Source organism: Crotalus tigris, unplaced genomic scaffold (genome assembly GCF_016545835.1).
Source record: "Crotalus tigris isolate CLP2741 ecotype Arizona unplaced genomic scaffold, ASM1654583v1 scf7180000017552.641344, whole genome shotgun sequence".
Taxonomy (NCBI): domain Eukaryota; kingdom Metazoa; phylum Chordata; class Lepidosauria; order Squamata; family Viperidae; genus Crotalus; species Crotalus tigris.
Genome location: NW_024096470.1, coordinates 277,244 through 544,002, shown reverse-complemented (window position 1 = coordinate 544,002; position 266,759 = coordinate 277,244). Strand labels below are relative to the sequence as shown.

Sequence of the window (266,759 nt, the reverse complement as noted above, 5' to 3'; positions counted from 1 at the left end):
GGTAACATTCTGGCGTGCGAAGCCGGTGCCACTCAGTCTGGTCCCGGGCAGCTTGCAATTGCCTGGGACCATTGCAACGTCCTGAGCCTGTCTTTGCAGGCTCAGGACAGAACACCCCTTCCCCCCGGATGAGACTTATTAACTATATAGGTAGTTATACGTGACCTCAACACGAGCGTGGTGTGCCAACCCCAAACCTGCACATCTATTGCAGCTGTGCAATAGCCACACCACAAATGGTACTGGGCTATTGTTTTGGAATTAATTACCCAATGCTCACACTTCCAGTTTTCCAACAACAGCAGGCACCCTCTCACTTTCCTTGCTTTGACAGCAGGGTTACAAAGTCCTCAAGATACTTAGGAGATCTTTTTACTCTCTGTGACCTCCTCAGGTTCTGAGAACCCCCTACTTCCTCTTGTGCAAAGCATGGAGTGGAGTTGCCCCCTCTTTCAAACCCTGGTGGTCCCCGTGAACCGTGTCCTGTTGCCTGGTCTGCTTGCTTGCCCACCGGGCTCGTCAGACCAGGACTTTGCTCCCCCCTGAACCTGGTTGACCTTCCTAACTGTAGGCTCTCGGGCCCCTCTGTATGCCTGCCAATGTTTGGCATTTCTGTGGAACTCTCCAAGTCCACAATGAACCTATCAAGGGAATGCATCCCTTCACTCCCAAGCCCCGTAACGGGATTGTCTGTGGTTTCTGCAGTGCCCCAATACTCAGTTGCCCCCCAATCTATGCCGGAGGTGCCAGAATCAGGATTTGCCTCTCTGACTACCTCCCTATGTGAAGACTTCCTTTTGGAAGCAGTAGCAATACTGGGCCAGCTTGGCTATTTGTGTGCTACTTCTCTTGCAATGTTTGGGTTATTAGGATGCTCACGGTTATTTTCCCTGACTGGAGTACTGAATGGTAGTTGTGAATGATCAGTATGCCCCCTGGGTGACTCCCTGGCTGGAGTAGGCACTGGTGCCTGTATTATTTCTTGCTCCCTTGAATTCCTGTTTGGAACACTTGCGGAACCTTGGAACAGGCCGTCTTCAGCCTCTCCGTTTGGCCACAGCTGCTGCCAACACCCTTCCCTTTGCCCATAGTGGTCCCCCTCCCCCCTGGAGAAAGCCCAGGAGTTGCAGAGGGTAAGTCCAGTCTCGTACGCAGCTGATCGATATGCCACCGAAGGACACAACCGTCATCCAAGGAGACCTCGTATGACAATGGACCAGTAACCTTGCATACTATGGCAGGAACGCACAAGTGATCGGGCCCATAGTTCCGGGTCCATACTGGAGCACCCACTTGCAGACACCGTGGTGCCCTGGGTTGGGTGACCTTAGGAGGCAGTCTGTCCGGGTGCAACCTGTCAAGCTTGGTGATCAATTTGCACCCCTAACGGAGTTCAGCTGGGCTCTTCCCAGTGGAAGTTGAAGGTGTGGTGCAGTAAGCAAGAAGAAAGTCTGCCAACCTGTGGTGCCAGTCCCCGTAAGTCAGTTTCTTTAAAGCATCCTTGGTGATGCAGACCGTCCGTTCAGCCATACCGTTGGTGGAAGGGTGGAATGGTGCAGAGGTGGCATGACGAATCATGTTGGCCTGCAAGAAAGCCTGAAACTCGAAAGAAGTGAATTGAGGACCATTGTCAGACACCAGGACATCTGGGAGCCCATGTGCAGCAAAAATCCTTCTCAGTACTTGAATGGTCTTGGCAGCAGTGGTGGAAGAGACAGGTACAACCTCAAGCCACTTTGAATAGCTGTCAACAAGGACCAAGAAGAATTGACCCTGAAAGGGCCCAGCGTAATCTACGTGCACCCTAGACCAATGTGACTGTGTTTCCTCCCATTTATGTACAGGAGCCTGAGGCATTTCAGGGCGTGAGCGCTGACACAAGTGGCATCCATGCACTTGAGCCTCTATCTCCCTGTCTAACCCTGGCCACCATAAATGGCTGCGCACAAGCGCCTTCATCCTGACAATGCCAGGATGGCCCTCATGAAGAAAGCCAAGAGCCTAGGTCTCATTGAGGTAGGAATAACAACTCTGCTGCCCCACAACAGACAACCCTGAAAAGTGGATAACTCATGCTTCTTGAGCCAGAAACTCTGAAACAACCCTGAAAAGTGGATAACTCATGCTTCTTGAGCCAGAAACTCAGGACAAATCTCAGGCCATCCAGACAGAACCCTGGACAATACACGAGTGAGTGTGAGATCCGTGGCTGATTCAGCAGCCACATCCCTGGCATTTAAGGGCGACTCAGGCAACGCCTGAATGGAAAGAATGTTGATGGCAGGGGCAGGGGCAGCCTCTACCATTTGTAAAGGTAATCTACTAAGGCCATCAGCGTGGCCTATTTCCTTGCCAGGTTTGTGAACCAAGGAAAAGTCATAGGCTGACAGAAAGATGGACCATCTCAGCATTCTAGGGGAGATGATATGGGGAGTTTATTTGTTTGTAGTAAACAACCCCAACAGAGGCTTATGGTCAGTGTAGACCGTGAAGTGTCTGTCATATAGAAAATCATGGATTTTTTTTAATTCCAACAACAATGGCCAAGGCTTCTCTATCTATCTGAGCGTAGTTTCGCTCAGCAGAAGACAAGGTTCTGGAGTAATATGCAACAGGAACCTGAATTCTATCAGGTCTTAAATGGTTGAGTACAGCTCCCACCCCATAAGGGGAAGCATCATAAGCGATGCACACAGGAAGAGTTTCATCAAAATGTGCAAGCACATCATTTGATGTAAGTAAGGCCTTGACCTCATTGAAGCTTTCTTCATGTGCTTATGACCACTGCCACACTGCCTGTTTGTCTAAGAGTCTATGAAGTGGCTCTGCTACATTAGCTTTGTTAGGTATGAATGCACTGTAAAAATTCAAGAGGCCCAGAAAAGCTTGTAACTCAGCTTTAGACTTAGGCCTAGGAGCTTGCAGTATAGCCTTTAATTTAGACTCAGCAGGGTGAATACCCCTGGCATCTATTCTGAATCCCAGGAAATCTGTAGAAGACACTCCAATTTTGCATTTGTCTTTTTTAAGCTTGAGACCTGTTTTCCTGAAACGCAGCAGAACAGCCCTCAATCTCTCAGCTAAATTTTGAGTGGATTCTCCTGCTATTAGGACATCATCAAAATAGGGGCAAACCCCTGGTACACCTCTCAGAGTGTTTTCCATTACACTTTGGAAAATTCCAGGAGCTACATTCACTCCAAACTGTAGTCTTTTGACTGAATGCCCCCCTATGAGTTACAATAGTCTGTGCTTCAGCAGCAGCTTCATCAACAGGTAACTGTTGATAAGCCTGTGCTAAATCCAGCTTTGCAAAAACACGCCCTCCTTTGAGGGAGGCCAAAATGTGGCTGACTACAGGATATGCATGCTGTTGCAATGCCTTGTTTAGAGTGCTTTTGCAATCTGCACAGATGCGAATGTCCCCATTAGCCTTGAGAGGCGTGACTATGGGAGTTTCCCATGGACTTGAGTCAACAGGTTCTAAGACACTTGCTGAATCAATTTGTCCAATTCAGCATCAATTTTCCCTTTCAAAGCAAAGGGTACTCTCCTTGCTTTTACTCAAATAGGAGTGACAGTGGGGTCCATTTTCAAGGAAACTGGGGGGCCTTTGTATGTTCCCAGCTGGGGGCTGAAGACATCTGCAAATTCTTTGCAGACTTCCTGTAGACCAGTGGTTCTCAACCTTTCTAATGCCGTGACCCCATAATACAGTTCCCCATGTTGTGGTGACCCCCAAGTAGGTGTGGCCACCAATAAGAGGGAGTAGAACAGCTAGGGAAAAGGGAAAAAAATGGTGGACAGCGTGGTTTGGTGACCCCCATGAAATGGTCGTTCGACCCCAAATGGGGTCCCGACCCACAGGTTGAGAACCACTGCTGTAGACCTAATGTTTGCAAATTGTGAAGCCCTGTAACTTGTATTACCAAGGCCTCAAACCAATCGAGTCCAATGAGACTCGTGCGTTCACCCCCAACTACCAATACATCTAATGGACCTTCAAAATCCTTGTATTGTACATTAAGGGTGGCCTCCCCCTTAACACACACCTTGGAATTTTGGAAGTCTGTTAAGACTATATTGGATGGCCTAAGCTTGGCCTGGAACCCACTGCTAGAACAAATCTTTCTGAAAATGTGAATGGAAATAATTGAAAGTGCAGACCCAGTGTCCAGTTCCATAACCAATGGAACTCCTTGCAACTTCACCTTAAGTGACAGTTTATTTTTAAGTGGCCTATGTGTGCATGTCCTATAAATGCTTCTACGTGATGCACAGAAACCCACCCTGTTTTGGCTGGGGACCCTGGTACCTTTCAGGCACAATTCTTCTCGGGGTTGTACCTTCTGACGGCCCAGACACATAGCTGCTATGTGGCCTTGCTTTCCACATGCTCTACAGATTGCAGAACGGAATCTGCAGTCGGTCCTCTTGTGGCGACCTCTACACCCGAAGCACTTGGGTACAGCTGAAGACTTTTCTTTGCCTTCCTTCTGCTTTCTTTCTTTGGCTGGGTAGAGATGATCCACCTCATCTTCACGATCTTCTTCCGAGCTATCCTGGACTCCCTCATGGCGCACGGAGACGGCTTCTGGGTTATTCTTGATAGGCCTCATGTTCTTGACTGCCCCACCTGCTGCCTCTTCTGCAGTGACCTCTCTCAAGGCATCTTGGAATGAAATGAGTCTCTGTTGCAAGTCTCTGTTCCTAAACCCACATACAAATCAGTCTCTCAACCTTTCTTCTAAGTCTTTAAAATCACAAGGCTTAGCTGCTCTTCTCAAGGCTGCAATGTATTCTTTAGCTGATTTACCAGCTCTCTGTTCAAAAGTGTATCTCCACGCAATAACAGACAACTTGGGCTGAAAATGTTCCTTCAATAATTTTTTTAAAACTGTATAAGTTACAGATTCAAGAGGAGCAGGGGCTGCCAAATTTTCAGCAATTTCAAATGCATCTTGACCACAGACACACAGCAAAGTAGCAGCCTTAAAGCCATCTTCTCTTACTTGATTTACTCTAAAGTAATTTTCTACTCTGGCAACATAAGACTCCCATCTTTCTGGGTGCGTGACATCAAATTCAGACAGTGTCCCTATCTTCGCCATTCTTGCTTCTCTGTTAGGAAGGGGTCTATCAGCCAGCTTACCTCCAGCGACGCTGTACTGGCAGGCCAGGTGCTGAGTTTAACGCCGTTTTCCTCTCTCCAGGACTCCTGGGTAAGCTTACAATTATTCTTTTTTGTTTTTGTAAGCTATCCCATCCTCGTCACCAGTGTTGAGTCCTCAAGTCAACCGCGAATGAATACAGCACATTCTGTAATTCCAACAGCCCTTTATTTTAAAGTAGTTCTCTCTGTGTCACAGCTCTGAGGCTCGCAGGCCTCTCTGACTCCTTTAATAGCATCCCCGGGCAAAAAGGTAACATTCTGGCACACTTCCGCGCCTCGCGCATGCGCGCGAAGCCGATGCCACTCAGTCTGGTCCCAGGCAGCTTGCAACTGCCCGGGACCATTGCAATGTCCCGAGCCTGCCTTTGCAGGCTCAGGACACAACAGGTATGCCAGTGATAAATCTCCCAAAAGATTAATAAAATGCCTTCTTGTAATTTAAAGCCACACAGTACATGGTAACATTAATAGTATTAACTTGTTGTTGTTAGTTGCGAAGTTGTGTCCGACCCATTGCAACGCCATGGACAACGTTCCTCCAGGCCTTCCTGTCCTCTACCATCTTCTGGAGTCCATTTAAGCTCACGCCTACTGCTTCAGTGACTCCATCCGGCCACCTCATTCTCTGTCGTCCCACTCTTCCATTGCCCTCAATCTTTCCCAGTATTAGGCTCTTCTCCAGTGAGTCCTTCCTTCTCATTAGGTGGCCAAAGTATTTGAGTTTCAACTTCAGGATCTGGCCTTCTAAAGAGCAGTCGGGGTTGATCTCCTCTAGGACTGACCGGTTGGATCGCCTTGCAGTCCAGGGGACTCGCAGGAGTCTTCTCCAGCCCCATAGTTCAAAGGCCTTAATTCTTTGGCGCTCAGCCTTTCTTATGGTCCAACTTTCACAGCCATATATTGCAACTGGGAAAACCATGGCCTTGACTATACGTACTTTAGTATTAACTTACCTTGAACAAAATCCTAGTCCAGTGGTGGCAAACCTATGGCACGCGGCACTTGGAGACCTCTCTGTGGGCACACGGGCCGTTGTCCCAGCCTTGCCTCCCCCCACAACCCCCTCTTCACCAGCAGCCTCCCTTGAGGAGAGTCACCCCCAAGTGTGGCCCACGTGGAGCAGCGCAGCCAAGGACATGATAGCCAGGCAGCGTAAACAAGACTCTGCCCTCATGCCCCATCGCACACAGTTGATGCTGCGGGGTGTGGGCAGAGGGCCTGGCCGCCATGGCGCTGCTGGGCTGCCTGGGCGATCTGCGGCGGGCCCTGGAGGCGGTAAGTGGCCCTGCGGGCAGGCAGGGTGGGGCGGAGAGGGGGCAGGGCAGGGGTGGAACGGGGGCAGAGAGGAGCCAGTTTTTGGGTACTCGGTCTCTAAAAGGTTCGCCATCACTGTCCTAGTCTTTTAGATACCCTAAAAATTAAATGTTTTTTTTTTTTTTAGAAACTATAAAGGTAAACCTTGTAGGGTAGGCAAGGTGGGTTGTATGACATATGTGAGTTCCGGCAACTTTTTTTTTTTTTACAAAAAAAAGCACTGACAATGCCTCATCAACCTGAACTGGGAAAGGACACATCCAGCTCTGGTTACAGTCAAGCATCTGAGGACAATTAAGTTAACCAGTGCTTTTTTGTAAAAAAAAAAAAAAAAAAACGGAACTCACACACGTTATACAACCTGCCTTGCCTACCCTACAAGATTTCATCCAGAAAAGGTGCCGGAACTCCATTCTGGGCGTTCTATGACAAAAAAAGCCCTAAAGTTAACTAAAATCAACCCTAAATATTAACTACGCATTTGATATTACCTGTGATTTCATAAGCAGTATGGGAAGTGGAGGGAGGGTTGTTACAGTTGGAAAATAGGTTTTGATCGTGGATTCCTTTATAGTTGCCAATACATATCAGATATGTATAAAATTATGCCTGGTCAGTTTTATGGCTTAGCAAGTCATGAGAAGTTAATTGTCCCAAGAACCCACTGGCCTGCTATCCAAAGATTAGTTTGATGAAACAAACAAGAAAGAAAACCAAATGTCCAAACAGGCCTTACTGACTCAGCATGGTGTCCCCACTGAATCAGCATGGACCAGCAGATGCCTTCAAGATGTTCTTAAGGTCAAGCCGGAGAAGGATCTCATCTTGGTGCCTGGAATTTAAAACACATCTCCTGTGAATCCAGCGATTATCAGTTGTGACCAAGAGCTTAACAATCATTTTCTTTCCTTCTTTTAATTGTATCACCATCCACTCCCAAAGTTTCTGCGGGTGGGTGCCAAACTTCATCAGGCAATCCCATCCTAGAGTTTCAACTTTTTATTAGTTTGTTAGTTAAAATATAAAATACAAAAATACAAACAAAGAAAATGAAATTAATGGGAAAATAGGACAGGAGAAGGGATGGAGGACAGGGGAAGGGAAAGAGGAAAAAGTGTAAGGGAAAGGGGGAAAGAAAGGAAAAAACATTAACTTCTTTTTGGTGCAATAGAATAAGTAAATCCCATCCTAATTGCAGAAAATCTTTGACTTGTGATCAGTCATTTAACAACCGTTTGGAATTACAACAGCCTCAGAAAGGGTGCTCTACAACGGAAAAAAACACTTCTGGCCATCGTAAAGTGTCATGTCATCCCCTCCATGGTCACATGACCACATTTTGGGCACTTGGCAACCAGCCCCCATTTAGGACTAGTTGAAGAGTTTCACTGTCACATAACCATGATTTGCAATGTTTTATATTCATATTTTCATTTCAACATTTGCTCTAATCTGGAGTTTACATAGGTATACGTATTTCCTTTTTTGTGTGTGCTTTGTTGCTGCTTGTTTGGTAAACTAATCAAAAATAAAACCAGAAGAAAGGCTTAATTGTTTTTAGGCAAAGTTGAAAAACAAAATCTCCAAATTGAGATTTTCTTAATTTTTTAATGCCATCCATCTCCTTTATAAGGTGACTCTGCACGGCTTACTAGTTATAAGATTCACTGCTGTTTTTTGATAAGCATGTGCCTGATCCTGATTTCCTGGTAGCCTCCCATCCAAGCACTAAGCCTGACCTCGTTAGAGAGTTGGAAATCAACCAGGTTGCTGTCATAAAAGTCATATTATTATGGTCTGCTGTATGGTCAGCCAGATGTTCAGACTGGATTTGGCTTTTTTGTCCACTTTTTGAGACCTTCCCAACAACCTGAGATAGGCAGATGTTACTGTCTGATGGTGTTAAAGGTATCATCGCTGAATGTAAGCTGTCCAGGTAAAGCTGCCTTTTGCAATTGACTGAGAGTGGTTTTCAACGCCGATAATGTTCCACTGGCGCTCCTGATGTTTTGGGATTGCATCCAAGGGACTATTACTATTGGTACTATATTTCCACACAGGGGCCTCATCTGGTTATTAACACTGATGTCTCCCCCCGCTTTTTTGCCAGTCATTCTACTTTTATTTACAGTTCTTTGTATTTTATGATTTTCTCTAGTACTGTGCTTTCTATTCTATTCTAATTCTAATTCTATTCCATCCTCTATCCAACTTTTTGTCTTTCTTATTGCCAAGTCTGAGGTGTTGTGTGGCAAATGCTTTACCTGTTTGAATTGTAAAGCACTTCCTCATTTTCTATTACTTTGTCTATTTTGTGGTCCCACCAGTCCTTGCTTGTAGTTATTATGGTTCATCACACAGTCAGCTTGGATTTCAGTTCAGACTGGATTTGGCACTTTTATCCACCTCTCAAGTCCTTCCCAGGGACCTGCGATAGGCAGGTGTTGATGTTTTATGACTTCAACTCCCAGAATTCCCCAGTCAGCCATGTTGAAGCCCTCACGTCTTAAAGTTGCCAAGGTTGAGAAACCAACCCTTGCAGGATATAAGCTGCCTTTTGCAATTAACTGATAATATTATTATTATCAGCTATGCAAGGCTTGTGAGCTGTACTCAATTCCTGATGCTTATTTCATTCTCTTGCCAAAAGATTCGCCATCATCCTCTTCCAGGATGAATTTCCCAGTTTAGCACTGGGCTTCCCTAAAGGTCTCCTAACCAAGCGTTACACCGGCCTAACTTTATTTGGCTTTTGGATATCAACCAGGAATTGCCACCAGCTGCGGTACGAGGATGCGCACAGCGGCCTCGTCTGGTCATTAACGATGGTGTCCATTAATCCATTTTGTTCTGAACTCCAAAAAACGAAGCAAAAAAAAAGGGCCTTCCGCCACAGTTTCAACGGCCTCGGTTTCCCAGAAACCTTTGCGCCGCCCTACGGCTAACGCGGAGGACTACATTTCCCAAAAACCACCGCGGCGGCCAACGCTGCAGTCGGCGGCCGGCGGCTGAGGGAGGAAGGGCCCAGTGGCCGGGCTGCCATGGCGGGCTCCTGCGCGGAGATTTTGCGGAGGGAGTTCCCGGAACTCGACGGAGAGATGTTCGAATATGTGACCGGTGGGTGAGGCTGAGGCGGGGAAGGATTAGGCCTCTGGGGTCGGCTTGGGCCTCGGTTCTCCGTTCCCAGGGTGGCTGTTCGGCTTCTGAAGAGGGTCGTTAGGCTGCGAGGGCGGTGGAGCCTCCTCAGGCAACTGGAAGGGAAGGAGGGACCGCTCGAACATCGCACGATGGGCTCGGAGGATCACGAGATCTCTTCCCCCCCCCTCCCCAGTACATTGGTACCTCCTGCCTGTATTCTGGCCCTTGTGGTCAGCGGGTCCCTGGACTAGTCCATGCCTAGAAAAGGGGGGGCGCCTTTTGCCAGGGGGACGTGCTTGCTGTCCAGATCAACGAAGATTTGCGCTTTCCAGTACAGGTAGTCCTCGGCTTACGACCAAAACTGAGCCCCAGATTTCTGTTGTTAAGTGAATCAATTGTTAAGTGCCCCATTTTTCGACCTTTCTTGCTATGGTTGTTAAGTGAATCACTGCAGTTAATTACATTAAGAACACGGTTGTTAAGTGAATCTGGTTTCCCCCATTGACTTTGCTTGTTGGAAGGTCGCAAAAGGGGATCACATGACCCCAGGACGCTGCAAGCGTCATAAATAAGAGTTGGTTGCCAAATTTTGATCACGTGACTATGGGGATGCTGCAAAGGGTCGTAAATGTGAAAAACGGTCATAAGTCACTTTTTTCCAGTGCTGTTGTAAGTTCAAATGGTCACTAAACGAACTGCTGTAAGTTGAGGACTAGCTGTATGTAAGGCTGGTTTGGAAGCCCTAAATTGGGCAAAGAGGAGACGGTGAAAGCTCTGTCCAAGCTCTAATCCTGGTCAAAGCACCTTCCTGTTGAGTTCAACTGCTGGCAACTTCTTGCATCCCTTCCTGGGATTTCCTAGTGGTCTCCCATTTAAAGAGTCTTAAGAAATTCCCATTCCTGGGACATTTTTTCCACCTTTAGGAGTATGGGGTGAAATTCAGAGCTTGAGGAAAAAGGGTTGAATCTCAGAGCCTAAAAACTCAATTTAGATGAGTTGATGAAGCAACTTATAAGTCCGTCTTATTTATAGACTTTCCATACCTAAAAAGCAGTCTTTCTCAGCCTTACAACTTTCAGATATGTGGACTTCAACTCCTGGAATTTCCCCAGCTAGCTATGCTGGGGAATTCTGGGATTTGAAGTCCACATATCTTGCCAAGGTTGAGAAACACTGATAGAAAGCAGCATTCTCTAGTTTTTTTTTTTTTTTAAAGTTCTGGAGTTTGGGTGGACTCAATCCCTGCCACCCACCCCCACACCCCTGAGAAGAAAGCAATATTAAACCATTTCACATTTACTTAAAAAAATATAGAGAGATGTTAAGGTGACCAACTTTTTTACAATGAAAAGGAGGACACAAATAAATTGAAGAAAAAATATCGTAAATAAACATTTTATTCATTGCAACAATAATACAGACAACTTGCATGTGCAAAATTTGCCAGCCGGGTGTTTTGGCGCGCTCAGCAGCAATTCCTATTGGCTTTCGAAAGCCAATAGCAGGAGTAGCACAGCTCATGCAAAAGTTGGAAAAAAAAACCATCAAAAAAAGGTGCCAGAATGCCGTTCTGAGCATTCTATGAGGAAAAAAAAAGGCCTACAGATTAGTTTTCAAATATTGAAAAGGAGGACATGAAGGAGGACACTTTTCGAGGGAGGACAGAACTTACAAAAGAAGGACTGTCTTCCCTAAAGGAGGACGGTTGGTTACCTGAGAGATGTCCAGGTGGTCTAGGACAGGGGTAGGCAACCTTGCCTCTTTTACGACTGGTGGTCTTCAACTCCCAGAATTCCTGAGCCAGCATGGTTCAGCTTGGAAACCTCTCCCTTTCCCCTCAGGGTGCCTGGCTGAGGAATTCTGGGAGTTTAAGTCCACGAGTCATAAAAGAGCCAAGGTTGCCTACCCCTGGTCTAGGAGAAAGGTAAGATCAAGTTTGTTTTATACAGGAGCTTTACTCGAGATGATTTCATGGATGTCACTATGAGGTTTTCTTGCCAGCCATACAGAAACGGTTTGATACTACTTTGTTTTGAGATGGTTTTTCAAACTCCCTATCAGCTGTCATATTCCTGCTGGTGTCCCATCCAGATCAGCAGGACCCTGTTAAACAGGCCAGGTCTGATGTCTGCAGTTTGCTCATGGCACAAAATCTTTTATCTCTTAAGTGTTTGTCAGTTTCTCTCACAGCCTGCCCAAAAGGTTTCACGGTAGGAAATTCTGCTGAGAAGTGGAAGATCTGATTCTGATTAGAAGCTTCCCTCCTTTCGACAACTTGTGCAATCCACCCTCCCAACTATCTTGACTGGAAATTGATTTGAAATAGATGTGTGTAAATTGTTGGAAGTCTGTGAGCAAATGGAAAGAGTAAATTTACTGCCAACTTCTCTTTTGCCATCAGTTCTCACAACTCTTTAATGGCTGCTGCTCTCCAGCCCTCTGAAATATGGAGCTAATAGTGCCACATCATTCAATAGGTCATAAATGTGAAATGATTTATATACTCAAAAGCACTGGATAAACGTAAGCAGATATTAGCTGGGTGCTCATAAAGCAAGTCCAATATCTTATTCCAGAGTAGATGTTCTCGTGTATTTTTAGCCTGTGACCTCTGTAAGAAAAATGTAAGCACCAATGTGAAAAGCTCATATATTATAATAGAAGAAATACTATATAAAAAAAGAGTATATGTGTGTTTTCAAAGAGCATTGTTTCCTAATTTTTGCTGCCTCTATATTTTTAGCTGTCGATCTCAACTAAGTATTTGGCGGATTTCTTTTCATGTTTCATTTTCACCATATTTCAGTAATTGTTTTCACTGAAGCAAGTCTTATTTCGATTAGGTTTTTGTTGAATTGAATTCAGGGTACTTAAAGCTCTGAGTTACCGCTTTTTGTTTCAAGACATGTGTTCTGCTCTTCCAGGCCTGGCATTTGGGAAAGATACAACCCTTTCCCTCTGCTTCTTATTTCCCTTCCAAAGTTTTAATTGTGATTCATTCTGGCAAGGCATTGCAGGGTATGGCTCAGCCAAGGCCTGGTGTAACTCCATAAATAAGCTGCAAGGTGCACCATTTTGTATTTCAGTAGAAGACAACACACCTAGCTAAACTTTGGCAGAACCAACAGCCTACACATAGTCAGACTTGTTTAATACCCCTTTACAATGCCTTGGTAAGGCCACACTTGCAATACTGCATCCAGTTTTGGTCACCACAATGTAAAAAAGATGTTGAGACTCTAGAAAGAGTACAGAGAAGAGCAACAAAGATGATTAGGGGACTGGAGGCTAAAGCATATAAGGAACAGCTGCTGGAATTGGGAATGTCTAGTTTAAGGAAGAGAAAGACGAGGTGGGACAGGATAGCAGTGTTCCAGTATCTCAGGGGCTGCCCCAAAGAAGAGGGAGTCAAACTATTCTCCAAAGTGCCTGAAGGCAAAACAAGAAGCAACAGATGGAAATTAATCAAGGAGAGAAGCAACCTAGAACTAAGGAGAAACTTCCTGACAGTGAGAACAATTAACCAGTGGAACAACCTGCCTCCAGAAGCGGTGAATGCTCCAACCCTACAAGTTTTCAAGAAGAGACTGGACAGCCATTTGTCTGAAATGGTATAGGGCAGGGGTAGGCAACCTTGGCTCTTTTGTGACTCGTGGACTTCAACTCCCAGAATTGAAGTCCACGAGTCATAAAAGAGCCAAGGTTGCCTACCCCTGGTATATGGTTTCCTGCCTGAGCAGGGGGTTGGACTAGATGATCTCCAAGGTCCCTTCCAACTTATTATTATTGTTGTTGTTGTTTTGTTGTTATTGCTATTACTATTATATAACTTTGGGTTAAATAACTATATTAGCTTCTGTTTCATTTTCAGTATTGTAATTCAAATCTGCACTACAGGTAGTTCTCGAATTACAACAGTTGATTTAGTGACTGTTCGAAGTTACAACGGCACTGGGGAAAGTGACCTTTTTTCACACTTAACGACCATTGCAGCATCCCCATGATTCCGTGATTAAAATTCAGATGCTTGGAAACTGGCTCGTATTTATGATGGTTGGAGTGTCTTACGACCTTCTGACAAGCAAAGTCAATGGGGAAGCCAAATTCAAGCTAAAATGAGATTCTTTCCCTCTTCCAAGCATTTTGCTAGCTAAGCCTCTAAAACAGTGGTCTTAAACCTGGACAACTTTAGGAAGTGTGTACTTCAGCTCTCTGAATTCCTCAGCCTGTACGCCTTTGGGTCTCAGCCTTGCATTAACAGTTGTTGTTGTTTTTCTTGGCAGGGGTCCTGCACAGTGGCAGCTCAGATTTTGAGACGGTGGACGATCTATTTGAAGCCGTCGGTGAGCTCTTGCAAGACGTGTCCCGAGACTCGAAAGATGACATGGACATCCGTGCAATCTGCCAGCGTATGTTCAACACCCTTCATCTGTAAGTTACCTCTGATTAAAAGGCGTTCATGAAGAACAGAACAGATAAGCTTTCATTTTCGATGATGATGTAATATGTAAAGCAGCCACTAGAAGTCCAGAATCCGCCAAGACCATTTGGGAAGAACTTTAGAATCCAAGCCACATTTACATATTATAGCAATAGCATTTAGGCTCATATGCCACCCCGTAGCACTTTACAGCGCTGTCTGGGCGGTTTAGAATATAAGCATTATTTGCCTATTTCCCCCAACCAATCTGGATCCTCATTTTGCCAATCTTGGAACGACTGAAGGCCGAGTCAACCTTGAGCTGGTCAGGATTGAACTGCAGGCCGTGGGCAGAGTTTACCTGCAATACTGCACTTCAATCACTGTGTCACCAGGGCTTATTTTAATTTATGTACCAAGGAAACCAGGATACCCATTATGACTGCAGAAGCCTCCCTGAATGCAAGAGAGGTTTACAACGATGGGATGAGGAGCTGGGGGGAAAATCTGGAGTGTCGTTAAGTAACAAGTCTTGTATCTGGACAGGGACAACGAAAACTCTCCGAGCAGCCGGCAGGTTCTCCTGGATGCCCCAATTCAGCTTTCTAAGATCGCTGACAATTATGGTGAGTAGTGTAGCAGTGAAGCCTCTTGCATTTACATGGCTCAGAATGGATGAACTATGTGGGTCCTATTCATTTCTTTACCTATACCAGGGGTAGGCAACCTTGGCTCTTTTATGTCTCGTGGACTTCAACTCCCAGAATTCCTGAGCCAGCCATGCTGAGGGGAAAGCGAGAGGTTTCCAAGCTGAGCCATGCTGGCTCAGGAATTCTGGGAGTTGAAGTCCACGAGTCATAAAAGAATAAGGTTGCCTACCCTTGCCCCAGGAGGTCCATTTTCAAATGGTAGCTAAGTGATGGTTTATGAGTAGTGGACGACCTGTATGCACATTGTACAGGTAGCCTTTTGATTTACAACCACAACTGTGCCCAAAATTTCTATGGCTGAGACATTTGCTAAGTGAATTTTGCCCCATTTTACGACCTTTCTTGACACTGTTAAGTGAGCCACTAAAGGCTGCCAAATAAATCTTGAGGGGGGGGGAGGAAATAAGGTAATCCTTAACTTATGATCACATTTAAGCTTGGAATTTCGATTGTAAGTCATTGCAGTTATAAGTTGAGTCATGTGTGACGACTTGATTTTACAACTGTTTTTATGAAAAGCAAGTTCTGGAAACAACAAGAATTATAAGCGGTGGGAGAAGCAGGGGAGGATTTTACACAGATTTTGAAACACACACCAACCCACACACACACATATGCTTGATGTGGCTGCCATGTTCCAGCATGCCAAACCTAGAAATATCAAGGTAAGACAGAGTAGGGTGACCTGTTAAATATCTGATGTGATAAACGCATCAGTAAGTTAATGTTTCCATATTTATTGCCTGTGAAGTGTTTCTCAACCTTGGCCACTTGAAGACGTCTGGATTTCAATTCCCAGAATTCTGCAGGGCTGGCTGGGAAATTCTGGGACTTGAAATCCAGATGTCTTTAAACGGCCAAGGTTGAGGAAACACTGTCATATGCATTTTCTTATAGACCAGTGGTTCTCAACCTGTGGGTCGGGACCCCATTTGGGGTCAAACGACCATTTCACGGGGGTCGCCAAACAACGCAGTCCGCCATTTTTCCCCCCTTTTCCTTAGCTGTGCTACTCCCTTTTATTCTATTGGCTTTTGAAAGCCAATAGAATAGACTCTCTTGAATAGAGTCTAATTCTATTGGCTTTCAAAAGCCAATAGGAATTGTCCAGGCTGTCTCTGCCTTGCTGAGCCCGCCAAAAGCCCCAGTCTGCAAATGGTGCTGCACCAGTTCAGTAGTCCTGGACTTACGACCGGTTGAGTAGTCCTTGACTTACGACCGGTTGGGGGGTCGCAGCATTAAAAAGGTTGAGAACCGCTGTTCTAGAATAAGCGGGAAAAGGATCTGAACTCATGCTGGGATTCTTGAAGCAAGCATCTTTATTTATTTATTTATTGTCGGTTGCAGATTCTAACTTGGACTTGTTGCCGGGACTGCTGTTGAAGAGAGATCAGAGCTCGGTAAGGGTACCACCACGACAGTTTTTGTTACTATTGATCCCTAACCATTGAGTCTGTGTAGGTTTCAAAGCTGAATCTCTCACTCTCTGGAACATGGTGGAGAACCTCTTAGTTGCACCAGCTAATACTGGTTCCTACTGTGGGATGCTGGGAGCTCCAAAACCCTCTGGAGATGCACCAGCTCCCAATACTTGCTGTGGGGCTCCAGGTAAACAGCTTATTTTTGCTGTCGTGCTTTGGCCTCTTTATCCACAGAAACAGAATTTAGTTGCGTCGTCATCCTTGTAATCACAGTACAGGTGGAGGCCCGCCCCCCCCAAAACACCCCCCCAAACAACCCCCAAATCAAACTCCTTGTAATAAGAGCAGACCAAATGCAGGTAGTCCTCGACTTACGACCACAACTGAGCCCCAACATTTCTGTTGCTAAGTGAGACAGTTGTTAAAATGAGTTTGGCCGCATTTTGTCACCGTTTCTTGCCACAGTTGTGAAGTGAATCTGGCTTTCCCCCATTGGCTTGTCAGGGGGTCGCAAAAGGTGATCACATGACCCCTCAGGACGCTGCAACCGTCGTAAATGGCCAAGCGTGGGAGTTTTGATCACGTGACTGCAGGCGTGGTGCAATGGTTGTGAGCGTGAGAAAAGGTCACGAGCCACTTTGTTCAGTGCCGTTGTAACTTCAAACAGCCGCTAAGCGAACGGTTGTAAGTCGAGGACTACCTGTCACCTGCTTATCCTCTTCTTTTAACGTCCCCTCACATCCTCTGTCTGGCTGCTGGTGGGTATCTCTGCTATTCGCTTTTGCTGTCCTTCTCCTTGCTTTGCAGATGGTGAATGCCAAAAAGTTGGAGAAAGCCGAGGCCCGCCTTAAAGCGAAGCAGTGCAAGAAGCAGGAGCGAGATTCCGTCAAATCTGGGAGCCCATTGTGAGTGAAGAGCGGTCATCTTTGAACGGGGCCCCTGTCTCTGAACATTGGGAGGATCTGCCAAGAACTAATTGCAGCAGATTCAACTTCTTAATGCCCAGGTCTTTCCACTGCTTAGGGGGAAGGAGATATAGAAGACTAGGATGTGGCTGATATAAAAGAGGATAGAGTAGAGTAGAGTAGAATAGGGAATAGAATAAAATAAACAATAGGGAATAGAATAGAATAAGCAACAGAATAGAGTAGAATAAGCAGTAGGCAATAGAATAGAAATAGAGTGGAATGGAATGGAATAGAATAGAATATATGGAATAGAATAGAATAGAATAGAATACTGTATATGGAATGGAATAGAATAGAATATATGGAATGGAATGGAATAGAATAGAATAGAATACTGTATATGGAATGGAATAGAATAGAATATATGGAATGGAATAGAATAGAATATATGGAATGGAATAGAATAGAATATATGGAATGGAATAGAATAGAATAGAATACTGTATAGGAATGGAATGGAATGGAATAGAATAGAATAGAATATATGGAATGGAATAGAATAGAATATATGGAATGGAATAGAAGAATAGAATACTGTATATGGAATGGAATAGAATAGAATATATGGAATGGAATAGAATAGAATACTGTATATGGAATGGAATAGAATAGAATATATGGAATGGAATGAATAGAATAGAATAGAATAGAATACTAGTATATGGAATGGAATAGAATAGAATATATGGAATGGAATGGAATAGAATAGAATAGAATACTGTATATGGAATGGAATAGAATAGAATATATGGAATGGAATGGAATAGAATAGAATAGAATACTGTATATGGAATGGAATAGAATAGAATATATGGAATGGAATAGAATAGAATAGAATACTGTATATGGAATGGAATAGAATAGAATATATGGAATGGAATAGAATAGTATATGGAATGGAATAGAATAGAATATATGGAATGGAATAGAATAGAATAGAATACTGTATATGGAATGGAATAGAATAGAATATATGGAATGGAATAGAATAGAATAGAATAGAATAGAATAGAATACTGTATATGGAATAGAATAGAATATATGGAATGGAATGGAATAGAATAGAATAGAATACTGTATATGGAATGGAATAGAATAGAATATATGGAATGGAATAGAATAGAATAGAATACTGTATATGGAATGGAATAGAATAGAATATATGGAATGGAATAGAATAGAATAGAATAGAATAGAATAGAATAGAATACTGTATATGGAATGGAATAGAATAGAATATATGGAATGGAATGGAATAGAATAGAATACTGTATATGGAATGGAATAGAATAGAATATATGGAATGGAATAGATTAGAATATATGGAATGGAATAGAATAGAATAGAATACTGTATATGGAATGGAATAGAATAGAATAGAATACTGTAAATGGAATGCAATGGAATAGAATAGAATACTGTATATGAAATGGAATAGAATAGAGTAGAGTAGAATAGAATACTGTATATGGAATGGAATAGAATAGAATATATAGAATAGAATAGAATAGAATAGAATAGAATAGAATAGAATAGAATAGAATAGAATAGAATAGAATAGAATAGAATAGAAGCTGGAAGGGACCTTGGAGGTCTTCTAGTTCAGCCCCCTGCTCAAGCATACCGTTTCAGATAAGTGACTGGTCTGGTCTGGTCTGGTTTGGTCCTTTCTTAAAACCTCCAGTGATGGAGCACCCACAATTTCTGGAGGCAGGCTGTTCCACTGGTTAATAGTCCTCACTGTTAGGAACTTTCTCCTTAATTCCAGGTTGCTTCTCTCTTTGTTCAGTTTCCAACCATTGTTTTTTATCCTGCCCTCTGGTGCTTTGATGAATAACATGACCCCCCTCTTCTTGGTGGCAACCCCTCAAATACTGGAACGCTGCTATCACGTCACCCCTATTTCTTCTTTTCTTTAGACTAGCCAAACCCAAGTCCCGCAGCCGTTCTTCGTATGTTTTAGTCTCCAGGCCTTGGGTCACCTTAGTTGCTCTTCTCTGAACTTTTTCCAAATAGACCCTCTCCTCATTTAGCAACCCTGTTCCCGTCAAATAAAATTGAACAGGACTTTGGCATCAATCTTAATCCGAGGCCTGGGGCTACAGCCAGGTTTTGATGGATTTCCTGTACTTCATCAGACTATACACCATATAAATTTCCGGGTGGGGGGCGTTGTTCCAGGGGGCGGGCACCATGACCCAGAAGGTGCACTTTCAAGGTCTCTCTAGATCAGTGGTTCTCAACCTTTCTAATGCCGCGACCCCATAATACAGTTCCCCATGTTGTGGTGACCCCCAACCACTTATACATCACCGGGTGTCAGGGGCGTGGCCAAAGAAAAGGGGGAAAAATGGCGGACAGCCTTGTTTGGCGACCCCCGTGAAATGGTCGTTCGACCCCAAATGGGGTCCCGACCCACAGGTTGAGAACCACTGCTCTAGATGATGTCATTGAATTGAAGGGAGCAGAGAGCAACTACCCTCCAATAGAAGACAAGTTCTGTAGCTCAGTGTTGGTGTGTGGAATCCTTGTTGCTGTCTGAGCTTGGTTGTGACCAATACCCAGATAAGCAAGGATTAATATTTAGACCAGGGGTGGGCAACCTTGGCTCTTTTATGACTCGTGGACGTCAACTCCCAGAATTCCTGAGCCAGCATGGTTCAGCTTGGAAACCTCTCCCTTTCCCCTCAGCATGGCTGGCTCAGGAATTCTGGGAGTTGAAGTCCACGAGTCATAAAAGAGCCAAGGTTGACTACCCCTGACCAAATGCCTGAATTTTGATCACGTGACTGTGAGGAAAAATATTTAAATATTTAAATCAGGGGTCTTCAAACTTGGCTCTTTTATGACTCGTGGACTTCAACTCCCAGAATTCCTGAGCCAGCCTGGCTCAGCTTGGAAACTCTCCCTTTCCCCTCAGCATGGCTGGCTCAGGAATTCTGGGAGTTGAAGTCCACGAGTCATGAAGTGGCCTAGGCCTAGGCCAGAGATAGGCAACCTTGGCTCTTTTATGACTCGTGGACTTCAACTCCCAGAATTCCTGAGCCAGCCTGGCTCCGCTTGGAAACCTCTCTCTTTCCCCTCAGCATGGCTGGCTCAGGAATTCTGGGAGTTGAAGTCCACGAGTCATAAAAGAGCCACGGTTGCCTGCCCCTGATTTAGACAAAACAGTCCAAGAAGGAAGCAATTCTCTAATCAAGGCACTACCAAGGGGAAAAAAAAGCATACCATCCCCCAACATTGACAGGGCAAGTTACTAGCACTGATGATGTTACATGTTGGGGATCGAAACGTCTGCCAGCAAACAGTCGAGCTCAGAGAGAGCAACAAGGATTCCCCAGCACCCATTCTGCTTGACCATCAGGATCGGCAGAAACTATTGGGAGATCAGCAATTCCTCAGATAAGCTAGGCAGCTTTCTAGGTCAGTGGTTCTCAACCTGTGGGTCGGGGCCCCATTTGGGGTCGAATGACCATTTCACGGGGGTCGCCAAACAACGCAGTCCGCCATTTTTTTTCCCCTTTTCCTTAGCTGTGCTACTCCCTTTTATTCTATTGGCTTTTGAAAGCCAATAGAATAGACTCTCTTGAATAGAGTCTAATTCTATTGGCTTTCAAAAGCCAATAGGAATTGTCCAGGCTGTCTCTGCCCTGCTGAGCCCGCCAAAAGTCCCATTCTGCAAACGGTGCTGCACCAGTTGAGTAGTCCTCGACTTACGACCGGTGGAGTAGTCCTCGACTTACGACCGGTTGGGGGTCGCGGCATTAAAAAGGTTGAGAACCACTGTTCTAGGTGGTAAACAGTGGTTTGAATTGCACCTGGGCGCCAGCTAACAATATCTGCAGTTTGCAGAACAATAGGAGTTAGGTCAGCATCCCAAGCGTGCCCATTAATGAATTTACCTGTGTTTCCCCAAAAGTAAGGCCTACCCTGAAAATAAGCTTTAGCTTGATTTTTGGGAGTGGGCCTAATATAAGCCCTGCCCAAAAAAATAAGCCCTAGTTTTGGGGCAAGGCACAAACCTAAAAATCAAGCTAGGGCAGGAATGAGAGGTTGGAGCTTACCATTGCAGCCATGCCTCCCATGGATCAACACTGATCAACACAAGATCACGTGAAGTATTAATACCACTTTACAATGCCTTGGTAAGGCCACATTGGAATACTGCATCCAGTTTTGGTCACCACGATGTAAAAAAAGATGCTGAGACTCTAGAAAGAGTACAGAGAAGAGCAACAAAGATGATCAGGGGACTGGAGGCTAAAGCATATAAGGAACGGTTGCTGGAATTGGGTAAGTCTAGTTTAATGAAGAGAAGGAAGAGGGGGGACATGATAGCAGTGCTCCAATATCTCAGGGGCTGCCCCAAAGAAGAGAGAGTCAAGCTATTCTCCAAAGCGCCTGAAGGCAGGACAAGAAGCAACAGATGGAAACTAACCATCTCTTAGGTTTATAAAACCTAACCCCTGGATGATTGTCTTTGTACTGTTGTTTTGTTATGTTTATGTGTTTTTTATTGTTAGCTGCCCAGAGTCCTTCGGGGGTGGGGCGGCTTATAAATTTTAAAAATAAATAAATAAATAAATAATCAAGGAGAGAAGCAACCTAGAACTAAGGAGAAACTTCCTGACAGTTAGAAGAATTAACCAGTGGAACAACCTGCCTCCAGAAGCGGTAAATGCTCCAACACTGGAAGTTTTAAAGAAGAGACTGGTATAGGGTTTCCTGTCTGAGCAGGGGGTTGGACTAGATGATCTTCAAGGTCCCTTCCAACATTATTATTATTGTTGTTGTTATTATTATTATTATTATGGATCATCCCACAGTCAGCTAGATGTTCAGACTGGATTTGGCATTTTGTCTACCTATCGAGTCCTTACCTAGGACCTGGGATAGGCAGATGTGGATGTTTGATGGTATTACAGATATCGTTGCAGGATGGAAGCAGTTCCTAGTAAGGCCGCCTTTTGCAATTGACTAATAGCGAATTTGTCAATGCCAATGGTGTTCAAGTGGTGCTCCAGTTGTTTTGGGATTGCACCCAAGGAGCCTATGACTATTGGTACTACCCTTGCTTCTGGAAAGGGCTCTGTAGTTGAGAACCGAGCTACGGATTGAATCCATAGCTTGGTTTTCAGCTGCAGAGGCCTTGCACAAAGGCTTCTGACTGAAAAATGCAGGCCGGAACTCCATTCTCAGCTGCAGAATGAAGCTGCTCCTTCGGCTGCAGAAAAAGTTGGCTGGCGGGGCAAGTAATGATGATGATCATGATGATGGAACACGTGTTCTGCCTTGTCTTCATGGTTGTTTCCAATTTTGTTCTGGTTGTGCCAGGGTTCTGGAAGAAGCATCCGCCAGCCAAGCTGCCAGTAAGAAAGAGAACCGCCTAGAACTGTCAGGCAAGAACAAGTCCTACGACGTACGCATCGAAAACTTTGACGTGTCCTTCGGTGAGCGGTGAGTCTCCACGTTCAAAGAGTCGTGCTCTGTAGCACCTTTTGATTTGGCAATTTAGACTTGTTGGAGCGTAGCCCCGTAAGCGAACTGGTGGTTAAACACCTGGCTTACGCCTAGTAAGCTGACTTGTGGTTACACCAACCCAAACTTCATGGCAGAGGAAAGACGTTAGTATTTCTGTTGAACAGAGCTGAGTATCGGATAGGATTAACGCCGGATTTTGAAAAAAACATTTATTTATTTAAAATTACAATAAGCGTTTAGGTCAGGGGTAGGCAACCTTGGCTCTTTTATGACTGGTGGACTTCAACTCCCAGAATTCCTGAGCCAGCATGGCTCAGCTTGGAAACCTCTCCCTTTCCCCTCAGCGTGGCTGGCTCAGGCATTCTGGGAGTTGAAGTTCACGAGTTGAAGGCCAAGGTTGCCTACCCCTGGCCTAGGCCTGTATTTTTCAACCTTGGCCACTCGGAGATGGGTAGACTTCAACTCCCAGAATTCCTGAGCCAGCATGGGGGAACTATGGCCCCTTCATGACTCCTGGACTTCAACTCCCAGAATTCCTGAGCCAGCATGGGGGAACTGTGGCCCCTTCATGACTCGTGGACTTCAACTCCCAGAATTCCTGAGCCAGCATGGGGAAACTGTGGCCCCTTCATGACTTGCGGACTTCAACTCCCAGAATTCCTGAGCCAGCATGGCTCAGCTTGGAAACCTCTCCCTTTCCCCTCAGCATGGCTGGCTCAGGAATTCTGGGAGTTGAAGTCCACGAGTTGAAGGCCAAGGTTAGGGTTAGGGTTAGGGTTAGGGTTAGGGTTAGGAAGGAACAAACGAGAGAGGGTGGAGCCCCCAGTGGCTTAATGGTCAGAGAAAGGAACTAAGGAAAGACCCACCCTGATGGATCAGGCAATTAAAAAAACAGTAGTCCTCAAATTACAACAGTTGATTTAGTGACTGTTTGAAGTTACGACGGCACTGGAAAAAAAGTGACGTAGGACCGTTTTTCACACTTAACGACCACTGCAGCATCCCCACGATCCGAATTCAGACCCTTGGCAACTGGTTCATACTTACGACGGTTGCAGTGTCCCGGGGTCTTACGACCTCCTGACAAGCAAAGCCAATGGGGAATTCAGAGTCTTGTCTGCGCTGCCTGGCTGTCATATCCTTGGCTGCGCTGCTCCGTGTGGGTCACGCTTGGGGGAACGGCTGGAGAGGAGGGAGTCATGGCGGGAGATGAGGCTAGGGCAACGGCACATGAGAGGGCTCCGAGTGCCGCTTCTGGCACCCGTGCCATAGGTTCGCCACCACTGGGTTAAGGTCTTATGCAGCCTCTCCTTATTACTGTTATCTCAGCACAACACTTGGTGATGAATCACAAGAAAATGGCCATTCACCCATAAATTCCCATTTAATTATATTAAATGTGTGTTGTGTATGTGTACACTTTGAGAGGAAGCAACTAAATTTCACTTTTAATGTGTGCCGTTGTGCCCGCAGGAAAAAATGACAATAAAGGTTCTCTCTCTCTCTCTCTCTCTCTCTCTCTCTCTCTCTCTCTCTCTCTCTCTCTCTCTCTCTCTCTCTCTCTCTCTCTCTCTCTCTCTCTCTTCTGTCTATCTATCTATCTATCTAGGTTCGCCACCACTATATTCTTGCAATTGTAACTCTGTCCATCCGGCCCAGGTGCAGTTGTCACCTCACCTGGCACAAATGAGGTTTCTAAAGATGGGTCTCAAAAACATCCCCGTTGTTTTATGCACAGTATACAGTTCTCCTTTCCTTTCTTCTCCTCCAGGGTCCTCCTCACAGGAGCAGACCTGAACCTGGCCTATGGCCGGCGATACGGCTTGGTAGGTCGGAACGGGTTAGGCAAGACCACCTTGCTGAAGATGATCGCCAGCCGCAATCTGCGCATCCCCTCGCATATCAGCATTCTTCACGTGGAGCAGGAGGTGGCCGGGGACGAGACACCGGCCCTGCAGAGCGTGCTGGAATGTGACATGGTTCGCGAGGGGCTGCTGAAGGAGGAGAAGGAGCTGACCGCCCGGGTTAACTCCGGAAGGTAACCTTGTTCCCCAAGGAAGGCTGTCTTAATTCAGATGCTAGTTTGGCCACCTACAAACTACCATGCTGCTTTTCTGTCTTTTTTTTTTTTTTTCCAGAGGAATAGGCACAGAAGGGGCTCGACTGTCCGAAATCTACGCCAGGCTAGAAGAGATTGAGGCAGACAAGGCCCCAGCAAGGTAAAATGAAACTCTGTAGGAGCAGAATCGGTTCTGAATCGACAGGCTCGGTAGTCGATGAATTCTGGCAAAACGGCTGACTTGCAAAAGATCCAGGTCTAAAATAGCGAATCCTGATGCCTACGAATCTGTAGATAACATGTGGGTGGGGAAAAGGCCATTTTTCCCTCAACTGAAAGCAACACATTTCCACCAAGGACTCAAATTTCCTAAATTCCGAGTGAAAATTGGCTTCTCGGGTTCTCTAAAGCAGAGGTCCCCAACCTTTTGGGCATTAGGGACCGGTTCCGTGGAAAGAGGTTTTTCCGCGAACCGGAGGGTGCGTGGTTTTGTGTGCTGCCTGCATCCCCCAGCTCTACATCATTCGCGTCAAGGGTACCTGTGGGGGCCTGGGCAGGAGTGGGACAGATCTGGGGGTGTCTGGCAGAAGGGGGTGGGACTGGGGCAAGCGCCAAGGCATGGTCCATTTCTTCATTCCTCACAAAGGGGGACACTTCCCCAGCGAGCACCCAGGGGGCGGGGCCGACGGGGCAGGGGCTGGTTCCTCACTGTTTCCAGACGGCCTTGTAGAGCTAAGACTGAATGCCTTTCAGCATAGATGGCCACCCCAAAATTGCACATTGGCTCCCAGCCGGCCTGGGCCAGGGCCAAGGCAGCAGGGGCCGTTCTCTCATTGTTTCCAGGATGGCTTCATGGGCCACATGAAACCACTTTGCGGGCTGCATCCGGTCCCCGGGCCTAGTGTTTGATACGTCTGCTGTAGATTTTACTCTGCTACCGTGTCTCCCTAAAATAAGACCCAGTCTTTTTGTGTGTGTGTTTGCCTCCAAAAGAAGCACCAGGTCTTATTTTGGGGGGGGGGAGTCTTTTCTACTCACCTCCGGCACCAACAGCCCCCACCCAGCCGGCCCACTTCTTTCTGCAGCTGAGAATGGAGCTCCGGCCTGCATTTCAGAGTCAAAGTCCTTTCCAGAAGGCTAGGTCTTACTTTTGGGAAAACACGGTACAGTTGCCGACTACAGGGGATGATGCTCACCTCCATTTTAAGGCCATTGAGCCAGTGCTACCCGAAGACATTTCCACGGTCAGGCAGCCAGCATAATGTCGCGGAGCACCGTTACCTTCCCACCAAAGTGGTACCTATTTATCTACTCGCATTTCCATGCTTTCAAACTGCTAGGTTGGCAGGAGCTGAGGTGAGGACGGGAGCTTACCCCATCGCAGGACGCTCGAGTCTCAAACTTGGGCTGCCAGCTTTCCAGCTGATAAACCCAGCATCGTAACCCCTGAGCTACCAGGTCGCCCTTTGTCATACAGCATCACAGTCTCGTTTGGAAGCATCCCTGCTTCAGATAGGAAGGCGGTGCAGAGAGTGGTGAGGATGGCCGAAAAGATCATTGGCAGTTCCCTCCTTCCCATCCAGGACATAGCACAGAAGCGTTGCTTGAGGAGGGTCCGTAAGATTATCTGGGACACGACACATCCTCTTCACGACCTGTTTTCCTTGTTCCCTTCTGGGCGGAGGCTTCGTGGTATCCGTAGCAGAACATCCAGATTCAGCCATAGTTTTATTCCATACAGCATTAACCTTGCGAACTCACAAGCTTCCTCCTTCCGCTATGTATTCAAGATGGACAGTACTTAATATTTATTTTGTTACGTATATGTAGGGGTGTGGGTCTATACATAAGTTGTACATAGTATGTTTTAGGTGTGTGTCAGGTATGTGTTTCACTTTGAGAGCAGGCAACTAAATTTCATTTTTGACGTGTGCCGTTCTGCCCACAGTAAAAAAATGACAATAAAGCTTATCTTATCTTGTGGCTAGTGCCCTTACCTAACTACTCCTACTTCCAATCGATTCTTATTCCGAGTTCAGATGCCACTGCCTTCCTAAAACCTTCCGGAGTCTCTTTTCAGACACATCCAGAGTTAGCTTCTAGTCCAGATTCTGGGATCTATAAATCACCTTTCCTTTCTTTTCCTCCTACAGAGCGTCCGTTATCCTGGCTGGGTTGGGTTTCAGCGCAAAGATGCAGCAACAGACCACCAAGTAAGTGGGCTTTAGCCAAGACTGAATTTTTTCCCTTCTGTGATTTGAACTATGGGATCCTAGATTTTTTTTTTTTTCTTTTTGATCTTGCCTACTGCTAGGTGCTGGGACAGAGGGGCGCTTCCAGAGATAGGAAGCTTGGTAGCTGTCCCTTCACATTACAATTGTGATAGAATTGGGGAAGTGAACTTGGCCATCTCTGACACCAGCCCTTGAAAAATGTAAGGCGACCTTCCATATCTACAGGCAAACTGGGGTCCGGCTGGCCCAGGGGAACTGACCTCTCCTTTATTCCTTCTCCTTAGAGAGTTTTCTGGAGGTTGGAGAATGAGGCTGGCTTTGGCTCGCGCCCTTTTCGCCCGGTGAGTCTCAAGGATCTCCGTTCCGCTCAAAATCCTTTTTTTCCGGAAAATGGGTAGATAGTAACAGTGGGGGAGTCAAAAGTCAGTTGAGGTCTTAATCCTGATTAGCTGTGTTGAAGGATCTAAGGCAGGGGTGTCAAACTCAATTTCATGGAGGGCCGCATCAGCATTGCGGTTGCCCTTGGGGGGCCCGGTGAGTGTGGCCAGGGTGGGTGCGGCCTACTGGGTGGGCGTGGATGGAGTGGGTATGGCCTACTGGGTGGGCATGGCCAGCTCTACATCGTTCGCGTCAAGGGTGCCTGTGGGTCTCTGGCAGAAGGGGGTGGGACCGGGCAAGCGCCAAGGCATGGTCCATTTCTTCAGTCCTCACAAAGGGTAACACCTGCCCAGCATGCACCCAGGGGGGCGGGGACGATGCAGCAGAGGCTGGTTCCTCGCTGTTTCTGGACGGCCTTGTGGAGCTAAGATTAAATGTGTTTCAGCATAGATGGCCACCACAAAATTGTACATTGACTCCTGGCCGGCCTGGGCCAGGGCCAAGGCAGCGGGGGCCGTTCCCTCACTGTTTCCAGCATGGCTTTGCAGGCCGCATCCGGCCCCCAGACCTTGTGTTTGACATGTCTAATCTAGAAACAGGCAAGGATACCCGACTGCGTGGGGGGGAGAGATGAGAGTACTGGTCATCCTTGCCTTAGCAACCATTCGTTTAGCGACCAAAGTAACAAAGTCTTAAATACAGGCCAGTTGCCAAGCGCCTGAATTTTGATCACGTGGCCATGGGAATACTGCAGAGATCATGTCTATCTAGATTCTCAGTCATCCAGGTCACGGTTGTCCCAGTGGTGCTTTTCAAGGAGGCAACTGGACTTTCTTTGTTTTTTTCTTTGAAGACGTTTCGCTTCTCATCCCAGAAGCTGCTTCAGCTCTGATTGAACGGCAGGGAATGGAAGGATTTACATTCCTTCAAGTCATCTGGCTGTTAGTGCTCTCTCTGAGAATCGTTGAGGCCACTCGGAGGTTTATGTGCGTCCTCGGAGGCTCCTTAATTCCAGGTTGTTTCATGCCTTGATTGATTTCAGCAGAGCTGAAGAAGTTTCTTGGATGAGAAGCCGAAACATCTTCAAAGAAAAATAAGGAAGTCCAGTTGCCTCGTGGGAAAAAAAACATCTTTGGGCCATACGTCACTTTTAGCAGCGCCATTGTAACTTTGAGCAGTCTCTAAACAAATGGTTGTAAGCCGAGGACTAACCCGTAGGTGTTTTGTGCACAAAAGATACATATCAGTTGGGGATAATTACAGTATTTTAAGTTTTTTCCAGAATTTAAAGGACAAAAAGAAAAAGAATGCTTCAATCAGAGAGCCCATTCTCCTGAGAAATTGGAAACTTTATATATACATATATATACGTGTATATATGTATGTATGTGTGTATATATATGTATATATATACACACACGTGTGTGTGTGTGTGTGTGTGTGTGTGTGTGTGTGTGTGTGTGTGTGTGTAGGTCTTTGGTCATTCGGGTTTTCTCCTGCGTCAAATAGGAAGTGTCTTGGCGACGTTTCGACGAAGTCTCATTCGTCATCTTCAGGCTGGTGTTTTCGGCTTCGTGCTCCTAGAAGCACGAAGCCGAAAACACCAGCCTGAAGATGACGAATGAGACTTCATTGAAACATCACCAAGACACTTCCAATTTGATGCGGGAGAAAACCCGAATGACCAAAGACCTACATGCAAACACCCGCGAAAACCTCAGAAAACATGTATGTATGTATGTATGTATACACACATATATATGTATCCACATACATATGTGTGTGTGTTTGTACGTACACACACACACACACACACACACACACACACATAGGCTTTCCACTGCAGTGAGAAAATCTTTCAGTCGTACCCAGCAGCACAAAACTAATGTTTCTTTCTTACTGACCTTTCCAAATCACCCCATTTTTCATTGAATAATATAATACATTCAGCTTTTTTTAAATGCCCGTGTAATAAATTTTCTCAGTTTAAAAGTTGAGCAGGGTTTGGGGTTCCCCCCCCCCCCAAATTTTAGGTGTTCACCTACAGAATTTGAAGCTAAGTCACTTGATTGTGAGATTGATCGGCCGTGTGTAAATTTAATAATTAAATATTAGAGCAGCGAAACCTTTTGCCAAGTTTTTGCGCAATGGTGTAAAAGTGCAGACTCGTATTAAAAATTGCCGGCCTGAGCAGTTTTAAGAATTTCCCCCTTCGGAGATAACTGGACTTGAATGGATTAGGTGTGATTGGCTTTCAGGGATAACGAAACTATTAAGAGAGCGCAGTTATTGCAGAGAAAGCTTGGTGAGAAATTTACTATCAAAGCAGTGCCACAGTAGAATTTGTGATGGCTGCACTAATAATACTTCTGTCTCCCTTTCCTCTTCTGTTGATTTTGATTTTCCCAGGCCTGACCTTCTCCTGCTTGATGGTAAGTCTTTTCTGGACGTATGCAGACGGAAGGTAAGGGGTGTAAACCCCCCTCAAAGAATTATCCAGGGAATACTGATGCAATCTTTTTCCCATCCCCTGGTGGGTTGCTGGTTTCCCCATTGTTCCGAGCCAGTGTTTCCAAATGGCTGTTATTTAGAATTCTGGGATGAAGTCCACGCACTTCCAACATTTGGAAGCTCCCTAGACTGGAAAACTTTGCTACAAAGTTTTGGCAACTGTATGAATATGACCTACCAGGATTTGTGGCTACTTTTCTTGCAGTTGGCAGTTGTCAGAGTTATATGGTTTTCTGACAGTTGGCAATTGTCAGAGTTATAGGGTATCTCTGTCACAAGCTGGGCAAAAATGTTAAGCCTCTATTGTAAGGGATAACTTTGAAGATTTAATGAATTAATCAGAAAAGAGGTGAAAGGGACTTTGAAGGCCTTCTAGTCCAACCCCCTGCTCAAGCAGGAGACCCTATACCATTTCAGACAGGTGGCTGTCCAGTCTCTTCTTAAAAACCTCCAGTGATGAAGCACCCACAACTTCTGGAGGCAAGCTGTTCCACAGGTTAATTGTCCTCGCTGTCAGGAAGTTTCTCTTGAATTCCAGGTTGCTTCTCTGCTTGATTGGTTTCCACCCATTGTTTCCTGTCCTGCCCTCAGGTGCTTTGGAGAATAGGGTGACCCCCTTTGTGGCAGCTTCTCAAACACTGAAATATTGCTATCATGTCCCACCTAGTCCTTCTTCTCATTTAAGCCTTGCTGAGGCACCCGTGTAACAAAGTAACCCGCCACCCCAAAATCAACTTAAATTGGGAAAAAAAGGGGGGGTTAAAGAGAAAAAATGGATTCCTAAGTCTTTGCAAGATTTTAGGCCCCCATTTCATCAGGTAAAGCCTTATCAACGTCCACCAGAAAGTGTTAGCTCTCCTTAAACTATTTCACAAGGGTTACATAGGAGCTGTGTTAAATTAACTCATTTTCTTTGTTTGGTTTTAATCCTGTTCCGGCCATATTAGAACTATTCTTCGTGCTGTTTAATTCAAAATTTGGCCATTGCATCATGAACATTTACCATTTGGTTAGTGACCGTTGGAAGTTACAACGGCACTGAAAAAGTGACTTATGCCCCTTTTTCGCACTTAAGAACCATTGCAGCATTCCCCACGGTCACGTGATCAAGATCCCTTAAATACGAGCCAGCAGTGGGCAATCACTTAAATAGGAGCCAGCCGTGTGCTGCAGCTGCCAAAAAGGCCAACACAGTGCTAGGCTGCATTCACAGAGGGATAGAATGCAAAGTGTTAATACCACTTTACAATGCCTTGGTAAGGCCACACTTGGAATACGGCATCCAGTTTTGGTCACCACGATGTAAAAAAGATGTTGAGACTCTAGAAAGAGTGCAGAGAAGAGCAACAAAGATGATTAGGGGACTGGAGGCTAAAACATACAAGGAACAGTTGCTGGAATAGGGTATGTCTAGTTTAATGAAGAGAAGGACGAAGGGGGACATGATAGCAGCCTTCCAGTATCTCAGGGGTTGCCCCAAAGAAGAGGGAGTCAAGCTATTCTCCAAAGCGCCTGAAGGCAGGACAAGAAGCAACGGATGGAAACTAACCAAGGAGAGAAGCAACCTAGAACTAAGGAGAAACTTCCTGACAGTGAGAACAATTAACCAGTGGAACAACCTGCCTCCAGAAGTGGTGAATGCTCCAACACTGGACGTTTTTAAGAAGAGACTGGACAGCCATTTGTCCAAAATGGTATAGGGTTTCCTGCCTGAACAGGGGGTTGGACTAGATGACCTCCAAGGTCCCTTCCAACTTTATTATTATTATTATTATTATTATTATTATTATTACATTCCCGCGCTTGGCAACTGACTCACATTTATGACGGTTGCAGTGTCCTGGGGTCACGCAATCCCCTTTTGCAAAGACAATGATACACCTCTGGCAGGAAAAGGTTGTAAAATGGGGCCAAAGTCACTTAACAACTGTCTTGCTCAGCAAGGGAAACTTTGGGCTCGATTGTGGTCGTAATTTTGAGGATTACCCATATCTCTTTCCCTGTGAATTTGTGCCCAAAGGCACTGTGTGCTTAACGGCCTTCTTTTAATTCGCTTCCAGAGCCAACCAACATGCTGGATGTGAAGGCAATCATTTGGCTGGAAAACTATTTGCAGGTCTGTCCAAAATTTGGAATATAAGTACTTCTGTTTCTACTGGACTTTGTGCTTGTGGTGGAAAAGCAAAATGAAGCTTTGATTTTTGGGCTTTACTGATTAGATTGATTTGTTGTTATAGAAATGGCTAGTTGATTACCATTATGGAAAAGTGAAAAGTTGAGGTTCGACATTAATGCTTTATTCTACTGCAGTGTTTCCCAAACGTGACAATTTTAAGGCATGAGGACTTCAACTCCCAGAATTCCACAGCCAGCAACACTGGCTGTGGAATTCTGGGAGTTGAAGTCCACATGCCTTAAAATTGTCAAGTTTGGGAAACACTGTTCTACTGCAATAGAGGGAGTCGGAAATCAGTGCTTTTGCTTTCCCCCCCTCCTCCTCACTTCCCCTTTTTCCTCCCCACTGTGTCCTACTCTTTGCTTTTGTATTTTTGTATTTTATTCTATAATTTAATAAAACGTTACAAACTGCAAAATTTGGAAAGCCATCCAGGGTGGAGGGGGGACGACAAGGGAATAAGCAGTTAAAGAGCTTGGGACTTTGAGATCTGGCCGAGGCCTTCATCCTGCCCCCTCTTCATCTGGGCCCTTCTAGACTTGGCAGTCCACCATCCTCGTCGTGTCTCACGATCGGAACTTCTTAAACGCCGTGGCCACCGATGTCATCCACCTGCACACGCAGCGGCTTGACTGCTACCGTGGGGACTTTGAGAACTTTGTCAAGATCAAGGAAGAACGGCTGAAAAACCAGCAGCGTGAATTCGAGGCGCAGCAACAATACCGGGACCATATCCAGGTCAGAGAGCGGAGCGGTTCGCCATGGGGCGGATGCTGATCCAGCAGTGCCCTATAAAATATGATAGAATGCATGCTATATGATGTGATATATTGTATATGAGCGATGGTATGGTGTATGGCAGGGCTTTTCAACCTTTTCACCCATTGTACCACTTTTGGGATATGGCAATATCCGAGTACCACCAGTCGCCTAGCAAGGTATCAAAAACTTTTTGACCCCCCCCCCAAAAAAAAGGAAAAATGTGATAAAGTACAGGTAGTCCTCGACTTACGTTCGCTTAGTGACTGTTCGAAGTTACAATGGCACTGAAAAAAGTGCCCCCCAAGCCACAGCCGAGCAAGACACCTGCCTGCCCATCCAGCGGCGCTCTTCCTCCTGTCCGAGGTTTTCATTGTTGTGAGCATTTCTGTTGAGGATTGGCAGCGGGAGTGAGGTGGGGGGGTGTTTGGTTTTTATTCCCCCGCGTCTGCTGGGTGGTTGCAGCAGGTTTTGGTCACTTCACATGACCCTGGGACACTGACCATCGTAAATATGAATCAGTTGCCAAGCATCTGAATGTAAATCACGAGACCCTGGAGAGGCTGCAACATCCCAGCTCATTGACGCTTCTTCTGGGCTCAGCAGAAGCACCAGGATCAGTGCTGCTTTCCAGCTGATTGGTGCTTCTTCTGGGCTCAGCAGAAGTGCCAGGATCAGCACCGAGGTCCAGCTGGAGCCTGGAGCTGATCCTGGCGCTTCCGCTGAGCCCTGACAGCCCTGCAGCTCCAGCCGTCTCTCGCTCAGGCTTGTGTGGTGCTGCCACCAGTTCAGCTCATTCCCCTCCCCCGCTACCACTTTTCTAGGATGATCGTGTACCACCTGCCAGGTGCCAATGTACCACAGGTAGTACCTGTACCACTGGTTGAAAAGCCCTGGTGTATGGTATGGTATGAACCATTCTTTAAAATAAGGCTTTTTTTAAGCTGGGTACCAGACAAAAGTGGGACTGCGTCTTCTCAAACGCTTCCCTCTGTGTGGTATTATGTAACCACAAAAGCCAGCTAAATTACTTATTTATTCACTTAAATTTACGAGTCGCCCACCTCGCACGGAGATGCCGCTGGGCAGCTTGCGAACATCGAAACTTTATTAATCTTCTTCCTATTTTCTCCATAACAACAGTCCTGTTTGATGGGTTGGGCCGAGAGAGAATGTCACCCAGCCAGCTTTCATGGCTAAGGCAGGATTTGAACTCACAACTCTCCTGCTTTCTAGTCTGATGCCTTAACCACCGGACCAAACTGGATCTCTTATGGCAAATTAAGTTCTAAGTCTCCATAAGATATTAAAGAGACTTCTGCCATTCTTTTTTCATTCCGTTTCGGCTTTATTCCTAGAGTAGACCAAAATCTTAGATTTTTTTTTCTGCACCCAGGAATAAGAACATTATCAATAATATTTTGAAAATTATAGATACAGAAATATACCTTCTTCAGCCTCCACTGTATATCATCCTAATGCTTTGTTTAGCTGTCAGAAAGAGACGGAATATCTGAATCATTTCTTATTCTTGCTTCAGGGTGTGCAGTTTTGAAAAATCCTTCTGTTCCAAACTTCTGTGGCACACTCACATAAATAAAGTAGCTTGGATCATTGGCTTAAGCTTCATTTTCCAGATTGTCTCCCTGCAGCAGCTGGTACATCCTTCTGCATAAGTCAATCAGCTCTGCTTTTCTCCCACAGGTCTTTATCGATCGATTTCGCTATAATGCAAACAGGGCGTCTCAAGTTCAGAGCAAGCTCAAACTGTTGGAGAAGCTGTGAGTATCCAAAAGAAAATGGAACGTCTGGGTGGATTGCCTAGATCAGGGGTAGGCAACCTTGGCTCTTTTAGGACTCGTGGACTTCAACTCCCAGAATTCCTGAGCCAGCATGGCTCAGCTTGGAAACCTCTCCCTTTCCCCTCAGCATGGCTGGCTCAGGAATTCTGGGAGTTGAAGTCCACGAGTCATAAAAGAGCTAAGGTTGCCTATCCCTGGCCTAGGCCTGTATTTTTCAACCTTGGCCACTCGGAGATGGGTAGACTTCAACTCCCAGAATTCCTGAGCCAGCATGGGGGAACTATGGCCCCTTCATGACTCGTGAACTTCAACTCCCAGAATTCCTGAGCCAGCATGGGGGAACTATGGCCCCTTCATGACTCGTGAACTTCAACTCCCAGAATTCCTGAGCCAACATGGGGGAACTATGGCCCCTTCCTTTAAGAATTGATCATTTCAGACTGAGGAGCTGATTTAGAACAGTTTCTTAAATGGCAGGGCACGGCCTGCTCATGGCATACAGCATTAGTCTCAAAATGTATAAACTACAGTAATATTTTGCACTAATTAGTTCTCATTCTTTGGATATATTTCTTGGATAGGGAAAGATTGCTCCTTGACAAATTTCAGCCCCCAGTTATCTCTCAGTCATTGTATTATCATTAGAGCAATAAACAATGTTATCGACAGTATTAATGCAAAGGCTTTTATCTCTTTAAAGCAGGGCTCTCCAAATTTGGCAACTTTAAGACTTGTGGACTTCAACTCCCAGAATTCCTCAGCCAGTCAGGCTGGTTGGTGAATTCTGGGTGTTAAAGTCCACCAGTCTTAAAGTGGCTGGGGAATTCTGGGAGTTGAAGTCGTTAAGTCTTAAAAGTTGTCGAGTTTGGAGAGTCTTGCTTTAAACCTTACCGTCACTGAAAAATATATCAACGGGGTGTTTGTAGAAATAGAAAAACATGAGCTGCTTGCTTCAGTTTGAGGAAAACCTGATTACGTTCCACCAACCACTGTCGAACGAAAATATATATATATATTTTTTTTGAGGTTTTCGCGGGTGTTTGTATGTAGGTCTTTGGTTATTCGGGTTTCTCCCACGTAAAATTGGAAGTGTCTTGGCGACGTTTCGGCGAAGTCTCATTCGTCATCTTCAGGCTGGTGCTTTTGGCTTCGTGCTTCTAGGAGCACGAAGCCGAAAGCACCAGCCTGAAGATGACGAATGAGACTTCGTCGAAACGTCGCCAAGACACTTCCAATTTTACATGGGAGAAAACCCGAATAACCAAAGACAGACAGACAGACAGACAGACATACATACATACATACATACATACGGATTTCTGATTCAAAAAAACTAGAAATAGCTAATTGGTTGGTTTTAGCCCAATAATTTCTCTTTATATCTGTTCTTCTCGTCTCCACTGTTAGGGGGTTTGAATTTTTTTAAAAAAAAAATTCTAGTCTCCCATAAAAGATGAAATAAAGACCAGCTCAGAGGATCTTATTAAATGGTTTAACTGAACCGAGGGCAATTGGTGAACTCTTTTTTTCTGTTGTTGAAATCTACTACACTTAAAGGACAGAATTAAATAATAATAATAACTTGTGAAGGAAAATAACCAAAATCTAGTGAATATAGTAGTTCTTAAGGGCTCTGTCCGGAGAATTTATCCGCTTCCAAGTGGCTGCTTAGTGGTTGGATATTTGACAACCTATTTTTTACTACAACAAGACTGATTGGTCTCTTTTTTTTCTCTCAGGCCAAAACTGAAGCCAGTGGACAAAGAATCTGAGGTGATAATGAAGTAAGTAAATCATGATGGGCACAAAGAAGCCCAGTTTTTTTAGTTTTTCATAAGAAAAGAAGGGCAGATGTCTTCTTACTCACCTGCCTGCTTTCTCAGACTCAGTACAGATAGTCCTGACTTAGCAACCACTCATTCAACAACAGTTGCTACAGTGCTAAGTGAGTGTTACTTATAACTAGTCTTGAAAGTTCTGGTCATTGCATCATCCTGCAGTCACGTGATCACCATTTGGCTGGGGAATTCTGGGAGTTGAAGTTCCTTGCCTCTTAAAATGACTGAGGCTGAGAAATCCTGCCTTAGGCTCACCCAGCCTCTGCACCTGATTTGCAAGACAGCAGTGGTAAGGTTGGCCTGTCCTGTGTGGATTTTATAAGGATTAAATCAAGCTACTTCATTTTTTAATAAGTCAGCATCCCAGATTTTCTTCATTCAGCAAAGTCTATTTTTCCAAGCCAGTCTCCCATCCAGGTATTGTGGGGCTGTGCAGCTTCAACAAAATAGCAGTGTTATGCACCTTAGGCCATACCTCTAAAAAGATGTGGAAACTCTAGAAAGAGTACAGAGAAGAGCAACAAAGATGATTAGGGGACTGGAGGCTAAAACATGTAAGGAACAGTTGCTGGAATTGGGTCTGTCTAGTTTAATGAAGAGAAGGACGAGGAGGGACAGGATAGTAGTGTTCCAATATCTCAGGGGCTGCCAACAAAGAAGAGGGAGTCAAGCTATTCTCCAGAGCACCTGAAGGCAGGACAAGAAACAAAAAATGGAAACTAACCAAAGAGAGAAGCAACCTAGAACTAAGGAGAAATTTCCTGACAGTTAGAACAATTAACCAGTGGAACAACCTGCCTCCAGAAGCTGTGAATGCTCCAACACTGGAAATTTTTTAAGAGAGTAGACAGCCATTTGCCTGAAATGGTGTATGGTTTTCTGCCTGAGCAGGGGATTGGACTAGATGACCTCCAAGGTCCCTCCCAACCTTATTATTATTATTTCTGCAATGCATACTGATTATTACATTAAAAATAACATTATATAATGCAAGTGCTATGTATTCCTATCACAATGTGTTCTGCACGAGGCAAAATTAATGCAAAGCTGATTCTCCTGATCTAACAGAAGCAGTGAGGGTCCTTTTTGGCCACTTCCATTTTTGCTTATTCCCCTGGCCTTTTTTTTTTTTTTTCCCTGCTTCGTAGATTCCCAGATGGCTTTGAGAAGTTTTCTCCTCCCATCTTACAGCTTGATGAAGTGGACTTTTACTATGAACCCAATAACCATATCTTCTGCTCCCTCTCTGTCTCTGCTGACCTGGACTCTCGCATCTGTGTGGTAAGATGAAATCTTTGGCAAAAAGTTAATTATGTGGAAGTGATAAAGCATTCACTATCATAAACACTGCAAAAATCCAGGAGCTCAGGAATTATTTTGTCTCCGTGGAAAGACCAAGAAAAAAGAAATGCTACAAGTGTTTTTAACAGAAGGGCCTAATGCAGCAGTTCTCAATCTTTGTGTGACGGCGACCCCTGTCACACGGCCGCGCATGCGCGGTGGCGGCCCATGCGCACCGCGCATGCGCAGCGGCGCCCCCTGAGGGGGAAAAATGGCGGATCGCGTTGTTTGACGACCCCCGTAAAATGGTCGTTCGACCCCAAATGGGGTCGTGACCCATAGGTTGAGAACCGCTGGCCTAATGTGATATGGTGACCAGAATTGGCTGCAGTATTCTTGTAAAGGAAGATTTAGGCAAAACAAGTTATGTTTGAATGGTGTGATAAATAAACATCTTCAGAACTTGGTTGGTGTGTGGCAGGTTGATATTCATAGTGTTCATAAAAACGGCAGGTCATGTTTATCGATTTATTTGATTTCTGTCACTGCCCGGATCAGAGAACGACTCTCAGCAGCTCCCAATTGCTTAAAGCTTGGCAGCTCTGCTTGAATCTAAGTAGCTCATCCTCGTTTCTTTAACTGGCCAGTACATTTAGTTTTCCTTCAAAAAAAAGGAAGGCATCAGAGGCTGTGCAGTGTCAATGCATGGCATAGTACTTATCAACAAGTTCTTTAACGTTAGGAAACAGTACCTGGATTTGTTACTGCTTCCTTCTTCCCTTCCTTTCCTTCCGTTACTTGTAAGTAAACTACTTTTCTTTGACTGAAGAGCAGATTGAAAGGGCTATAGCAGTGGTGGCGAACCTATGGCACGGGTGTCAGAGGCGGCACTCAGAGCCCTCTCTGTGGGCACCCGCGCCATCGCCCCAGTCCTAGGCCTTCAGCTGGGTTTTATAAAACCTTTTCGCTTTAGGCCTCCGCCGCCATGTGCAAAAAACAACAACAAAAGGTTCAATCAGTCAGTCAATTTCAACTTCTCGCGGGGACAAAAAAGATCTTGCAAAGTTGGGATTGATTGATTGAACCTTTTAGCCCCACCCAGTCTGCTGTTACCACCATAGCCATGCCCATGCAATGGGCCACACCCACTTGGCACCCGACGATGCATAAGTGGGTTTTGGGTTGCAGTTTGGGCACTCGGTCTCTAAAGCAGTGTTTCTCAACCTTGACCATTTTAAGGCATGTGGACTTCAACTCCCAGAATTCCATAGCCAGCAATGCTGGCTGTGGAATTCTGGGAGTTGAAGTCCACATGCCTTAAAATGGTCAAGGTTGAGAAACGCTGCTCTAAAGGGTTCGCCATCACTGGGCTATAGGTCAATATGCACACATCGGAGTACGATTACGCCTGTTTCTCTGAGTTCTAGAATCCTTAAATAGAGTTTGGGAAAATCTTTTTTGTAATGTGTACGTTGTTTATTCCAAGGTTGGAGAGAACGGAGCCGGCAAATCTACCATGCTGAAGATCCTGATGGGAGACCTGGCCCCTGTGCGAGGGATTAGGCATGCTCACAGGTAGCTTTCAAACCAAATAGGGAACTTCACGGAGATATGGTGGAAGGGGAAGGAGAGTATACGCTGTAGAAAAATGCTGGCTTGTTGCTAAGTAATGCAGCGTACCCTAGATTCCCGAGGCACCGGTGTTGTTTTGTGTTGCTTTCCATGTACTTTTTAAAACTCTGCAAAGGTGGGGAAGCTTTGGCTAACCTGTCAGAATGCTGGACTAGAGCAGGGAATTCACAGGCTAAAGGCCGCATGCGCCCCATTGTGTGCAGCTGTGCTCCACTTTAAAGCACCATCACAGTTCTGGTCAAGACCTATCAGTTCAATAGCTGAACAAAGCTATGTTTTCCTTTATCCTGCGGCTCCTTCCTTCACTAGAGGAGGTGTGTGCTATCCTTAGCTGGGAGATAAAACTCCACTCAGCTGTCACGATCCCGTGCCAGCCTGTGTTCCCAACAGCTGAGTCTGGGGAATCTGAGGAGGAGGTGGAGGATGCATTTGAAGGGTCATCAGGGTCAGAGGGAGGCTCTGGTGAATTACAGGATTCACGGTTTGATGCAGAGCCTGGGCCCTCCAGTCGTATTCCTGATGAAGCTCAGCTGTGTGAGGAGAATGAGTCAGACTCAGAGGACTCACACCTGATGGACATGATGATTGATGCTCGTAGACGCAGGCAATTAGCCAGAGCAGATCAGCAGCAGTCAATACGACAACTCCAGGGGAGGAGGAGAAGGCACTGAGAGGCAACGCCTTGGGACTGCTGTATAAAAAGGGAAGGTGTGGGCGGTGCTGGTTGCTGAAGGCAACCGTTGCAAAGTACTTCACGGGATCATGTTCTGTCCGTATTGCCGGTGACTACTTTTCTGTTTGCATCGTGTTTCGTGTGGACAATTTCCTCCATTTGGATTGTGTTTTGCTGCTTTTGTTTCTGGACTATTTGGCAGGTTTGTTACCCATATCAAAAGGGGTTTGTTTGGTTTTGAGTCTCCAGCCTATTTTCTCAACAGGGGTTTGGTCCTTGTGCCTTTAACAAGGACGGCCATAGGCTGGGATAGAACATCAGCTTCCTATCTCTACCCTTCTTTCCTACATGGCCGTCTGGGAAATTCTGGGAGTTGAAGTCCATCCATCTTAAAATTGCCAAACTGCTGCTCTTAAGGGCTGCAGCACACAAGGCCCTGAGCAGTGCCAGCCTTGTCTCCTGTTCCCCTCCCATGTCGGAGGGAAACTACTGACCTTGAAAAAGACACAGCCCTTTGCTTTTGTCAAGTGATCCTGGGGGGGAAATGTGGATTCCTTGCAGTGTTATAGATTAGATACGATGTCAGCACAACCTGTGCAGGAGAGTCCCTGTTTGGGATTGATCCCGAAATGGTCCACAGCTCTGATAGAACAGCAGTCAGGGATGTGCCTCTTTAAGCAACAGAGGCGAGGATCAGGTTATCCTCCTTATTCTCTCCTTGTCAGGCAGGGAAACACATTTGTCTTGCAAAAGAGTCAGTTGTTCCTTTGGCTAACGTTTTTTCAATAATCCGCCATTTTAAGCTCTGGTTGTAAACAATGGTTTCTTCATGCCTGGCAGAAATCTTAAAATTGGCTATTTCAGCCAGCATCACGTCGATCAGCTGGATTTGGACATTAGTGCCACCGAACTACTAGCAAAAAAGTTTCCAGGTAAGTTGCCACGTGGCCCCTGGCAATTTGTTTGATTTCAGCTCTCGCGGTCTCGTGGCCTTCCTACTTAACGATCGGAAGACCTTAAGACAGCGGTTCTCAACCTGTGGGTCGGGACCCCATTTGGGGTCGAACGACCATTTCACGGGGGTCGCCAAACAACGCAGTCCGCCATTTTTTCCCCCTTTTCCTTAGCTGTGCTACTCCCTTTTCTTCTATTGGCTTTTGAAAGCCAATAGAATAGACTCTCTTGAATAGAGTCTAATTCTATTGGCTTTCGAAAGCCAATAGGAATTGTCCAGGCTGTCTCTGCCCTGCTGAGCCCGCCAAAAGTCCCATTCCGCAAACGGTGCTGCACCAGTTGAGTAGTCCTCCACTTACGACCGGTTAAGTAGTCCTCGACTTACGACCGGTTGGGGGGTCACGGCATTAAAAAGGTTGAGAACCACTGCCTTAAGAGCCCTTTTTCCTGCCCTGCTCTCTTTACTGAACACTGAAGATGGTGACTTGAGTTATAACCTCATGCTAAGACATGGCTTTTATCCTGAGTTTATTGGCAACAGTTCCGGGAACATGTTAAGCCAGCAGCCACGCCTGATGTTATGGCGTTGGTCTTAAGGCACCCATTTTTCCTCTTCCCATCTCTTAACACAGAAAGGGGGGTGGGGGGGTATTACTCTGCTTTTGGCTCATCTATTCTCATTGAGACTGAGAGGCAGAGACAGTGCGCTGCTGGCCTTTATAGGCTCCTGGTCCCATTTTCTGCATCTCCTTGAATAAGCCACAAATCATGGTCTATCAGCCACCCTGGCTGAATTCGTACCACTGTCAATAAATTGGCCCATTAGAGTTTGCAAACCAATAGAGCATATCCATAGCTCAGGGTTGAACCGTGGAGCCTATGGTGAAAACAATAACCTAAACTAGACATTAACAAGGAGAAAATCATGTCCTATCAACACAGGGAGGACAAGCTACTGTATATAAACAGGGAGCAAACCCCACACTCCCCAGCTTTGATGATGCTGCCAAGTCAGGTGACGAAACATCGGTAAGCAAACAGTCAATCTCAGAGAACGCCAAGGTCTCCACAAGGTCTCTAAGCCATGGTGGTGTGGTTTAATGTTAGACCTTTGCGCCTCAGCAGAGCATATTTAAAACAAAATCCCTTCTGTAACTGTATGAATCCAGTTACAAATCAATGTTCAAAATGACGTTTAACCCCCATAAGCCCTTATCAGGATGGCCAGGAGCATCCCCCAGTGTGGCTTTCCATTCGCAACTGGTTATTGGGATAATGAGTTATTGGGATAATGAGATAATTAGTTTAAGGCAGTGGTGGCGAACCTGTGGCACGCGTGCCAGAGGCGGCACTCAGAGCCTTCTCTGTGGGCACGTGCACCGTCGCCCCAACCCCACCTCCCCTGCGGCCTTCTCACCAGTAGGCTCCCCGGAGGAGAGTTGCCCCCAGGTGCGACCCGCGTGGAACAGCGCAGCCAAGGACATGTCAGCCGGGCAGCCGGGACAAGACTCCGCCCTCGCACCCCGTCGCGCGCAGATGATGCTGCGGGGCGCGGGCAGAGGGCATGACCGCCATGGCGCTGCAAGGCCGCCTGGGCGATCTGCTGCAGGCCGTGGAGGCGGTGGGTGGCCCTGCAGGCGGGGCGGGAGCGGGTGGAGTTTTGAGGCAGTCGGTCTCTAAAAGGTTCTCCATCACTGGTTTAAGGCATAAACTTCACACTTCTCGTGATATTCAGGGAAGTCAGAGGAAGAGTACCGTCACCAGCTGGGGTGCTACGGAGTCTCCGGAGAATTGGCCGTCCGCCCTGTCGCCAGCCTATCCGGGGGACAGAAGAGCAGGGTGGCCTTTGCCCAGATGACCATGCCTTGGTAATCCTGCTGGGGTAGTTGGTTTTTTTGTTGTTTTTTTGTTGTTTTTGTTTTGTTTCGTTTTTGGGGGGTTTTTCATTGTTCAATTAGGGGGCGGAGGAGGTGTCCTTAACATGGAGAGGGAACCAGGTCAAATTTGGGACACTCAGCCAACAAATCCACGTTTAGGGCCATTTGCCATCAATGAATGCAATTTATGACTCTCTTTTTTTTTTGGCCAGCATTTATTTCCATTTTCTAGCAAAAAAACCAAAACAAAACCCCACCCATTGTGGACAACGGCTTTGCTTAATGACAGCAGCGTTTGTTTTACAACCGCCACATTTCCTTAACAACCACTGCAAAAAAAAGATAGTAAAATCATGGGCCGATGACCCACTGAAGAACCGACGTGATGATGGTCATAATTCCAGCTTCAGTTAAAGCAGGCTATAAACCAAGAACTACCTGTATTGTAATTGCAATTTTGTTTTTTTCCCTCATAGCCCCAACTTCTATATACTAGATGAGCCAACCAACCACCTGGACATGGAAACCATTGAAGCTCTAGCAAAAGCACTCAACAAATTCCGGGTAAGTCTGCCACGCTAGCTTTGTGTGGCCACTGCAGGTTTAATGGATTCTTTTGTTGCAAAAAAGTAGTTTTAGGGCAGGGGTAGGCAACCTTGGCTCTTTTATGACTCGTGGACTTCAATTCCCAGAATTCCTGAGCCAGCCATGCTGAGGGGAAAGGGAGAGGTTTCCAAGCTGAGCCAGGCTGGCTCAGAAATTCTGGGAGTTGAAGTCCACGAGTCATAAAGGGGCTGTAATTCCTCCATGCTGGCTGAGGAATTCTGGGAGTTGAAGTCCACGAGTCATAAAGGAGCCAAGGTTGCCTACCCCTGATCTATAGCATCTCAGACAAGTGACTGTCTAGCCCAGGGGTAGGCAACTTTTGCTCTTTTATGACTCGTGGACTTACCAAACTAGGTAACGTCATCGGTGTTAACGTTGACAGAGGATGTTGCCTACTTTAAGCAATGAAACCTCTGCAAGAAAACAACTGAACTCAAGAGAGCACCAAGGGATCTTAGCCGTATTAAGAACCAAACAGCAAGAAAGCTGCAGTGAGGGAACAGCCGACCTTGCGACCTAAGCTCTCTCCAGTTGCGATGTGAGGCTCCCTCTCGTTCCAGGGCGGCCTGATCCTGGTTTCGCACGACGAGCGGTTCATCCGGTTGGTGTGCAAGGAGCTGTGGGTGTGCGGCAACGGCACCGTTCAGCGCATCGAGGGCGGTTTCGACGAGTACAGACACATCTTGCAAGAGCAGTTCCGGAAAGAAGGTTTTCTATAAAGCCGCCCAGACTGTGTGCGTGAGCTGGTGGGGAGCAGAACACGCCGTGCAGCAGCCGCCGTCGCTGTCACCGCCGCCCGACGGAGCCGCGGGAGATTCCACTGCCATTGGGCGAATGTCGGCTGTGCCAACTGCCGAGCCGGCTCTCCTTCCCCAAGAAACCAGCATCTGCTGGGGAGAGAGGAGGGAAGTAACCAAGTTGCCGACTCCCCTGCTGGATCTGTACCAAGTCTCTGCTGGGCGGAGACCAAAGGACCGGGAAGGGAGAGGTGGGGGGGGGCGTCCATGGCTGCTTTAGTGGAGGGAGCTGGGGTGGGGAAGAGACATGGCTGCTTCCAAGCTGTTTTGTCTCTCTCCCCCCTGCCTGCTTGTAGAACTGAACCCACCGCCGAGGAACGTTGAGACGGCTTCGGGTGTCAGACGCTGTTCAATGTTGCACGTTGAGTAGCTTCCGGGAACGGGCTGGAGCTGCAAGCCATTTTTTGGAAACTGGATCGGTTCTTTCCTTCCACCCCTGCCTTTTGGGAGGAGGTGTAGCACCGCTCCAGCGAACCAGCCAAGTTCTCTTAAAACAGCTTCTTTTTTCATGGCATAAGCCTTAAATTTCTCCCTTCTTCCCCCCCCCCACCCCAACTCAGATGGTGATGTAGGGGGATAGGAGGCCGTCTTCATTTCTGTTCTCGGACGTGAGCTCGACACGAGGTAAACACGATACGAAAAGCCACACTGTTGTACACCAGGGTACAGGACGGTGGAACTGCGGCAGTTTTCCCCTCCTCTGCCCGAAGGTGGTGGCCTTGGCTGTTCTGTTTGGGGGCTTATAATATCTAAAAAACGGCCCACGTGCCCACCTTAGTCTCCCGAGCCACTAAAGGTCTGACTTCCATGTAGGGCTAAGATCTGTCCCAGCTAACGCACCATGTCTTGATAATAAAACGTACACGTTCAGTCCCCTGTTCATCAGCACTGAAATCGCCCTGTAAATAAAAATGGATCTCTCTGGTCTTGGATCTCATTTATTTTCTTTTTCTTCTTTTTTTAGCAGTTTTACCCTGGGGGGGGGGGAAGTGGCCACAAGAGTGGAGTGCATACAGGTAGACCATGATTTACGACCTCAGTGGAGCCCCAAAATTTTTGTTGCTAAGCGGGACAGTTGTTCAGTGAGTTTTGCCCCATTTGACAACCTTTCTCGCCGCAGTTGTTAAGCTTATAATGGTTGTTAAGTGAATCTGGCTTTGCTTATCGGAAGGTCACAAACGGGGGATCACCTGAGCCCGCGACGCCGCCACCGTCGTAAATAGGACTTGCCAGGCATCAGAATTTGGGTCGCGTGATCATGGGGATGCCGCAGTGGTTGTAAATGTGAAAAACGGTCATAGGTCACTTCAGAGCTGTTCTAATTCCGAATGGTCACGAAAGGAACGGTTGAGAGTCGAGGACGACCTGTTAACACAAAGTCGCAAAGCGCGTTTGCACGGTGGAACTGACGGTCCAGAATCCATCCGGTGTTTGCTAAGCTTCTTGGAAACAGTCCTGAAAAAGTTGAAGAATGCAGGTCGCCCTCGACTTTAACGGCCACAACTGAGCCCCAAATTTACGTTGTTAAGTGAGACGTCTGTTAGGTGAGTGTTGTCCCATTTTAGGACCTTTCTTGCCCTGGTTGTTAAGTGAATCACTGCAATTGATAAGTTAGCAACACGGTTGTTAAGTGCATCTGGCTTCCCCTCCTTGCCTTTGCTAGTCTGAAGGTCGCCAAAGGGGATCCTGGGACACAGCGACGGTCATAAATATGAACCAGTTGCCGAGCATCTGGATTTTTAGGACTTTTTTGCGGCCTACAGCACCATGGTCGTTAAACAGATCCGCAGATGTTAAGTGAACCCATTGTCCCCAATTAGTGTTCTTTGCTGGAAGCCAGAAGTAAACCAACAATTTTTTCCAACAAAAATAAAAGGCAAAATCGCAGCCACCTGACCACCGATGCCGCAAACGGCCATAAATGCAGGTTGCTTGCCAAGCACTCAGAATGCAGTCGCCTGACTAAGGGAAGGGCTCAGCTATTGGGACTTTGAATCCAGTTTGTTAGTACTTTTGGGGGGGTCTGTTGTAACTCTGAACGGTCAATAAATGAACAGGGCTCCCTATACTCATCGAGTGTAAACTGGGCATTAAGAATATTAACAATATTTGCATGTCAAGAAACAAGTCTGAACACTGGCTTGAATGTCTACGTTCACACAAGATAACTCAGCCTGTTGATCAAAGTAAGCCATCTTTTACGTGCACAATAACCTAATCAGGCTTGTTCTCCCAGCCTACTAAGCCACAAAAATTAGTCATGCTTTACTAACCAGAACAGAATAACAGACCTGGAAGAGACCTTGAAGGTCTTCTAGTCCAACCCTCTGCTCAGGCAGGAAACCCTATGCCATTTCAGACGGACCATCATGTGAGCTGGGTCTTTAACCGATCTGGTTAAACACGTTGGATAAAACATCTATAAAGGGATGAAACCCCCCCCAAATAAAATAAACTCCTGCATCAATGGGCCCATGAATGTCTACTTTTTATTAAGGGCCACTTTGATATTTTATTTTGCCCAAATGCTGTTCGCTTGATGAAGAAAGGTGGTCTATAATAATCCCCCAATGATAGTTTGTTTTCCTCACTCTTTATTCTTGCTCAAGTAGACTTTCCATTCTTGACTTTCTGTATATGTTCCTTTCTTTAAAGGCCAATGCAACAGGCCGCCTTCTCTTGGGTTTGTTCCTTTTCAATAAATTATAGCCAATTGTGCACCAACTCATCAGAAGCTTTCAGGGATGCCGATGATATTATATTGTCTTCCTCTTTATTTCTCTAGCTTAGTTTGGGCATCCATGGCCTAAATCAGTGGTTCTCAACCTTTTTAATGCCGCAACCCCCAACCGGTTGTAAGTCAAGGACTAAACAGGTCGTAAGTCAAGGACTACCCAACCAATTGTAAGTTTTCCCTGCCCGGGAGCACCGTGCATGCGTGGTGCTGCCCCCTGCGCCGGCCGAGGCGTAGCTGGCAAGCGGCAGAGATGGAGCAGGCTGACCACCGGCTGGGCCACCAGCTGGCCCAGCCCAAGGGAGGTAAGGCACCCGCCGGAAAAGGGGAAAAAAAATGGTGGATAGCCTTGCTTGGCGACCCCCATGAAATGGTCGATCGACCCCAAATGGGGTCGCGACCCATAGGTTGAGAACCGCTGGCCTAAATGGCAGATAGTTGTACGTTACGCTGTACTGTAGTGAATAGTGATACTTGAGACAAAAGCTTGAGGGGAAGTTGTGCAACATCTGGAATGAGTGCAATTCAAGAGAAGAACTTGGGGGGGGGGTCATGAAGAGGAGTATAGAAAACTGGGCTACTTGAAGACCCAAGACTAAATGAGGAAGGTGCCTGATGATTTATCTATTTAGAAGGTTTATTTATTAAATATACAAGTTCACTCAATTCTATAAGACTCTGGGCAACATATAATAATACCGTTACTCAAAATACTAGTGAAAACACACATCCAGGGTTTGTTGTTGTTGTTAAAGCCATGCAAGACCGCCAAGTAACAAAGTTGACCTTGAAGGAGATTTGCAAACTCTATCAAAGGAACAAGGGAGGAAGCTTATCTTAAATCCACCAAGGGCAGAGACAGCCTTTGTAAGCAGCACAGACACCTCCCTAATTCACCAGAGTAGAAGGAAAAAGGAGGCACACAGCAGAAGCAGACTTCCAAGGTCCCGTAATTATAGCCATTCTCAATCAATGTAATTTCAGCTTTCCTAGGGAGTTGATTTCCTGACCTGTTCTAACTAGTGAGATTGACATATAAAAAAAAGACCCGGTCCTCGATCTAGCCCAGTGGTTCGCAACCTTTTTAATGCCGCGACCCCCAACCGGTTGTAAGTCAAGGACTACTCAACCGGTTGTAAGTTGAGGACTACTCAACTGGTGCAGCACCATTTGCAGAATGGGACTTTTGGCGGGCTCAGGAGGGCGGAGACAGCCTGGACAATTCCTATTGGCTTTTGAAAGCCAATAGAATTAAACTCTATTCAAGAGAGTCTATTCTATTGGCTTTCAAAAGCCAATAGAATAAAAGGAAGTAGCACAGCTAAGGAAAAGGGGAAAAAAATGGTGGACTGCGTTGTTTGGCGACTCCCGTGAAATGGTCGTTCGACCCCAAATGGGGTCCCAACCCACAGGTTGAGAACCACTGGTCTAGCCCAAAGGTAGGCAACCTTGGCAATTTTATGACTCGTGGACTTCAACTCCCAAAATTCCTGAGCCAGCATGGCTCAGCTTGGAAACCTGTCCCTTTCTCCTCAGCATGGCTGGCTCAGGAATTCTGGGAGTTGAAGTCCACGAGTCTTAAAAGAGCCAAGGTTGCCTACCCCTGCCCTAACTGGTGCTCAGCCATGTGAGGATCTGGATTTCAAATTGTGCATAGAGTTTTATTATTTCCTTAAAATTTTATGATAAATTTGCCTATCCCTCTAGGAATAGAAGGGGCCCATACTGTGCTGGCTGGGTTATCCAGTATACCTTCTAGGCCAGGGATAGGCAACCTTGGCTCTTTTATGACTGATGGACTTCAACTCCCAGAATTCCTGAGCCAGCCATGCTGAGGGGAAAGGGAGAGGTTTCTAAGCTGAGCCATGCTGGCTCAGGAATTCTGGGAGTTGAAGTCCACAAGTCATGAAGGGGCCATAGTTCCCCCATGCTGGCTGAGGAATTCTGGGAGTTGAAGTCCATAAGTCATGAAGGGGCCATAGTTCCCCCATGCTGGCTCAGGAATTCTGGGAGTTGAAGCCCACCAGTCATAAAAGAGCTAAGGTTGCCTAGCCCATGCACTGAAGGACAAGCCAGGATTCCAAGACTCTTTTAACACTCTGGAAACACAAACGGATCTCTGGGGGATCAAAGGGACAGGCTTTGTGACAGAGAAGGCCTGCTTCCTGGATCCCATCAGATGACACAGCGGATGGGAACCAGAGCATGCCAACTCTGCCTGATCGGGCAGCATGCTCATGGGCCACGGAACGAACATAACGTTGAAAAAGCGTGAACAAAAAGTTTACATTTAAAATGTATTATGAAAGATTCAGAATGATTAGTGAAGGGGGATACGAAAGGACGCTCTCAAGAGGGACACATGATTTGGGGGAAGTGTCAAGAGTACACCTTGGAAGTTAACAAAGAAAGCTAAATAGAAAGTTCTAGCACAGCGGGTGGAATTGAAAAGAAAGATTTGGATGGGATGCTGTACAGGGTATATTAGTTCTGTATGAGAAAGATGGTGCCACTGAAGCAGCTAAGTGGTTAAGGCAGGGGCCTTCAAACGTGGCCCTTTTATGACTAGTGGACTTCAACTCCCAGAATTCCTCAGCCAGGCACACATGCCTGGCTGAGGAATTCTGGGAGTTGAAGTCCACCAGTCATAAAAGGGACAAGTTTGAAGACCCCAGGGTTAAGGCATCAAGCTAGATAGCAGGAGACTGTGAGTTCTAGTTCCACTCTTGCAATGAAAGCTGGCCGGATGACTTTGGACCAATCACCAGGAGACTGTGAGTTCTAGTCCTGCCTTGGACATTTGAAAGCCAGCTGGATGACTGGAGCAGTCTCTCTCAGTCTGACCCACCTAAGAGGGTTGTTGTTGTGAGAAGAATAGGAGGAAAAAATATTAGATATGTTCACCATCTTGAACATTATTTTTTTAAAAATAATATAAAGGCAGGATATAAATAAACAACGTTCCAGGAAAAAAAATGGATGGAAAGGAAGACCTAAGTGTTGTTAACATGTTGTACCATTACTAGTAACATGTTACATGTTGCAATATGCTTCAGAGATGGAATGTAGCCGAAGAAATGTTAAAATACAGATGTGGTTTGCATATAGAGTTCTGCGTGAATACTACATCTAGGGTGTGTGCGTATGTATGTATGTATGTATGTATGTATGCATGTATGTATGTATGTATATGTATTGCTGGGTGAATACTATATCTATGCCAAAGGTTTGCGGCAATTGCTGCCTTATGCAAAGGAAAAAGTCGTCAGCGTGAACTGTGAACTTCAAAGGGACTATTTTAAATGTACCACGGAAAGCTGTTTGAAAGAACAAGGGGGACATGACAGCAGTATTCCAATATCTCAGGGGCTCCCCCAGAGAAGAGGGAGTCAAGCTATTCTCCAAAGTGCCTGAAGGCAGGACAAGAAGCAACGGGTGGAAACTCATCAAGGAGAGAAGCAACCTAGAACTAAGGAGACACTTTGTGACAGTGAGAACAATTCACCAGTGGAACAACCTGCCTCTAGAAGCGGTGAATGCTCCAACACTGGAAGTTTTTAAGAAGAGACTGGACAGCCATTTGTCTGAAATAGTATAGGGCAGTGATGGCGAACCTTTTAGAGGCCAAGTGCCCAAACCATAACCCAAAACTCAGTTTTTTATCGCAAAGTGCCAGGGCATTGTGGTGCCCTCCGGGGGGGGCATGGGGGTGTGGCCCACTGGGTGGGCGTGGCTGGGATGGGCATGGCCACATCGATGCTGCTCATGGGGGGGATGCCTGTGGGGGTCGGGCAGGGATGGGGGAGATCCAGGGGGTTTCTGGCGGGTGGGGCGGTGGGCAGGAGCCCCAGCATAGATGGGGAGGCATGCAATCCTAGCTGGGACTGGGGGGCCATGGCGCCGATGGGGATCCGGCTTTCCCTGCTCAGGGTGGCCTTTGGCTTGCTGGGTGTGGGCATGTTCTACCACCTCTACTCAAGCTCGCTAGCTGGCCGCTTCGCCTCCTTTGTGCTGGGTGTGGCTGCCGCCCTGGGCGGCGGCAGCAGCCTAATGGACCTGCGTAGGTTGCTGGCAGTGGTGGCAGACGTGCCCACAGAGAGGGCTCAGAGTGCCGCCTCTGGCACACGTGCCATAGGCTTGCCACCACTGGTATAGGGTTTTCTGCTTGAGCAGAGGGTTGGACTAGATGACCTCTGAGATCCCTTCCAATTTTATTATTATTATCATCATCATCATCATCATCATCATCACAAAGTTACAAGATGACAATAAATAACACTTTGGAAAGTGCAGCATGGCTCTACGCCGAGTAGATGGGAAAACCACATTTTGACTTTTCAGCACATCTCTAGCAAATGTTATGAAAGCAGGAAAGTTTGTTGCACATTTTCTGCTTTAGAAAAAGCGAATAGACTTGAATTACAATAGATATGTGTCGCACATTTGAAGGTTGATAGGTGGACTTGTTATTAATAGCAATTTACGGAGGTAAAGTCTATGTGACTTTACTGGATAGGCCAACATTGAACAAGGAATGAAACAAAAATGGGTTATTCTTTGACTGCTCAATGGGTTCATGGATCTTAAATGCGTAAGGGACATTTGTAACAAAAGGCAAGGTAAGTTTTGAGGGGAAAAACAAACGTGTCCATTTTTTACACAAACAGTGAAGTGAGAACCTGGGTAATTTATAAGGGATGTTAGATACACCTTTATAATGAGGAATTAATGTACCAAAACCAAGGCAATTGCATTTATTTTATTTAGCGCATGGCATCTACAGAGGTCATGCAATCACTGATAAACTGTACAAACACAAGTTTAAATAAAGCACATATATAGCTTTGTGAACGATACATGAGATAAAAATATTAAGATAAAACCATAACAGAATCACCATAATATGGCACAATGGGATAGATGTTACAATTTAGATCATAAGATGTTATAATAGAAGGCAATTGCAATAAGCATAAACATAAATGTTTAACTATTGAGAATGCTGTTTATTTATAAGGCTGTTTATCTACAGTCTGAAACTGGACAGTCCAGATTTATTATTCCAGCAAAATTACATTTTGGTATAACCCTATAGTATACCATAAATTTTGGTATATAACCTATATACCATTCTGACGTGGTATAGGCCGAGTTTCCTGCCTGAGCAGGGGGTTGGACTAGAGCAGGGCTTTTCAACCAGTGGTACGGGTATCACCTATGGTACATTGGCATCTGGCAGGTGGTACGCGACCATCCTAGAAAAGTGGTAGTGGAGGAGAGGAATGAGCTGAACTGGTGGCAGCACCGCATAAGCCTGAGTGAGAGACGGCTGGAGCTGCAGGGCTGTCCGGGCTCAGCAGAAGTGCCAGGATCAGTGCCACTTTCCAGCTGATTGGCGCTTCTTCGGGGTTGTCAGGGCTCAGTGGAAGCAACAGGATCAGCACCAGGCTCCAGCTGGAGCTCAGCGCTGATCCTGATGCTTCTGCTGAGCCCTGAAGAAGCACCAATCAGCTGGAAAGCAGCACTGATCCTGGCGCTTCTGCTGAGCCCAGAAGAAGCGCCGATCAGCTGGACTGTTGCAGCATCTCCAGGGTCTTGTGATTTACATTCAGTTGCTTGGCAACTGATTCATATTTATGACGGTCACAGTGTCCCAGGGTCATGTGAAGTGACCAAAACCTGCTGCAACCACCCAGCAGACGGGGGGGGGGGATAAAAACCAAACACCCCCCCACCCACCCCCGTTGTCAATCCTCAACAGAAATGCTCACAACAATGAAAACCTCGGACAGGAGGAAGAGCGCCACAGGGTGCTGTCTTGCTCAGCTATGGCTTGGGGGGCACTTTTTTCAGTGCCATTGTAACTTCGAACAGTCACTAAGTGAACTGTTGTAAGTCAAGGACTACCTGTACTTTATCACTTCCCCCCCCCTTTTTTTTGGTCATTAAGTTTTTGACACCTTGCTAGGCGACTGGTGGTACTCGGATGTTGCCATATCCTAAAAGTGGTACAATGGGTGGTTGAAAAGCCCTGTGCTAGACGACCTCCAAGGTTCCTTCCAACTCTGTTTAGAATAGAATAGGATAGGAATAGCAATAGAGCTGGAGGTCTTCTAGTCTAGCCCCCTGCTCAAGAAGAATCTACACCACGGTTGGCAACCCGCGTTTCTGCTCACCTGGCCAGCTGGGCCTCACGCTCTTCTCGCTCTTCTCCGACAAGCTGACACACCACGGACATTCTTATTGGACTGGCTTTACACCAGCGCTCCTCTCCTGCCCTTGCTGCGTCTCCTACTTTTTATAGTTTGCACCGGCTTTTTAGAGGAGGACTCAAATAGACATTGAGTATTTTATTTGAAAGTAACCTTCGACCCAGCATCTTTTTTTCCTTTTTTTTTTTGGAGTTCAAAATGTTACATGTTAAATTTTCTTAAATGCCTGAAAGGAGCCCAGGGGGGCACAGCAGTTATTAAGGTCTACCCAAATACTCCACTCAGAATGCCATTTGCACACATAGGTCCCCTGACTATATAGTCTCACTCTCGTTGGCACCCCAAGATCTCTTGGTAAGACCCTGTTTGCCAAATGATGGCGAGCACACATAATCAAAGGAGCCTTTAAACATGCCTTGTGTGTGTGTGTGTGTGTGTGTGTGTGTGTACATAATCAAAGGATCCTTTAAACATGCCTGGTGTGTGTGTGTGTACATAATCAAAGGAGCCTTTAAACATGCCTTGTGTGTGTGTGTGTGTGTGTGTGTGTGTGTACATAATCAAAGGATCCTTTAAACATGCCTGGTGTGTGTGTGTGTGTGTGTGTGTGTACACATAATCAAAGGATCCTTTAAACATGCCTGGTGTGTGTGTGTATGTGTACATAATCAAAGGAGCCTTTAAACATGCCTTGTGTGTGTGTGTGTGTGTGTGTGTGTGTGTACATAATCAAAGGAGCCTTTAAACATGCCTGGTGTGTGTGTGTGTGTGTGTGTACACATAATCAAAGGATCCTTTAAACATGCCTGGTGTGTGTGTGTGTCTACATAATCAAAGGAGCCTTTAAACATGCCTTGTGTGTGTGTGTGTGTGTGTGTGTGTGTACATAATCAAAGGATCCCTTAAACATGCCTGGTGTGTGTGTGTACACATAATCAAAGGATCCTTTAAACATGCCTGGTGTGTGTGTGTGTGTACATAATCAAAGGAGCCTTTAAACATGCCTTGTGTGTGTGTGTGTGTGTATGTGTACATAATCAAAGGAGCCTTTAAACATGCCTTGTGTGTGTGTGTGTGTGTGTACACATAATCAAAGGATACTTTAAACATGCCTGGTGTGTGTGTGTGTGTGTGTGTGTGTGTGTGTAGAGTTTTGCCGTTCTCTTGAGCCTCAGACCCAAGAGCAACCCAAGAGCAGTCGCTCAGATCCCACACTAACGTTTGAAGGGCCACCAAAGGCCGCTAGCCGGTTCCTTCCGTTTGTACCCAGCAGAAGCCTCTGTGCGCATTTTGCAGGTCGCGTAAAACCCTTTCAGCAGGTCACCCACCGGCTTTTTCATCCTTCCAGTTGGGAGGGAAGTAAAAGGGGGAGAAAAAAAAAAGCAGCCTTTCAAGACACAAGCAAGCCAAGTACCGCAATTCCTTCCCTCGACAGCCGCGCGCCCAACCTCCATCCGGAGCAGGAACCGGTCGCCTTTCTGCGCCCCGCGGTCGGCGATGGCGGCTTCCGTTCCCTTCTTTCCCCGCTTTGGCAACTCGGCTATACCGGTTGGGAAGGATGGGAACTGGAGTCGGATCCATCTCGAGAAGGTCCCAGTGATGACGTGGGGAAAAAAAAAAAAAAAAGGCCTGGCAAAGCCGTTTCAGAAGAGCCTGGGCCAGGGATAGGCAACCTTGGCTCTTTTATGACTCATGGACTTCAATTCCCAGAATTCCTGAGCCAGCTATGCTGGCTCAGGAATTCTGGGAGTTGAAGTCCATGAGTCATAAAAGAGCCAAGGTTGCCTACCCCTGGCCTGGGGCCTTCGGCCAAAGGTGGGGGGAGAGAAGCGCCATTACCCCGCGCCTCTGGCTCCCCGGCTGGGAAATCCCCGCGGCTGGAAGGGAGGGAGGGAGGAAGACTGAAAGAAGGAAGGGAAAAGGAAAACCGAAAGACCGAGAAAGAAAGCGAGAGACTGAAAGAAGGACCAAAAGACCGAGAAAGACCGACAAGAGACTGAAAGAAAGGAAAAGGAAAAAAGGGGAAGGGCACCAAAAGACCGAGAAAGAGCGAAAGAAAGAAAAGGAAAGGAAAAACGGGAAGGAAAGAGGAGAGGAGAAGAGAACAGAGGGAAGGGAAGGAGGACGGAAAGCGCGAGAAGGAAAGAGCGAGAGGGACTGAAAGAAAGGAAAAGGGAAAAAGGGAAGGAGAGAGGAAAGGAAAGGAAAAAAGGGAAGGAAAGAGGAGAGAAGAGAGGGAAGGGAAGGAGGACGGAAAGCGCGAGAAAGAAAGAGCGAGAGGGACTGAAAGAAAGGAAAAGGGAAAAAGGGAAGGAGAGAGGAAAGGAAAGGAAAAAAGGGAAGGAAAGAGGAGAGAAGAGAACAAAGGGAAGGGAAGGATGGAAAGCGCGAGAAAGAAAGAGCGAGACGGAATGAAAGAAAGGGAAAAGGGAAGGAGAAAGGAAGGGAAGGGAAGGGAAAGAGGAAAGGAAAGGAAAAAAATATCTCTGCCGGGAGATCCGAGCGCAAAGCCGGACTCCTTCCCTTCCTAAAGCCACACCGTCACCCAGCCTGCCGATGGCCGAGATGTCCGGGGAGGGCGGGCAGACCAGCCACCCCCGCCCCTCCGCAGCGCTCCAGCCGGTAGGCGAATCCAAGGGAGTGAGCGGCGGGGGGGGTGGGCGCGGGAGGACGCCCCAGTCGAAGCTCCCCCCGCGCCGGCTTCCGCGCGCCCGCCACCGCCCCTTCCCCTTCCTCCCCAAGTGGTACTGCCTCCCGCGCCAGTCCTGGCTGGGCGGAGCCGGCCCGGGGGAGGCGGAGTTGGCGCTCAACAGCCGGCGCCGGTTACAGCAAGGGGAGGGGGGCAGGCTGGGAAGGCGAGCCGCGAGTCCCGCCAGCCCTCGTTGCGTCGCCGCCGGAGGAGGAGGAGGAGGAGAAGGAGGAGGAAGAAGAAGCGCTGCTGCCGCTCGCCCAGCCCCGCAGCCCGCCCGCTCGCTCCGCCGCCGGCCTAACCCTCCCAACCCCGCGCCCCGATCCCTGCTCGCGCCCGGGGTTGAGCAGCGGCGGTCGAAACGAGGGACGGACAGCCGAGCGATCCGGCTCGAGCGGCGGCGGGGATGATGAACAGCCCCGAGGAGGATGCAGGTGGGTCAGCCGGGCAGCCTCCCCGTTTCAACGGACCGAGAGGGGAGAGGGGGGGAGCCGGGAGGGGGCGAGGGCAGGGCAGGGCGGCGGGGCCGCTTTGCGAAAAGGAGGCTCGGCCTGGGAGCCGAAGCGCGCCCGGCCTGCCGGGCGGAGGGCGCCGGGGTCCAAGGCGGGGCGGCTGCTTTCCCGGCCCGATCTAACCGCCCCTTCCTCTCCTTTTCAGCTGCCAGCCCCGTGCCCAGTCCGGGCTTCCCCCATTTCGACGAGGTGAGTCCGAGCGCGGCGGCTCCCGACGAGCCCCAGCCCGCGGGGAGCGGAGGGGAGGGCCGGGCCGGGCCGCGCCGGACAGCGGCGGGGCCGGGAGAAGAGAACCCGGGCGGGCAAGAAGACTGATCCCCCGCTCCATCTGCGCCGCCGCCCCCCACGCCTTCCCAAGCCGGCCGGTCTCCGACTGGGGACGGAGGGGGGTCCGCGGTGGCCCCCGTGGAGACTCGGGGCTCGCTTCGGAGCGGGGGTGGGGAGCGGAGAGCGTGGTTCTCCCCGGCGGGGGCGGCGCTCCCGGGTGTCTTTGGCGCGACGGCGGCTCCGCCCCGGCTCCGGAGCCCGAGGAGGAGTTTGGCAGCGCCGTCCCGCGTTTTCTGGCCGGGGGGAGGTTTTTGCGCGGGGGAAGCCCGCGCGAGGCGAGACTCCCGGGGCCGGTGGGCGGCGAGGGCGGCGAAGTTCCCCCGGGCGCTCCCGGCTCTTTTTGCCCAGGACGACACGGCGCCGGCGCCATCTTAAGCGCCACCCCGGGGAGTGGGGGGGGAGGGAGAGAAGCGTGTGGGGAGGGGGGTCGGAAAGTTCGCTTGGCCCCTTTTTGGAGGGGGGGCGAGGAGGGTGTTTCGTACTCAGCTCCCTTCTTCGGGTTTTACGTGGCATCGACCGGGTGGCATTTAGGGGTGGAGGGGTTGCTCCCTCCCCCTCAGAGAATTATGCCCCTCTCTTTTGGGGGGGGGTGGGACAAGGTTTTGCTCCCTCTCAACCATCAACCCCCCCCCCCCGCCGCCTCTGCTCAGGTCTTGGTGTGTGGAGAGGACAATTCTTCTCCACCCCCCCCCCCCGTCCAAAAAAGGGGAAATTATTTCCAGGCTCTTGCTGGATCCTCCCCTTCAGTCTCAGGGTCACCCTGGTGGCTTCATCGCCTTCCCTCCGTCCCTGAAAAGATTGATTGAAGTTAGGTCAGTGTCTCTTCTTCTTCACATCTGTCCCCCTTTCCTGTTTTGAGATGTGGCAGGAAAGCCTGCTTTTTTAGGGAATCCCCCCCCCCGTTCCTGGCCTGGATCCATTCAGACAGCTTTCTCTTCTCTAAATAGTAAGCGGAGGCGGTCTGGAGAGCCAGATGGGTGGCCCGTAAATTTTATTAATCTCCCTGAGGAACAGCATCCTTTTTCTTAGTGTGGATAACGGGAACACGGAGTAACTAAGTTGGAAGGGACCTTGGAGGTCTTCTAGTCCAACCCCCAGCTCAGGCAAGAGACCCTACACACCATTTCAGACAAATGGTTGTCCAATCTGTTCTTTAAAACCTCAGGTGTTGGAGCAACCCACAACTTCTGGAGGCAGGTCGTCCCACTGGTTAATTATTCTCCCTGTCAGGAAATTTCTCCTTAGTTCTAAGTTGGTTCTATTCTTAATTAGTTTCCATCCGTTGCTTCTTGTCCTGCTTTCAGTTGCTTTGGAGAATAGGTTGACCCCCTCTTGTTTGTGGCGACCATTTAGGTATTTATTTATTTATGAGACTTATATACCGCTTTAAGTGCAAGCACTCTCTAAGCAGTGTACACCAGTAAGCAATGTATATATATATTTACATTGCTCCTGCCCACCTAACAGTTTGAAAGCATGCAAATGCTAGTAGATAGATAGGTACCATTTTACTGGGAAGGTAAACACCATTCTGTGCGCTTTTGGCCACATAACCAGGGAAAATATCTTTGGACAACACTCTAGGCCAAGAAACAGAGATGAGCACCATGCCCTAGGGTCAGACATGACTGACAGAGAAACCTTTACCTTTTAGAGTTTTTTATGGACATGGGGCAAGGAATGAAGTACTCCCTTGACTCTAGGCCAGGGGTAGGCCACCTTGGCTCTTTTATGACTCGTGGACTTCAGCTCCCAGAATTCCTGAGCCAGCCATGCTGAAGGGAAAGGGAGATGTTTCCAAGCTGAGCCAGGCTGGCTCAGGAATTCTGGGAGTTGAAGTTCACGAGTCGAGGTTGCCTACCCCTGCTCTAGACCATACCTGTCCTGCCTCTCCTTCTCAACTTTGGGGGCTGGGCCCATCGGCCAGCTTGCCAGGGCATTTCATCAGTATTACTTATTAAATTTATATGCTGCCCGTCTCGCTATCAAATGACACATTGGGTGAATTTAAGCCCAGGCTTTTGCCCAAAAAAAAAAAAAACAACCGACTGTCCTAGGCATGCTTCAAATTGGGTAGGGAGGATATTATGAGTTCAGCAAAATCTCCCTTGTTTTGGCTGGAATCTGATCTCCCAGCTTTCCTTTTGTCTGCAGGGCAAGCCTACTTGTTTGCTTTGACTGCATGCCTGCAGGGAAATGTCTCCACACTTCCACACCATTATCATTGTTATTATCATCTTCCCTACTAAATAGCTGGAGAGTTCCCTGGAGATCCGGGGCGCTGAGATTTACTGCTGGAATTCACTCTCTTCCTCTTTGGGTTTGGAAGCCAGAAAAACCACAGGGCCAAACTGTGCTGTCTGTGGTGATAAGAGATTGGGTGGCCTACGTATTTTCTTCTTGTTTATAATATCTTGGGAAGCTAAATGTCCCAAATGTTTAAACAAAAAAAAAAAAAAAAAAAAACCCAACAACAATAAATTTCCCTCCTTTTGTTAAGGGAAGCTGGGATCCTCGGGGAAGTGATAGTATTCACTGAGGCAGAAAGCACGTTTTGGCTATAAAATACCTTGTGGCTGTATCCCCACATCATCTCTTAATCCAGGTCTTTGAAAAAACCGATTTTTCCGTGTTTGTTTCCCTGCTGGCTGGGGAATTCTGGGAGTTGCCATGGTTGAGAAACACTGAAAACTGAAGAATATAGGTTGGATTTAAACAACGTTGTGACGTGACAATACTTGGTGTTCAGTGTACAGTTGTGGTCAGCCCACCCCCTTAAGGACATCCTTAGAGGGCTAGAAGGCCACGCCAAATAATTAGGGGGCAGGACTGGCTGCCTTACAAGAAAAGAGTACAATAATGGAGACCCTTTAGTTTGGAATGAAAGATAATAAAGGAAGACAAGATAGAGATGGAAGTGTGTGAAACCACACAAACCTTAAATATTGGGCAAAAGGGATGCGTGGTGTCAGAACTCAAGGTCATTCATTGCATGAATCTAAACACGAGATTCAGGACTGAGAAGGAAGCATTTTCCACCTGATGTATAATTAAATATTGTTGCAAGCCGTCTAGAGTTGCTTTTTTGTGAGCCACGCATATTTGACTGATTGACAAATAATGGAATTATCAGCAATTTGGATGGTTTGAGAAGGAACTAAAGGGGACGTGGCTATCCAAATTGAGGGCTGTGGACACCATCCTGTGTTTGTGGCTGAAGGCTTGAAATATGTGCTGCTGGGAAGCCACAGTGGAGGGAACTGGGGAATCCAGGCTGGTGAGCTTTCTAAAGGCATTCAGATGTTCCCCTGGATGATCCAGAAAGCCAGCCTACATTGGGGCTCCTCTTGTGCTGGTGCCACACCAGAATCTCCCACACAAACCAAGCTTAACTGGTGCTTGAGATGCATTCATGTTTTCTCCTGACCTGGCGTTGACGGTCCGTAATATTGAGCAGGATAATCAATGGCCTGTCTCTGAGGGAGGGAGGTGCTTACATTTGGATAGCAAGCAATCCACCTTAAAAGGTATTTTGCTCACAATGTAGACCAAGGATACATTGACAAGATGGTAGGTTTTGGGTCTGAGTAGGGTGGGCAATGATTTATGGAATTGAATGGGATAGCCTAAGTCAGTGATGGCGAACCTTTTAGAGACCGAGTGCCCAAAAACTGGCCCCGCCCCATTCTACCCCCTGCTCCGCCCCCGCCCCATCCCGCCTGCCTTCAGGGCCACTCACCGCCTCCAGGGCCCACCGCAGATCACCCAGGCAGCCCAGCAGTGCCATGGTGGCCATACCCTCTGCCCACCCTCCGCAGCATCAACTGTGCGCGATGGGGCGTGAGAGCAGAGTCTTGTCTATGCTGCCTGGCTGCCATGTCCTTGGCTGCGCTGCTCCGCGTGGGCCACGCTCGGGGGCGACTCCTCCAAGGGGGCTTCTGGTGAGGAGGGGGTCATAGGAAGAGGCGAGGCTGGGGCAACGGCAGGTGTGCCCCCAGAGAGGGCTCCGAGTGCTGCCTCTGGCACGCGTGCCATAGGTTCGCCACCACTGGCCTAGGTTTTGTCAACCGACCTGCATTGGCTGTGTTCTTACGACATTCCACTTCTTGGGGCAACGTCCTAGAAACGCTCTACTGTTTACACTCAACTGGTTTGTTAAAAGGATACTGAGATCCCATGTATCTTTGCAGCCACCCCAGAAAAGACAGAGAACTGTAGAAGACTTCAACCAATTCTGCACCTTTGTGCTAGCCTACGCAGGCTACATTCCCTATCCAAAGGAGGTAAGAAATGTTGATCACGGAATCCGCTTTCTTGTCCTGGGCGCTGGGCGTTCCCATTCTTTCCCATTTGCAATAAGGCAGATCACACGTCTTTTTCTCTCTCTCTTTTTTTTTCCATCCCCAGAATGAGCCATGGACATACCGAGGCAACAGGAGCCCCCAGAACAGCACTGGAAGCACCCAAGACAGTGACAGTTGGGGATCGTCCCAGTCCTGTGACTCTCAAGTGCTTTCAGATGACGGAGGAAGCAGGAACACGGCCTACAAAGGGACAGGGGAGGGGCTGAACTGCCCTAACGTAACCGGTGGCTTTTGCAGTGGTCGGCACCAGCAAACCAAGAAGAGAAAGCAGTCATCAAAGAAACTGGGTGTGAGCCAAGGGATGGACAAGGGCTTGATGCCCCTGAAGGACTATACGCAGAGAACGCTCGAGACTTGCGAGGAAGTGAAGGAGCTGAAACCCTGTCTCCAAGAGCTGCCATCCAGACCTCTCCTGGAGCAGACAGAGAAAGACTGTCTCCCTGGACTTTACGCTGAAGAGAAGACCAAGGAACAAGGGACGTGCAAAGAGGAGAGAACCAACTCTGCCTCTTGGGACGTGGTGGAGCAAAGTGCCGAAGAACCTGGCGGAGAAGCCCCTCAACTTAACAGTAAGTCTGCAAGCACCGGTGCTTTTAGAAGAAATTCAGCAAGGGCGACCACCTTAACCAGATGCAGCGGCTAACCTCGGTCCATCTAGCACAGTGGTTCTCAACCTGTGGGTCGGGACCCCATTTGGGGTCGAACGACCATTTCACGGGGGTCGCCAAACAAGGCTGTCCGCCATTTTTTTCCCCTTTTCTTTGGCCACGCCCCTGGCACCCGGTGATGTATAAAGTGGTTGGGGGTCACCACAATATGGGGAACTGTATTATGGGGTCGGGGCATTAGAAAGGTTGAGAACCACTGATCTAGCGCACAGGTCTTTTAACAGAGCAGTTCCCTAAAGCAGTGTTTTCCAACCTCAGCAACTTTTAGATAGGTGGACCTCAACTCCCAGAATTCCCCAGTTAGCGATGCTGGCTAGGGAATTCTGGGAGTTGAAATCTACCAATTTAAAAGCTGGGTTAAGAATCACTGCCCTAGAGAACGGGTGGAAATGACTTGGCTTGTGTCCTCCCTGGGAATGATCCTATTTGAGGAGTGCCAGATGATATTATTTCCCCATTGTTGGTAGATTTTGTTCATGAGATTAGGCAATATTTAGTGTTAACATCAGGATCCAATAAGCTGCAAGAATTTTTCACGAATCTCTTGATTTGGAAAGGTTGGCTCCTTAACCTCATCAATTAAAGGTATTGTGGCTGCTTTAATCAATTTTACATGGCCTACTCCACTGATGGCGAATCTTTTAGAGGCCGAGTGCCCAAAAACTGGCCCGGCCCCACTCCACCCCCTGCCCCACCCCTGCTCCACTCCCATCCCGCTGCCCGCAGGGCCACTCACCGCCTCCAGGGCCCGCCGCAGATCGCTCAGGCAGCCCAGCAGCGCCATGGCCACGCCTCTGCCCGTGCCCCGCAGCATCAACTGTGCATGATGGGGTGTGAGGGCAGAGTCTTGTCTACGCTGCCTGGCTGCCATGTCCTTGGCTGTGCTGCTCCGCGTGAGCCACGCTCAGGGGCGACTCTCCTTCAGGGGGGCTGCTGGTGAGGGGGTCGCAGGGGGAGGCAATGGCATGTGTGCCCACAGAGAGGGCTCCGAGTGCCGCCTCTGGCATCCGTGCCATAGGTTCGCCACCACTGGCCTACTCTTTAGGTTGAAAGATGCTGTGCAAATCCAGGCAGTGAGCAACATACTGTGGTCACTCTCTTTTCTGATATTTTTCTCTCTTCCCTCTTGCAGATCTGCCTAAGGAGTTTACTGCAGCCTCAGACGCTAAAACAGATGGTGAGTTAAGGGTAGTATTGCCAACTGCCAGTAGGGGGGGAGCAAATGCATTTCAGTTGGCTGTTTTAATAAGCCCAGAGAGCCACAATTCTCGGTCCGGCAACTTTTAAGGCCTGTGGGATTCAACTCCCAGAATGCTGAGCTGGCTGGGGAATTCTGGGAACGTAGGACCACAATATCCTAAAATGGCCATGGTTGAGAAACACTGCCGTAGAGGCTCATTCACTCCCAAGAGGCACGTCATTTAAAGCTTTTTACATAAAGGAAGTGGGGTTGGGAGCAAAGGGAAGTTAAAAAGGCTAATTTTACAGCCATCTCTAAGGAGCCTAAGGGGGAAAAAAGTAACCTTACCAACCACAATATTAGATTGGTGTGTGCTGGCTGAATAAAACAAAGCAAGGGCGCTGTCCATAAAACATCCCTTTTCTCCTGTTAATGCAGAAGATGACGCTTGGGACCTAATTACCTGCTTTTGCTTGAAGCCCTTTGCCGGGCGGCCCATGATCGAATGCAACGAGTGCGCCACTTGGATACACCTCTCCTGCGCCAAGATCCGCAAGTCCAACGTGCCCGATGTCTTCATCTGCCAACGCTGCCGCGACGCGAAACAAGAGATTCGCCGATCCAACAGAGCCCGGACCGTCCCCCGCAAGCGCTTCTGCGATTGACTGTCGCTGGGAGGGACGAAGGGCCGCCCTCAAAGCTTCAGTTGGATTTTCCGCTGCCGAGACAATCAAAACGCAGGAACTGCCCCCCCCCCCAGGGAGGAGAAGACCAGAGGCAGCCCTGGCAATTTCCAAAACGTTTTTGACACCCCTGTGTGTCTTATTCCAAAAGTTGAAATGGGGAAAGAGGCGGCACGGAGGTGCTGTTGAGATCTCAGGGTTATGCTAGAGCAGCAAATGCACAAATGCCCTGGCAGACACAAGCGACTGTTGGGGAAGGGGGGGGGGGGATTGCTTCTGGCAATGCACTAAGTCAGCCAGTAGTCTCTCTCTCTCTCTGCCCTTGCGCAGAGGTGCCTTTTCTCAGCAGCCTAAAGGGAGTTGGGGCCCAAGCAAGAGTTTTTCTGTGGTACGCTAGCTGCTCGGACTTTTAACTGGGTCAAGATTATGCACCCCGATTTTGTGGTTGTCCTTTGCCCCTTAGAGCTCCTTTCCCAAAAGCACACTTCAAGGGGGGCCAGTCCCTTCCCCTTTGTGCACACTCACACACAGCTTAAGAGAGGGCTCTTTGGCGGTCCAGTTAGCGAGCGCGCTGTTCTCTGCCCCCAGGACTGCCGGCATCAGTTTCCCATCCTTTCAGCATTTGAGCGAGATGCCGTGCGATAGCCGGGCTAGTCACGATTGGACCGGGAAAAGGGTGATGATGTTCCCCAACTGTACATACTTGGTATGCAGAGGCTTAGAAAATATATAGCTATTATCTACTCGACTCACTGACCTAGCCTAGACTTCCCGTTGCACTACTGTTTTGTTTGAAGGGAACGTGGGACTGTGGGAGGATCGCAAACGGGGAACGGCGAAGGTAGTACAGTAGCTGTAGAGCAGGGGTCCTCAACCGTGGCAAGACTTGTGGACTTCAACTCCCAGAATTCTGGGAGTTGAAGTCCACAAGTCTTAAGGTTGCCACGGTTGAGGACCCTTGCTGTAGAGCCTTCTTGGGAGCTAAAAGGGGAGACAACTTCTTCCCCAAGGTAAGATGGGTGGTGAGGCACCTCAGAAGCAGATTGGGTCCTGCTTGTCCCCAGGAAAAGCAATCTGGGGGTCTTTTTTTTTTTTAAAAAAAAAGAGAGAACTGTGTACTATGCAAACTACCCGGTGTTCCTGGGGAAATTGTGCCAGCAAGCAAATGGAGAGGATTGTCGTTCTCCCCGCTCCACTGAGCCTCTTCTGGTTTGACCCATGTGCCTTGATTTCATCTCATCCTTCAGCCACGCGTCATCGATCTAAAACAGTGTTTCTCAACCTTGACCATTTTAAGGCACGCGGACTTCAACTCCCAGAATTCCACAGCCAGCATTACTGGCTGTGGAATTCTGGGAGTTGAAGTCCGCATGCCTTAAAATGGTCAAGGTTGAGAAACACTGATCTCAAAGCTCTGTTCTGATGGCCCACGGAATACGCAGTAGTCTTTAGAATGTAGGTTTGTGCCCAGTTTGAAATAGGCACCTGGTCACAGCTAAAAGCAAAAATAATAATAAAAAATATCCAGACCTAACATGATCCCATCAGTACCTCTGCTCCCCTTGAGTGTTTACATTTTTACAGTTAGTCTCTATAAAAATGTAAGGTAGCACAGTACATGCTGTATACTGGGTATATACCGAGTGATACGTATAGATTAAAATACTTTTAAGCAGCTCTTGATGCTTCATTTCAATGCAAATCAAACCACTGGGCTCTTGTCCTAATTTTTCAGTTTGTCCAATATTCCCCCCCCCCCCCCCCCGTTTAAATGTAATCTTTCTCATCCACTCTCATATTTCTCAATTAGTTCTTGTTTCCTCTTATTGGCTTTCCCACAGGGATATTTTTTTGCCAGAAACCAGCACTTACTTCCAGTTCCCAGCAGAAGCTGGCCCACAGTGAATGGGCTTGCTTAATGATTGCTACAAGAAAAGGCTACAAAATCAGGTCCGTCACAGGAGTGACCTGCTTTACAACCTTCAGGACTCTTTAACTGCTAGACTCTGTTGTAAGGACTGCCTGTCGTGTAACTGAAAGTAAAGTTGGAAATTAGGATGCTACATAGTCTCTTAAAGAGCTGATCTTTCTAGATAAACTGTTAACCCTTGGGTTTGTTTCCTCCTTTGGCATGTTAACATTCATAATCCCATTTGGTCACCATGATGTAAAAAAGACGCTGAGACTCTAGAAAGAGTGCAGAGAAGAGCAACAAAGGATTAGGGGACTGGAGGCTAAAGCATATAAGGAACAGCTGCTGGAATTGGGAATGTCTAGTTTAAGGAAGAGAAGGACGAGGGGGGACATGATAGCAGTGTTCCAGTATCTCAGGGGCTGCCCCAAAGAAGAGGGAGTCAAACTCTTCTCCAAAGCGCCTGAAGGCAGGACAAGAAGCAATGGATGGAAACTTATCAAGGAGAGAAGCAACCCAGAACTAAGGAGAAACTTCCTGACAGTTAGAACAATTAATCAATGGAACAACCTGCCTCCAGAAGCGGTGGATGCTCCAACACTGGAAGTTTTTAAGAGACTGGACAGCCATTTGTCTGAAATGGTATAGGGTTTCCTGCCTGAGCAGGGGGTTGGACTAGATGACCTCCAAGGTCCTTTCCAATTATTATTATTATTGTTAAGCTTTAAAGACAGGTTTGGAATCTTGGCCTCAACAGTTCAGCTTTAGGATTAAAATACAGACACCTTTCCCAAATCAGCTGATTTTTCTTTCTGCAAGTTTCCTGCATTTAAAGCTTCTCTTCCAGTCATCCCATGTGCTCTTTGAGCAGAAAGGCACCAAATCCCCTGCCTTAACAAAAAGATATTAGAATACTGTTAGCCATGGGTAATAAAGCTAAGCAGAACAAATGAGGCATTTACATCCCCATTTCCTCAATCCTTTTTTCTGGTTGCATTAAAGAGCACAGGGCAACATCCAGCATAGATTTATTTTTATTTTCATAACTAAAGCCAGGTGACAAACAGAAGGAATTGCTTTTTACTGTGTCCCAAAGACAAAATACCACAAACAAAACTTCTTTAAAAAAAAAAAAAAAAAATTCAACTGCAATCCCCCCCCAATCATATTTTTAATTACAATTTTTTAAACTTCACTTCTTTTCAAAAACTCAGTTGCAATTCTCTCAAAATTACTTTTTTTTAATTATAATTTTTTTCTCTAAACTTTCTAAGCAAAGATGCACTTTTCACATGTGCCGACATAGAACAGGTCAGCATATCGATCCCCTTGCCTAAACAATCTCACTTTTTTCTCTTTTACCACTGGATAACATCATTCTGGGTATATAACAGTGCGTGCCATTTACAGCAGGAAATGGAAGGGTTGCATTGGGTTTTGATCCACGCTCAAAACCTGCAGCTCTTTAATTAACCGGGTCACCATCATCTTCCACACAACTTGTCGCCTTCTTGGTTATCACACTGGGCCTTTCTTGGCCAACACAGATTGCAGAAAATACTGGCAACACGTTAAGATGAGGACAATTTAGCTCTGTCGTGAATTGAAACATTATTCAGTTGTAAGCATATCATGTCCCAGGTCCTTTTAGCGTTTCTGGTTATGTTACCATATCTCAAGGAAAAATCATTTTTCATTTCAGAATGGGTCTAGCATGGAAGAAAGCTGTAGATAGATCTGGAATTGTGAAAGCAGCAAGGGTTTTTTTTTTTTTTTAGCAACAATATGGTCCTACTGCCTGGTCAGCTAAAAAAAGAATAAACAATGATGCTCAGCAGGAGGAGAAGAATTGGGGCTGCTCTAGACATTGGTCTGGTTTGATAGCCGGCTGAAGGCACTTTGCACATTCCCAGGAGGAATGCAGATATTTAAAATTGCTAGCTGACAGGCACACAGACAGACGCAGGCTACACACTCTAGGCCAGGGGTAGGCAACCTTGGCTCTTTTATGACTCGTGGACTTCAACTCCCAGAATTCCTGAGCCAGCCATGCTGAGGGGAAAGAGAGGTTTCCAAGCTGAGCCATGCTGGCTCAGGAATTCTGGGAGTTGAAGTCCACGAGTCATAAAAGGTTGCCTACCCATGCTCTAGGCCAATGTTTCTCAATCTTGATGACTTTTAAGAGGTTTGGACTTCAACTCCCAGAATTCTCTAGTCACCTAGACTAGCTGAGGAATTCTGGGAGTTGAAGTCTGCATACTTCAAAATTGCCCAGATTGGGAAACACCTCTCTGTAGGGCTGTTTTACAGAATTTACAAAGCTTGCCTTTGGACACACAAGCTGCAGCTGATTCTGTCCTCTTGGAGAAGGCAGGATAAAGGAGAACAGGTAAACAGGTTGAAGGCGCATCTCTGAAGGGGGGGGGGGAGGAGAAAATCAGAAACTTCCCACAGCTTCACTCTTCATTGGCCCAGGCAGCAGAGCGCTTCTCTTCCTCCAGATAAGGGAGCACAGCATCCGTGTAGAATTTCTGCAGCTTGGGGACTGTTTGCTTCCAGAAATCCGGGTCAAAATCTACCGGGGCGATTGCAGTTTCTTTCTTGGTGTGAACGACAAAATCCGCTTTGTCCAGGCCGGAGACTTTCATCTGACACTGAACTTGGGTATAATAGGGATGATCTTTCTTCAGTGAGTAGGAACCGCCCTCCTTTTCCAGACAGAATGTTTTATCTTTGCAGGCTTCGGACACCGTCTTGTTTCTGTGTTTATAGGGGCACTTCACCTCCAAGAGACCAAGATCCTTGCCGGTATCCGCTTCTTGGACAATGCCGTCGGGGCTGGCAGCCAGCCAGGGCTTGTCTCTGTCGACAAAGAGGCCGCAATCTTTCACCTTCACCGGCTTCTTTGCCGTGCTGGACTTGAGGGCTTCATAAGCTTGCACTGCCTTCTTCTCATTGCGGACCCCCCAAGACATGGCCGGGCTCTGTACCCCAGAGCCCGATCCCACCACAGCCTTCAGGTACGACTGAGGCACTTCCGTGGTCCGGCCGTTGACAAACTTGCTGTTGGAGATCTTGGGAGCGATGGAGGCCGTGATGCGGTTCTCGCGCCACTTGTGCCATTCGGGGTTTCTCCACTGACCCCGCGTTTCCCGCTCGACCTCGGCCACTTTTTCAGGGGGGAGGGGCGCAGGCAGGCCCCTCGCTTTGCCTTGGGTTTTGCTGACCGCATCGGAAGCCTTTGCCCCACCCGATGCCGTGGAGCTCTTGGCTGCCGCTCCCTCACTCTTCCTTCGCGTACCTCCTCGTGGGCCCTCAGAAGCCGTTGCAGAGCTGGGCTGGACACTTTCCCTTGCTCCTCTAGGCTTTGTGGAATAGGCCTTCTCTGGGCCTGATCCGCTACCGCTTCCGCTCTTAGGAGCCGTCGGCTTTGCAGCGGTCGCAGTGATGGTCCTGGAGGAGGCCGATGAGTGAGGAGTTCCCGGACCTGCCTTTGGGGCTGTAGCCGCTGGGCGTGGAGATGCAGCAGAATCCGATGTTTTCCTGGGCCTCCCCATTTTTCTTGTTCTGCAAATATCTTGGGGGAGGAGAGAGAAAAAATAAGAAGAGGAGGAGGAGGAAGAGAGAGAGAGAGAGAGAGAGAGAGAGAGAGAGAGAGTTGTTTATATCTACTGCCTTTTATTCTTCAATGGCCAAAGACACTCCCCCCCAAAAGTCATCTACAAATAATCTTGGAGGTAAACCTCGACTTACCACAATGCGCTTAGTGGCCGTGTACAACAAAAAAGTGACAGGACCATTTTTCACAGTTACCTTTCGAGCATCCCCATGATCCTGTGATCAAAATTCAGACGCTGGGCAACTGGTTCCTATTTATGACTGTCGCCATGTCCCGGGGTCAAGTGATCCCCTTTTGCGACCTTCTGACAAGCAAAGTCGGGGGGGGGGGAGATTCACTTAACAACCAGGTTACTAACTGCAGTGATTCACTTAACCACCAAAAAAGGTCGTAAAATGGGGCAAGACTCATTTAACAAATGTCTCGCTTAACAACAGAAACGTTGGGCTCAATTGTGGCTGTAAGAGATGTAAATAAATGTCAGAGCTGCTCTTTACTTTGCTGGGTGGGTGGGTGAGTGGGAGGGGAACCGATTGGGAGTGGGGAGGAGAACTCAAGACTTTTCACCCTGCTGGCCGAGAGACAAGGACAGCCACATGAGAATGCAGCTGCATACCAAGGATAACCGTTCCCAAAACATCTGCTTTGAACGCGACTGGACAAACGGGAACCAAGGGAGGGGCGAGTATCTTGGAGAGGGGGAATTATACTTGGGAATTTGCCCCGTCTAGCTTTATTTTACTATACTTCACTTGACCTCAATAAACTATGTTGTTGTTAGTTGCGAAGTCATGTCCGACCCATCGTGACCCCATGGACCACGTTCCTCCAAGTCTTCCTGTCCTCTACCATCTTCTGGAGTCCATTTAAGCTCACGCCTACTGCTTCAGGGACTCCATCCATCCACCTCATTCTGTCGTCCCCTTCTTCTATTGCCCTCCATCTTTTCCAGCATCAGGCTCTTTTCCAGTGAGTCCTTCCTTCTCATTAGATGGCCAAAGGCTCAGATCCTGAGTTTCAACTTCAGGATCTGGCCTTCTAAAGAGCAGTCAGGGTTGATCTCCTCTAGGACTGACCGGTTGGATCGCCTTGCAGTCCAGGGGACCCACAGGAGTCTTCTCCAGCACCATAGTTCAAAGGCCTCAATTCTTTGGCGCTCAGCCTTTCTTATGGTCCAACTTTCACAGCCATACATTGCAACTGGGAAAACCATGGCCTGACTATACACACTGTTGTTGGCAGGGTGATGTCTCTGCTTTTTAGTATGCTGTCTAGATTTGCCATAGCTTTCCTCCCCAGGAGCAAGCGTCTTTTAATTTCTTGGCTGCAGTCCCCATCTGCGGTGATCTTGGAGCCCAGAAAGATAAAATCTGTCACTACCTCCATTTCTTCCCCATCTATTTGCCAGGAATTGAGAGGGCCGGATGCCATGATCTTGGTTTTCTTAATGTTGAGTTTCAAGCCAACTTTTGCACTCTCCTTCTTCACCTACATCAAGTAAACTATACCTTTGTCATAAAAATGGGCTCATGGATCGCTACAGGGAGTCCTCGATTTACCAGTTTGTTTAGTGACCATCACAACAGCAGTGAAAAAAGTGACTTAGGACCCTTTTTCACACTTGCGACCACTGCAGCATCCCCATGGTCACGGGATCAAAATTTGGATGTTTGGCAGTTGGTTCATATTTGTAACGGCTGCAGTGTCTCCCCGGGGTCAACGTGATCCCCTTTTGCAACTTTCTGACAAGCAACGTGAGTGGGGAAGCCAGATTCACTTAACAACCGTGTTACTAACTTAACTGCAAGGATTCACTTAGCCACCGTAGCTAGATAGGTCATCAAAATGGGGGCAAAACTCACTTAACAAATGTCTCACTGAACAACAGAAATGTTGGGCTCAGTTGCGGTTGTAAGTCGAAGACTACCTGTATTGCTTAAGGTTCAAGTAGAGGCAGGACTGACAGTCACCACAGACCGTGTGCCACATACAACTAACTCCATGTTTCTCAGCCTTAGCAACTTTATAACCTGTGGACTCCAATTCCCAGAATTTCCTAGCCAGCTGGCTGGCTGGGGAATTCTGGGAGTTGGAGTCCACATAACATAAAGTTGCTGAGGGGTGAAAAACATTGATTTAACTATGACAACTACTTTAATACCTACCGTGTCTTCCGGCGTATAAGGCGACCTGGCGTATAAGATGACCCCTGACTTCGGCGCCAATTTCCATGCCTAGAAAGTCGTCTTATCCGCTGGAAACTACCGTAATTTCCGGCATATAAGACGACTCGGGGTATAAGACGATCCCCGACTTCGGCGCCGATTTCTGCACTTTAGAAAGTCGTCTTATACGCCAGAAAATACAGTAAACAAGAATGCAAGTATCTTTCACAGCTAGCTTTCAAGCCTTCTTATATGGCTTCTCTCCAATGATTGGATCTATTTTAGCCAATCTAACACGATCTACAACTTAACTCTAAAAATTGGTGCCTGCCTCCATTTTTTCCCCTCTTTCTTTTATTTATTTATTTATTTATGAGACTTATATACCGCTTTAAGTGCAAGCACTCTCTAAGCGGTGTACACCAGTAGGCAATGTATATATATATATATATATATATATTTACATTGCCCCCAACAATCTGGGTCCTCATTTTACCTACCTCGGAAGGATGGAAGGCTGAGTCAACCTTGAGCCGGTGAGATTTGAACCGCTGACCTGCTGAACACAGTCAGCCAAAGTGGCCTGCAGTCTGCAAGTAAGCCTAATTGGACCAGTATCTAAAACTACTCTAGAAGCTTTTTCATCAGAGCAAGCCTACAGCCTTTTAAATGAGATTGTATACGTGCTGCTGACTGCACACATAAGCCAATTGGAAAGAGGTGGGTACACCCCTTTGTACACGCACAAAGAGTCGTTTTCCTCTGAAAGCAGTGGAGCCTTCAACAATCTGTGAGACACTCCCCCCCACTAATTCTATGTGACTTGAAATAAAAAAACAGGCTGTGTTCACAAAAATGAACATTTTCCTGAATGTTGTTTATCTCTAGCTTGCTTTCCAGAGCATTGCCTGCTTTATAACCTGCTTTTATTCCCTGAATAGCTGGACTACAGCTCCCATTCAGAGAATAACAACCAGATGACTTCAAAGAATATAAATCCTTCCATTCCCAACCATTCAGTCAGAACCGAAGAAGCTTCTTGGAGGAGAAGCAAAAACATTTTCAAGGAAAAAACTAAGTTCAATAGCCTTTTGAAAAGCACCTCTGAGCTCCCATTTACCTTCCCCAATGAGGTAATTTTAATCACAGTGTCCAGGATGTAACTTTTGCAGCTAAATGCCTCTGCATTTCAACTTGCCTTTAGATTAAAGGGTAGGAGGTGTTGCTTTCAAGTGGATAGATGGAGAAATGAAACTTCCATTCAGCTGCAGACCGTGAGAGCCTGAAGCCTTGTCAAGGACACCAGAACAGGTGTGGATGTGAAGTAGACGGTTCCCATAACAAAGTGGACTTGTTGATATAGATTCTGGGACATGATAGCAGTGTTCCAGTATCTCAGGGGCTGCCACAAAGAAGAGGGAATCAAGCTATTTTCCAAAGCACCTGAAGGCAGGACTAGAAGCAACGGGTGGAAACTAATCAAGGAGAGAAGCAACCTAGAACTAAAGAGAAACTTCCTGACAGTGAGAACAATTAACCAGTGGAACAACCTGCCTCCAGAAGCGGTGAATGCTCCAACATTGAAAGTTTTTAAGAAGAGACTGGACAGCCATTTGTCCGAAATAGTATAGGGTTTCCTGCCTGAGCAGGGGGTTGGACTAGATGACCTCCAAGGTCCCTTCCAACTTTATTATTATTATTATTACATTAAGATGTTGGGGGTTTGGCTGAGAAAAGTATTGTTTAAGTCTATGCATTGGTGTTGAAACCTCAGAGTTAGTTTTGCTTCGACATAACCAAGCAGTGTATTCAATAAACAATAAGATTTTCAGAAATGGAATGAACCTGGAGTTTTATTTGGATTCTCAAGCTGGATGTTGACACACTGGTTCTGTAGGAGTGGGATGTGGGGTCCAATCTGTCTTGAAAATTCCGAATGGAGGAGAGCTGCCTTAATAAGGCCCTTTTGGTCTCATTCTTTTTTCTCTCTTATGGTTTAAAATCCCCAAGAGGCTTTAGGGCAGTGGTTCTCAACCTGTGGGCCGGGACCCCATTTGGGGTCGAACGACCATTTCACGGGGGTCGCCAAACAACGCAGTCCGCCATTTTTTTCCCCCTTTTCCTTAGCTGTGCTACTCCCTTTTATTCTATTGGCTTTCGAAAGCCAATAAAATAGACTCTCTTGAATAGAGTCTAATTCTATTGGCTTTCAAAAGCCAATAGGAATTGTCCAGGCTGTCTCTGCCCTGCTGAACCCGCCAAAAGTCCCATTCTGCAAACAGTGCTAAACCAGTTGAGTAGTCCTCGACTTACGACCGGTTGGGGGGTCGCGGCATTAAAAAGGTTGAGAACCACTGCTTTAGGGGCTGAGGATTGACTCCAGGTAACGAGAACAAGACCAGTTTTTCTAAGAGTCTGCAGGGAGCTTTTAATTTTTGATCTCATCAACACACATATATATTTCCAACGTAGTTATTTTCTACTAGGAAAATAGGTTTTCACATCAAAAATATGGTTTGAATAAGCCACTGTTAACTAAATACAGTGAGTCCTCGACTTACAACTGGAACGGGGCCTGTCTGTCACTGTCATAAGTCGTAACGGTCACAAAGCGGGTCACCCACACAATCGATCATTTTAATGACCTATTTTGCAGCAGTGGTTAAGTGAACCAATTGTTTGCTATGGGCTAGTTTTGCCCAAAACTGGAAGGAAATGTTAGATTTCAGCAAAAATGTTGTAAAACACGGTCACAAAACTGTAAGTGCATGCCAGTTGCAGAATAATTGAAATGCAGCCATGTTACCAGGGGGAGGAGGGAAGGGAAGAGGCAGCTATCGGAACCGCCAGGTCAGGGGTAGGCAACCTTGGCTCTTTTATGACTCGTGGACTTCAACTCCCAGAATTCCTGAGCCAGCCATGCTGAGGGGAAAGGGAGAAGTTTCCAAGCTGAGCCAGGCTGGCTCAGGAATTCTGGGAGTTGAAGTCCACGAGTCATGAAGAGGCCATAGTTCCCCCATGCTGGCTCAAGAATTCTGGGAGTTGAAGGCCATGAGTCATGAAGGGGCCATAGTTTCCCCATGCTGGCTCAGGAATTCTGGGTGGGATTGAAGTCTACCCATCTCTGAGTGGCCAAGGTTGAGAAATACAGGCCTAGGTCAGGGATAGGCAACCTTGGCTCTTTTATGACTCGTGGACTTCAACTCCCAGAATTCCTGAGCCAGCCATGCTGAGGGGAAAGGGAAAGGTTTCCAAGCTGAGCCATGCTGGCTCAGGAATTCTGGGAATTGAAGTCCACGAGTCATAAAAGAGCCAAGGTTGCCTACCCCTGCCCCAGGTGGTCCATTTTCAAATGGTAGCTAAGTGATGGTTTATGAGTAGTGGACGACCTGTATGCACATTGTACAGGTAGCCTTTTGATTTACAACCACAACTGTGCCCAAAATTTCTATGGCTGAGACATTTGCTAAGTGAATTTTGCCCCATTTTACGACCTTTCTTGACACTGTTAAGTGAGTCACTAAAGTGGTTAAGTTAGTAACGCCCTTTTTAGGTAAGCCTGGCTTCCCCATTGACGGCACCTTCGCAAAAACGTGATCACATGACCTCACAACCGTCACAAATAGGAATCAGTTGCCAAGCATCCAAATTGTGACCAGGTGACCACAGGGATGCTGCAACGCTGAAAGACAGTTGTAAGTCACTTTTTTCAGTGCTGTTAAAACATCAAATGGTCATTTTAAAAAAAAAAACTATTTTAAGTCAAGGACTACAACAAAGCCCCATCAGGGGATGCAGGCAGCACACAAAACCACACACCCTCCGGTCAGCAGATAAACCTCTCTCCACAGAACCGGTCCCTGGTGCTCAAAAGGTTGGGGACCTCTGACCTATACTACTATGCCATAAATCGTTATCTCCAAACTGTTCCTTGTGGGTTTGCATTATGCTTGAAGTAAATAGGAACCAAATGATCCCGAAGCTTCGTGTGATCAGGGAGGATCTCTTCTCTGAATCTAATCAGAGTACAAAGTGCATTTAACAAGATTTAAAAAGGTGAAGCCATTGCCTATGGCCTTGAAGTGACCACATTAATGCCACACTTTTAGTTGTTGAAAAAAAAACCTTATCTGCTGGGCTCATGCAAAACTCCAAAATATAACCTAACCAACTTTGCTCAATATGTGAAGCCACAGTAAGACTAAACAAAGTTAAAACTTAACCAAATTTAACCAAGTACATCTTTTAAACTTTTTTTGTGCATTGCAAAGACTTACCTTTTTTTGATTCACAAAGTACAACTGTAGGCTTCCTTACTTAAAAAAAGTAAGTCTTCCTAGACTAGAGGTTTCTTCCAAAGTTCAACACAAACAGCTGTGAGGAAAAAACACAACAAAATCTTTCAAACTTTTTTTTCTCTCCACTGCAAAGGCTTATTAACCTTTTTTTTTAAATTCACAAAGTACAACCTAGACTTCGCTACTTAATAAATGCCCCTAGAAGTTTCTTCCAAAATCGGACTTCCAAAATCCCAATTTACTGTTTGTTGTTTGTTAATGCTAACCAGATCCAGCTTTGGAACAGCTGCTGGGTGAGGCTGAGGAGGAACTAGACTAAAAATGAAAACAAGGGACGGATTGGGAGACATGACACAAGGCTAAAAAGGCATGTCTGGGCTTAACACTCAGCAGGCGGCTGCTTCTGCAATGGACTTTTCTATCGCTAAGAAAAAAACGTTTTACCGTCTATCAAGTTTACACCCAGATTGAGTTCTGCACTGTACAGGTAGTCTTCAAGACTTATGACAACAGAGCCCAAAATTTCTGTTGCTAAGTGAAACATTTGTTGAGTTTTGCCCCATTTTACGATTTTTCCTGCCACATTTGTGTTAAGTGAATCACTTCTTCTTGTTGTGCCATATCCGTTATCGGACGTTGGCGATCAGGTTGGCGATTCTATTTTTATCTATTTTTTATCCTGTGTGCTCCATCACTGGAGAATTTTAAAAAGAGACTAGAACTCAGTGATTTTGCCGCACAAACCTCACTTCTGGCTTTGCATTATAGGCAGTCTTTCAGTTACGACCACAATTGAACCCATGAATTTATGTTGCAAAGTTGAGAAATTTGACTTTTGACCCATTTTACGACTTTTCTTGCCAGTTGATAAGTGAATCCCTGCAGTTGTTAAATTAGTAACATGATTGTGAAGTAAATCTGGCTTCCCCATTGACTTTGCTCGTCAGATGGTCACAAAAGATGATCACGTGACTCTGGGACACTGCAACCGTCATAAATATGAGACAGTTGCCGAGCACCCAAATGTAAATGATGTGACCATGGGGATGCTGCAACGGCCATAAGTGCGAAAAATCGTCACAAGGCACTTTTTTCAGTGCCGCTGTAACTTCAAACAGTCACTAAATGGACTGTTGTTAAGTCAAGGACTACCTGTACTGCAATACACTTGATTTAAAGCAGTGGTTCTCAACCTGTGGGTCGGGACCCCATTTGGGGTCGAACGACCATTTCACGGGGGTCGCCAAACAAGGCTGTCCGCCATTTTTCCCCCTTTTCTTTGGCCACGCCCCTGGCACCCGGTGATGTATAAGTGGTTGGGGATCACCACAACATGGGGAACTGTATTATGGGGTCGCGGCATTAGAAAGGTTGAGAACCACTGATTTAAAGGAAAGAAAAAACAGAGGTGCGATAGCAGTATTCCAGTATTTGAGGGGCTGCCACCAAGAAGAGGGAGTCAAATTATTCTCCAAAGCACCAGAAGGCAGGACAAGAAACAAAGGTTGAAAACTAACCAAAGAGAGAAGCAACCTGGAATTAAGGAGAAAGTTCCTAACGGTCAGGGCAATTGACCAGTGGAACAGCTTGCCTCCAGAAATCGTGGGTGCTCCATCACTAGAGGTTTTTAAGAAGAGACTAGACAGTCACTTATCTGAGATGGTATAGATCAGTGGTTCTCAACCTTTTTAATGCCCCGACCCCCAACCGATCACAAGTCGAGGACTACTCAACTGGTGCAGCACCGTTTGCAGAATGGGACTTTTGGCGGGCTCAGCAGGGCAGAGACAGCCTGGACAATTCCTATTGGCTTTCAAAAGCCAATAGAATAAAAGGGAGTAGCACAGCTAAGGAAAAGGGGGAAAAAATGGCAGACTGCGTTGTTTGGCGACCCCCGTGAAATGGTCGTTCGACCCAAATGGGGTCCCGACCCACAGGTTGAGAACCACTGGTATAGATTCTCCTGCTTGAGCAGGGGGCTGGATTAGAATACCTCCAAGATCCCTTCCAGCTTTATTCTATTCTATTCTATTCTATTCTATTCTATTCTATTCTATTCTATGCTATGCTATGCTATGCTATGCTATGCTATTCTATTCTACATTCTATTCTGTGCTGTTCTATGCTATGCTGTTCTGTTCTACTCTATTATTGGCAGTGTCCCCTTCCCTCTGCCAAGGAGATTTATTCTAATTCTATTCTATTCCTATTCTATTCTGCTCTATTCTATTCTAATTCTATTCTATTCCATATTTTCTATTCTATTCTATTCTGCTCTATTCTAATTCTATTCTAATAAAATTATACCCTTCCCAATGAATGGAGCTAAAGATTATGTTTACTTAGAGATTTAAGCTGTGACAAGTCAAACAGTGGCAGCTTCACCCTTCATTCTACAAGTCTAAAATCTCGCTCTGCCCTTAAGGCGGAGGAGAGAATAGCATCTCCTTCCTTTGGGAATACACCTAGTAGAAAAGCTCCACCTCTTTTCTGGAAGAAGTAGAAGGAAGAATTCACCATTAAGAATTCTACAGGTAGTCCTCGACAAACAACCAATCATTTAGAGACCGTTTGAAGTTGCATGTGACTTATGACCGTTTTTCACACTTACAATGGTTGCATCCCCCATGCTCAAAATTCAAGCACTTGGCAACCGGCATGTATTTATGACGGTTGCAGCCACCTTCTGATAAGCAAAATTAACAGGGGAGCCAGATTCACTTAACAATCTGTGTTACTAACTGCAGTGGTTCACTGAACTGTGAAGAAAAGGTCGTAAAATGAGGCAAAATTCACTTAACAACCGTCTTGCAACAGAAATTTTGAGCTCAATTTTGGTGGTGCTGGAGTTGGAAAGGAAGAATGCATAATGTCTATATGCTCGTTCGCTTGCTCTCCAGGGCATAGCTGCTCCCTCCCCAACACACAATCGCCAAGTCTTCAAACATGGCCCATTTGAGACTTGTGGACTTCAACTCCCAGAATTCCTCAGCCAGGCACGCATGGTGGGAGTTGAAGTCCACAAGTCTCAAATGGGCCAAGTTTGAAGACCCTCTGCTCTAGAGTAAATTCATCCTGTTCCTACCTTCACTTATCCTAGCTTATCCTCCAAATCTAATGAATTTGGTTGCTGCCAGCCAGACAATTGCTTTTCAAAGTTGCTTTTTTGCAAGACGAAATCTCAACAGCCCCGAGGGCTCTCCTTATAAAACGCCCATCTGGAAGGAAACCCACCTCCCTGACGTCCGGTTTGATTTTTCCCGCGTTCCGTTTCTCCCATTACCTATAGAGGCAGATCCTTTAAACCTGTTCAGGCTCTAGAGTTCTTGCATTTTCCCAGATGCATTACAAAAATACACCTATAACCTATATTTAAAGTCCATGAATTGGAGAGCATCTTATTCTAAACTACTCCAAAGCCCTCTCGGGTTTTTTTCTCTCTCTCTTTTGGATGGGAACCACCGGTCCCACTAGTTTTAATATTGCAACATGTCTCAATATAAATCAATATAGAAATGTATAATATATATATATATTATATATATATAATGTATAATATATATATATATATATATATATATATATATATATATATATATATATATATATATATATAAAACCCGAACAACCAAAGACCTATATACAAATACCCGCGAAAACCTCAGAAAACATATATATCAATATATATTTATCAACATGCAAACATTGCAATAGATAATATTGTAATATTCCAACAGTTCCTCCTCGTAGTAAAGTTATGCACGAGAGGAAAAGTCTAATACCTAGAAACCGCTGCGCCGACAAACCCCGAGCGGTGCAAACCCAGCGAGCTGTGATTTCTCCCACAAACCAGGATTAAAGCATCCGAGCTCGGTGCAATGCGTGGACCTGCCTCCATGCAGAGTTTGTTAGCCATCCCAGGTTTTCCCGACCCGGAGCCCCCCCCCACACACTTCAATTACCTCCGCTGGAATTCTCACGCCTTTATCATGAAACGATACAAACGAGAACCCGGCACTCCGCAACTTTTCAGACGGAGCAATTGCTCCGAATCAACCCGCCCCTCCCAAATGCAGAAAAATAGAACCGTTACTTATGTTTCGCTTTACTCGCTCCGGACCAGGAGAAGGAATGCGAAGTTCGCGCAGGCGCGAAAGGCTCCCTGGAAAAAAAGGGAATCCCCGCGGGCCCCACCTACCACGTCGAGCAAAGCTGCGCCTGCGCCTTTTGGAGCGGGCACGTGCCTCGCCCCCGGCAGGCGATGGCCGTTTTTTTTTTCCAGAGCGGGAAAAAAAGAGGCCGGCTGAGGAGACTCTTTTTTTCTTTTCTTTTTTAAAAAAGGAACAGAACACAAATGAAAATAATAATGATCCGATGGATAAAAGCGGTATTGAGGAAAGGGACCCGCAAGTACAAAGCCGCCCCCTCAAGTGGGTGAAATGGGACTAGCATTTCAGATGGCTAGCAACTACACCGCCTATGGTTCCCAGCCAGCGAGAGCCATGGAGGGTGGCTGTATTACTCGGCATATAGTTAGTCTTAAGACGTCGTTGTTATTGTTGCTATTTGTCACGTTATGACTGACTGGCTGGGTTCAAGATAAGGAAAGTCGGTTTTTCAACGGGGCCCAACCGTTTCTTCCCTTGAGGAAAATCAAAAAGTGCTTTTTCAAATGGCAACTGGACTGTTTTGTTTTTTTCCTAGAGGAAAAACATGGGTGAAACAAAAAAACCACTTCACAAGCGCATGGCACAACATAGGAGATCAGACCCATCAGGACAAGATTTGGAGGTCTATCCACATTTGAAAGACAAAGGTCGCCCTTTTGAAGACAGCAGAGTCCACATTTTGGATAGAGAAGATCATTGGCTTGAAAGAGGGGTAAAAGAGGCCATTTATGTTAACATTGAGCAGTCCTCTCTCAACCAATGGAGGGGGAGGGATCACTTATTTCCAGTCTACCACACACATCATACAGCAGTTCCAAGAAGATTCCACAATCAATTGCACCCTAATTCAAATGAGTCAGGGAGCAAAGAAACCCCCAAGGCCGGAGTGCTAATGGACCAGATGACTGCAAAGAAATCCATCCTACCACCCCCAACATCTGGAAAGAATCCTACCCTTCCATTACCCTACCATCCAGTCTCAACTGTCACTATCCTTCCATTACCCACCCCACCCATGCTGCCATCACAACTGATGAAGTTTCTTGGATGAGAAATGTTTGCTTCTTCCTCCTCCAGGGGAAAAAAAAAAACCAATCCAGTTGCCTTTTGAAACAGCACTTTTGAGGCAACTATGACTTGGATGACTGAGAATCTCCACGGATATTTCCCTTGAGGAACCTTGAGCTGCTGCTGACATGTTTGGCACCTGTGCAAAAACCTTTTTGCAGGCCCTCTGAATAATTTCATAGGCTCTATTCTTTCCTTAAAAAAACAGGATCATGGTTAAGACTAGATGGAAATGTCAGATGGCACAATATGTACGGTTTCTCTAAATTGATAAATAGCACTTGTTTTGGAACAGTAAAATCTGATGCAAGTGAGGACATGTAGTTGTTTGCAATAGTGGTGAACATCTGTACCTCAGGTGTAGGATGAGGATGAAGGTTTGTTGTCCGAGCTTTTGGGTTGGTTTCCGAACGTTTTGTTACCAGGCTAGGTAACATCTCCAGCAGTGTTTAGGGAACCACCACTGAAGATGTTACTTAGTCTGGTAAGGAAACGTTCACAAACCAACCCACAAGCTCAGAGAATGAACTTTCACCCTCATCTCTAGTGTTTGGAATGGATAACTGATTTTTAAAACGTTATTTGCCAACCCTCTGGTAATGACGCTTTTGTGCTGTGCACAACTTGCACGTTTGCTTGCAGTGACCCTGATATTCCACTTTTTGAGTGCATCTATCCTAATCCAGTTTTTCACAGTAGGCAATAATATGTTCAAGAAAGAGACATTGACTCATAAAAAACAGGTATGTGGGAATAATTTTGGGAGACAGGAGGAAGACACCGGATTAGGCAGATTAGAAAATAGTCAGACGAGGCAGCGGAGTACGCAGGTATTGCAAACATCTCAGAATGGACCTTCCCAGGGAAGTGGGATTGTAAAGGTAAAAGAGCAGAAATGCACTATCAATCTTGCAAACTTGTTAATAGAATTTTATTTCTGGGTTTGCTTCTTACAGTTACCTCACAGGGCTAACTGTATAACCTACAACTTTGATGTTCCTCAGCTCACCTTTGAAGAACATCCCACCCAAGATAATCTCACCAAAAGGTTTTATTTCCTCTTAAATGCAAAACTTAATACAACTTTTTCACAGGGTGGGATCCTGAGACAACCGGAATAAAGCATCCAGAAACAAACGGCATGGCAACTTTTGAACATGAAGGATCCATATTATCCAGTATGCTGCCTCTTGTTGCTGAAAGAAGCTCCTGTTCTTTGTGCCTGGATCGTTGTGTAAGACCACAGGTCTAACTCAAATGGAAAAGAGAAAACTCTGGTCAAGTAGGGTTTTTCATCTTTTTTTTATTCATCTAATTGATACAGTATAAGAACGTACAATAAAACTAAAACAAATATATAAAAGCACTATCATTAACAAATATTAAAAACTTTTAAAAACCTATAAATCTATTTAAAAAGGAATAATAGAAGGATATTTAAACTGCCGTTATAACATGAGACAATCACAAACAGTTGTCATTTGAGAACTATATATATATATTATATATGTATACACACACACACGTGTGTGTGTGTGTGTATTTGTCTCTACAGTTAGTCCTCAAATTATGACTACAATGGAACCCAAAATTTATCGTGCTAAGCAAGACGGTTCCTAAGTGGGTTTTTCCCCATTTTATGACATTTCTTCCCACATTTTGTAAATGAACTGCTGCAGTTCGTAAGTTACTAACACGATTGTTAAATGAATTTGGCTTGTCCATTTACTTTGGTTGTAAGAAGGCCACAAAAGGTGATCATGTGAACCCAGGACACTGAAACCATCATAAGTATGAGTCAGTTGCAGGAGGTCCATAGGGATGATGCAATACAGCGGTCATCAGGGTGCAAACCGGCCATAAGGCCCTTTTTTCAGTGCCGATGGACATTTGAAATGTCGCTAAACTAATGTTTGCGGCTCAAGGACTATCTGTATACCTGCACGCGTGTAGCTGCAACTATGAATAGCTGTGTATGAAGTCCGGAAAGTGAAATCACATTTTCAAAAAAGTGAAAAAGATAGCTGAAACAAAAACTAAGAAACCTTCTGTAAGGTAGTCCTTGACTTACGACGACAATGGAGCCCAAGATTGATTTTGCTAACGGAGACATTTCTTAAGTGAGTTTTGCCCCGCTGTACGACTTTACTTGCCACGTTTGTCAAGTGAATCGTCCCGGTTGTTAACTTAATAACACGGTTGTTAAGTGAATCCGGCTTCCCCATTGACTGCGCTTGTCGGAAAGTCGCAAAAGGAGATCTCGTGACTGTGGGACTGTGCAACCGTCATAAATCTGAGCCAGGTGGGGAGGCTGAAATGGTCGTAAGTGTGAAAAATGGTCGTAACTCACTTCTTCCGGTGCCACTGTAACTTCGAACGGTCCCTAAACAAACTGTTGTCAGTCGAGGACTACCTTGAAAGGGAGAAAACGCTCAAGCCAAGATTGGGACTCCCAGCCTTCTTTGGCTGGTCTGCGCGCCCTAATGAAGATCTGATGGGTAGCTGTGCTTTGTGTCTGCTTGTTGAGAGTGGGGACGGCCTGCACTGCAGGGCAGCATGTGCGGCAGCTGCATTTTTCCTGCAGGTTCCCTCGGAAAGGAGACCGGCAGCGACCGGGGCCTGGCCCGGGAGCTGGCCATTAGGTAGCCAGGCGTACTAGGTTGAGGAGAGAAGGATGGAGTGGTGGGAAGAGCCCGAGAGGCACAGCCCCGGAGCCGGTGTGTGTGCGGTGGAGACGGGCTGAGCGGCTGCAGCACCGGCGGCCAAAGCGGGAAGGATGGGCCTTAGGGGCGTGAGAGGAACCTGTGGCTGGGATTCCCTGCCAGGGCTTGAACAGGGGGCGCTGCAGGTGGCTTAAAGGCAGCGGCAAGCAGCTAGAACACCGTCTACGGCCATACTACCCTGAACGCGCCCGATCCCGTCTGATCTCGGAAGCTAAGCAGGGTCAGGCCTGGTTAGTACTTGGATGGGAGACCGCCTGGGAATACCGGGTGCTGTAGGCTTTTGCCCCCGCCTGCCCCATTCCCCTCTTTCTCGCTCTTCCTCCTCCTCACTCACCCTCACCGGCTGCCTCTTCCTTTTGCTGCCACTTTCAGAGCTCGGGTGCCGCATCAGTGGGGCGAACAGAACGCAAGCCTGCTTTTCCCAGCAACAGACCCCCCGGTCCGTGACCTATGCCCGCAATTCAGCCCTAAGTTTCCGTTGCTAAGCTAGGCAGTTGTGAAGCGAACTGCACACCGTTCACGCTCTTTTTTTGATATAGTGGTGAAGGGAACCAGAGCTGTTGTTAAATGAATCATCTGTCAGTAAGTGAATCTGTTAGCCACATTGATTTTTCCTATCGGAAGCCGGATGGGAAGATTGCGATGGACTAGCGCATCATCCTGGCACAGTGCGATAGTCCTCAAGACAAGGCGGTTGCCGAGCCCCGAATTTGGATCACCTGTCTGTGGAGATTGTACAGCGGTCATCAGGGTGCAAACCGGCCATAAGGCCCTTTTTTCAGTGCCGATGGACATTTGAAATGTCGCTAAACTAATGTTTGCGGCTCAAGGACTATCTGTATACCTGCACGCGTGTAGCTGCAACTATGAATAGCTGTGTATGAAGTCCGGAAAGTGAAATCACATTTTCAAAAAAGTGAAAAAGATAGCCGAAACAAAAACTAAGAAACCTTCTGTAAGGTAGTCCTTGACTTACGACGACAATGGAGCCCAAGATTGATTTTGCTAACGGAGACATTTCTTAAGTGAGTTTTGCCCCGCTGTACGACTTTACTTGCCACGTTTGTCAAGTGAATCGTCCCGGTTGTTAACTTAATAACACGGTTGTTAAGTGAATCCGGCTTCCCCATTGACTGCGCTTGTCGGAAAGTCGCAAAAGGAGATCTCGTGACTGTGGGACTGTGCAACCGTCATAAATCTGAGCCAGGTGGGGAGGCTGAAATGGTCGTAAGTGTGAAAAATGGTCGTAACTCACTTCTTCCGGTGCCACTGTAACTTCGAACGGTCCCTAAACAAACTGTTGTCAGTCGAGGACTACCTTGAAAGGGAGAAAACGCTCAAGCCAAGATTGGGAATCCCAGCCTTCTTTGGCTGGTCTGCGCGCCCTAATGAAGATCTGATGGGTAGCTGTGCTTTGTGTCTGCTTGTTGAGAGTGGGGACGGCCTGCACTGCAGGGCAGCATGTGCGGCAGCTGCATTTTTCCTGCAGGTTCCCTCGGAAAGGAGACCGGCAGCGACCGGGGCCTGGCCCGGGAGCTGGCCATTAGGTAGCCAGGCGTACTAGGTTGAGGAGAGAAGGATGGAGTGGTGGGAAGAGCCCGAGAGGCACAGCCCCGGAGCCGGTGTGTGTGCGGTGGAGACGGGCTGAGCGGCTGCAGCACCGGCGGCCAAAGCGGGAAGGATGGGCCTTAGGGGCGTGAGAGGAACCTGTGGCTGGGATTCCCTGCCAGGGCTTGAACAGGGGGCGCTGCAGGTGGCTTAAAGGCAGCGGCAAGCAGCTAGAACACCGTCTACGGCCATACTACCCTGAACGCGCCCGATCCCGTCTGATCTCGGAAGCTAAGCAGGGTCAGGCCTGGTTAGTACTTGGATGGGAGACCGCCTGGGAATACCGGGTGCTGTAGGCTTTTGCCCCCGCCTGCCCCATTCCCCTCTTTCTCGCTCTTCCTCCTCCTCACTCACCCTCACCGGCTGCCTCTTCCTTTTGCTGCCACTTTCAGAGCTCGGGTGCCGCATCAGTGGGGCGAACAGAACGCAAGCCTGCTTTTCCCAGCAACAGACCCCCCGGTCCGTGACCTATGCCCGCAATTCAGCCCTAAGTTTCCGTTGCTAAGCTAGGCAGTTGTGAAGCGAACTGCACACCGTTCACGCTCTTTTTTTGATATAGTGGTGAAGGGAACCAGAGCTGTTGTTAAATGAATCATCTGTCAGTAAGTGAATCTGTTAGCCACATTGATTTTTCCTATCGGAAGCCGGATGGGAAGATTACGATGGACTAGCGCATCATCCTGGCACAGTGCGATAGTCCTCAAGACAAGGCGGTTGCCGAGCCCCGAATTTGGATCACCTGTCTGTGGAGATTGTACAGCGGTCATCAGGGTGCAAACCGGCCATAAGGCCCTTTTTTCAGTGCCGATGGACATTTGAAATGTCGCTAAACTAATGTTTGCGGCTCAAGGACTATCTGTATACCTGCACGCGTGTAGCTGCAACTATGAATAGCTGTGTATGAAGTCCGGAAAGTGAAATCACATTTTCAAAAAAGTGAAAAAGATAGCCGAAACAAAAACTAAGAAACCTTCTGTAAGGTAGTCCTTGACTTACGACGACAATGGAGCCCAAGATTGATTTTGCTAACGGAGACATTTCTTAAGTGAGTTTTGCCCCGCTGTACGACTTTACTTGCCACGTTTGTCAAGTGAATCGTCCCGGTTGTTAACTTAATAACACGGTTGTTAAGTGAATCCGGCTTCCCCATTGACTGCGCTTGTCGGAAAGTCGCAAAAGGAGATCTCGTGACTGTGGGACTGTGCAACCGTCATAAATCTGAGCCAGGTGGGGAGGCTGAAATGGTCGTAAGTGTGAAAAATGGTCGTAACTCACTTCTTCCGGTGCCACTGTAACTTCGAACGGTCCCTAAACAAACTGTTGTCAGTCGAGGACTACCTTGAAAGGGAGAAAACGCTCAAGCCAAGATTGGGAATCCCAGCCTTCTTTGGCTGGTCTGCGCGCCCTAATGAAGATCTGATGGGTAGCTGTGCTTTGTGTCTGCTTGTTGAGAGTGGGGACGGCCTGCACTGCAGGGCAGCATGTGCGGCAGCTGCATTTTTCCTGCAGGTTCCCTCGGAAAGGAGACCGGCAGCGACCGGGGCCTGGCCCGGGAGCTGGCCATTAGGTAGCCAGGCGTACTAGGTTGAGGAGAGAAGGATGGAGTGGTGGGAAGAGCCCGAGAGGCACAGCCCCGGAGCCGGTGTGTGTGCGGTGGAGACGGGCTGAGCGGCTGCAGCACCGGCGGCCAAAGCGGGAAGGATGGGCCTTAGGGGCGTGAGAGGAACCTGTGGCTGGGATTCCCTGCCAGGGCTTGAACAGGGGGCGCTGCAGGTGGCTTAAAGGCAGCGGCAAGCAGCTAGAACACCGTCTACGGCCATACTACCCTGAACGCGCCCGATCCCGTCTGATCTCGGAAGCTAAGCAGGGTCAGGCCTGGTTAGTACTTGGATGGGAGACCGCCTGGGAATACCGGGTGCTGTAGGCTTTTGCCCCCGCCTGCCCCATTCCCCTCTTTCTCGCTCTTCCTCCTCCTCACTCACCCTCACCGGCTGCCTCTTCCTTTTGCTGCCACTTTCAGAGCTCGGGTGCCGCATCAGTGGGGCGAACAGAACGCAAGCCTGCTTTTCCCAGCAACAGACCCCCCGGTCCGTGACCTATGCCCGCAATTCAGCCCTAAGTTTCCGTTGCTAAGCTAGGCAGTTGTGAAGCGAACTGCACACCGTTCACGCTCTTTTTTTGATATAGTGGTGAAGGGAACCAGAGCTGTTGTTAAATGAATCATCTGTCAGTAAGTGAATCTGTTAGCCACATTGATTTTTCCTATCGGAAGCCGGATGGGAAGATTACGATGGACTAGCGCATCATCCTGGCACAGTGCGATAGTCCTCAAGACAAGGCGGTTGCCGAGCCCCGAATTTGGATCACCTGTCTGTGGAGATTGTACAGCGGTCATCAGGGTGCAAACCGGCCATAAGGCCCTTTTTTCAGTGCCGATGGACATTTGAAATGTCGCTAAACTAATGTTTGCGGCTCAAGGACTATCTGTATACCTGCACGCGTGTAGCTGCAACTATGAATAGCTGTGTATGAAGTCCGGAAAGTGAAATCACATTTTCAAAAAAGTGAAAAAGATAGCCGAAACAAAAACTAAGAAACCTTCTGTAAGGTAGTCCTTGACTTACGACGACAATGGAGCCCAAGATTGATTTTGCTAACGGAGACATTTCTTAAGTGAGTTTTGCCCCGCTGTACGACTTTACTTGCCACGTTTGTCAAGTGAATCGTCCCGGTTGTTAACTTAATAACACGGTTGTTAAGTGAATCCGGCTTCCCCATTGACTGCGCTTGTCGGAAAGTCGCAAAAGGAGATCTCGTGACTGTGGGACTGTGCAACCGTCATAAATCTGAGCCAGGTGGGGAGGCTGAAATGGTCGTAAGTGTGAAAAATGGTCGTAACTCACTTCTTCCGGTGCCACTGTAACTTCGAACGGTCCCTAAACAAACTGTTGTCAGTCGAGGACTACCTTGAAAGGGAGAAAACGCTCAAGCCAAGATTGGGAATCCCAGCCTTCTTTGGCTGGTCTGCGCGCCCTAATGAAGATCTGATGGGTAGCTGTGCTTTGTGTCTGCTTGTTGAGAGTGGGGACGGCCTGCACTGCAGGGCAGCATGTGCGGCAGCTGCATTTTTCCTGCAGGTTCCCTCGGAAAGGAGACCGGCAGCGACCGGGGCCTGGCCCGGGAGCTGGCCATTAGGTAGCCAGGCGTACTAGGTTGAGGAGAGAAGGATGGAGTGGTGGGAAGAGCCCGAGAGGCACAGCCCCGGAGCCGGTGTGTGTGCGGTGGAGACGGGCTGAGCGGCTGCAGCACCGGCGGCCAAAGCGGGAAGGATGGGCCTTAGGGGCGTGAGAGGAACCTGTGGCTGGGATTCCCTGCCAGGGCTTGAACAGGGGGCGCTGCAGGTGGCTTAAAGGCAGCGGCAAGCAGCTAGAACACCGTCTACGGCCATACTACCCTGAACGCGCCCGATCCCGTCTGATCTCGGAAGCTAAGCAGGGTCAGGCCTGGTTAGTACTTGGATGGGAGACCGCCTGGGAATACCGGGTGCTGTAGGCTTTTGCCCCCGCCTGCCCCATTCCCCTCTTTCTCGCTCTTCCTCCTCCTCACTCACCCTCACCGGCTGCCTCTTCCTTTTGCTGCCACTTTCAGAGCTCGGGTGCCGCATCAGTGGGGCGAACAGAACGCAAGCCTGCTTTTCCCAGCAACAGACCCCCCGGTCCGTGACCTATGCCCGCAATTCAGCCCTAAGTTTCCGTTGCTAAGCTAGGCAGTTGTGAAGCGAACTGCACACCGTTCACGCTCTTTTTTTGATATAGTGGTGAAGGGAACCAGAGCTGTTGTTAAATGAATCATCTGTCAGTAAGTGAATCTGTTAGCCACATTGATTTTTCCTATCGGAAGCCGGATGGGAAGATTACGATGGACTAGCGCATCATCCTGGCACAGTGCGATAGTCCTCAAGACAAGGCGGTTGCCGAGCCCCGAATTTGGATCACCTGTCTGTGGAGATTGTACAGCGGTCATCAGGGTGCAAACCGGCCATAAGGCCCTTTTTTCAGTGCCGATGGACATTTGAAATGTCGCTAAACTAATGTTTGCGGCTCAAGGACTATCTGTATACCTGCACGCGTGTAGCTGCAACTATGAATAGCTGTGTATGAAGTCCGGAAAGTGAAATCACATTTTCAAAAAAGTGAAAAAGATAGCCGAAACAAAAACTAAGAAACCTTCTGTAAGGTAGTCCTTGACTTACGACGACAATGGAGCCCAAGATTGATTTTGCTAACGGAGACATTTCTTAAGTGAGTTTTGCCCCGCTGTACGACTTTACTTGCCACGTTTGTCAAGTGAATCGTCCCGGTTGTTAACTTAATAACACGGTTGTTAAGTGAATCCGGCTTCCCCATTGACTGCGCTTGTCGGAAAGTCGCAAAAGGAGATCTCGTGACTGTGGGACTGTGCAACCGTCATAAATCTGAGCCAGGTGGGGAGGCTGAAATGGTCGTAAGTGTGAAAAATGGTCGTAACTCACTTCTTCCGGTGCCACTGTAACTTCGAACGGTCCCTAAACAAACTGTTGTCAGTCGAGGACTACCTTGAAAGGGAGAAAACGCTCAAGCCAAGATTGGGAATCCCAGCCTTCTTTGGCTGGTCTGCGCGCCCTAATGAAGATCTGATGGGTAGCTGTGCTTTGTGTCTGCTTGTTGAGAGTGGGGACGGCCTGCACTGCAGGGCAGCATGTGCGGCAGCTGCATTTTTCCTGCAGGTTCCCTCGGAAAGGAGACCGGCAGCGACCGGGGCCTGGCCCGGGAGCTGGCCATTAGGTAGCCAGGCGTACTAGGTTGAGGAGAGAAGGATGGAGTGGTGGGAAGAGCCCGAGAGGCACAGCCCCGGAGCCGGTGTGTGTGCGGTGGAGACGGGCTGAGCGGCTGCAGCACCGGCGGCCAAAGCGGGAAGGATGGGCCTTAGGGGCGTGAGAGGAACCTGTGGCTGGGATTCCCTGCCAGGGCTTGAACAGGGGGCGCTGCAGGTGGCTTAAAGGCAGCGGCAAGCAGCTAGAACACCGTCTACGGCCATACTACCCTGAACGCGCCCGATCCCGTCTGATCTCGGAAGCTAAGCAGGGTCAGGCCTGGTTAGTACTTGGATGGGAGACCGCCTGGGAATACCGGGTGCTGTAGGCTTTTGCCCCCCCGCCTGCCCCATTCCCCTCTTTCTCGCTCTTCCTCCTCCTCACCCTCACCGCCTGCCTCTTCCTTTTGCTGCCACTTTCAGAGCTTGGGTGCTGCATCAGTGGGGGTAACTGACCACAAGCATGCTTTTCCCAACAACAGACACACACACCCCCGGTCCGTGACCTATGCTCGCAATTCAGCGCTAAGTTTCCGTTGCTAAGCTAGGCAGTTGTGAAGCGAACTGCACACCGTTCACGCTCTTTTTTTGATATAGTGGTGAAGGGAACCAGTTCCATCCTTAAATGAATCATCTGTCGGTAAGCAAATGTTACGAAGGACTAGCGCATCATCCTGGCACTGTGCGATTGTTATCAAGACAAGGCGGTTGCCGAGCCCCGAATTTGGATCACCTGACTGTAGAGATTGTGCAGCAGTCATCAGGGTGCAAACCTGTCATAAGGCCCCTTTTTCAGTGCCGATGGACTTTTGAAATGTCGCTAAACTAAACTGCAGGTTGCTTAAAGGCAGCAGCAAGCAGCTGGAACACCCTCTTTGTCCGTTCTACCCTGAACCCCCCCCCCGATCCTTTCTGATCTTGGAAGCTAAGGAGGGTCAGGCCTGGTTAGTACTTGGATGGGAGACCGCCTCGGAATACTGGGTGCTGTAGACTTTTGCCCCTATCTCTCTCCTCACCAAAGCCTGCCCTGTTCCCCTCTTCCTCTTTGCCCCTTCCTTTTTCTGCCCGTTCCAGAGCTTGGGTTCCGCATCAGCCAAGTGAGCAGAACGCAACCTTGCTCTTTCCATCAGCAGACTCCCCCGCCCCACTCCTGGATGCTCGATGGCTGCTCAATCGAGTAGATGTAAAAACCTAAGTTTTCTGCTACTCAGCCGGTCAGTGACTTATGGCCACAATTCAGCATTAAGTTTTCATTGCTAAGGTAGGCAGTTGTGAAGTGAACTGCACACTGTTCACATTCTGTCCCCAACAACCCTTGGCCATTCCTGTCTTTTTCTTCCTCCTCACCCGCACCATCTGCCCATTTCTTTTGTTGCCACTTTCAGCGGTTGGATGATGGTTCAGCTTGGGGAATGGAATGTAGTCCTGTGTTTTTTGTTGAAAGTTATATCCTGCCTTTATTTTCATTGATTGGTCAGCATCCTAATATTCTTTCCTATTTTGCTCACATTGCTGTGAGGCTGGTCGTGTTGAGAGAGGTGACTTTCCAAAGACATAATTATAGAATATTGTTTTCCTGGATTGGAGCAGAACTACCTGGTTACTTTGATGTTCATGTTTTATGCTAGAATTCAGAGTATTTTCTTACCTAATAGTACAAGACTTTCATTTTATAATTAAAACTGTTGTGTCTATATAAAGGTTCTCAGTAAACTGGGCCATGGTTTTCTGAAAGGTGCTTTTCAAAAGGCAACTGGACTTTCTTTCTTTGAAGATGTTTGGCTTCTAATCTGAGAAACATCTTTAGTTCAGAAAGAAAGAAAAAAAAACAAGAAAAAACAAAGAAAGTCTAGATGCCTTCTGAAAAGCACCTTTGGGACAGCAAGTCATGTTTTTCCAGTAAAACATCTTATTCCTTTTGGGCAGTCTGTGGATTAACAGATCCTTGTCATTTTGCACCTTCTGCTGTTTAATATTGCTATGCAAGAAAAGAGCTGCTAGGTCAACTCCAGAACAGCTGTGTATTAAAAATCCAGGCAGAACACCTGTGAACTGTATTGAAGAGCTCATGTCTTCTTTTATCAACATTTTGTTGTTGTTAATTGCGAAGTCGTGTCTGACCCATCGCGACCCCATGGACAATGTTCCTCCAGGTCTTCCTGTCCTCTATCATCTTCTGGAGTCCATTTAAGTTCACACCTACTGCTTCAGTGACTCCATCCAGCCATCTCATTCTCTGTCGTCCCCTTCTTCTATTGCCCTCCATCTTTCCCAGCATTAGGCCCTTCTCGAGTGAGTCCTTCCTTCTCATTAGGTGGCCAAAGTATTTGAGTTCCAACTTCAAGATCTGGCCTTCTAAAGAGCAGTCGGGGTTGATCTCTTCTAGGACTGACCGGTTTGAACGCCTTGCAGTCCAAGGGACTCGCAGGAGTCTTCTCCAGCACCATAGTTCAAAGGCCTCAATTCTTTGGCGCTCAGCCTTTCTTATGGTCCAACTTTCACAGCCATACATTGCAACTGGGAAAACCATGGCCTGGACTATACGCACTTTTGTTGGCAGGGTGATGTCTCTGCTTTTTAGTATGCTGTCTAGATTTGCCATAGCTTTCCTCCCCAGGAGCAAGCGTCTTTTAATTTCTTGGCTGCAGTCCCCATCTAAGGTGATCTTGGAGCCCAGGAAAATAAAATCTGTCACTACCTCCATTTCTTCCCCATCTGTTTGCCAGGAATTGAGAGGGCCGTATGCCATGATTTTGGTTTTCTTAATGTTGAGTTTCAAGCTAACTTTTGCACTCTCCTTCTTCACCCGCATCAAGAGGCTCTTTAGTTCGTCTTCACTTTCTGCCATTAGAGTGGTATCATCTGCATATCTTAGGTTGTTGATATTTCTCCCGGCAATCTTAATTCCAACTTTTGATTCATCTAGCCCTGCCTTTCTCATGATGTGCTCTGCATATAAGTTAAATAGGCAGGGCGACAGTATACAGCCTTGCCGGACTCCTTTTCCAATTTTGAACCAATCAGTGGTTCCGTGTTCAGTTCTCACTGTTGCTTCTTGACCCGCATATAGGTTTCTCAAGAGACAAATAAGATGGTCTGGTACTCCCATCTCTTTAAGGACTTGCCACAATTTGTTGTGATCCATATAATCAAAGGCTTTAGCATAGTCAATGAAGCAGAAGTAGATGTTTTTCTGGAACTCCCTAGCTTTCTCCACGATCCAGCTGGAATAGTGGACTGGACTCAAGCAGAACTAAAAGCAATGGATAGGCAGACCAGAAAAATAATGACAATGAATCATGCCCTTCATCCACGCAGTGACATTGATAGACTTTATCTACCAAGGCAAATAGGTGGGCGTGGAATGCTACAAGTACATCAGATGGTTGAAGAAGAAAAAATGGCTTTGGAAGAATATCTGAAGAACAATGATGAAGATGCACTGAAATTAGTATATCAGGAAGGCTTACTGACTACTGGAGAGACCAAACTGGCCTACAAGAAAGACCAAATGAAGAACAGAATAGAGGCATGGGAAGACAAAGCACTACATGGCCAATACATTAAAAAAATAGCTGGGAAAGCAGATAATAATAAAACCTGGCAATGGCTAAGAGCAGGAAAATTGAAGAAAGAGACCGAGGGACTAATTCTGGCTGCACAAGACCAAGCCTTAAGGACAAATGCATACAAAGTCAAAATTGAGAAGACAGCAACAGACAGTAAGTGCCGCCTATGCAAAGAAGCTGAAGAAACAGTGGACCACTTGGTAAGCTGTTGCAAGAAGATTGCACAGACTGATTACAAGCAGCGGCATGACAAAGTAGCAACAATGGTGCATTGGAAGATCTGCAAAAAATATCATTTGCCTGTAAGCAAAAACTGGTGGGATCATAAAATAGAGAAAGTCATAGAAAATGATAAAATTAAACTGCTCTGGGACTTCAGAATTCAAACAGACAAGCACCTGCAACATAACACCCCAGACTTAACAATTGTCGATAAGAAAGACAAAAAAGTCTGGATAGTGGACGTGGCAGTGCCTGGAGATAGCAGAATAGAAGAGAAAGAACTGGAGAAGATAACAAAATACAAAGACCTACAAATAGAAATAGAAAGACTGTGGCAAAAGCAAGCAAGGGTAGTACCAATAGTAATAGGCTCCTTGGGTGCAATCCCAAAACAACTGGAGCACCACTTGAACACCATTGGCATTGACAAATTCGCTATTAGTCAATTGCAAAAGGCGGCCTTATTAGGAACTGCTTCCATCCTGCGACGATATCTGTAATACCATCAAACATCCACATCTGCCTATCCCAGGTCCTGGGTAAGGACTCGATAGGTAGACAAAATGCCAAATCCAGTCTGAACATCTGGCTGACTGTGCGATGATCCATAATAATAATAATAATAATAATAATAAAGTTGGAAGGGACCTTGGAGGTCATCTAGTCCAACCCATTGCTCAGTCAGGAAACTCTATACCATTTCAGACAAATGGCGTCCAGTCTCTTCTTAAAAACTTCCAGTGTTGGAGCATTCACCACTTCTGGAAGCAGGTTGTTCCACTGGTTAATTGTTCTAACTGTCAGGAAGTTTCTCCTTAGTTCTAGGTTGCTTCTGTCCTTGATTAGTTTCCATCCGTTGCTTCTTGTCCTGCCTTCAGGTGCTTTGGAGAATAGCTTGACTCCCTCTTCTTTGGGGCAGCCCCTGAGATATTGGAACACTGCTATCATGTCCCCCCTCGTCCTTCTCTTCATTAAACTAGACATATCCAATTCCAGCAGCCGTTCCTTATATGCTTTAGCCTCCAGTCCCCTAATCATCTTTGTTGCTCTTCTCTGTACTCTTTCTAGAGTCTCAACATCTTTTTTACATTGTGGTAACCAAAACTGGATGCAGTATTCCAAGTGAGGCCTTACCAAGGTATTGTAAAGTGGTATTAACATTTCACGTGATCCTGATTCTATCCCTCTGTTAATACAGCCTAGCACTGGATTGGCTTTTTTGGCAGCTGCAGCACATGGCTGGCTCATATTTAAGTGATTGTCCATTTGGACTATTTCCCTGAAATGTGTAAACCTGATACGTTTTTATATGGCTTTCTCTCTTCATCCAGGGCTTTTAAGTGTCTTAGTAATCTTATTAGATTCTCTTTTTTTACAGTTTTGATTGCATTCTATATTTTGTAGAAGATTTCAACACACTACTGAACAAGATATGGGATAATAGCAACAATAACAGCACACATAAATATGTCACGTGCCCTCATTTGCAAGGAAAAGGGAAAGCAAGATAATCAAAAATCCCCAGGGATGTAAACTACCCTGAGAAATGAGAACTGGCGGTTAGCCTTCTCCATGTAAACTGCAGGAGTCAATCTGAACTAGAGGTGGATATTCTAAAAGTTGGCTATTCTTTCTGACATCAGCTAAAATACAATAATAATCTATATCCTGATGAGGGAGAAATATATGACAGCACACATCTAGGAGAGCAAAATGTTAGTGTCTCGTGGGACCTAATTCTTAAATTAATTTCTGAAAGGTAGAGGAAGAAACATCTGTGTAATCTCATCTATAGTTTCCTCCTTGAGTCGCACCATCAGAGCAGATGCTGAAAGTCTTGCTGTGCAATAAGTCAAGGGGAGTTATTTTTCTAATGCAAGCCACTCTAATGAGATTGTAGATACGGTGGGTTTACTGGTGGGCCAGTCACCATGTATTGTCAGAGTGGGCAGACAAAGAGCTCCTATCTATCTCATTCTGCTAGAGTCAGCAGAATTGTCCTCATTTCAGAGAATGAATTGTGCAATGGGAAGCTCATAGGCCAGCAGCAACCGTGTTCTAGCCATTTCATCCGTCTCTATGCTCTGAAGACTGAAGATTCCTACATTCTTCTGTTCATCAGCATAGAAGTGGGCCATGGGCAGACTTTGGCAGCAAGCCATATACAGGTAATCCTCAACTTACGTCCATCTATTTAATGACCATTTGATGTTACAACGAGTTTGAAAAAAGCAACTTGCAACCAATCCTGGCACTTATGACTCTTGCGGCGTTTCACGGCCACACGATCACAATGCACAATTCTTGGCAACTGGCCTGTAGAGATAATCTTCGTCTAACAATAGTTCACTTAGTGACTGAAGTTCCAATGGCACCGACAAAAGTGACGATTGTTTTTTACACTTGCAAGCATTGCAGCATCTGCAGTTCTTCACTTAACACCTGTGGCAAGAAAGGTCGAAAAACGGGGCAAAACTCACTTAACAAATGTCTCGCTTGGCGACAGAAATTTTGGGCTCAATTGTGGTCGGCAGTTAAGGACTCCCTGTATTTATGACCATTGCAGCACCCGGGGTTACATGATCACCATTTGCTACTTTTCGGGGGATTCCCACAAGCAAAGAAACCAGAATCGCTTAGTGACCGCAGAAAAAAAGTTGTAAAAATCAGGTCTGACTCACTTAACAACTGCATCACTTTGGAAGAGAAGTTGCAGTTACAATTATGGTTGTAAGTGGAGATCTACCTGCAGAACCTCCAAACATTGAGAGGTGGCCTTGCCTTGATAGGGGGAAAGAGTAGCAGCACCAGAAGTTTCAGTTGGAGGTGAAGAACACTCTCTCTCTCTCTCTCTCTCTCTCTCTCTCTCTCTCTCTCTCTCTCTCTCTCTCTCTCTCTCTCTCTCTCTTTTTTTTTTTTTCCTTTTTGTCCTGCCTCCACCCATTTATATCTGCAAGAAGGAATTTCAGGTTGTGCTAAGAGGAACCAAAGCCAGAGATAGGATTATTGATAACAAAGATGATCAGGAAGCTGGAGGCTAAAACATACAAGCAACGGTTGCTGGAATTGGGTATGTCTAGTCCAGTGGTTCTCAACCTTTTTAATGCCGTGACCTCCAACCGGTCGTAAATCGAGGACTACTCAATTGGTGCAGCACCGTTTGCAGAATGGGACTTTTGACGGGTTCAGCAGGGCAGAGACAGCCTGGACAATTCCTATTGGCTTTCAAAAGCCAATAGAATAAAAGGGAGTAGCACAGCTAAGGAAAAGGGGAAAAAAATGGCGGACTGCATTGTTTGGCGACCCCCGTGAAATGGTAGTTCGACCCCAAATGGGGTCCCAACCCACAGGTTGAGAACCACTGGTCTAGTCTAATGAAGAGAAGGATGGGGGGGGGGGACATGACAGCAGTGTTCCAATATCTTGGGCTGCCACAAAGAAGAGGGAGTCAAGCTATTTTCCAAAGCCCCAGAAGGCAGGACAAAAAGCAACGGATGGAAACTAATCAAGGAGAGAAGCAACCTAGTTAATTGTTCTAACTGTCAGGAAGTTCCTCCTTAGTTCCAGGTTGCTTCTCTCCTTGATTAGTTTCCATCCATTGCTTCTTGTCTTGCCTTCTGGGGCTTTGGAGAATAGCTTGACTCCCTCTTCTTTGTGACAGCTCCTGAGATACTGGAACACTGCTATCGTGTTGCCGAAGACAGTCGCAGTGGCTTGTTTTCCTTGACAAAAACTATGCTATTCTTGTGATTTACCTCCTGTATTTTATTGATGCTGGCAACTTTGCTCTTGGCTTAGCCCCAGGACTGGAGCCAGGATGTAGAAACTGCGTGGAGTCACCAAGATAAAGGATGGGTGGAGCTGAGATTTCAGTTCTGGATGCGTCACTGTTTAAGCAGGTCAACTATATTTGGGTTGCAAAAATCCAAGCAATCTTCAGGTGGCAGCCACACGTGCATTTTTTCTGTAGCTTTCCTACTGTCTCATGGTTATCCAGATGATTTGCAGCACAAATAGGTCTGGTTAGGAAGGCCCATGCTTACCCAGGTGGGGCAGAAGCTTTTTAGTGTTTAGTTCACCCATCATTCAAGGAGAGGAAGCCTGGATGGGGGGGGGGGGAACCTGATGTAATTCTACTAGGAAACAAATTATTATAAAGCACACAATGTGATATATGTATACACACACACACAAACACAGACTCATCACCCTGAGTAAATTAGATGTGCAGGATTTATTACCCTGTAAGGATGGGGCTGCCCCAAAGAAGAGGGAGTGATGCTATTCTCCAAAGCACCTGAAGGCAGGACAAGAAGCAACGGATGGAAACTAACCAAGGAGAGAAGCAACCTAGAACAAAGGAGAAACTTCCTGACCGTTAGAACAATTAACCAGCGGAACAACCTGCCTCCAGAAGCAGTGAATGCTCCAACACTGGAAGTTTTTAAGAAGAGACTGGACAGCCATTTGTCTGAAATGGTATAGGGTTTCCTGCCTGAGCAGGGGGTTGGACTAGATGACCTCCAAGGTCCCTTCCAACTTTATTATTATTATTGTTGTTGTTATTGCAAGACTCCAACTTCCAACTGCAATTGTAATTTGCCCTTGTTTAAACTGAGCTGTCTACTGGGGAGCAAAGTGATCGACCTCACAAGGAATCCGAGGACTCCTGTCTATAAAGTTGAAAATAAGATTCATGTTTTCATTTCCTTTTTGGACAAAGGAGAATGTCTGGCATACAGTACCTGAGGTGTTTAAATCTCTCCTTTTTAACACTTTGGACCTTTCTCTGGTACTAAGATCTATTGCTATCTGCTATTCCTTGAGTTAGCAGAAACTACACTGGAAGGTGGAACGTAAATCAACTTTGCATCTTTTTAAACAAAACAGCATAAAGATTCCAGACACAAAGTCTGCCTTTCTTGGAGGTAAAATTGAGCTTTGGGTCCAAATTGCGTCCAGGTAGTCCTTGACTTACAACAGTTGTTTAGTGACTGTTCAAAGATACAACAGCACTGAAAAAAGTGACTTACGGCTGTTTTTCACATGACCGTTGTAGCAGCCCCGTGGTCATGTGATCAGACTTCAGAGGCTTGGCATTGGACTAATCATCGATGACAGTTGCAGTGTTCTGGGGTCATGTGATCCCCTTTTGCGACTTTCTGACAAACCAAGTCAATGGGGAAGCCAGGTTCACTTAACAACTGTGGTGATTCACTTAACAACTGCGGCAAGAAAGGTTGTAAAGTGGGGCAAAACTCACTTAACAAATGCCTTGCTTAGCCACCAAAGGTTTGGGCTCAATTGTGGCCATAAGTCAAGGAGGACTACCTGTAATTTGGAGAGGTGGGGGGAGGCTTGTCTCTAGCCCAGAGGCCTTTCAAAGACTTTCTTCCTGTTTCCAGGCTTAATCCTGACAGATGTGCTTCATCATCTGGATAAAGGCAAACTTGCCCTTGCTGAGAATTAGGTGTCCTCTCTGTTAGCAGAGTTATGCAGATGTCCTGGCCCTTTAACTGGGATATGCTTGGACCTGCTCAGTTCCTTTTCTTCTGGCAGAGAGGAAGCAGAGATACAGTGCTTACAGCACTGAGGAAGCTAGTACCGAAGAGAGTCGAGAGTCCGCAGCAGAGAGGGTGTGAGTGTATGGGCGAGCAAATGCACAAAGAAGTGGGAAACCTGCCAGTTTTCCCCTGGAAAGGGAAAAGACAGAAGCTGGGGAACGTGCAAAATCAGACTTCTGCTTGCTATTGATGACAGGAGTACACCCCAAAGTGGGATGGTGCCCAAGCCTTGTTAATTCGGCTACAATCAAGCTGGCTAAGACTGTGGATTGTGTGACATTCTCCAGGTAAGCCCTTAAATGTCAGTTTTATTGGCTAACTTTGAAAGGTAGAATAAGTGGGTCTGGATGGTATGAAGAGACACAAAGTATTGGGATCCTGGATCTTAAGGATTGGATATTCCTGGGCAAAACTCTTGAGTAATGAATAACTTACTAGTTGTTTTAAAAGAAAAAAAATGCTTAATTGCTAGGTAGATGTTTTAATGACCAAGAGACTCTTAATACAGATGTGACCCATATTTTTTTTGAACAGAAGAAGGACATGACCCATATACTTGGGTATATTAGGAAATAGTCCTGGTGCAGCATCATAGATAGACCTGTACGTATGTATTGCACATCTACCATATTAATTATTTACTGTAATATAATGTCCCACAAAATGTTTTGAGTCTCTGTTGTAAAAATCTCCAGCTTTTGTAGGCATGTGAGACTGGACAAACAATTGCTTCCAAAGAGAAATAAGGAGATATGGAGCAGAGGCCTTCAAATGGTCCAGTTTTATCTAGGATTGTTTCCTTGGTGGACTTTTACTTCATAAATTCAGGTGAAAGGAATCCATCTTTCTGGCCCATTCACCCCTTGGGTTGTTGAAGGCATCACAAATCAAAATAACTTTAAACGGGAATTCATTTTGGCTTGTAGGTTGTGCATGCATCAGATTTAAATTCTAATTTGTTTGCTTATTACATTAATGTTCCACTTCTTTCCAAGTGCTTATCGTGAGTTTACATGGTATTCCTTTCTCCATTCCCCCCCTCATGACAACCCAGTGAAATAGACTGGAAATTTTTGTTAAGGGTAGATGTGGACCTGGATTTTCATGGTTTTAGTCTCAAGCCTTAACCACTTAACTGCTGGGGGGGGGGGGGTGTTGGACTAGATAACCTACAAGATCCCTTCCAACTCTGTTATTCTAATTCATTATGCCGCGCTGGGGTTCCTATCTGAATGGAACATCTGAGAAAAAAATGAGAAGCCCTATCTTAATGTCTAATTTGATTCTTGCAGTTATTTAAATCATCAGGCCCAATTCCTGTTTCTCACTTTAGCACCCTTAAATCCTGCCTGTGATCAAGAGAGATAGATTATGCCAGTATCACAATGTGATTGATGTGATCAAAAAGTTTTAGGGAGGAAGATAAATTGCACGCATGGGGCGAAAGTTATAAAAATAGAGTCAGTGAAATTTCTCAGATGTGGACTTAGTGCAATTGTTACAGTGTCTCCCAATCCTGCAACAAAATCTCTTTATGTTTTTTTTTCCTTTGGCTCATTGTTCCCAGTTTATTTTGAAAGGCTTCCAAGCATTAATGTAGACACTCAAGATGCATTGGCAAATGCTGATCTCTTCCTGCTCATCAGATTTCTCTCTTTGTCTTTGTTACTTTTGTTTGGGCAAAACAAAAGATTACAAATAGTTTGGAAGCCAGAAAATAGTCAAAGATGCTTGAGAGATTTATGTTTTGGAAGGTGCAGGTAGTCCTTGACTTACAACCCTTAGTTTAGTAATATAATAATAATAATAATAATAATAATAATAATAATAATAATAATAATAATAATAATAATAGAAGAAGAAGAAGAAGAAGAAGAAGAAGAAGAAGAAGAAGAAGAAGAAGAAGAAGAAGAAGAAGAAGAAGAAGAAGAAGAAGAAGTAATAGTAGTAATAGTAGTAGTAGTAGTAGTAGTAGTAGTAGTAGTAGTAGGAAGGGACCTTGGAGGTCATCAACCCCCTGCTCAGGCAGGTAACCCTATACCATTTCGGACAAATGGCTGTCCAGGCTCTTCTTAAAGACTTCCAGTGTTGGAGCATCCACAACTTCTGGAGGCAGGTTGTTCCACTAGTTAATTGTTCTCACTGTCAGGAAGTTTCTCCTTAATTCTAGGTTGCTTCTCTCCTTGATTAGTTTCCATCCGTGGCCATTTGAAGTTACAGTGGCACTGAAAAAAGTGACTTATGATGGGTTTTTACACTGACAACAATCGCAGCATCCCCACGATCAAAATTTGGGCACTCGGTACCTGGCATGTATTTATGACACTTGCACTGTCCCCGGGTCACATGAGCCCCATTTGTGCCTTTCCTAGTCCGCTTCCCACAAGCAAAGCCAGATTTGCTTAACGACTGCAGTGATTCACTTAACAACTAGGGCCAAAAAAGGGAAACTGACACAATTCACTTAAGTGCCTTGCTTAACAATGGAAACTTTGAGCTCGATTATGGTCAAGTCAAGGATTACTCTATAGCAAGCCAGAGCGGTGTTCTTATGCCAGGCAAAGCTAGATCCTCTGGCTGCATACTTTATTCATGTTGCATGACTGGGCTTCCTAGTAGCAACCAGGTAACAGCCTGTCGTTTAACAAACACTCGCCCCGAAGAGTTTGGCGCGTGAAAGATCAAGCAGAGATTTCCTCCATTGTGCCAGGGAACTAATGGGTGAATGCATGTCTGCTAACGTTTGGAAAACCTTCTTACTGGTAAGACTTGTTCAACAGTGCAGCGGTTTAACTCTGGGAAGAGTAAATTCTCCTTTAATGGGGACGTTCAGTGTTCTTACCTATTCAGTGTTCTTACCCATGAAGTTGTTAGGAGCCAGGCTCAATTTGTAGGAAACTCTGAGCAAAGTTCTCTGCGCCAGAGAAGCCATTGTAGAGCCTGCACACGTAGTCCTTGACTTACAACCACAATTGAGCCCAACATTTCTGTTGCTAAGTGAGACATTTGTTAAGTGAGTTTTGCCCCGTTTTACGACCTTTTCTTGCCAGAGTTGTTAAGTGAAACGCTGGAGCTGTTAAGTTAGTAACTCGGTTGTTAAGTGAAAGCGGCTCCCCCATTGACTTTGCTGGTCAGGAGGTCGCAAAAGCTGATCACATAACCCCAGGACACCGCAACCGTCATAAATATGAGTCAGTGGCCAGGAGTCTCAATTTTGATCATGTGACCATGGGGAATGCTACGACGGTCGTGTGTAAAATGGTCATAGGTCACTCTTTTCAGTGCTGATGTAACTTTGGTCACCAAATGAACTGTTGTAAGTCGAGGACTACCTGTATTGAGGGAGGGGACTGGGTCGAGGTGACTTCCAGTAAAGGGGCAAATTCATGTAAAATGTTGAAATCGCACCATCTGAGTTCTTGTCTCTCCCTCTTGGGTCCTCTTGGTTTCCTTCTAATAGCAGATGTTTCTGTTACAGTGTTTGCCAAGCTAAATTGAAAAATAGTACAGTTTTAAAAATCCTGTCAAACAGTTGTGAAAAATGGTAGCACAGCAAAAGTGTTATTATTAATTTTTAATACAGTAAAGGTTGATATATATGGGGGGGGGAGCACTTTTGTGGTCTTCCATAATTTTTTAAAGTGACGGCGTCACAAGAGAAAAAAGTTTAAGGAACACCTCTGTGTACCCTGAACCAGTGTTTCACAACCTTGACAACTTTAAGATGGGTGGATTTCAAAACTGGCTGGAGAATTCTGGGAATTGAAGTCTACCCATCTTAAAAGTTGCTAAGGTTGAGAAACTCTGCCTTAAACAATTTCCAACAGCAATAGATATAAAATGTCACTGATCCATAGCCCTGAATATTCTACCACAGTGTTTCCCAACCTTGACAATTTTAAGGCATGTGGACTTCAACTCCCAGAATTCCACAGCCAGCAATGCTGGCTGTGGAATTCTGGGAGTTGAAGTCCACATGCCTTAAAGTTGTCAAGGTTGAGAAACACTGTTCTACCAGCTATTTTTCCCTCTTCCCAACAAAAGAAATGTAATTGATATCCGAGTTACACATTAGCAGCTAGGAATTGCTATGCTTTATAGTCTAAGATACATTTCATTCATCATTCTGAGAATATCTTAAGGTTCTCATAATAATTGATTGCTTTCCACCTTGTTTCTCTTCCACATACAGAGTAATTATTGTCTCTCAAGATGACATTTGATGTTTGGAGGCTAAAACTTGAAGAATGGTTCCAGGGACTGAGTATGTCAAGTTTAATGAAAAGAAGAACTAGGGGTGATATAATAGTGTTCCAATATCTCAGGGGTTGCCATAAAAATAGGGGGGGGGGTGTCAGGTTATTCTGCAAAACACCTGAAGGCAGAACAAGAAGCAAGGGATGGAAACTAATCAAGGAGAGAAGCAACCTAGAACTAAGGAGAAACTTCCTGACAGAGAGAACAATTAACCAGTGGAACAACTTGCTGCAGAAGCTGTGGGTGCTTCATCACTGGAGGTTTTTAAGAAGAGATTGGACAGCCATTTGTCTGAAATGGTATAGGGTTTCCTGCCTGAGCAGGGGGTTGGACTAGAAAACCTCCAAGGTCCCTTCCAATTCTGTTATTCTGTTGTTCTGATTTGCTATCAGTGCTAATCACTGTGTGGAGTTACAGAGATGAAGGAAAGATGTAGTCTTCCTTTAAAGTGATGTTTCTCAATCTTGGCAACTTCAATAAGTCTGAGAGTTGAAGTCCACCTATTTTAAAGTTGCCAAGGTTTAGAAACATTGATTTAAAGCCATCCCAGACCATTGGATGTACTCATATCTTGGGGTAGAGAATTCCATAAAATTCACACTTTGGGGGAGGACTCGGTCAATCTTGATATTACTATTAATGAATTCCTACCCAGAACTTTTTTTCTGTATCTTTCTGAATTTTTAAAACTTTTAAATATGTCTATTTCAATATGGAAGGATCTGTTGTTTTTCTGTCTTCATCTCTTCAGTTGTTTTAGGCCTGTTGCTTTCCATCGCAAAATGTTTGCAATGACAATGAACTTAAAAGGTGATTCAATTGCTAAATAGAAAAACAAAACAAAGCAGGATGGGAAAGATGGGATGATAACTTCATAGAGTGATAGAAGCTATAGTAGCTCTATGTCCTCTGATCTTTATTTGTATCATCATAATAAAACAGTATGGAAATAAAAGATCTAACTGGAATATGAAAACATAAGGAACAAAAGCCCTGAGGGAATGATGTGTTATCTAGATAAATAAACAGTAGAAGAAAGGTGGATTTAAGCAAAATTTGGAATTTTTGACTTTGTGACCCAAGCGTGCAAGGTACTTCATTTTTGCCTCTAGCTATTAACATGAATGGATGATACATCATTAAAATAAATTCACAGAACATTCAGATGTCCTCCTCCTTTTTGTTACTAATCTGAGTTTCATTTTTTTCTCTCTACCCCAGTCTTAACAGGGAAAAAGCCTGGCACATAGAGAGCAAGAAAATTCTTAATGCTCTGAGATTCATGTCTTATTTTTAAAAAATATTTTTATTTTCGTCAAAAATTAAAATACAAACTCAAAAAAAAAGTTAAACAAGACTACATAAAAAAAAAGTTCATGAACAAAACAGACATATACATAAATTGTCCCCCCTGGTTGAATACTGTACTGATGCTATGAGATTTATAATGAGCAAGATGGTTAATTGTTCTCACTGTTAGGAAATTTTTCCTTAGTTCCAGGTTGCTTCTCTCTTTGATTGGTTTCCATCCGTTGCTTCTTGTCTTTGCCCTCAGATTCTTCGGAGAATAGCTTTCACCCCTTCTTCTTTGTGGCAGCCCTTCAAATATTCGAACATTGCTATCATGTCATGGCTAGTCCTTCTTTTCACTAGACAAACCCAGTTCCTGCAACTGTTCATTGTCCAGTTCAATCCGTGAATTCATTAACATTCATTTCTTAAAGGTACATAATGTAAGCAATTTACCTGCAAAATTTGGAACCTGGATTTTGTGAAAGAGACTGTGCTTTGAAACAACTGCCAACACATTAACAGCTATGACCCAAACTGGAAATATCTAGGCTCTCTAGCTTGAGCAGGGGGCTGGACTAGAAAACCTCCAAGGTTCCTTCCAGCTCTAAGTTTGCACATTTTGCCAAATCAAAATGCTAAATTGCATCAACCTATTTCATCTTCTTAGCTGTTAGTATTTCAGGCTTCTCTTGGCTGATAGAACTGGAAATTGTTCAGAGAGTGATTTAAGGACATTGATACCTTCAGAAAGAATTCTGGGGTTTGCCAGTAGAAAATGCAGGTTCTATACCAGTGTTTTTTCAATCTTGGCTACTTTAAGAGGTATGGACTTGTGCTGGCTAGGGAATTCTGGGAGTTGAAGTCCACAGCTGTTGTGTTCCTAAGGAGTTCAAGATTGTCATTCTTTCACTTTTGTCCCTTGTTGAGTGAGAGGAAGTATTATCACCTGTCCCTTACTTTTGTTACCTGGTTTCAACCTAACCTTGTTGTTGCTTTTACTAATTCAGCATGTTTTTGTTTTTTTAATATAATTCTTATTGAAGAATTTTTAATAAGATAAAAACAATGCCTATATTACAAAAGAAACAAAAAAAATTAAGGAATGGTGAATTGGTAAGAAAGGAAATAGAAAAGGAAAAAGACAAAATGATAAAGAAGTGACTTCCAATCTTTTTGACAGCATTTATAAATGTATTTATATTTTACTATTTCACTCTAGGTTTGTATCATAACTTCCTCCTTTTTTTTTCAGCAAAAAGTCCATAAGGGTTTCCCAGTCACTAATTAATGTAGTTGTTATTCTTTCTCTAATCAAACAACTTCATTTTGTCATTTCTCCTATTTCTGTCTTCTTCACCAACTGTTCTTATACTGTGGGTATTTCAGAGTCTGTCTATTTTTGTGCACATCATAGTCTTGCAGCAGTAAATAGAAAAGATTGCTGGCAGCAGTAATCATATCGAAAAATAATCTTCCACGGCTCTTTTCTAATTGCAAAAATATTAGAAGAGTCAGGAGGTTTGAGAAAATTATTGATAAATAATGATGAAGACATTGATCAACAGTTGTTAATTGTTAATTGTCTTTGAACCAAAGTGAGAAAGGTTTTAAGAAAAATGCCACCTGCCTTCTGTGTACACACGTATGTTGTGTTCAGGCCCTCCACTTCAACTGGATAGGTGAAAGGGGATCTTTGAAAACAGGGATCCGGGAGCCTCAACAACATTAATAAAATTGCAGGGTGCTCTATTTCCTCCGTGACTGATAAGCAAAAGAAAGGAAAATCACAGAATGAGAATCTGTTTGCATTTATTCATTATAAACTGCCTCCCAGCTGCCTACATAAAACATATCCAGACCAGATGGGTCTTGTTTACTTTGAAAAGATAAAGGTAAAGGGTAACTGATGATTAAATCACATGAAACCAGCCTGTGGAAGTTTCCTGATAAGCCTTTGGTCAACAATTCATTGAGATTGTAGCTAGTCAGTGTCATGGCAATTAAAGGGGATGTTTAATTGGATGGTTAAGCACAGGCTCCTGAGATTGCACAAAGCTTTTGGAGGAGGTGCTGTTGCTTTTTTTCTGCACTCTTTCCAAAGATGATTAGGGGACTGGAAGCTAAAACATATGAAAAACGGATGCAGGAATTGGGTATGTCTAGTCTAATGAAAAGAAGGATAGGGGAGACACGATAGCAGTCTTCCAATATCTGAGGGGCTGCCATAAAGAAGAGGGAGTCCACCTGCTTTCCAAAGCACCAGAAGGCAAGATAGAAAACAAGCTAACCAAAGAGAAAAGCAACCTAGAACTAAGAGGAATTTTCAGACAGCAAGATATGCTTTCAGTGGCTTCCTGGAACTTCCAAAATTTGGTTTCTAACACAACGCCGAGGTATCTGAATGTTTTAACCTTCCCAAATAGATTTAGTTCAAACCACTTTGATGATGTTAGCTTACGTTTGGGCAAGATGTTCTGTTAATCATTTAGCCCTTTTCCTCATTTTTTTCTCCCTGGGATCAAATTTTCGGTGCTGCCCATCAGATGAATGAGCAAGCAGTGCTGTCCCTTTTAACACAAATCTTATTAGATTAAAAATGTGGTTGTTTCCCCTCCCCTCCCCTGGGGGAGTCTGCTGGAGTCCCTGTTTTGATTAAGGAGCACTCAGCTCATACAGAGGGACGGAAAAGGCCTCTGAGATAAATCTAGGTCTACTTCCAGTTGGAGTGGTTCCAAGCACTTAAAAAGATTCCTCTATAAGGGAAATTGCAATTGATTGCTTTCCACTCTATTGGAAATAAAAGTGAATTTTTATATATCCACCCCTCCTTCCCATTCCGTAATAAATGTGCTATACTGGTATGGATGCAGAAAGATTCTGGATGGAGGAACCATGTTCAAAGTTGTGTGATAGGCAGTTGGCAACCTTGTAGGAAATTGGACAAGTTTCTGTCATAACTGCATCTAAATTGTCCAGGACAGAGATTGAACAACATTATTCTCACCCACTAGATCAGGGGTCCCCAATCCCTGGGCTGTGGACCGGTACCGGGCTGCAGCATGCAAGCAACTGGGCCGCACAAACAAGCAAAGCCCATCCAAGGGATGCAGGCAGCACACAAAACCACGCCCCTTCCGGTCCGTGAAAAAACCTCCACAGAACCGGTCCCTGGTGCCCAAAAGGTTGGGAGCCTCTGCACTAGATGTTAACGGGTAAGAAACAAAAGCACAGGTCAGCATGACCTTAGCTTTCTTCATAGGCATTTTGCCTGATATTATTGGATTTATTTTTTTTTTCATCGTGCCCTACCAGTTTGGAAATTACTACAAGTAGGAAATTACTACAGGTAGTCCTCAACTTACAACAATTTATTCAGTGACCATTTGAAGCTACAACAGCACTAAGAACTGTGACTTATGAACATTTTTCACACTTATGACCTTTGCAGCATCCCCTTGCTTACCTGATCAAAATTCAGATATTTGGCAGCTGTATTTATGACGGCTGCAGTGCCCCGGGGTCACGTGATCCCCTTTTGCGATCTTCTGACAAGCAAAGTCAATGGAGAAGCCAGATTCACTTAACAGTTGTGTTACTAACTTAACAACTGCAATGAGTCACTTAACAAGCATGTCAAGGTAGGTCATAAAATGGAGCAAAATTCACTTAATAGATGTCTCACTTAATAACAAATAATTTGGGGCTCAGTTGTGGTCATAAGGACCACCTGTAGTTCATAGTGTGCAAATTAGAAGTTTTGTGCAGGGGTGACTGGACTAGCATGATGATCAAGCTGAAAGAAGTTGAAAATTTCAGCCCAAGCAACCTCACAGGGTTGTTGTGGGGAAAAACAGGAGGAGGAAGGTTTAGGAGATGATATGCTCACCACCTTGAGTTATTTGTAAAAATACAGCTGGAATACAAATAAATAAAATTTCCAAATTACTTTGAGAATAAACATTCTTAACTTACACATAGTTGTATTAAACAATTCCCATTTCAGTTGATGAATGGCTCATTTCAAGTTTGCAAGCTTAGTCCTAACTCCTTTAACTTTCCTTTTGTATGAGACACTACCTTTTTCTTATATTTCATGAGGAGGGAGTGTGGGTGTTGGCCCCCAAATCTTCCAAACTAAAGTTTCATAACGAGAGCACACCATCTAAATAGAATATGACAGTTTTCAGTTTCTATCATCTTCCACAGATATGGCTGTTGATGACTAGCATAAGCTAGTTATAACCCGAGCCTTATCACAATAGCAGTTCTCCTAATCAGTTTCAGCTAGTTGGAGAGAAATATAAGTGCTACATCTTTCCATGCTCAGAATTGACTAGCAGCTTTGCACAGTATCTCTGTTTGTTTTTCCATGCCATCTTTCACATGAATGACAGCTGGCTGAGACCTCTCAAGCTGCACCTTGCCGGCTACATGTGCAAGGTAGAGTCGAGGTCACCTGGAGACAAAGAATTGTTTTCGGAATATGGATCATCTTCCAGTTCGCTTGAGCTGTCAGTGGGGCTCAACAGCTCTGAGGGATTGAAATCACGGAGGTTGCTTGGTTTCCTAGGGCAGCATCACCTGTTCCAATTTCATAAGCCAGCCATCTGGATCACCTGGGTGATATAGCCAGACTTGTTAAGAGAGAAAGGGTAGCAAGGAACTAGGACATTAAAACATAACAGAATGACAGAGTTGGAAGGAAACTTGGAGGTCTTCTAGTACACACACACACACACACACACACACATACGCTCAAGCAGGAAACCCTATACCAGTGGTTCTCAACCTTTTTAATGCCGCGACCCTCAACCGGTCGTAAGTCGAGGACTACTCAACCGGTCGTAAGTCGAGGACTACTTAACTGACTTTTGGCGGGCTCAGCAGGGCAGAGACAGCCTGGACAATTCCTATTGGCTTTTGAAAGCCAATAGAATTAGACTCTATTCAAGAGTCTATTCTATTGGCTTTCAAAAGCCAATAGAATAAAAGGGAGTAGCACAGCTAAGGAAAAGGGGGAAAAAAATGGCGGACTGCGTTGTTTGGCGACCCCCGTGAAATGGTCGTTCGACCCAAATGGGGTCCCGATCACAGGTTGAGAACCACTGCCCTATACAATTTCAGAAAATTTGGCTGTCCAGTCTCTTCTTAAAAACTTCCATTATTGGAGCATCCACAACTTCTGGAGGCAAGTCGTTCCACTGATTAATTGTTCTCGCTGTCAGGAAATTTCTCCTTAGTTTTAGGTTGCTTGTCTCCTTGATTAGTTTCCATCTGTTGCTTCTTGTCCTGCTTCCAGGTGCTTAACTAATTAGTTAAGCCTAAACCATTCTTGAAACAAGTTGAACTAAATACAACCCCTTCAACTGCTCCACAGGCTGAGTTATGGTGTTAACCCTGCACATGATTCAAGGAATGTTTAAAGAAAACAGGTTTTGGGGGGAAAAATATCCACAAAAGTATGAAGATTAGGAGTTATTTCATGATTCTTCCACCACCACGTTGATGGAGGGTAAGCACAATAATATTCCAATGCTCATTTTAATTGGTTAATGAGCATTCCCCTATTTTCATAATTGGGAATACAGAAATGCCAAATCCCACCCAGTTCAGATTCTTTGCAGCAATCCGCAAGGACGAGATGTCTCATCTGAAAATATCTAGTACCCATATAATCAATATAAACATTGAAACTCTTGCTGGCATGTCATGCTATGGGTTGATAACTTTCCATGATGAGTTTTGATTTAGTAGGGCGGATGACAAATGAAAGCGAACGTGCATTATCTGTGTGTCAGATGTAAGCAAGAGGACTCTTGTCTTGCAAGTGAAAAAATTTAGGAGCTGCTGGTTTCAGACAATCGATAGCATTGCAGGTAGAGACTCCTGCAGGAGTGTGTAATCCAGAGGCCTTCAAACTTGGCCCTTTTACGACTTCTGGACTTCAACTCCCAGAATTCCTCAGCCAGGCATGTGTGTCTGGCTGAGGAATTCTGGGAGCTGAAGTCCACAAGTCATAAAAGGGCCAGGTTTGAAGGCCCCTGGTGTCCAATTCTCCATGAACATAAGCTCAAACCATCAATCCTTGTTCCTGGACATTTGAGGGTATGAGATATCAATCTTTTCTCCCTCACTTTAGGATAAGTCACATCCCCTTTCCTCAAATCATCTTCTTGGTGCTTTACCCATTCACAATTTCACAGTTTCACAATACAGGTAGTCCTCAACTTAACAACAGTTCTGACCGTTCGAAGTTAACACAGCACTGAAAAAAAGTGACTTATGATCATTTTTCTCACGACCGTTGCAGCCTCCCCCTGGATCACGTGATCAAAATTCAGACGCTTGGCGACTGACTCATGTTTATGACCGTCGCAGTGTTCTGGGGTCACGGGATCCCCTTTTGCAACCTTCTGACAAGCAGAGTCAAGGGGGAAGCCATATTCACTTAACACCCGTGTTACTAACCTAACGGTAGTGATTCACTTTACAACTGTGACAAAAAAGGTCATAAATTGGAGCAAAGTTCCCTTAACAGCTGTCTCACTTAGCAACATAAATGTTGGGCTCAGTTGTGGTCGTACGTCGAGGACTACTTGTAGTTTCGCAATCTTAGCAAGGTCAAGTTCGCAAGGCTTAAACTTAAATTAAAAAAACGCTTGCTCAGTAATGTGCTAAGCAGCCTCTCCCAAGTAAAACTGTCAGTACCACGACTTTGAAATGCATTGTGCCTAGCAACATAATGGAGGCCTGGCTATGTGTCATAAAAATAATCAGGGAGGGAAAGGCACACATTTTTGACTTAAGCTGTCATTGCATACGAGGCTATTTTCCTGCTCAGGCAGAAGTGAAAAAATAGTTACTTCCTGAATAACATTTTCCCCTTTGTAGGCAGCTTGGCTAGCTATCAAAAGACCCACTAGAGACACAACTGGCATGGGAAAAATGTTGAAAACATGGATTGTCACATTTTTCTCAGGTGGCCCATGCAATTATATTCCCACAGAACAGTGGTTCCCAACCTTTTCTATACCCCGTACGCCTAGAATGCTTCTGATATATTCTCGCACCCCTTACAAAAGTGCAAAACGAATTATGCACACACCTTGTCATTTTGAAACTTCTAAACCCAAGTTTTTGCACCCCCTGGAATATCGTCTCGCACCCCTGGTTGGGAACCCGTGCCGTAGAAGGACACTTTTCACCCTGCTCCATTCCTCAGTTCCATAGAACAGCCTGGAATCATCTAGAACAGCGTTTCTCAAGCTCAGCAGCTTTAAGATGTGTGGACTTCAACTCCCAGAATTCCCCAGTCACACCCCCAGACCCCGCCCGGAAAGAAAGAACAATGAAACTCTCAAGCAGCTTGGCTTATTCCTGCAGAATAGAAGGGGGAAATGGCTAAATCTCTTGTCCGTGTCAGGGATCGTCCAGTAAGTCCATAGGTCCCTTTGCAGGTAAATGTTTTTAAACGGCCTGTCCTTGCGGCATTTCATTTGCAGCCGGCCACAGAAGGATTTTAAAACCCATCTGGTTTTAAGGCCGTTTTTCTCTTTTCCTAACATAGTTTTTGCCATGGACAAGATCTAGGGCACCTCTTTAATCTTGTGTTTGGTTACTTCTTGGTTATTTTAGGGCAGGGGTCTTCAGACTTGGCTCTTTTCTGACTTGTGGACTTCAACTCCCAGAATTCCTCAGCCAGGCGTGCACGCCTGGCTGAGGAATTCTGGGAGTTGAAGTCCACAAGTCAGAAAAGGGCCAAGTTTGAAGACCCCTGCTTTAGGGATGCCACACACACATGTTTAGCTCTCTTCTGAAAACGGGATAGACTCACATTTTAAACATGGGTTTAAGCTTGCTTTCGAAGAGTCCTAGGCTGCACAGAAAGTCAATGTAAGCCAGAAAGAGGGTCAAGTTTTGCCAGCTGTGTGCGATTACAGATTTCTACTCCCGTCGGCAAGTTTTATGTGGTGATACTATTTTTATTTTATTTTTTTAACGGGGGGTGGTGGTGGCTGCCCCACTTTGCCTATCCTATGAACTACGTCTGGTTGCTTTAAGCCCTCGGCACTCACTGACTGCACGGTTATATTGCAGCACTCAATAGGTGTGAAGCCTATTTGGTATTGACTGGATTGGGCAGGGAGAGCTTCTCATCCTGTGCGCACCTCCTCTGTCCCTGTGGCCTGTCAGGAGGCGTTCTTGGTTCCTGCGGTTATCACACTTCCAAAAGAGCGTTAGACCCATGTTCAGAAAGTCATAGATGCAGAGGGACATCACATTTTAGTCAGGAAGCTAACCATCCAGTTCAAAGCACCCACCTGTGCTCGCCCAGAGTCCTCCCTTCGCCAATTAAGCCAAGGGATCTTTTTGAGAGAGAAATGAAGCCAGATGAACTGAATTTACCACGTTCCTTAATTGGTCCCCCATTAATTGTAAGGGCAGCTCCACTCACTTGCCTTGTTACTGAGGGTAGAATAAGAGAATAACAGAGTTGGAAGGGACCTTGGAGGTCTTCTAGTCCAACCCCCCCTGCTCAAGCAGGAGACCCTTTACCATTTTAGATTAACGGTTGTCCAATCTCTTCTGATGAACCTCCAGTGATGGAGCACCCACAGCTTCTGGAGGCAGGTTGTTCCACTGATTAATTGTTCAGTCAGGAAGTTTCTCCTTAGTTCTGGGTTGCTTCTCTCCTTGATTAGTTTCCATCCGTTGCTTCTTGTCCTGCCTTCAAGTGCTCTGGAGAATAGATTGATCCCCTCTTCTCTGTGGCAGCCCCTCAAATATTGGAAGACTACTAGATCTTGGCTGTTGGGTTAGTATGATCTATGCCAGTGATGGCGAACCTTTTAGAGACTGAGTGCCCAAACCACAACCCAAACCCCAGGGCTGCATCAGCATTGTGGTGCCCTCAGGGGGGCATGGGGGTGTGGCCCACCGGGTGGGCACAGCCCACTGGGTGGGTGTGGCTTCGGTTGTCACAGCAGACTGGGTGGGCGTGGCTGAGGTGGGTATGGCCACCTCGATGTTGCTCATGGGGGGGGGACACCTGTGGGAGCCAGGCAGGGTTGGGGGAGATTCAGGGCGTCTCTAGTGGGTGGGGCATTGGGCAGGAGGCCCAGCATAGATGGGGGGAGGCACACAATCCTAGCTGGGACTGGGGGGCCATGGCGCCAATGGGGATCCAGCTTTCCTTGCTCGGGGTGGCCTTTGGCTTGCTGGGTGTGGGCATGCTTTACCACCTCTACTCGAGCTTGCTAGCTGGCTACTCCTTTGTGCTGGGTGGGGCTGCCACTCCAGGTGGCAGCGGCCTAATGGGCCTGCGCAAGCTGCTGGCAGTGGCGGCGTGCATGCCCACAGAGAGGAGTCTGAGTGCCGCCTCTGGCACGTGTGCCATAGGTTCGTTCGCCACCACTGCTCTATGCCTTTGTACTTTATGGCCAGACTAAGAAACTAATGGAAGAAACACACTTGTTGTCTTTGCTTGTTGTGTTAAAAGGGGGCTGCAAAGCCTTCCAAGTAGCAGGTTTTTTTAAGATGCCTGAGGTTCAGAAGCAGGAAGAGATGTCAAGTGCTAACTTTTTGACATGGGCTCCAAAGCTCCAAAGTCTTCATCTCACAATCGTGCAACAGGAAAAACGTTGTTATGTGTCTCAGCAACATCACAGCTGAGTTGGAAGAAATTTGGCTCAGATTACCGACACCCACTGATGCTGTGGAATCACAGACATCTGGAGCTGCTTTCCAGCTGGCCCAGAACCCTCATATGGAAGTTCCCAAATTGTTTTGCCACTTCATTAATGGCTTGAAATAAAGCTCAATTACATCCTGTTTTCATCTAGATCAGGGTGTCAAATTGCCGGCCTGCGGGCCGGATGCATCATGGCGAAACTGCACCCATCCCATTGCCGGCAATGACGAAAAAGTCGTGATATGTTGCGACACGTCACGTGACGTTGCAAGTTGGACACCCCTGATCTAGATCCACTCTGAATGACAGCTGCCTCCATTTTTAAATCAATTCTCAACTCTGTGGGTTAGATTCACCAGGCATTCCCTGTGTCCTTTGCCTTTTCTCATCTAACTGCAGAAATTGAGAACCCTTCGTTTGATCCAAAGACCATGCCAGGGTTGTACTGCTTGCCTTCTTGGACTGCCCTTCCCCTACAGAGCTCATGTGTGAAGGCCTGTGCCAATGGCTATACCTTGGGCATCACTGCCAACCTTACTTACATCAATCTGGAGCAGCAACCTGTGGAAGGTGAGGGTTGTTGTTGTTTTTTTTAGAGTTCCAAAGCTATTTATTTTATTTTGGAAATTTTATATGGCCACCTACTCGCTCACAGTGATTCTACATGGCTTGCAGGAGATAAAAATGCAATGTAGGAGGAATAAAAATAATAAAATAATAACCTCCTCCTTGGTGACAGCACACACTCATGTCAGCCATTTAATGGGCTCCATCCCATTCTGAGTTCCCCAGACCTGCTGGCAAAACCACATCTTCAGGGCTTTCCGAAAGAGTGTCAGCGTGGGGGCCAGTCTAATTTCTGGAGGGATGATATTCCAGAGGGAGGGAGCCACCATGGGGAAGGCCCTTTTTCTGGGTCCCGCCAGGTGTACCTCCCTAGGGGACGGGACCCATAACATTTGTTGCCTCTCCGCTCTAGTGGGTTGGGTGGATGTGACCAGCAAGAGGCAACCCCTCAGATAACCTGGTCCCAAGTCATGAAGAGCTTTAAAGGTGACAATCAACACCTTACAAAACAATGTTATATAAGCATAGTTTATATGTTGCATTCCTGGTTTTAATGGACTGGGTACTGATTCTTCAGCTATTCCTGTAGGAGTAGGTAAATAACTTTAGTGCCAGGAACATAATATATAGCAAAAGTGGAGACTTATAGCAATAGGACTTAGATTTATATATCGCTCCATAGTGCTTTACAGCGCTCCCTGAGTAGTTTGCAGTGTCAGCATATTTGCCCCCAACCATCTCGGTCCTCATTTTACCGACCTCGGAAGGATAGAAGGCTGAATCAACCTTGAGACAGTCAGGATCAATCTGCTGGCAGTCAGCAGTTTTAGCCTGCAATACTGCATTCTAGCCACTGCGCCACCAGAGCTCTTTATAGGGTAGTTCACTACATGTAGCAGAAGTATGGTTTCCATCATCGTTCACTTTGGCCAAGCTGCTCATTAACAACATCAAACCTGATCTCTATCAACTTCCAACCTCCATAATTTCCATCCTGGATGCTCCCAAGAAGATATGCCTCCAGTGGAGGTCATTGGCTATCTCTTCAGTATTATTCACGATAAGAAGATATGTAAGATTAACGTGTGTCTCAACTCCGGCAACTTTAAGATGGGTGGACTTCAACTCTCAGAATTCTCTAGCCAGAATGGCTGGCTGGAGAATTCTGGGAGTTGCACTCTACCCAACTTAAAGAGGCCAAGGTTGAGAAATGCTGATGTTAAGGGGTGCACAATCAATTTATATTACCTGGTTTCTTTGGCACAGGAGTATTCATCTATCCCTTGGAGGAGACTGAAGTGGTCTCAAGCTTTGAAGCAAAGACAGGAAACAAGACCTCCACCTTCCAGATCCAGACCCGGCCTCCGGTGGATGATTGCTGCCTTGTCTGTAACATGAATTGCAACCAGCCACTCCGCTGCAGTAATGGTTGGTGGGGGTCATAGTGCCTAAGAGAGCTCTGTACCCAGGACTTCTAAAAAGAATAGTCAGATGGGGCTTGAACCTGGCTCTGGATGGACTCCCCAAAGCATTTTCTTGAAGTGGAAAGGTCCCGAAAGGTGACTTTTCTCCGTATAAAGAACGATAGGGTCCTGGTTCTAAGAGCACCAGATTTCAGCAATCCACTAGGGAGGCACAAGAGAGGGGATAGTGAGTTGTGAGCAAAGCACAAATCTCAATGCCTCCATGAACAGAAATCAACATGCATTGTTCTCTTAGTCAAAGCACACTTCTTAAGCACTGCATCTGTACCAACCTCTCTCAAATAGATTCCACAAAATTCCAGGATTCGTGAAAAGTCCTGGGGGCTCTGCAGGAAATTATGGTTGGGGAAAAAAAATAAACGTTCTTTTAAATTTTGCTTACCACAAAACATAAGCTGTAGGCACTGTTTACATTTGTTGAATGATGAGTGTAGTGTAGTGTAGTGTAATGTAGTGTGTGTAGACTAGACTGGACTAGGACTAGGACTAGGTTTAGAATAAGAATGGGAATGGAATTGGAATAGAATAGAACAGTGGTGGCGAACCTATGGCCTGGGTGCCAGAGGCGGCACTCAGAGCCCTCTCTATGGGCACGCACGCCGTTGCCCCAGTCCTAGACCTTCAGCTGGGTTTTATAAAACCTTTTCGCTTTAGGCCTCCGCTGCCATGTGCAAAAAAAAAAAAAGGTTCAGTCAATCAGTCAATTTCAACTTCTTGCGGGAAAAAAAAAGATCTTGCAAAGTTGGAATTGATTGATTGAACTTTTTAGTCCCACCCAGTCTACTGTTGCCACCGCAGCTACGCCCACCCAATGGGCCACACCCACCTAAAGGGCATGCCCAACCAATGGGCCATACCCACCCGGCACCCGATGATGCATAAGTGGGTTTTGGATTGCAGTTTGGGCACTCGTCTTTAAAAGGTTCGCCGTCACTGCATTAGAATAAGAATAGAATGGAGTATGGAATAGAATGGAATATAGAATATAGAATTTTATGCAGGTATTCCCTGAGATCTAAAGATTATTTCAAGAGTTCCTCCAGGGCAATGTTTCTCGACCTTGACAACTTTTAAGATGTCTGGACTTCAACTCCCAGAATTCCTGAGCCAGCCATGCTAAGGGGAAAGGGAGAGGTTTCCAAGCTGAGCCATGCTGGCTCAGGAATTCTGGGAGTTGAAGTCCACGAGTTATAAAAGAGCCGAGGTTGCCTACCCCTGCTCCCAGGGCAATGTTTCTTAACCTTGACAACTCTTAAGATGTCTGGACTTCAACTTCCAGAATTCAGTATCCTGAATGTCCCATAGGAGTGCCATGAGGCATAGTGATGATCCATTATGGGTGACTGAGTGGTTTATTCCTGTTGAGCAAGCTGAAGTTATTGCAAAGACTGTAGAAAGAATACAAGGCAGCAGATGGTTTTGGGGTTTGCATGCTCTGAGGAAGGTTAGAGCCATCCCAGAGGTTCAACCAAATCAGACAAATCTCATCAGAATTCTGGGAGTTGAAGTCCACAAGTCTTAAAGTTGCCAAGGTTGGAGACCCTTGATCTATGCTATAGGGCAGGGGTCTTCAAACTTGGCCCTTTTATGACTTGTGGACTTCAACTCCTAGAATTCCTCAATCAGCGTAGCTTAAGTCGTACTATAGGGCAAGGGTCTTCAAACTTCGTCCTTTTATGTACGCTGGCTGAGGAATTCTGGGGGTTGAAGTCCACAAGTCATAAAAGGGCCAAGTTTGAAGGCTCCTGCTAATAGGGGATGATAACATTGGTTTAAGTGACTCTGTGGAAAGACAGTTTTTTTAAAAACGGTATCCTCTCTGCTCAAAGGGATATTTACCCTCACTCTTTTTAACTATTCTAGGCAATGTTTTCAGTAAGATGAAATGACTTCAACAGCTGTATTAAAATCTCCGCCACTTTAATGGCCATGGTCAAATAAGGAGAGGAAGAAAGTGTACAACGATTCCCGTTTCCTCTATGCAGATCATAGAGAGTGGCTCTTTTTTCGATGCTGGATATTTGTTAACTACTTCCTCTCTTCTACCCAGGACATTTGATCCTTGATGGAGACCAGGCCCGGTCTACTTTCATCATCAGCACAGGCCTGATTGAGCCCTCAGCAACTCTGACTGTGTTCTTCACCAGCAGCCGGGAGCTGGCAACCCTGCCCAACGGTGGCATGCATGTCTTCTTCCCATCTGTACTCACGCCTTTAGTTGTAGCCGTGCCTGAAAGTGAAAGCGAAACGGGAAGCTTGTGTGACGACAGGTTGGGCCTATGGTGATTTTCATGGCTTTCGTGGTATTTGGAGACAAGTTGAAGGGCCTGTGAGGAATAAAAATTCAACTCCGAGGAGGTGGGAAGAGAAAGCAAGTTTTATTAAAGCTTTTGCAAAAGCAATGGAACTCTTGGTAACGGCAGATCCCAGAGTCCACACCAGAATAAGTTTCTGCATAGGTTTTTATACCCTGTCCCATGCTTCACACCACATCCTTCCAAAGGGAGCCCAGTTGATAGGGCCACCCAATCACATGCTTTCCGACCGCCTAGCAACCATTACAATTACCAGACCCTCCAGTTATTAGATCAAAAAATCCCCCTTTGTTCCTGTTTTATCTTCCTTTTTCTGCAGCATGATTTGTAACATCCTGCTAACTCAGAGTATAGCTTGTTTATGAGATGAATTTCCACCTATACTGAATAATTGCAATTATAAAGGATTTATGTCTTCCCTTGTTTATCTATAAGGATGCCTGCTTTGCATCTAGAAGCTATGTGTGTAAAAGAGTTCATGCTTCAGTTAAACATGGCTGCACTTTGGTAATAATAATAATAATAATAATAACAACAACAACAACAACAACAACAACGTTGGAAGGGATCATGGAGATCATCTAGTCCAACCCCCTGCTCAGGCAGGAAACCCTATACCATTTCAGACAAATGGCTGTCCAGTCTCTTTTTAAAAACTTCCAGGGTTGGAGCACCCACCTTCTAGCTTTGTAAGAGATGTCTGACCTTTATGTTACAACGGGTATATTTTCTTAATCTGCAGACTTGTTCTTAAATATTCTTGTTGCCTCGCCAAATTTCTATAAAATTTCATCATATGGTCAGGTTGACATGTTAAATATTGGTTATGTGAACCTTAACTCTAAAACACTGTAAAGAAAGCTTCCTGTAAAATCCCCCCCCCCCAGATAAATGTTATATGTAATGGTTTCAAGCCCAGATTTACTTCAGATAATACCTCTCCAGGTTTTTTTCCCTGTAATTTTCACAATATTGAAATCAACGTAAATGGGCAAGTATGGGGTTTAAACAATAAAACTCTTCTGTTGATATTCATTTTAAAAAGCCCTTCCTTCCTTCCTTCCCTCCTTCCTTCCTTCCTTCCTTCCTTCCTTATGTCATGGTTCCGACAGATGAAACTCCTGAAAAGAACTTAAAGGCATGGTTTACCTTAAAGAATCTTTTATTCGAGAAACAAAGTATCGGCACTACATAGTTGAAACCAAAGACTAAATTCCCCTCCCCTGGATACAAAGTAACAAAGCACAATTCTCTCCTCCAATACAGTCATAAATCACATTCCCCAATTAGCTTGAAGTGCGGGCTTTCTCCCCAGCTCTCCAGCCCGCCAAAACTCTATCAACTCTGGGCTCAATGACTTTGGGTTCCCACGGCTGAGTTATTATTGTTATGACTTGCTGGACTCTCATCCACATTTCCCCTCCCAGCATCAACTAACTATAGAAGCAATAGAGGAAAATGGCTGCATTTCCATCTGTTGTCAAAGCAAGAACAATCGATGTTAGCAGCATTGACACCTTTCTTTCTCCCACCCCGAGAAAAATAACTTCTGAAGAGGCCTAGAAATATGTCTTATCTCCTAACAATCATTTCTAAGTTTCACAGGACAAATGGGATGTGGTAGTCAGCAGTGTCGCTTTTTCTTCTGCTTCAGCTCCACGAGTTGTTTTGGCTCTGCTAGTCTGAAGAGTGACCCGTCTTTTTATACTCCTCCCAAGGAGCCTGACATCTTCAGAGGTGACGTTTACAATCCCTTCCCCTATGAGTTCAGCTTCGAGATGTTGGTTAATGGACCCTGTTTGCTGGCAGGTAGGAAATGTCGTTTGTTCTCCCCTGGTTCTTGGGACACATCTGCAAAAAGATTAGGAAAATGGTCAGCATTACCCTTAAGGATGTTGGTTCCTGGTGGTCTCCCGTCCAGATTTAACCAGGTCCAGTCCTGAATTTTAATCAGTGTATAGTGGTTCTCGACTTACAACAGTTCATTTAGTGGCAGTTCAAAGTCACAATACTAAAAAAAAGAGACTTAGAGCCATTTTTCTCACTCACAACCCTTGCAGCATCTCCATGGTCACATGATCAGACTCATATTTATAACGGTTGCAGTATCCCAGGGTCAAGTGATCACCTTTTGACTTTGCTTATCAGAAGGAATATTCCCTAGGAATATTCTTTGTTGGCCAAGCGTGATTAGAATTTGTCTCCGGTGCATCAGCTCTCAGTGTACCCACCATCAACAAAGTGGTAAGTCATAGATCATAAACCATATAATCACAAAATCATAAGATACAAACAACAAGTGATAAAAAGATACCCATAGGAGAAGGTAGTAGGAAAGATGAGATGGTGAGAAGGATAATAACAATACAGCCCTACTACATGGCTAAATATCTTCAGCCATAAGACAGTGTTGTGGGAATTAGGCAAAAAGGGATCATGTGACCCCAGGACACTGCAGCTGTCATAAATGCGAGCCAGATGCCAAGCATCTGAATTTTGATCCCATGACCATGAGGATGCTGCAACGGTCGTAAAGAGTGAAAACTGGTCATGAGTCAGTTTTTTCAGTGCTGTTGTAACTTCGAACTGTCGCTAAATGAAAGGTTGTAAACCAAGATTATATCTTGTGGAAGATCTATGGAGTAGCTCATTGAAAATGGGAGAGAAGAGAGGAGACTTCTTTTTCATAAGCGGGATTTTTTTTTAAAAAAAAAAGCTTCATTGCTGAGTCTGTAGTATCTCATGGGATGATCTATGCAGGGGAGAAAGAAGCAAGGAAAGAGAGGATGTGGAAGCCACGCCTGTGAGTTCGGAACATATATTTCAGACCTAGAAAGAAGTAATCCCATTAGGAATTGGCTTCAGTCCCAGGTCTTTGAAAGATGCTGCCTTTGTGGTCTCACCGGGCTTCAATTTAATCAAAACGTACTGTACTCCCCGACTAAGGAAAGGCTTTTTGGTGGATTGAACCTAAAATGTAAAAAAAAAAACCCAAAAAAACCCACCCCGCAATGTTGGCTTGAGAATTTATCCCATACCATGAAAATGCTGTAAATTAGCTGGTTTATTATTACCAGTATTGTAGTAAAATTTTTGATACTTACAGATCAACCCTTGTGCAGTTGTATGAATCAAGTGTCACTCATGGAATAACTGAAGAGTAACTATTTTTCACCTGATAGTTAAAATGGATCACGGGTTAAATTGACACTGAGCTTGTCAGCTGGAGAGCTGACAGCCCAGGTTTGAGACCCGGTCCCATGGCGTGAGCTCCCGTTATTTGCTCCGTCTCCTGCCCACCTAGCAGATCGAAAACATGCAAACACAAGTGTCATGGTTCCGACAGGTGAAACTCTTCAAAGAACTTCGAGGCATTGTTTACCTTAAAGAATCTTTATTGGAGTAGCATAGCATCGGCACTAACGTAGTCGAAGCCAAAAAGTGGATTCCCCTCCCCTGAGCCCATAGTATCAAAGCACAATTCTCTCCTCCAATTAACTGTCATAAATCACGTTCTCCAATTAGTTTGAAATGCAGGCTCTCCCTCCATTTCTCCAGCCCTCCATTTCTTATCATCTCTTATTTCAATAACCTTGGCTCATACACTTAAGTCCAGTATTATTATGCCTATCTAAACTCTCATGCACAATCCCCCCCCCCAGCATCATCTAACTCTGTGGTGGTGAACCTATGGCAGAGCCCTCTCTGTGGGCACACACGGTGTCTCCCCAGTCCTAGGCCTTCAGCTGGGTTTTATAAAACCTTTTTACTTTAGGCCTCCACCCCTGTATGCAAAAAAAAATGTTCAATCAATCAATCAATTTTAGCTTCTTGCAGGAAAAAAAAAGATCTTGCAAAGTTGGAATTGATTGATTGAACTTTTTAGTCCCATCCAGTTTGCTGTTACCACTGCAGCCACGCCCATCCAATGGGACACACCCACCCAATGGGACACACCCACCCAATGGGACACACCCACCCAGCACCCGACGATACATAAGTGGGTTTCGGGTTGCAGTTTGGGCACTCGATCTCTAAAAGGTTCGCCATCAGTGATCTAACTCTTGTCAAAGCAAACACAACCAATGTTAGCAGCGTTGACAGTGAATAGATTAATAGGTACCACTTTGGTAACAGTGTTCTGTGCCCCTATGGTGTATAGCCATGTTGGCCACATGACTATGGAAAATGTCTTTGGACAACGCTGGTACCCTCGGCCCCAAAAATGGAGACGAGCACTGTGCCTTAGAGTTGGACCCAACTCAGAGGGAAACCTTTACCTTTTTTTGTTTTCAAGTACGTGACATCTCGGCAAGTCATTATTTCTCTTTCTTCTCTCCCTTCATTCCTGCAGGACTAGAAAGCCCTTCTCATGCCCTTCGAGCTGATGCAAATCCTTACGCCAGTTCCGCATCAACGATATGCATTACCTTGGCAGATAAGCACCATTACGACAAGAATCTGGAAATCATCTTGCATCCTTCTGGTGAGAAGATCCCTCAATGCCAGGGGTCTAAATGAGGTCCTGGGGTATAGCGACTAAGGCAGTGCTTCCCAAACCTTTTCCTTCATTAACCAAAATCACATCAGAAAGTCTTACTGGATGTAAAAAGATGCTGAGACTCTACAAAGAGTACAGAGAAGAGCAACAAAGATGATTAGGGGACTGGAGGCTAAAACACATAAGGAACAGTTGCTGGAATTGGGTATGTCTAGTTTAACGAAGAGAAGGACGAGGGGGGACGTGATAGCAATGTTCCAATATCTCAGGGGCTGCCCCAAAGAAGAGGGAGTCAAGCTAATCTCCAAAGTGCCTGAAGGCAGGACAAGAAGCAATGGGCGGAAACTAATCCAGGACAGAACCAACCTAGAACTAAGGAGAAATTTCCTGACAGTTAGAACAATCAACCAGTGGAACAACCTGCCTCCAGAAGCAGTGAATGCTCCAACACTGGAAGTTTTTAAGAAGAGACTGGACAGCTAAATAAGGAGAAATTTCCTGATAGTTAGAACAGTCAACCAGTGGAACCGCTTGTCTCCAGAAGTTGTGGGTATTACATCACTGGAGTTTTTTAAAGAAGAGATTGGACAGCCATTTTCTGAAATGGTATAGGGCAGGAGTAGGCAACCTTGGCTCTTTTATGACTCGTGGACTTCCACTCCCAGAATTCCTGAGCCAGCCATGCTGAGGGGAAAGGGAGAGGTTTCCAAGCTGAGCCATGCTGGCTCAGGAATTCTGGGAGTTGAAGTCCACGAATCATAAAAGAGCCCAGGTTGCCTACCCCTGGTATAGGGTCCCCTGCTTGATCAGCGGGTTGGATCAGAAGATCTCCAAGGTCCCGTCCAACTCTTTTATTCTAATACTTCTGAATTATTCTGATGATTGTGTATCTTCCTCCCTTTTTCCCTGAAGAACCTCATCATCCCCACCTAATCATTGAAGATGGTGCCATGACTTATCATGAATATGAGGCACACATAAGGAACCGCTGGGATTATGCACGGATTGCCAAGAAGGACAGCGATGGAGAGAGACAGGTAAGTGCCTTGTCCAGGCCATGTACATTTGGTGTAAAGATAGTTTTGAATGATAAGGACACACTAGCAATCCCTTAGATGAGGTACTTTCATGTGGGATGTTTGTTCAGCTCCAATTCCCATGTCATCTGGTCGTCTTCATCTGTGATCATAGTTGAGCTGATTTATTTCCAACATTTATTTCAACACAGTGATGAAAAAATTTCCTGAAGCAGAGCTATACACATTTCCTCACAATTGTACGGGACGTCCTTGACTTACAACAGTTCTTTTAGTGACCGTTCAAAGTTACAACGGCCCCGAAAAAAGTGACTTATCATCATTTTAAGACCACGGCAACATCCCCAGGATCACCATGATCAAAATTCAGAGGCTTGGCAACTGACTCATACTTATGACGGTTGTGGTGCCTCAGGGTCACATGATCCCTTTTTGCGACCTGCTGACAAGCAAAGTCAAGGTGGAAGCCTGATTCGCTTAATCATGTGTCATGGTTCCGACAGATGAAACTCTTCAAAAGAACTTCGAAGCACTGTTTACTTTAAAGAATTTTTTATTCGAGAAACAACGTATTGGCACTACATAGTCGAAACAAAAAACTAAATTCCCCTCCCCTGGATATAAAGTAGCAAAGCACAATTCCCTCCTCCAATAAATAGTCATAAATCACGTTCCCAAATTAGCTTGAAGTGGGGGCTTTCTCCCCAGCTCTCCAGCCGCCAAAATTCTATCAACTCTGGGCCCAATGACCTTGGGTTCCCACAGCTGAGTTATTATTGTTATGACTAGCTGGACTCATCCACATTCCCCCTCCCCCTAGAGGAAAATGGCTGCATTTCCATCTGTTGTCAAAGCAAGCATATCCGATGTTAGCAGCGTTGACACCGTGTTACTAATTTAACAACCGCAGTAATTCACTTAGCAACCGAGGCAAGAAAGATCATAAGTGGGACAAAACTCACTTAAGAAATGTCTCGCTTAGCAAAATAATTTTGAGCCCAGTTGTAGTTGTAAGTCAAGGACTACCTGTCTTTGAGGTGAAGGGTTAAGATGCGTTTTTTTTTTCCCTTAAGGCTTTTGAGACTTATCAGTTTTGCTGTAGTGTACCTAGTGCTGTCGTTATGGATTGCTGGTTAACTACTGATTCTCAGATTGTGTTTCTGTGACTGCAGATACTTTTAATATCGATTACATTTTGCAATTTTAACATCTCTTTTGGAGTAATCTAAAAATACCACGGACAGCCAAAGTTTCCTTCCCCAACCCCCGTATCTAATCTACCTTTTTCTCTAGCACATTAGATGAAAATGTTTTCCCTTCAAAATGATTACAGGTAGTCCTCAAATTACGGCCACAACGGAGCCCCATATTTCTGTTGCTAAGCCAGGCAGTTGTCCAGGCTGTGGCGCAACATTTTACAAACTCCCCCCCCCCCGTGGTTGTTAAGCAAATTGCTGCATTGTTAAGTGAGTCGTGCACTTGTTAAGCGGAATCAGGCTTCCCTCTTTGGCTTTGTTTGTCAGAAGACTGCTGGATAGGCTACAAATGGTGATCACAATGGCCTCAGGACAGTGCAACCGTCATAAGTACATGCCAGTTGCCAAGTGCCCAAAGTTTGATCATGTGACCACGGGGATGCTGCAGTGGTCATACGTGTGAAAAACGGCCGTAAGTCGCATTTTTCAGTGCTGTTGTAGCTTCGAGTCACTAAACAAATGGTTGTAAGTCAAGGATTACCTGTATTTAGTTCCATCTAGGGATAGGTCTTTCCATGCCCGCTACGCATAATAGATAAATGGTGGTGCCTCTATTTCAGGGGTCTTCAGACTTGGCAACTTGAAGACTTGTGGACTTCAACTCCCAGAAGTCCTTAGCCAGTGAGGAATTCTGGGAGTTGAAGTCTACAAGTCTTAAAGTAGCCAGGTTTGAAGGCCACTGCTCTATTTTAATGTAAATACAACTTCCCAAAGAAGTTGGTGGAAAGAAAGAGGCTTACTTAAAAACTTCCGAGAGGCAAATGGAAACATACTCGGCTAGATGGACTTTCCCTGATGCAACCATCAAGAGATTTGGATCCTTCGCAGCTCGCCAGAGCTTTAAAGCAGGGCTTTTCAACCAGTGGTACGGGTACCACCTGTGGTACATTGGCACCTGGCAGGTGGTATCCGAGGAGGGGAATGAGCTGAACCGGTGGCAGCACCGCACAAGCCTGATCAAGGGACGGCTGGAGCTGCAGGGCTGTCAGGGTTCAACAGAATCGCCAGGATCAATGCTGCTTTCCAGCTGATCGGCGCTTCTTCGGCGCTGTCAGGGCTCAGTGGAAGCACCAGGATCAGCGCCAGGCTCCAGCTGGAGCTCGGCGCTGATCCTGGTGCTTCTGCTAAGCCCTGAAGAAGCACCAATCAGCTGGAGCTCAGGGCTGATCCTGGTGCTTCTGCTGAGCCCTGAAGAAGCGCCGATCAGCTGGAATGTTGCAGCCTCTCCAGAGTCTTGTGATTTACATTCAGATGCTTGGCAACTGGTTCATATTTATGACAGTCACAGTGTCCCAGGGTCATGTGAAGTGACCAAAACCTGCTGCAACTACCCAGCAGACGGGGGAAATAAAAACCGAACACCCCCCCCACCCCACCCCCACTGCCAATCCTCAACAGAAATGCTCACAACAATGAAAACCTCGGACAGGAGGAAGAGCGCCGCCGGGCGGGCAGGCAGGTGTCTTGCTCAGCTGTGGCTTGGGGAACTTTTTCAGTGTCATTGTAACTTCAAACAGTCACTAAGCAAACTGTTGTATGTTGAGGACTACCTGTACTTTATCACTTTTTTCCTTTTTTGGGGGGGGGGGTCATCAAGCTTTTGATACCTTGCTAGGCGACTGGTGGTACTCAGATGTTGCCATATCCTAAAAATAGTACAATGGGTGAAAAGGTTGAAAAGCCCTGCTTTAAAGCATGTGTCCATCTCAGAAAAAAAAAAAAATCCCAGATTTTAAGACCGCCTTTATGGAACTTCTTTTCTCTGCTCCTAGATTGCCTTTGTCCAGAAGAGATTCCACAAAGACATTTTCTACAATCCTGTCCTGATGCTGAATTTCTGCCCCAGAATAAGCAGCGTTTCTACTGACATTCAGACGGTGACCAGGGAGATCTTCTTCCTCATTGACCAGACAGGAAGCGCAAGTGGCCCCAGCATCGATGGGATCAAAGTAAATGGAATCTTGCATTAGTGGCCTTTTAGAGAGCCCAGACCGTTGGATAAAGACACCCTTGAGTTGAGTTCAACCCAACTCCGTGACTCTATCCAGGCAGTTCTCTTAACAGATTCACAGAAGTGATTTCCCATTGCCTTCTTTCTGGAACAAGTTAGTCTAAGTCAGTGATGGCGAACCTTTTAGAGACCAGTGCCCCAAAATTGGCCCCACTCCACCCCCTGCCCTGCCCCCACTCGGCCCCCCATCTCCCGCCCCGCTTGCCCGCAGGGCCACTCACCACCTCTAGGGCCCACTGCAGATCGCTCAGGCAGCCCAGCAGCGCTATGGTGGTCACGCCCTGTGCCCGCGCCCTGCAGCATCAACTGTACTCGATGGGGTGTGAGGGCAGACTCTTGTCTACGCTACCTGGTTGCCATGTCCTTGGCTGCGCTGCTCCGCGTGAGCCACGCTCAGGGGTGACTCTCCTTCAGGGGGGCTGCTGGAGAGGAGGGGGTCACGGGGGGGTGAGGCTGGGGCAATGTCACGTGTGCCCAAAGAGAGGGCTCCAAGTGCCACCTCTGGCACCCGTGCCATAGGTTCGCCACCACTGTTCTAAGTTCATTGCCTGGCATTCTTTAATATGATTATTCCCCAAGCACATACTTAACAGTTTGCCTCTTGTGGTAACACTTAATGACAACTTTTGGAAGTTGTCTTGTAGAGTAAGGAAAATGTCCCAGATGGAGGATTTTAGACATTTTTTTTAAAATACTAACTATAATGGGGTTTTTTTTCTAATTCAAAAATAAGCATGAAGGACTTAATCTGGATTGTGATTTTTGTGGTCCCAATGTTAATGTGAAGAGCAAGGTCAATTTTCCTTAGAGTTGAGCCTCGCATCCAGTTTTCTTAGCCTCAGTGCAGAAGCGATTTGCCACTGCCATCTTCCATGATGTTTCTTTTTTTTCAGCACATGTGCCTGGCCTAGGTTTTTCTGAAAAGCTCACCTTCAGTTGCTAGCCAGGTTTGGCCTTACCTGGCCTTATGAGGTGAATGAAGCAAGGCAGCTGGATGCTGCCAAGTGACGTGGATTTTTTTAAAAAATATTTTTTTCTTTTATTTTTTATCTCCCTCATTGTTCTCAGAAAGCACTTGCAGTGGTCTTGATCACCTCCTAGAGTTGCTTGCTTAAGATGGACAGTTCTAGAAATTGAAATAAATAAATAAAGTAAGGGCTAGAAAATGAGAGTTGTATAGCGGAGAAAGGAGACCTGTGTTCTGTTCCTTAAGAAGCTTATTGAGTGACTTTGAGAATTCTTATTTCTCAGCCTTCTTCTGTGTCCAGATCAAACTTTAGACTGCCAAAATGAAGCCACCTTCCTTGTTTGATCGTCGGCCAAAAACAAACCATTTTCAGTACATGTTTCTGGTTAACCAACATACCATGGCAGATCTGCTTCTCTCTGCATTCACTCGGTGTGTGGTTATCCGCTAACAGCTTCCACTTGAGCATATTGGTCTTACACTTAAGTGCTCCAATTTCCAACTTGTTCAAGGTTCTCAAAGTAGTATAAGGGAGTCGAACCTTCAGCCAGATCCTCTTTTAATGTTGTGCAATGGCCTTTTCCTGCCATCTTTTAATTCAATTTCTCAAACTAAGAGCCAGAATGGTTTATTGATGAAGGTGCTGGACTACGAACGGGGAGACCCGGGTTCAAGCCCTCCCTTAGCTACAGAAGCTCTCTAAGGCAGTGGTTCTCAACCTGTGGGTCGGGACCCCATTTGGGGTCGAACGACCATTTCACGGGGGTCACCAAACAACGCAGTCCGCCATTTTTTCCCCCTTTTCCTTAGCTGTGCTACTCCCTTTTATTCTATTGACTTTCGAAAGCCAATAGAATAGACTCTCTTGAATAGAGTCTAATTCTATTGGCTTTCAAAAGCCAATAGGAATTGTCCAGGCTGCCCTGCTGAGCCCGCCAAAAGTCCCATTCTGCAAATGGTGCTGCACCAGTTGAGTAGTTCTCGACTTACGACCGGTTGAGTAGTCCTCGACTTATGACCGGTTGGGGGTCGCGGCATTAAAAAGGTTGAGAACTACTGCTCTAAGGACTTCAGGACAATCTCCATCCCGGCCCAAGTGAAAGTGTAGTGAAGTGGTGAAAGTGAAGCTCCAGGTCTCCCCTCAGCCACAGAAGTCTCTGAGTGGCTTTGGACTAGTTGCTGCCTTTCAGCCCTGCCTCCTTCACGTAGTTGTCGTGGTGGGGATAAATGTGTGCTATAGAACCTAACAATAACAGAATAACAGAGTTGGAAGGGACCTTGGAGGTCTCCTAGTCCAACCCCCTGTTCAAGCAGGAGACGCTATACTATTTCAGAAAATGGATGGCCAGCTGCTTCTTAAAAACCTCCAGTGATGGAGCACCCACAACTCCAAGAGGCAAGTCATTCCATTGATTAATTGTTCTAGCTGTCAGAACGTTCTTCCTTAGTTCTAGGTTGGTTCTCTCCTTGATTAGTTGCCATCCATTGCGTCTTGTCCTGTCTTCAGGGGCTTTGGAGAAGAGCTTGACCCCCCCCCTTCTTTGGGGCAGCCTCTCAAATATTGGAAGACTGCTGTCCTGTCGCCCCCATCATGCCATCTTTTGCACCCAGAGGAAAGGTAAGAAATACATCCACATGGTAACCTTGACTTTCTCTCCCTTTTCCTGTGCAGGATGCTCTGCTGGTGGCCATAAAGAGCCTTCCTTCCAGCAGCTTGTTGAATGTGGCGGGCTTTGGCCCCAACATCAGACCAGCCTTCAAGACGAGCAAGCCTTGTAATAATGTGAGTACCCTCTCCAAGCTGGCTGAACCATCCCAGGGCTGAGCTGGGAATCTGTGCAGAATTCGGTGTGTGTTCCAGGAGACCCTGGTTTGGCCAATTACTGCTGGCTTTGCTACTCTTTACAGCAGGGGTCTTCAAACTTGGCCCTTTTGTGACTTGTGGACTTCAATTCCCAGAATTCCTCAGCCAGGCACGCTGAGGAATTCTGGGAGTTGAAGTCCACAAGTCAAAAAAGGGCCAAGTTTGAAGACCCCTGCTTTACAGGAAGAATGTTCGGCCCCATTGCAGATCTTCTCTCTCAGGCATTCTGATCACCTTTTGATCAACCCTTTGATAAGGATAATCAAGTCTTGTGGGTAACTTTGAATTCTGTGCCTGGTAAATTGAATTCACCAAGATGTGCAGATTGGCCAAAGGGTAAAAAATAGCCTAGCTGGTCTTCATTTATTTTGAAATGAGCGGGTCTAACAACGGGCTAGAATGCAAGGCATGAAAATCTGTCCTATGATCCCTGGGAATTCCTATTAATTTATTCACAACTGGCCTTTCCAAGATCACACCAGCCATTGTTTGTGTGCAGGTACTCCTTAACAACCATTCATTTAGCGTTCATGTCAAGTTACTACGGCACTAAAAAAGGAACATAAGGCTGGTCCACATGCTTACCACCGTGGCAGCAGTTAGAGTGCAGTACTGCAGGCCACTTTAGCTGACTGTGTTCAGCAGGTCAGCGGTTCAAATCTCACCGGCTCAAGGTTGACTCAGCCTTCCATCCTTCCGGGGTAGGTAAAATGAGGACCCAGATTGTTGGGGGCAATGTAAATATATATATACATTGCTTACTGGTGTACACCGCTTAGAGAGTGCTTGCACTTAAAGCGGTATATAAGTCTCATAAATAAATAAATAAATCAGTACGGTCACATGATCAAAATTCACATTTGGCACTTGACATGTATTTAAAGTGGTTGCACCGTCCAGGGGTCATGTGATCACCATTTGTGATCTTCCCTATGCAGTGGTGTTCAAATACCTGAACAACCGGTTCTCTTATTGGGTGCAGGCCTGGGCCTCCGAGGCCTAGAACGGACTTCTGAAAGTGGCATCATGCATTTCCGGTGGGCCGTTTTAGGCCTGGGAGTCCTCCTCCAGGCCTCCAATGCCTAGAACGGAGTTCCGGAAATGGTATCCATGCACTTCCGGTGGGCCATTCTAGACCTGGGAGGCCTCCAAGGCCTAGACTGGACTTCCAGAAGCCAGCCAGTTCTCTGAATTCAGGTAAATTTAGCTATCGGTTCTCCCGAACCGGCGCGAACCGGCTGAATCCCACCACTACATACACCTTGAACCGCCATGCCCTCAGAGACCACAAATGCCCCAATGAAGAAGGGCAGTCACTGTCCGCAAACAGTGTTACCTGCCCTACTTTATTGCAAAAAAAAAAAAAATGTAAATAGCTCCTTAGATCAGGCTGAGGAATTCTGGGCGTTGAAGTCCACAAGTCATAGAAGGGCCAAGTTTGAAGACCCCTGCGTTAGATTGTCTCTGTAAACTGCTCTCTATCTCCCCAGGACATCCTTAGGCTGGCCTGTGAATATATTCAGAAGCTACGGGCTGATGTGAGCGGGACCAGCCTCCTTGCTGCTCTGAACTGGAGCTTGGGACAGCCTCTCCACCGCGGATATCCACGGCAGCTCTTTATCTTGACGGATTCCAGCGTAGAAAACCCAGGCAAGGTTATTGAGCTAGTCCGGAGACAAGCAAGCACTGTCAGGTATGAAATAATACGAACCAGCCACAAACGTTAGGCTTTTCTGTTCCAGGCTGTAAATTTATCTACCCAGATATCTGGCCCTAGGATCACTTTGAGGAAGAGAAATTTCCATATTGTGAGGTTTAAGCCAACAGATACCTGCCGCAAACAACTCACCTGGAGTTCAAAATAAACCACACTGAAAACTTGTAGGACCAATTTTGCAGACACTGAGGCGGGACCTCCCCCCTCCCATGTAAGGGTAGAATGGAGTCCACTTTCAATCCGGAAAGGGGATCACAATAGCATCGCCCAAATGATGTGGAGCGTGCCACTGTTGTCCATTGCATAACACAGCTGTCCCAAATGATATAATCTGCGTCATTTGTGTGATGAGAGAAATCTAGGGGACTGGAGGCTAAAACATGAAAATGGTGGCAGGAATCGAGTATGTCCAGTTTAAGAAGAAGAAGGATCAGGGTGACATGATAGCAATCTTCCAATATTTGGAGGGCTGCTGTAATTTGGAACGGACACTAAATGAACTTATGTTCAAGTATTGAATAGCCCACAATGTCCCAGGTGTTCATTCTGGATTTCACAGAACGCCCACACACCACACTTTCTATGGCTAAAATTGATATTGTTCCATAAAATGTCCATTAAAAATATAATTAAACTTGCTTTAAAATCAGTAACAATTCAGTGTCTGTTATCGTCAGCGTCTCTTGGAAGCCTGTCCATCATTGAGACTCTAGAAAGAGTGCAGAGAAGAGCAACAAAGATGATTAGGGGATTGGAGGCATATAAGGAATGGCTGCTGGAATTGGGTATGTCTAGTTTAATGAAGAGAAGGACGAGGGGGGACAGGATACCAGTGTTCCAATATCTCAGGGGCTGCCACAAAGAAGAGGGAGTCAAGCTATTCTCCAAAGCCCCTGAGGGCAGGAGAAGACGCAACGGAGGGAAACTAATCAAAGAGAGAAGCAACCTAGAACTAAGGAGAAACTTCCTGACAGAGCAATTAATCAGTGGAACCTCTTTGCTCCATTACTGGAGGATGTTAAGAAGAGATTGGACAGCCATTTGTCTGGAATGTTATAGCGTTTCCTACTTGAGCAGGGGGTTGGACTAGAAGACCTCCAAGGTCCCTTTAAACTCTGTTATTCAGTTATTATTTTATGATGTCATTTGCAGTCAGCCAATTCATGCTCGAAGAGCAGTTGGAATTCAGAAGTCACAGCTTCAACTTCTACAAATGGCTGATAAGGGCAGCTGTAACATTTGGCAGCCATAAAGATGTGGCATGGCAGGACCACTGCACGCAACATGCACAATTTGGAATGGGATGAATACAAAGGAGTGGCAGTTCTGTCTCTGAAGTCCAGCCCTTTCTTTCTTGCAGGTGTTTCACTTTTGGCCTGGGCTCTGCTGCCTGCCATGAGCTCCTCAGGAGATTGGCCAAAGTTAGCAGAGGCCAGGCAGAATTCCTCAGCCCAGGAGAAAGATTGCAGCCTAAGGTGGGGCTCTTATGCCTTGGATAATGCTTTTTATTTGATCACAGGTTCCCAATCATCAGGTTTGGGTGGTAGGCATTTAACCCGTCATCAGACCCTGCGCGTTATAAAGCACCAGGGCTGATGAACTATGTATCACCTAGGAGAAATGTTGTCTTTACCATGTTACCAGCATGTCATTGCTATTCCTGGAAAGCACAGAGGTCATTTTCCAAAAATCTTTTGGCGCATGAGGGCTGAAAGGGCTGTGACAGTAAGGATATCAGACAAATTGGGCCCAACAAGTGAGGGTTTTGGATAGGAGGAAGAATACAGTAATTTAAAGCCACACAATGCATGCTAAGATTAATAGTATTAACTTGTTGTTGTTGTTAGTTGCGAAGTTGTGACCCATCGCGACCCCATGGACAACGTTCCTCCAGGTCTTCCTGTCCTCTACCATCTTCTGGAGTCCATTTAAGTTCACACCTACTGCTTCAGTGACTCCATCCAGCCACCTCCTTCTCTGTCGTCCCCTTCTTCTATTGCCCTCCATCTTTCCCAGCATTAGGCTCTTCTCCAGTGAGTCCTTCCTTCTCATTAGGTAGCCAAAGTATTTGAGTTTCAACTTCAGGATCTGGCCTTCTAAAGAGCAGTCAGGGTTTATCTCCTCCAGGACTGACCGGTTTGATCGCCTTGCAGTCCAGGAACTCGCAGGAGTCTTCTCCGGCACCATAGCCCAAAGGCCTCAATTCTTTGGCGCTCAGCCTTTCTTATGGTCCAACTTTCACAGCCATACATTGCAACTGGGAACATAGGCATGTTAAATGTCTATGGAGATTCTCAATCATCCAGTCATGGTTGTCCCAAAGGTGCTTTTCCAAAAAGCAACTGGATTTCCTTGTTTTGTTTTTTTCCTTGAAAACATTTCGCTTCTCATCCAAGAAGCATCTTCAGTTCTGAAGAAGCTTTTTGGATGAGAACCAAAATGTTTTTCAAGGACAAAACCAAGAAAGTCCAGTTGCCTTTTGGAAAAGCACCTTTGGGATAGGCATGTTAAGTTCAGCAAAACCACCATCTACTTCCATTTGTCACCTTCTGGAGTTTTCCCAGCACGTTTTCAAATGTGGACTTCTCCTTCCTTGTTGCCCATGATATTTTGAGTTCCACTTGATTGGTGGAGAACTCAACCTCTTTGCCACCAGGTCCTTTAAGTAGAGCATGGACTGCCGTAGCTGAATGTTCAATGTGCTTTGCCCCCAGCTGATAAAGTCCTTGAAGAAAGCCATTGAGCCAGCTGTGAGTGACATCACCATTGACTGGTACGTGCCTGACACCATGGAGGCCCTGCTGTCACCCAATGAGATCGCGGCCCTTTATCCCGGAGACCGGCTCATCAGCTACTGCACCCTCTACCACATTGCCAGCTTCCGGGACAAGAAAGCAACAGTTGAGCAATTGTTTCCTTCAAAAGTAGATGACATATCATCCCTGGGTTTCACTTTGTGACCATCCCCTGGATCCAGCACGCCCAAAGCCTTAGTTGGCCTGTCACAATCCTTGGGGGGGAAGAGCCATTATTTCTTTCTCCATATCAGGTTTTCATGTCACGCATGGTACAAATGCACAAGCGACCCTCGGCTTAACAATTGGGAGCAGAATTTCTCTAGCTCAGGGCTTTTCAACCTTTTCACCCATTGTACCACTTTTAGGATATGGCAATATCCGAGTACCACCAGTCACCTAGCAAGGGGTCAAAAACTTAATCACCCCCCCCCCAAAGGAAAAAAGTGATAAAGTACAGGTAGTCCTCAACTTACAACAGTTTGCTTAGTGACTGTTCGAAGTTACAATAGCACTGAAAAAAGTACCCCCAAGCCACAGCCAAGCAAGACATCTGCCTGCCCACTGAGGTTTTCATTGTTGTGAGCATTTCTGTTGAGAATTGGCAGCGGAGGTGGGGTGGGGGGGTGTTTGGTTTTTATTCCCCCCATCTGCTGGGTGGTTGCAGCAGGTTTTGGTCACTTCACATGACCCTGGCACACTGTGACCATCATAAATATGAATCAGTTGCCAAGCATCTGAATGTAAATCACAAGACCCTGGGGAAGCTGCAACATTCCAGCTGATTGTTGCTTCTTCAGGGCTCAGCAGAAGCATCAGAATCAGCACCGAGCTCCAGCTGGAGCCTGGCGCTGATCCTGGTGCTTCCACTGAGCCCTGACAGCCCCGAAGAAGCACCAATCAGCTGGAAAGCGGCACTGATCCTGGCGCTTCCACTGAGCCCTGACAGCCCTGCAGCTCCAGCCGTCTCTCGCTCAGGCTTGTGCAATGCTGCCACTAGTTCAGCTCATTCCCCCTCCCCTGCTACCACTTTCCTAGGATGGTCCCGTACCACCTGCCAGGTGCCAATGTACCACAGGTGGTACCCATACCACTGGTTGGAAAGCCCTGCTGTAGCTAAGCGAGCCAGTTGTTAAGTAAGCCTGTGCCTTTTTTTGCTGCAGCTGTTAAGTGAAGCACTGAAGTTACAAAGTGAGCCACACGGTCGTTAAGCGAATCTGGCTTCTCCCATTGACTTGGCTCGTCGGGATCCAGGGGTTGCAAATGGCCATCACGTGACCTGGGTAACCTGCAGCCATTGTAAATACATGCTGGTTGCCCAAGCACCTGAATTTTGATCCCATGACCGTGGGGGTTGCTGTGATGGCCATAAATGTGAGGAATGATTATGAGTCCACTTTTTTCAGTGCCTCTGTAACTTCCGATGATCACTAAACAAATGGCTGTAAGTCAAGGCTTACCTGTATTGTTGTTGTTGTTTTGTTACCGCGTTCCTTAGGCCAGAGAGCAAATCTGTCGAAGTTTCTCTAGAGGATCTGCAGGGCCAGCCTTTCCATCCGAGGAGGAGGTAGAAGGACAGGATGGAGCCCTCCCACCTTCATCTGGAGATAATCCAGAGTGCTGCAAGGGCCTTCACGACAATTCCCAGGAAATATCCACAAAGTTTTCACCTGGGGACACCGATGAGTCCATGAAGAGTAAGTGCAGGCCTTGGAAGGCAATATTCATATCCATTTTAAAGGAGGTTGCGACGTGGGATTGGATAGAGTTCAGGGCTCCTGGTACTCTCTGAGCTTGGTTGTTTTCTTGCAGACATTTCATTACCCAAACTGGGCAACGTCGTCAGTGCTTGTGGGTCTAAAAAATACAGAATTTGCTGCAGAGCTAATGCAGCGGGGTGCACCCTTTTTTCCCCAGACAGAAGGTGCATCACGGTGCTGAAGGTCCACATTCCGAAAAGTACTGTAATAGGACCAAAACAAACAAACCCTGCGATGTAATTTTATTTGCATTTACATTAAAACGAAACTACAGCGAAAAGGGTTAACTCGCCACTGTGTACTACCGTTTAATAGTTTCCCTTTCGGTCACATTAAAAATGAATGTGACACTTTAATAAATGATCCCAGGAACATTGAACTCCTAATTGCAACCATGATCATTCTCACGCTTAACGATTTCTTGTCCCTGAGGCTTTCTGAGACTAGAGGAGCCCATGAGGTTTTTGTTTATGTATCTTTGCAGTAAATTTCCCCTTTGAATTAATCAAGGCGCCAAAAAAAGGTGGCTTTTCATTAGAGCACATCTTTGCATAGAGAAAGATCTAAATCCCTTCTTGACCTTTCCAGCTGAGGCGTAACTTGGCAAATTTCTCCAAGCCGGTCACCATAAATTATTCTCCCTGGCAGGTGGAGATCCTGTGTCTGGAGGAGACATCTGGAAGCGGATTTACCAGCCTTCCTACATCCAGGAGCAATATGTGCTTACTCACTGCTCAGTCAGCACTGACCCTAGCCAGGGCTTATGCCACAGCTCTACCAGCAGTGAGTCTACCGGCTCCAGAGATGTACCTCCAGAGGAAGGCTCCTTAGCCCAGACTCTTGAAAGCCCCTCACAGCAAGGACAGAAGACTGTGTCTCTCTGCAACTCTTCCACTAAGTCTGCTCCAGTAACCCAGACTCAGACTAGGGCTGCGGCTAAGGTGAGGAACCCCAAAACTCTTACTTTCTCCAGCTGTCACATGTTCCGACTAATGAAGCACTTCAAAGAACTTTCAGGAATGTTTCCTAAAATCTTTATTTGCAAGAGCTACAATTTTTGCCAGTCACCATGTTGGACTGGTTATGCCAGAATCTGAACTTCCTGTCGCTGGCATCAAGCTTTCCTTGCTCAACCCCTCCCTTCTCATGCAGTCACAGGTCACATTATCCAATTAGTGAGAAGGTCAAAAGTTTACTTCCTCTTTCTTTCCCGGGCTTTTCCCCCCCCCCCGCCCAGTCTAAGCTAACTATTAACCCAATAAATGCCAGACAGTTTTGCATATTGTCAAAGCAAGAATATACAGTATTTGCAGCATTGACATCAGCATTTTGTAGAGTTAACAGAAGAACAGAGTTGAGGGTCTTCTAGTCCAGCGGTTCTCAACGTTTGTGTGATGGCAACCCCGTCACACAAACGTTCTGCGCATGCGCAGCGCGGTGCGCATGCGCGCCGCCACCCCGCAGCGCGCAGGCGCAGCGCCGCCCCCTGAGGGGAGAAAATGGCAGATCGCCTTCTTTGGCGACCCCCGAAAAATGGTCAATCGACCCCAAATGGGGTCGCAACCCATAGGTTGAGAACCGCTGTTCTAGTCCAAGCCCCTGCTCAAATAGGAGACCCTATGCCAGTGATGGTGAACCTGTTAGAGACCGAGTGCCCCAAAACTGGCCCCGCCCCCACTCCACCCCCCCGCCCCCCTCCGCTCTGTCCCCCATCCCCCGCCTGCCCACAGGACCACTTACTGCCTCCAGGGCCCGCTGCAGATCACCCAGGCAACCCAGCAGCGCTATGACGGCCACGCCCTCTCCCCACGCCCTGCAGCATCAACTGTGCATGATGGGGTGTGAGGGCAGAGTCTTGTCTACACTGCCTGGCTGCCATGTCCTTGGCTGCACTGCTCCGTGTGGGCCACACTCAGGGGCGACTCTCCTTCAGGGGGGCTGCTGGAGAGGAGGGGGTCGTGGGGGGAGGCGAGGCTGGGGCGATGGCGCGTGTGCCCACAGAGAACCCGTGCCATAGGTTCACCACCACTGCCCTATGCCATTTCAGACAAATAGCTGTCCAATTTTTAAAAACCTCTAGTGATGGAGCAGCCACAACTTCTGGAGGCAAGATGTTCCACTGATGAATTGTTCTGTTAGAAAATTTCTCCTTAGTTCTAGGAAGAAGAACATCATGGCTTCAAAATCTAAGGGACTGGTTTGGACAAAACTCAGCAGCGTTTTTTCGTGCGGCTGCTGATGAAAACAGGATCGCCAACATGATCGCCAACGTCCGATAACGGATATGGCACAAGAAGAAGAAGAGTTCTAGGTTGCTTCTCTCTCTGACTAGTTTCCATCCATTACTCAGTCAGTTGTGCAATTAATTCCTGGAAGGCTCCAATTCTTTCTCTGAATTCTGAATTCGTTATCCCCCATCTATGCTTTATAATGATGGCGATGACGGTCATTTCTGCTATGACATGATAGCAGTGTTCCAATATCTAACAGGCTGCGGCAAAGAAGAGGGGGTTAACTTATTTTCCAAAGCACCTGAAGGTAGGACAAGAAGCAATGGATGGAAACTAACCAAGGAGAGGAGCAACCTAGAACTAAGGAGGAATTTCCTGACATTTATAACAATTAACCAATGGAACGACTTGCCCCCAGAAGTTGTGGATGCTCCAATTCTGGAGGTTTTTAAAGACAGAGTGGACAACCGTTTGTCTGAAGTGGTACAGGATTTCCTGCCTGAGCAGGAGGTTGGGCTAGAAGACCCCCAAGGTCCCTTTCAGCTCTATTATTCTGTTACTGTTGTTATCATCATCATCACTCTTGCATAAAGGACATCTAGGTCCTTCCTGGATCTGTACAACGAAAATCATTTGTCTTTCTTACATCCTTTCCCGAGGTTTCCATTTTTGGACCCTTGTCTCTTTTCCTCTCCCTGAAGGTATCCATTGCCCTGAGCTCTGAAGAGTTGATGCGTAAGAAGAAAGCCCTGGCTAAGACTGCCATGTCTGGGCGTAGTTTCTCTTCCCCGCATGGCGAGTTGGACTCCCGTCGGCTACGCCGAGCCCTGGAGAAAGTATCCCAGAAACCCAATCGGTCTCTGGAAGGGAAGTTGGATGAGATTGGGCCTGAGCTGCAGAAGAAGCCCCAGGCTGCTGCTGATTCCAGTGAGTGAAGGGGATGGAGAAAGGTGATGTAGTTTGGGAACAGGACGATAAGGACAAACTGGAAAGGTTGAGAATTTTACCAGCGCGTAAAAAGTAGAAAGACAGTGAGTGTTATGAAGTGGTTAAGGCAGTGATGGGATTCAGCCAGTTTGGCAGAACCGGTAGCTAATGTTTTGTTGCCCAGGCCCAGAATGGACTTCCGGAAGCGGCACCCACACAGAGAACCAGTTGTTTACATATTTGAATCCCGCCACTGGGTTAAGGTGTTGAACCAGGGAGACCTTGGTTCAAATCGACTCTCAGGTGTGGAAACTCACTGGGTGATATTGGGCCACTTGTAGATGCTCAGCCCAGCCTACCCCACAGCATATGGGGATAAAAATGAAGTTCCCCACGTAAGCTGCCTTCAAAAACAGGACAAAAGGGTACGATATAGACCAGAGGTAGGCAATCTTGGCTCTTTTATGACTCGTGGACTTCAACTCCCAGAATTCCTGAGTCAGCATAGCATAGCTGACTCAGGAATTCTGGGAGTTGAAGTCCACGAGTCATAAAAGAGTCAAGGTTGCCTACCCCTGATATAGACCCAATAAATGAATACAACATTTGAAAAATGGTAAGATAGATTTCATTCTGGCTTACGCTGAAGCAGACCCATGTCAGTGGCAGGGATCTTCTAATGGTGAGCACTATGCCAGAGTTCCAAACATGGGGAAATGAATATTCATGAGGTCCAACGCTAGCAGCAGCCAAAAGGAATGCTTCTGACTTGCTTCACCTTTTGGAATTAATAGAAGAGAAAGTATATGTACTTCGGGGGTTGAATGGCGGGGTCCCTGGTATTTTCTGTGGATGGTGGTTTTCTTGCAGACATTTCCTGTCCCAACTAACTAACATCAGGACTTGGTACTAATAGATGAGAATATTCTCAGGGTTGAGCTGTGGGGTCCTTAGTATTCTCTGAGCTTGGTTGTTTTCTTGCAGATGTTTCATTACCCAACTACGTAACAACATCAATGCTAGCTGGGTAATGAAACATCTGCAAAAAAATCCCACTGCTGTGTTTCCCCCAAAATAAGATCTTATATTAAGTTTTGCTCCAAAACATACATTAGGGCTTATTTTCCGGTTAGGTGTTATTTTCGGGGAAATAAAGTAGTAAATGCGTCCATCTGGCTGACTATCTTAACTGGGGCTTATTTTGGGGGTAGGGCTTATATTATAAGCATCCTGAAAAATCATGCTAGGGCTTATTTTCCGGTTGGGTCTTATTTTGGAGAAACACAGTACAGTCGTGGCCAAAATTGTGGAAACCTTTTGGGAAAAGTGTATTTTTGAGGTTTGATGGCTAATAATAATGGAGTAGTACCATAAAATTATCTATCAATGGAAAGATAATTTAATCAAGAATGTAATGCAACGAAGTTTGTTCAATTATCTGTACTGTATTCTGTGAAAAGTTATAGCCAAATAACCAGAAAAAGGAAGCACAACTTGCTTAGGTTGATATCAGGGAGCTTTCCTTCATCTGATTGTAGCCAATGAGCATGAGTGTTTAGAGAGCCAATCAGGTGTCATCTTGTTTTGGCAATGAGCCAATCAGATCACAGTAGGATTCAGCTTTTGGCATCATGTATTGAAGCTGAGAGGTGGACATTTGTCAGTGTGTTATGTGATCGCTATCAAGTTGGTTGGGGTTTTTTTTTTTTCGTTTAGTGAGCTGGTAAAATGTAATAAAATTAAAGAAATGGTGCAAAGAGTTGACTGGTCGCCCAGAAAAAGATGTAAAATAGTATTATTAAGTGAACAAGGCTATAATTATAAAGAATTAGAAGAAAAATTGGTGGAAACTTAACCAAAGGTGGCATTTCTACTGCACACTTTTCCCAAAAGGTTTCCACAATTTTGGCCACTACTGTAAGCTCAGAGACCACCAAAGACCCCACTTTCTGAATTATCTGAGCAGGTCGTGTCCTGCTGCAAAACCTTGCCTCTGCATCCCAATGGCTTATTCTTTTCTAGGCAACTTGCTGTCACCTGTCCATCTTGACTGGGACATGCTGTTGGATCCCCCCTACCTTTTCAGCCCATCACCAGCCTTGGAGCAAGGAATGGCCGATGGCAACTCCTTGCCTCCTCTCCAGTGCCAGGTGGTGATACATGCCCTCAGTGCAGGGAAGCCCGTCTCCTGGGAGGTGATCAGTGGCCTGGATTTCTTGTTCCTCCCCAAAGACAGCCTGGAACATTCCCAGGGATGGCAGCAGCAAAATCCGGGATTGGAGAAGTTACTTCATCACCTGACCGCTGCTTCTGTTATCCGGGATAACGAGACTGTAGCTCAGAGAGAAGCAGAAGTGGAACACGGTAAACGCTCCTTTTCCTCAAGTTTTCCTGCCTTCAGATTTGGTATATTATTAACTAACAACCGGTTTTGGAGGTAGAGTCACAGCATCCTCTGGGCACTTGGTAACCAGCATGTATTCATGACAGTTGCAGCATCCAGGAATCATGCGATCCCCGTTTGTAACCTTCCCAACGAGCTTCCAGCTAGCAAAGTTGTCAGAGCATCTTATCACACGAGATAACCCAGGAGTAAACACAATAAACAATGGTCTATATTAAATGGTGGTTTATCTTACACTATCTACAATATCACACACCAGGAACAATATACATCCACGTGCTAATACAGCAGGATCCAACACACCGCAGTTACAGCAGGAAACGGAAGAGAACACAGCAGCAGAGCCTTCCCTTTTATACAAAGGCTCTTAAAGAGACACAGACCCTGCTGCCTCTTAAAGGGACGCAGACCCTGCGGAGTCATTCCCATTATTACCTCATACATCTTACATTACCTAAGCTGGTTAGCTATTAAATCATTACCTTGACAAAAGTCAGTGGATAAAGCCAGATTTGCTGAATGACCACATGATTAACTTAACATCTGGAGTGATTTGCTTAACAACCGTGGCCAAAAAGTCCTAAAACTGGGCATGACTCACTTAGCAACTGCTGTGCTTAGCAACAGAAATGCTGATCCCAGTTGAAGTTGTAAGTCGAGAACTTCCTATAGCACCAATGTGGAATCCTTCTTGGGAATTTGGGTGGTTTCCTTTCTGATAGATCAAGGGTCAGATCATCTGTAGCCCTCCAAATGTTTTATATAAATAAATAAATAAATAAATTTTGTCAAGGTATTGATTTAACAGCTAACCAGCTTGTGTATTGTAAGATATAAGATGTAATGATGGGAATGACTCAGCAGGGTCTGTGTCTCTTTAAGAGTCTTTGTATAAAGGGAAGGCTCTGCTGCTGTGTTATCTTCTCTCTTCCGTTTCCTGCTGTAACTGTGGTTTGTTCGATCCTACTGTATTAGCACATGTATGTATATTGTTCCTGGTGTATGATATTGTAGATAATGTAAGATAAACCACCATTTGCTATAGACCATTGTTTACTATGTTTACTCCTGGGTTATCTCGCACAATAAAACCGTGCATGCTCTGACAAATCTTATGTTTTTCCAAATCATAAGTGCTTAGTAAACAACGTGTTGCCTGGATCCATTTGTTACTCAATAGTACATCTTCCTCAATATAAATCTGTCCAATACAACAGGGCTTTTCAACATTTTCAGCCATTGTACCACTTTTAGGATATGGCAATATCCGAGTATCACCAGTCGCCTAGCAAGGTGTCAAAAACTTAATGACCCCCCAAAAAAGGAAAAAAGTGATAAAGTACAGGTCGTCCTCGACAGTTCGCTTAGTGATTGTTCGAAGTTACAATGGCACTGAAAAAAGTGTCCCCCAAGGCACAGCCGAGCAAGACACCTGCCTGCCCACCTGGCCGCGCTCTTCCTCCTGTCCGAGGTTTTCATTGTTGTGAGCATTTCTGTTGAGGATTGGCAGCGGGGGTGGGGTGGGGGGTGTTTGGTTTTTATTCCCCCCGTCTGCTGGGTGGTTGCAGCAGATTTTGGTCACTTCACATGACCCTGGCACACTGTGACCATCATAAATATGAATCAGTTGCCAAGCATCTGAATGTAAATCACAAGACCCTGGAGAGGCTGCAACATTCCAGCTGATGAGCACTTCTTCTGGGCTCAGCAGAAGCACCAGGATCAGCCCTGAGCTCCAGCTGATTGGTGCTTCTTCAGGGCTCAGCAGAAGCATCAGGATCAGCACCGAGCTCCAGCTGGAGCCTGGCGCTGATCCTGGTGCTTCCACTGAGCCCTGACAGCCCTGAAGAAGCGCCGATCAGCTGGAAAGTGGCACTGATCCTGGGATTTCCGTTGAGCCCTGACAGCCCTGCAGCTCCAGCCGTCTCTCGTTCAGACTTGTGCGGTGCTGCCACCAGTTCAGCTCATTCCCCTCCCGTGCTACCACTTTCCTAGGATGGTCCCGTACCACCTGCCAGGTGCCAATGTACCACAGGTGGTATCCTTACCATTGGTTGAAAAGCCCTGCAATACAACACAATCCAGTGCTTTCTTGATCCTCTCTTCTTCCAGTAAGATTTCTTCATTTTTCTCACCCTATACATATACAATTCTTACTACTGTTAATATATGTAAGATCCTCATCATACTTTTCTAGCGTTATACATAATAATAACAGTATTTGTTTATAACATCTTTTCTAGCCAACAGAATGGCCAGTTTTGAAGGATGGCTGCTCACTGTACCTTAAGAACATCTGAGGTCTCACGGGTGGTCTGTCTTGAGACAGACCTTCAACACTTCCGCTTTATCTTTTGCAATTTTTAATGCTGTTTTGTGGTTCTGCCATAAAGATCCTTAGTATGAATTGAAGGGGACCAGAATTCTGAAACGCATTAAAGAAACCAACGAAATAATTCTCTGTCTTCTTTTCCCTAGGTTTCTTCCGAAGGTTCCGTCTTAAAGCTGTCCAGTCCAGCAAGGCTTGCAATCTCCCATCCACGTTTACCTTTGCGGTGCCTATAGACTCTTCCACTAAGGAGACCTTGCCTTTAGCACTTCAGGTTCGCAGCCCAGGTAGGACTACCCAGAATGGGAGCGTAATTATTTATCTAATTTCTATACCCACCCATCACGTTTGCGCGTCTCTGGGCGGTTTATAAGTCCAACAATAAAAACCACACAAAGGCCATAGTTAAAAACGAAAGTTAAAAGCCAAATCGAAACAGAGTGAATAAGAACAAGTGCAGAGTTAAAAGGCAGAGGAAGCACTTTCAACCCACCCAACCACCCTCAGGGTTTATTTATTTATGAGACTTATATACCGCTTTAAGTGCAAGCACTCTCTAAGCGGTGTACACCTGTAAGCAATGTATATATATATTTACATTGCCCCCAACAATCTGGGTCCTCACTTTACCTACCCCGGAAGGATGGAAGGCTGAGTCAACCGTGAGATTTGAACCGCTGACCTGCTGAACACAGTCAGCTAAAGTGGCCTGCAGTACTGCACTCTAACTGCTGCGCCACCTCGGCTCTTATAAGGGTTGCAGGTACTCTTAGATTCCCCAAGCCAGATGGCAGAGCTGGGTCTTGATATTCTTCCAGAAGGCTAGGACAGTGAGGCACTGCCTCTCCTCCGGGTGGTGGGGGGAGAGGCGGACAAGATGCTCCATAGGGCAGGGTCTCTGGCAGACAAAGCTCTCTTCCTTGATCCCACCAGTCGAAATTCATATCATATCTTCCTTGCCTGGCTGAAAAATTGCACTATAAGCATTGAAGCAGAATCCGGAGAATTCATTGTATTATATGATATTTAAAATTAGATGCACATTTTTAATTCATTTCTCTCTCCTCCCTCCCTCTCTCTCTCTCTCTCTCTCTTTTGAAGAGATAAAACAATTCCTTTTTTAAAAAAAAAAGATTTATTTTCTAATTTTACATTTAAGTATTTAAAAAGCAACATGGCGGCTGGGTTAATCGATAATTCAATGATATACAAGTATCTTTAGTACAAGTCTCAAACTACCACGTTAAATATTTCCTCTTTTCCCCTTCGTATTTGCTGTCTCATGTTTAAACTAATACAATTCTTATTATATCAATTAAATAAAAATAACATTCTTACATTTATCAATAATTTTTAACTTATGCATATCCTGGTTATTTTAACATTCAATCTTTATAGACAATCAATGTCCTAATTAGTTTTTCCCATTTTTTAGTTTCCCATTAATTTTTAAATTTAACATTTAATATTTATAATTTCCAAATTTTAACTAACCAAAGTTCCCTTTATCACAATTCATCACAAAGTCTAATATTCAGGATACACGTCTTGGGATAAAACAATTCCTATTTACCGAGATTCAGAATTACTACAATCTAGAAGAAAAGACAGATAGTCCTCAAGTTATGACTATAATTAAGCCCCAAATTTTTGTTCCCAGGCGAGACATGAGTTTTGCCCCATTTTACGACTTTTCTTGCCACACTTGTTAAGTGGATCACCAGTGTTCCTAAGTAAATAAGTGAATCTGGCCTCTTCATTGATTTTGCTTGTCAGAAGATCACAGAAGGTGATCACATGACCCCGGGACACTGCGACCGTCATAAATATGAATCAGTTGCTAAGCGCCTGAATTTTGATCAGGTTACTATAGGGATGCTGCAGTGATTGTTAAGTGTGAAAAACGGTCATAAGTCACTTATTTCAGTGCCATTTTAACTTCGAACAGTCACTAAATGAACTGTTGTAAGTCAAGGACTACCTGTAAGCTATTTCTCCTATTATCTGTGACACAAACAATGGCATAAAGTAGATCGATGGTTCCGGGATATTGGTATTGTCCAGCAATTCCAGTTTTTCCTCCTTTTTGTAATTAGTTGCATCACAAATAAACTTTTATTAAATTCTTATTAACAAATAAATGGAAACAAACTTGATCAGTTCTATAATTCAGTAATTTTGGACACTGGGCATAGCAAATTTATAACTGGAAAATTCCTTCAAAATGTTAAGCTAGTTTCCTCCCCCCCCCCTTTTTGTTTTTGACTCTCGTTTGCTCATTTTATTAAAAAGGCCCGGTCTTTTTTGCTTGAGCTTTTGCTCGTGACAATATTTGCTACCTTAACCTCTAACTAAAGAACAAAGGATTGCTTTTGATCTCCAGAATTTTAAAAAAAAAAAACAGTCTTCTTTAAGACACATAAATATTCATCGCTGAAATGCTAGCACAGAGGTGGCGAACCTATGGTACGGGTGCCAGAGGCAGCACTCAGAGCCCTCTCTGTGGGCATGCACATCGTCACCCCAGTCCTAGGCCTTCAGCTGGGTTTTATAAAACCTTTTTGCTTTAGGCCTCCGCCACCATGTGCAAAAAAAAAAAAAGGTTCAATCAATCAATTTCAACTTCTCGCAGAAAGAAAAGTTCTTGCAAAGTTGGAATTGATTGAACTTTTTAGTCCCATCCAGTCTGCCGTTACCACCGCAGCCCTGCCCATCCTATGGGCCACACCCACCCAATGAGCCACGCCCAGCCAATGGGCCACACCCACCCGGCACTCAACGATGCATAAGTGGGTTTTGGGTTGCAGTTTGGGCACTCGGTCTCTAAAAGGTTCGCCATCACTGTGCTAGCAGGATAGCCGGAAATACGTCTGATCATCCTGACTCTGCTTTCTCCCAGACGGCGTAAACAATCGTCAGAAAGGGTCCCGTTTATTCAATCAGCGTCATCAGAGTTACTCGCTAAGCCTGGGGCAGAGGCAGGATTCACAGGACTTGGATGACGCTCTTGTTCCTGCAGGTACACACCTCATCGGTTTAATTTGAAATTACATGGGCGGCACAGTGGCTCAGACGTTAAAGATGCTGAGCTTGTCAGCTGGAAAGCCGGCAGCCCAGGTTTAAGACCCGAGCGCCGCACGACAGGGTGAGCTCCGGTCCTCAACTCTAGCTCCTGCCAGCCTAGCAGCTGAAAAGCATGCAAATGCAAGTAGATAAATAGTTACCGCTTTGGTGGGAAGTTAAACAGCGTTCGGTGATGTCCTGTCGGCCACATGACCACAGAAATGTCTTTGGACAGCGCTGGCTCAATGGCCTCGATATGGAGATGAGCACTGCCCGGGTGGCGCAGTGGTTAGAATGCAGTATTGCAGGCTAACTCTGCCGACTGCCATCAGTTCGATCCTGACAGCCTCAAGGTTGACTCAGCCTTCCATCCTTCCGAGGTCAGTAAATTGAGGACCCAGATTGTTGGGGACAATAGGCTGAGTCTGTAAACCACCTAGAGAGGGCTGTAAAGCCCTGGGACGTGGTATATAAGTCTAAGTGCTTGTCAACGCTGCTAATATTGAATATTCTTGCTTTGACAAAATATGCAGAACTGTCTGGTATTTTTAGAGTTAAATCAGGTGACAGGGAAAGGGGAGGAGAATTTAAGGAAAGCCCAGGAAAAAGAAAGGGAAGTGAATCTTTGCCCTCCGAGTTAATTGGAAGATGTGAATCATGACTCCAAAATAGGGGAGGGGAAATGCCTGGAATGTTATGTGCAAAGGAAGGGAAATTCAGACCTTAGCAGTTCCACCATGCCGTGCTGACATCTCTGTAACACTAATAAAGGCTTTTTAGGCTAAAAAAATGCCTGAAAGTTCTTTGAAGTGTTTCATTAATCAGACATATGACAGTGCTATTGCTATTGTTATAGTTGGCAATGACTAAGGGAGTAAAATCCGCAGAGATTCTTTAACCTTTAAGATTTAAGATAACCTTTATTGTCATTTTTTTACTATGGGCACAATGGCACACATCAAAAATGAAATTTAGTTGCCCGCTCTCAAAGTGAAACACATACATGACGCACACCTAAACATACTATGAACAACATATGTGTAGACCCACATCCCTACGTATACGTAGCAAATAAATATTAAGTACTGTCCATCTTGAATATATAATGGAAAGAGGAAGCTTGAGAGTTCGCAAGGTTAATGCTGTATGGAATGAAACTAGGGCTGAATCTGGATGTTCTGATTCGGATACCACGGAGCCCCCTTCTCCCAGAAGGAGGATGTGTCGTGTCCCAGATAATCTTACGGACCCTGCTCAAGCAACACTTCTGTGCTATATCCCGGATGGGAGAGAGGGAACTGCCAATGATCTTTTCGGCCATTCTCACCACTCTCTGCACCGCCTTCCTGTCTGAAGCAGTGATGCTTCTAAACGTATTACACGTGTTAACATGTATGCGAACATGCTTGGGGAAAAAACAAAGTAAGAGAGTGTTAATCAAGCTTTTAACATACACAAGTGCTTGTGCTAGGACTTCCTGTTTTGGTTTAGCAGGTTGCATGAACCCAGCCAGTAAGTGCACATCAGCAGAGGGAGGGGCAGGAATGCAGCTCAAGTAGCCAGGGGCTTAAAAAAAAATGTCCAGAAGGTAGGAAGGGATGTGTGGATGAAACTTAGCTCTATTCTTCTGAGTTTCATCCAATGGGCCTTGTGCACATTTTGTAGTTATCCCTACTTCCTTGATCCAATGAATTAGGTGAATATGCTGGCTTGGTAATGTGGCAATTATAACCCAACATATTTGATTGCTACCTCTTTTTAAATGTGAATTTATCTTTTAGCTTCACTGTGGAACAATTCTTTTAGCAGTTTTTCTGCAAGCCCTCTGATCTGCTAAGAATATTCCTTTTCCCACCCTTTCCCCAGCAAATCGCTCTGGGGTGGGCATCACCCCTATCATTATGCCTCAAGTTTTAAAGCCTCCTTCTGCTGTAGCTAAATTCTGGAAAAAAAAAAAAAAGTCTGTTTCTACCTTGTTCCTATTTATACTCCCGGGAGCGAGAAATAGCTGTGCTTCCCAGCAACTGCACGTAGCAACACAGGTGCTGGGAAACGGCAAGTGATTAAAACTGGGAATGTTGGATGAGCTGATCGGGTGAGCCGTTCTGGCCCAGTCTGCACAGAAGCCAGCCTGTATTATTTTAGCTCTCTGCAACAAGGCAACATGCTTGCTGAGTTCACACAACCTATCTAAGCCAAAACCACACTAGAAAGCCACTGTTGCCAGGCTCACATAATAGGCTGTGCCCAAATTGTGTGGGTTATTGATCTAGGTCAGGGGTAGGCAACCTGGGCTCTTTTACGACTCGTGGACTTCAACTCCCAGAATTCCTGAGCCAGCATGGCTCAGCTTGGAAACCTCTCCCTTTCCCCTCAGCATGGCTGGCTCAGGAATGCTGGGAGTTGAAGTCCACGAGTCATAAAAGAGACTTTAAAATGGTGGGGCTTCAATTCCCAGAATTCGTTAGCCAGCTTTGCTGGCTGGGGAATTCTGGAAGTTGAAGTCCATGCATTTTAAAGCGGCCAAGGTTGAGAAAAATTGATCTAGATAATACCTTATGCTAAAACATTGGCTGAATTCCTTCTCACCAAAAAAAGTGCTAAGCCACAAAGTACTCAAATTTCCCATTTAACCTAGCTGAACAATTCACAAACATTTTGGCTTTGGGACACGTTTCCATTCTTAAAATCACTGAGGACTCCAAAGTTTACGTGAGCTATATCTATCAATATCAATCTATCGGTTTAGACAATTAGTTGTATCTATCGATATTTATTGTATTTGAAATTAAAACTGAGAAATTTAAAAATATGCATTCGACTTTGTGGGGCCCCTGAAAGAGTCTCAGGGACCCGCTCTCTTTAGGAACTCCTAGCCCAGTTTATTTTTTAAAAAAATATTTTTGTCCTGCTTTCTTGGAAGAAGCTCCTGAAAGAGCACAAAAAACCACAACCAACTTGATAGCTATCACAAAACACACTGACCAATGTCCTCCTCTCAGCTTCAATACAGCACATCAATCACTGAATCCTACTGTGATCTGATTGGCTCATTGCCAAAACAAGACGACACCTAATTGGCTCTCTAAATACTCAGGCTCATTGGCTACAATCAGATGAAGGAAAGCTGCCTGATATCAACCTAAGCAAGTGGTGCTTCCTTTTTCTGGTTGTTTGGCTATAACTTTTCACAGAAAAAATAATTGAACAAACTATGTTGCATTACATTCTTGATTATATATCTTTCCATTGATATATAATTTTATGGTACTACCCCCCAAAAAAAGTGGTGTTATTAATTATCAAACCTCAAAAATACACTTTTCTTCCCAAAAGGTTTCCACAATTTTGGCCATTACTATATATCAACCTCAAGCTCACTCTGCCATGTCTGGCTGTTCCTTGAACTTTGATGCACTTTGACCTCTGATTTCCAAGCACTTCTGATCTTCTCTTGGGCAAAAGTCAATTCCAACTTTCTTAATTTTACTGCTGTCCAAAATCTTTCCAGTAAGAGAATAGGCTGAACATCCTGAGAACATCCTGTGTTTTGGCAACGGATGCCCACTTAACACCTGCATCTTTCTTTGCTTCCTAGAACAAGAAGTTCCTCCTTCGCCAGTCAGTGTTTCTTCAGCCACACAAGCCAGGCCGAGCTGTCCTAGTGGTAAGCCTTACTCACTATGGAGTCTGGGAAACAAGGAAGATCTGGTAGTCCGTGTCCAGGGTTGTATTCAGGTTTCAAGCTTTGGTGTCCAAAATTAATAGAACAGAATTAGAATTAGAATTAGAATTAGAATATGGATTAGAATACTTTATTGGCCAAGTGTGATTAGACACACCATGAATCTCAGTGTACATACAAAGCAAGAGGGTAATATACTATACATATACAGAATAATGTATAGTAATATCATTATTACTATACATAATGATATCAATAAAAGGGGGTAGTACTTGGATAATACCCAGATAATACTCACCTCTGTATTTATCAAATGTCCTTGTGAAGCACTAATCAAGGAGAGAAGCAACCTAGAATTAAGGAGGAATTTCCTGACCGTTAGAACAATTAACCAGTGGAACAACCTGCCTCCAGAAGTGGTGAATGTTCCAACACTGGAGGTTTTTAAGAAGAGACTGGAGAGCCATTTGTCCGAAATGGTATAGGGTTTCCTATCTGGGCAGGGGGTTGGACTAGATGACCTTCAAGGTCCCTTCCAACTTTATGATGATGATGATGTATGCTTTTGTAAAATTGGAGAAGAGTATGAGGTTGGGTTTCACAATTCCTACTAAGTCAGGTTTATTTGTATTTTTATTTATTTATATCCCGCTTTTATTTTTTTTATAAACAATTCAAGGTGGTGCACATATGTAATATACTCCTCCTTCCTCCTTTTTTCTCCCACATCAACCCTGTGAGGTGGCCTGGGCTCAGAGAGAGTGACTAGCCCAAAGTCATTCAGTTGGCTTTCATGCCTAAGGCAAAACTAGAATTCACCCTCTCCTCCTGGTGATTGGCCCAATGTCACTCAGCCGGCTATCATGACTTAGGCGGAACTAGAACTTACAGTCACCTGTCCCAAAGCTGCTTTTTCAAAAGGCACCTGGAGCTTTTGTTTTTGTTTTTTTCCTTGAAGACGTTTTGCTTCTCATCTAAAATGCTTCTTCACTTCTTCACTTCTTCAGAACTGAAGAAGCTTCTTGGACAAGAAGCGAAATTAAAAAAAAGAGAAAGTCCAGGTGTCCTGGTTCCGACAGATGAAACTCTTCAAAGAACTTCAAGGCATTGTTTACCTTAAAGAATCTTTATTTGAATAGCATAGCATCGGCATGGTCGAAGCCAAAATCTGAATTCCCCTCCCCTGGGCACATAGTATCAAAACACAATTCCCTCCTCTAATTTACAGTCATAAATCACATTATCCAATTAGTTTGAAATGCAGGCTTTCCCTCCAGTTCTCCAGCCCGCCATTTCTTATCATCTCTTATTTCAAATGACCTTGAATCACACACTACTACGATATTGTTATGTCTAATTCCCATACACATTCTTCTTCTTCCCCCCCCACCCAGTATCATCTAATTCTAACTCTAAGAGTAACACACAAATTAAGGAAAATGGCTGCATCTCCATATGTTGTCAAAGCAAGAACATCTGATGTTAGCAGCGTTGACACCAGATGCCTTTTGAAAAAGCATCTTTGGGACAGCCCTGACCTGGATGACTTAAGACTCTCCATAAATACTCAACAGTCTCCTGGCTTTCTAGCCTGGTGCCTTTACCACTAGACCAAATTGGCTCTCCAGGTTAACTCCAACATTCTCATTTTAATCTGGGTGTATTGAGGAGGACAGTAGGCCAAGTCACATACAGCCTTGCATTTTTGGTGTACACCCGAGGGATGAGTAAGCAAAACCAGATAAATCACGTGACACCTAGAGTCCAGATGGATATGCTCGGGAGCCCTGCACCTGTTTCGCAGCCCTCATGTCTCTCTCTCTCTCTCTCTCCCTCCTTCCCTCCCTCCCTCCCTCCCTCTCTCTCTCTCACTCTCACTGCATAGGACCCAGCTCCAGTCCTTCTCCTGTCTCTGAAGGCTCTTTGAAGTCAATTGAGAGTTTCCTAGGCCGCAGGTGAGTCTTTCAAAGCTACCTCGCCTCTCCGGTAGAGGAGCCATTTGGGTGGGCTTGAATGGGGCAAAGAGTTGTTCGGCAGAAAGATCTTTCTTTGATCGACACTGGAGCAAAGCGTCAGTCTGCCCATGATGGCTGAATAGTAGTAACTGTGAGAGGGATCTCAGGAGTCCTAGCGGACAGTCACTTAAATGTGTGAGCCAGCCGTGTGCTGCAGCTGCCAAAAAAGCCAACACGGTCCTAGGCTGCATTCACAGAGGGATACAATCAAGATCACGTGAAGTGTTAATACCACTTTACAATGCCTTGGTAAGGCCACACTTGGAATACCGCATCCAGTTTTCGTCACCACGATGTAAAAAAGATGTTGAGACCCTAGAACAGTGATGGTGAACCTTTTAGAGACGGAGTGCCCAAACTGCAACCCAAAACCTACTTATTTATCACCAGGTGGGTGTGGCCCACTGGATGGGCGTGGCTGTGATGGTCATGGCAGATTGGGTGGGTGTGGCCAAGCTGGCCATGATCACCTTGATGTTGTTCATGGGGAGGGACGCCTGTGAGGGCGGGGCAGGGTTGGGGGAGATCCAGGGGGTTTCTGGCAGGTGGGGCGATGGGAAGAAGGCTTGTCCTGCGGGATGAGGTGAGGCAGGGCGGCGGTGCCATTCTCACAGGGCGAGGCGAGGCAAGGGCCAGGGTGGCTGCTGCTTGACACCATTGGCCCCCGCACACAGAGGCCAGCGAGCGCAAGGGTGCTGGGATGCATCTGGCCACGTGGGACCTCGGTGAGTTAGCAGGCAGCTGGTTGAGGGACGGTTGCCATCCCTGGGGCATGGCGTGCGTGCCCACAGAGAGGGCTCTGAATGCCGCGTCTAGCACGCGTGCCATAGGTTCGCCACCTGTACTCTGTACTCTAGAAAGAGTACAGAGAAGAGCAACAAAGACGATTGGGGGACTGGCGGCTAAAACATGACGGAACAGTTGCAGGAACTGGGCATGGCTTTCATCCATTGCCTTTGCCTGGCTGGTAACTAAGAAAGGGAAGGCTAACTTACATGCTGTTTAGGCAAGGAGACTACAGTTCTACTGGGGCCTGATCAGGCAAGGTGGATTTTGTCTTTGCAGACTCAGTGGCCAGTGGAGACGCCACGGCTTAGCTTTACGCCCACAGTGCCTGAGCCCAGAAAGCGAGCTGTCCTCAGGTTGCGACAGTGCCATTCACGACTACCTCCCCCTGGTAAGACCTCTCTCTCCACTTGTGCGCTTGTTAACCCAGGAGTGTAAGCCAATCAAGCTCTGTCCTTTTTTTTTTTGCTGGACTTCGGCTTGAGATTAAAGTCTTTGCCTTCCCACCCGATAATGAATGGGAACGGTGCTTTGGAACTGCTTATCCCAGTGGTTCTCAACCTGTGGGTCGGGACCCCATTTGGGGTTGAACGACCATTTCACGGGGGTCACCAAACAACGCAGTCCGCCATTTTTTCCCCCTTTTCCTTAGCTGTGCTACTCCCTTTTATTCTATTGGCTTTTGAAAGCCAATAGAATAGACTCTCTTGAATAGAGTCTAATTCTATTGGCTTTCAAAGCCAATAGGAATTGTCCAGGCTGTCTCTGCCCTGCTGAGCCCGCCAAAAGTCCCATTCTGCAAACGGTGCTGCACCAGTTGAGTAGTCCTCCACTTACGACCGGTTGAGTAGTCCTCGACTTACGACTGGTTAGGGGTCGCGGCATTAAAAAGGTTGAGAACCACTGGCTTATCCCTCTTTAGAACCCAGGGCAAAGTTGGGCTGGGCAAAATTCCTGAAATTAAAAGAGGTCCCGGCACAGGCAAGCTCCCTAAATTCTTGTGACTTAATTCAAAAGGGAAGCTGGGGACCTTTGGAGCTCTCTGAGCTTGACTGCTTTCTTGCAGACGTTTCATGACCAAACTAGGTAACCTCATCAGTGCTAGTTAGAGGCGTGGAATATATCCCACTCACTTCTAGCACTGATGACGTTCCAGGTTTGGCCAGGAAACATCTGCACGAAAGCTGCTAAAGAAGTTGAGATGTGCATAAAACAAATTAATAAATAAACCAACCAAGCTCAGAGAGCACCAAGGAGCCCAGAGTCCAGCCGAGCTACAGATGTTCTCTTCTGTCGACACCTCCCCAGGTGCAGCTGCAGCAAGCCCCAGGCCTGGTCCACCTGAACGAGGCCTTCTCGGAAGCGGTGCAGATCCCCCTGGACCGCTTGTGCCGGGCCTCCCCTTATCCCTCCCACCGGGCCAGCCTGAGCCCTGCCTCCAGCACCTCTCCGTGGGCTTTGATCGCCAAGAATGCCCCAAAGCCACCAGCAAAGCAGCCTCCCCCGGAAGCCGACGAAGTGGGAGTCAAAGCACAGGGGATGGAGCCGGATTCCCCACACTCGCCCAGCACCTGCTCAGACGTTCTGAGCGCCGTCGTGTGGGCCCAGGCGGACAGCGGCCGGGGCTCGGAAACCGACGTCTGCGACCATTCGCCGGACGCTTCGGAAGCCAGCCTCAGCCTGCAGGAGGCCGGGTGGGAGGCCGAGGAGGGCGATTTAGAGAGCACGAGCTGGGCCACCGCCGTGGCCCTGGCCTGGCTGGAGCATCGTAGCGCCGGCTTTTTTGTGGAATGGGAGCTGCTGGCAGCCAAAGCGGATTCCTGGCTGCGTGGGCAGCCGCTGCCCGAAGGCCTGGACGTGGCTGCTTTGAAAGGAGCAGCCCGCCAGCTTTTCCTGCTGCTCCGCCACTGGGACGAGAATATCAAGCTGAACATGTTGTGCTACAACCCGAATGACGTGTGACGAGCAGGCGAGGCCAATAAAGATGGTTCTGGAATCCAGAGTCTGTATTGCCGACGAGGTTCTTTCAACCGGCTGGGGGAAAAAAATTACGATTTTGCTGATGGTGGAGAGCTTCAAAAAAAAACAACCACCCAAGACTGTATGGCCATTCCCACTCTGTCTGCCGCGTTGCTAAAGGTGTATAATCAAGGTACAGATAGTCCTCGACTTACGGCCACCATTGACCCCATTTCCATCGCTAAGTGAGACCCTGGTTAAGTGAGTTTTGCCCCATTTTACGACCTTCCTTGCCACCGTTGTTAAGTGAATCACTACAGCCGTGAAGTTGAGTCTCACGGTTGTTAAGTGAAGCTGGCTTTCCCCCATTGACTTTGCTTGTCAGAAGGTCACAAAAGGTGACCACGTGAGTTAGAGACACGGCAACTGTCACAAATAAGAACCATTTGCCAAGGGTCCGAATTTTGATCAGGTGACTGTCGGGAGGTTGCAACGGTTATGTGGAAAACGGCGATAGGTCCCTTTTCCCCCCCAGTACAATTGTTAACTTCAAAACGGTCACTAAACAAATGATTGAAAGTCAAAGGACTGCCTGTTTTCAGGGACGAGGAGGGGATTAGGATTACTTCACTGAAAAAGCGTCCACTCTCGGCAAACTGCCCACTGTGTGATTTTGAACAGAAAGATTTGTATATGGTATCTGTAGGCTTGACAGCCTAAAGCAGAGACATCACCCTGCCAACAAAAGTACGTATAGTCAAGGCCGTGGTTTTCCCAGTTGCAATGTATGGCTGAGAAAGGCTGAGCGCCAAAGAATGGAGGCCTTTGAACTCTGGTGCTGGAGAAGACTCCTGTGAGTCCCCTGGACTGTAAGGCGATCAAACCGGTCAGTCCTAGAAGAGATCAACCCCGACTGCTCTTTAGAAGGCCAGATCCTGAAGTTGAAACTCAAGTACTTTGGCCACCTAATGAGAAGGAAGGACTCACTGGAGAAGGGCCTAATGCTGGGAAAGATGGAGGGCAAGAGAAGAAGGGGACGACAGAGAATGTGGTGGCTGGATGGAGTCACTGAAGCAGTAGGCCTGAGCTTAAATGGACTCCAGAAGATGGTAGAGGATAGGAAGGCCTGGAGGAACGTTGTCCATGGGGTTGGACTTCGCAACTAACAACAAGGCTTGACAAGCACAGTGGAAAAGATCACCCTAAAAGGAGCTACAGTTCTTTTTAGCAGTCAGCCCAACCTGAAAAATTTGTCGAATGGAAAAAATTTGTGACTACGACACACGTTAGCCTTCAGAGAATATAGGAGAGCCTCCAGGCTGAGCCACATCAGTGACCCAGCTTACCACATCTTTCTCTTTCTGATGACCCACATCTTCTGAGCCTTCATCCAACTCTCCCAACAGGACCCTAGAAGGATGCCGGAGTTCTTCCGAGAATCTCTGCCTTTGAAGGTGACTTCATGATCCAGTCTTTGTTTAGTTTCCTGACCAGGACACAGTGTGTCATAAAGAGCAATTAGCTTCCTATTACAATGCCGGTAACCCTTTTTTAGCAATTGCCTCAGGTAGCACTATTTGCAAACGTGACAGTAATAAATGGCATCCTCTTCAGTCAATGTGCACATTTACGACAACAAAACCCTTTGGTTTGAAACTGATTAAGACCTAGTCAGTTTCAGGCATCTTCTCCAGCTGGCCAGAGATTTCTATTCAACTGAGATCACAAAGTTCAACCCAACTTAACTCTTAGCACTTATTCAGAGAAACCAGGGATAGGCAACCTTGGCTCTTTTATGACTTGTGGACTTCAACTCCCAGAATTCCTGAGCCAGCATGGGGAAATTATGGCCCCTTCATGACTCGCAGACTTCAACTCCCAGAATTCCTGAGCCAGCTTGGCTCAGCTTGGAAACCTCTCCCTTTCCCCTCAGCATGGCTGGCTCAGGAATTCTGGGAGTTGAAGTCCACGAGTCCTAAAAGAGCCAAGGTTGCCTACCACTCCCCTAAGCTGTGAAGAAAAGCAGTTCAGGAACAGAGACCTAGTTTACGTAACCTCTCTCCATCTCTGACTCGTGTATTCATTTAGTGACCTTTTTACTTAATGACCAAGTTGGACTCGGAATTTTCCGCTGTCCTGGGGCTGTTCAAACACGGACTGGCATGCTAGGAAAAAGCGGTAGGCCTGTTACACACTTAGACACACACACACACAGAGAATTTTCAAGTCATTCCAGCACTTCTGCAGCAGCCCCACCCTGAACATTAACTTGTCACTGAATACAAGGAAGCCTTGACTTAACAACAGTCCGTTTAGTGACTGTTCAGAGTTACAACGCCACTGAAAAAAGTGACTTATGACCGTTTTTCACACGACCGCTGCAACCTCCCCACAGTCACGCGATCAAAATTGGGAAGCCTGGCAACTGGCTCTTATTTATGACGGTTGCAGTGTCCTGGGGTCATGTCCCCTTTTGCGACCGTCTGATAAGCCATGTCAACGGGGAAGCCAGGTTCCCTTAACAGACGCGTTGCTAACTTAACAACTGCAGCGATTCGCTGAACAACTGTGGCAAGAAAGGTCGTAAAATGGAGTAAAACTCACTTAAGAAATGTCTCACCTTTGGGCTCAGTTGAGGTCATACGTTGAGGACTACCAGTACTACTAGAGCAGAGGTGCCCAACTTTGGCCACTTTATGACTTGTGGACTTCAACTCCCAGAATTCCTCAGCCAGCCCTGAGGGCTGGCTGAGGAATTCTGGGAGTTGAAGTCCACAAGTCATAAAGTAGCCAAGGTTGGGGAGCCCTGTATACTAGAGGGCGCAATTTGCCACAGGGCATCTTACAAAAACCTTCCCCTGACTTGTCACAACTCGTGGTAAAGAGTGTTTGATCCACATTAAAAAGTCAACAACTCCAGTTTAGGGGGGGAAAAAAAGACAGACTTTGGAGGATATCCCATCCTATGACAATATATACATTGCAGCCATGGGAAGCCTCGTATCAAACCATGTACTGTCCTTTATTCAGAATATTCCACATTATCTTTGGTATGGCGATAACCTCTGTCAATTCCCACTCCGCGCCACCATTCAGCCACCGGGAAGGGAAGGCCGTGGGTCACCTCGTGCATCAGGCAGATTTACCAACAGCCCTTGTCAGTTGACTTCAGCAACGTCCAATCTTAGTCCCAAGTTGTATTGTCCCTCTTCGGAGTCATTTTCATTCCATCTTTTTCAACGGCTGCTTCTCTTCCGGAGAAGACGTCGTCCCGTACCAGAGCTGCAGAAGGATGATTCCATGACACACGTGGAGAGCAGCTGAGCTGTAGACCGTCGAGGGATACGTGTTCCACGAAAGCTCAACTAAACCTAGAATAAGCACTCTGAAGCAAAACCAAGAGAAGAAAAACCACGATTTAGTTTGAGGCAGAAGCACTAAAAAAAAAAAAAAAAAGGTGACCTACCGGCTAATAGGAAAGGAAGGAATTTTCCGGTTATTCCCCACTGCGGCGAAAATATGAACCTGAATGCAAGAGAGATGAATTCTAGAAAAAGCCTGGGATTCATTGAGTGTCCTGGAAACAGGCTATTTCTGGGAAGAAATGATGTCCCTTAGACCAGGGGTCTTGATGTTCTCCAGATGTTTTTGGACTTCAGCTTCTACCACCAGGAGCGATTGTGACAGTGTGCAAAGCTTTCTCCCATTTCCTGTGACAGACTTATGGCTGTTCATGTACAGCAGGGGTCCCCAACCCCTGGTCTGTGGATCGGGACCGGTCCGCAGCATGCCAGCAACCGGTCCGAATGAACAAGCAAAGCCCCATCCGTGGGATGCAGGCAGCACACAAAACCACACACCCTCCAGTCTGCGGAAAAACCTCTCTCCACGGAACCGGTCCCCGGTGCCCCAAAAGGTTGGAAACCTCTGCCTTAGACTGTCACATGCATACAAAGGGCCTTCCTTCCCCTCCTCCCATGTTAAGCTTACAGGTAATCCTCAATTTACAACCACTCATTTAGCGACCGTTCAAAGCTACAATGGCATTGAGAAAAGGAACTTACGACCATTTTTCAGACTTACCACGGTGGCAGCCTCCCCGTGGTCACCTGATCAAAATTCATATACTTGGCCCCTCGCTCATATTTATGACGGTTACCGTCTCCCGGGGTCACGCGATCCCCTTTTGCAACCTTCTGACAATCGAAGTCAAGGGGGAAGCCAAATTCACTTAATAGCCGTGTTGCTAACTTAACAACTGCAGTGATTCACTTAACTGTGGCAAGAAAAAGTCGTAAAATGGGGGCAAAGCTCACTTAACAACTATTTCGCTTAGCAACAGAAATGTTTGGTTCAATTGCAGTCGTAAGTCAAGTCCCTTACCTGTATTTTAGGATATATATAACAGGGTTCTTTGGGTTTTCCAACTTTAAAGTGGTAGGAACAGGGCAGCCAATATCGGATCAATATCTAGATGGCCACTAGCAACTTGGGATTTTAGGCTGTCCTCTTGCCCCAAGCCCATCCTCCACACCTGCTGCAATTGCTCATTCAAGCCAGATAAATGAAGGATCACTCCCGACCACCTTGTAGCCAGGATCACACCACTCACAATTCACAAGTCACAAAACAAATGGCAGGATACATGTTGGTCATGTAGGTCAGTGTTTCCCAAACTTGACAATTTTAAGGCATGTGGACTTCAACTCCCAGAATTCCACAGCCAGCGTTGCTGGCTGTGGAATTCTGGGAATTGAAGTCCTCATGCCTTAAAATTGTCAAGTTTGGGAAACACTGATGTAGGGCATGAATATGCATTATAGGCAGGCCTTGACTTACAATCGTAATTAAGCCCAATTTTTTTTCTATTGCTAAGCGAGACATTTGTCACTTGAGTTTTGCGCCTTTTACGACCTTTCTTGTCATACTTGTTAAGGGAATCCCTGCAGTTGTTAAGTTAGTAAGACGGTCGTTCAGTGGATCTGGCTTCCCGCGTGGACTTTGCTTGTCGGAAGGTTGGAAAAGGGGATCTCGTGACCCCGTCATAAATATGAGTCATTTGCCCAATGTCCGAATTCTAATCAGGTGGCCATGAAGATGCTGCAACGCTTGTTTAAACGGCCATGTCACTTTTTTCACTGCCGTCATAACTTTGAACTGCCACTAAACAAACTGTTGTGAGTCAAGGACTACCTATACCACCACCTCTTGGGGGAAGGGAATTCTTTTGAAATCTCAGTGGCTGGATAACTGTTGATACACGTACACAAACACACACACACAGACAGACACAGACAAAAACAGACACACAAACTCCCACTGGAACCAGCAGTGCAGCTCGCAACTTCCTCCATCCACCACACAATGTTCCCAGCATGAGGAGAACAAGGGCAATGCTGGCCCACGTGAAGAGACTCTGAAATACGACAAAAAGATCCTTGGCTCCTATCCTTCCCCCCCCCCCACAAGCTCCAGGAAGATAATTTCTACCTCAGGAGGTGAGCCAGCTTCTTGGATGGCGTGCACCAGAGCAGGTAGGGCAGGGTGTGGAAATACCAGACATAGAACTGGTAATGCAAGGAGCGGCTGAAGCAAACCCCAATGAAATTGGAGGTAAAGAGGGTGAAGATGACCTGTGGCTTTTGGTTAAGGAAAGATGGCACCGTGCAAAACTCGGAGGACAATAGCAACATTGCCACGCACATTGAACTATACCAGGGGTAGGCAACCTGGGCTCTTTTATGACTCGTGGACTTCAACTCCCAGAATTCCTGAGCCAGCCACGCTGAGGGGAAAGGGAGAGGTTTCCATGCTGAGCCATGCTGGCTCAGGAATTCTGGGAGTTGAAGTCCACGAGTCGTAAAAAAGCCAAGCACAAGGGTCTTAAAACTTGGCCCTTTTATGACTCATGGACTTCAACTCCCAGAATTCGAGCCAGCCACGCTGAGGGGAAAGGGAGAGGTTTCCATGCTGAGCCTTGTTGGCTCAGGAATTCTGGGAGTTGAAGTCACTCTCTCTGAGCCTAGCCCACCCCTGAACTAAGGCGTTTCTTTTAACGTTGTAAATAGTTATTTTTATTGTTTTTAAATATCTTTTTAGCAATAAACTGGTTTATACCTCTCCCGGAGATCGAAGACTGTGTTATTCCGGGCATATTTGTTCAATAACACAGCCTTCGATCTCCGGGAGAGGTATAAACCAGTTTATTGCTAAAAAGATATCTAAAAATAATAAAAACAACTATTTACAATGTTAAAAGAAACGACTTAGCTTTTGCTGGTCCCCTGCCAGCGTTTAAGTAAAGCTTATACACCTTGGTGGCCTAACTGCTTACTCATTGCCCATGTGATAGGGCCATCCTTCCTGGCTAACGGTAATTGCCTTGGTTGTCCTGCCTTCTCTTTTTTGCACTCCAATTCCACACCTTTCCCTTCTCTCATCCTTGTCTATCTCCTCCCTCCCAGCACCGTTGCTCCCGGTGTGCTCTGTAACCGCTCCCTCCTGCTCATTCCAGGCTGCACATTCAGAGCCAGTGTTCCAAAAGGCTTGCCATCAGCACTCCCTTCCTTTCTAGCCCGTTGGTCTACACGCTGTTCCTGCCTTCCGTCATCCATTCCTGTCAGTCTTTTTTTCTCCGATTTCCCTCCACCACCCCCTCCCCGTGTGCGCACGCACCATCCTGCCTCATCCTTCTGCTCCATCTGCCCACAACCAGTGGGGATGCCTATCGGCTTGCTCTTAGGCTCAGCCCCTCTCGTCCTTGTTAGCCTTATCTCCCCCAATTTCCTTTCACACCTGGCTGTATGTGTGCACGTGTCCTGTTTCTCTGCCCCGTCTGCCTACGATCAGTTGGACTATCCGCCGGCTCCTCTTTGAGTCCAACCTCTCCCCCTTTTTCACCCCTTTCCCCCTCCTGGCTAATCCTATCTTTTTTGGTATACCTGTCGTGTGTATGTGTGTGTATGTGTGTGTGTACATATATATATATGTATGTATGTATGTATGTATGTATGTATGTATGTATATATGTAGGTCTTTGGTTGTTCGGGTTTTCTCCCGCGTAAAATTGGAAGTGTCTTGGCGACGTTTCGACGAAGTCCCATTCGTCATCTTCAGGCTGGTGTTTTCGGCTTCGTGCTTCGAGGAGCAATGGACAATGCTCCTCGAAGCACGAAGCTTCGAGGAGCATTGTCCATTGCTCCTCGAAGCACGAAGCCGAAAACACCAGCCTGAAGATGACGAATGGGACTTCGTCGAAACGTCGCCAAGACACTTCCAATTTTACGCGGGAGAAAACCCAAACAACCAAAGACCTACATACAAACACCCACGAAAACCTCAGAAAACATAGATAGATAGATAGATAGATAGATAGATAGATAGATAGATAGATAAATAAAAGCATTCAGCTCTCAAAAAAATACCATTATGCACATACCCACAAACACACACATATATGATATAGAGAAACATCATAGTCTGGTTCGAATCTAAACATATACATGGCAGGGGGAAAATCCTGGGAATTTACAAGACGGGTGGCATAAGGAACAAAGCTGTTGGACACCCCTAACTGTGGATAATCAATTCTTCTCATAACGTACTTCAAACCAAGAAAATCCCATATTCAGTAAAAGGATATGATTTGCTGAAAGGGGTTCTGGATGCTCCTTCCTCTTGGCTGGATCCTTTAATAGGCTCAAGATGTTTTCATCAGATCTGTAGGGGACCAGTAAGAAAATAGGTCAGTTTCAGGGTGGACTATTTGTCAGGATTAACCCCATCAATAAGTGAGATCCCGGGTTGATGACTGCCTTTGTTCTAAAACTGTTGACGTTATACATGAAGACAAATGCAACAAATATATCTTTCTCTCTGAGGATGGTGGTAGAAAATTTAAAACCATTTCCATCGATGCAGAAAAGACTAGGGTTGCCATGATAGCAGTCTTCCAATATCTCAGGGGCTGCCACAAAGAAAAAGGAGTCAAGCTATTCTCCAAAGCATCTGAAGGCAGGACAAGAAGCAACGGGTGGAAACTAATCAAGGAGAGAAGCAACCTGGAACTAAGAAGAAACTTCCTGACAGAACAGTTAACCAGTGGAACAACTTTCTGCAGAAACTGTGGGTGCTCCATCACTGGAGATTTTTAAGAAGAGATTGGACATCCATTTGTCTGAAATGGTACAGGGTTTCCTGCTTGAGCAGGGGGTTGGACTAGAAAACCTCCAAGGTCCCTTCCAATTCTGTTATTCTATTCTGTTACTGGGTCTTTCCGTTTACTTAAAACACTTGGAATACTGCATCCAGTTTTGGTCACCACAATGTAAAAAAGATGTTGAGACTCTAGAAAGAGTGCATAGAAGAACAACAAAGATGATCAGGGGACTGGAGGTTAAAACATATAAGGAACGGTTGCTGGAATTGGGTATGTCTAGTTTAATGAAGAGAAGGACGAGGAGGGACAGGATAGCAGTCTTCCAACATCTCAGGGGCTGCCCCAAAGAAGAGAGAATCAAGCTCTTCTCCAAAGCACCTGAAGGCAGAACAAGAAACAACAGGTGGAAACTAATCAAGGAGAGAAGCAACCTAGAACTAAGGAGAAACTTCCTGGCAGTTAGAATAATTAACCAGTAGAACATCTTGCCTCCAGAAGTTTTTGCCACAGTTAAGCAAGTCATTGTAGTCATTAAGTGACTCATGCTCTAGATGTTGTGGGTGGTCCATCACTGGAGGTTTTTAAGAAGAGACTGGACGGCCATGTCTGGAATGATATACTTGGGGGGAAGGGGGGTTGGACTAGAAGACCTCCAAGGTCCCTCCCAACTCTTGTTATTCTGTTAAGGCCTGAGGCAAAAGGGCCTCCTTTTCATAGCTCCTTTCCCCACGAGCTGCCACTTCTCACCTGTGCCACCTGTTTAGTGCAAAGAGAGCCAGGGCCGTGAAGTGGAGGATCAAGAGCGCCAGGTGAAAAGCCCGGTGTTGGAAAACGTCTTCGGGCAAGAACCTCCAATTTACGGTCCACTTGAAGAGGAACTGACGACCCAAATCAAAGGAACGGGACACGTATCCCACGGGGTTCTCCATCAGGAATGGCAAGCCCAGAGCAACCTGCAAGAGATAAGACAGCTTGCAACGGCCTTGCCAAGAATCCACCCAGCTAGGGCATCCTGCCTCCCACGCATCAAAATCCACGTTGTTGCATCTGTCCTAAAGGGTGGATTTGCTCCATTATTTCACACTCAATTTTACAAAGACTCCTGAAAAGTTATCTCCTATCTCCTATCTATCTACTATTACCTCTGCCTGTCTGTGATGCAATGGTCCTGCATGGAAAAGATGTTTTAAAAAGGGGGTAGAGGATCCGCCCGTTTTCTCTTACCTTGCAGGAATTTAGCTCTCCTGAGAGGTTAGTAGGCAGCTCCCTGCATTTATTTTTGCCAATCTAACCTTGGCTTGAAACTCAACATTAAGAAAACCAAGATCATGGCATCCGGCCCTCTCAATTCCTGGCAAATAGATGGGGAAGAAATGGAGGTAGTGACAAATTTTATCTTCCTGGGCTCCAAGATCACCGCAGATGGGGACTGCAGCCAAGAAATTAAAAGACGCTTGATCCTGGGGAGGAAAGCTATGGCAAATCTAGACAGCATTCTAAAAAGCAGAGACATCACCCTGCCAACAACAGTGTGTATAGTCACAGCCATGGTTTTCCCAGTTGCAATGTATGGCTGTGAAAGTTGGACCATAAAAAAGGCCGAGCGCCAAAGAATGGAAGCCTTTGAACTATGGTGCTGGAGAAGACTCCTGCGAGTCCCCTGGACTGCAAGGCGATCCAACCGGTCAGTCCTAGAAGAGATCAACCCTGACTCCTCTTTAGAAGGCCAGATCCTGAAGTTGAAACTCAAGTACTTTGGCCACCTAATGAGAAGGAAGGACTCACTGGAGAAGGGCCTAATGCTGGGAAAGATGGAGGGCAATAGAAGAAGGGGACGACAGAGAATGAGGTGGCTGGATGGAGTCACTGAAGCAGTAGGCGTGAACTTAAATGAACTCCAGAAGATGGTAGAGGACAGGAAGGCCTGGAGGAACATTGTCCATGAGGTCAACCACCTCATTCTCTGTCGTCCCCTTCTTCTATTGCCCTCCATCTTTCCCAGCATCAGGCTCTTCTCCAGTGAGTCCTTCCTTCACATTAGGTGGCCAAAGTATTTGAGTTTCAATTTCAGGATCTGGCCTTCTAAAGAGCAGTCAGGGTTGACCTCCTCTAGGACTGACAGGTTTGATCGCCTTGCAGTCCAGGGGACCCGCAGGAGTCTTCTCCAACACCAGAGTTCAAAGGCCTCCATTCTTTGGCACTCAGCCTTTCTTATTATCCAACTTTCACAGCCATACGTTGCAACTGGGAAAACCACAACCTCGACTATACGCACTTTTGTTGGCAGGGTGATGTCTTTGCTTTTTAGTATGCTGTCTAGATTTGCCATAGCTTTCCTCCCCAGGAGCAAGCGTCTTTTAATTTCTTGGCTGCAATCCCCCATCTTGGAGCCCAGGAAGATAAAATCTGTCGCATTTTGTTTCTGGGTAATTATCTAATTAATTGACACATTCAAATGGCTTTCAACACGAACTAAAACTCTGCAGTCCTTCAGCTCAAAGGAACAGGGAAGGGTGGCGCAACAGAGAGTCCAGTTGTGAGCAAAGTCTCTTGTCTAACACTATTTGCACACAGGGAGAGATACCATTTATGAACTCAGGTCAATTCTCCTTCCACTTACGCAGCCCTTCCCAGCCTCACCCCCAAATCTTGCTGCTATAAAGCAAGTCCTCCAATCCTGAGGGACAGTCTTTATTCTACTTACCTGCAGAACAGCGCAGATCGCGAGCTTTGGGATGGCACCACGCAGTCCAAAGCATCGGAGGAGGAGGAAGAGAAGGCCGGGCGCAAAGAGGAGGATGTTCATTTTTACAGACACAGCCAGGCTGAAAGGCGAAAGACAAGAGGGAGGTTAGATGGGGGAATGGCTTATATCTCATTCTACTTATATCTAATTCAGGGGTCTTCAAACTTCCCAAAACTTTAAAGCGCATCAAGTGTCTTTTCGAGGAGTGTGTTGCGTAGCTGGGGGTAGGATGGGCCTAAGGCAGGATGGAGTTTCTAATTTTTTCACACTAAGGACACACTTCATTTTGAAGTGTCAGATAAGGGGGTGTAGCCCAGAATTATAGCAGCTGGGGCCAGCACAAAAACATGGATTTTTCATTTTGTTGACATGTACATTTAATCAAAAGCAGGAGCTACTTCAGTGTTTCTCAACCTTGGCAACATTAAGACGGAGGGACTTCAACTCCCAGAATTCATCAGCCAACATGGCTGGCTAGGGAATTTTGGGAGTTGTAGTCCACCCATCTTAAAGTTGCTGAGGTTGAGAAACATTAGGCCAGGGGTCTTCAAATTTGGCCCTTTTATGACTTGTGGACTTCAACTCCCAGAATTCCTCAGCCAGTGATCTAATTGAATAAAGCACAACTGACTGGATTTACACATACACGAAGCTAAATCAGTGATGGCTTGGTCTAATCTTTGAACCCAGCCTAAGTCAGGACTGGAATACAAGGCAGGCAGAACTGAGGCTGAGATAAGAGAGGATACAATGTTCGGGAACCAACGAATGTGCATTTTGGGGAGGGGGGGGAACACGGAGGTTATATGCTAATTTTTGGGCAAAAACGCTGTCAATTAGTGCTAGGGCAAGACCCGTTTCCTTTAAATTTAACATTTTCATTTGGAACGCAGAAGGCTTTTAATGTTTTTGTTGTTTTGTATTTTGCTTTTAAGGATGTTGTAAAGCAGTGGTTCTCAACCTGTGGGTCGGGACCCCATTTGGGGTCGAACGACCATTTCACGGGGGTCGCCAAACAACGCAGTCCGCCATTTTTTCCCCCTTTTCCTTAGCTGTGCTACTCCCTTTTATTCTATTGGCTTTTGAAAGCCAATAGAATAGACTCTCTTGAATAGAGTCTAATTCTATTGGCTTTCAAAAGCCAATAGGAATTGTCCAGGCTGTCTCTGCCCTGCTGAGCCCACCAAAAGTCCCATTCTGCAAACGGTGCTGCACCAGTTGAGTAGTCCTCGACTTACGACCGGTTGAGTAGTCCTCGACTTACAACCAGTTGGGGGTTGCGGCATTAAAAAGGTTGAGAACCACTGTTGTAAAGTGAACGGTGACATGGGCAGAATATAAATTGAGTACACTTTTTAAAAAAATATGAATAAATTTGTACAGGTAGTTTTCGACTGACAGCCATTTGTTTAGTGACCGTTCAACATTTCATGGGGCCTGGAAAAAGTGACTTACGAGCATTTTTCACACTCATGACTGTTCCAGCATCCCCAAAGTCATGTGATCCCCTTTTTGTGACCTTTTGACAAGCAAAAATCCATCGGGACGCCAAATTCACTTAACTGCCTCGCTTAGCAACAGAAATTTGGTCAATTGTGGTCGTTGAGGATTACCTGTAGCTTGTTGACTAGGATAAAAGGGCTGAGTATCTTTTATCACACCAAGGCATAAACCCTGATTAATGATCCCCAGTGAGGAGTCCAGGGGTTTTGTCAAGCCAACACCAGACAAAAGGACTTTGAACTGAAGGAAACACAGCCGATCAAGGGACAGACCCTCTTAGGATTACCTCCAGTCTTCATCCCAGGGGTCTCCAACCATGGCTGGCTGGGGAATTCTGGGAGTTGAAGTCCACAAGCCTTAAAGCTGTCAAGGTTGGAGTCCCCCCCCCCCCTCCACACACACACAGACATTCGCTCCAGCCCAGAAGGTGAAGCTTTTTCACCGTGAGCAACTGATCAGAAACAGAGGATCTGAGTGACAAGGAAAGAGAAGGTTTGGGAAGGACGGCAAAGGTCCTTCGGCCAGGGATGAATCTTAGCCTTCCAAGCTTGAGATGATGCTCCCTTGCCCCTCCCTGCCCCTAACCAGCAAAGGGGACCCCGGGGAGAGCTCACCTGAAGCAAAAGCAGCCCCACGACCAACGATCCTCCAGAAAGAGATTGACAGCCAGGAAAAGGATTGCCATGGCCACCGGGTCATTGAAGAGGCGCAAGACGAAGATGGAGTGGATACGGTAGGAGGCGCAGCACATGAAGAAGAACACATAGGGAGGGACCTGGAGAAGAGGGGGCAATGATGATCAGAGAAAATACTTGTAGCTTGGGGTTTTAGATTTTGGCAGCGCTTTGCTCTCCAAGCCCGTTTCAATTTAGTTTCTGAACGTTTCGTCACCAGACTAGGTAACATCATCAGCAGGATTTCCTGGTCCTATTCTCCTTGACTTATCAATGTCCTGTGTGCCAGTGTGGTCAGTTGGTCACGGGATTGGTTGTTCGTTTGGAGCTATATTTAAATTCTGAGCAACTGATTGGTTCTCTTGTTGATTGTTCTGGTTTCTTATGTATTCATATGCTGGACCTAGATCAGGGGTGGGGAACCTTGGCTCTTTTATGACTCGTGGACTTCAACTCCCAGAATTCCTGAGCCAGCCATGCTGAGGGGGAAGGGAGAGGTTTCCAAGCTGAGCCATGCTGGCTCAGGAATTCTGGGAGTTGAAGTCCACGAGTCATAAAAGAACCAAGGTTGCCTACCCCTGATCTAGATCAACGTATTTGTTAATTGCTCCTTTGCTAGAATACCAGGCTTCAATCAATTCATGTGTGTGGCGGGTGCTGGTGTGCCCAACGATTTGTGTTCCTTCCCATTCGAAATGGTGTTGTTTATTATCAATGTGGTTTGAGATCAGGGATTTTGGGTCGTGCCGTTTAACTGCTAGTTGATGTTCATGAACCCTTGTTTTCAATCGCCTTCCTGTTTGTCCCACACAGAATTGGCTAGGGGGCCAGTGAGGAGTCAGGCTCACCCACCACCAATGCAGCTGAGGCTGAGGTCTGAGGGAGCAATACAGGTAGTCAACACCTACATGGATGAAGTGGAGGGTCTTGTGAATGGGTGCTTGATTCCTTGCTAGCCAGCAGACCCGGCAGCTGAATCGGAGGAATCAGAGGAGGAGGAGGGGCCTGGAATGACATCAGAGTCAGAGGAAGGCTCTGAGGAGCTCCAAGACTTACAGTCTGACCAGGAGCCTGGCCCCTCTACTCGCGCTCAGGCTGAGACACAGCTGTGCTGGGAATCTGAGTTGGACAGTGATGAAGAACAGTTGGGACAAATCTAGGAAGCACGAAAGTGCAGGGAAGAGAAGCGAGTAGGACAGAGGAATGCAATGGGGCGGCTCCAAAGGCAAAGGAGAAGGCATTAGGAAGCCATGTCTTGGCTGAATAATAAAAGGGAAGGTGTGGGAGGTGCAGGTTGCCAAAGGCAACCGTTTGTGTTGAGGATCAAGTTTCTGTGAATTGTGTTTATATGCCTTGGACACTGACTCAGGTCTGTGAATAATGGGACCCTGGATTACACTCAACTAAAAGGGGATACAGGCCCCCTTGGGAGAGTACCTATCAACTTCCAACCTTACTGAGGCTCTTGTGGGTCCATCATCATCATCACCAACATAATTTATCAAACCTGAACGGCCCCCGACATCTCCCAACGATTCTGGGTCTCTCACAACCATCAAAAGAAATTACATTACAGGTAGTCCTCGACTTACAACAGTTCGTTTAGTGACCGGCCAAAGTTACAACGACACTGAAAAAAGGGGACTTATGTCTATTTCGCATGCTTACCACCACTGCAGCATTCCCACGGACACATGATTAAAATCCAGACGCTTGGCAACTGACTCATATTTATGACGGTCGCAGTGTCCCGGGATCACGGGATCCCCTTTTGCAATCTTCTGACAAGCAAAATCAACGGGGAAGCCAGATTCCCTTAACTTTTACTAATTTAACAACTGTTACTAATTTTACAGAATTGCAGGGATTCCCTTAACAAATGTGGCAAGAAAGGTCGGAAAAACGGAGCAAAATTCACCTAACAAATGCCTCACTTAGCAACAGAATTTTTTGGCTCAACCGTGGTCCTAAGTCGAGGACTACCTGTATTCCCACCCAGCTCACTTAATGGAACACCCCTATTTCCTTTCCACGCAGAGTGAAGGCCTCTGTTCTATCCCAGCCTATGGCCGTCCTTGTTAAAGGCACAAGGACCAAACCCCTTTTAATAAAATAGGCTGGAGACTTTAAAACAAAACAAACCCCTTTTAATATGGGTGACAAACCTGCCAAATAGTCCAAAACACAAACAGCAAAACTCAAGTCCAAATGAAGGAAACAGTCCACAGGAAACACGATGCAAACAGAAGAGTAGTCACAAGCAAGACGAACAGACCAGGATTCAAAGAAGTACTTTGCAAACGGTTGCCTTCAGCAACCAGCACCGCCCACACCTCCTCTTTTTATACAGCAGTCCCAAGGCGTTGCCTCTCATTGCCTTCTCCTTTTACTCTGGAGTTGCCATATTGACTGCTGCTGATTTACTCTTGCTAATTGACGACGTGTGCGTGCATCAATTAGCATGTCCATCAGGTGTTGAGTCCTCCGAGTCTGACTCATTCTTCTCACACAGCTGAGCTTCATCAGGAACACGACTGGAGGGCCCTGCATCAAACCATGAGTCCTGTAATTCATCAGAGCCTCCCTCTGCCCCTGATGGCCCTTCAAATGCCTCCTCTACCTCCTCCTCAGATTCCTCAGACTCAGCTGTTGGGAGCACAGGCTGGCACGGAATCACAACAGCCTCAGTACCAACCCCCACAAGGGCAACCCTGGGTTTCTTTTATTTGACAACCCCTTCCCCCGCCACAGGTCACAATGGCTGGGCTGCTCTTTAAATAACTGAACGAGGTGGGTTCAAATTAGTCCCTGGATGGGAGGCCATCAGGAAATCACAGGGCTGTAGCTTAGACTTGGAAGCTGGGGAAAAAAAAATAATCCCACTAAAAGGGATGTTCCCGTATCAAAACCAATACAAGGAGATTCGACCTTGACTTTACCAGCAGCGGTGACAAAATGTGTAACAGCTCTATTTTTGTTTCCAATAGCAGGGATTTACGTATAACCCTTCAGCACAAAAGCAGACTGGCTTGAAAGCTCAGGGAGGGTGGAAAAGAAAAAGCTTCACACAAAATCCCAAAATCTGCAGTGTTACAGGACGTTCTCAATTTACGACTGCAAGGGAGCCCGCCTGCAATCCTAAAACAGTATCCTTGCCTGACCCACCTGATTTTACAACCTTTTCTTATGGCGGTCATTAAGCCAATCCTCATGATTGTTAAGTGAACAGCCCGCAGGTATTAGCAAACACAGGGTTTGCTAGGGGTTGTTTTTGCCATACCAACTTGCAGCAAAAATGCTGTGAATCAGAGTCACGCGATCGCGGGAGTTTACCGACTCCCACAAATACGGGCCAGTTTTCGAGGGCCCCAAATTACGTTCATGGGACCATGGGGCTGGGGAGAGAATCCATCGGAACTTTAGAACTCAATTAAGTGCCTTTTGGAAGGTTCGGTCGTAAATCAAGGACTACCTATACTTAAGACTGGACTTTCTTTGCAGCAACAAAAAAAAAGGTTATTTTTATTTATTTTTATTTGACTTGTAGTGTGCGTTGTACACCTGATGCTCCGTAAAATCAATAAATTGTGACCCGGGAGATGAGGTTTCCTAGACGTCTCCCTCCCTGCAAGGGAACGGCCCCCATTAACCCTTTGCTTTTAGCCATGTACAGTACATTCTCTGCTGGGCTTTAGCGCTTCCAGAAATCCCATTCCAGCTCCTGACCTTGTTGGTGCGGCTGTAGATGCGGAAAACGAGCAGCAGAGTGGCCAGGTACAGGGCGGCAAAGAAGTACTGTGCCAGGCGGATGTTGGTGCCTCGGTCGGTGGCGTAATACAGGCCCATGAAGATGTAAACAAAGCCAGCAGGGTACCTGCAGTGGGGGAGAGAAAAAAGAGGATTTAAAGAAGAAGCAAAGAGAAACTTCCTTGGTGTCAGGTGTGCCGGCGTAAAAGCTTCAGCCCGCTTTGCTTCACTGGCATCTTTGTGGCAGCCCCCAATATCTCAGGGGCTGCCCCAAAGAAGAGGGAATCAAGCTCTTCTCCAAAACGCCTGAAGGCAGGACAAGAAGCAACGGATGGAAACTAATCAAGGAGAGAAGCAACCTAGAACTAAGGAGAAACTTCCTGACAGTTAGAACAATTAACAAATGGAACGACCTGCCTCCAGAAGCGGTGAATGCTCCAACACTGGAAATTTTTAAGAAGACACTGGACAGCCATTTGTCTGAAATGGTATAGGATTTCCTGCCTGAGCAGGGGGTTGGACTCGATGACCTCCAAGGTCCCTTCCAACTTTATTATTATTATTATTATAAACTGCGGGAAGGGGAAGAAGGGGAATGTACGGGGGAGGGATGGCATGATGACAGAAACCAGAGATGCCAATCCGGAACAGACCAACATATCCAAGGACACGAAGGGCGAGAACACAATGTGAAAGTACACCAAAGAGATACCAAACCTTAAAACAGTTACCCCAACACCAAATTTGAATACTATTATTAGCCACTCACGAATTGGTCAAGAAGGGAGGGGGCAGGAATTGGGGAAAAGGCAGGTTTTGAGCGGGAATACTCAGATCCGGCTTTGCTTATGCTGAAACCACTTGACTTTAGTAAAAGTATGTCTGCTACTACGAATGGAGTCGAGGGTCTTTCTTTGCAAAATGCTCAAGCTGGGACAAGCCTGACAATGGTGTGCCAATACTCATTTTTCCCAGGACAGGATTCCCTCCCTCCCTCTGTCTCTGACTCCCAATGCCTGCACGGCACTGCACCTGGTTGCTTGAGGGACTATCTGGGGACTAAAGCTATGGCAAATCTAGACAGCATACTAAAAAGCAGAGACATCACCCTGTCAACAAAAGTGCATATAGTCAAGGCCATGATTTTCCCAGTTGCAATGTATGGCTGTGAAAGTTGGACCATAAGAAAGGATGAGCGCCAAAGAATGGAGGCCTTTGAACTCTGGTGCTGGAGAAGACTCCTGCGAGTCCCCTGGACCGCAAGGCGATCAAACCGGTCAGTCCTAGAGGAGATCAACCCCGACTGCTCTTTAGAAGGCCAGATCCTGAAGTTGAAAGTCAAGTACTTTGGCCACCTAATGAGAAGGAAGGACTCACTGGAGAAGAGCCTGATGCTGGGAAAGATGGAGGGCAAGAGAAGAAGGGGACGACAGAGAATGAGGTGGCTGGATGGAGTCACTAAAGCAGTAGGCGTGAGCTTAAATGGACTCCAGAAGATGGTGGAGGACAGAAAGGCCTGGAGGAACGTTGTCCATGGGGTCGCGATGGGTCGGACACGACTTCGCAACTAACAACAACAAATCTGTCTCCCATAGAATCAGCCAACCAATTTGATCCTGTGGGGTTGATGTGCTTGGGGTTCCTTCGATTAAATGTCATATCTCAAGACCCCCCAAACGCATTTTCTCTGCAGCAGCACCTGCTCTCCGGAATGAGGTTCCCCCAACATCTAGGTGGCCCCCACTGTGCTGTTGTTTAGAAGAATTATTAAGACCTGAATTGTTAAGAAGACTTACGAGCCCAAAATTTCCACTAAGCAAGATGGTTATTTAAATGAGTTTTTCCCCATTACCACAGTTGTTAAGTAAATCTCTGCAGTTAAGTTAGTAACACGGTTGTTAAATGAACCTGCCTTCACTGCTGACTTGGCTCGTCGGAAGGGCGCAAAAGGGTGATCCTGTGACCCCGGGACACGGCGACCGTCATAAATACAAGTCAGTTCAGCCAAGTGTCTGAATTTTTGATCACGTGACCACGGGGATGTTACAACAGTCGAAAGTATGAAAAATGGCCATGTCACTATTTTCAGTGCTGTTGTAATTTTGAACAGTCACTAAATGTACGTAAGTCGAGGACTACCAGTAATGTTAATTTGATTGTTGTGAGCTACCCAGAATCATTGGGAGATGTTGGGTACGATACAAGTTTGATATTATGTTGTTGATGATGATGGTGATGGACCCACAAGAGCCTCAGTAAGGTTGGACATTTATAGGTACTCACACAAGGGGGCCTGTGTCCCCCTTTAGCTGGGTGTAGTCCAGGGTCCCATTCACAACCCCCTCCACTTCATCCATGTAGGCTTTCCAGTCGATCTCAGTATCTGTCGGGAAAATGCACAGATGGTCGTCAGTTCAGCTGCCAGAAGATCTGGGGTCTCCAAGTACTCTTAAGGAAGATGGGCAGTCAAGAAATAGGAAATAGAAATAAATAAAAGAGTCTTAAAGACCTGTTCTCTTGATTCCAGCAGCGCAAAGGCAAATTCAGGTAATCAAAATGCGCCCAGTGACACCCAGTTTTCTATGACACTACATGATCATGCCTCCCCATTATCTGGGCTAGTTTTCAGTAGCCAAAGAGACAGGTAATAGATAACTTTCTAGTGTTTTGTATTTTTCTCTTTAGCCTTTTAGCAAAAGTCATTGTTGCTGGTATTGGTCACTAAGCTAACAGCCCCTAAATAAATTGACAAGACAAACCACAATTTCGATGATGCGATGTGACAGGTACTTGTGTTCAACGTATGATGGCAGTTCCCTAAAGGTGTACAATACAAAATACTTCAACCTAGGCATATCCTAGCGCTGAAATCCTCTTTCCAATCTCACTGGAAGGGTCCTGAGGTCTTGCTGGAAGCATTTCAGTTCAGAAAGGACTTTGGAAAAGCCAAATTTAAAGTTAGAATTGTATACATTTATCATATTTAGAAACTAGCAGAATGCTACTAGTTTAATAGGATTGGGTTGGGATTTCATGTGAAACAGGGGTTTCAATCTTTTAAACTTTAAGATGTATGGACCTGAACTCCCAGAATTCTCCAGCCAATATGCTGGCTAGGGAATTCTGGGAGCTGAAATCCACCTCTCTTAAAAGTTGCCAATACTGAAAAAATACTGGCATACGCTGTACTAAGATACTGATTTAATTGACTGAAAACTTAGTTTGCATGGCTTCTGCACACATGATACAGTCTCATGAAATTAATTTCATGATTTCATTATTTTAGTTTAAAATAACATGTGAACTCATATTTCCATTGACTTCAGAAAGTTACTGGGTATGTTCACCAACACACCTAACCTGGTTACTGATCAACCCATTTTCAGGATTGATATAAGAGAGTGAACTAATAGGTTAGGTTTGCAAACACAAGCTATGCTATAAAAACGTCTAACGCAGTGTTTCTCAGCCTCGACAATTTTAAGGCATGTGGACTTCAACTCCCAGAATTCCACAGCCAGCATTGCTGGCTGTGGAATTCTGGGAGTTGAAGTCCACATGCCTTAAAATTGTCAAGGTTGAGAAACACTGGTAACGTAAATACTAAGTTTAGTGTACATGCAAAAGCCTCTCTCTTCTTGATCGTTAACTGACCAAGAATGATTGAAACACAAAGGCTGGAAAGGGCCACTGAGGTTGTCAAATGCACACACAGAGACACATACACACGTATGCTTCCTCAGTGCAAGAATCTAAATGAAATCAACTTGGACTAATGGCTGTCCAGTCTGTCCACTGAAGAGAAATCCCCTGCCTCTATTGGAAATTGTTTCATTGTCAAACTTTACTTACTGTTAAGGACTTTTTCCTTTAACATTCAGATAGCTAATATTGACAGCTTGTGTGAATGCCCAGGTTTGGGGGGGGGGGGAAACCCTCTGAAGAACTGGTTCTTGAGGCAGAGGACTTCAAAATACGTAACATCCAAATGTCTTCTTCCCTTTTCCCCTCTATCCTAGAGATTCAACTTATCTACAAGAGTTGGTTCCAGCTATATAGTTTAATAGAAAAATAATCAAAGCGCAATGCCTGATTAAAATTATGAATGAGGTGGAAGATTCTTCCCTTCTTTCTTCAAGATTATGAGCAGGGAAAAAGAAGTATTTCTTGCGATCGTGCCTTACACTATCGCAATACACCAGTGGTTCTCAACCTGTGGGTCGGGACCCCATTTGGGGTCGAACGACTATTTCACGGGGGTCGCCAAACAACGCAGTCTGCCATTTTTTCCCCTTTTTCCTTAGCTGTGCTACTCCCTTTTATTCTATTGGCTCTTGAATAGAGTCTAAGTCTATTGGCTTTCAAAAGCCAATAGGAATGGTCCAGGCTGTCTCTGCCCTGCTGAGCCCGCCAAAAGCCCCATTCTGCAAACGGTGCTTCACCAGTTGAGTAGTCCTCGACTTACGACCAGTTGAGTAGTCCTCTACTTACGACCGGTTGGGGGTCACGGCATTAAAAAGGTTGGGAACCACTGCAATACACTAACGCACATACCATGATTGCCACACACCCACAAGGTATAAGGGCACAGCAATTTAGAGCAGTGTTTCTCAACCTTGGCAACTTTAATATGTATGGACTTCAACTCCCAGAATCCTCTGCCAGCTAAGAGATTCTGGAAATTGAAGTCCATACATTTTAAAGTTTGAGAAACACTGATTTAGACTATGGGCTGGCCAAAAATACACCTGCACAGCTCTAATTCTATACTTGGCGCCCCCTCGCCTACCCACTTTAAGACGACATCCCTCTACTCATCAAGATTCTAGTCCCCAAGGTTGGTCAATGCACCCAAGTACACCTCCCCAGACCCGACCTGCACTCGGTCATCCCTCCCTTATCTGGCCAAGTTACCCGAGCCTGCACTGATTATGGGAGCTGGAATCCACCCCTTTTGGGATGCCCAAGGAGGGGCAGCTCCCTCCCCCCCCGCCCCTCGGCGACTTACATGCCACCCTCTGGATGACCCAGAGGTTGACCCCCACTTCGGCCAAGCAGAGGCAGGCGGCCACCAGCGGGGTGAAGCGCGGCTCGAAGAGCACCAGGTGCTTCTCCTGCCAGGCCCGGCGCAGGGCCCGGACTAGAACCGGGTATCCCGGCCCCGCCGCCCCCTTCCTCCGCAGCCCGGGCGCCGGCGCCATAACCCTGCTGTGGCCCGCTGGTGCCACCGCCAAAGCGCTCCCCCGCCTGGCCTCGCCCGGCGTCGACAGTTCCGGGCGCGGAAATGCCCCTCAACACAAGGCTCGTCCCGTCCTCGACGGCAGTTGGGCAGGGACGGCTGCCCGGGATGCCGCAGCTCTGGGATTTCCCGGTGGTCTCCCGTCCAGCTGGGAGACCACCGGGAAACGAAGCCAGCTCAGCACTACCTTCTAAGCCGAGTGTTTGTAAAGTCTACTACTGGACTTTGCAAGAACGCGCAAGGCGTTTTTTTCCCCTTGCCTTCACCCAAGATGCCAAGAACCATAGGCTCTCCTGGTGGTGTCCTTTCCATGCCTGCTTATTGGCTTGCCACGGCTCTGTCATGGCTATCAAGAGCTGAATCCACGGTAAAGGTGTGAAGAATGTGCTTGATTTTTATCTGCAGCCTTATAAGTGTCCAAACCTTTACTCCAGTAAAATACAACAATGAAAATTGAAGGGAAATAAATATTTACAGCAGAACGTACTGCATGATTATCGTACACGGGGGGGGGAGACGGGGGGAGGGGGAGAAACGAGGACGGCGGGGAGGAGGGTGAGGGCGCTGTACGGAGCATACCCCATTTTATTATTTATTAACGTTGCCAGACATTTAACCCAGAAAGGAAACAAGTTTTTATTACGTTTTCGTATTTTTTAAAATAATATTCATCCATAATGTGCTAAGCTCGACTGGCAACAAAATCTCCTAGTATATTATAGCATCAGCAGCCTGTGCAAATACCCTGCAGGCTCCCCAACTGAGGGGGTCCTTGGTGCTCTCTGAACTTGGCTTCTTTTCTTGCAGTCGTTTCATTCCCCAACCAGGTAACACGATCAAGGCTAGCTGGGTAATGAAACGTCTGCAAGAAAACAGCCAAGTTCAGAGACCACCGAGGACCGAGCCTTCATTTCATCCCGGAGCTACAAATATCGGACGTCCGACTCTCGTAAGCCTCAACCTCGAAGGAGGAAACGCTGCAGCGGACAGAAAGCGGACAGCCCGTCCTAGAGACCCCCAACCCTCCGGGGTCGCGTTTCCAGGGGGAGCGCTTTGACTCGCCCTCCCGCTCGGCAACCGGAAGCTCCACGTGGTTTTGGGCAGGCCACGTGGACGAGCAGGGGCTCCAGAACTGTCAGGCACAGCCGGCGGCGGCGGCGGCGGAGGAGGAGCAGCTCAGTCCCGGCTTCCCTATGGAGGAAGCCCCGCGGAGGCAGCGGCCGCTTTCCAACGCCAGGTACCGGGAGCGGAGCTTCTGGGAGGCGCGCTACGAGCAGGAGGGGGCCGAGCCCACCGAGTGGTTCGGGGGCTTGGAGTGTTTCCGCGACCAGCTGGAGGCGGAACTGAAGCCGGGGGACCGGATCCTCGTGCTGGGTAAGCGGTCGCTTCAACTCTCGCTGGGACGGTGTAAGACGTGGAGGCTCAAGGGGCGCACGTGGATCGCCAACGGGTGCGCTTCCTGTTCCGCTCAGAGCTGGGGAATTCTGGGAGTTGAAGTCCACACCTCTTAAAAAGTGGCCCGCTTGAGAAATACTGATCTAGGACTTGGGGGAGTGAGAAAAGTGGATAGGAAACGTTCGTTAAGTTTCCTCTTCCTTCAGAACATTAAAATGGGCGGGAGAATTTGAATCCATGCACCTTAAAGTGGCCAGGTTTTGAGAAATACTGATCCAGACAATGTTTCTGGGGAATTTTGGGAGTTGAAGTCCATACACCTTAAAGTTGCCAAGTTCCAGAAATATTGATCTAGACTCTAGAGCAGGGGTAGGCAACTTTGGCTCTTTTATGACTCGCGGACTTCAACTCCCAGAATTCCTGAGCCAGCATGGCTCAGCTTGGAAACTTTCCTTTCCCCTCAGCATGGCTGGCTCAGGAATTCTGGGAGTTGAAGTCCACGAGTCATAAAAGAGCCAAGGTTGCCTACCCCTGCTCTAGATTCTAGAGACCAGAAATCAGTGGAATGACTTGCCTTCAGAGGTTCTGGGTGCTCCAACACAAGAGAATAATAGAATTTGAAGGGACCTTCTAGACTAGAGTCTTCTACTCCAGCCCCTTGCTCAAGTAGGAAACCCTATACCATTTCAAACAAATGGCTATTCAATCTCTTCCTAAAAACTTCCAATGTTGGAGCATTCACACCATCTGAAGGCAAGCTGTTTTACTGATTAATTTTTCTGACTGTCAGGAATTTTCTCCTTAGTTCTAGGTTGCTTCTCTCCCGGAGTAGTTTCCATCTGTTGCTTCTTGTCCTGCCTTCTGGTGCTTTGGAGAATAGCTTGACTCCTTCTTCTTTGGGGCAGCCCCTGAGATACTGGAAGACTGCTATCATGTCATCCCTCGTCCTTTTTTCCATTAAACTAGATATGCCCAATTCCTGCAACCATTCTTCAAATGTTTATCCTTCAATCCCCTGATCATCTTTGTTGCTCTGCTCTGCACTCTTTCTAGAGTCCCAACGCTGGAGGTTTTTAAGAAGGGATTAGACAACTATTTGTCTGAAATGGTAGACAGATGTTCTCCAAATCCATTGCACTTCTCCTACCTTTCCAGCCAGCATTATCTATTTTATTTTTTTAGATGAAATTGGAGATTTATTGATCCTGACGGCCTAGGCCTAGGGTGAAATAATTACACAAAGGACATTTGTTATTTATCTAAGTAGCCGCTTTCGTAAAGGATGTTTTGAAATCTGTGTTAGATTTGGACCAGAGAGACCCAGATTGCTTCTCATTCAAGGTAGGGAAATTTTCTGCCTGATGGTAAGTTATTGTTTCTTAGGCTTGCCTACCTTACAGGATTGTTGCAAGAATATGTTGGAGCCGTAGAGATATAGTATGTATTCTTTACTTATGTTTCAAGCAGAAAAATGGAATCCAAATAGAATGACAGAGCTGGAAGGGACCTTGGAGGTCTTCTAGTCCAACCTCCTGCTCAAGCAAAGACTCTATATCAGACATGTCAAACACAAGGCCCGGGGGCCGGATGCGGCCCGCAAAGTGGTTTCATGTGGCCCGCAAAGTCATCCTGGAAACAGTGAGGGAACGGCCCCCTGCTGCCTTGGCCTTGGCCCAGGCCAGGAGCCAATGTACAATTTTGTGGTGGCCATCTAGGCTGAAACGCATTCAGTCTTAGCTCCACAAGGCCATCCAGAAACAGCGAGGAACCGGCCCCTGCCGCATCGGCCCCGCCCCCTGGGTGCAGGCTGGGCAGGTGTCCCCCTTTATGAGGAATGAAGAAATGGACCATGCCTTGGCGCTTGCCCCAGTCCCACCCCCTTCTGCCAGAGACCCTCAGATCTGTCCCACTCCTGCCCAGGCCCCCACAGGCACCCTGGACGCGAACGATGTAGAGCTGGCCATGCCCACCCAGTAGGCCACACCCACTCCATCCACGCCCACCCAGTAGGCTGCACCCACTCTGGCCACACACACACACCCCCCAGGGCAACCGCAATGCTGATGCGACCCTCAGTGAAATTGAGTTTGACACCCCTGCTCTAGTCCAACCTCCTGCTCAAGCAAGAGACTCGAGTCTATATCATTCCGGACAAATGGCTGTGAAATCTCTTCTTGAAAGTCTCCAGATAAATTCTTCACAGTTTTTCTGCTCTTGGTGACGGATTGTGAGGCTACCTAATGAAGCTGCGGGATAGACGTTTCAGAAAAGATGAAGGAAATACGTTCCTGTTATGCATTGTTAGAATGAGAAAATAGATTAGTGTTTATTAAACGTTTGTCTCTCAGAACCCTCTCCCCCTTTAAAATAGTACGGAGGTCTCCAAAAGAGCTATTGTTTGCATTTATTATATTTATATCAATATTTACCATATTGATATAAATATAATATATTTATATCAATATGGAAAACCCTGTTGGTTTTCCGTAAGCTGCTTAAGACCTGGCTTTTCCGGCAGGCCTGGGGTTTATAAAATCTGACCCCTGGATGACTGTTCTTGTACTGTTTGTTTTGTTATGTTTTATGTGTTTTTATTGTTAGCCGCCCAGAGTCCTCTGGGAGTGGGGCGGCTTATAAATTTTAAAAATAAAATAAAATAAAAATAAATTAAAAATTAAAACAACACATTTCTTGACACTTGTGGGTCTCACCATAGTTTGACGGGGTTTTAATATTGTTTTTCAGCACACGCTGACAAATAATTTTGATTTGAGGGCCCCTAGAGAGTCTTTGGGGGTCCTCAGGGGTCCTAGGACCACACTTTGAGAAATACTAGATTAGACCAATTTATAGAGGGGCTGGTCATCAACAGCCGTTGGTCATAATTTTGCCTTGGAAACCTACAGGCAGTCCTCAACTTACGACCACACTTGGGCCCGGAATTTCCATTGTTACCAAGGCAGTTATTAAGAGAGTCGTGCCCAAATTTATAATGTATATGTATGGGGGAGAGTTTGGAAAAATAAAAAAATTATTAAAAAAAAAGAAACTGAAAGTAAGAGAAGGTATTATACAAAAATCCTTGGCATAATTTAGTAAGATTTTCAGAACTGAAAGACATGCTGGACTTTGCTTGGATATTCAAGTGGAGGTTGACCCACAGTTGTTATTCATTTCACTTCCGTTGTTAAGTGAATCATCCAGTTGTTAAGTAAATCCGGCTTCCCATTGATCATAACTGGCTGGGGAAGGCCACCGACGGTGATCACATGACACTGGGATGCCAGTAGCCAGGTGCCTGAATTTTGATCATGTGACCACGGGAATAATGTAATGTTTGTAAATGGGAGGACCGGTCATAAGGGCCATTTTAACTAAATGAATGGTTGTAAGTCAGGAACTACCTATAATCAGAGATCTGTAGCACTCATATTCTAACTGGTAGCCCCTTCAGATTCAATCAGTCAGATAGAGCTGGAAGGGACCTTGGAGGTCTTCTAGTCCAACCCCCTGCTCGAGCAGGAGAACCTACACCATCTCAGACAAGTAATTGTCTAGTCTCTTCTTAAAAATCTCCAGTGATGGAGCGCCCATGATTTCTGGAGGCAACCTGCTCCACTGGTTGATTGTCCTCACTGTCAGGAAGTTTCTCCTTAATTCCAGGTTGTTTCTCTTCTTGATTAGTCTCCATCCAGTTTATTTATTTATTCATTCATTCATTTATTTATTTATTTATTTATTTATTTATGAGACTTATATACCGCTTTAAGTGCAAGCACTCTCTAAGCGGTGTACACCAGTAAGCAATGTATATATATATATATTTACATTGCCCCCAACAATCTGGGTCCTCATTTTACCTACTCCGAAAGGATGGAAGGCTGAGTCAACCTTGAGCCGGTGAGATTTGAACTGCTGACCTGCTGAACACAGTCAGCTAAAGTGGCCTGCAGTACTGCACTCTAACTGCTGCGCCACCTTGGCTCTTTTGCATCCATTGCTAGTTGTCTTGCCTTCTGGTGCTTTGGAAAATAAGTTGACCCCCTCCTCTTTATAGCAGCCTCTCAAATACTGGAATTCTGCTATCATGTCGTTTCCCCCCCCCCCCCAGTCCTTCTTTTCTCTAGACTGGCCAAACCCAAATCTTGCAATCATTCTCTATATGTTTTAGTCTTCAGACCTTCAATCGTCTTAGTTGCTCTTCCTTGCACTTTTTCCAAAGGATTGAGACTTCAGATTGACCCATCATGCTTGATACCCCTCTGAGTTGAAAGAGGTTCTTGGAGAACATCGTAAAAATGGTGGATTTGAACCCTGGTCTTAAACTTCGTTAAGGATTTAAGAGAACACAGCAAGTCAAGAAACCCTGCCCTGATGTGGCTTCATTTTGGCTGAGCACAAACACATCCATTATATTTTAGCATGGTATGTAAGCCAGGCTACTACAGCTTGTCCCAAAAATCAGTTCTGATTTGTTTTTCAACCCTGATTTTGTGCAATGTGTGAATCAAGTCACAGAATGATGGATGGGATCGATCAAACTTGCATTTTTATTGCTGTTCCTCCAAGGGGAATACCTCACAAGGTGGTTGTGAAGCCCAGCAGAGGCTCAAATGACCAAGGAAATTTTTTTTTTTTTTTAATGAATTGAAATATTGTTTGGACTGGGTGCCTTTTGAAAGAACTGGGCCACAAAAGACACATACCTTACAGGAAGTCCTTGACTTGCAACCGGTCGCATAGCAACCATTTGAAATTACAATGACTTAAACCCCCCCCCCCCAAAAAAAGTATTTACAATCTAATTCCCAAATTTCAACAGCTAGGGGAGTCTCCTCATGGTCACACAACCGCATTTTGGGTGATTAGCATTTGGCCTACATTTATGGCTGTTTGCAGCCTTGCATGATCACCTGACAGCGATATACGATGCTTTTGCCAAAAACCATTTACTTCCCATTTTTGGCAAAATCGCTCCATACCGAACAATGGGCTCGCTTAACAATCACTGCAAAAAAAAAAAAAAAAAGGCATAACTTTGAGATGGCCATGTGATGACCACTTTACGACTGTCACGATTCATGAGTGTAATTGGCAGGTGCCATTACAGACATAAGCCGAGGACTACTCATCTCTTTATAACCATGCAATATGATCAGTGCTTACCTCTGTGTAGCAATCCTGCAATTTCCAGGTGAAGTCTGAGATAAATAGCTTGAATAAATTTGGCAATTGCCGCATTCCTTAAACGAGCAGTCTGTAATCTGATTGTTTCATGATCTAGCGACGGTTCCAAATTCTGCACAATTCAGAAACCAAACATAAGCATGGAAAGAAATGTCCTTGTTGACTTCACCTATATTTTAGTCTCAGACAACGTTCATGCTAAGCCATAATGTGACTTGCTTTAATGCAAAACCATCCCTTGTGGTTCATCAACAATGGTTTATGACCAAGATCATGTACAAATTCTATTGAACTGTGGTTTATTCAATAAACCATAGATAAGCAAATAGATTAGCTTGCTAAATCTCTCTTTTTAGCTATAGCTTTCAGTCTGGTAAAATTTCTGGTAAAAGAATATCCACTTGCTCCTTATGACCACTAGGGGGCAATATGGGATTCTCCATAAGGGATGCACTAATTTATGGATCCCCAACATGGTGCCCAGGAGCAACCAGATTCTGCCCCACTTCATCTTATTTTGTCAGAGCCTCAGGCATTAACTATTTCTAACAATGCCTCTGTCTTAGAACCATTCTTGGAAAATAATGAAGGCCAGGAGCTGGCACTTACTTATATCTGCCTTTATTAGTTTTATAAATAACTCAAGGCAGAGAACAAGTCTAATACTCCTTCCTTCTCCTATTTTCCCCACAACAACCCTGTGAGGTGGGTTGAGCTGAGAGTGAGTGACTTGTCCAAAGTCACCCAATCAGCTTTCATGCCTAAGGTGGGATTACAGTTCAGTTTCCGGGTGATTGACCCACTCAGCTGGCTTTCATGCCTAAGGCGGGGCTAGAACTCACCATCTCCTGCTTGATTGGCCCAAAGCCACCCAGTTGTTTTTCATGCCTAAGGTGGGACTGGAACTCACAACCTCCTGGTGATTGGCTCAAATTCAGCAAGCTGGCTTTCATGCCTGTGGCGGAACTAGAACTCACAATCTCCTGGTGATTGGCCCAAAGTTCCCCAGCTGACTTTCATGCCTAAGGCAGGAGTAGAACTCACCGTCTCCTAATTCCTCGCTTGGAGCCTTAACCATCAGCAAACTAGTTCTAGATCAGTGGTTCTCAACCTTTTTAATGCCGCGACCCCCAACTGGTCGTAAGTCGAGGACTACTCAACTGGTGCAGCACTGTTTGCAGAATGGGACTTTTGGCGGGCTCAGCAGGGCAGAGACAGCCTGGACAATTCCTACTGGCTTTTGAAAGCCAATAGAATTAGACTCTATTCAAGAGAGTCTATTCTATTGGCTTTCAAAAGCCAATAGAATAAAAGGAAGTAGCACAGCTAAGGAAAAGGGGGAAAAAATGGCGGACTGCGTTGTTTGGCGACCCCCGTGAAATGGTCGTTCGACCCCAAATGGGGTCCCGACCCACAGGTTGAGAACCACTGTTCTAGATTCACACTTGGCTTGGAAGTGTGCCCACCTTCCCAGAAAAAAGGACCAAATTAGGAGCATCTAAGGAGTGAAAAAGGCTGGGCAGCAGCCTTGTTTAGCTTTTGCGGTATAGGTGTGTTGCGATTGTCCAAACCCATAGTTTCCATTTTGTGAAAGCACCCGTAACGTTCTCTCAAAACCTCAGCTGTGCTGGGTCAGTGGTTTTTCAGCCTTGGCAACTTGAAAAAGTGTGGTCTTCAAGTCACAGAATTCACAGAATTCTCAAGTGTCGACTTCAACTCCCAGAATTCTCTAGCCAGTTGGCTAGGGAATCCTGGGAGTTGAAGTTCACACCTTTTTAAGGTTGTCAGGTTTGGCCTAGATCAGGGGTGGGGAACCTTGGCTCTTTTATGACTCATGGACTTCAACTCCCAGAATTCCTGAGCCGGCATAGCTCAGCATGGAAACCTCTCCCTTTCCCCTCAGCATGGCTGGCTCAGGAATTCTGGGAGTTGAAGTCCAGGAGTCATAAAAGAGCCAAGGTTGCCTACCCTGGCCTAGATCCTCTGTCCAGCTTTCTTAACAGTATGTGGGGTTTATTTCTTCCATTTATATCGGCTTTTCCAGAAACTCAGGGTAGCGTACGTGGTACTCATTTCTTTTTTTAGGCTAAATCGGATCTTAGTTAATCTGTTCTCAGCATAGGTACAATAAGAATACTCTTACAAATATGGAAAAATTAGTCTGTCTGGCTTCTGAACTTACTTTGATGAATGGATGCAAGGGAGAAACCACCTTTGGATTTCTGCCTTAGTTTCTATGCTCCTGTAACAACATGAGGACTAGAAACTTGCTTTCCATTTCCAGTACCTTTAAACTTTCTAAAACCATGGAATATCACACCAAGGCTTTGGCTTGGGTGTAAAGCAAAGATAGAAAAAAAAGCAAGCTCTCAAATCACTCACCAAGTATTTGGGACCCCAAAAAAACATGATTTTTTTTTTGTTGTTGTTCTTTGGAGAGAGAAATTGAAAAATCAAAATGGACATGTGGACTCACCTCCTTGTGATAGCTAAAACTGAGAAAATGATGCTTAAAAAGCAGGAAAAACCACAAACCACACACACACACACACACCCTTCCTGGTGTAGTGTTTTTGCTTTGCTTGTTGTTCGCTGTACACGTGATTTGAGCTCATGTGTCAGGATTATTTTAAAATCTGGCTCAGATTTCTTCACCCACAGCTTTTCCAACATGTATTGTGGACTAAGAATAATTTATTCGCCAATGGTGCTTTGACATCTGCCATAAAAATGGCATGTAGATTGCTAATTCACGAGCCTTAAATATTGGCATCTACTTGTCCTGTGTCTCACTAACAAAAATATACCTATTTTAGTATTTACCAGCAAATGGTGTGTCCGTTAAATTTTTTTAAAAAAAATTATACCCTGACTCAGAGGCTTAATCCGAAATTTCAGGCACTCTTCCTGTAAAATCCTATTCCCTTAAAAATAATATTGTGAAAATTCAGGTTTCTTGTCCCTCCCTCCTCCGTTAAACAAATACACAATATTTAATATTTGGAAAACAGCTTTCTGGAACACAGGAGAGACAACAGGTATTATTTTGTCCCGGGGTTTCATTTTTGCAGAGTGGAGTGTTCTGCACTTACAGAGGCTTTTCCGTGGAATCTTCGTTCCCGGTGGTTAGAAGAAGGGCGGTCACAAGTTTCTAGTTCTCAATGTTTCAAGAAACTATTGTCCTCCACTGCCCTGCAGAGCAGATTCCTAAAGATGTCTCTCAACTTGACAGTACTGCAGTTAAGTCACCTTGCCATCCAACTAGATAGCATAATTTTCCTCTCGGTGCACTGAGTGGCCCTCAAAGCAGGAAGTCTTCGACTTACGACTATTCCTTTAGTGACTATTACAATGGCACGGAAAAAAATGACTGATAAGCATTTTTCATATTTAACGATCGTTGCACTATCCCAGGGGTAGGCAACCTTGGCTCTTTTATGACTCGTGGACTTCAACTCCCAGCATTCCTGAGCCCGCCTGGCTCAGCATGGAAACTTCTCCCTCGGACTGTATTTCGGAGTCTCTCTTTTGAAAACTGCTCAGGCAAGCTAGGATTCAAACAGACTCGGTTAAGTTTATGTTTTCTTCGTTGTTATCGCTATGGCCTTGCGTACTTTCTTATGCTAATCAGACTGTATTTGAACCTACTTGTAGCCAGAGTCGGCTGAAGGGGTATGTGTGTGTGTTCTTTTGTTGGAGGTTTGCCAGCAAACTGTGGGAGCATTTGGGGAAAATTTGGAGCAATAAAAGAACTGTTTGAATTGCCAGCTGACCCCATTGCCTCTGTGCTGTGCCCTGGGGTCATCACAGATGGGATTCAAATAGGTGAACAACCGGTTCTCTGTCAGGATGCCGCTTCTGGAAGTCCATTCTGGGCCTGGGGCAACAAAAAATTAGCTACCGGCTCTGCCCAAGTGGTGCAAACCGGCTGAATCCCACCACTGGTCCTCAATTTACAAAGCTTCGGAGTTACCAAGGACTTCGCCAAGAAGTCTTGCAGCCTAGTTCCAAAGTTCCAGCTGCTCCCTCCTCAGCCAGCCCGCATTGACAGCCGTGTTTACAGCCGTGTGCGGCATCCTGCAGTCACAGGACTGCCTTTTACGATGCTTTGCCGAAAAGCAGTATTTGCATCTGGTTTTCAGCAAAAAACACCCTGTAACGAACAGTTGGCTTCATTTAACAACCATGGCGTTCACTGAACAACGGCGGCAGTTGCTTTACGACCGTGGCGGTTGCTTAGTGACCATCGCAAAGAGGCTGTAGAATTGGGTCGGTCATTTTTAAGACTGTCATGACTTACAATGGTAATGGGCCAGGCTCCATTACAGTCGTAAATCAAGGGCTACTTATAAAACAAACAGCCCCCGTTTTTTTAAAGTAGGGACCAGTTTCATGGAAAACAATTTTCCCACGGACTGGGCAGCGCGGAGGGATGGTTTCGTGTGCCGCCTCGATCCCACGCATGCGCAGGTGAAGCTTCACTCTCTTGCGTAGCCCACTTTATAACAGGCTGCTACGGACCGGTGTCGGTCCACAGCTCGGGGGTTGGGGACCCCTGCTCTAAAGGAAACGTCTCCTCCAATTTTCCTCAGGCGCCGTCCTTGGTTATGCTGACTGGACTTCCTGAGCAGCCCAGTTGTGTCTCCCAATTTTCCTAGGAAGGATTCAAAGCACCATTCTTGGTTTCCTGTGTCAGAAGTAAGTCTTCATCCTGGTTCATCCAAGCCGGGATAAATAAGCAACATGGCGACTGCTTTGGGAAGAAGGTTACAGTTTATTGAAGAAGCAGAAAGATGGTCATTGCAAGAAAGAGCAGAGAGGAAAGAGGAGTTGAGCACATGGGCAGTAGGTTTTTATACCCCCTCTAAGCCTTGTTTGGAATAGTTTCCTGTTCCTGTGGCATGAACCTTGAGGCTATTTCTGAGTGTTTGTCTAGGCCTTGATATCTGTGGTTCAATCCTATTCTCATATCCTGCTTCCCAGGTGATGGGGCTAATGACTCCTAGAGTTTGGGTGGGGCATGCAGATTTTCTCTTTGTCTTCTTGAGTGCTCTGGCTTCAACTTTCTGATGGTTTTACATCTGCATTTGTATGGGGCTAGCTCTTGCTTGGGGCAGAGAGATAGATTTGGGGCCAGGTTTGGTTTTTAAAAAAAATCCTTTGAGGAAAAAATATATTTCCCTGCCCTTTTAATATTTCCTTCTCTGGGCTAACTTCCCTCACCTGGGATTCCTGTTTCTCGTGGACCTATAAGATCACAAAAAAAGAAGAAGAAAAAAACCCCACAGGGCTTTGCTGATTGGGAAGCCCCACCAGCCCCAGAACAGCTGCGCGCCTCGATTTGACCTAGAGTGGTTTATCTCTTTAATCTGATTATTTTGCTCCAGCTTTTAGCTCGGACCTTCCTTAATCTGATCAAGAGAGAAAGGCTTCCTTTCCCAAGCACTCTGGGGATTAATGTGGACTAATTCCCTGATCTTGTTAGGGGACCCGTCTGTCTGATGTGTGATTAAGAGGAGATCCATACTTGGTTAGGAAGCAGCAAAAAGGATCCCAGGTGAGATGAGGGAGGGAGGGAGGGAGGGAGGGAGGCATCCAATCTCCCAATTAACGCATCGCGGTGGAAGTTGAGATTTTGAAGGTTAATCTGCTCCCAGCGAAGGATGACAAGAACCTAGCTCTGGCATTGCAGGCCGTCCTCGACTCAGAACGGTTTGTTTAATGACCGGTCAAAGTTACACCAGCACTGAAAAAGCGGCTTACGGCCTTTTTCACACGTACGACTGTCACGGCATCCCCAGGGTCACGTGGGTCGAAATGTGGAGGCTTGGCAGCTGCTTCGTATTTACGGCGGTTGCTTTGTTCTGGAGGTCACGGGGGTCCCCTTTTTTGCGATCTTCTGACAAGCAAAGTCAACGGGGAAACTAGATTCATTTAACAGCCACGTTTACTAACTTCACAAGCGCAGGGATTCCCTTAACCACGGTGGCAAGAAAGGTGGCACAATGGGGTAAAAGTCACTGAAGAGCTGTCTCGCTTAACAGCAAAAATGTTGTGCTCAATTGGGGTCGTAAGTCGAGGACTACCTGTAGACCATCAAATGCTATGGTATATAGCCTTGACAGACTTGAACACTGGGCGCTGTCTAACAAAATGAAATTCAATGGTGAAAAAAGTAAGGCTCTACATTTAGGCAAGAAAAACCAAATGTACAGGTATAGCATAGGGGGTACCTTGCTTAATAGTAGTAATTGTGAGAGGGACCTCAGAGTCCTAGTGGACAATCACCTAAATATGAGCCAGCCGTGTGCTGCAGCTGCCAAAAAGGCCAACACAGTGCTGGGCTGCATTAACAGAGGGATAGAATCAAGATCACGTGAAATGTTAATACCACTTTACAACGCCTTGGTAAGGCCACACTTGGAATCCTGCATCCAGTTTTGATCACCACGATGTAAAAAAGATATTGAGACTCTTGAAAGAGTGCAGAGAAGAGCAACGAAGATGATTAGGGGACTGGAGGCTAAAACATATAAGTAACGGTTGCTGGAATTGGGTATGTCTAGTTTAATGAAGAGAAGGACGAGGGGGAACAGGATAGCAGTATTCCAGTATCTCAGGGGCTGCCACCAAGAAGAGGGAGTCAAGCTATTCTCCAAGGCACCTGAAAGCAGGACAAGAAGCAACGGATGGAAACTAATCAAGGAGAGAAGCAACCTAGGACTAAGGAGAAACTTCCTGACAGTGAGAACAATTAACCAGTGGAACAACCTGCCTCCAGAAGCGGTGAATGCTCCAACACTGGACATTTTTAAGAAGAGACTGGACAGCCATTTGTCTGAAATAGTATAGGGCAGTGATGGTGAACCTTTTAGAGACCGAGTGCCCAAACTGCAAGCCAAAACCCACTTATGTATCATCAGATGCCGGTGGTGTGGCTCATTCAGTGGGTGTGGCCAATTGGGTGGGTGTGGCCAATTGGGTGGGTGTGGCCGGGATGGTAACGGCAGACTGGATGAGACTAAAAAGTTCAATCAATCAGTTCCAACTTTGCGAGATCTTTTTTTTCCCCAAGAGAAGTTGAAATTGATTAATTTTTTTGCACATGGCGGCGGAGGCCTAAAGCGAAAAGGTTTTATAAAACCCAGCTGAAGGCCTAGGACTGGGATGACGGCGCGCATGTCCACAGAGAGGGCTCTGCGTGCCACCTGTGGCACACGTGCTATAGGTTCGCCACCATGGGTATAGGGTTTCCTGCCTGAGCAGGGAGTTGGACTAGATGACCTCCAAGGTCCCTTCCAACTTTATTATCATCATCATGTCATCATCATCATTATTATTATTATTATCATCATCATCATCATCATCATCATCATTATAGTACGCTCCCTCTGGGTATCAGGACTCCACCAAGACTTGTTTTGGGCCGGATCTAGAGACAAGCATTGGAATTGTTCCTATTCGGTGGTGGCCGTATGCGACAATATTGCTTGCACAAGGACAACTTACGCTTCTTTTGTTCTGGCATCAGATGGGTAGCTTAAAAGCCGTCATATCCTCAAGCGGTCTTTGTTTTATACAGAGAGGTTGTCAGTGATCGCTCAGAGATTTTTTTTTTTTTACCCTTGCCGGTGGCATTATAATTAAGATATTTTTAACCCTGCCTCCACATACGCTGACATAGGCTGGCTTTACATCTCCAACCTGGATTGCTTTTGGGAGCTAAGCAAGATCCGATTGGATGGGAGACTAAACAATTCACAGTTGTTGATTAGACCAGTTTCTTAACTTTAGCAAATTACAGATGAGAGCCAGTTTGGGCTAGTGCACGGATGGGCCACTGTGGCACTTTTACATCCTGTGGACTTCCAATTCCCAGAACTCCTGAGCCAGAATGTTGGAATTCTGGGAATTGAAGTCCACAAGCCATAGTTGCCCAGTCCCGGTCTAGTGGTTAAGGCACCAGGCTAGAAATCAAAGAGACCGTCATCAGTTCGAGTCCCGCCTTGGTTGTGAAAGCCAACTGGTTGAGCCCAGCCCACCTCACAGTGTTGTTGTTGTTCTCGTGGGAAAAATAGGAGGAGGACGGTGTGTTGGATGCGTTTGCCACCTCGAGTCATTTGTTAAAATAATAAGAAGTGGGATATAAATGAAGAATAAAATAAATAAAAATAAACTATAAGATCTGTGGACCTCAACCTCCAGAATTCTGGGCATTAAAATCCATATATCTTCGGACTGCAAAGGTTGAGAATTCCTAGACTGGACTACATCTGTTTGTTTAGTGACCATTCAGAGTTACAGCGACACTGAAAAAGTGACTTCCAGTGGTCACATGATCAAGATTCGGACGCTTGGCAACTGACTCATATTTACGACGGTTGCAGTGTCCTGGGGGGGGGTCATGTGATCCCTTTTTGCGACCTTCTAAGAAGCAAAGTCAACGGGAAAGCCAGATTCAGAAGATAAAACAACAGAGTTGAGTGGCACCTTGGAGGTCATCTAGTCCAACCCCCTGCTCAGGCAGGAAACCCTATATTATTTCAGACAAATGGCTGTCCAGTCTCTTCTTAAACAGTCTCTTCCAGTGATGGGGGCACCCACACCTCCTGCAGGTAAAGGCATTCCACTGGTTAATTGTTCTCAATTTCTTCTTAGTTCTAGATCGTTCCAGTTCTTAGTCCTAGGTTCACTTCACAATCGTGTTACTAACTGAACTGCAGTGATTCGCTTAACAACTGGGGCGAGAGAAGTCATAAAACGGGGCCAAACTCACTTTTAACCACTGTCTCGCTTAGCAACAGAAAATTTGGGCTCAATTGGGGTCGTAAGTCAAAAACTACCTGTATTTTTTTTTGTACCAGAACGTGGCAAATACGAACCGCTTTTATGAAACCCTTTGAATGTGTCCACTGAGAATCTGGGTTGAGGGGGCAAGACGTTGGACTTTTTTTTTTTTTACGCTTTATCACAATTGCCCGTTACAGAAGAAAGCAATTTATTTCCCATTGAGGCCTGGGTGCAGGGGGGAGGGAGTGGGAATGTTGTTCCTCCAAAATGTGGAGTCAGCATGGAAAGGAACCCTGGTTTGCAAAGCAGAAGAGAAATATTCTGACCATTTCTGGTCTTCCAGAATAGAATAGAGTGGAGTGGAGTGGACTAGGAATAGGAATAGGAATGGAATGGAAGAATAGAATAGAATAGAATAGAATAGAATAGAATAGAATAGAATAGAATAGAATAGAATAGAGCTGGAAGGGACCTTGGAGGTCTTCCAGTCCAGCCCCCTGCTCGAGCAGGAGAACCTACACCATCTCAGACAGGTTAATGTCCAGTCTCTTAAAAATCTGGTGGCAAGCTGTTCCCCTGGTTGATTGTCCTCACTATTAGGAAATTTCTCCTTAATTCCAGGTTGCTTCTCTCTTTGATCAGCTTCCAACCATTGTTTCTCTTCCTTCCCTCTGGTGCTCTAGTGAACAACCTGACCCCCTCTGCCTTGTGGCAGCCCCTCAGACACTGGAACACTGCTATCATGTCTCCCCTATTTCTTCTTTTCTTTAGACTAGCCAAACCCAAGTCCCGCATCCGTTCTTTGTGTGTTTTAGTCTCCAGGCCTCTCATCTCCCCTCTCATCATCTTAGTTGCTCTTCTCTGAATGATGGGATTTGTGGCAGGGATTATACTGAAAGCTGCAGCTTCTGCATTTTCATAGACCATTGGCTCCTGGCCAGCTCCTGCGTTGCACAGTACATTAAGCCTCTTTTATCTCTCCTTGATTTGGGGGCAGTAGGAATTCCCCTGTTTGATGTATCCTCGTGAGCACTAGAAACTTGCAAAGCGGAAAGCCGGAGAATTCTGCTCCAAACCCCAGGCAGCACGGCTCTCTTCTGCGTATTACTTTGGGGTTTGCATATTAGCATCGAGGAGGTGAGCTGGGGGACCCCTTGGATCAAGAATCCAAGGATCAACTTGATCCAGTTGTCTTGCCTTTAGATGCCAGGCCCCTGTAACTCTCTCCCTCCGAGAAGGTGCCAGACAGTATGAATTTGCAAGCTCTGTGCAAAAGTAATTAAAGTGCCTAGTGCAACCCACTCATTAACCACTGCTTCCTCACTAATTAGGTTAATTGTGATCTGCAGCACCCACTCTGCCCCCATTTTCTCTCTTTTCCTCTCCTCGCCGTCCTGCCACTTGCGTTTCTTTGGATACGGGGCATCTACTCAGAGAAATATTGAGGCTGCAGATTCATTAAACTGACCACCACTGGAACTGGGCAAGCAAGCAGGGTGGTCGGTTCTGTTCTCAGAAGCAGAAATGCCTCTAGCTCTGCCTTAACCAGGAGGAAGATAGATAGATAGATAGATAGATAGATAGATAGATAGATAGATAGATAGATAGATAGATAGATAGATAGATAGATAGGTAGAGATCTCCTGTTGCTTGAATCGCAGGAAAGGCCCACTGCGCATTTCATGCATGCACTCTGGACGTGCTCACGGGCATTCTGGGTTCCAGAAAGAATCCTAGCTCAGAGTTTTGGCTGTTTGTTGTTTTTAATGTTTTCATTCGGTTTAGATCTATGTCTGGATTGTCCTCCTGCAATCTTTTTCTCTAGAAAAATTTTCCTCGCATGTAGAAAGCAAGCAAAGCTATTAGGATAGGCTATAAACCTTGACATGCTAAGTTTTTAATAACCAGAGAACACTTCTACAGAAAAGCATTTGATAACATAAACCCGACCCAGTGAACTCTAGTTTAATGAATGTCTAGTTTAATGAAGAAAAGGACGAGGGGGGACATGATAGCAGGGTTCCAATATCTCAGGGGCTGCCACAAAGAAGAGGGAGTGAAGTTATTCTCCAAGGCACCTGAAGGCAGGACAAGAAACTAACCAAGGAGAGAAGCAACCTAGAACTAAGGAGAAATTTCCTGACAATGAGAACAATTAACCAGTGGAACAATCTGCCTCCAGAAGCTGTGAATGCTCCAACACTGGAAGTTTTTAAGAAGAGACAGGACAGCTATTTGTCCAAAATGGTATAGGGTTTCCTGCTTGAGCAGGGGGTTGGACTAGATGACCTCCAAGGTCCCTTCCAACTTTATTATTACTACTACTACTCTACTACTACTACTACTACTACTACTACTACTACTACTACTACTACTCTGTCCATGCTCCAGAAAATAAAATAATCCTCAACTTACCACCGTAACAGAGCTTGCCCATTACAGTCATAAGTCACGCCAGTTGTAAGTGGGTCATCACGAGACCGATCCGATTTTACAAAACTTTTTTCCACAGATTGTTGTTAAGTGAACATGGCAGTCGTTAATCGAATCTTTTGTTTGCTATGGGGTGTTTTTCGTCTAAAGCTGGAAGTAAACGCTGTTTTATTTGCAAAAAGCATCATAAATTGGGATCGCATAACTGTGGGATGCTGCAAATGGCGATTAATGCTGGCCAGTTGCCCAGAGCCCAAAGTACAGACACGTGATTGGGGGGGTGTGTGGCCGTTAGAACTTCAGAACTGGATCATAACTACGTGTAGTCCTTGACTTACAGCCACAACTGAGCCCCAAATTTCTGTTGCTAACCGAGACAGCTGTTCAGTGAGTTTTGCTCCCATTTTCCAACCTTTCTTGGAACATTTGCTAAGTGGATCACTGCAGGTAAAGTAAAGTATTATTTTCAAATTTTTCAGTGTGGTTCTTTTGCAGTCCTGTATGCTTGATCCAGTCACCATATTATAAAAGAAGATCTTGAGAGAGTGAGTGCAGAAAAGAGCAACAAAGAGGCTATATGAAGAACAGTTGCAGGAACTGGGTATGGCTAGTCTAGAGAAAAGAAGGATTTGGAGTGACACGACAGCAGTCTTCCAATATTTGAGGGGCTGCCCCAAAGAAGAGGGGGGTCAAGCTATTCTCCAAAGCTCCTGAAGGCAAGACGAGAAACAATGGATAGAAACTAATCAAGGAGAGAGAAGCAACCTAGTGTCAGACCCAGCTTGAGTCTTACCCATGTGCAGACATTGACCGGCGCCCGTACCTTCGAACGGAACTCCGTCCAGCCTTGTCGGAGCCGAGCGACGGCGCCGTCTCGGGACTGATGCCGGCGCCTCCACTATGATGGGCGGACCACGTGACTGATTACCATGTCGGACGGGGGAATGGGATAGGCCGGCATTGTGTGGGACGACCGCGCTGCTTTATGACGCTGGGTCTGACAGATTGTGGTTGTTGGGACGAGAGGGCGGGGCGGAGGCGAAGGTGCGCCAACACATAATGGACCTGAGGGACGACACATGTGGCGACAGGGTGTGGTGCAGGTGGGGTTGCAAGTTACAGGGGTAATTAGGGTAATTGGGGCGTACGCGGTGGGTGTGGTGATGGGGTTTATTAGAACGCTGGAAAGGCGTGTAGTCCAGAGCCGATTTTGTTTTCGACATACCAAAATAAACCTTTGTTGACTACTGCAACGTACCTGGTGGTCTATTTGATTCACACATCAGCAGGACGTTCTTACAGTAAATCAGCTCTCACACTTTTCTTGCTTATCGCGCGGTTGGCTGGTGCTGCGGGACTATGGCCGAAGGGACACAGGGGGAGGACCCGGTTATCGATGAGGAGACCGCGGACGCCGACGAGCAGCCGGAGAGTCTGGACGCTGGGGTCGAGGGAGAGGAACGTTTGGCGGTGCGCCCGAAGGAGAAAGGACGCATTCCTGCGGCAGCGGAGCCTGGAACCAAACGGCGCAAACCCACGTCAGCAGAAGGCGAGTGGTGGCTCGGTTCAACCGCAGGTCTTCCGGAGGATGGTAGGGGACGGCGGCTGGCACCTAGCTTCGCCGGCTGGAGGGAACGCCGGATGACCGGAGATGACGAAGAGGACTGGAGCTGCTCCACAGTTCCAGGTCAATATACGTTAGAAGTCCTTAGGGAACAGTTCGGGGAACGTATTTACCCAGCTACAGTTCGCAGCCCGGTCAAGGATAGCACCCCGTATGTGTCCCACTTTCACATGGCGAGCCCAGAGTTTAAATTACCGCCAGGGAGTCGCTTTACACTCCGGGATCCGGTGGCAAGGCAAACCGGACCCGAGCGTCCCCGGTATGGACTGGACACACGGGGAACGCGGGCCCAACCGGAAGGTCCGGATGGGGAAGGGATGGAATCCCTGGGAGCGGGACCCCGTCCGAGGGCGCATCCAGGGACGGGCCCATATGGTGGTCAGGTACCGGCCCCATGGCCTCAGCAGATGATGTGGAATCCACCACCCATTGCCCTCACGTTCGACGGCGATCCGGATCGATTGGCGGTATTCCTCAGCCACGTACTTAACCACCTGGACCGTTATACAACCCTGTACTCGTCCAACTGGGCAATGGTGGTTGCAGTCACCGCGAGTTTGCAAGGAGAGGCCGCTGCCTGGGCCGCAGACCTATATAGCGACCAGGCTAGGGAGCTAGCCGATGTGGGCCTTTTGCTCGACGCACTAAAAACGAGGTTCGAGGACCTGACACGCTTACTACGGGCCGAGGCCCAGTTAGTGGGTCTGCAGCAAAAGGGCAGACCAGTACAGGAATACATTCGTGAATTCCAAAAGGTGGCAGGGAGGCTTAGGTCGTGGCCAGACAGCTTGTTAATTCACCACTTCCGCACTGGCCTGGATACCACCATCCGCCAAGCATGTATAGTCAGAGGGGTGGTGGGGCGTTTAGCTGATTGGTATAGGGCAGTGGTAGAATTGGATGTCGGGCTGAGGGATCATCCCGGAAGGCGGGAGGATAGGCCCCGCCGGACTCAGGATCAGCCCGTGGGTGGTACCAGCCAAGCCATGCCGGGGACGGTACGTCCAAGACCTACCTTCAGATGCTTCCGCTGCAACCAACCGGGCCATCGCACCGCGGAGTGTGGAATACCTAAGCCAACAGGTACACCTACGGCGATTGGTACACCAGGTGCCACATCAAAGAGACCAACAGAGAAATCACGGGTGGCCTACCAACTGGGACAGTCGCCGGTCCAGCAAACACCCGACGAGGCGTCCCCTACGTTGCAGGAATACGAGGAGGAAGGGCCGGTGGAGGATCCAATGGTGAGTGACCCCATCGTTCCCTTCACCATCCCCATTTCATTGACAAGCCCGGTTACGGGTGAGTCGATGCCCTTTCCGGCATTACTAGACACAGGGTGCACAAGGTGCCTAATTAGTAAGGGGGTAGTGCAACAGATGCGGATCAGGGTGGCCCGGCTAAAGACCCCAATCCGTTTTGAGCAGGTAGATGGCTCTCTGTTGGGGGGGGCTCCCACTACATGGGTGACAGAACCTGTTAGGATGGATATAGGGGGTCATTGGGAGATCATAAGATTCGTAGTTGTTCCCTCTATGTCCGAGTCTGTTATTCTGGGATTGGCATGGATGGATAAGTGGACACCAACCATTTGGTGGGCAGAGGGGTCCAGGCATCTAAGGCTAGCGGTAGGTCCGCATCCGCGGCCGCCGGATGACGTGGATAGAGATAGAAAGTTAAACCCCTCAAAAACGGTGCAGGGGAAGGACGAAGCCCAATACCCACGGGTATATGATGATCTCGCAGCGGTGTTCAGCGAACAGGAGTGTGACAGTTTGCCACCTCACAGACGGACAGATTGTGCAATCGAACTCGCTCCTGATGCCAAACTACCCAAACCTAGAATGTACCCTGTGACATTCGCAGAACTGCAGGAAATGAGAAAGTACATTGATAAGAACTTGGCCAGGGGATTTATAGAACCAGCACGTTCGAGGGTAGCAGCTCCAGTCATATTTCAGGGAAAAAAAGACGGGGGATTGAGGTTGTGTGTAGACTTCCGAGGTCTGAACGCAGTGTGTATAGACCAAGTGTATCCCCTGCCGCTTATGAAAGACCTACTCACCCATTTGGCGGCTGGGAAGATCTTTACAAAACTAGACCTCCGTGAGGCATATTATAGGGTACGAATTAGAGAAGGGGACGAGTGGAAAACGGCATTTAACTGTCCTCTGGGTAGCTACCAATTCAAGGTGATGCCGTTCGGGTTACAAGGGGCACCAGCTGTATTTATGCAACTGATCAACGAAGTGTTGCATGACCATCTATATAGAGGCGTCCTTGTATATCTGGATGACATACTCATCTACTCACAGACGTTAGAAGACCATGTACAATTAGTACGGACGGTACTGCGGAAATTATTGGATGCCAACCTATACTGTAAATTATCGAAGTGCGAGTTTCACAAAGATCGGATTGACTATTTAGGGTTCAGAGTGTCAGCTACAGGGATAGAAATGGATCCTAGTAAGGTGCGCAGTGTTCTAGAATGGCAGGCTCCAAGGACCCGTCGTCAACTGCAGAGATTCTTGGGGTTTGCCAATTTCTACCGACAGTTCATCCCCTCTTTCGCTGACGTGGCTCTACCATTAACCCAACTGTTACGCACCAAAAACACGACTGGCAAACCCCACCCGAAACAGGCATTAGACTGGACTGTGGCCTGTCAACGGGCCTTTGAGTCTCTAAAACAACTATTTGCAGAGGAACCGGTGTTATTACACCCTGACCCGAGTAGGCCATTTGTAGTGCAGGCCGACGCCAGTGATGTGACCGTCGGTGCGCTTTTGATGCAACGTAATGACCAAGGTGAATTGCAACCGTGCGCATACACCTCTAAAAAATTTACCGACCCCGAGCGACGGTGGGCGGTGTGGGAGAAGGAGGCATTTGCTATAAAATGGGCGTTGTCCACCTGGCGCCACTTATTGGAGGGTGCACAACACCCCTTTGAGGTGTGGACGGACCACCGGAACCTAACGATCCTCCAGACTCCAAGGAGATTGGCGCCGAAACACGTTCAATGGGCGCAGTATTTTCAGCGTTTCCGGTTTCGCTTGAAGGTGGTGCCTGGAGGAAAGAATTTCCTAGCAGATGCACTCTCCCGGCTACCACAGTACGATAGTAAAAAGGAACAAGTGATCCAGACTATTATGCCGATATGTAGTATGGATCCCGCGCAGGTGGAAGGATGTGCAAAAGTGGTGACGTTCGAGAAAGAACTGCAAGCTGCATTGTTGACCGATCCCTGGTTGCAGGCAAACCCCGGATTATTAACCCATCGTGATGGGTTGGCTTGGTACAGGAATAGGTTGTACATCCCTCAGGAAATGCGTCATCGGGTGCTTTACCAATGTCACGACTCCAAGGTGGCAGGCCATTTTGGCTTCATCAAGACGCTCCACCTGGCGAGACGACGGTTCTGGTGGCCCAGTTTGCGGAATGATATTGAGCGGTACGTTAAAGAATGCCATAATTGCGCACAGGCTAAAGTAGTACCGAAGAGGCCGATGGGGCTGCTACAACCGGTATCTAATCCGGTTCGCCCCTGGCAGGACATTGGAATGGATTTCCTTGTTGAGTTACCAAACGTCAGGGGTTACACGGTAATATGGACGGTTGTTGACTTATTCTCGAAGCAAGCACACTTTATCCCCTGCAAGGGACTACCGTCTGCAAGGAGGCTAGCGAAATTGTTCGTGCAGCACATATATCGATTATATGGAGCGCCCCGTAGAATTATTTCGGACCGGGGCGTTCAGTTTACGGCCCAATTCTGGCGTAGATTCCTCGCAATCATTGGAACCACACAGGGCCTGAGTTCCGCATACCACCCTTGTACCAACGGGGCAGCGGAACGGGCTAATGCAGCAATTTCACGATATCTCCGATCTTATGTATCTTACCAGCAGTCGGATCGGATAGATTTCGTGCCGTTTGCGGAATTAGCGTATAACAACGCAGTGCATAAAAGCACCGGGTTGACCCCTTTCCAAGTAGTTTACGGGTACGATCCAGTTCCATTACCTGGGACCGAGCCACAGGGAGCCGTGAACCTACGCCCCGGAGACTGGATGTCCCGTACACATCAGGTGTGGAGTACGGTAAAACAGGCGTTACAACATGCGGAAAAGGTAGCGAAAGAGCAGGCCGACAACGGTCGTAGAATGCCAATGCAATTGAGAGTGGGTGACCGGGTGTACTTATCAACCAAGTATATTAAGTTACAGGTACCATGCAAGAAGCTAGCGCCAAAATACATCGGGCCCTTCCGCATAGTACGCATCATCAACCCTGTTACGGTACAGCTGCACTTGCCAGAATTATTTGGTAAGATACACCCAGTATTCCATGTGAGTTTGTTAAAGCCGATAGAAGGAGACACCCACAACGAACCTCCCCCAGGACCCGTTACTCCGGGAAGATACGAAATACAGGATATACTAGATTCCCGGTGGCGGAGGGGCAATATGTATTAGCTGGTTTTGTGGAAGGGATACCCCGTATCTGAGGCATCCTGGGTACGGGAGGAGGATGTCCTCGCCCCCGCCCTCACCCGTCGATATCACAGGATGTGGCCGCACAAACCGAGGAACACAGGGGGATAGGTGACAATCCCAGGACAGACAGGATGGACACGTAACTGTTTCTGTTTCATTTTAGGGGGCCCTGTGGTGAGGGGGAGCCGAATGTCAGACCCAGCTTGAGTCCTACCCATGTGCAGACATTGACCGGCGCCCGTACCTTCGAACGGAACTCCGTCCAGCCTTGTCGGAGCCGAGCGACGGCGCCGTCTCGGGACTGATGCCGGCGCCTCCGCTATGATGGGCGGACCACGTGACTGATTACCATGTCGGACGGGGGAATGGGATAGGCCGGCATTGTGTGGGACGACCGCGCTGCTTTATGACGCTGGGTCTGACAGATTGTGGTTGTTGGGACGAGAGGGCGGGGCGGAGGCGAAGGTGCGCCAACACATAATGGACCTGAGGGATGACACATGTGGCGACAGGGTGTGGTGCAGGTGGGGTTGCAAGTTACAGGGGTAATTAGGGTAATTGGGGCATACACGGTGGGTGTGGTGATGGGGTTTATTAGAACGCTGGAAAGGCGTGTATTCCAGAGCTGATTTTGTTTTCGACATAGCAAAATAAACCTTTGTTGACTACTGCAACGTACCTGGTGGTCTATTTGATTCACACATCAGCAGGACGTTCTTACACCTAGAACTAAGGAGAAATTTCCTAACAGAAGAATTAGTCAGTGGAACGACTTGCCTCCAGAAGTTGTGGGTGCTCCAACACTGGAAGCTTTTAAGAAGAGATTGGACAACCACTTGTCTGAAATGGCATAGTGTCTCCTGCCTGAGAAGGGAGTTGGACTAGAAGATCTCCAAGGTCCCTTCCAATTCTGTTATTCTGTTAAATGTATGACTCGATAGATGTCCCTCGATAGATGTCCCAGATGTCGCATAGTTCCCAGAGACTGGTGAGGTCCCATAGATTGGGCCTCCTTCGGGTCCCGTCGGTCAGACAATGTCGGCTGGCGGGCCCTCGGGGAAGGGCCTTTTCTGTGGTGGCTCCGACCTGGTGGAATCAACTTCCCCCCGAGGTGCGAACTACTCCCACCCTGCCGGCCTTTAAGAAAGCCGTTAAAACTCTCCTGTTCCGGCAGGCCTGGGGCTGATGTCCCTGGGGGGCCGGAATATGATCGGACTCGCGGTATGACTGGATTATTTTATTGTTTTACGACTGTTTTTAATTTTGTACGCCGCCCTGAGTCCTTTGGGATTGGGCGGCATATAAATATTGTAAATAAATAAATAAATAAATAAATGTCAAATATTTAGCTGTGAAAAAGTTTAAAGAGCCAGCTTGCATCGTTGACCGATTGTCTGCTGGGAAATCTTTGAGCATAACCAACTCACAATTGTGTCTTCTGCAGGTTGTGGGAACAGTGCTCTGAGTTACGATCTTTTCCAACTGGGACACAGAGACATCACCAACATAGATTATTCCGCTGTCTGCATTTCAAGTATGCAAGACCGTTATGCCCATTGCTCAGGCTTACACTGGGCGGTAATGGATGCCCGGTTCTTGACTTTCATGGATGGAAGCTTTGACGTGGTCTTGGAGAAGGGCTTTGTGGATTCTATCATGGTGGAAGAAAAGGACCTCTGGAATGTCTCCCAAGAGGCCAAGATACTTCTGGACCAAGTATTAACTGAGGTTAGTAGCATGGATCCTTCTAGATAAAAGGCTACCCACGTGGTTTTCTGGATCACTTACAGCAGAGATCCCCAACCTTTTGGGCACCAGGGACCGTTTCCGTGGAGAAAGTTTTTTCCGTGGACCGGCGAGCGTGTGGTTGTGTGTGCTGCCTGCATCCCATGGATGGGGCTTTGCTTGTTTGTGCGGCCCAGTTGGTGGTATGCCGTGGCCCAGTACTGGTCCACAGACTGGGGGTTGGGGACCCCAAATTTACAGCAGTGTTTTTCAAACTTGCCAACTTTAAGAGGTGTGGACTTCAACTCCCAGAATTCCCCAGCTAGTTATGGTGGCTGGAGAATTCTGGGAGTTGAAGTCCACACCTCTTAAAGTTGGCAAGTTTGAAAAACACTCGCTTTAGAGCAGGGGTCTTCAAACTTGGCCCTTTTATGACTTGGAGGTCATCTAGTCCAACCCCCTGCTCAGGCAGGAAACCCTATACTATTTCAGACATATGGCTATCCAGTCTCTTCTTAAAAACTTCCAGTGTTGGAGCATTCACCGCTTCTGTAGGCAGGTTGTTCCACTGGTTAATTGTTCTCATTCTTAGGGATTTTCTCCTTAGTTCTAGGTTGCTTCTCTCCTTGATTAGTTTCCATCTGTTGCTTCTTGTCCTGCCTTCAGGCGCTTTGGAAAATAGCTTGACTCCCTCTTCTTTGGGGCAGCCCCTGAGATACTGGAACACTGTTATCATGTCCCCCCTCGTCCTTCTCTTCATTAAACTAGACATACACAATTCCAGCAACCGTTCCTTATATGCTTTAGCCTCCAGTCCCCTGATCATCTTCGTTGCTCTTTTCTGCACTTTTTCTAGAGTCTCAGCATTTTTTTTACATCGTGGTGACCAAAATTGGATACAGTATTCCAAGTGTGGCTTTACCAAGGCGTTGTAAAGTGATATTAATACTTCATGTGATCTTGATTCTATCCCTCTGTTAATGCAGCCTAGCACTGTGTTGGCCTTTTTGGCAGCTGCAGCACACGGCTGGCTCATATTTAAGGGATTGTCCACTAGGACTCCTAAGATCCCTCTCACAGTTACTATTATTGAGCATGGTGCCACCTATGCTGTACTTGTGCATTTGGTTTTTCTTGCCCAAATGTAGAACCTTACTTGTTTCACCACTGAATTTCATTTTGTTAGATAGTGCCCAGTGTTCAAGTCTGTCCAGATCCTCCTGTATCTTAAGCCTGTCTTCTGGAGTGTTGGCTATTCCTGCCAGCTTGGTGTCGTCTGCAAATTTGATGAGTTCCCCATCTATCCCTTCGTCCAAATCGTTGATGAAGATGTTGAAGAGCACTGGGCCCAGAACAGAGCCCTGGGGCACCCCACTACACACTTTCCCCCATTATTATTATTATTCCACTTTATTCCACTTTATTCTTCATCATTCTACTTTATTCTACTTCGTTCTACTTCAGCAGGACGGGCGGCCATCCCTCGTTCCTAAGAGATTCCCTCCCTGCCGAAGCGCCCGTTTCCTCTCGCCCCTCCCCTTCCCGAAGCCACCAAAACAAAGCACAGCTGCCTGCTGTTGCCACGGCAACGCTTCCCTGTCACAAATAGCAGCTTGCAGATGGCGGGTCCTTCCTTCCAATCAAGGCCTCTTTAGGTTTCTGAGGGAGGGGGCGGCCCCATGGAAGCGCCTGGCAGCCCTGGCAAGGGATTCGGAGCAGGAAGGAACCGGCTACGGTTTTGCCAAAAAGGTCCCTTCCCCCCCCACACACACACACCCCTCAGAAGCCTGGCCTTGCAAGATTTTTTTTATCTTTTTTTGAGGGGAGTGCAGTGTGTCTCGTGGGGAAGGTGCAATTTGTCCTTTTACACTTCTCTCCCCCCCCCCAAATTTTATCTCAGTTGCCCAACTTCCTCGCTTTTTCCCTCCCCAGTTTGCATCTTATTAGCTGGAGGTATCTTCCCTGCCCTCCCCAGGGAAGGAAAGACAAAAAAAATTCCGCCAGGCTGGCTCTCCCTGTTTCCATGACAACCCCCATCCCTGACTGGCGGCATTGACTAGGTGGGGGGGGGGAGAGGAGAGAGAACTAAGGTTTTTCTCCCGGATGCTAATTGAGCTGAGGCAACCATATTGAATTTGCCTGGGGGGTGGGGGGTGGTTGGGGGGGAGAGAAGGAATCAGGCAGGGCGTGTTTGTGTGCGTTTGTGTGTTTTACTGTGTACGTGCATGCACACGTGCTTGCTATCCACGTGTTCCCGGAAGGGAGAAAGAGGCTCCCCCCCTCTTTTTTGGGTCATCATTCCATCCTCCCCAGTTCATTTTTTTCCCCTTGCGGTGAAGGTCTCCAAGGTTTTGTTTTTTTTTTTTGGTTTTTTTTTAGGCTGTCCCTTTGGCTTCAAGTGGGAGGAATATGAAAACTCACATCAAGTTTGTCCCTGTGGGCCTGGGAAGGATGTCCACTCCAGCCATTGATTCTGGGCCAGCTTGGGAACGAGGCCATTTTGCATTTGAGGTCCCCTCCAATTCCCCTTCTCCCTAGCTAGTCCCTTGGTGGAGTGCAGAGAAGAGCAACAAAGATGATCAAGGGACCGGGGACTAAAACATATAAGGAACGGTTGCTGGAATCGGCTGTGTCTAGTTCAGTGATGGCGAACGTTTTAGACTAGACTGAGTCTCCAAACTGCAACCCAAAACCCACTTATGCATCATTGGGTGCTGGGTGAGTGTGGCCCATTGGGTGGGTGTGGCCCATTGGGTAGGCGTGGCTGCGGTGGTAATGGCAGACTGGGTGGGACTAAAAAGTTCAATCAATCAATTCCAACTTTGCAAGATCTTTTTTTTTCCCCGCGAGAAGTTGAAATTGACTGATTGATTGAACCTTTTTTTTTTTTGCACACGGCAGTGGAGGCCTAAAATGAAAAGGTTTTATAAAACCCAGCTGAAGGCCTAGGACTGGGGCGACAGTGCATGTGCCCACAGAGAGGGCTCTGAGTGCCGTCTCTGGCACCCTTGCCATAGGTTCGCCGCCACTGATCTAGTTTAATGAAGAGAAGGACAAGGGGTGACATGATAGCAGTGCTCTAATATTTGAGGGGCTGCCACAAAGAAGAAGGGGGGAGTCAACCTATTCTCCAAAGCAGCAGAGGGCAGGACAAGGAACAATGGATGGAAACTCATCAAGGATAGAAGCAACCTAGAACAGAGAAGAAATTTCCTGACAGTGAGAACAATTAATCAGTGGAACAGCTTGCCTCCAGAAGTTGTGGGTGTTCCAACATTGTGTCAACTCTACAATGAACCTGGCTGCAGCCATCTTGCTCGCTCTAGGTTGCCACAAAGATCGGAGAGGGTGCGGAGGAATTCTGCTAGTCTAAACAATTCAATGTCCTGTGGGAACCAAGGTCATTTCTGCCAGTTAGATTGGGAGGGGGAGCAGTTGGGTAGAAAGCCCGCTGAACTATTCTATTGGAGACAACGTTCCTCCAGGCCTTCCTGTCCTCTACCATCTTCTGGAGTCCATTTAAGCTCAGGCCTACTGCTTCAGTGACTCCATCCAGCCACCTCATTCTCTGTCGTCCCTTTCTTCTATTGCCCTCCATCTTTCCCAGGATTAGGCTCTTCTCCAGTGAGTCCTTCCTTCTCATTAGGTGGCCAAAGTACTTGAGTTTCAACTTCAGGATCTGGCCTTCTAAAGAACAGTCGGGGTTGATCTCTTCTAGGACTGACCGGTTTGATCAACTTGCAGTCCAGGGGATTCGCAGGTGTCTTCTCCAGCACCATAGTTCAAAGGCCTCCATTCTTTGGCGCTCAGCCTTTCTTATGGTCCAACTTTCACAGCCATACATTGCAACTGGGAAAACCATGGCTTTGACTATACGTACTTTTGTTGGCAGAGTGATTCTCTGCTTTTAAGTACAGGAAGGTCATTAACATCTGGTCATTCCATCAAGCCTTCGAGGCTGGAATGTGCGTGATCTTGATTTGGGTTTATATTATTGTAATGATTGTTCCCGGTCCTCTGCGTTGCTTGGGTAATACCATCGATTTGTTTTGTTTTCACTGGATCATTTTTAACCCAGTTCATCACAAGGTTGGGATGGATGCTGCTCAGCCTCCATGAGCAAAGCAGCCTATAAGCTCAGTCGTAGATAAAATTAAAATGGACACACACACACAACCTGCAGGGAGTCCTTGATTTACGACTGTAATTCGGACTGGAAATCTGGTAGTCAGTCGTCCCAGCGATAAGTCGAGGTTCCCGTACGATTGGCAATAATTTTCCAGCCTTTTTTTCACAGTGCACTAAGCAAATCCATCCATTTGAATGGGTGGAAGGGATTTTTTTTTGGGGGGGGGGAAATCAATAATAAAAAAAGAACCTCACAAATTTTGGTCCCATGGCCATGGAAATGCCTTAAAGCTGATCTGCCTGACATGACTGCAAGGGGGTTATGCCACCATTTCTGAGAAGCAGCTTTAAAAGCCATAGAGCAGGGGTCCTCAACCGTGGCAACGTTAAGACTTGTGGACTTCAACTCTCAGAATTCCTCAGCCAGCTTTGCTGGCTGAGGAATTCTGGGAGTTGAAGTCCACAAGTCTTAACGTTGCCACGGTTGAGGACCCCTGCTGTAGAGCCTTGATTCTCTGTGGCCATCCTAACTTTGAATTGTTGTAAAGCAGTTGGTCAAATCCGGAGGACTTCCTGTATTCAACGGGTGTGAGATTGGGTGAGACCGTATTACCTTTGACCTTATGCAAATCCCTGTATCCTCCCAGAAAGTTTTTGAAGCCTCAACAGGAACGTGCAGAAACACGCTGGCTACGTTCCCTCTGATACAAGTAGCCCTTGACTTATTTTATTTATTTTATTTTTAAAATTTATAAGCCGCCCCACTCCCGCAGGACTCCGGGCGGCTAACAATAAAAACACCATATAACATGACAAAACAAACAATACAATAACAGTCATCCAAGGGTCAGATTTTATAAACCCCAGGCCTGCCGGAAAAGCCAGGTCTTAAGCAGCTTGCGGAAAACCAACAGGGTGGGAGCGGTCCTAATCTCCGGGGAGAGCTGGTTCCAAGACGTGGGCGCCATCACAGAGAAAGCCCTCCCCCACGGCCCCACCAAATGGCACTGCTTGGCCGACGGGACCTGAAGGAGGCCAAGCCTGTGGGATCTAACCGGACGAAGGGAACTATGAGGTAGTAGGCCGTCTCGCAAATAGCCTTAACAACCAGTCATATTTATAACGGCGCTGGAAAAAAGTGACTTGCGGCCGTTTTTCACACTTTATGATGGTTGCAGCATCCCCGTGGTCCCGCGATCAAAATTTGAATGCTAGGCAACTGATGTGTTTGCGATGGTTGCGGTGTCCCGGGTGCCTACGTTCCCCTTTTGCGAGCTTCGGACAAGCAAAGTCAATGGAGGATACGGGTTCACTTAACAACTGTGTTACTCACTGAACAGCTGCAGTGATTCGCTTAACAACGGTGGCAAGGAAGGTCGTAAAATGGGGCAACTTTTACTCAACAAACTGTCTTAGCGGTGGAAATTGATCGCAGGTCGACGACTACCTCCTGTTCTGTAAGAGTAGATTTTAATAAGTTGTAGAAAGGACTAAAATAGCCCAGTTTTATCATTTGTAAGGGCTTGTCTATGTTATTTTCACGCCTGCATCAAGGAACCCCAGAAAAATGTCTGCTGCTGAACAAGAACGCAGCCTTTCATGCCTAAACTGGGACTAGAACTCCCAGGTGCCTGGTGATTGGCCCAAAGTCAGCCAACCGGCTTTTATGCCTAAAGCAGGATTAAAATTCACAGTTTCCTGGTTTCTAGCTCAGCACCTCAATCCCTACACCAAACTGACTCTCAAATAATAATAATAATAATAATAATAATAATAATAATAATAAAGTTGGAAGGGACCTTGGAGGTCATCTAGTCTAACCCCCTGCTCAGGCAGGAAACCCTATACCATTTCAGACAAATGGCTGTCCAGTCTCTTCTTAGAAACTTCCAGTGTTGGAGCATTCACCGCTTCTGGAGGCAGGTTGTTCCACTGGTTAATTGTTCTAACTGTCAGGAAGTTTCTCCTTAGTTCTAGGTTGCTTCTCTCCTTGATTAGTTTCCACCCGTTGCTTCTTGTCCTGCCTTCAGGGGCTTTGGAGAACAGCTTGACTCTCTCTTCTTTGAGGCAGCCCCTGAGATATTGGAAGACTCTATCATGTCCCCCCTCGTCCTTCTCTTCATTAAACTAGACATACGCAATTCCAGCAACCGTTCCTTATATGTTTTAGCCTCCAGTCCCCTAATCTTGATTATCATATAATTAAAAACAAAATTAAAAATATCGTATTGCTTATTTAGGAGTCCAGTTTGGGTCTGCTGCCACTGAGACACTTGTGTGTAAAACCACACAGTATGGGTTTTTTTTGGGGGGGGGGAGGGAGTGATAATGACATTTAGACTAGAAAAAGGGGTAACTGGGTCAAACAGTTAAGGAACTGCTGTGCTAATCCATCATGTTAAATGTGGGACAAGATGTATTTTCCACACCGAATGCTATGGAACTCCAGGAAGATAGTCCTAGAGTACATCTATTGTTTATTAACTCTTACTTGATTGAAAACTCCTTTTCTTTCAAAATATAATAATTGCATTTTACTGTGTGGATCCTTCAGAGGTGTTTTCCCCTTGTAGCTCTATACAACAGCATTAAACTTACAGATAAGCACTGAATATTTATCACCAGGCCTGTATCCCTAACTGGACACCTGAAGCGATGCCCCATTAGCTGTTTTCATCTTTTCGTGGTTCTTTTCAACCAGGGTTATAAAAACAAACACGAAAGACAGGAAACAATTTACTGTTTCCTGCTAATTGAGCAATAGAAGGCAGTGTTAAGCCCAGGATCTCTACAGCAGCCTAAAACCTTGCACTGTGTATTATCAGATGATAAGCTCCGAGCCATCAAAATATCTCGAACATCTGGGAGCAAAGAAGAAAAACGTAGGTGGGTGTTAAAAATGTGTCAGAAAAGAAGAAAACGAGAGTGAAGTAAAGGACAAGGATTTGGGCGATCTAAGCAGGAGATATGTTCTCAGAGAAAAACTACAAGTAGCTTTGTGGCTTGCAGCCATTTGTTTAGTGCAGGGTAGGCAACCCAAAACACTCAAAGAGCCACTTGGACCCGTTTCCCACCAAAAACAAAACACTGGGAGCCACAAAACCCTTTTGATATCTAAAATGAAGCTAACGCTGCATATATCCTTTTTTACCTTTATTATAAGTGTGTGTGTGTGTGTGTGTGTGTGTGTAAATAAAGGTAAAAAAGGATATATGCAGTATTATCTTCATTTTAGATGTCAGAAGGGTCTCTGTCTCTCTCTTTCTCTCCCACTCTCTCTCTTTTTCTCTCCCTCTCTCTTTCTCTCCCCCCCCTCTCTGTCCCTCTCTCCAATCTTCTGCTCACCTGGCAAGCTGGCTTCAAGCTGTTCTCCAACAAGCTCAGGGGTAGGCAACCTCGGCTCTTTTATGACTCATGGACGTCAACTTCCAGAATTCCTGAGTCAGCATAGCTGGGCTAGCTAGGTCTCTCATGCAGCTCCGGAGCCGCAGGTTACCGACCTGTGGTTTAGTAACTATTTAAAGTTACAGAAGTTCTTCATGCAACTATTGCAATGACCTCCACGGCTACACGATCAAAATCCGGATGCTTGGCAACTGGTTCTTATTTATGACGTGTGCAGTGTGTACCAGGGTTGTGTGTGATCCCCTTTTGCAACTTTCTGACAAGCAAAGTCAGGGGGGAAGCCAGATTCATTGATCAGCCGTGTGACCAACTTAACAACTGCGGTGATTCACCTAACAACTGTGACAAGAAAGGTCGTAAACGGGAACTAAATTCGCCGATTGTCTCTCTTGGCCACTGAAATTTTGGGCTCCACAATCAGGTTGAGGATTGAGTTCCCCTCCATCCCTTAAAATGTCCTCCCTCTGGTCAATCTCTTCAACTAGATGTCCATGTTGGTTTCACAATTCCTTTCTAAAACCTGAGCAAGTCTAGGTTGCTTTGTTTCCATCCCCACAACGTTGATCCCGGGGAATTCAGAAGAACACAATTTCCAGCAAACTCTTCCTTTGGTATTTAAACTCAAGAATACCTGCTCCAGGAGTTGATTAGGTGGTCTTCACAGGCTTAACTTGGTTTGAGGCAGAAGAGTTCATTTGTAGATGAGTTGTAGGTGCCCTCTGACCAAAGGGAAACTCGCATTGTGTCTGAGGTTCTTAGAAAGTGTTGTTTTCCCCTCTCTTTGATGCATATTAGGAATGCCCATGCTAAAGAGTCATTTGTCTGAAATGTGTAGGGTCTCCTGCTTGAGCAGGGGGTTGGACTAGAAGACCTCCAAGGTCCCTTCCAATTCTGTTGATCTGAGTCTTGATGTTCTCCAGATGTTTTTGGACTTCAGCTTCTACCACCAGGAGCGATCATGGCAGTGGGTAAAGCTTTCGCCCATTTCCTATGACAGGCTTATGGCTGTTTGTGTACAGCAGGGGTCCCCAACCCCCGGTCCGTGGATCAGTACCGGGCCGCAGCACGCCAGCAACCGGTCTGCACAAACAAGCAAAGCCCCATCCGGGGGATGCAGGCAGCGCACAAAACCATGCACCCTCCGATCCACGAAAAAAACCTCTCTCTACGTAATCGGTCCCTGGTGGCCAAAAGGTACAGGGTCGTCCTTCGACTTATGACCTTAATGAAGTCTGTCCATTGTGGTCATAAGTCATGATGGTCACAAAAATGGATCACCCGCATGACTGGCCCCTTTTATGCAGCAGTTGTTAAGCGAACCCATTGTTTACTATTGTTGTGATTCCGTGCCAGCCTGTGCTCCCAACAGCTGAATCTGAGGAATCTGAGGAAGAGGTGGAGGAGGCATTTGAAGGGGCAGAGGGAGGCTCTGATGAATTACAGGACTCACGGTTTGATGCAGAGCCTGGGCCCTCCAGTCGTGTTCCTGATGAAGCTCAGCTGTGTGAGGAGAATGAGTCAGACTCGGAGGACTCACACCTGATGGACTTGCTAATTGATGCTCGCACACATCGTCACTTAGCGAGAGTAAATCAGCAGCAGTCAATACGGCAATTCCAGAGTAAAAGGAGAAGGCAATGAGAGGCAACGCCTTGGGACTGCTGTATAAAAAGAGGAGGTGTGGGCGGTGCTGGTTGCTGAAGGCAACCGTTTGCAAAGTGCTGCTTGGAATCCTGGTCTGTTCGTCTTGCCTGTGACTACTCTTCTGTTTGCATCATGTTTCCTGTGGACTATTTCCTTCATTTGGACTTGAGTTTTGCTGTTTGTGTTTTGGACTATTTGACAGGTTTGTCACCCATATTGAAAGGGGTTTGTTTTGTTTTAAAGTCTCCAGCCTATTTTATCAAAAGGGGTTTGGTCCTTGTGCCTTTAACAAGGACGGCAATACGCTGGGATAGAACAACTATGGGCTGGTTTTGCTGAAAACCAGAAGGAAACACTGGGTTTTGGGGCAAAACTGTCACAAAAAGGAGGCCACATTATTATCTGGTGCTGCAAATGGCCATAAATGCAGGTTGCTGAGCACCCGGCATGCAGTCACATGACCACAGTGGGGTGCCCAGCAATTGGAACTTCAGAACTGGATCATAAACCTCCCCAGGAAGATCCATCGTGACTTTAAACAACCACCAAGCCACAAGTCGAGGACTACCTGGATTTGGTACAGAAACTGACGTGGGCCTACTGGCACATTTTACACCCACAGCCCCATTTTTAATCCTTCAGTGGGCGTATCCAAACAGTAGGCTTGTGGGTTAAATTCAAGTAGGTCCCCTCAATTTAATGCAACAGATGGTGCTCTGCACGGAAAACAAGCTCTTCGGCTGGTTTTGAGACATGTTGCTATTCTCATGCAGAGAGCAAATACTCAGAAAACTGTTTTTTGCTTCCACTTTACAGTGAATAGTTTATTAGAATAGTTTATTATGCATGAAGAAAAAGAGGGCTCTTTTATCAGTCTCTTTATATTTCCGGTCCTCAGCCATGGTCTCCTGCATCAAACCTTCCAGTTTTTAAACAAGTGAAAGAAACAATGATAGTGTGGGCAAAGAATTTCGGTTATTCTATAGATTTAGAAGATTGTCAAAAACTATGGGACCAAAATATTAAATTTACTAAAGCAGCTGTGTATAAGGAAAACTTATATAAAATGTTTTATAGATGGCACATGATGCCAATTAGATTAGAGAAAATGTTTAAAAATGTATCAAATATGTGTTGGAAATGTAAACAACAACCAGGCACTTATTACTCTGGTGGATATGTCCTAATGTTAAAAAAGTTTGGTTTAAGATCCATATGTGGCTAGAAGAGATGATTAAAATACAGATAGAGTTTAAACCAGAACTCTGTTTGTTAGGAATATCGGGTTTGAATTATGGAAAAGAGAATGAGTATTTAATATTACATGTGCTGACAGCTGCAAGAATAATATTTGCCCAATTTTGGAAAAATGAAAATTTACCATCTGACCAGGCTATAATAACAAAAATACTCGAATGTGCAGAAATGGATAGACTGACTTTAGAAATGAAAGAGAAAGAAGACACAATTTATTTTAAAACATGGGGAAAATTTTATTATTGGTTAGAAACACGCTAGAGCAGGGGTAGGCAACCTTGGCTCTTTTATGACTCATGGACTTCAACTCCCAGAATTCCTGAGCCAGCATGGCTCAGCTTGGAAACCTCTCCATTTCTCCTCAGCATGGCTGGCTCAGGAATTCTGGGAGTTGAAGTCCATGAGTCAAAAGAGCCAAGTTGCCTACCCCTGCACTAGAGTGAGAAAAGGTTATGAAATTTAAAGAGATAATTGATAATTTGTATTTATATTCCATGATTATTTGTATGACCTTGTTTTTATTTCTTCTTCTTCCTCTTTGTATATTTGTGATCTTAAATAATATGGTAAATTATAATTAATATGCAATATATTATTATTTTAAAGTAATTATAATTAATATTAAGTAGTGAAATGAATGAGATTTATTGACTAATTTGTTATTTTAAAGTGATTATATGGAAAGTTGTTTAATAATAGAATAATTATTAAGATTTAATATGTAAACCCAGACTGGTATACTTGCTGAAGCGATGTTATTTTGTAGGATTAATCCCACTTCTATGTTATCCCTTTTCCCTGGTCTAACCTTTTTGTATGTTTCCCGTTGCCTTACCCTTTTTGACCCTATCCCCTTATTACCTTTATAAAACTCAATAAAAATATTTATTAAAAAAAACCTTCCAGCTTTTAGAAATCTAGTATCTTGAAAATGGAGGAAAAAACGGGCTGGGCTTAGCCAAATGGCACTGGCTTAAAATGAGATTGTGTGGTTGGTGGTGCAAGTATGTCGTTCATATTCGGCCCTCCTACCGTCACGTTTTAGGTGGACATTGGCTGTTTAGTTGCCACCTAACATTTGTTAAATCTTTTCTTTGCCTGGTTGCTTCTGCAGACGTTTCATTACTCGCCTAGGTAACGTCATCAGTACCAGTGAGTGTGGTGTTTGCTCCCTGTTTACATCAGTGGTGGGATTCAAATCCCTGAACAACTGGATCTCTGCGTGGATGCAGGCCTGGGCCTCTGAGGCCTAGAATGGACTTCCGGAAGTGGCATCCCTGCACTTCCAGCTGGTCGTTCTAGGCCTGGTAGGCCTCCTCCAGGCCTCTGAGGCCTAGAACGAACTTCCGGAAGTGGCATCCCCACACTTCCAGCTGGTTGTTCTAGGCCTGGGAGACTTCCTCCAGGCCTCTGAGGCCTAGAACGCACTTCCGGAAGTGGCATCCCCACACTTCCGGCTGGCCGTTCTAGGCCTGGGAGGCCTCCTTGAGGCCTCTGAGGCCTAGAATAGACTTCCGGAAGTGGTGTGCATTCAGCCAGTTCTCCGAACTCAACAAAATTTAGCTACCGGTTCTACCGAACTGGTGCGAATCGGCTGAATCCCATCACTGGTTCATATACAGTAACTTTCCACGCCAATGTTGATGGTAGTCTGATTTTCTTCTTGGTAGTTCCTTGATTGCGGAATTGTTTTCTGCTTGATTGTTTGCCCAGAGAGGATCTTTTTGTTTCCTTCTTAGCTTTTTTGATGGTCTGTTTTGAATGGTTTTTAAACATGGTTTGTTTCTGTGGGTCTATCGATGGCTGATTTGTCTGAATACCAAGCTTCCAGGGATTTCCTAGTACTTTTGGATGTAGCTTGGTCTAGAAAGCTCACCGTTTCCCAATTAAAACTTTTGAGATTGAGTCTGTCTACGCGTTGTGAGATTAAGGAGTTTTCATCATGTCTTCTGACTGCTGTTGGTGTTCATGGAAGCGCTGTGGAGTTTTCTGCCTCTCCTACACAGTGGCTGTTGCAGTTCTTACATTGTATGTTGTCGATGACTCCTGTTTTTTCTTGTTGGGCTACTGAGCAATCTAAAACTCAGGAGAAACTTCCTGACAGTGAGAACAATTAATCGGGGGAACAATTTGCCTCCAGAAGTTGTGGTTCCACCAACGCTGGAGGTCTTTAAGGAGAGATTGGACAGCCATTTGTCAGAAACGGTATAGGGTTTCCTGTTAGAGCAGGGGGTTGGCCTAGATGACCTCCAAGATCCCTTCCAATTCTGTTATTCTATTTACTGGGTCTTTCCGTTTACTTAAAATGTTTCAGAGAGCTCAGAGGAACTGAGAAACACCTGTAGGACCACCATTCTCAGGACTCAGGAGAGACCGTAATGCAGCACTTAGAAACTATAAGCGTTCCCACACAAACAACTAAACTGCAGTTAAAAATACACAGAGATCACAAAATCAGTTGTTTTAGTTGTGGCTGTTCCTCTTGTGCCTCAAAGCCAGGGGGCCCCAACTTTGGCGACTAGAAGACTTGGGGACTTCAACTCCCAGCCCTGGCTGGCTAAGGAATTCTGGGAGTTGAAGTCCACCAGTCTTAAAAGTCGCCTAGGTTGGAGACCCTTGCTCAGAGCCACTCCCACTTTCCTTTACGTCCCGTGTGAACTGAGTTTGCTCTATTGCAACCATTCCTGGCTGAGGAATTCTGGGAGTTGAAGTCCACCAGTCTTAAAAGTCGCCTAGGTTGGAGACCCCTGCTCAGAGCCACTCCCACTTTCCTTTACGTCCCGTGTGAACTGAGTTTGCTCTATTGCAACCATTCCTGGCTGAGGAATTCTGGGAGTTGAAGTCCACCAGTCTTAAAAGTCGCCTAGGTTGGAGACCCCTGCTCAGAGCCACTCCCACTTTCCTTTACGTCCCGTGTGAACTGAGTTTGCTCTATTGCAACCATTCCTGGCTGAGGAATTCTGGGAGTTGAAGTCCACAAGTCTTAAAAGTCGCCAGAGTTGGAGACCTCTGCTCAAAGCCATTCCCTCTTCACTTTACATCATGTGTGAACTTAACCAGCTACAGTTGTAATAGGACAAACTCTGTGCATCTTTTGTTCAATCATTGCATTATATTGATCAGTGGCTGTCCTGCCCTGGGCCACCCCCTCCTCCTCCCCCCCCCAGGATAGGGAAGGAGTTGTCCTTTGGCAAGTCATTTTTTTTTCTTAAGGAAGAGAGGCAAGAGGTTTTCCACCCACCCAAAGGCCTTCTCCTGCCATTGCTTAAGTTTATGATCCTTCCTTGGCTGATGGTCCCTCTGTACTTGGCAGGCCTGGCTTTGACTTGGCCCTACATCCTTGGTGTCATTGCACTTGGCTTCGGTTCTCTCTTATCCTCACGTGCTCTTTGGGCAGCATCAGCAGAGAAATTCAGGGTAATAAAACAGGGCATGACAGGACTGGATCAAGGTAGCAAGGAGACAAGTTCTTCCCTGTTTCTTAACAGTAGAATCCAGTGGGGAATCTTCCGAAACAACGGAATGGCGAAAACTTCGGTGGAGAAATTGTCCCTTCTCACTGCTCTATCTAAATCAGGGTCTTTAAACTTGGCCCTTTTATGACTTGTGGAGTTGAAGTCCACAAGTCACCAAGTCTGAAGATCCCTGTCCTATTGTAAAACACCCAGCTTCAAAGGCCTCAACGCTCTTTTATCCCATTTCTTCAATGACCAACACACACAAATCCACGTCCTGAACTCCCTTTAAACACCAGATGGATCTATTGCTCATGTAGGCAAGGAGACATCATCGAACCACTGTCCACTGGCCCCGATAAAAAAAAATAGCCCTAAGCTAAAAAGGGCTGCCCTCCCTGATCTGGGAGAGACCACAGTTTAATGGTATATATATCCAATGTTTTGCTAGCATACAGACACAGCTTCTTCAATTCGGGGGGGGGGGGGGAAGGATCTCCCAGCTTGAGAATTTAGGAAGTCATTAGCAGTTGGAATAAGTTCAGCCGCTTTCTGAAATAGTTACTACTTTATAACTAACTCAAGTCGGCAAACAGACGTAATATTCTTTTCTCCTTCTATGTTCTCCACAAAAACACTTAACTATTGTGAGGTGGGTTGGACTGAGAGAGAGAGAGAGATGGGGGGAGAGAGAGAGAGAGAGAGAGAGACAGAGAGAGAGAGAGAGAGAGAGAGAGAGAGAGAGAGAGAGACAGAGAGAGAGACTAACCCAAAGTCACCCAGTCGGCTTTCATGCCTAAGCGGGACTAGAACTCATGGTCTCCTGGGGATTGGCCCAAAATCACCCAGCCGGCTTTCAGGCCTAAGGCGGGACTAGAACTCACGGTCTCCTGGTGATTGGCCCAAAGTCACCCAGTCGGCTTTCATGTCTAAGGCGGGACTAGAACTCACAGTCTCCTGGTGATTGGCTCAAAGTCACCCAGTCGGCTTTCATGCCTAAGGCGGGACTAGAACTCACGGTCTTCTGGGGATTGGCTCAAAGTCACCCAGCTGGCTTTCATGCTTAAAGTGTGACTAGAACTTAATCTCCTGGTTTTTAGGCCAGCACCTTAACCACTACACCAAACTGGGTCTCTTGGAGTAGTTAGGCTTTTTTTTTCTGGCCTTGTCTGTCCCACCACCCAACCAGATCAGATTAGCACAATGCAGCAGGGAGAGTCTTCAATTACTGTTTGCTTCTTCCCACACTCCAACAGTGTCACAGGCACATGGCCAAACGCAGAAACATCCATTCTTTGTTTCTGCTAAGGGAGAAAAACAAGGCAAGGTTAAGCGCTCTCTCTGGCAATCCAGACAGGCTTTCTAAAGCACAGTAGCAGCCCGCAAAGTCCCCAAAATATAGAACTGGCATCAAAACGCCTGTTTTTAAAATGGTTTTTTAGAGTTTATTAAGAACTTGCCAGAGCAAAGCAAAGGCAGGCATGATAATTAGTCTTGCAGAAAAGTATTAGGATTCAAAGAGACAGGGTGAACCCAGGAAGCAGTAGTTAGGCCTGAGTAAGATGAGGTCTAAGAGGGAAACTAATATTGTAAGAGATCTAGCAAGACGTGTCTTGAGCATGTACAAAATCAAATCGAACCCCGATGCCAGTTTCTTCTCACCTTCAAGTCTGCACTTGAGTTCCTTTTTGAGGTTCTGTTTTACGATCCATTTAGCCACAGTTGTTAAGTCAATCATGTGGTCATTAAGCACATTTGGCTTCCCCCATTGGCTTTGCTGGTCAGTAGCTAGGTGGGACCTAATGAGAAGGAAGGACTCACTAGAGAAGGGCCTAATGCTGGGAAAGATTGAGGGCAACAGAAGAAGGGGACGACAGAGAATGAGGTGGCTGGATGGAGTCACTGAAGCATTAGGAGTGAGCTTCAATGGACTCCAGAAGATGGTAGAGGACAGGAAGACCTGGAGGAACGTTGTCCATGGGATCGTGATGGGTCGGACACGACTTCGCAATTAACAACAACCACAGCTAGGTGGGAAGGTTGCAAAGGGTGATCACATGACCCTGGAGCAGTGCAACCGTCACTTGCCCTGCGCCTGAATTTTGATCACATGACTAAAGGGAGGCTGCAATGGTCTTAAGTGTGAGAATCGGTCGCAAGTCACTCGTTTCAGTGCCTTTGTAACTTCGAAATGTCGCTAAACGAATGTTGTAAATCGAGGACTACCTCTGTCAAGGAAGAAAGCCTCCAGCAATCTTCATCCTTGCTATTTAGCTTCAAGAGGATAGGGTAGGGTAGGGTAGGGTAGGGTAGGGTAGGGTAGGGTAAGGTAAGGTAAGGTAAAGTAAGGTAGGACAGGACAGGACAAGACAAGACAAGACAAGACAAGAAGATGCCCTTTATTGTCATTTTTTACTATGAGTACTGGCCCACATTAAAAATGAAATTCTGTTTATCTATCCATATACATACATAACACACATATATTCATGCTATATACATATATATCCCCTCAGATGGGGACTGCAGCCAAGAAATTAAAAGACGCTTGCTCCTGGGAGGAAAGCTATGGCAAATCTAGGCAGCATTCTAAAAAGCAGAGACATCACCCTGCCAACAAAAGTGCGTATAGTCCAGGCCATGGTTTTCCCAGTTGCAATGTAAGGCTGTGAAAGTTGGACCATAAGAAAGGCTGAGCGCAAAAGAATTGAGGCCTTTGAACTATGATGCTGGAGAAGACTCCTACGAGTCCCTTGGACTGCAAGGCGTTCAAACCGGTCAGTCCTAGAAGAGATCAACCCCGACTGCTCTTTAGAAGGCCAGATCCTGAAGTTGAAACTCAAGTACTTTGGCCACCTAATGAGAAGGAAGGATTCACTGGAGAAGAGCCTAATGCTGGGAAAGATTGAGGGCAATAGAAGAAGGGGACGACAGAGAATGAGATGGCTGGATGGAGTCACTGAAGCAGTAGGTGTGAATTTAAATGGACTCCAGAAGATGGTAGAGGACAGGAAGACCTGGAGGAACGTTGTCCATGGGGTTGCGATGGGTCGGACACGACTTCGCAATTAACAACAACAACAACATACATACATATATACATGTAAATATTAATCACTGTCCATTTTTAACACATAGCGGAAAGAGAAAACTTGAGGGTTCACAAGGTTGATGCTATATGGAACAAAACTGTGGCTGAATCTACATGTTCTGCTTCGGATACCACGGAGCCCCCTCCTCCCAGAAGGGAACAAGGAAAACAGGTCATGAAGAGGATGTGTAGCATCCCAGACAGTGTTGTGGACCCTGCTCAAGCATCACTTCTACGCCACGTCCTGGATGGAAGGGAAGGAACTGCCAACGATCTTTTCTGCCATCCTCACCACTCTCTGTGCCGCCTTCCGGTCTGAAGCAGTGATGCTTCCAAACCAGTCTGTGATGCAACATGAAAGGGTACTCTTGATCATCCCTCTGTTGAAAGTGGTCAGGACAGGAGAAGGAAGATGTGCTTTTCTCATGCTACGGAGAAAATACAGGTGCTGCTGTGTCCGCTTCACCAGGGTCTCGCTGTTGAGTGACGAAGCCAGCCTACTCGTTAGCTGCACACCTTGAAACTTGATGCTGCTAACCACCTCCACAGGAGGATCATTAGTACACAGAGTTGTGTGATTATGCCTGCCTTTACTGAGAAGGGCAGAGAAAGGAGAACTTGCCTTATTAGAATGCAGTTGTGGGGTGAACTTATGATGCAATCAGGAGCTCTAAAAAGTCTGTCTAGAAGCACCCACAACTCTAACTGTTCCTGGTCTGACACCCTCCAAATATGTTCAGATTGCAATGACCCATCCAGGGGTGGGGGTGGGGAGGTGGGAGGGGTTGGAGAAGCCCCCCCCCCCGATTTTCCAGTCCTGCATTAAGCATCGCCCCAGGGTGCTCCAGGACCAACAAGGTTTACACCAGACATTTAATCAAACCAGGTAAGGATTTAGCAGCTGGCCCAGTCCTACGTCCCCAGTTTGCTTAGTTCTAACCATGCTAGCATGTTGGGTGAAGCCAGCCTAGTGGAAGCATTGATAATTCGGTGACTTAAATTGAGGTTAACCCAGAAAGCACCTGAAAGGGGGGTGTGTGTGTGAAGCAGTCGTTTAAATCCCCATCCAGGCTAAGCTGTCTCTGTTACCAATAGCCCTTGTAGCGTTTTTCCATAGAAAAAGCTTCCCTCTGTTGCTTTGACTGACTGATAGAGTTAAACATCCCTTCAGCCTCTGTTGTAGTAGTGGGGGCTTCTGTGCTTATGTAAAGCACTGCTCAGCTGGGCCCTGACCTGATGGCAGGATAAAACAGGAGGGCTGCAAAGCTTTGGGTAGCCTTGTTGGAGGGACTGCCCATCACACACACAGGAGGGTGCCTTTGATCTTGTTAACCCTTCACATGCCGGGGGGGGGGGAGGAATTTGATAATCACCTTTCATATTACTATACTTCCACTGATTATTTTTATTGTTTCATTTCTTGCTATTGTTAGTTTACATTTGTTATAATTTTTTGTTGTTGTTGTTTTATTGTTGCAAGCCGCCGGGACTAGCCCCATGGGTAAGATGGGTGGCAAATACATTGAATAAATCTCTCTCCTGTCTCTCTTTTCTCTCTCCTCTCTTTCTTTTCTCTCTCTTATGTCTCCTCTCTCTTTTCTTTCTTCTCTCTCTCTCTCTCTCTCTCTCTTTTCTCTCTCTCTCTGTCTTCTTTCTCATCTCTCTTCCCCTCTCTCTGTTCTCTCTTCTCTCCCTTCTCTTTCTTTCTTCTCTCTCTCTCTTCTTTCTCCTCTCCCTCTCTTTGTTCTCTATCTCTCTCTCTCTCTCTTTCCCTCTCTTCTTTCTCCTCTCTCTTCCCCTCTCTCTGTTCTCTCTTCTCTCCCCTCTCTCTTTCTCTCTCTCTCTCTCTTCTGGAATTGTTGAATGCTGAGGGGCTCAGCTCTTGTCCCTGTCCCAGCCTCCCGTACAGGCTGTTGGCCATTCAATCCCCACCTGCCCTGGGGAGGGGTCCTTCAAGGGTAAAATGGGGAGGGGGGTCTTCCTCAGGCTGGTTGCACTAGCAGAACTTGGGTAGCAGGCCAAGGGAAGGAAAGAGACAGCCAAGCCAAACGCTGGCGTTTGAGACCCCGCGGCCACGGCGTTAGCATGCCGATCACGCCCAGCCCGTGGCCGTAAGTGCCTTTGGCTTTGGATAAAGCCAAGCGAGCAAATTAATGTTCTTTTTCCATCCTATTAGGAGGAGTTTAAGTTGCAGAGAGGAGAAAATGAGGATTAAAAGGGTCAGGTCCACTCAGCTGCAAACAAAACGGTATCTTGGACCACGTGTCCGTGTGATATCTTTGGCTTGGGGTTGTTCACTGGGAAGCTTTGGGGGGGGGGCGATGAGAAGCTGTGCAAATTGCACATTGAGCAAGGGTGAGAGGGAGGGTCTGTACCGGCACCCGTCCCCAGAAAATCAAGGGGAATCTTGTCACAGGTAATCCTCGACTTAATGGCCCCAATTCAGCCCAACATTTCTGTTGCTGAGCGGGATAGCGGAGTGAGTTTTTATCCCATTTGCTGCCACCGTTGTTAAGCGAATCACTGCCACTGCTGAGTGAGTGAGACGGGTTCATAGATAAGAGCTAGTTGCCAAGTGTCTGAGTTTGGCTCAAGTCACCCCGGAGATGCTGTGACGGTCGTAAGTCTGAAAAACGTCGAGAAGCCTCTTTTTTTTCAGTGCTTTTATAATTTCGATCGGTCACTAAACAAACGGCTGTAAGTCAAGGACTACGTGTACAAGAAGAGGTCCAAGGGCTTGCATTTGAATCAGCACGACTTGGTCCAGCTGTCCTGGGCAAAGAACCTCGCCTGACTCCACCCAAAGCCACCTTGTCTCTTCTGCAGAATTGGCACTTTCATGGAAGGATGAAACGGTGTGTGTGTGTGTGTAGTTGTGATAGTTTCTCGGGGGGAAATATACTCTGCGGCATGTCATTAAGTGACCCTTTTCTCATTCCAAATACAAGCTGAACGTGAAGGTAACCACTCTCCCTATAATTTCCTAGCAGGAGAAGTTTGACAACAACTAGACTAGACTAGAACAGAGAAATAGGAATAGAGTGGAGTGGAGTGGAGTGGAGTAGACTAGAGTGGAGTAGACTAGAGTGGAGTAGAATAGAATAGAATAGAATAGAATAGAATAGAATAGAATAGAATAGAATAGAATAGAATAGAATGTAGAAATAAGAACAGAAAAGGACAGAGAAATAGAATGTAGAAATAAGAACAGAACAGAGTAGAGTAGAATAGAATAGAATAGAATAGAATAGAATAGAATAGAATAGAATAGAATAGAATAGAATAGAATCTTTATTGTCACTTTAAATCTGGGGATGATTGTGAAGGTTTATTTTTGTGTCTTAATGAGCAGAGTTCTCTGTGAAGATTCATTTCATAACAGTGTTACTAACTTAACAGCTGCAGTGATTCACTTAACAACCATGTCAAGAAAATTTGTAAAACAGGGCAAAACTCACTTAACCCGTATCATGCTCAACAACAGAAATTTGGGGCTCAGTTGTGGTTGCGTCAAGGTTCCGACTGACGCACCCAAGCAAGGAAACACCTGTGAGACATTCTGATCTCTTAATGTAGAACTTTATTGAGTACATCATTTCAGCATGTATGAAAGCAAAACCAGCTCTGGCAAACCCCAAGCCAAACCCCTATAGTAAAATGTATAGAATTCCCCTCCCCATCCTTGAACAGGTCACATTGCCCAATTAGGTGGAAATATATTGCTTTGAGAAAATGTCTCTGAGTCTGGTCCGACATCTGGCGAATCGTCCTTGGTTCTCATGGTCCGCCTGCCTTATCTCTGTAGCCTGCATTCCATTTCCCCATCCTCCCCCCAAGTTCATTGGCAAGCTAAGAAGCAATAATTGTTGCACCAGCAAAGCTTGACAGGTTGTAGATCAAGGATTACCTGCATGCCAAACCCGGTTAACTTCAGAGTAGCAGCCTGGGCCGTATTTTTCTGTAACTTTCTCCTATTTTCTCCCAGGTCGCCCGGGTCTTGCAACCCCGAGGAAGGTTCATCTCCATCACTTTCGCCCAGCCACATTTCCGCAAGCGCCACTACGCCCAGCGTGCCTACAACTGGTCCATCCAACATGTCAGTTACGGAAAGGACTTCCACTATTTCCTCTACATCATGAAGAAAGGTGGGGAGATGTCCCCCTCTGACATAGCCCTGGGGCAGAGCCTCCATCGGCATCCCTCGCCTCCCAGCCCTGTGTGCCTCCACCAGGAGCCCGACTGTGAGAATTACCTCTTCAACATTCAGCTCTGATCTCTAGGGAAGGAATACCTTGGGGGAAGGAGCAGCTTGTGGGGCGAAGGTCTCAAAGGGCTGTGCCAAGATACCTGTTCTAGAGCAGGGGTCTCCAACCTTGGCAACTTTTACGACTGGTGGACTTCAGCTCCCAGAATTCCTCAGCCAGCCATGTTGCCAAGGTTGGTGACCCCTGTTCAAAACCTTTTACATCCTGTGTGAACTTAACCAGATACAGTTGCAATACAGCAAGCTCAGTTCACACAGGATGTAAAAGAAAGTGGGAATGGCTTTGAGCAGGGGTCCCCAACCTCAGCAACTTTTACGACTGGTGGACTCCTCAGCCAGCCATGTTGCCTCTGCCAAAGAGTTCGGTTGCAATACAGCAAGCTCAGTTCACACAGGATGTAAAAGAAAGTGGGAGTGGCTTTGAGCAGGGGTCCCCAACCTCAGCAACTTTTACGACTGGTGGACTTCAACTCCCAGAATTCCTCAGCCAGCCATGTTGCCAAGGTTGGCGACCCGTGCTCAAAGCCTTTTACATCCTGTGTGAACTTAACCAGGGACGGTTGCAATACAGCAAGCTCAGTTCACACAGGATGTAAAAGAAAGTGGGAGTGGCTTTGAGCAGGGGTCCCCAACCTCAGCAACTTTTACGACTGGTGGACTTCAACTCCCAGAATTCCTCAGCCAGCCATGTTGCCAAGGTTGGCGACCCGTGCTCAAAGCCTTTTACATCCTGTGTGAACTTAACCAGGGACGGTTGCAATACAGCAAGCTCAGTTCACACAGGATGTAAAAGAAAGTGGGAGTGGCTTTGAGCAGGGATTCTGGGAGCTGAAGTCCACAAGTCTTAAAGTTGCCGAGGTTGGAGACCTCCTGCTCCAGGTCACCTGGGGTAATAATTCCCTGCATTTTTAATACTTTTTGATTAAAAAAAAAATAATCAAGCCTCCTCTTCTGTTGGCAAGGAGAGGCCTGTTCTCCGGGGAATTGGAATGGGAACGCTTTCTGCTGCCAATGTGGCGGCCGAAAGTAGTTTTTCTTCCAGCCCACCAAGCTCATATTTCAAGAGTTGTGAACCGGTGTGTGGGAAAGCAGGGAAGGGAGGAGTTAAAAACTGAGAAGTTTGGGGTGGTTTTTTTTTTTTTTTAATCTTGCCACTGTGCTCTGAATCGTCTAAGTGTCCTCAAGGCTCTTCTCGGCCACCTCGGTTTTCACAGATCTTCTGAAAAACCAAGAATGAGGACACCATCCAGATCTCCATTTTAAAGGGTTGGGGCCCCCAATTCAACACTGTTTTGGTTCTTCTGGGGAGGAACTCTCAACCTGTCTATCAAGGGCAGGGGTCTTCAAACTTGGCCCTTTTCTGACGCCTGGCTGAGGAATTCTGGGAGTTGAAGTCCACAAGTCAGAAAAGGGCCAAGTTTGAAGACCCCTGATCAAGGGTGTGTGAGGACTGTAAAATCTTTGGGAGTGAGGTGTTTGGTTTTTTTTTTTTAATATTTTCTATAAAGAGTAAACAAAAATGTAGTTGCCATCTATTGCACAACTCATGAACTACTGAACCCCATTTTAACATGGACGTCACCTGCTGTGAGAATCCAACCATTGAAGTCCTCTCTGCCGACCTTTTTTAAGCCGTTTTCTCCAACTCAGTGCCTTTCAAATGGCCGGGAGCGATGGGGCTCGTAGTCCTAATGCCTCTGGTAGGCAGTGGCTTTTCCGTGCACCGTTGAAGCCTCTCCGATTAATTCTGCAACCTGAAACTGGAACTCCGCCCTTGATTTTCTACTGTGCAGATTTGGTATACCTGAATGGTTGAAGTGTTATGTGCCGTGAATTTTTTTATTTTCCAATGAAATATAAAGGTGCTAAAATATAGAGCGATGCCCAGGTTGGATCCTGGGGAAGGAGAACCTGAGAGAAAGTGAGAAAGGGGAAAGGTTTCCTGTTTCTAAACAAGCAGTCCTCGACTTACGGCCACAACTGATGCCAACATTTCTGTTTGTAAGCGAGACAGTTGTTAAGTGAGCTTTGCCCCATTATACAACCATTCCTGCCACCGTTGTTTAAGTGAATCACTGCAGTTGTAACACGGGATTAAGTGAATCAGAAGGTCACAAAAGCAGATCACATGACCCCGGGACACTTCAACCGTCATAAGTACATGCCAGTTGCCAAGCGTCCGGATTTTGTTCCTGTGACCCTGGGGGTGCTGCAACGGTTGTTAAGTGTGAAAAATGGTCATAAGTCACTTCTTTCAGTGTCGTCGTTCGAACTTCGAACAGTCACTAAATGAACGTTGTAAGTTGAGGACTACCTGTAGATTATTTTTAAGTAATTTTTAAAAACTAGGGATTAGGGAGCCCGACCAGGACCAGGGAGATCTGAAGTACAGTCCCAGCTGTGGGATCTCCCTCAGCTGAACCTACTTTGTGAGGAAAAAGAAAGGAAATAGGGCTACCGTATGACTGCCATCTTATCTCTTGTTCTTCCCCAACCCATCTTCATGCATAAAGGAGAACAGGAGATGCATCCAAGTGTTATGCATGAGAAGATATCCTAGAAATAGCACTTTTTTCCCTCACACTTAAGAGTGCCCACAGCTGCGTGGGGATGTTTCCCCTCATATTCAGCCACTGAAGAGGAGGCAACAGAAGAAGGTTTTTGAGGGCTCCAGCTTCAGCACTCGATGTAAGCCACTTGTGATAAATAGCAAGTGAAACTCACCGTCTCCTGGTGATTGGCTCAAAGTCAGCCAGCCAGTTTTCATGCCTGAAACGGACTAGAACTCGCCGTCTCCTGGTTTTTAGGCCGACCCCTTAACCACTAGACCAGTGGTTCTCAACCTGTGGGTCGGGACCCCATTTGGGGTCAAACGACCATTTCACGGGGGTCACCAAACAAGGCTGTCAGCCATTTTTTCCCCCTTTTCTTTGGCATGCCCTTGGCACCCGGTGATGTATAAGTGGTTGGGGGTCACCACAACATGGGGAACTGTATTATGGGGTCGCGGCATTAGAAAGGTTGAGAACCACTGCACTAGACGTATTAATGGAGGATTTTGAGTAAGATCTGATCTTCGGTCTTTCTTCTTCAAGAGATCTTGGTTTTGCCGTTCTCAGAATGGACACGTTGCAAGTTGCAATGAGGAAAAAAAAAATGATGGGCCATCTTGGATCATGATGCTTTTCCAAGAAATGTGTTTTGAAGTCTTCGGTTGGTGTCATGGCACATTGTTGTTGTTGTTGTTAGTTGCGAAGTCATGTCCGACCCATCGCGACCCCATGGACAACGTTCCTCCAGGCCTTCCTGTCCTCTACCATCTTCTGGAGTCCACTGAAGCTCACGCCTACTGCTTCAGGGACTCCATCCAGCCACCTCATTCTCTGTCGTCCCCGTTCTATTGCCATCCATCTGTCCCAGCATCAGGCTCTTCTCCAGTGAGTCCTTCCTTCTCATTAGGTGGCCAAAGTATTTGAGTTTCAACTTCAGGATCTGGCCTTCTAAAGAACAGTCGGGGTTGATCTCCTCTAGGACTGATGGGTTTGATCGCCTTGCAGTCCAGGGGACTCGCAGGAGTCTTCTCCAGCACCATAGTTCAAGGACCTCGTGCTTCTATTTTTTTTTAATCGAGCGGAACTATTTTCATATTCATGTTTGCATAGGACAAAATCTGTTCCTGGTGGTTTAATGGCTTAAGAGGTCCTGGCCAGCTAGAATAGGGAGGAAACTTGGATTAGCCTTCAAGATTAGCCTTCCTGTAGATTAATTTTGTGGGCTTTGTCCAGCCACTGTCCATTAGCTTTGATTTTCTGTCAAGAGCAATATAAACAGCCTCCAGCCGCATGGAGTGAATCCAAAAGGATCAGAGAAATGGCAGGATAAAAATACGATGAACAGATGTGATGATGTAGATTTGATGAGATCAATCTGGAATCCTTAAAATGTTCCAATGGCAAGTCCCAGAATTCCCCAGTTGTGTTGACTAGAAATTCTGGGAACTGTAGTCCAAAAATGCCTGGATGGTGCTAAATCAAAGGAAAACAACATATACATTACAAAAACTGCATAAGGACTAAGGTTTCTAAATTAAAAAAAAAAAACTTTACGGGTTTCTATTTCCTAAAAGAGAAACTGGGTGCAAAGTGAGCCCACCTCTCAATAAAACTTTCCTCTGGAGGCTAAAAAAAAAATGTTGCATAGGAAGAAAATATGTTTGAAGGAAATCTAAAACCTCTTGCGTTGTATTCCTCCACATTTTTGTGCAAAATAGTTTCCAGAAAAATGCAGTTGCATTGTGAAATTATTTTCCTCTCTGCTTTTGGAAGACAAAGAAAAGCATAAACACCAAACTGAGAAAAAGGGGGGGGGGAGAATGCCGCCCTTATATACTTTATTCTGGAATCTTAATTTGCAATGTTTTTCATAGAAAGCTATTTTGGGGGGTGGGGGCTGACTGCGAATAATAAAAAGAGTTGTTTTGGAATTGGATGGTGCTGAAATTGAATCAAATATTTTTAAAACTCTGCTCAATAAAATAAAACACTGCTAACCAGTATGAAATAGTGTGGGTTATGCATGAATAACAGAATACCCCAGAAATAAAACAGAAATGTATGGGAGAACTTTGGAACTGAATAAGAAATATAAAAAAGAAAGGTGGGACAATTAAATTAAAACACAAAAATCCTACAAAGAGGAGCAGAATCCAAAAAACAGTGAATACAAACAAACTAAAAGGCTACAACACACTACTGTGAGCAAATGTTTGGCAAGTACATAGCAATCTTCCCAATTACACAAAATGTGCAGAAATGAAACTCTACACGTTTGCCAGAATGATCCACTGATTTAAAAGATGATGAAAAAAAAAGTAACACTGGAACTGGAAATGTTATATTCAAGGTATAGATATTTGGGGGGGGGGGGGAAACATTTATAGAGAAAAAAAATCCAGGTGCAGTAGATATAACATTTCTGGAAAATGTAGGACTGTTTAAATTAAAACCTCAATTCCTGAAACAATAAATGCCTCTTTAAAAACTTTATTGCCAATTCTGCAGAAATAAACACCGTATCTCCACCTCAATAATCTTTTAAATTGAAAAACAATGAGGAAATCCATAAAGGCCTGAAGTCAAATCAATCAAATACTAAAGGTGGAATGCAGACAAATAAATAAAGCACTAACTTTGTTTGAACTCAGGCTGGTCAGTGTTAAACAGCTGAAAGGAAAAAACTGAAATGCAAATACAGTTCAGTGAGGGTTGGACTAGATGACCTTCAGTATCCCTCCCAAGCCTATGATTCCGTGGTTGTGCTTAACAAAGGAGGCGTTCATATTCTTAATATCTAATCTTCTATTTTCAGGTAGTCCTCAATTTACAACAGGTCATTTAGCGACTGATCAAAGCTTTAACAGTATTGGAAAAAGTGACTTATGACTGTTTTTCACACTTAACAACCGTGACAGCATCCCCATGGTCACGTGATCAAAATTCAGACGCTTGGCAACTGACGGCTGCAGCATCCCGGGGTCACGTGACCCTCTTTTGCGACTTTCCGACAAGCAATGGGAAAGCCGGATTCACTTAACAACCTTGTCACTAACTTAACAACTGCAGTGATTCACTTAACCCCCCCGTGGCAAGAAAGGTCTTAAAATGGGGCAAATTCACCTAACAATTGTCTCACTTAGCAAGAGAAACGCTACAGCTCAATTGTGGACGTAAGCTGAGGACTACCTGTGGTAGATTTATGTGTCACCCGTCTCGTCCTGAGGCCACTCTGGGCGGCTTAGAAACATGATCCATGCCTGTTTGCCCGTTCTTTGTTTGTTGCCACAAAGCAAAGGACAGGAACTTTTCACAGCACCGTGAAAACATCTCTTATTTAAAAAAAAAAAAAAACCTTATTTCCCTTGAGTTTCTAAGTATAGCCCTTCTGAATTTATTCTACACAAAGGCAGCCACTGTTGCCAAGAGCTGGAACCTAAACCAGAAATGGACAGTTGCATAAGGAACTTTTCACAAGCCAATTAGATGCTTGGTGAGCCTTAAAAAAGCAGCCCAACTTTCATAGCTGCAGTCTTAAGGCATGTCAGATACGATTTATTGTCTGGCTTGTTTGAAAGAATTCAGTGCAATTGTATTCCTAAGTGTGGTTTGGGGCAAAATCAAAAGAAGCTGTAGAAGGATTTACAGCTGCTGGAATTGGGTATGTCCAGTTTAATGAAGAGAAGGATGAGGGGTGACATGATAGCAGTCTTCCAATATCTCAGGGGCTGCCCCAAAAAAGAGGGAGTGAAGCTGTTCTCCAAAGTGCCTGAAGGCAGGACAAGAAGCAACGGATGGAAACTCATCAAGAAGAGAAGCAACCTAGAACTAAGGAGAAACTTCCTGACAGTGAGAACAATTAACCAGTGGAACAACCTGCCTCCAGAAGTGGTAAATGCTCCAACACTGGAAGTTTTTAAGAAGAGACTGGACAGCCATTTGTCTGAAATGGTATAGGGTTTCCTGCCTGAGCAGGGGATTGAACTAGATGACCTCCAAGGTCCCTTCCAACTTTATATTATTATTGTTATTATTATTATTATTATTACTACTACTACTAGGTAGAAGGCTGCCTGCATTACAGCCAATTATCAGCAGCAAGAAGTAATAGTAACAAGAAGAAATCTAGAGGGGACATAGAGCCAGTGTGGTCCAGTGATTAAGGCAGCAGGCTAATAATAATAATAATAATAATAATAATAATAATGTTGGAAGGAACCTTGGAGGTCATCGAGTCCAACTGCTAGAAAGCGGAAGACCACGAATTCAAATCCCGCCTTAGCCATGAAAGCCAGTTGGGTGACTTTGGACCAATCACCAGGAGATGGTGAGTTCTAATCCCGCCTTTTCCGTGAAAGCTGGTTGGGTGACTTTGGGCCAATCACCAGGAGATGGTGAGTTTTAATCCCACCTTATTGATGAAAGCTGGCTGGGTGATTATGGGCCAGTCACTCTGTCTCAGCCCAACCTACCTCACAAAGTTGTTGTTGTGGGGAAAATAAGAGGTTGTACTGGATACATTAACCACCTTGTAAAAAAAATTGCCCCATTCAGTTATTTCTAAAAATAATAAAGATGGGATAATAAATAAATAAATCCATACGTAAAGTAACATCCAATTTTAATAGCCTTAAGGAATCGTACCAGGCAGCCCTCGACGTACGACCGCAATCCAGCCCAAAATTTCTGTGAAATGAGACATTTGTTAAGTGAGTTTTGCCCCCTTTTACAACTTCTCTTGCCACAGTTGTTAAATGAATCACAGCAGTTGTTAAGTTGATAACACAATTGTTAAGTGAATCTGGCTTCCCCATTGACTTCGCTTGTCAGAAGGTCGCAAAAGGAGGTCACGTGACCCTGGGACGCTGCAACCGTCATAAATACGAGTCAGTTACCAAGCCTCTGAATTTTGATCAACAAGATTTGAGGAATGCTGCCAAGGTTATAACTCTGAAAAATGGTCATAAGTCACTTTATTCAGTGCTGCTGTAATTTGGAAGGGACACTAAATGAACTTATGTTCAAGTATTGAATAGCCCACAATGTCCCAGGTGTTCATTCTGGATTTCACAGAACGCCCACACACCACATTTTCTATGGCTAAAATTGATATTGTTCCATAAAATGTCCATTAAAAATATAATTAAACTTGCTTTAAAATCAGTAACAATTCAGTGTCTGTTATCATCAGCGTCTCTTGGAAGCCTGTCCATCATTGAGACTCTAGAAAGATGTTGAGACTCTAGAAAGAGTGCAGAGAAGAGCAACAAAGATGATTAGGGGATTGGAGGCATATAAGGAATGGCTGCTGGAATTGAGTATGCCTAGTTTAATGAAGAGAAGGACCAGGGGGGACAGGATAGCAGCCTTCCAATATCTCAGAGGCTGCCCCAAAGAAGAGGGAGTCAAGCTATTCTCCAAGGCGCCTGAAGGCAGGACAAGAAGCAACGGGTGGAAACTAATCAAGGAGAGAAGCAACCTGGAACTAAGGAGAAACTTCCTGACAATTAGAACAATTAACCGGTGGAACAACCTGCCTCCAGAAGCGGTGAATGTTCCAACACTGGAAGTTTTTAAGAAGAGACTGGACAGCCATTTGTCTGAAATGGTATAGGGTTTCCTGCCTGAGAAGGGGTTGGACTAGATGACCTCCAAGATCCCTTCCAACTTTATTATTATTATTATTTGTTGTTATTATTATTATTATTATTATTATTATTATTATTATTATTATTATTATTATTATTATTATTATTATTAAACAGTGATAGATCTCACAGGGGTTTCAGTACAAATCCCACTGCCTCTGAAGGAGCTTCACTGGGAGCAGGTTTGCCATGAATTATAGCAGTAAACATTTTTTTTTTCCTTGTGGAACAACCAAACAGAAGTTATTGTGAGTAAAAAGACAGCCATATGCAATACAATATGTTTTATCAGCCTGGATAAAGACACAGCAGCTGCGTTACTCAACACTTCAGGATCAATATTAACTTCGGATTTTGCAGGTCTTACTTAGTATGTTTGGATTAGGTGCAGAATAACAGAACAACAGAGTTGGAAGGGACCTTGGAGGTCTTCTAGTCCAACCCACTGCTCAAGCAGGAGACCCTAGGGCCATATAAACAAATCATTGTCCAATCTCTTCTTAAAAGCCTCCAGTGTTAGAGCACCCACAATTTCTGGAAGCCAGCCGTTCCACTGGTTAATTGTTCTCACTGTCAGGAAATTTCTCCTTCGTTCTAGGTTGCTTCTCTCCTTGATGAGTTCCCATTCATTGCTCCTTGTTCTGCCTCCAGGTGCTTTGGAGAATAGGTTGACACCCCCCCCCTTCTTTGTGGCAGCCCCTCAGATATTGCTTAGACCCTTAGACAATGCCAGTCCTTCTTTTCATTAAACTAGACATACCCAATTCTAGCAACCATTCTTCATATGTTTTAGCCTCCAGGCCACTAATAGTCTTTGTTGCTCTTCTCTGCACTCTTTCTAGAGTCTCTGATATGGATTGTAGCAGCAAATATAGGGTGATTTGCAGCGAAAGTCAAAAAAAATTCAAGATGGCAGCTGTATGTAAGAAGGCACAGGGCTGTAATCATACCTGCCATCTTGACTTTTTTGACACTCCCCCCCCGGGCCTGGAGACCCCAGAGAAAAGGGGCAAATTGAATTATCAGATGTCGTATGTTGACAGGAGACAATGGGAGATGGCGGGAGGGGGGAAGGCTGGTGAGCTGTGGTCCATGGGGTCGCAAAGGGTCAGACATGACTTAGGTGACTGAACAAGAACAGCAGAGCTTGGCCAGGAATGTTGTGAATCAGAGCAGAGATGGATTTGAAATCTTGAATAATTTGAAGGCTTAGCACAGGATGCCATGGTGGCTGAGTGGTTAAAATGCTAGGCTTGTCGGCTGGAAAGCAGGCAGCCCAGGTTCAAGATCCAAGCTCCACGCGACGGGGTGAGCTCCCATCCTCGCTTCAGCTCCTGCCAGCCTAGCAGCTCAAAAGCAGATGCAAGCAGTGGTGGGATTCAAATAGGTGAACAACCGGTTCTCTGTGTGGATGCTGCTTCTGGAAGTCCATTCTGGGCCTGGGCAACAAAAAATTAGCTACCGGTTCTGCCGAAGTGGTGCGAACCGGGTGAATCCCGCCACTGGATGCAAGTAGATAAGTAGGTACCACTTCAGTGGGAAGGTAACAGGGCTCTGTGACATCATGCTGGCCACACGACTGCGCAAATGTCTTCGGACCTCGTTGGCGCAACGGCCTTGAAACAGAGATGGGCACCACCGCTTATAGTCAGCTATGACTAGCAAAGTAAAATCCGCAGGGACTCCAAGGCCAGGGGTAGGCAGGTTTGGCTCTTTTATGACTCGTGGGCTTCAACTCCCAGAATTCCTTAGCCAGCCATGCTGAGCAGAAAGGGAGAGGTTTCCAAGCTGAGCCATGCCGGCTTAGGAATTCTGGGAGTTGAAGTCCAGAAGTCATGAAGGGGCCATAGTTCCCCCATGCTGGCTCAGGAATTCTGGGAGTTGAAGTCTACCCATCTCCGAGTGGCCAAAGTTGAAAAATACAGGCCTAGGCCAGGGATAGGCAGCCTTGGCTCTTTTATGACTCGTGGACTTCAACTCCCAGAATTCCTGAGCTAGCCATGCTGAGGAGAAAGGGAGTGGTTTCCGAGCTGAGCCATGCTGGCTTAGGAATTCTGGGAGTTGAAGTCCACGAGTCATAAAAGAGCCAAGGTTGCCTACCCCTGGCCTAAACCATATAATTTGTGTATATTTCTGGGATAGCTCTCAAACAAACTGCTTCTCCCAAAGTTCAATCAAAGCTAAATTATCCAATCCTCTTTCGAGCTCCATATCTCTTAGTCCTCATTTATTCTCTAGATTTCTAATCTGTTATTAGTTTGTTTTATTTTATTTCTCTTGTTTCCCCTTTTCTGACATTTCCTTTGCTGAGGGGGCTGAGTTTTGCCCCATTTTATGACCCTCTTTGCCACAGTTATTAATCAAATCACTGCAGTTGCTAAGCAAATCCTATGGTTGTTAAGCAAACCTGCCTTCCCTCGTTGACTTTCTTGTCAAAAGCCAACTGGGAAGATTAACAATTGTTGATCATATGACTCTGGGACACCATACCCGTCATAAATACCATGTTTCCCCGAAAGTAAGGCCTATACCAGGGATAGGCAGCCTTGGCTCTTTTATGACTCGTGGACTTCAACTCCCAGAATTCCTGAGCCAGCCATGCTGAGGGGAAAGGGAGAGGTTTTCAAGCTGAGCGATTCTGGCTTAGGAATTCTGGGAGTTGAAGTCCACGAGTCATAAAAGTGCCAAGGTTGCCTACCCCTTTCCTAGGCTAAGCAGTAGATGGCCTCAGTGCAGGTAGTCCTCAACGTACGACCACAATTGAACCGAAAATTCACATTGCTCAGTAAGAAATCGGTGAAGTGAGTTTTGCCCCGTTCTACGACTTTGCTTGTCAGAAAGTTGCAACGGGATCACATGACCCTGGGACGCTGCAACTGTCATAAATATGAATCAGTTGCCAAGCGTCTGAAGTTTGATCATGTGGTCACGGGGGACGCTTCAGCGGTCGTGTGAAAAATGGTCATCAGTCACTCTTCCAGTGTCGTTGTTGTTTCAAACGGTCACCAAACAAATTGTTGTTAAGTTGAGGACTAGTTATAGTCAATGCTGCGTATGCTACAATTCCAGTGGCTTTTTGCTAGATGGGCGGCTTTACAAATTTGATAAAGGAGAAAGAAATGTGGAAAAGCACAACATTTGGGGCTGCCTGTTAGGCCTTCAGCTCCCTTCCTCCACCTTTATTTATTCCAATGCATAGATTCACGGCCTGTTTTCTTCCATCCCCAGAAGGTGTGAAAGGCCCAGCTACCCACACACCAGCTTGATCAGAACTGTGATGCATCGTTCTATTTTCATTAACTCTGCATTACAAGAGCCCTTTCCCCCCCCCTTTTGGGTAACATTTTTTTTCTTTTTTAAAAAAAATCAGGATTTGTGTGCATCGCCCTATTAGTGTCACTCATGACCCAGATTTATACCTTTTTTTTTCCCCTTAACCAGGCTGAGGGAGAAAATAAATACCTCACTTCTCAGCTGCCATTCTGGAAACAGTTGAAGATAATTAAGTTGATTTGTTTCCATACGCTCTCCAGGGATTCCCCCCCCCCTCTTTTGGCAACAAAAGCCAAGGAAAGGACTTGTTCAAAGACGCTGGATGAATTATTATTTTTTTCCCACTCTGGTGTGCCAGCGTGGACAAATTGCTGGAGAAGAATTTGGGGCAGGTCCAGTGGTGGGATTCAAATAGGTGAACAACCGGTTCTCTGTGTGGGTGCCACTTCTGGAAGTCCATTCTGGGCCTGGGCAACAAAAGTTTAGCTACTGCTTCTGCCAAAGTGGTGTGAACTGGCTGAATCCTACCACAGGAAGGAAGGAAGGAAGGAAGGAAGGAAGGAAGAAAGGAAGGAAGGAAGGAAGGAAGGAAGGAAGGAAGGAAGGAAGGAAGGAAGGAAGGAAGGAAGGAAGGAAGGAAGGAAGGAAGGAGTGGGATTCAAATAGGTGAACAACCGGTTCTCTGTGTGGATGCCACTTCTGGAAGTCCATTCTGGGCCTGGGCAACAAAAAATTAGCTACTGCTTCTGCCAAAGTGGTGTGAACCAGCTGAATCCCACCATTGTGGGATTCTAGTTCCCTGTGGAGCTGTATCTCCGTGGAAGGTGCAATGGGGTTTTGAGGCACTCCCTCTCGGGATGAGCTGCTTGAAGGAATTGACAAGCAAGCAGCAAAACCTCAGCTTAAGGCAATGTTTTTCTACCTCAGCCATTTAAGGCCCGTGGACTTCAACTCCCAGAATTCCCCAGGCAGCATGACTGCGGAATGCTGACTGTGGAATTCTGGGAGTTGAAGTCCACAGACCTTAAAATGGCTGAGGTTGAGAAACACTGCCTTAAGGCAGTGTTTCTCAACCTTGACAATTTTAAGGCATGTGGACTTCAACTTCCAGAATTCCACAGCCAGCAATGCTGGCTGTGGAATTCTGGGAGTTGAAGTCCACATGCCTTAAAATTGTCAAGGTTGAGAAACACTGCCTTAAGGGATGGGAGACAGATGTTTGGATTTGAATGCCCCCCCCCCATTTTAAAGGTCTATGGAGATTCTCAGTCATCCAGGTCATGGTTGTCCCCAGTTTAAAGGCACTTCCCTCTGTCTCTCCTTGCAGCTAGAAAACTAGTCTCTAAGGATGAAGGCGGACCCAAGAGAGCCTTCCTTCAGCTGAGGTCTTCCAGATGTGGAACACTAGGGCAAATGTCAGATGCTGGTGAGGCAGGTAGTTTGCCACATCTGGAAACTCCAGCTGAGGAAAGATTCCCTTAGGTTCTCCTTCATCCCTAGAGACTAGTTTTCTAGCTGCAAGGAGAGACAGAAAAAGGTGTTTTTACATTTGGGGGGGGACATTCAAATTCAAGCATTAGTCCCCCATCCTTTAAGCCATGTTAGATAATTATTTTCTAGCTTCTGATGTCACCCAGGAACAAACTGGATGCTCTTGCAAAGTCCAGATAAGAGGGCAAAATCTGGCTTCCCAGCAGCAGATTTTTCTAGCCAGTTGCCTGAAACATGAGAAAGTGTCAATAGGCATACATATTCCTAGCGCAGGGGTAGGCAACCTTGCCTCTTTTATGACTCGTGGACTTCAACTCCCAGAATTCCTGAGCCAGCCATGCTGAGGGGAAAGGGAGAGGTTTCCAAGCTGAGCCAGGCTGGCTCAGGAATTCTGGGAGTTGAAGTCCACAAGTCATGAAGTGGCCTAGGCCTAGGCCAGAGGTAGGCAACCTTGCCTCTTTTATGACTCGTGGACTTCAACTCCCAGAATTCCTGAGCCAGCCATGCTGAGGGGAAAGGGAGAGGTTGCCAAGCTGAGCCATGCTGGCACAGGAATTCTGGGAGTTGAAGTCATAAAAGAGCCCAGGTTGCCCATCCCTGACCTAGACCTACCGTACATATCCTGAACTAGATATGTCTGAATGCCTTAATGGGTGAAAAAGTGCCTGCCCAAGTATCTGAAATTCACCATCCCCAATACACACAAAAAGTGGACGACATAACATTTTTGACCCGATGAAACCTGGCAGTGGCTATGGAAGGTGTCCAAGGACTGGCTAGCTTTGCGTGACAATTGAGAGCCTTTTTTGCCTTTAAAACACAAATGGTGACTGTACACTGCTTGAACAAAAAAGACCTTTAATTCTCGGTCACTCTTTTTTGCCACAGTTGTTAAGTGAATCAGTGCAGTTGATAAGTGACTCCCTTGGTCGTTAAGTGAATCTGGCTCTCCCTTCCCCATTGACTTTCCTTGTCAGAAGCTGGCTGAGAAGGTGTCAAAAAAATGAACCCATAAGCCCGGGATGCTACAATCATTATAAATATATTCCGGTTGTGACGTGCCCGAATTTAGATCATGTGACTGCAGAAATTGCTGCTACAGTTGCATGAGGGTTGATCGTAAGCTGTTTTTTAGTGCCATTATAACTTTCAATGGTTGTTAGCAAATGGCTGTAAATTGAAAACTGCCTATAGATTGTATTTCTTCTGGGAAAGTTATCATAAGTCAAACTTCTCCAGTTTTCAGTCCTCCAAACACATTTAAACAGAATAAGAGAGCTGGAAGGGACCTTGGAGGTCATCTAGTCCAACCCATTGCTCAGTCGGGAAACTCTATACCATTTCAGACAAATGGCTGTCCAGTCTCTTCTTAAAAACCTCCAGGGTTGGAGCATTCACCGCTTCTGGAGGCAGGTTGTTCCACTGGTTGATTGTTCTTAACTGTCAGGAAGTTTCTCCTTAGTTCCAGGTTGCTTCTCTCTGTGTTCACTTTCCATCCATTGTTTCTTGTCATTTGAAGAACTGCTAATTTTCTACATGCACAGAGATTTGAGGAACATACAGTCACATAGGAATAATAGAATGGCAGAGTTGGAAAAGACCTTGGAGGTCTTCTAGTCCAGCCCCCTATTCAATCAGGAGACCCTATGCCATTTCAGATAAACAATTGCCCAAACTCTTCTTACAAGTCTTACAGTGATGGAGCACCCATAACCTTTGAAGGCAAGCTGTTCTACTGATTAGTTGTTCTCACTGTTAGTAAATTTCTCCTTAGTTCTAGGTTGGGTTCTCTCCTTGATTACTTTCCATCCACTGTTTCTTGTCCTGCTTTCAGGGGCTTTAAAGAATGCCTCCTGTTTCCTCCCAGCGTTGAATAGGGCTGGACTAGATGGCCTCTGAGGTCCCATCCAACTATGTGGTACATTTCTCCACTGGATGCAACACACAGGATTTAAGAGAAGATTTTTCCTGATGTTCAAATTAGACTTTTCTACATGCAAGACCTGTAAACTGTCAGGAGGTACGGCAAATATTTTAAATTTATAATGTTTGAAACGTTTCATTCTTCAAACCATTTCTGATTTAGATTTTTTTTTTCTTTCAAATTCAAAAATGGGATTCTCTGTCCATTCTGGAAGCTTGAAAAGACCCCTTTGAACTCAACACAGCTCAAAATGTATCTGGAGCTGTCAGAACAGCCTGTGTTGAATTTGAGGCAACTGCTTCAAGCTTCAAATATGTCACGTTGTTAGCCAGCCAATTCTGTTCAGCACCCTCTCTTCCCCTATGGTGGCCCATGACTCACTTTGAATAGGAAGAGAATACTAAATTACGAATTACCTTTTTCTTTATAAGAATCCCAGGATACAAAGCTACGGCTGATCTTAGACAACACACTAAGCCATGGTTTGATTTTAAAAAAAAATGAGCCAATTAAATTTGTTTCATCTAGCATAATATGGACAGCTTGGGGTGGGGGTGGGCAAAGTGGATTTGATCTGTTGGTCGTTCTCAGCTAGTTGGCTTGCAAGAAAACGGGGAAGCTGAAAATTAGGGGTGGTTCAATTGTCATAACCCTTCCCATTACTGGAGGGCTTCTGTGATTATTATAGTTTTCAAATATTTGCTAAGACTTTTGTTTTGATTGTTGCTACCTGGAAATCATCTCCACACAGTTTGCACCCCAAATAAACATTAATGAGAGACGTTTGCAATATCCAGGGAAAAAAATCCTAAGCTTTCTTCCAGACCAGGGGTGTCCAGCCATGGCAACTTTAAGAAATGTGGACTTCAGCTCCCAGAATTCCCCAGCCAGCAATACTGACTAGAGGATTTTGGGAACTGAAGTTCACGGGTCATAGGATTGCCAACATTGGAAGTTGGTTATAGGAGAAGCCACAAAGGCTGGGAGTGAAAGTTGCATACAGTGTTACGGTAGCTACATTCACACAATCTACTTTATCTGGTAGTTGCATTTACCCGTTTGGAGTAATTTGCAGAATACCTTCAACCTCAAATTTACTAGACAGAGTTCATCTAAAACAGTGGTTCTCAACCTTTTTAATGCCGCGACCCCCAATCGGTCGTAAGTCAAGGACTACTCAACTGGTCGTAAGTCGAGGACTACTCAACTGGTGCAGCACTGTTTGCAGAATGGGACTTTTGGCGGGCTCAGCAGGACAGAGACAGCCTGGACAATTCCTATTGGCTTTTGAAAGCCAATAGAATTAGATTCTATTCAAGAGAGTCTATTCTATTGGCTTTCAAAAGCCAACAGAATAAAAGGGAGTAGCACAGCTAAGGAAAAGGGGGAGGGGGGAAATGGCGGACTGCGTTGCTTGGCGACCCCCGTGAAATGGTTGTTCGACCCCAGATGGGGTCCCGACCCACAGGTTGAGAACCACTGATCTAAAAGAAGCCGTCCCAGTCCTAAATCAAGATCAATCCCTATCCCTTGATGGACAACCCTACTATGCAAACACTTCTGCTGACTTTTAATTGACCTGGTTGTATCTAGGAGGGGGACACAGCAATTGTCTTATAACAGGAGTCTTCAAACTTGGCCCTTTGATGACTTGTGGACTTCAACTCCCAAAATTCCTCAGCCAGCATGCCTGGCTGAGGAATTCTGGGAGTTGAAGTCCACAAGTCATCAAAGGGCCAAGTTTGAAGACCCCTGTCTTATAACTTTCAAGCCAGAGGCATTACAGAAAAACAACATGTGAGAATTAAGATCCGGGAAAAGTAGCCTCACATTGACCCTGTAAAAAAAAAACTGGTGGAGTGCCAAAAGGAAACGGTTGAGATGGACATCTCTCCAACCTAAAAAGGGGGAAAGCTCTACAGAAAAGATGTTGAGACTCTAGAAAAGAGTATAGAGAAGAGCAACAAAGATGATTAGGGGACTGGAGGCTAAAACATACAAAGAACGATTGTAGGGAATGGGTATGTCTAGTTTAATGAAGAGAAGGAGTAGGGGGGACACGATAGCAGTCTTCCAATATCTCAGGGGTTGCCCCAAAGAAGAGGGAGTCAAGTTCTTCTCCAAAACACCTGAAGGCAGGACAAGAAGCAACGGATGGAAACTCATCAAGGAGAGAAGCAACCTAGAACTAAGGAGAAACTTCCTGACAGAACAATTAATCAGTGGAACTACTTGCCTCCAGAAGTTGTGGATGCTCCAACACTGGAGGCTTTTAAGAAGAAATTGGACAGCTGTTTGTCTGAAATGGTATCACATTTCCTGCTTGGAGAGGAGGTCAAACTAGAAAAACTCTACTATCCCTTTCAACTCTGTCCTTCCATATTCTGTATTTTCTTAGAGTTGGGCTATTTTTTCCTTGCCGTGCACCACCACTTCTCCTTGATCTGCTGTAACCATTTTACTTAAGCGAGGATGCCGAGAAGGTAAAGGACCATACTTTCCCTCCCTCCTTTTGTGTGTGTGTGTGTGTGTGTGTGTGTGTGTGTGTGTTGTGTGAAATATGGTCGAAGTCTCATTACTGTCAATTCAAACTCAGTGAGGAATCTAGACAGATATTCAAACCGCAGCATGAAAACTGCTGGAAGCCACAGCTGATCTGTCAGCATCCCTCTCTGCTCGGCTCCTGCAGTGGGGCTGCTGCCTTGTGGCCCTTTAACAGGATTTGCGTTGATTTAGAGAGGGCCTGGTTGCGCCCTTGCCTCGCTCAGCTGTTCTGACCTGGGGGTTGGCATCAACCTTTCTGCTTTTCCTTTTAAGCCCTCTGCTTGGACATGCCATGTGCTTCACTGATGGGAGCCTGCCTCCAGAAGCGGTGAATGCTCCAACACTGGAAGTTTTTAAGAAGAGACTGGACAGCCATTTGTCCGAAATGGTATAGGGCAGGGATGTCAAACTGCTGGCCTGGTGGGCCGGACGGGTCATCGCAAAACCACGCCCACCCCGTTGCCGGCAATGGCAAAAAAGTTCCGATACGTAGCGCGATGTCACGTGGCATCGCGAGTTTGACATATCTGGTATAGCGTTTCCTGCCTGAGCACGGGGTTGGACTAGATGACCTCCAAGGTCCCTTCCAATTCTATTATTGTTATTATTAAGATCACAATGCATTGGCTCACAAAGAGAAGCTTCTCTTCCCCAGGTGGGGAAATTGAAGGAATTGAAGGAAAAGAATGAAAGATTCGTGGGTGGTGGAGACACTGGGGGGGGGGGGGCGGGAGAGAGCTTGGTTGCCTAACAGTAGAGCCATTATCCCTCCAATTTTTTTATTTATAGGTAGTTCTCGAGTTACGACCACAATTGAGCCCAAAATCGAGACATTGGCTGTGAGTTTTTGCCCCATTTTACAACCTTTCTTGCCACCGTTGCTAAGCGAATCACTGCAGTTGATAAGTCAGTAACCTGGTTGTTAAGTGAATTGGGCTAGCCCATTGGCTTTGCTGGTCAGAAGGCTGCAAAAGGGATCACACGATCCCAGGAGACTGGAACGGTCATTAATATGAGTCAGTTGCTATGTGTCTCAATTTTGACCATGCTGCAATGGTCGTTAAGTGTGAAAAACGATCATTAAGTTGCTTTTTTCAATGCCGTTGTAACTTTCAACGGTCAGTAAACAAACTATTGTAAGTAGTGGACTACCTGTATTTATATCCTGCCTTGAACATTTTTGCAAATAACTCCAGGCAGTGAACATATCCAACACATCTTCCTCCTCGTATTTGATCCACGACAATGTGAGGTAGGCTGGCCCCAGGTCACCCAGCTGGCTTTCATGGCTAAAGTGAGCCTTGAATTCATGGTTTCCAGGTTTCTAGCCCTCTACCTAATCACTAGTCCAGGGGTAGGCAACCTTGGCTTTTTTATGACTCACGGACTTCAATTCCCAGAATTCCTGAGCCAGCATGGGAGAACTGTGGCCCCTTCATGACTCGCGGACTTCAACTCCCAGAATTCCTGAGCCAGCATGGAGGAACTGTGACCCCTTCATGACTCGTGGACTTCAATTCCCAGAATTCCTGAGCCAGCATGGGGGAACTGTGTCCCCTTCATGACTCGCAGACTTCAACTCCCAGAATTCCTGAGCCAGCATGGGGGAACTGTGGCCCCTTCATGACTCGCGGACTTCAATTCCCAGAATTCCTGAGCCAGCATGAGGGAACTGTGTCCCCTTCATGACTCGCGGACTTCAATTCCCAGAATTCCTGAGCCAGCAGGAGGGAACTGTGTCCCCTTCATGACTCGCGGACTTCAACTCCCAGAATTCCTGAGCCAGCATGGGGGAACTGTGGCCCCTTCATGACTCGCGGACTTAAATTCCCAGAATTCCTGAGCCAGCATGAGGGAACTGTGGCCCCTTCATGACTCGCGGACTTCAATTCCCAGAATTCCTGAGCCAGCATGGCTGGTTCAGGAATTCTGGGAGTTGAAGTCCACGAGTCATAAAAGAGCCAAGATTGCCTACCCCTGCACTAGACAAACTGCCTCTCTTTATCCTTTATTCATCCTAAAGCAAGCAATAGTAAAATAACATGAGCTAATGACAGGGCTAGTATGTGCCTGTAGTTCTCTTGGAGATATTTACATTGTTGCTCTCAGCAGCTCTCTGTCGTTGCCGTGCTGGCTGGTACTTTCTGAGACTGGAAGCTGTGAACTTTATACTTCATATGCTAATGATATAGTTGTCTTAATGGCTAACCCTCCCTGACTGATTTGGTCAGGCTGGGATGCTAGCACATGGGGTGAGATCAACCCAAAAGTTCTAGGGCTGTTAGGTTCAACAGGAAGCGAAGGCAAGCATTCTACAGGAATATTATGTGTGTGATATGAAAGTCAATAAATAAATATACCCTTATGGCTTGCGGCTGTAATTCTACGAACCAGTTTAGTGCAGAGGTTAAGTCAGAGGTCCCCAACCCCCGGCCCGTGGACCAATATCGGGCACAGCATGCCAGCAACCGGTCCGCACAAACAAGCGAAGCCCCATTTGCAAGATGCAGGCAGTACGCAAAACCACGCACCCTTCAGTCCGTGGAAAAACCTCTCTCCACAGACCTGGTCCCTGGTGCCCAAAAGACTTGGGACCTCTGGGTTAAGTCATCAGTCTACAAACTGGGATCTGTAAGTTCTAGTCCTGCCTTATGCACAAAGCCAGCTAGATTATCTTGAGCCAGTCACTCTCTCTCTGCCCCAAGAAGAAGACAATGGCAAACCACTTTCAAAATATTGCCTAGAAAACTGCAGGAACTCGTCCAGGCAGTCGCTAAATGCCAAGACAGAGTTGTAGGGAAAACAACAATAACAACAATAAAAAAGCTCCACCTGGTTATACACAATGACTGTCTTCCAGTGCTTGGTCAGGCACCAGAGTACACAGTGGCTCTATTCACACCTTAACTCTATGAACTGGAATCCTCCCAGATGCACCCTTACAACACACGAATCTTGGTTAGAGTGAGCCCTGCTTAGATTGCATTTGTGCATGACTTTGTTGCATGAACCGGCATGTTTGTTTGGTTACCGGCTCAGTGCATTGTCCAAACCAAGAAAATTGGGTCATGTAGTTAAACATATTGTGTGACTTTAACCAATGAAAGTTACCCCAAGAAATGAGAATTATTAGTTTGAAGGTAAGGGATCATGGAAGCTACCAGCAGAAGGAGAAATACATGAAAGTCTTTTATATATGTCATAGACTCAAAGAAAATGTCTATTTTTTTAAAAGATGCAAACACAATGGTACAGCCACTTTTAAAGTAATGAAGGAAGAGCACATTATTCTATTGCAATTGATGGAGAATGTTCCCAGACCTTGCCCAGTATAAAAAGTCTAAGGCTTAAATCAAGGATGTGTGAGCCTTTGTGTCCTCTTTAAAAGCAATTCAGACCAATTCAGCTACCCCATCAGTGAAGAAATGAAGGTTGCAAAGTCAGGGAAGAAGGTGAAGAAGAAGAAAAAGTAGGTGGAGGAAAGGGGGGTGGAAATGAAAGGGAGGGAAGAGAGAATAACAGAGTTGGAAGGGACCTTGGAGGTCATCTAGTCCAACCCCCTGCTCAGGCCGGAAATGCTATACCATTTCAGACAAATGGCTGTCCAATCTCTTCTTAAAAACCTCCAGTGTTGGAGCATTCACCGCTTCTGGAGGCAGGTTGTTCCACTGGTTAATTGTTCTGTCAGGAAGTTTCTCCTTAGTTCTAGGTTGCTTCTCTCCTTGATTAGTTTCCATCCGTTGCTTCTTGTCCTGCCTTCAGGCACTTTGGAGAATAGCTTGACTCTCTCTTCTTTGGAGCAGCCCCTGAAATATTGAAACACTGCTATCATGTCACCCCTACTCCTTCTTTTTAGTAGACAAACCCAATTCCTGCAACCGTTTTTTGGATGTTTTAGCCTCCAGTCCCCTAATCCTCTTTGTTGCTCTTCTCTGCACTGAGAGAGAGAGAGAGATCAACTCAGTCCACTGCTTCCATGCAGCCCCAAAGAGCAAGGCTTTTCAACCAGTGGTATGGGTACCACCTATGGTACATTGGCACCTGGCAGGTGGTACGTGACCATCCTAGAAAAGTGGTAGCGCGGGAGGGGAATGAGCTGAACCGGTGGCAGCACCGCACAAGCCTGAGCGAGAGATGGCTGGAGCTGCAGGGCTGTCAGGGCTTAGCGGAAGCGCCAGGATCAGTGCTTCTTTGGGACTGTCAGGGCTCAGTGGAAGCGCCAGGATCAGCGCCAGGCTCCAGCTGAAACTCAGCGCTGATCCTGGCACTTCTGCTGGCCCAGAAGAAGCGCCGATCAGCTGGAATGTTGCAGCATCTCCAGGGTCTTGTGATTTACATTCAGATGCTTGGCAACTGATTCATATTTATGACGGTCACAGTGTCCCAGGGTCATGTGAAGTTACCAAAACCTGCTGCAACCACCCAGCAGATGGGGGAATAAAAACCAAACACCTCCCACCCCTCCCCTGCTGCTAATCCTCAACAGAAATGCTCACAACAATGGAAACCTCGGACAGGAGGAAGAGCGCCACCAGGTGGGCAGGCAGGCATCATGCTCGGCTGTGGCTTGGGGGGGCACTTTTTTCAGTGCCATTGTAACTTTGAACTGTCACTAAGCGAACTGTTGTAAGTCGAGGACTACCTGTACTTTATCACTTTTTTCCTTTTTTGGGGGAGGGGATCATCATGTTTTTGACACCTTGCTAGGCGACTGGTGGTCCTCGGATATTGCCATATCCTAAAAGTGGTACAATGGGTGAAAAAGTTGAAAAACCCTGCCAATTGCTGGAAGCATGTGACTTTCAGCCTCTCCCATCCCCTGCCCCAACACCATTTTAGGTCTGAAACCAGCTGCAGTGGGACTTGAAAATTCAACTTCTAGATTTCGTTGCCTTCACGGGGGCAGCCTCGTATCTCTTCCTTTTGCTGGATTTTCACTTGGAAGCCTTCTCGAAAAGCGGAGCAACTTCACAAAAGATGTGATTTCCTAAGTGCCGCTGAACGGGTTATGTGGCCAGATGGATAGTAACATTAATTTTCCCCAGAGCTAAACCTGGCTCATGATGGTTTCAAGAACACACTCATTAATAGAGTGCTCCAAGGAGAAAGTCTAGTTTGGGTATACTGAAGTCAGAGTGAAATTTTCAAAGATAAATGGAAAGTGACTGTGAGAAAGTATGTAGAATAGGCAGAGCAAGAAGGGACCTTGGAGGTCTTCTAGTCCAACCCCCTATTCAAGCAGGAGACTCTAGATCAGCGGTTCTCAACCTGTGGGTCGGGACCCCATTTGGGGTTGAACGACCATTTCACGGGGGTCGCCAAACAACGCAGTCCGCCATTTCCCCCCCCCCTTTTCCTTAGCTGTGCTGCTCCCTTTTATTCTGTTGGCTTTTGAAAGCCAATAGAATAGACCCTCTTGAATAGAGTCTAATTCTATTGGCTTTCAAAAGCCAATAGGAATTGTCCAGGCTGTCTCTGCCCTGCTGAGCCCACCAAAAGTCCCATTCTGCAAACAGTGCTGCACCAGTTGAGTAGTCCTCGACTTATGACCGGTTGAGTAGTCCTCGACTTACGACCGGTTGGGGGTCGCGGCATTAAGAAGGTTGAGAACCACTGCTCTAGATCATTTCAGACAATGACTGTCTAGTCTCTTCTTAAAAACCTCCAGTGATGAAGAACCCACATCTTCTGGAGGCAAGCTGTTCCACTGGTTAATTGTCCTCACTCTTAGGAAGTTTCTCCTTAATTCCAGGTTGCTTCTCTCCTTGATTAGTTTCCATCCATTATTTCTTGTCTTGCCTTCTGGTGCTTTGGAGAATGTTGACCCTCTCTTCTTTGTGTCAGCCCCTCAAACACAGCTATCAAGTACTGATTTAACACGGCGTTTCTCAACCTTGGCAACTTGTAGATGTGTGGACTTCAACTCCCAGAAATTCCCAGCAAGCCATGGCTGGTTTAGGGAATTCTGGGAGTTGAAGGCCTCACATCTTCAAGGTGCCATGGTTGAGAAACACTTTTCACATTCTCAATGGCTGCGTTCATACCGCGCACTTACATGGGTTGATTTCCACATGTTCCATTGGGTGAGCTTTGCGAATAGGCTTCTAGAGTTTTGTGGGTGTTGTCTGCCTGCTCAGCTTGTTTGTGAAACTGTTCATACTGTGGAATCCTCACATTTTGTAAGGACCCACCCCACTTTGCATCTTAAGTAGACAGAACTCTTGGAATAGTTCTTCCAACAGGCATCCTTTATTAAAAGAAAATGGTTGCAGGCGTTCTAGACAGGACTTGGGGTCCATGCTCTCCTATTCAAGGTTTTAAGGGGTTCCCCAGTAGCCCCACCCAATCACCCCCTTCTTCCAGTGACAGTCTCAGGCATTACACTCCCACCCCCTTTTCCTTACTGCCGGCTGGATGAAGACTTCAGAGAGGAGTACATGAAAGGTAATAGCCCCATTGTTATGGGTAGTCCTTTTGATGATATCCACATCCAGTCCCTTTGAAGTGTATTGAAGGAAGTGAGGGCCATAAAGCCCCTTTGTTCACCCCATTCCCTTCATCGTATGACAGAATCCAGAGAAGGCAGAAATGGGGTTTTCTATAGTTGATAACTAGAGATGAAATATAATTGGATTCTGACACATTTGGTTAATTCGTAAATATACAGTTACTGGGACAGCACTGCTTCCTTCCTGCCTCTACAAAGACTAATAATTAAGTGAAATTCTTGTGGAGGGTAAGATTTTTTCCTTTTACCTTACACGAAAGAGTTCCAAGAATTGAAAAGAGCATCCTGTTTGTATCTCCAAAGGAACCCACAACTTCTGTTGCTCCCGGCTTGAGTATTACATCCAGTGGTGGGATTCAGCCAGTTCGCACCAGTTCAGCAGAACCGGTAGCTAATTTTTTGTTGCCCAGGCCCAGAATGGATTTCCAGAAGCGGCATCCACACAGAGACCGGGTTGTTCACGTATTTGAATCCCACCACTGCTTACATCCTGGGAGAAATTCTTAGCAAGCAAACCTTTGCTGAGAATTTTCAGGAAGGCAGCTGTTTAACCAGCAAAGTGATAGGAAAAAGAACTAGCCAAAACTAGTAGCTGCTCTCCCTACCACTTTGAGACTTTAAAGAAATCCCAAGAGCACCACCCATAGCAGCATTCCAATATTTGAGGGGCTGCCGCAAAGAAAAGGGGGGGGGGCGGTCAACCTATTTTCCAAACCACCAGAAAACAAGACGAGAAGCAATGAATGGAAACTCATCAAGGAGAGAAGCAACCTGGAACTAAGGAGAAATTTCCTGACAGTGAGAACAATTAACCAGTGGAACAACCTGCCTCCAGAAGTTGTGGGTGCTCCATCACTGGAGGTCTTTAAGAAGAGACTGGACAATTTGTCTGGAATAGTTTAGAGTCTCCTGCTTGAGCCAGGTGGTTGGACTAGAACAGGGCTTTTCAACCTTTTCGTCCATTGTACCATTTTTAGGATATGGCAATATCCGAGGACCACCAGTCGCCTAGCAAGGTGTCAAAAACCTGATGACACCCCCCCCAAAAGGAAAAAAAGTGATGAAGTACAGATAGTCCTCAACTTACAACAGTTTGCTTAGTGACAGTTTGAAGTTACAATGGCACTGAAAAAAGTGCCCCCCAACCCACAGCCGAGCAAGACACCTGCCTGCCCACCCAACGGCGCTCTTCCTCCTGTCCAAGGTTTTCATTGTTGTGAGCATTTCTGTTGAGGATTGGCGGGGGGGTGGGGTGGGTGGGGGGTGTTTGGTTTTTATTCCCCCATCTGCTGGGTGGTTGCAGCAGGTTTTGGTCACTTTATGTGACCCTGGGACACTGTGACCGTCATAAATATGAATCAGTTGCCAAGCATCTGAATGTAAATCACAAGACCCTGGAGATGCTGCAAACTTCCAGCTGATCGGCGCTTCTTCTGGGCTCAGCAGAAGCTGGAGCTCGGCACTGATCCTGGTGCTTCCACTGACAGCCCTGCAGCTCCAGCCGTCTCTCGCTCAGGCTTGTGCATTGCTGCCACCAGTTCAGCTCATTCCCCTCCCCCGCTACCACTTTTCTAGGATGGTCGCGTACCACCTGCCAGGTGCCAATGTACCACAGGTGGTACCCGTACCACTGGTTGAAAGCCTTGGACTAGACTAGGTCCCTTCCAACTTGGTTATTCTGTTAAATAATCTATTAAAGACTTCCAAACCCAACAAGAGAAAATGGGAGAAAAATGGCAACCTTGTTTCCAGGAAAATAAAATGTTTAGAAAAGTTAACAAACCTGTTTCTACAAAGCACCAAGTCATGGAAGGACACTAGTTAAGAGTTGGCTATCTCACATTTGATCCAGAATGAATTACTCTTTAACTTTTGGGATGGATTTGGGATGGATAAGAGGCTTAGGCAAATTTTCCACGAGCGGATCCTAGCGACAGTTTGTTAACAGAGAGTTTTGAAACTTATGTTTTTTTTATAAGTATTGTTCTTCCCATAAACTATTTCATTGTTAATATACTACATAGAAGGCAGGTCAATAATTGGCGAAGAGATTTGCTAGTTTAAAAATGGGGGGGGCTGTTTCACAAGGAGTGGGGACCAATATTGCAGTAATGCATTGATCAGAATTCAAATGGGGGAGATAACAAGTGTATATATGTGTTGTGTTTTTTTCTTTTCATTGCACTTTCTAACGTCTCGATTGTTTTGTGGGGGTTTTTTGTTGTTTTGTTTTTTAATTTTTCGGAGTTTTGTATTTTAACTTTCTTTTGAATAAAATAAAAGTAGAAGGTTTTTTAAAAAACAAAAACGAAAAACCCAGATGTGGCTGTCCCTAGAGAAGAGACCAGGAGAGTGTTAGTGGGATTTATACACCAGGAGATAACATTTAATTAAATGCTGCTTTTGGAGGAGACACGCTGGCCTTTGAAGAGAAAGATTTGATGGCAAAACACACTCTGTGCAAAGTTAGCTGGGGGGTTCAGCAGAGCACCGTTCAAGAGTTCAGCATGGCATGGAATTCCATAACAAGGTCTTTAAAAAACCTAGACAATTTCCTTTCCCCATCAATTCTCCTGCCATAAATTCCAAGGAATCTGTATTTCTCTTTCTTCCTTCTCCCCGTCCCATTACTTTTTTCCCAACGAGGCAGATTTTTCGTAAAAGAAGGAAAAAAAATCTTTTACATTTAGTTTACTTGCACCCAAGGAAGGAATTAACTTGGGATTCTTTGGATATAGGGGATTCAGTGTATGAATTATGTATGTACGTTGAGTCAGTGTGTTCTAAACCCCTCTAACAATGGGTGAAGTGTCATACACATCATTAGTGCATTCCACCTTGGTTTGCACAAGCAATTGTGCCTTTGTGTGGGTTAGCCCAATCCTCTATGAGTATCTCTTCCTCAAAACACTGCTTTGACCGGGGTTGTTTCACTGTGTGACTTTTTGTTTTGTTGTCTCCCAGTAGGGTCTCCGCCAAAGGATCTGGTCAGCTTTTTTGAATGTGTGCTGACCCTGAACACGATAGGCAGGTCAACTTCAGTGCAATAACAGTAGGAATCCCTGCCGTTTTGCCCTACCCATAAAGAAGGTATGGTTCATTCTGTTTTATTGGGAGCGGGGGGGGGGGGAAAGAAAAGATAAACCCCACAGGCAGGAGTCTATTATATTGAAAATCTGCAGCCTAATGTTTCTGAGTCAAGCGAGGAGCAGCCTTTCCCTGACCCAAACCGTGCAGTCTGAAAGCAACTGAAAATTAGATTCCTTCTGACGTGAGTTAAAAACACAAACAGGCAGCTCTCTTCTGCTCACCCTTCCTCCTTGCCAGCACTTTCCAGGGATTTACAAAACATTCCTCTGCTTCTCCCTAAATCCCCAGGTGTGCTGTACTTCTACTGCAGCTCTGGGTCCTGGAGATGGCTGTTCCTTTGTTCCATTCACCTTCTTGAGTAGAAAAACAACCCGGAATCCAGTAGGGTCCTCTTTCTCAAGCATCCTCGCTCCGACAGCGTGCAGAGATGCCCCCCCACCCCGCCCCAGGCTGGCCCCCAAGCTTTCCCCCTTTGCCTTCTTCTTTCAGACTGATCCCTGCCTTTTCCCAAAGGCAGAAAAGGGCTAGTCCTTTGAGAGGTTCCGTTAAATTATTTAACTTCCACAAGCTGCTCAGCAGCCCGAATGTCTATTTCTGTCTGTCAAGCAAAAAACTAGGTCATTTACTGTTTGCCATTCCAATCAAACAACTGCAGGGATTTTAGCTTGCCTTTGCTGAGATACTGTGCCCCCTCCCCCAAAAAAACACCTCTGGATCTCTTTCCGCATTTCCTACACCCCAAACAGTTTGCCCAAGAGGAGATAAAGACAGAGGCACCCAAGCAATCCTCTTGAAAGGATAAGAGTTTAGCAGAGCTGGCAGTCAGATTCTGTCTGGCAGCTCCGTGAGAATCCTTATTGATGGAGAAATTGCTGTAGGAATTTTTTTTTCACCTCTACCAACTGGCCTCCAGATCGTCCTAGATCCTTGTCAACAAGAGATTCAAACCCAGATGCTTCCATTTTAATACATGTATGTATTTATTCATTGAGTTTTGTTCACCAATACAGTGAAAAATGGCATTAAAATTTACAATGGGTCATTCCTAGAATGTCATGACATTTTTTTCTTTTATAATTTTTTTTGCTTGTCTTCATAAAATGTCATTGTATATTCTTGAAAAGATTCTTTTTCCATGCATAACAGACAATAAGCTTCTTAAAAAAAATAAATTAAATTAAAGTACAAAATTAAAAACAGCTCTGAATATCCCCTCTTAAGAAAGAGGCATCATATAACCAGCAAGTTATCTGAACACATTCATAAACAGTGCAATTATTTTTTTTTCCAAATTCATCAAAGTCCATCAACTAAGCCATGACCACAGTATAAGATTCGTTAAATACATTTCTTGTCAACAATGAGTGCAAAACACATTCAGTAAGTCCTGTTCAATACTGATATAATTAAAAGAGCCAACTTTTTTCGATATTTCTGCCTTCCTGTGAGAAACCCACCATATAAATCTTGTCTGCCTTTCCTTTTATGGAGAAAAAATACAAACAATCTTTTGATGCAACGTTTGACATTAGACATTAGCAGATTGTTGTTTAACAAATATTCAGATATAAAAATACAAATATGAAGAGTTTTCTGTTAAAAAGAAGCGTGCCATAGTGGGATGACCAGTGGCACCAAGACGTGGCACCGAGACCAGGAAGCTCATGCAAAAAAGATGGAGCAAAAATGTCTCTTGACAGCAAAATAATCACTGTCTTTTATACTATAGTCCATCCAAATCAGAATCTTTTTTTTTTTTTTTTTTTTTGTCTTCTTCCACTCAGCACTGCTGGCTTTGAGTTTGCTTCCAAACTGCTGGTATTTTGCAAACAAATTTTCTTTTCTTTTTGTAATTTTTACAGGTGGGGAATAAGGGATAAAGGAATGAACTCTGATGAAGCAGTTACCAGTGTGGACTATTGAGTGGTAAACTATTATACAAATACGATGAAACCTATTATATTTAGAGTACAGGGTGGATCTGGTATTTGTTAACCTGGGGATCTATGCCTATGCAAGATGTCAGCTATGCAGCCACTCCCCCCCCCATCCCAAAGTGAAAGGCGTAAAGTGCATTGCTAAAGGAGACCCCCCCCCTTTTTTTAAAAATTAAGAGCACTAGGCGATCCTGTGGCTCAGCACCGTCATATCGTGGCATGGGGTCACCCAAGACCAAAGAGGGGAACGCAACTGCTGCTGTTGTGAACCGGAAGAGTGGTGTTTGTGTGTGTGTGTTTCTGTATGTGTGTGTGTGTGTGTGTGTGTCGGGGGTGGAGGGGAAGAGAGGGGGGGAAAGGGGCAAGATGCTAGTAGGGACAAGACAACATAGCCTAGTAGTCGCTGCGGTGGACGGTTCCGCAGGCAGTGCATCCAAGCGGGGCGGGTGCTGAAATGAACGGCTCCCCCCATCTGCAGGCGCGTAGGAAGCCGGGCCGGCGCCAGCGGCTCGGCGGGCCGAGCGGCGGCGGCGGTGCTGAAATGGACAGCTCCTCAAGGCGCAAGAGCGCCATTCAGCGCCGGCCCTTCCTCCTCCCTCCCGCCAAAAAAAAGAGGCCTCTTTTTTTTTTTTTTTCTTTTTCTAGAAGGGTCGTTTGAACTCCGGGATTGGGCATCGTCCCGTCTGGCAACGGGCGGGGACAACGTGGGATGACAAGGTCTCGGCGTCCCGCGGCGCTCCGTGGAAGGCGGCGGCGGCGGAGGAGGGGGAGATGACGGCCCCCATCAGTTCCCTCTTCGGGCCGGGGTCGCGTTGGAGGTGGAGGGTGTTGCCAGCAGCCTCATCTTCTTCCGTGCTTTTCTGGTTGTCCACAATCCCAACAAACATGCACAGCCAAAAGTGCTTAAAAATTCGGGGGAATCCGCTGCAGCTGGTGCAGGCGCTGCGGTTGCCCACTTTATACCCCGGACGGCGATTTCCCAGCCATGCCCTTCAGCACCTCGTCTATTCGATCGTCTTCGATGACCACTGCAGGGGAGGAAGGACAAACCCAACAGGCGCCGTCAGGACGGGAGGAGGCGCCGGGTCTCCCCTCCCCTCCCCTCGGCCTCTTGGCCCTGGGAGGCGGGGGGGGGAGGAAAGGAAGGGGATGGAAGGTCGGACGGGCAACTTTGGGGGTCCCGGCTCCGAGAGGCTCGGCATACGAGTCGCCTCCCGCCAAGCGGAATCCCCCGCTGGCCGTCAAGCCCCTCCAGGAGGCCAGGGCGGTGCGGGAAGAAGCGGGGCAGCCGGGGCAGAGAGGCGGTCGGAGCGCTCAAGGGAGCCGCGGCTGGGCGTCTTTTGGGGAGGTGGGCGCCCAGATTCCTGCGCCAAAGAGGCCTGGTGGGCAGCAGCCCCGATCGTCGGGGGGATCTCAACGCGGGCGCGATGGGGAGGTCTGAGGAGGGGGTGGGGACACACACACACACACACACACACAGCGCCAGCCGGCCGGCCCTCCCCGCTTTTCTGCGGGAGGATCCACCTGCGGGTGGGAAAATTACAGCGGCAGCCAGGGGGGAGGGGGCGGCGAGGGGGACCTCAGCCGGGGGGGGACTACCGGAGGGGGGGCAGAGGGGGAGAAAACACGTCTATTCCCCCCCGTCCCCAAGAGTCGCGGAGCAGGGCGCTGAAATGCCTGGCTTCCCCCCCCCCATTCCTTCCCCCCCCCTTTCTTCCTTCCTTCCTCCTGCAGCGACGGCGGACAAGGATTTCGGGGGGGGGGGGAAGAAAGCTGCTTGCGCCGATGTCCCCGAGAGGACGCGCGGCTCACCTCGCTTGGCTCGTCCGATCTGTCCTAACTTCGGGGGCCGCTTGGCCTGGTTGCCCCAGGAGTTGGTGTCCTGGAGGCGGCAGCTGAAGGAGAGGTCGCCCACCTCCGAGTCGGCGCCATAGCGGGCCACTTTGTCGTCGTTGTAAGGCAGGATCTCAGACATCGTGGCGGCGAAAAAGCAGCGGCGGCGGCTGGCGGTGAAAAAGCGGCGGCGGCGGCGGCGGCGGGTGCCCGGCTTGGAGAGGAGGAAGGCTGGCGAAAGGAGCGGGCGAGGAGGGCGGGCAGACGGAGGACGGACGGGGAGGGCGGGCGGGCGGCTCCGAGAGGCAGCGCGGCTCAGCCGGGGCGGGCGGGGTGGGGGTGGGGGAAGCGCGTGTGGCGTCCAACAGCCTCGACCAGCGTCTGAGCCGAGCGCTTGGGACAGCCCTACATCATAAAGGAAACCCGGGCGGAAGGATGAAGTCATGCATCCGGGGGCTGGCGCGCCAAGGGCCTCCTCCGGAGCCTTGCGTGCAGCCCAGGGGCGGGGACAACCGGGCTGGGGGGTGGGGAGAAGAGAAGGTTGCAGCAAAAGGCCCCCCCCCCAGAGGAAGACCCGCTAGATCCTCCCAGCTCCTCTTGGCCTCGCCCCTCCCCCGGGCTTCGCTTCCTTCCCGGAGGGAAGCTCTCCCGGCTGGGGGGACCGCCTCTTGCCTCCCCTCCCCCCCCCCCGGCTTGCGGGCCTCGCTGTGGTTCTCCCCATTCGGCATTCCCGATCAGCAGCCCAAGCCCAAGCCCTGGGGCACCCCGGGGTTCACTGGGTGATAGGAGGTGCTTCTGAGCATGTGCAGAAGACTTTCCTTACGAGGGGCTTCTCCTTCGAAAGCCCGTCTGGAATATATATATGTACATACATATATATACATATATATACATACATATATATATGTATGTATGTATACATACATACATACATACATATATATATATATGTACAGGTAGTCCTCGACTTTTTGAGCCCAACGTTTCGGTTGCTAAGCAAGACCTGGGTGCTTTGTCCCCGTTTTGTGACCTCCCTTGCCACGCTTGTTAAGTGATAAGTCGGTTGCAAAGTGAACCTGGCTCCCCCCCCCCGTTGGCTTTGCTTGTCAGAAGGTCGCAAAACGGAGTCACGTGATCCCCAGCCACTGCAATGGTCATAAGTTTGAACCCATTGCCAAGGATCTGAATTATGGTCATGTGACCATGGGGATGCTGCAAAGGTCATAACTGTGAAAAAATGGTCATGAGACACTTTTTTAGTGCCCTTGTAACTTGCAGGGGTCATTAAATGAACTGTCGTAAGTCGAGGACTACCTGTAAGGACGGAGTCTGTTTGGTCAAGTGGGCCCTCCCGTCCCCGAAGAATAGTTTTATGAGATCAGGGCAAACACAGAATTTGAGCTTGTCACTAATAATAATAATAATAAACTTGGAAGGGACCTTGGAGGTCATCTAGTCCAACCCCTGCTCAGGCAGGAAACCCTATACCATTTCAGACAAATGGCTCTCCAGTCTCTTTTTAAAAACTTCCAGTGTTGAAGCATTCACCGCTTCTGGAGGCAGGTTGTTCCACTGGTTAATTGTTCTAACTGTCAGGAAGTTTCTCCTTAGTTCTAGGTTGCTTCTCTCCTTGATTAGTTTCCACCCGTTGCTTCTCGTCCTGCCTTCAGGCGCCTTGGAAAATAGCTTGACTCCCTCTTCTTTGGGGCAGCCCCTGAGATATTGGAACACTGCTATCCTGTCCCCCCTCGTCCTTCTCTTCATTAAACTAGACATGCCCAATTCCAGCAGCAATTCCTTATATGCTTTAGCCTCCAGTCCCCTAATCATGTTTGTTGCTCTTCTCTGTACTCTTTCTAGAGTCTCAACTTCTTTTTTACATCGTGGTGACCAAAACTGGAAGCAGTATTCCAAGTGTGGCCTTACCAAGGCCTTGTAAAGTGGCATTAATACTTCACGTGATCTTGATTCTATCCCTCTGTTAATGCAGCCCAGCGCTGTGTTGGCTTTTTTGGTAGCTGCAGCACACGGCTGGCTCATATTTAAGTGATTGTCCACCCTCTCACAGTTACTACTATTGAGCAAGGTATCCCCTATACTATACCTGTACATTTGGTTTTCCTTGCCTCAATGTAGAACCTTACTTTTTTCACCACTGAATTTCATTTTGTTAGATAGCGCCCAGTGTTCAAGTCTGTCCAGATCCTCCTGTATCCTAAGCCTGTCTTCTGGAGGGTTGGCTATTCCTGCCAGCTTGGTGTCATCAGCAAACTCTTTCAGTGAAACCCACTTTACAGAGTTATTGTGACGAAAATAGGACGAAGTATAATGTATGTTTGCTGCCTTGAGTTATAGATAGTCCTTGACTTAAAATAGTTCATTTAATGACTGTTCAAAGTTATTTGTCAACGCTGCTAACATCGGATGTTCTTGCTTTGACAATATATGAAGATGCAGCCATTTTCTCTTTAACCTGTGTGTTACTTTTAGAGTTAGAATTAGATGATGCTGGGAGGGAGGAGGAAGAATGCGTATGGGGTAACACATCCCAGTAGAGTATTCTTCAAGGTTGTTTGAAACAAGAGATGATAAGGAATGGCAGGGTTTTGGAACTGGAGGGAAGGTTTGCATTCAAACTAATTGGAGAATGTGATTTATGACAGTTAATTGGAGGAGGGAATTGGGCTTTGATACTATGTGTTTAGGGGAGGGGAATTCAGATTATGGCTTCGACCATGTACGTGCCGATGCCATGCTATTTGAATAAAGATTCTTTAAGGCAGTGGTTCTCAACCTGTGGGTTGGGACCCCATTTGGGGTCGAACGATCATTTCACGAGGGTTGCCAAACAATGCAGTCCGCCATTTTTTCCCCCTTTTCCTTAGCTGTGCTACTCCTTTTTATTCTATTGGCTTTTGAAAGCCAATAGAATAGACTCTCTTGAATAGAGTCTAATTCTATTGGCTTTCAGAAGCCAATAGGAATTGTCCAGGCTGTCTCTGCCCTGCTGAGCCTGCCAAAAGTCCCATTCTGCAAACGGTGCTGCACCAGTTGAGTAGTCCTCGACTTACGACCGGTTGGGGAGTCGCGGCATTAAAAAGGTTGAGAACCACTGCTTTAAGGGAAAAGATGCCTCGAAGTTCTTTGAAGAGTAAGGAACCAGGACATCAAGCCAAAATCTACAAACTTTTCAAACCATCTAGGGGCCCTGAACCCCAGTCGCTGTTCCTAAACTTAGGAAATGGGCTGACGAAGATTTGGGGAAGATTTCATCATGGAAGAAGAGAACATGGCTGCATCTTCATATAGTGTCAAAGCAAGAACATCCGATGTTAGCAGCATTGACATTATTATAGCACTGATAAAAAGTGACCCATGACTGTTTTTGATGCAGCCATTGCAGCATCCTCTTAGTCATGTTAGCAAAGTTCGGACGCTTGGCGATTTATTTATTTATTTATGAGACTTATATCCCGCTTTAAGTGCAAGCACTCTCTAAGCGGTGTACACTCTCTAAGCAATGTATGTATATATCAGTAAGCAATGTATGTATATATAGCGTGTGTGTGGGGGAGCGTCTGTGAGCCCAGGGAAACTTGTAACACTGATAGAGGAGAAACAGATGCCCCCAGGGTGGAGAATGAAAACAAAAAGGGGAGGACGGTCAGTGCTATGGAAGGAAATAAGGATAAAGGGGTGGTGGAGGAGATGAATACCAGTAATGAGATAGTGGAAGGAATGATCCGGAAGAACCATAGAAGGAAGCGTAAGGAGAGTAATAAAGAAACATCTGGAACACTAATTAACCGGCCGGGACCAGTGATGCGGTCCATGAGCCGGGTGCAGATGCCGGCAAAACCCATTTAAGTCATCATTGTTTACTGGCTCCTTAGCCCTGATGATGTTTGGAGTTTCCAAACGAAAGCTTGGCAGCTTTTAGTAAAGTATATTTTTATATTTATACTCTCCTGGTGTTCGTATTTTATTTGTACCATATATATATATTTACATTGCCCCCAACAATCTGGGTCCTCATTTTACCTACCCCGGAAGGATGGAAGGCTGAGTCAACCTTGAGCCGGTGAGATTTGAACCGCTGACCTGCTGAACACAGTCAGCTAAAGTGGCCTGCAGTACTGCACTCCAACTGCTGCGCCACCTCGGCTCAGATTGACTCGTATTTATGACAGTTTCAGTGTCCTGGGGCCAAACGATTCCCTTTTGGGACCTTCTGACAAGCAAAGTCAAGGAGGAAGCCAAGTTCGCTTAACCACCGGGTTACTAATGTAACAACGGCAGCGGTTCGCTTAATAACGGTGGCAGGAAAGGTCGTAAAATGGGGCAAAATTCACTTAATTGTCTCCCTTAGCAAGAGAAATTGGGGGCTCCACTGTCATAAGCCAAAGCTTATAAAATAATATGGACAACAAAAAAAAATCTAATAAGTAAATAAAAGCTTGGGTGAAAGATGATGGCTTAATCATGCTTTATTGAACAGACAGTCATTGGGTGGGGTTCGACAAGATTTCAAGGTTAAGGACTGGTCTGGTGTGCATTTCTGACACCTAGCTGGGTCTGGGGCTGGGGGGATCCCTTTTTGGAAATGTACCCAGCTGGGTTTTAACGGTGGCAATAACCAAGACTCCAGGGCAGGGATGCGTTATGGCGATTCTTATCCGGGAGTCTCTTGAGGCTTTCAAGGGTGTTTCTCCATAGGTTGCCAGACAAGAAGCAACGGATGGAAACTAATCAAGGAGAGAAGCAACCTAGAACTAAGGAGAAACTTCCTGACAGTTAGAACAATTAACCAGGAACAATTAACCAGTGGAACAACCTGCCTCCAGAAGCGATCAATGCTCCAACATTGGAAGTTTTTAAGAAGAGACTGGACAGCCATTTGTCCGAAATGGTATAGGGTTTCCTGCCTGAGCAGGGGGTTGGACTAGATGACCTCCAAGGTCCCTTCCAACTTTATTTGTTATTATGTTATTATGACATTATTATTATTATTATTATTGATCATCAGGGGGTTGGACTAGATGACCTCCAAGGTGCCTTCCAACTTTACTATTATTATTATTATTATCGCACAGTCAGCCAGATGTTCAGACTGGATTTGGCATTTTGTCTACCTATCGAGTCCTTACCCAGGACCTGGGATAGGCAGATGTGGATGTTTGATGGTATTACAGATATCGTTGCAGGATGGAAGCGATTCCTAGTAAGGCCGCCTTTTGCAATTGACCAATAGCGAATTTGTCAATGCCAATGGTGTTCAAGTGGTGCTTATTATTATTATTATTATTATTATTACTACTACTACTACTACTACTACTACTACTACTACTACTATGTGAAACCCCATTCATTAATTTGGGCTCTAGGCATCAGTTGGGATTGTTGCTATTGTACCAGCCTCCTTGTATAGAAATCTGCCTGCCTGAGCAACTCAACTCTATCTCAGGGGCCACAGTAGTTCCCCAGAGTTATGGTCCTGGGGCACTTTGCCTCCCTGGGGGTGTGGACTGAGGTAGGTCAGAAATTCACGGGCCTATCCCAGGTCATCCAGTGTCTATCCAAAACAGTGGTCATACACCAGCTCTGGTCTTCTTGTCAGAGCAGTGGAAATATAATCTGGAACCAAGGGAGTTTTCTTTGACACAAACACACACACACACACACACACACACACACACACACACACACACACACAGATTACTAGTCCCTGATGGCCCTTAGATTCTGAGGTGCTGCCCTTCACTCCAGGGAGGTGAGATTTCTTCGATCAGCCCTCCCCGGCAACTGATGGACCTGGATGGGAATCTATAGGGAACTCAGTGTTATTCATCATGGGTCTCTTTCCACATATACAAAGAAGAGGGGGGTCAACATGTTTTCAACATATACAAAGAACAGGGACTCAACTTATTCTCCAAAGCACCAAAGGGCAGGACAAGAAACAATGGATGGAAATTAATCATGGAGAGAAGCAACCCGGAATTAAGGAGAAACTTCCTAATAGTGGGAACAATTAACCAGTGGAACAACCTGCCTCCAGAAGTTATAGGGGCTTCATCATTGGAGGTTTTTAAGAAAAGACTGGCCAGTCACTTGTCCGAAATAGTATAGGGCAGTGATGGCAAACCTATGGCACGCGTGCCAGAGGCGGCACTCAGAGCCCAGTCTGTGGGCACGTGCGCCATCACCCCAGCTCCGCCTTCCCTGCAGCCCCCTTCTCACCCGCAGCCCCCCTCTGGAGGAGAGTTGCCCCCAAGCGCGGCCTGCACAGAGCAGCGCAGCCAAGGACATGGCAGCCAGGCAGTGGGGACAAGACTCCGCCCTCGTGCCCTGTCACGTGCAGATGATGCTGTGGGGGGTGGGCAAGAGGGCGTGGCCGCCATGGCACTGCTGGGCTGCCTGGGCGATCTGGTTGGCCCTGCAGGCTGGTGGAGGGTAAAGTGCAGAGCGGGGGTGGAGTGGGCAGGGCAGGGGCGGAGGGGGTGGGAAGGTGGAGGCGTGTTTTGGACACTCGGTCTCTAAAAGGTTCGCCATCCCTGGTATAGGGTCTCCTGCTTGAGCAGGGAGCTGGACTAGAAGTCTTCCAAAGTCCCTTCCAGCTCTATTCTGATTGATTGATTGTCTGCTGCATGAGGCCCTAGTTGTCACTTGGAATGAGAGGACAATTGAGACTTTGGACCAAATCGTGCCCAAGTCACTTCTCCTTTTCCTTGGATCCCCAAACTCTCCGTCATTTATGGAGAACCCGAGAGAGATGAAACTGGCTAAGAGATGTCTGGGGAGTAACAAGGAGCAACTGAACATAACTTCTGCTTTGGAGGCCTATCTCATCATGGTAAGGGGTGTAGGAGAAGGACTGGCAGAGCCAGGGGAAGGAGTAAAAAAGAGGGATTAGCCTAGAATCGTTACATAATCACAAACTAAGTTCACTCCCCCTTGACTGCTATTGACCCTTATCTAACTATAACCAAGTGCTGACTCTTAGTTGAAGAGATTCCTGTTTGTAAGCTTTTAGCAATAAATCAATTAAATTGAAACTTCACACGCGCACCTGGTCTTTTGTGCCTGTCCTAAGGGCAGCAATGCATCAATACATCTTCGCCCATATTGTGTCTACAGACAGCTGACCAACAGCCCTATTTAGGGTGACCCATTCCCGAGTAAGGGGCATCCGAAAGGTCATCCTTATGGACCAGCTTTGGACCCTGGAACTGGGTGATAGAGTGTGGTGCTGGTTCTTTTCCTTTCTCCGAGGCCAGCTCCATTCAGGGTTGATTGGGAGTGAGAAGATGCTTCATGATTCCATGTATTCAACAGACCCAGTGTCCTGGTTCTGATAGATGAGACCAGTAAGAAGAACTCCAAGGCAAAAAAGATTTCCTTAAAGAACGTATTTATTTGGCTGCGTAGTATTGGCACTATCAAAAGTGAAACCAGGACTGAAGCTTCCTCTCCCCTCCAGGTTACATGGTTACAAAGTTGAACTTCCCACCACAATGATGTGTCCTAAATCACATTCCCCAATTAGCTACTTGTCCAGGCTTTCTCACTGAAGTCTTAGCCAACCAAAATGCGATTAGCAATGACCTTGGTTCCCATAGAACAGTGGTGTCAAACTGCCGGCCTGTGGGCTGGATGCGTCATGCGGAAGCTGCGCCCACTCCATTGCCAGCAATGGCAAAACAATCCCAATACGTTGCACAACGTCACATGATATCGTGAGTTTGACATGTCTGCCATAGAACAATGTATTGTTTTGACTAAGCCAGGGGGAGGCAACCTCGGCTCTTTGATAACTCGTGGACTTCAACTCCCAGAATTCCTGAGCCAGCATGGCTCAGCTTGGAAACCTCTCCCTTTCCCCTCAGCATGGCTGGCTCAGGAATTCTGGGAGTTGAAGTCCACGAGTCATCAAAGAGCCGAGGTTGCCTACCCCTGGACTAAGCTAAAAATTACTCCTCCCTCATCCCAAATCTGTGGCGACCGAAAACGAAGGGAAAATGGCTTCAGCCAAATTCATTTGTAATGTTGACAGCCAGATTCGGTAACCAGGTTAAAGGGTTGTGCAGATATAATCACTGGGTACTGGATCATATGTCATGGAGAAAAAAAAACAGATTTAGCGGAGGCCCTACTTGATCATAAATGTCCAGACAATTATGCCAAAACGCAACATGAAACGCAGAACAACTAAATGCAGCTCATCTCCCTTAGAAGTTACAGTGGACCCCAAAATAGGACTCTTTATGACCCAAAGTTCCGACAGTTGAGTCCCTTCTGCGGTCACATGGCCCAAACTTGTGCCCTCAGCCACATAGACAGATTTGTAGCATCCTGTGGTCATGTGACTGCCTTTGACAACAGTTGTCTGAAAACTGCACTTGCTTCCAGTTTTCAACAAAACTCTGCTCATAGCAAGCCATCAGTTCGCTTAAGGACCGCTACAAAAATGGCTCGTATGTTACACTCATATGTTGAGGACTATCTGTACAGATTCTACATTGTGGGCTCCTTGAACTCGATTTTTATAATAACAACAACAACAATAATAATAATGTTGGAAGGGACCTTGGAGGTCATCTAGTCCAACCCCCTGCTCAGGCAGGAAACCCTATACCATTTCAGACAAATGGCTGTCCAGTCTCTTCTTAAAAATTTCCAGTGTTGGAGCATTAGCCGCTTCTGGAGGCAGGTGGTTCCACTGGTTAATTGTTCTCATTGTCAGGAAGTTTCTCCTTCGTTCTAGGTTACTTCTCTCCTTGGTTAGTTTCCATCCGTTGCTTCTTGTCCTGCCTTCAGGCGCCTTGGAGAATAGCTTGACTCCCTCTTCTTTGAGGCAGCCTCTTTTCTTGCAGACATTTCATTACCCAGCTGGGTAACATTGTCAGTGCACTGATGATGGTAAGATACTATCATCTGTGTGCTGATTAGTGCACTGATGATGTTACTTAATTTGGGGATGAAACGTCTGCAAAACAAAAAAAAAAACCACAACCCAGCCCAGAGAGCACCAAGGACCCCACAGTTGAACCCTGAACTACGAACAATCTCTTCTGTGAGCTTCTACATTCAATGTATTATACAACTTCAGACTAAGCATCTTGTACAGGCACAGTGTGTTTTAAGATGAGGCACAGCGTGTTTTAAGATGAGCACAAGAGAGACTCTTCAACTATTTTGAATCTTACATAAACCAAAAAGTCAGACACAAATGAAGGAAGCCACTCACAACTCTGGCTAGCAGAGCAAAGTGCGTATGCACAGAGATTTATGAGGCTTCCTTGCTCGCTGCCTCTGCAAATATAGTGTTGGAAATATTAGTCTTTGTGGCTTTCCACATTCCATTCTTTTTTTCTTTTCTCCCGCTTCCCCCAGACTGAACAGGGGAGAACCTGACCCCCATCTCTTTGCCCTGGTCCTCCTTTTATAACTAAGAAGCCGTGGAAGGACACCTCACTGTCTGCAAAGGGCCTTCAGCGCCTGCTCTTCCCGCAAGCGACGCACGCCCGCGTCCCAGGGTAAAATTAACAGCCCTGAGCTCTTCAAAGTTGGGGCCATTCTGATCCCTAAGTTAGAGAAGCCAGCTGTTCTTTGCAGAACATCAAACCCACAAAACACAAAAGCAGCCGAGGATGAATCAGCTCTCCCGCCGTGAAGGAAAGGACTGCCAGGAAGATGCTTGCATTTCGGTCCCCACTGTGCTGATAATGTCCTTTGAGCTACTGCTGGGTGGAAAGGCCTTTGTGGCGGCCACAGCCCAAAACACTGGAGCTTCCTCTGCAGAGTGGCTTAAGAGGGGAGGCACGCATGAAGACGGGGGCAGGCAACAAAGGGATTCTCAAAGACCTCACAGGAAGGTTGGTAGGACATGCTATGCTTTGCCCATTGGGTTCATGAGGGGTCCTTGGTGCTCTCTGAGCACGGTGGTTTTCTTGCGGACGTCTCATTACCCAAACTAGGTAACATCATCAGGGCTAGAGTGAGTGTGGGTTTTCTCCCTGTTATAGGCAGTAGCTTGCCAGGCCAGAATGGATGGAAGTGTAGTTTTTCTCCTTGGTTGTTCTTTCATTACTGTTTTTTTGCATCTTTGTCTGGTGTTAATCCTTGCTTATCTTATCTGGGTGCTGGCTGATGGAGAAATGCACACACTGCAAGGAGAAAAACTACACCTCCCGTCAACCCCAGCAGAGCAAGCTACTGTCTATAAGCTGAAAGCAAACCTCCATGCTTATTAGCATTGACGATGTTTCCTAGTTTGGGCAACAAAACATCTGCAAGAAAACAGCCAAGCTCAGAGAGCACCAAGGACGCCTCACTTCAACCCTGATCTACAGATATTCTCCTTTGTTGACACTCATGTTCTTTTGTGGCTCAGCAGGTTGTGGGATTTAATTTCAGGTAGTCCTCCTTTAGCAGCCACAATTTGGGCTAAGTCAATGGGTCACTAAGTGAAAATGCAATCATCTTTTCTCGGCCTTAAAAGACCTGCAGAGGTTGTAAATGCGAAGGCTGGTCATCCAATTGCTTTTTCATCACCGTTGTGACGGTAAAATAGTCGCTAAATGAGGCAGTGGCTAAACAAGGACTATGTCAAGGTTCCGATTGATGAACCCAACCAAGCAACACCGTCGAGACATTTCGATCACTTAAAGTAAAACTTTATTGAGTACATTATTTCGGCACGTATGAAGACAAAACCAGTTCTAACAAACCCCAGC

The 266,759-nt window shown here is 46.2% G+C and overlaps 7 protein-coding genes and 5 non-coding genes across 26 annotated transcripts; 9 read left to right on the top strand and 3 right to left on the bottom strand.

Moving 5' to 3' along the window:
• Window positions 1–9,448: 9,448 nt before the first annotated feature.
• On the top strand, window positions 9,449–45,139 carry ABCF3 (ATP binding cassette subfamily F member 3). Of its 2 annotated transcripts, none has more exons than XM_039347055.1 (21): window positions 9,449–9,604; window positions 13,909–14,056; window positions 14,592–14,671; window positions 16,103–16,155; window positions 16,984–17,081; window positions 22,479–22,601; window positions 24,397–24,663; window positions 24,764–24,844; window positions 26,838–26,897; window positions 27,203–27,259; window positions 29,706–29,728; window positions 31,868–31,923; window positions 32,521–32,721; window positions 34,447–34,523; window positions 36,284–36,328; window positions 37,531–37,663; window positions 39,150–39,238; window positions 40,809–40,900; window positions 42,658–42,790; window positions 43,276–43,363; window positions 43,966–45,139. In XM_039347055.1, exons 1-21 carry the CDS (start codon window positions 9,529–9,531, stop codon window positions 44,122–44,124), a joined length of 2,139 nt encoding a protein of 712 aa, XP_039202989.1. In that variant the 5' UTR covers window positions 9,449–9,528; the 3' UTR covers window positions 44,125–45,139. The 2 variants fall into 2 exon arrangements, with proteins under 2 accessions (XP_039202989.1, XP_039202997.1); XM_039347063.1 differs by lacking the exon at window positions 43,966–45,139 and adding an exon at window positions 43,760–43,946.
• Window positions 45,140–55,515: 10,376 nt separating this feature from the next.
• Window positions 55,516–63,808, top strand: LOC120309623 (PHD finger protein 13-like). Its single transcript, XM_039347043.1, has 6 exons — window positions 55,516–56,271; window positions 56,495–56,538; window positions 60,867–60,959; window positions 61,084–61,609; window positions 62,841–62,885; window positions 63,327–63,808. Exons 1-6 carry the CDS (start codon window positions 56,244–56,246, stop codon window positions 63,551–63,553), a joined length of 963 nt encoding a protein of 320 aa, XP_039202977.1. The 5' UTR covers window positions 55,516–56,243; the 3' UTR covers window positions 63,554–63,808.
• A 3,807-nt stretch (window positions 63,809–67,615) lies between these two features.
• Window positions 67,616–79,728, bottom strand: LOC120309598. Of its 5 annotated transcripts, none has more exons than XM_039347005.1 (3): window positions 79,659–79,728; window positions 75,545–75,641; window positions 67,616–69,060 (listed from the first exon to the last, which is right to left on the bottom strand). In XM_039347005.1, the coding sequence occupies exon 3, from the start codon at window positions 69,038–69,040 to the stop codon at window positions 67,940–67,942; it is 1,101 nt and encodes a 366-aa protein (XP_039202939.1). In that variant the 5' UTR covers window positions 69,041–69,060; window positions 75,545–75,641; window positions 79,659–79,728; the 3' UTR covers window positions 67,616–67,939. The 5 variants fall into 5 exon arrangements, with proteins under 5 accessions (XP_039202939.1, XP_039202933.1, XP_039202956.1 ...); XM_039346999.1 differs by having other exon boundaries at window positions 79,528–79,705; XM_039347022.1 differs by lacking the exon at window positions 79,659–79,728 and adding an exon at window positions 79,348–79,366.
• Window positions 79,729–79,835: 107 nt separating this feature from the next.
• On the top strand, window positions 79,836–156,568 carry VWA5B2 (von Willebrand factor A domain containing 5B2). 9 transcript variants are annotated; one of them, XM_039346967.1, is made up of 24 exons: window positions 79,838–79,995; window positions 81,897–82,036; window positions 99,536–99,626; window positions 114,980–115,150; window positions 116,414–116,575; window positions 118,682–118,913; window positions 120,601–120,755; window positions 123,301–123,432; window positions 124,360–124,484; window positions 127,513–127,689; window positions 130,391–130,501; window positions 132,073–132,275; window positions 133,660–133,774; window positions 135,014–135,199; window positions 136,593–136,791; window positions 137,503–137,795; window positions 139,787–140,012; window positions 142,035–142,376; window positions 144,895–145,032; window positions 147,645–147,764; window positions 151,407–151,475; window positions 153,379–153,448; window positions 154,574–154,685; window positions 155,603–156,568. In XM_039346967.1, exons 4-24 carry the CDS (start codon window positions 115,012–115,014, stop codon window positions 156,254–156,256), a joined length of 3,960 nt encoding a protein of 1,319 aa, XP_039202901.1. In that variant the 5' UTR covers window positions 79,838–79,995; window positions 81,897–82,036; window positions 99,536–99,626; window positions 114,980–115,011; the 3' UTR covers window positions 156,257–156,568. The 9 variants fall into 9 exon arrangements, with proteins under 9 accessions (XP_039202922.1, XP_039202917.1, XP_039202858.1 ...); XM_039346959.1 differs by having other exon boundaries at window positions 81,897–82,084; XM_039346924.1 differs by lacking the exon at window positions 99,536–99,626 and having other exon boundaries at window positions 79,837–79,995; window positions 81,897–82,084.
• LOC120309656 lies at window positions 83,686–83,804 on the top strand. The gene has a single exon (XR_005557142.1). It is a non-coding gene; the product is annotated as a 5S ribosomal RNA (ribosomal RNA).
• On the top strand, window positions 85,314–85,432 carry LOC120309652. The gene has a single exon (XR_005557141.1). It is a non-coding gene; the product is annotated as a 5S ribosomal RNA (ribosomal RNA).
• Window positions 86,942–87,060, top strand: LOC120309648. The gene has a single exon (XR_005557140.1). It is a non-coding gene; the product is annotated as a 5S ribosomal RNA (ribosomal RNA).
• Window positions 88,570–88,688, top strand: LOC120309646. Its single transcript, XR_005557139.1, has one exon. It is a non-coding gene; the product is annotated as a 5S ribosomal RNA (ribosomal RNA).
• On the top strand, window positions 90,198–90,316 carry LOC120309640. The gene has a single exon (XR_005557138.1). It is a non-coding gene; the product is annotated as a 5S ribosomal RNA (ribosomal RNA).
• Window positions 156,569–159,254: 2,686 nt separating the features above from the next.
• On the bottom strand, window positions 159,255–178,331 carry ALG3 (ALG3 alpha-1,3- mannosyltransferase). 2 transcript variants are annotated; one of them, XM_039346905.1, is made up of 9 exons: window positions 178,090–178,330; window positions 175,365–175,464; window positions 173,061–173,208; window positions 169,275–169,435; window positions 167,116–167,236; window positions 165,159–165,364; window positions 163,896–163,972; window positions 161,744–161,888; window positions 159,255–159,638 (listed from the first exon to the last, which is right to left on the bottom strand). In XM_039346905.1, exons 1-9 carry the CDS (start codon window positions 178,280–178,282, stop codon window positions 159,476–159,478), a joined length of 1,314 nt encoding a protein of 437 aa, XP_039202839.1. In that variant the 5' UTR covers window positions 178,283–178,330; the 3' UTR covers window positions 159,255–159,475. The 2 variants fall into 2 exon arrangements, with proteins under 2 accessions (XP_039202839.1, XP_039202848.1); XM_039346914.1 differs by lacking the exon at window positions 161,744–161,888 and having other exon boundaries at window positions 159,486–159,638; window positions 163,858–163,972; window positions 178,090–178,331.
• Window positions 178,332–179,426: 1,095 nt separating this feature from the next.
• EEF1AKMT4 (EEF1A lysine methyltransferase 4) lies at window positions 179,427–252,557 on the top strand. Its single transcript, XM_039346892.1, has 5 exons — window positions 179,427–179,694; window positions 203,699–203,982; window positions 224,945–225,200; window positions 252,131–252,253; window positions 252,542–252,557. Exons 1-4 carry the CDS (start codon window positions 179,514–179,516, stop codon window positions 252,211–252,213), a joined length of 804 nt encoding a protein of 267 aa, XP_039202826.1. The 5' UTR covers window positions 179,427–179,513; the 3' UTR covers window positions 252,214–252,253; window positions 252,542–252,557.
• A 652-nt stretch (window positions 252,558–253,209) lies between these two features.
• CAMK2N2 (calcium/calmodulin dependent protein kinase II inhibitor 2) lies at window positions 253,210–256,304 on the bottom strand. Its single transcript, XM_039346878.1, has 2 exons — window positions 256,003–256,304; window positions 253,210–255,218 (listed from the first exon to the last, which is right to left on the bottom strand). Exons 1-2 carry the CDS (start codon window positions 256,163–256,165, stop codon window positions 255,148–255,150), a joined length of 234 nt encoding a protein of 77 aa, XP_039202812.1. The 5' UTR covers window positions 256,166–256,304; the 3' UTR covers window positions 253,210–255,147.
• Between the last annotated feature and the right edge of the window lie 10,455 nt (window positions 256,305–266,759).

Bases quoted from the DNA above. Each gene is read 5' to 3' on its own strand.
- EEF1AKMT4 (XM_039346892.1), top strand. From the start codon at position 179,514: ATGGAGGAAGCCCCGCGGAGGCAGCGGCCGCTTTCCAACGCCAGGTAC. The intron at 179,695-203,698 runs GTAAGCGGTCGC...TGTCTTCTGCAG, and splicing joins GGACCGGATCCTCGTGCTGG to GTTGTGGGAACAGTGCTCTG. The intron at 225,201-252,130 runs GTGAGAATTACC...GTCTCCCAGTAG, and splicing joins CCTCCACCAGGAGCCCGACT to GGTCTCCGCCAAAGGATCTG.
- VWA5B2 (XM_039346924.1), top strand. From the start codon at position 82,060: ATGGAAAAGAGAAAACTCTGGTCAA. The intron at 115,151-116,413 runs GTGAGGGTTGTT...TCTTTGGCACAG, and splicing joins GGAGCAGCAACCTGTGGAAG to GAGTATTCATCTATCCCTTG. The intron at 124,485-127,512 runs GTAAGTGCCTTG...CTCTGCTCCTAG, and splicing joins ACAGCGATGGAGAGAGACAG to ATTGCCTTTGTCCAGAAGAG.
- CAMK2N2 (XM_039346878.1), bottom strand. From the start codon at position 256,165: ATGTCTGAGATCCTGCCTTACAACGACGACAAAGTGGCCCGCTATGGC. The intron at 255,219-256,002 runs GTGAGCCGCGCG...CCTCCCCTGCAG, and splicing joins GATCGGACGAGCCAAGCGAG to TGGTCATCGAAGACGATCGA.
- ABCF3 (XM_039347055.1), top strand. From the start codon at position 9,529: ATGGCGGGCTCCTGCGCGGAGATTTTGCGGAGGGAGTTCCCGGAACTC. The intron at 17,082-22,478 runs GTGAGTGAAGAG...TGGTTGTGCCAG, and splicing joins GTCAAATCTGGGAGCCCATT to GGTTCTGGAAGAAGCATCCG. The intron at 36,329-37,530 runs GTAAGTAAATCA...CCTGCTTCGTAG, and splicing joins GAATCTGAGGTGATAATGAA to ATTCCCAGATGGCTTTGAGA.
- LOC120309598 (XM_039347005.1), bottom strand. From the start codon at position 69,040: ATGGGGAGGCCCAGGAAAACATCGGATTCTGCTGCATCTCCACGCCCA.
- LOC120309623 (XM_039347043.1), top strand. From the start codon at position 56,244: ATGATGAACAGCCCCGAGGAGGATGCAG. The intron at 56,272-56,494 runs GTGGGTCAGCCG...TCTCCTTTTCAG, and splicing joins CAGCCCCGAGGAGGATGCAG to CTGCCAGCCCCGTGCCCAGT. The intron at 56,539-60,866 runs GTGAGTCCGAGC...GTATCTTTGCAG, and splicing joins GCTTCCCCCATTTCGACGAG to CCACCCCAGAAAAGACAGAG.
- ALG3 (XM_039346905.1), bottom strand. From the start codon at position 178,282: ATGGCGCCGGCGCCCGGGCTGCGGAGGAAGGGGGCGGCGGGGCCGGGA. The intron at 167,237-169,274 runs GTGAGCTCTCCC...TTCGCCTTTCAG, and splicing joins TGGGGCTGCTTTTGCTTCAG to CCTGGCTGTGTCTGTAAAAA. The intron at 159,639-161,743 runs GTAGAAATTATC...GTTTTGCTTCAG, and splicing joins AAGCTGGCTCACCTCCTGAG to AGTGCTTATTCTAGGTTTAG.